Source organism: Orbicella faveolata, unplaced genomic scaffold (genome assembly GCF_042242905.1).
Source record: "Orbicella faveolata isolate gen_17 unplaced genomic scaffold, um_ofav_v1 contig_34, whole genome shotgun sequence".
Taxonomy (NCBI): Eukaryota; Metazoa; Cnidaria; class Anthozoa; order Scleractinia; family Merulinidae; genus Orbicella; species Orbicella faveolata.
The window spans coordinates 14,672,612-14,883,608 of NW_028301563.1; the positions used below are offsets into that span (position 1 = coordinate 14,672,612).

General features: G+C 39.0%; 16 protein-coding genes, 4 long non-coding RNA genes and 5 pseudogenes across 21 annotated transcripts; 8 read left to right on the forward strand and 17 right to left on the reverse strand.

Annotated features, from left to right (window-relative positions):
* The first annotated feature begins 3,214 nt into the window (after positions 1 to 3,214).
* On the forward strand, positions 3,215 to 4,110 carry LOC149104965 (uncharacterized; annotated as a pseudogene).
* Positions 4,111 to 4,142: 32 nt separating this feature from the next.
* Positions 4,143 to 9,743, reverse strand: LOC110065648 (uncharacterized). 2 transcript variants are annotated; one of them, XR_002298463.2, is made up of 4 exons: positions 9,649 to 9,743; positions 8,131 to 8,231; positions 7,847 to 7,914; positions 4,143 to 4,430 (listed from the first exon to the last, which is right to left on the reverse strand). It is a non-coding gene; the product is annotated as an uncharacterized LOC110065648 (long non-coding RNA). The 2 variants fall into 2 exon arrangements; XR_002298464.2 differs by having other exon boundaries at positions 7,838 to 7,914.
* A 153-nt stretch (positions 9,744 to 9,896) lies between these two features.
* LOC149104966 (spermatocyte protein spe-8-like) lies at positions 9,897 to 11,402 on the forward strand (annotated as a pseudogene).
* Positions 11,403 to 11,900: 498 nt separating this feature from the next.
* LOC149104967 (uncharacterized) lies at positions 11,901 to 14,536 on the reverse strand. The gene is made up of 2 exons (XR_016201684.1): positions 14,191 to 14,536; positions 11,901 to 13,423 (listed from the first exon to the last, which is right to left on the reverse strand). It is a non-coding gene; the product is annotated as an uncharacterized LOC149104967 (long non-coding RNA).
* Positions 14,537 to 26,718: 12,182 nt separating this feature from the next.
* Positions 26,719 to 27,581, reverse strand: LOC149104968 (uncharacterized; annotated as a pseudogene).
* Positions 27,582 to 30,124: 2,543 nt separating this feature from the next.
* LOC110065646 (ras-related protein Rab-5B-like) lies at positions 30,125 to 35,416 on the forward strand. The gene is made up of 3 exons (XM_089271915.1): positions 30,125 to 30,389; positions 32,039 to 32,135; positions 34,899 to 35,416. The coding sequence occupies exons 1-3, from the start codon at positions 30,162 to 30,164 to the stop codon at positions 35,174 to 35,176; spliced, it is 603 nt and encodes a 200-aa protein (XP_089128041.1). The 5' UTR covers positions 30,125 to 30,161; the 3' UTR covers positions 35,177 to 35,416.
* Positions 35,216 to 37,206, forward strand: LOC149104969 (uncharacterized). The gene is made up of 2 exons (XM_089271916.1): positions 35,216 to 35,393; positions 36,081 to 37,206. The coding sequence occupies exons 1-2, from the start codon at positions 35,216 to 35,218 to the stop codon at positions 36,242 to 36,244; spliced, it is 342 nt and encodes a 113-aa protein (XP_089128042.1). The 3' UTR covers positions 36,245 to 37,206.
* A 28,652-nt stretch (positions 37,207 to 65,858) lies between these two features.
* LOC149104970 (uncharacterized) lies at positions 65,859 to 70,858 on the forward strand. The gene is made up of 2 exons (XM_089271622.1): positions 65,859 to 66,091; positions 69,562 to 70,858. Exon 2 carries the CDS (start codon positions 69,579 to 69,581, stop codon positions 70,560 to 70,562), a length of 984 nt encoding a protein of 327 aa, XP_089127748.1. The 5' UTR covers positions 65,859 to 66,091; positions 69,562 to 69,578; the 3' UTR covers positions 70,563 to 70,858.
* A 2,590-nt stretch (positions 70,859 to 73,448) lies between these two features.
* On the reverse strand, positions 73,449 to 84,978 carry LOC149104971 (microfibril-associated glycoprotein 4-like). Its single transcript, XM_089298929.1, has 5 exons — positions 84,461 to 84,978; positions 82,926 to 83,233; positions 79,477 to 79,591; positions 77,989 to 78,369; positions 73,449 to 76,332 (listed from the first exon to the last, which is right to left on the reverse strand). Exons 1-5 carry the CDS (start codon positions 84,582 to 84,584, stop codon positions 76,085 to 76,087), a joined length of 1,176 nt encoding a protein of 391 aa, XP_089155055.1. The 5' UTR covers positions 84,585 to 84,978; the 3' UTR covers positions 73,449 to 76,084.
* LOC149104972 (uncharacterized) lies at positions 79,505 to 80,330 on the forward strand. The gene is made up of 2 exons (XR_016210100.1): positions 79,505 to 79,623; positions 79,955 to 80,330. It is a non-coding gene; the product is annotated as an uncharacterized LOC149104972 (long non-coding RNA).
* LOC149104973 (uncharacterized) lies at positions 82,993 to 85,259 on the forward strand. Its single transcript, XR_016210101.1, has 2 exons — positions 82,993 to 83,062; positions 84,974 to 85,259. It is a non-coding gene; the product is annotated as an uncharacterized LOC149104973 (long non-coding RNA).
* Positions 85,260 to 105,026: 19,767 nt separating this feature from the next.
* LOC149104974 (uncharacterized) lies at positions 105,027 to 109,527 on the forward strand (annotated as a pseudogene).
* Positions 109,528 to 115,520: 5,993 nt separating this feature from the next.
* LOC110065699 (uncharacterized) lies at positions 115,521 to 130,456 on the reverse strand. The gene is made up of 7 exons (XM_089272304.1): positions 130,246 to 130,456; positions 129,822 to 129,971; positions 128,737 to 128,949; positions 122,379 to 122,686; positions 119,056 to 119,170; positions 117,569 to 117,949; positions 115,521 to 115,909 (listed from the first exon to the last, which is right to left on the reverse strand). The coding sequence occupies exons 1-7, from the start codon at positions 130,454 to 130,456 to the stop codon at positions 115,662 to 115,664; spliced, it is 1,626 nt and encodes a 541-aa protein (XP_089128430.1). The 3' UTR covers positions 115,521 to 115,661.
* Positions 130,457 to 134,192: 3,736 nt separating this feature from the next.
* On the reverse strand, positions 134,193 to 159,321 carry LOC149104975 (uromodulin-like). Its single transcript, XM_089272305.1, has 7 exons — positions 159,295 to 159,321; positions 157,393 to 157,770; positions 150,649 to 150,763; positions 147,567 to 147,695; positions 145,845 to 145,973; positions 144,142 to 144,270; positions 134,193 to 137,051 (listed from the first exon to the last, which is right to left on the reverse strand). The coding sequence occupies exons 1-7, from the start codon at positions 159,319 to 159,321 to the stop codon at positions 136,693 to 136,695; spliced, it is 1,266 nt and encodes a 421-aa protein (XP_089128431.1). The 3' UTR covers positions 134,193 to 136,692.
* Positions 148,698 to 150,623, reverse strand: LOC149104976 (epidermal growth factor-like protein 8). The gene is made up of 3 exons (XM_089271370.1): positions 150,599 to 150,623; positions 149,773 to 149,886; positions 148,698 to 148,906 (listed from the first exon to the last, which is right to left on the reverse strand). The coding sequence occupies exons 1-3, from the start codon at positions 150,621 to 150,623 to the stop codon at positions 148,767 to 148,769; spliced, it is 279 nt and encodes a 92-aa protein (XP_089127496.1). The 3' UTR covers positions 148,698 to 148,766.
* On the reverse strand, positions 152,932 to 153,651 carry LOC149104977 (uncharacterized). Its single transcript, XM_089298939.1, has one exon. It carries the CDS (start codon positions 153,645 to 153,647, stop codon positions 153,009 to 153,011), a length of 639 nt encoding a protein of 212 aa, XP_089155065.1. The 5' UTR covers positions 153,648 to 153,651; the 3' UTR covers positions 152,932 to 153,008.
* Positions 153,709 to 155,069, reverse strand: LOC110065643 (protein CFDP2-like; annotated as a pseudogene).
* A 3,202-nt stretch (positions 159,322 to 162,523) lies between the features above and the next one.
* LOC149104978 (uncharacterized) lies at positions 162,524 to 177,668 on the reverse strand. The gene is made up of 5 exons (XM_089272306.1): positions 177,662 to 177,668; positions 177,132 to 177,290; positions 175,410 to 175,538; positions 173,708 to 173,836; positions 162,524 to 163,749 (listed from the first exon to the last, which is right to left on the reverse strand). The coding sequence occupies exons 1-5, from the start codon at positions 177,666 to 177,668 to the stop codon at positions 163,391 to 163,393; spliced, it is 783 nt and encodes a 260-aa protein (XP_089128432.1). The 3' UTR covers positions 162,524 to 163,390.
* LOC149104979 (uncharacterized) lies at positions 168,357 to 168,956 on the reverse strand. The gene has a single exon (XM_089298944.1). The coding sequence runs from the start codon at positions 168,837 to 168,839 to the stop codon at positions 168,357 to 168,359; it is 483 nt and encodes a 160-aa protein (XP_089155070.1). The 5' UTR covers positions 168,840 to 168,956.
* LOC149104980 (protein CFDP2-like) lies at positions 168,972 to 170,106 on the reverse strand. The gene has a single exon (XM_089298942.1). The coding sequence runs from the start codon at positions 169,554 to 169,556 to the stop codon at positions 168,972 to 168,974; it is 585 nt and encodes a 194-aa protein (XP_089155068.1). The 5' UTR covers positions 169,557 to 170,106.
* Positions 177,669 to 178,262: 594 nt separating the features above from the next.
* LOC149104981 (epidermal growth factor-like protein 8) lies at positions 178,263 to 180,172 on the reverse strand. Its single transcript, XM_089272307.1, has 3 exons — positions 180,166 to 180,172; positions 179,338 to 179,451; positions 178,263 to 178,471 (listed from the first exon to the last, which is right to left on the reverse strand). The coding sequence occupies exons 1-3, from the start codon at positions 180,170 to 180,172 to the stop codon at positions 178,332 to 178,334; spliced, it is 261 nt and encodes an 86-aa protein (XP_089128433.1). The 3' UTR covers positions 178,263 to 178,331.
* On the reverse strand, positions 180,061 to 187,874 carry LOC149104982 (uncharacterized). Its single transcript, XM_089298943.1, has 3 exons — positions 187,383 to 187,874; positions 186,956 to 187,263; positions 180,061 to 180,330 (listed from the first exon to the last, which is right to left on the reverse strand). Exons 1-3 carry the CDS (start codon positions 187,462 to 187,464, stop codon positions 180,187 to 180,189), a joined length of 534 nt encoding a protein of 177 aa, XP_089155069.1. The 5' UTR covers positions 187,465 to 187,874; the 3' UTR covers positions 180,061 to 180,186.
* On the reverse strand, positions 182,494 to 183,248 carry LOC149104983 (uncharacterized). The gene has a single exon (XM_089298940.1). The coding sequence runs from the start codon at positions 183,207 to 183,209 to the stop codon at positions 182,571 to 182,573; it is 639 nt and encodes a 212-aa protein (XP_089155066.1). The 5' UTR covers positions 183,210 to 183,248; the 3' UTR covers positions 182,494 to 182,570.
* LOC110065644 (protein CFDP2-like) lies at positions 183,246 to 185,039 on the reverse strand. The gene has a single exon (XM_020772797.2). It carries the CDS (start codon positions 183,834 to 183,836, stop codon positions 183,279 to 183,281), a length of 558 nt encoding a protein of 185 aa, XP_020628456.2. The 5' UTR covers positions 183,837 to 185,039; the 3' UTR covers positions 183,246 to 183,278.
* A 1,948-nt stretch (positions 187,875 to 189,822) lies between the features above and the next one.
* Positions 189,823 to 204,989, reverse strand: LOC149104984 (uncharacterized). Its single transcript, XM_089298936.1, has 5 exons — positions 202,233 to 204,989; positions 201,237 to 201,513; positions 195,590 to 195,922; positions 195,256 to 195,405; positions 189,823 to 194,383 (listed from the first exon to the last, which is right to left on the reverse strand). Exons 3-5 carry the CDS (start codon positions 195,888 to 195,890, stop codon positions 194,016 to 194,018), a joined length of 819 nt encoding a protein of 272 aa, XP_089155062.1. The 5' UTR covers positions 195,891 to 195,922; positions 201,237 to 201,513; positions 202,233 to 204,989; the 3' UTR covers positions 189,823 to 194,015.
* Between the last annotated feature and the right edge of the window lie 6,008 nt (positions 204,990 to 210,997).

Here is a 210,997-nt window from a genome sequence, read left to right on the forward strand (position 1 = left end):
AAATTCCTGAAGCATGGATACCCACGATCAAGAAACACAACAACAGGAGAACGGTACAACAGCGGACCACTGAGGGAACAGCTACTCGCCGGAACAATGGAACAATAGGAGGATCGAAATGCACCAATCACAGCCGACCTTTGTGATATAAATGATACCGTGCTATAAGTCGACCTTATCGCCTGAAGAAGACTAGCAGTAAGCAGTCGAAACGTCGCGATCTACAATATTAATATTGAGGGTGTTCCCGGAAAAACCCAGACAAACTCGGATCCTTGGTCAAATTGGAATTTTAAAATGTCGGTTTTCATAAAGAGAGCAACATAGGAGTTCTCGGAAGAAAACATGAACGAGAAGAAGAGGTTGAAGAGAAGAACCAACAACAAACTCAACCCGATCATGAGGCAGAGTTTGGGATGCCAGCCAAGACAAGTGGATGTTAGGATACACAAAGTATGAGAGTATAAAACGCGATTTAAAGTCTATCAATGAAAATGTAAGGACATTTTCGAACTCACCCTCCGCTTGCGTTGAACGAACCATCATTGAAATCGATGACACAAAAATAAGGAGGGCAAGAACATTCATTTTTACTCCGCAACGAACGTCCTCAGTTCTCAAGTCTTATGGAAAGTATTCAGCCAGCACCAGCTGGCGATGTGAAGTCGAAATAACATCTCATTACAAGCCAACACTGTAATAAGAAATGACGGGTTTTGTCTTTGTCATTCAGAGCTATTTTTGCTCATGTCAGTTTGACTCCTCCTACTTTACGTACTTATCATGTAAACAAAATGTTTCTATGGACGTGTTTCTCAACTAAGCTTACAGGAAGAAATTCCTTCTTAGGCCTGTTTATTTTATTTTATTTTATTTTTTTCTTGCCCTTCTTTATGAGTGAATGTTTTATTCCGATGGAAGATACATTCCAAGCTCATGTTTTTAACAATCACTCAGTTAAAAACCTTCAATTTCTTGAATGTCCTTGGCATTTACCTCGTTCTCTACCTTTATTTTTGCACTTTATTGTAAATTTAAACATTAATTTCGTTGTTTTCCTGCTAATATATTGTTTTCTAGTTCAATTTGACTCGTGAATACTTAAACTGAATATTGAATTTATGTTAGGACGTTATTGCAACTTCGAGCTAAGCTTATAATTAATTCAATTTAAAAAGTAACAATAGTGATACGAATTTTTTTGTGAAAGGGAGAATGTTGAACATTATACAGTGGAACCTCGATTTAACGAACTTTATTTAACGAAGTCCTCGATATCACGAACATAATTCGGCAGCCCAAACGTAAAATCTACCTCGATATAACGAACTACAATGTTTCCTTGTTTACATAGACAATTTAATGTATAACCTCTGTGTTGCGACATTTTTAAATCAGTACACTGAAAGTGTCGTTCTTTTGTTAACAAAAGCTGCGCGTCTGCTCAAAAGTGAAAGTAATTGATACTGAAAGCCACCATGCTTAATGAATTGCATCTCAAAACGCGGCACTTCTGGGTGACGAAAATTGCATTGAATTACGTGACAGAAGTCACCTGTGTTACAAATCAATCATTTTCCCCTCAAATTCGTTATATCGAGGTTTTCGATATAACGAACCCTCGATTTAACGAACAAATTTGGCCGGTTATTCTGCAGGCCTCCATGCACATAAGATGGTTAGAAGTTAGTTGAATGCCATTCACGAAATGCTTCATCATGCTTCATCAGCTTTCTACATTTTCTATGTCGTGGAAAGTGATAAGATAGTGCATCGAGCCAAGACCAGTAGGAAAAGTGAGGTCAAAATAACAGCTCATTACAAGTCAACACTGTTTAATAAGAGATGGCGTGTTTTGTCTCTGTCATTCAGAGCTATTTCCGCTCATGGCAGTTTGACTCCTCCTGCTCTAGCTATTAAGACTTCCTGTTTAAATTAGGAGTGGCGAATGGTCCTTCAAAAACCATGGGTCTCGCAAAATTTTCGCCGAATTTCACGGGTCTCGGAGTCTCGTTTTCTAGCGGTTACGTGCGTCTCGCAGTCTCGATTTTTCTCACAAAGCTGTCTCACAGTCTCATTTTTTTCAAGGCTAAAAAAGTCGCGAAGTACCGATTTGTTTATTTTTTTTTTTAGTAAAGTTAAATGACATCACAACATCTTAAAACCTGAACGTCTTGAGTTCGCATTCAAAACGCTTTAAAGTCTCGGTCTCGCAATTGAAGAAATCAAAATGTCTCGGGCTCGCAAAGAAAAACGCTAATCTCGTCGTCTCGCAGTCTCACATTTACCGGTACGTTAAGGCCTGGATGAAACTTAAAAAATAGGCAAAAATGCAATAAAAAATATTTAAAATCACAGAAACCGTGTATATGAGTCTTTATGCGCTAGATTGCTTTGAACAATTTTTTTCCTAATTTTCCCAACACTAACTGTCAGCACACAAGTGTCACGTGACACTTTAATGTACATTTTCCCGCCAATATTATTTGTTGTCCTTGCAGGAGTACTTTTCGCTTGCCTTAAAACGCCAAACTCGCCAAAACGATAGTTCTTGAGACGAAGAATCTGAAATGTACTGGCAAGGATGACTTAACTTTCTGTTCAATGTCCTACAGTGAATTTAGGCACTTCTGGATAGATTGTGGCAAATGTCGAACTAACTGATTCTTTTCTTCTTCACCAATGCAGCCTTTCCAGTAAACAACATGTTTACTGGGGTTCTACAAAAATGTTCTGGGTCAAACACGCGGCTAAAGTGTGTAAAAACTGCTCCTGCAGTTGAATTCGCGAACTCGACTACGATTTTATTTCCGAGCGCCATTTTGTTTGTGAACCTACGGGTTTTAGAAACAGCGGATGTCACTGTTGCTATGACATCTCGGAAGGTAGGCAACATGGCGGACGATATTACTATGTTTTGTTCTGGAGAGAAATGCCACTTCCCACGACGAAATCATCGCTTGAAAAGTAGAAATGTTTCGCAGAAAAGGGTCTATGCTGAACGACTTCTAGGCTTTGCGATCTTATAACATAATTCGATGCGGTAACGTGAGGAACGAAGAGCATTTGTGGCTGTTAAAGCAGACAGTAAGGTTGTTAAACTACTAATGTGAAATTTAATTTTGCCCTCAAAGCCTGTTTTGGTTAAATGATATTCCATTAAAATCTTAAAATATTTGAAAGATGATCTGTTCTTAATTTATGTGGGAATATAATGTACCGCTCAGTTAAAATTGCGCCAACTTCAACCACACTAGTATTTCTTTCGAAGTGGCTCAGTTCGCAAGCACGGTTCGCTCTTCAAAGTAAAAATGGTTGCTACCCTTATTTGCCCGACGAGTTGCGGCTTTGCTCGGACGGCTGCTCTAGAAATAGTGAAGGAAACAACTCAAACGTTTCGCCGGGAAAACGGAAAGGGAACAGCAAAATTCAGAGCGCGCTCAATGCTAGAGTGTTACAAACGGTTCAATGAAATATTCAAGGAGAGATCTGAGGAGTTTGATATTGATTTTCTGAAATTTCAAAAGAAAATACCAGCTCTCCGAGATATGTTTAGCCGCTGTAATCCAAGAAGAAAGGACGAGAAGGAAAAGTATCTTGAAACATTTAGCATAAAAAACTGGAAGGAAATGGCGCGTGCGGAAAAAACGAGCATTCGTTTTCAAACTGCCAAGGGTGCTATCATCGCTAAGCTGAGATTCAAGCTTTACTCCCTGTGAAGTCGAATCAATTTTTGGGGATAGCAAAGGAAAATCCCTTTTTTACTGCTGGCAAAGAGAAGATTAGACCAAGGAAAGCAGGAGAAGTCAAAGACATTGCCAGGGCTCTCTACAACAAAATAGATGCCACCTTTCAGAAAGTATGCAGTACATCCTTTGGAGAGGTTTTAACCAAACTCCCAGAGCTCCAGCTTCGGAAGAGAAAGTCCCTAACCGAAGCCAAGAGAGAACAGAGACAGTGCTACAGAAAATACAAGCAGAAAGTAGAAGATGAATGGGAAAAGACTTCCCTTTTAAGGTAATTATTCAGTGTGAATGGGTGAGCGAGTAAGTAAAAAAGAGTCTATTTACTGCAGACATTAAAAAGAACATACATGATAAAATTGAGGCCTCAAGAAAAAAAAAAAAAATAACAATCAAACATCAAGATAGAATTCTTTATTCCTATTCTCTCCCTGACTTACATGTATTATCTGTTAATTATAACTAACCTCCAGCCTTTCTCGACTGGTAAAAGATTTATAAACAACCTGCTCAGTGTACATGTTTTATAGGCTCTTTATGAACCTTGACTTCAACAAGCGCAAGGAAAGCTACATTTACTTGTCCAAAGTTTGAAACATGTACGTAAATCGTATTTTATCTTTCAGGTGTCTTGGTGAGCGACAAGACAACGAGACCGTCTTGATTCTTCGTTTGAGACCAAACCAGCTGCAATAAAAAGAAAGGAGACCAGTTCAGAACCTGAAGCAACAGCCCCTGTGAAAAGAAAACGTCATGCTGGCAACTTCGACGTTATGACATGGAACTAGAATGGGTTAAAGCTTGAAGTGGAGGGATACAAAGATGACACCAAGGTCAACTGGTCTGAGCTTGCAAGAAGATATGAAATAAAGAACAAGAAGGGAGAAATTGCTAAAAATGATGGCCAAATAGCACAGGAATGGCTTATATCTCAAGGTGTCAACCTGCATAGATTTAAACGACCCTCTGAAGCTGAAAGACAGCCCCGAAGAAAGAAACTAAAGGGCTTGCTGGTGAAGTCTCCATCCCCACACCAGAAACAAATGATACATTAAAGCAAAGGCTTAAGCTCAAGATTCAAAAAGGAGAATTTACATTTGGAGAGCTCATTGTTCCTAGAGAGGTGAGCATGTGATGAACTGTGATGACAATGACGATGACGATTAAAAAAAAAGAAAGAAATTCTGGAGAGATAAGGGGGCAAAGCTATCTCAATGAAGAAACACATGTACAATACATGTAACATTTCAAAATCTGCAAACTTTTTCTGAGCTGTTCTGAAAAAAAAAAACAAACAAACAAAGTGTGTTATGCATTGCAGTATCGGTTATTTAATTGTTCTACTTTCTTAGCATCAGTAATTTTACTTTCTTATTTCAGTATGAAAAGCTGGTCATTGATGCAGATGGCAAAATCCAAGCAACAACATTCACTGTGCAAGGACGAAAGCAACCTCTTGAAGAGATAAGAAAGAAAACACTGCAAATGCAAGAAAAGTTCATGAAAAACAAGCCCAATGAGTACTACACTGAAATGTCTAGGGAGGAGGTCACCAAGCAATTGAAGAAACTGAATGAATACAGCAAAGATGATGGACTCACCAAAATGAGGAAAAAATTTCAAAGAATATCAACAACAAGACACCTTCAAATATGGCATGACCACTCCACACTAGCAAACACTGGTCACATCATATTCACAGTTAACTGCTTGTATGACCCTGCCATCTACATGACAGATGAAGAGTATAAGGAAGCAGCTGGAAAGGTGGCAAATGTCAAGGCTGAAGCAGAGAAGCCCCATGTTTACATTGTAGCAAGGTGTAGGAGCTGTGATGCAGAGCAACTTGCACATGTTGAAACACGCTTTGTTGTCTGCATCACCTCCAGAGAAACATAAAAACCACAAATGGAGTTGAAATTAAGGACATTATGAGATTTTTTCATGGTGATTCCCCATCTCGGGAATTTGAAAGCGGGCAACAGAAAGGAGGCCACTATTACTGCTCTGGTTGTGGAGCCCATGCAGACAGAGTTTACGACCTTGCCTACAGTTTCCACTGCACAACAGTTTCACTAGATGACTGTCAAAAGATAGTCTTGAAAGGGCCCATAGGAAAGAGAAACTCTCTCCTTCAAAAGCCAAAACCTTTCACTGCATTGCAAAAGCCAGAACTTGAATTAGAACTAGCAGGGAGGGGAATATATGATGGAAAGACGAAGAAAGAAATGCAAAAGCTCTTGGAAGAAGATCTCCATGGTGTTAGCCGAGTGCCAGCACTTCTCTTCAGTAGCCCTCAAAGCTCACTGGAATCTTTAAATCTAGGAAGTTATGAGGTACTTCCATGTGAACCAATGCATGACATTGCACATCACATTGAAAACCTACTAACAGAGCTACCAGTACACATAGAGGATGAAGGATGTAAGAAGAAACTACTTGAAGCAGCAAGCCTAACAACTGGAAGGAAAGAAACAAAAAGAGCTGTTGATTTTTGCTGTTCACTGATTACGACCTCCTTGTATGTGCAAGGAACAGCTAGCCCAAGAGTGCAGAGTCTTCTGGATACAATGGTTGATATGCAGGACATTCTTTACAACGATGACAAAAAGAGATCCCCACGATTGATTTTACGCTATCACAACTCTAGTTGGTACCACCACATACTCTGTCGAGCAATTGTTGGTTTCGATCTTCAAAAAATGACTGTAAGGAAGTTCTATGGCACATACTTCCATGACCTAACAGCTCATGCCCCACTCCAACTCCGAATAATATCAGGACGCTCTTCAAATGCTGAAGAAGAAGAAAGAACATTCAATACTGTCAAATCAATCACTAACACCACATCAAACTATCGCCCTGCCCACATTATCAGCAACATATTCATTCGTTTGCAGGCTGAAGAAAAATTAGGAAGATCAGAGAACTGTGTGGAAAAGCAGCAGTCACAAGTTTCACGTTTAGCACATTCACTTCCACTACAAAGAAACACAAAAATCCCAAAGACCTTCATAAAAAAACATCCCAGCTCATGGCAGGCACATTTGGAGAGGATAAGTGACTTTTTGATACCAGGAGAGGGTGTGTGGTGGTCCCAAGATGATGATTTTGTTGAGTTTTTTTATGCCTGTGGTGAAGCTGAGTACTGAGAGGAGGGTCCCACACTGCACCACTTCAGGTCCAGCAGTTTAAAGAGTGAAGAGCAGTACTTATTGGAGTGTTGGCAAGAATGCTTACAAAGAGAAATCATAATTCCAACACACTTGATTCGTGGAGAAGATGGGGATGGCAGAGTTAATCGAATTTATACAGATTATTTGACTGGCCCACTGTTCACTGAATTTTCTGCCCAAGTAGTTCAAGCTCTACATGTACCAGAATCTGACGTCATGACAGTACAAGGAGAAGATGAGCCTTCAACGTCAGCCCCTGAAAGTACTTTAGAAGACTACCTTGTAGATGAGTCAGCTCTGTCCCCATCAAGTGATGTTCTTCAAAGACCCAATTGTGACCACCAAACAGTGGTAGAATTGAGACTTATTGGAGTAGAGAGGAATATAGAGTTTGAAGATCAGAACTTGCTGGAAACACCCTCAGCTACAGATCACCAAGATGAAACCAGTGCCTCAGGTATGGTGGTTAACAACAACAACAACAACAACAATAATAATAATAATAATTATTATTATTATTATTATTATTACTATTATTATTACTACTATTACTATTACTATTAAATTGTTATTATCACTATTATTATTGTCGTTGTTGTTATTGTTATTGTTATCATTTCATTGCCCATGAGTTTTGTTATTATTCTACTAGTCATTGCACTTAACTGAAAGCTGAGGCACATTATAGAATTACTGCAAGAACATAGCCCATGAGGAGCACTTACAATGTATAAGAGAGATAGTTCATTTGACAGAAAATCAAGAACTACTTTTCAAACTTACATGTACATGTAATGTTATCACTTTACTCTATTGTTACTGTTTGGTTAACTGGACATCTCGTTATAGTCATTCCAATCCATACATTCTAAAACTCACTCATCTCCTCTAAAAAAATAATAAATATTACACTATTACCTCACTTACAGGAAATGAATGTAGAGCTCTTCAGACAATTGACCCAAATGTCATATCAGGTGGTTGTTCTGATTGTCCTAAGAGAAACGAAGATTCAACTCACAATCAACAACTACAAGTAAGTAGAAGTGTATGCTTAAAGAAAAGTAAAGAATACATTGTAACTAAGTAAATAAAAATCTAGAACCAAACAATCTCTGAACTTTCTATAATGTAACCTTTAAAATGTAAATTGGGTGACCCATGGGTAGATTAACATTAACAACTTGTGAAATAATAACTTGAATAGTTACCACAGCTTGTCCTGGTTTCTACTTGACTTTCAGAATTATTTCCTTTGAGCTGCATAATTATCGTCAAGGCTGAAAAATCTTACAGTTTTCTGTGGCTGAACCTAGTGGAGACATACATGTACATATAAAGAAAGCAGCTACAGTCTTACAACAGAATTGACACTGTAATATGGAATAATCTATAGAACAAGATCGTATCAAGAAAACCGGCTCAACATTGATAACAATAGGCATAGTTATAAGACCTAAAATTGGTCTTATATGGTCATTTTGAACAATGGCGGTATAAGCTTCTAAATGCCCGCGGGAGTTTTTGAAATTTCCGATTACCATACGAGCGCGACATTTAAACGATCGGAAAGACTGAATGGAAGACAAATTCTCCTGAGGGGAGATGGTATTGGTATAATCCTGTCGGTGCAAATAGTTGCCGTGGGGTGGCTGGTAGGGTGACGGTTGTACATATGTATTTAAAAGTGAAAGTAAAAGCTGCCGACAAGTAAGGCATCTTTTTGCTTTAAAATTGCTCTAACCTGATAAACTCACCACGCGTGGGAGTGAAATTGAAGTTCGCATTTGGCTAGATTGCGAACAGGCTCTCTTTCGCTCTAAAACCCATAAGATCAGTGTAGGATGAACGCGAAAATAGCGAGCGCGATAATCGAGCGGCAAAGCTGCTCGCTTCGCGCTCCCGCTGTTTCCGCGTTCGACCCACGGATTGAAAAGCAGGAGGAGAGACTGCTTTCAGTCGAGCATTCGGCCACAGATTAATGGCTCTTAACAGCGCTTCGACGCTCGCGCATCTTTCCTCGCCGACCGATTGATGTCCACAGCGATTTCCAGCGGAAAGAAATCAGGGAACAAATAATTAAAATTGAGTGTTGGAGCATGTAAATTACTGTATCATTCTTTTGTTTTCTTTTTTGTAACACAGGAGAATCAATACAAAGATGCCACTCCCCTTCAGACCAAACTTTGTAAAGCAATAGCAGTTGTACTTGGGAACACAGCAGAAGTTCAAAAGCTAGACAGAGCAAGAAGATGCCACAAAAGCAATCCAAACCACAAAGAGAGAGCCAATGACTACCTCTCTAAGCTTGCCTTAGTGCAATCAAACGTCTTAAGTAAACAACTTAAATTAAAAAGAAGATTTGATGCGTGGGAGAGGGAATTCTTTGTAACTCACAATTGCCTGTTAGCACTGCTTGAAGATATAAATAATGATCTAACAGCAAGTGAGCTTAACAAGCAATTAAAATATGCGCGAGCTCTCTTACGAGAATGGAAAATGGATGCCTTGGGCTAAAAGAAAACAAAACTGTAAATATTTTATACCGTTTCGTATCTATAACGTATAGCTGTAGGTTACAAGTGCAAGGATGTAAATAACAACAATACGAAAGATATATGAACGTCACTTTAGCTTCGAGTAGAAATAAACGCCTTTGTGAACAATTATTCAAGTTCTATCGAGTCGTTATTACGGTATTGATAATAGATTGTTTATATAAATCTTACCTGTTCAGTTGAGGTCAAATATCCATGTTTCTGACCGGAAATAAAAGCGTTCCCACAACGAAAACCTTGAAGTCATTCACGACACAAAATGACATCCAAGATAAAAATCCGCTGACATATGCTACCATGGGCTCCGATAAAGCGTTTCCACATATGGTTCGACTACCGCAAGAACACTGGGGACAAAATCATGTATGACCTTATTTGGGAAAGGGAATTTTTTCCCGCCGCGAATTTCGAACGCGGGAACGAAAAAAGTAATCAGCCCGGGAATAAGTGTGACATTGTTTAGGTCCCTATGGGAAAAAAGAGCCGAGAAAACACGAAAGAAGAAATAAGGCGAATGAATAGAGAAAGGAGAAAAACAAAACGACGACAAAGGAGCCTTGAAAAGGAGAGAACACTTGCGACTGAGTTGTGGAAAGAGAAGGATCGCCTCGCGAGGCAACGACAGATATGCGAATATCTGTCACGAAAGTATTACGATCGCTGGCGTTCTCTTCTCAACCGAGAAGCTTCGAGGAAACCTTTCAATTCGATTTTGGGGAAGCCTGTAACACAGAGAAAGGTTTGTAATTGTGAACTTTAGTAGTCGTAAACAATAAGTAATAAGTCCTGCTTCAGTCAAAGGGACAGTAAGCTGTTATCGGCTATATCTCAGGGGAGGGGGAGGAGGTCGGGGCTGACCCCAGTAAGCCCTTGGACACTTGCACAATTGTTATTAACAAATGTTTGCACTCTATACCTTTTTCGATATATTCAGCAAAAAGATACCATTGTCCCTACCCTCCCCCCTCCAGGTGGACACTTAACTATGCTTGAAGAACTACAGAGCAACAGTGTAATGAAAGCAGTGCTTGCACAATTAAATGAGCAAAAACGCCCTTGGGGTGCTTCAGCTACAAATACTAGGCCTTCTCTGTTTTGTTACAATACAGGTACTGATAAAGACAACCTATGATTCGTCCTTGCAAATTGAGCGTGGCCTTTTGGAGCACCCGAAAGATGAATCTGGTAAACAAGTTACAATTCATCTTGGTTCTGGTGCATTTGGATACTGCAACAAGATGTTTTATAGAGGAATTCCTGTTGCAGTTAAAACATTTTATTCTGCAACAGCAGACGAAGTAAAAAAAGGAGGCAAGAGTCATGTTCAACTTAAAGCATTTAAATTTCCCACTTCTTCTCGGAGTTTGTACTGTGTCAAAGCCTTATCTTTTGGTATCCTCCTTTTATAATGTTTCTGACAAACCATACACAATGTATTCAGTACTGCAAAGCAGCAATTTGAGCCTAGCATTGGATACCTGGCTTATCCTAATCCATCAGCTTGCTCAAGCAATTTCCTATCTCCATAATCAAGGCTTTATTCATCGGGATATAAAAGCAGATAATGTCCTTGTTTCATATTTAAACCATGAGTACCGTGCAATCTTAATTGATTTTGGCAAGTGCACAGTATCAACAGCAAGTGGATGCCTTATAAAGCGTCTCACTCCAGAAGAACAAGAAAAATATAAAAGAAAACATGGTCATTAATTGCTCCAGAGATTATAAATGGTAGCCGTCCACCTTCATTTGCTAGTGATGTTCACTCCTATGGACAGATTGTCTGTGCAGTTGGAGCAAAAGTTGCATGTGATTTACTTTGTGCTCTAGGGAAAAAGTGCATCTACAGTGATGCCAAGTTAAGACCAAAACTAATTCAAATCATAGAGCAACTTCAGTCAAAATTTCAATGGCAGTGCAAGTGATTAATGTTTTACAGTTAACACAATCCTTTTGATACTGTTCATATATATATATATATATATATATTTCATGTTTACATCAATTTTTAATAGTAGGGAGATTGTCCAGCACTTTCATTTTTGCTGTTACTTAAAAAGCCCACTAGAGCACTGAAAGCTTTCTCGATGGCGCATCGTAGGTTGGCAGCTGACAAAATGGCACATCTTGTCAGTCAGTACTTTTGTGGTGCTAACAGTGACTACAAAATAAACCCTTTGTTAAAGGTGAATAGGTGCCATTTCAATTGTATATACATGTATATGACAGTTTCATCAGGATGCTTGGTTTGGCAAGAGTACTTAATAAGATCAACAGGCTCTCCTCTTGCAATGACTGCCAAAACACAGGTCCCTATTAATAGCAGGTGTTTCACCAAGGGGGTAACCTGCTTTAAAAAACCTGGATGTTATATTTAACAAAAAAGGAAGGAAAAGAAACAGAAAGACAGACAACAGAAACAATTTCAAAATTACACAATTAATATAACAATTTTTATTGAAGGACATAAATAAGTTATAATATCAAATCAGGAACGATTTGACAAAATTAGAATAGAATGTTACTAGCATGTTAGTTTTATGACTCATAGAAGCTGTGCAGTTATTTTGTATTTACAGTTTTATAGACATCCAGCTGTATCACTGACAGGACATTTTCAGCTTTCTATGTATATGAAAATATTGGCAATAAAAGAAAGGAAGATATGGGCATGCTCCCTTATACTATTAAGGGAGTATGCCTGGTGTGTGTGTCTTGTTTATATTTAAGACGGATTCCACTCAAAGTTCACACGATGAGTGCAAAAATTATTTACTAAAAATCTACTCATAGCACGGTTTTTTTTTTGCATAAAAAACATCTCACTTTAACTAATTTCCTTAAGTGACCCCATGATTAAATTCTCAAGCATTCTCGAGAAATTTAATGTCAAACCTTTTAAGGATGCTTAATGCATGTGCTATTGTGTTTTCAACTAATGCGAATCTTCTGTTTTAATTGAAATATGGATAACTTCAAGTTCAATTTTCTCTCACCGGGTCAGCTTGATAGCTCAAGTCTTGATATGTTCTTCTTACCTTTATTCAAAATATTAACATGCTATGAGGTTTTTTGCTAACTTGATTTTTGCCATTATTGCTTGAATGTTCTGCAGAAATCATCTTAACCCTTTATAAAGCCCCAGTGGGAGGCATAGGGGTCTCAAGGTTAGTGGGCTCAACTCCAGATCAAGCGGTCCAGGTTTGAGGCCTGACTGGGGACATTATGCTGTGTTTTTTGGCAGGGCACTTTTTTCTTGCAGTGCCCCTCTCCACCCAGGTTTATAAATGGGTACTGACAAATCTAATGCTGGGGGTAACCCTACAATTGACTACCACTTAGCTCGTATGTAGACTTTACCTAAGCCCCAGAAGTGAGTTGCACCTAATTTCTCATTGCAACATCATCAAACATAATATTATATTTAAGCATTTTCTTAATCCTTAATAATGTATATGCTTCCATTTTCCAGTTTATTCATAAATTTCTCTGAATTGATCTTACTGAACCTCAAACCAATGAAGAGAATATAATACTGGGAGACGGATCATATGGTCGATGCCTTCTGAGATAATACACACGATTTGATAAAAACAGCCTCTCATGCATGATACCAGCGACACAAAGAAGGAGGTTCAGATTATAACAGGCAGATCAAACATGAAATTATAATAAAGCAAAGTTATAACTAGTAGAGTCACAAGAACCAGGTAGCCTTTCGATAGGAATAATGATATGAAAGAATAATGGCAAGAAATGAAATTCAGTCTAAGCATAGCCATTTCTTTTCTGACTACAACAACTTATCCTGCTCTTAAGATGGCACATTTTTTGTGAGCAGTGTTGTGAAGATGACACATCTTTTACCATTTTCTGTATATTCTTGTCACAAGAAATGGACGTGCCCCACTTGGCAGAAAACAGCAAATAAAAAATCTGATCTCATCTACAAAGAAAGTAGGCTTTGGTTAAAATCATATGCATGTATCAGAAATTTAATAATGCCTTGAAATTAAGAGTTACTCCACTGGTGTAGTTAGTAGAATATTAATTTTATTTATTCATGAATTACATCATTGCCAATAATTACATACTAAAAAATAATGATTATAATAGTACTTGGTCAGTCTAAACTTTAACACACAAGAACCAAACTACTGAAGACAATTAAAACAACGCTAGAACATGATTTTACAACAAAACAAAACTGCCTTACTAAAAAATACTGATAACATTTTAGCTGCATGGAAAAAGTGAAAGGACATTTTTGAGTAAACAAGTAGAAATTTTCTGCAGAAACAACTACTTCACCACGAACAGTAAATGAAACTGGTTTAAATTTTGTAGGTTACTTTTGGAACTTGTAAGGGCTGGTGTTCTGTCTCAGTAATTACAATTATCTATAGTCAATAAGTTTAACTGCAATATACACAAGACATTCAACTTTAATCTGTTAGTGTTCGTGGGATCATTTATTTTATATTTCGAAACATGTGCATCTGACATATCAGTAAACCCACCAAACTACTAATTTGGGGGATTATTTTTTACTCCTAAATACATCTCCTTAGGGAATATGTTTCTGAGGCATTCATTCAAAAGCCTGAATTTTCGATAAACAACCGATGACTACGTTTCCTTTTCTTCGGCTAAAAAATAGAGGTATCATGCCAATTTTCGAGGTAGCGAAAATAGAAAAGAAAGTGGTTTTACCTCTTTTCGTTGTCTTCTTCTGTACTGTCGGACTCACCGGTAACAATGACAAAAAAAACAATGCGAAGCCCACATTTCAAAATGGTGGATGTTTTCCCGAAATACGCGCGAGGCAGTCTCGAAATTCCAAGTAACTATGGTTACTTCCACAGTCCACGCAAATTCCACGCATTCTGCTTGGGGGGCCACTGGGGACCAAAATCAGTCTTGACCCAGGCCTTAATTTACCTGAGCATGCACTATTAGTTAATTTTAGTGTGCCATTTGAATTGTTTCGGGTTGTTTGTTTAGCTCCCTTATTGTAAGTAAAGTAAGTATTGTTCTGTAAGTAGAGTATTGTGATATTAGTGTAGGAGACCTGTATTGTAAGTAATGTAGGTAATTCATTGTGCATTGTAAGTAATGTAAGTGACTTATGTGAAAGAAAATTAAGGAAAAGAAAACAAAAAGCTCGGATAAGATAGAAACGATTACCGAAGGAAGTTCTATAAATTCTACTCCCCTTTGAACGGCCGTAGGCGTTAGCAAGAATTGATTGCATGATTTGTAGTTTAATCGGTCAGTTTAATCAGCCAGTAAGTAAAACTGACCAGAGCAAATAACTTTCTAAACTTTAAGTTAACACCTTGACCAAATATTTATTCAAGCAGCTTTAATTAATGCTTTAAAAATGCTAGAAGCGTTTTATGTAAATGTAGTGTACGTCCAACCATGTAATGCTTTTAGTGGAAGCATGTTAGTAAGGTGTTCACAATTAGAAACCTTTAGGGTTATTGGTTTTACTAGTAGAGATATTTATGACCTAGATTACATATAACAGAGCAAGAAAGAGACAGCCAAAGCTGGTAGTTACGTTCCAAGTAATATCTAAAAGACATAATAATAGTCATTATAATAAAGTTTCCATATAACGCGCGCTCTGATTGGCTGAAAGAGCGTGCTTTATCAGAGAACAGAGCACGGGTTGATGACGGTAAGTTGGCTTTCAAATTTTTGCTTGGGAATTTTGACAAATTTGACCCAAATTAAACATCCCCTGTGATTCAGACAAACGCAATGGAAACGAGCTATTTGTCTGTAGCAAATATGGCTCACAGAGACCATTGTTAGCAACATTAGTGTTAAAACTGTACTAAAATAACAAGTTTTGCTAGATTTCCGCCGACAAAACACGTAGCGAAATAAACAAATTCTCAACCTAAACAGTGCTTCGATAAAAGACATTATATTTGTTACGAAGGCAGAAATTATACTTACGAAGTAAAACAACGACAGAAAACAACAACTAAACTGTCTCTGTTTACGATGAGAAGCTTTATTTTTGTAAAAATGCTCAATTGCTCAAACAACACTTACATGTAGTGTAGTAACGCTCGTTCTCTGGTCATCTCAGCGAACTTAAGTGAACCGACGAGTGGTCAGTGCAAAGCTTGCTCTGATATTCTCTTTTGTGCTCGGAGTAGAACCAGTGGGAGCCGTTTAGTCTTTCTAACTTTTACGCTAGTTCGGGCAGTCTTGCTGCATGCGGTTACAAGCCGTAAATAACTGTAGCTCCTTTCAAATTCAACTCGGCCGGCATTTTCCAATTTCATCCGCAAGCTTTGAGCTCCGCGTTTCGTAATTTCCATTGGAAAAGTACACGTTTTCATGGGCCACAATACGCCCGGATTCCTCTGGGCTGTAAACCTTCACCTGCCTTTAGATCCGTATTTAAAATTTAGCTTAAAAGCGAACTTCGAAGGCATCGTTCTTCTCTCGAAAGCCGCTCAAACTACTCGAAACATTACTCGAAACTGAAAGCTTAGCTGAAGTCCAGTTTATGATTGACAGCTGTCGCTTCGTTAGCCAATCAAATTATTTGAACAATTCTAACACGGATTGTGATTGGCTTATTTTAGCGTGCTTTATCAGAGAACAGTTCACGGCTGACGCCACTTTTGCCCGTTTGGAAAATAAAGTTTGGTTTGAAGATTCAGCCAAATGCGTGGGGAAATTATCGGATTCTTTATCATAAAACAAATAAAGAAGCCTCGACTGTGCTCTGTTCTGTTGTAAAGCACTTAGGAAGCGGTAGAGCACTCAAGAAGTAGGGAAAAACACGCGACTACGTCTCGTGTTTTCCCTTACACTTCTTTCGTGCTCTACCGCTTCCTGCGTGCTTTACAACAGAACAGAGCACAGTCGAGGCTTCTTTATTTGTTAATTATTGTTAGCTACAATCAGTTACAGCAGAGTCCTGATAACCCTATAAAGCTTCGAAAGAAATTGAGAAATGTTCGATTTCAAGAGGAACAAACGACCGGGAAATAGTTATTAAAATAGTGTATGTTTCAATCAGGCTTACTACGGAGGAGTAAAACTGGAATGATACCGTCCCAAGACGAAAACAAAGCACACAACAGAAGAGAACAAACTAAACAAAGGGAAACCGGTTAGTTCCAACGAGTCACTTTCTCAGTTCTTTTTTTTTTTTTTTTACGGACGTTCAGTCTATTCACATATTATATCAATCAGAAAACGCCGCAATTGTAATACCTTTCAACAGCTATTCACGTAATATATGTGACTATAAAACTAGTTTCGTCCTTAACCTCTTGAGATTCAAGTCCGGGCTGACTTCATGTAACCATGCACGAGAAATGAACCTAGATGCCAGGTTTCTCCAGTGATTGTTTTGTTACTGAATTCGTTGGTAGTCTGGTATCTACTAGGTTTATTGAAAAGGTATAAAAAGACAAGAGATCCAAATCACAAGAGGTTCAAGTTATAGCTAGTTTCAATGGCCTACCACTAAAATAACGAAACATATATTACAAATAAAATGTTATAATCAATGTAAAGAAGAGATGTAGTGTCATTTTCTTGAATGAATAACTTGCTAAATATAGGAAAGTCATCCCAGCTTAACATAATTTTCAACAAAGGTGTTTTTCAGTGTTGAGTTTCGTAAAACCAAAACCAGAGTAATCACTCTGGCCAATAACATAAGGACACAGACAATCCAATGAACCAATCAAAACTCGAAGCAAATACGTGTAGCTGACGCGATGCGCGGGAAAACGTGTGTGGGAGATCCTCACGTCATGTGACCGCGTGTTGATGGTAGTCGATAATTATCCGCCAATCCCGAGAGGAGGGAAGGAGGAATGCCATGCTATAGGGTCGGAAAATTTAAATTATACCTCAAAAGGATACCAATATACGCGTGGCTCAGCTTAATTTGACTCTCTGAGAGATACCACTTCAAAACAGTCAACCAAAGAATAGCTACAGTGACTTAAATGACACTGAAAAACTGAATCATCGAATCCTTTCATTTGTGACGAGTTTTTAAAGATTTCGTTTCAGATCGATCTGACCATCAACAACGTATAATCGTGCTTTGTACTTATTTCTTCTAATACAACCCTAATCACCCCCTTCCCCATGGTAACGAGTTTGTCTTCTTCGTTTTCCCTTAGACTGTTCATATAAGGCGCCCTCTGCACTACGCCCGAGGATTTTTAAAACACAGCCTCGATCATTTCTGTAGTTACGCCTACTGTCCACACTAATCCCTCACGAAAACGGATCGTTTCAAAAACAATCTTCAAAGAGGAGGCATTTAAAACACGGGCTTTTCGTTTTATCTGAAAACGAAGCTTTTGGAAGACGATGACGTCACGATGATCATGTGATTTCCCTGCCAGAGATTTCCTCAAATACAAATCCAAGGTGACCGGTGATTGTTGCGTTTTCAAATTTCTCCGGCGTAGTGTAGAATGGGCGGCCCAAGATGAAGTATGCTACGTTTTCAGCTCAAAGTTGGCCCGCGTATTATTGATTAGTTGTTATCCCGATAAACCACCTCGTGTGAACAGATAACCTTAAAAGAGTGATTAAATATTCATGTACTTCTGTGCTAGACTCAGTCCTGTAACCATTAAAAACTATTAAGTTTCCGTGTTCTTTATCACACACACTTATCCATCTCGACCAGAATGCGTGTTCAGAGAGCGTACGATTAATAACCTGAGGCTTCGTCCTATTTTGTCAGGCATCCGAGTTTTCTTTTCTTTTTCTTTCTTTCTTTTTTCTTTTTTTTTATCCAGTTATTGTCGAATTGGACAACACGTACCGTGTTGTTCAAAAGTAGCCGGTTACAATCTACTTTATGATGTCAGCCGGTACTCTGCTCGATTATTCTTCCAATTCTTTAGAGAAGATTGCAAATCAGTCAGCTACTCAAACAGATAAAGCCGCCAACTTGAAAACTGTGACCACCGGCCGCTGTGTGATGCTTGTAGGCTCACCTTTAATTTTCTTCTCTCCCCAATTATCCTTTGTTTTCACTCCAGCCGTCTTTTCATTCTTGAAAAAAGAAAAAAAAATTATAAATAAATAACACAATATTACTAATGTAAATTAAAGGGCGGAAAGGGAAAGGAAGTCATTTTCTGGTGACCGCCTGCCTCGCGCTTTACGCTTTTTACGCCTTCCGGTTGCGCGGAAATTGGGGCGAGAGCAAAATATCGGCGGAGTGGGTGCTGGTGGTGTGAGCGAGGCCAGGAATGCAAGCAGTCCGACATGTTTGTCTGATTTATGTTTGGGAGTGTAGGGCCATACTTTCCAAAAATCGGCCTTAAATGGCAACGTTCTGTAGCCTGCAACGTCCTTTCCCGAGGTAAGAAGTGTTTGAAGTCCTTGAAGCCAGAATCTTAACAAAGTTAGATGTCGAGGCTGTTATTTAACAGCCTGAGAGATTACGAGCCTCATCAAACAACAATTTATACCAAAGTAAGTTAAGCTCGTGTAGCTCAGATCTGCTCGCTGCAGATGAATTTGTTCTTTTCCCTGCATAGTCACCACCCCGGGTATTTACGTAACTTATTTAGTGTCCTACGTTATGTTATGTGTTGTTTACTTTGTGCACACATGAAGCTAAAACTGAAATATTTACCGAGAGCTGATCCACACTGAGAACAATACTGTTTGTTTTAAAGTTTTACTGAAAAACCTGTTAACACATAATTTTTATCAGCCTAGACGGTTTGTCTAGCAAAGACAAAAGAATTTGTCTGGCGTAGGGGTGGGAATGGAGTTGAGGGGGGCGGCGAGGTGGTTAAAAAACTTTTTGTCCGCATTACTTTCTTTTGTTTTCATGGCGGGAGTCACTCTATATATTGAGCACGGATTTATTTTTTTTACTGTAACTTGAATCCCAACAAACTCAGTAATGCATAAATATGTGAGAACTTGTTATTCAAGCAAACAGTGCAATGCAGATGCGTTAGAGCCAAGTTCTGTCAGCTGCTGTCTCTAGGTTAACTTTGAAAATGTTTTTGAAGGGCAGAAAGAACCACAGGGAAGCCAAGATGGGTGGTTATGAGTCAGATATGAGGCAGTGGCAGCGGCTGGGTGGTTGGAGTGTCAGACTTGTAATCTGGAGGAGTGGGTTCAAGTCCTGCTCTGACCACTAGCTGGAGTTGTTTCTCTTTAGACCTGAGTTTAACTCTTTCATGGCAGTTGTAAATAGCCAACTGATAAAATCTATAATCAAAAAGTAATATGACTGAAATGACTGTAATTTGATAATCTAGGACTGTGATAATTAGACAGACACTAAAGGATAGAGATATTAGCCGTTTGTTAATTTTTTGTCTTATTTGCCCTTCACCCGCCAACAGATGTATATGTACCAATTGTAAAATATTCCTTGATTTTATTTCTTATAGTAGCCGGACCTTTCCTTGGTTGATTGTCTACAGTTTACACATGAAATTAACCTCTTACTGGTTATCGTACAACCCCGTTCCCAGGGTCTCTCATCTTACCGCCCCCTGGAGCGAGCGAGGAGAGACCCTGGTTGGGTCTGGTCACGTGCCACTTTGACAATTGAGAACATCAGGGAGGGGTCCTATGTAATCAGCAATTTGTCGCGTTGAGCTTTGTCGAATTCAAAGTATCGCGCTGCGACTGCCATTTCCTGCGGTGTTTATCAATGCTTAGTTTTCAGGCTGAAATGTCGAATAATATATATTCCAACGTTTACCTAAAGGTTAAGCAATTCTGTCTCGAGGCAATTTAGTGGTCGTGATTTTCAGTGTTGCCGTCTTACCCACTGGATTTATGGAAAGTCAGTCATACTTCAACTGTGGATGTCGAGAAGTGCAATTTCATCCCGTAGTAATTGTTGTTTCTCCTTTGAATACACTCGATCAAATTGATGTAAAAAACATAAGAATGTCTCTAGGAAAACGTATCGCTTTCTCAAAGTAAAGCTACGGCAGTCTCTGAAGAAAAGCTGAGCTGGACGAAGATAAATATGATATTCGTGCAACGCACTGTGCTTGCAAACAGTTCTAATCAAATAGCCGGGCACGGCGTCTCCTGCGGCGTCACAATATAGAACGCAAGTAAGCAATATGTTAACGGAATATTTTAATCTTCGACCCTGGAGAGCCAATACTTAGAGCCTTAAAACATATCTTGCAATAGAAACGAACCTAAACAAAGTATAAGCCCGGCATGGCAAATTACTGAGGTGTCAAACTCTGAGAAGCGACGTGCAGTTAACAGCGGAAATCATGCACACTCACGACCTCTAAAAACATGCTGTAACACAATCAAACAACTTCTCTTCTCTACTTACAATTTCCATTTCTTCTAATAACACGGCATAAAAAGTGCCCCTCAGAAACGCGCGTGAAGCTAAAAAAGGTCGAGTGATCCAAAATTAAATGAGAATGTGCACAATTGTCACGAACCGTTGGAGTCACGTACACTAATTTATTAACGACACAATAAAAATGATATTTTTCTTTTTCTAGCCTCCTTTAGGTCGAAGATAAATCCAGTTTATCAGTAACGATGGCGAAATGCATACCACGACGAGTTCGTTGTATTATCCTTCGCGCTGTGCGCTGCAAAGTTCGGGGCGCCGACGGCACGGTGAAACTTCAATAAATCTTTTCACCCTTTCGCTCCTTTCGAAGTGACTTTGGCTTTCAGTGATCAATTAAAAGGCCCTGAATTCTCTAAAATTATTTAATCGCCATCCACAAGACCTAGCTACGCTTCATTCTGAGGTAAAGATGAGTCGAAGATCTTCCATACACAGCCTCGGCCGTGGTGTGCAATTCTCCATTCGCCTTCTTGAGGAGATTTTAACAATATGTAACGTCCTTCACTGAACCATGCAGCCTTCGGCGACTTGGATTTCCGCTCTCAGATGATGGATAAGTTTTCCTCGGCGTTTGCAGAATATAACCGCCGGATTTTGCCGCAGAGCATCATATCGTTCTTGGTTTACTTTAGTGACAAGACATCCCGCACTCCCGTAGGCTAAGTAGAGACAAAATTCCTACTAGGCCGCCCATCCCTTCAATAATTTAATTGTCATCTCCCAGATTCTGGGAGACACGTGACCAGACCCAACCAGGGTCTCTCCTCGCTCGCTCCAGGGGGCGGTACGATGAGAGACCCTTGGAACGAGGTTGGTTATCGTAGAGCAATTCTGATCACAAACTTGATGAGCATTAATTTGCAGAAGTGTAGCAGCTCTCGTAAGCTTGTTTATAATTCTGTTTGTCGTTATAGTGTATAGCTGTTATTGTTTTAGGGCTAGGGCATTGTCTCTGTTGTTTGTTTATTGTTCTCTCGAAGGGTATCGAGATATTCATGTGAGACCTTACGAAAGCTGCTACATGATGGTCCCATATTTGATTATGGCTAACTTCAAGCAAATCACAGATGTCCTACCTAACGGAAGCAGAATCATATCAAAACAGCTTACTTAGAAGTCTTTATTTCCAAATTATTGTTTCACACATAGCACTCTCCTGCTGAGATATTCAAGACATGTCCATTATTTGCTTTGTTGCCATCCACAAATAAAAAAGAAACAACCATTGATTATTTATCAATACATTTGCATAATAGTTGTGATATGCAGTGGAAAATCACTTGCCCATATGTAAAATGAATGTCTTCAAATCTTGGTATTTATAAGATATTTCTGTCATGAAAATTGATAGGAGATATGTTAGAAAATTCTTTATTAAGAACTGAATTTCTCTATCTTTTCTTTTTTTGTTGTTAAAAAATTTACTCCTAATGTTTCAAACATAGTACCAGTGACTGTGGGTAACCTAACACGGCTTGGTATTGAATATTGCTTAAACTACTCTCCCATCTGAGGGGGTGGAGGGGGGGGGGGAAGGGTGGGGGGGCGGGTGGGGGGGCGGGTGGGGGTGGTTCATTGTAGCAATATTTTTTGCTACTTTTATTTTGTGCAACAGATACTCAAGTTAAGTGTTGTGACTTTTTCTCCTATTTTGTGGCTGTTAAAGCTCACCCGTCATTATGTAGCCATTAATGGGAGAAGTGTTAAATCACTACTCAAATATTATATAATGGCTCTTGATGTTAATTTTGAGATCCAGAATGTATTTTTGAGGACATAATTTCACAGGCCATCTGATATTCGTGATGGTGCGATTTCTGTGACGGTCAGTCGACATCAAATCGCATCCAATCGCACAATTCATGAAAAACTGCATAATTCACATTTACAGGAAAATACACCACTCGTAAAATTCATACGGAACCACATCCGAGACTCGGGTGGTATATTTTCCATATCCTCACTAGTGAAGACATCAGTGATTTCGCTGATATCAAGTTTGTCTTTAAAATTGTTCTTAAATTCATTGGTGAATGATTGAAACATCTTCGGGTCTTCCTCGAAAATCTTCGGCAATCTTCGGTAATCTTCGCTAATCTTTGGAAATTTTCTTCGGAAATATTCGTGTGTCCTTCGGACAAGTTTTGGAGAATCTTCGGAAATCTTCGGAAAGTGGTGGGAAATCTTCGGAAAATGGTCAAAAATGCCGTCATCAGTATGTCTTTATCATAATAAAAAGGTTACCTGTTAGCTTGAAGATATGGATTTTATGTTCTTGTGATATTGTTCTCGCCACTCGAACATAAAATTCGTATCTTCTCGCCACCATGTATTATCCTCTATATATATCTTATACAAGGAAATGTATGAACTTTGTTCATGACAGGCCAAAATATAAGCAGAGGTAATGGCAACCTGAAGGTGGTCATAGTGATGGGGTTGTTGGAGTTACATTGTCGTCAACTTGTAACTTGCTTACAGGCCCTTCACTCCAAGTGAAGCATACATGTAGGCCATCAATGACTCTCTTCCATCTCACTTGACTCTGGGCTGTCCTTTCTGCTTCAGCTCAGGTGGTGCCACTTCTCTTTAGTTCAACAGTTAGGGGTAAACGTAATTTAGGCAGCCAATCTGCACTGGTGTTTTCATTGACGAGTTCGGACATAATCATTGAATAAGACATTAAATTTATGAGCGTGCAATTTTTGTCATTCAAGCTTAAAAACAAGCAATCAAATAATGTGATCAGTTGGTGTCATTCTCTTTTCAAAAAGATACAAAAGGGGTTTTTTTTTATTAATTTTTAATGGAAATTACAGAATGTATAATTCATATTGAGGGATGGGGTTAATTCCTTTGGCAGTAGCCATGAATTTTACAATTAGATAATAAATATAGAGAATACTCACTGTTGCATTGATTCTATTTCTAGGTGAAATACAATTGCAGTTGTACAGCTTCTTATCCTGAGGAACACATCTGCAGTTGTTTTGTCATTTTGAAGCTTGTACTGCCCAATGAGTGAAGTCAGGAGAAGACTACTCCCAAAGTATAAAGTAGTACTTTTAGGTGATTTCTCATGGTGATGGTTGCAATGATTATGTTGTTTTAAATATATATTCAATTATTACATACATGTACTGTTTGTTTCAAATAAGGTCTCCTAGTTTAATTAAAAAATGTAAAAGTTTTATGAGTTAGGGTTCCTTTTTAGTGCAGAGTGCACTATCAGGATGGTTTGGGGGTTGAAGTCCGCTTAGAAGCACTCTTGAGCCAAGGCAATAAGGTGTAAACTTTAATGTTTGTTTAATTAATCAATTTCAATTAATTTATTAGGGTTGCAGCAAGGGGGTGGGATGGGGTAGGTATTTGTGAGCACTACTTAAAACAATAGTACCTACGCTACTTCTTTGATTACTTCACAAAGCTAAAGGTATATATATAAATTTCTTTCAGAAAACCCCTTGCTCTTTATGTGGTACTTTTCTCTCTAGGAAAAAATCACTATTTTGCTCTTAAAACGCATGTGCAGATTAATAAGCGTTAGTGTCAAATACTTACATGTATTAGGTGGAAGATACATTTCATACAATATCACAGACCAATGGTGGTAGAACCCTAACATGTCATACGCATGCATTCTACCATTAGTTTGATACAAGAACACTACTGTGACTGCGTGTCTTTTAGAATTATTCCTAACTTGGTTCAAAAAAATGTCATCTGTTGTTTCCAAACTATACTACATGTAGTGCGTTTATTTCATCCTTTAATTGTCTCTATCAAAGAGACCAAGAAGTTCATATTGCAGCAAGATGAAACTTCCAAGTAAATGGCATTAAATCTTGTCAAATTGTACAAAAAAAAAAAAAAAACAGGAAACTGCTCAAGCATTGCTGTAGACTCCGTGGCACCCACTGAAAGCCAAAATTAATTTAATCAGTCTTTAAGGGGGCTCTTCCACTGATGAAGGATATAATCTCGATCAAATAGCGCTGTTTACTTTAAATACTCCTTGTTGAAACACTTCTCAGTTTTATGAATCAAATTTAAGTGGTTTTATTGTTACACCAAAGGTGGCAACAGAATGTGCTGCTCCATGACAATTTGATAATTAGATTAGTTCTTGTTTATCATTTCTTAATTTGACATTCAACTTTTTTCCGTGTATCTCCAGCTGTGAAAAAAATACAAGCACATCTTCCGTGTGTTTTCAAGAAAGCAAGACTTTCATGTTACTTACCTTTGCGAGGAAAACAAAAGTATCAAGTTACAAATGTTGGTGTGAAAAGTAAAATTAAAAGTAAAATTGTCGCATTCACTACTTCAATGTATTAACTAGCAAGGTCAATACAAACCAGGAGTGAACAGTGGGGGTTATATAGAAACTGTGTAATACAGTACTGCGTCAGAGCTATACATTATACGCTGCACTATCTGAGATTATAAAAATAATAACTGAAATACTACGCATGCTCTGATTGGTCAATAGAGTTGCTAAACCTATGTTCTATTGTACCAGTAAAGTACGGTTCCCGATCTATGGCAACTCTACATGAGAACTCAAGAGAACTCGGAACTCTGGCGATAACAAATGTAATGAACGGTTTTGCCTTTCACTGGCTGAGATATCAATAACATGAATATCTTTTCATTTTACATAAAAATTTGCAAGGAAAAAAAGGACTAGAAGTTCGTATTCATATAAAGCTTTATCTGTTTTTTCCAGGCCAAAAAATTAACGTTGACTCCGGTTGGATTTGAGATTAAAATTAAGGAAATATATTTATGCTTAAGATTAACTATAAAATTAATTCATTTACTGATAACTCACCATGTATTTATTTCTGATGGTACAAATAATATTTGGCTTATAAAAAGGCGGGAAGTTTTAAACCCTTTTTTCGGTGCATTCCACGGTCTGTGGAGGGTGGAGTCAGCTGGGCTCGACTGATCAATTTGGGTTGTCAAAAAAGCAGGGAAAATATTTCTATCAGAAATTTTGAGTTTAAATTCAATGCATGCATGCATGCATAACACAATAAATGAATTTGGTTTCCATAAGCTTAGCTTTCAAGCAATAGTTTTCATTTAGCAAAATGCAGAGAAACACGGACTTCATAGCCTTGAGTATAAGTAAATAAATTCTGAATAGATTTCGGAAGCAGCGTTTTTGTAACTAACCTTTATTCCATTCACAAAACCCCGTCACAATACTTTTGAGTTAATTAGTATACTTTTTGCCTTTCACCGGCAACCTTTTCCTTTCCTTTCTTAAATTTTCTTAGCTTGAAATGTTTTCGTCGCTTTGCTCTGCGGATTTTGTGTCCGGCACGGAGTCTGTCCTTTTCCTTTTTTTCAGTCTCTGTGATTGGTTGGTCACGTCATCTCATGAATTTGATGAGAATAAGCAATTTGATCACGAAAGTACAATAAATTTTCCTCTCATTGACAGGCTTTTTCCAAAGTTATTTCATAAAAGCGATAGACCACTCTTTCTATGGGTTTACTGGCGCAATGACTTGAGATGTTGGGAGAACACTCGAAAAGCCTGTAAACCACTCGCCTAACGGCTGGTGATTTACAAGCTTTTCTCGTGTTCTCCCAACATCCTGCGTGGTTTATTGCACCAGTAAACCCAGAGAAAGAGTGGTCTATTGCTTAACTGTCTCTCTAGTTACTCTTTGTTGGTCTATATATAATAGATTATCATAAACAAAATTGATAATCATTGATTACTCATTGATTATTCATCAATGTCACTGATTAGTTGTGTCTGGCTTATTTGCATGAGCTTCCTGCATGACCATGGTCCAAAAGAATAGTGAGAATGGGCAATGTGGTGGCCTGGACACTATTATTTATTTATTTATTTTTATTATTGTTTTTTTTTTTTTGCCATCGGGCATCATGAAAAAATACATGTACTTATAGCAGTAACAACATAGAACAATGAAACTTATGTTACAGTATGTGGCAATTGACATGACGATGTGGTAATGTAATATGATATTCTGTCAACTATACATTATTCATTGACCATAAATTAACTGGTAAGATTCAATTTTCACTTTTTGTTCTATCATAGGTCTTTATCGTAAAAGCAAGGATAATAGCAATAGGACCAATGATAGCCTTGTGCATCCTAGTATCATGGGTGGTGAAGTGGTCTGATGATGATGTTATCTAATTGTAAAGTGCATTTGATCATGTACATCATGGAAAATTGCGCTATATAAGTTTTAATTATTATTATTATTATTATTATTGTTATTATTATTATTATTATTATGAGTCCTTGAAGTCTTGCCGCTTTTAACTTATGGTGCCGAGTTCAATCCATGAGCCTAGGGCAGTCATAAGTCTGCTGGATTACTTGATGGATAGAGTCCTCCTAAGTATGTGAGCAGTTCCAAAGAGGACGGTCTTCTGTAGCTCTGTTATCCTAATATTGCCTGGGATCTTGCCGACGTAGTTTTCTGTTCCCTTCTTGACAAGTCCGAAAGCTCCAATGATCACTGGGACAGTTGTTGTTTTCATTCCCCACGTTTTCTCGATTTCAATCTCAATATCTTTGTACTTTGTGAGTTTTTCCATTGTTTTCAAGGAGGTGTTCCTTTCTGTGGGGAGGGACATATCGATAAGCGGACAAGTTCTTTCCTTCTTGTCTTTCACCACTATGTCTGGTCTGTTTGCTTTTATCTCTTTGTTCGGTTTGGATTGGCATGTCTCAAAGTATAGTCGCTGTCACAGTAGCTGGTTCATGTTCGTAGTGTTTATCTTGTACTTTGATGTTATAGTGTTTGCATATTGTCTAGTGGAGATATGCTGCAGCTTTGTTGTGTCTTTGTGTGTACTCTGTCTCAGCAAGTTCAGGGCATCTGGAGACAAGATGGTCAACTGTTTCTTGAAATTGCCCACAGATTCTGCACATTGGGTCAGTGTCATCTTTCAGGATCTTGTTTCGGTAATAGTTGTCATAATGCATTGATCCTGGGCAGCAATAATGAAACCTTCTGTTTCTGATTTGAGGCCAGGTGTACTCAGCCAACTGTGGGTTTTGTCTTGGTCTACATCCTTCTCTTTTGTTCTTTTTGGGTACTGACCATGCAAGGGCTTTTCTTCCCATTTGCTCTTGAGTTGTTCTAAAGCTTGGACGGTGTTTGGCTCCTCACTCGCTACGGGGGCATTATCTTCCACAGCTACTGCAGAGGGATTGCCTTCATGACAGCTATTGTTGTCGGTACAGTCTGCCTTGTCAGTTACTTTGTCTTTGATGGTTTGAATTTCCATGTTTATTATTATTATTATTATTATTATTAGTAGTAGTAGTAGTAGTAGTAGTAGTAGCAGTAGCAGTAGCAGTAGCAGTAGCAGTAGCAGTAGCAGTAGTAGCAGTAGCAGTAGCAGTAGCAGTAGCAGTAGCAGTAGCAGTAATAGTAGTAGTAGTAGTAGTAGCAGTAGCAGTAGCAGTAGCAGCAGCAGTAGCAGCAGCAGCACTAGTAGTAGCAGTAGCAGTAGCAGTAGTAGTAGTAGCAGTAGTAGCAGTAGCAGTAGCAGTAGTAGCAGTAGCAGTAGCAGTAGTAGTAGCAGTAGTAGTAGCAGTACTAGCAGCAGCAGCAGTAGCAGCAGCAGCAGTAGCAGCAGTAGCGGTAGCGGTAGTGGTAGCGGTAGCGGTAGTATGGTTAGTAGTAGTAGTAGTAGTAGTAGTAGTAGTAGTAGTAGTAGTAGTAGTAGTAGTAGTATGGTTAGTAGTATGGTTAGTATGGTTAGTATGCTGGGGTTGGGTCAGGTCCAGGTTGACTGGCCAGGAACATTCCTCTATTCCTCATCCTCTGTTATACTCTCTCACTCCATCGTTTTTCCACACTAGTTCTTGCAATGTTGAGGTGACTGGCTGTCTACTGCACTTTTATTTCGCATTTATAACAAGTAGGTCTTGATAAAATCAAGCTATGAATTAAGCTTTATTAAAAACTGTTTCATAAACAGGCGATACTGCAGTTAGAAAATCATGGTTGACACACAGATACCTTTATGGACCAATTAAAGAGACTCTTGTATACACTCTTGGAGGTGAGTTCTAATCAGGTTGATATAAATTGAGTACATGTAGGTTTAATTATTACATAACAAAGTTAATTCAGTCAGATTGGTTTGTTGCCAGTCCAGTATTTTCCTAGAATAAGATATGTGGCCCTGTTGGACCACTCTTGAAGAGCTCTGTTCTTGAAGTTTTTAATGGCTTACTTGCCTGAAATAATGCACACATTAAAGGTTGTTTATCATTTTCTTCCAGCTTTGCTCCTTTTTTCAGTCTTAAATGATGATTTCCAGTCCATACTGTGCATTATTATTTCACTCAATGAAATGCGAATCGATGTTATTCGTTATGAACCACATACCTTATCTTTGAGGCCTTTGAAATTCTTTTTCCAACAGTTTCCTTGATTTTGACAGCTACTAAGTTGTTTCATCAAGTGATACCAGATAGAATGAAGCATAAAGTTTTGCATCCATTATGGCAGTTGACATGAAACTTCAAAATTACTTCCTGTAAGTAGTTGCAAAATGTTTCATTTTGTGACGTCGTACATTAATCAAAACAAAAAGCGTAAACGAACTCCTAAGAGTGCACAGTATGAACTGGAAATCACCTTTAAATGTCAGGCATGAGCAAATGCTAAGTCAGCCAGAATTGCAGCCTTGAAGTTTATATTAATAATAATTACCTTTCCTTAGTCTGTAATGTTTGGATTGTAATAGACTGTTTCTTAATCAAGTTTGCTTGGTACCATAGTGGGGACAGGGAGAATATCAGCCCGTTTATTTTTTTTCTCTTTGTACTCTCAACACCTTGGACTGATATTCTCCCATTACAATTTCTCAATTAGCCAATCAGAAGCTGTCTACTGTTCTTACTGTATATCCTGTGATATCAAGTCACCGACCTGACAAGGCTAAGATATCATGGTCACCTGGCCAAATTTGAGTACCGTAAATACCTACATGTAATACATCATATCTCTTTGTGGTATGCTTTGTTTGCAATTGTCAGGCTCATTTCATCTTGCTATGGGTATTTTGGCTCATGAAACGAGTTTAATATCCAGCCTGAGCATACCAGAAAGGTACGATTATGTATTAGTGTAGCCCCTCAAGCTTGAATACATGTACTAAGATATACTTATCTCGTCATATAATTTTTATTGGGAGTGGATATTGCATCTTTCCACTTTAATTTCTTCTTTTTTTAGCTGCCTATCATGCCTGGGAGGTACAACTAGATCACAACAGATATGTGATAATGGAAATATCGGACACTGCTGGCATTGAAAGACTTGATTCTGCTTGTGAATGGTACTGCAGAGGAGCACATGCTGCTATTGTTGTGTATGACATAACACAGGAAAAGTCATTTTGGAAAGCAAGATCTTGGTTACAAAGACTTCAGTATGAGGCCGGTCCAAATATTTTTAAAGCACTAGTAGGAAATGAAGCAGATTTTGCAAGCAAGAGGGAGGTGGAGTATAAGGTAATTTGTGTTACTTTGTAGCTCTGTAGGTTTCCATCAGGCAGAAGATCTGGAGTTTTGTTTAAAAATCTAATTCTGTCCATATTTCTTGTGGCAATTCCCCATTTTATAATAGTTAATTTTAATTCTAATTTTATATTAAAAGGCAGCCTAAAACTACAGACCTCACTATGAGGCTCTGGGGAGTAACTACAGAGTTTGTAGGGTTTATTTTAAACAGTTAGGGTTGGACTTAGTTTTATTTCACAAGGAAGTTTGCTCTACAGAAAAGGTCCAGAGTGTGCAAAGGCGTGGTCACCAAATGTCCTGTGTTTGGTTCTGGGAACAGCAACAGTTTATGGTCTTGGGAGCACAAGCTATAATTTTTGTTAGTCTTAATGTGTAAAAAGTCTTTGATGATATTATAGCCAGGTGCTTGATTATTCAGAGCTTTGTAAACAAGAAGTAAGTTTAAACTGAACATGATAAATAACAGGAAGCTGGTGCAGATGGTACAATTCAGAGGAGATATGGTGAAATTTGGATGTGCCAACAGTTAGTCTAGCAGTGGCATTTAATACTTTCTGAAGACGATCAGATTGGTAATTACTATTTAGGGACACCATACAGAAGAGAATTGTAGTGGTAGAGTTTTGATAGTCTCAGGACTGAGGAATTTCCTTATCTGCCGAATTTTGTAGAGGTCATAGAATGCCTGTACAACATTCTATATAAATCTAATGTCATCATCATCATTTTCATGGTGATCATCATCTTCATCATCTTCATCGTCATCATCATCTTCCTCGTCATCTTCATCCTCATCTTCATCCTCATCTTCATCATCATCTTCATCGTCATCATCATCCTCATCTTCATCCTCATCCTCGTCTTCATCGTCATCCTCATCATCATCCTCATCCTCATCTTCATTCTCATTTTCATCATCATCTTCATCCTCATCGTCATCTTCATCATCATCATCATCTTCATCTTCATCTTTATCTTCATCTTCATCTTCAGCATCAGCATCATCATCACCATTATCACCATCATCATCACCATCATCATCTTCATCTTTATCATCATTAGCGGCATCAGCGGCATCAGCGGCATCAGCGGCAGCATCATCATTAGAATCGCCAGCATTAGCATCAGCAGCAGCAGCAGCAGCATAAACATCAGCAGCAGCAGCATCAGGATCATCAGCATCAGAAGCAGCCTCAGCAACATATGCAGCAGCAGCATCAGCATCACCAGCATCAGAAGCAGCATCATCAACATTAGGAGCAGCCTCAGCAGTCTCAGCAGCCTCAGCTTCAGCAGCTCAGCCTCAGCAGCAGTAGCCTCAGCAGCAGCATCATCATCAGCAGCATTAGCAGCAGCAGCATCAGCATTATCATCATCAGCAGCACTATCACTATCGCTATCGCTATCATTATTATCATTAGTGACTGTAAGTCTCATTTTGGTGATTCCATCCATTGATGGAATCAGAATTGATCCTATTACAGGATTCCTATCTGCAATAGATAGATAGATAGATAAACTTTATTTAAACACGATAATAATTAAAGCTAAAAGCTTGTGGGGTCGCGTATTTAAATTTTACTTTGCAATCTGCCTCTGCTAATGCAGACACAGTTCCTATCTTGAATATGATTGTTTAGGATGCTCAATCTTATGCACATGACAATGGTGTGGATCTGTTTATGGAAGTGTCATCAAAAACCGGTGAGAATGTGGAGGACTTATTCTTAACAGTAGGTGAGTTATAGATTGGTAGTATTAGTTTTCAATGCTCTGTATACATGTTCATGTATGTATCTTTTCAGTGATTTCTTATCATCAACCTACAATGTGTGATCTCTCTTCCACTGTGTACTGGACAAAATTCAATGTACATGTCCATTCATTTAGATTACTCTGGGAAAACCCTATGTCGGCTACACTGGCCGGCACCTATTTCAACGTGTTGCCGACCATCAGAGCTCAGGTGGAATCAGAAACTACATCAAGAGGGAACGTAATATGGAGCCAGGGAGCCTTGAAGACCATTTTACCATCTTAAAGAAATGCGCGACTAAACTTGACTGCCTGATATATATCCGAGATCTTAAGCCGGTACTCAATACTCAGTCAGTCTCAATCAGAGCAAAACTGTTTGTTTAATTAACATAGTTTCCTAATAGTCACATGTTTTCTTGTCACTTAAAGTATTTTGCCACCTTGTGTGCATAATTGTAGATCCTTTTACAATCCAAAAAATAAACTACACATTTACTTGACAGTGAAATCCGACAATGTAGATGAAAGCTATTTTAGGGGAATTTAATCTATAGTTTTGGGATTTTTCTTGGGTTAACAACTTTGCCTATTATTTTGTTTTGTAATTAGATTCTGGTAGGTATTTGGCGTAGAAAGGCAGGCTCTATTGTTACGGAAAACAAAGGAGAACATGCATAACATGCAGTACAAGTACTTATATTTAAACGGTGTCCTCCATTTTGCATCAAATGATAAGACACTTTTGAATTGGGGGGGGGGGGGGGATTTAGTTTTGCCCACAGAGATTTTTGTTTTATTTTAATTGTACACTTCTGTTTCTGTTTCTCTTCGCATACTAGACAAAACACTACGTTTATGAGAAGGACCACTTTAGATTGGCTCCAGGCATTATCAGAGTTTAAACCCATGAACATGACCATGCAGCCAAACCAGATAGTCAATCTTCTTTTCGATCAGATCCTTACAGCCTGGACCTTTTTCTGGCTGGTATACATTCCTGAGGTGGAGAGGATTGTACCAAGTCATGAGCATGATGTTGCACCTAGTGCAGATGGTCAGTCCTGTTGCAATGGGCGAGGCAGTTGTCTAGGGTGGGCACTCTGCCTGTCAGTCCTTCTAGAACTAGGTCGACTCTTGCACGAAGCAGGCCCAGGGATGGTGGTATTTATGAAATAGAAAACATGTACTGTGTTTCTATCGAGTTATAGAAACACGAGTGGAAGTTTGGGAGAACAACAAATGCTGTCGGAACACGACCCGCAGGCGAGTGTTGCCACAGCTTTTTCGAGTCCTCCCAAACTTTCTCGAGTGTTTCTGTAACTCGATAGAAACACGGAGAACATGTTTTCTATTTCTTTAAGAAAAAAAAAACACCGGGAAGAAAAAATATAAAAACAACTTGTTAACTTTAATTATCAAAATGTAAATTCTCTTTGCTCGCGCCATGAATACGTCAACAGCTCGTGCTAGTTCTGTGTTTCTATCGAGTTACAGAAACACGATTTTTAACCAATCAGCAAGCGTATTTTCTTAGGGCTGTTTTCTGAATGTATTTCATGGCCAACTGCGAGAATCTAGTTGCATCTTTGAGCTTCAAAAGAACCTCCTCTATGGAGGACTATTTGGTGCTTTTTGCAGTGTGCAGCTTTTGGTTCGATCGACTGGCTCGTCTCAGTTGGTTAGAGGACTGGACTTGAAATTCCGAGCTCGTATGTGCGGATTCCATTCCCTAATCGGTAGTTCTGAGTTTTCAGGATTCCTGCTTTTCTTATGTTAGCTGCGAAAAACGCCACTGGGATCTTTTGATGGTGCATTTTTGTGATTGCATGTGGATTCATGGTGTACACTTTTGCTAATAGTTTTAAATTGCGTTAAAATTGAAGACATGATGACGTCGTGGCTTGCATACTTTTCAGCCGTTAAAGCTACTGCTAAATCTTGTAGTTGGACGTGACTGAAGTTCTGGGTGCCATAGATACGAAGGGAAGACATTGAGACGTAGGTGGGACTGATTCGTTGCAGTCCAGGTACTTTCAGTTTAGAGAATTGTTTTGCCCTGAGCAAAAACAGTCGTAGCTTTTTGCTGTTGCGGAGAGGGACTATGTTGACGTGGTTTGTTGTATGGGAGTAGCCAAATTTCTCATTGTCAGGTCAGCCATAGGTATAGCCTGGGTCGCGGACGCTCCATACCGCTGGTATATGTTGTTTACAGAGTTAAATATCCGTCTGCAACGCAGGCTACAGCCTACGCTGTGTGCGTTATGGTTGTGGAATTCTCCTATGTCTGTGTTTCAACTCTTTCGTAAGCTGCCGAAGTTCTTGTCCACTAAACGTACGTGTATACTTTCTTTCTTGCGTCCTCAAATTCAACAGAGTCTTCTGAGACTGCTTTGGTCGTGCCATTTTTCAAATTACCTCAGATATTCTTTGGATTGACGGTACGGAGTCATTGTTGTAAGGTCCTGATGAAAAAAGCGTTGCAATGTGATACTTGTCACTGAAATACACATAGGGATTGACGTGTTCCAACACCACATTGCTGGTGCCACAGAAACACTTAAAATAATTATGCTGCTTAACAGTAAACCGCTGACATGTTGTTTAATTTCCAATGAGAACCTAGTTAGTAGGCATAACGAGCAACATGTGTCGTTGTTTTACGTTTTGGATACTGGGCGTTTTGAATTTACTGTCTTTACAAAAGCAATCTTTATCAAAAAGAACTAATTTTAACTTTTGTAGGTTTTAATTTGGAGATGCAACAGTCGACGGATGAACTTAGGAAGACAATTCGTGAAGACAACAAGGCTTTAAATCTGGAAGGGAGAAGATTGTTAAGAATTTCAGACGCTGTCACAGAACTGACGGAGGTTAAAATACTTAATCTTTCACGCAATGAACTCACAAGGTTGCCAATACGCACAGGTAACCTGACAAACCTCACAACGCTGAATTTGAACCACAACAAGCTAACAAAGTTTCCCGAAGCTGTTGTCAACCTGATCAACCTGACGCACTAGTTTGTGAATGACAATCAACTGTCATCACTACCGGGAAGTATGACAAGTCTGGAAAAACTGCAAGAGCTGGAATTGAAGAATAACAAAGTGAAAAGACTCTGTAAAGATATTGTTGACTTAAAGCATCTTGAAAAGCTGTCCGTGAAAGATAACCCTTTGGCGTTCGAAGAAATTAGAAATCTCATGGAGCTGCAGTGGATTTATATAGACATTGCAGGTTAGCATAAAACATGGCCAGTTAAGCCATTTCTTGGTGCATTATGATGTAACAACATAACTGACTTGACTGCACACTTCTAGAAGTTATTCGCAATGGCCAAATTCAAAGACGCTTCTAAACCTAAAGGCACGAAAACAGAGAAACTGTTTATTCGTGCTTCAACCTCAATATGAAATATTTTGTTTTAGTCTGCTGATCGCTGGGGCCATGTTAGAATTTTACAATATATCGAAATCGTTGTAGCCTGTATGTTATTGTTTAGTGTATTTTAATGTGGATGAGAATAAGTTAAGATAATAGTAATTTGTCTAATCGTATTCGCGTTTACATTAGACAATAACACAAAGATCTAAAAAAATTAATTTGAATACATTAAACTGCCGAAAGTAATGACCCTGGTTACTTTCGGAACTAGCTGCCTTTGGGACTCGTTACTTTCGGGGGTCGTGACTTTCGGACTTTTAGGGTGTATTGCAGAGAGTATATTACAAAGTACTAACGTCGCAAGGACTGTGCTTATTTGCTACTTTCTGGTCACTTGCAGGTTTCTTTAACTGAAGTGTGCAACAGTAACCAATTTCACTTTGTGGTTGAAACTTAAGATTATTGTCTGTTTGCCTTTCCCGTAGATGCAGCCTTTGCAATCAGAAAAATCACTGCATTTTCTTACAGTTACACCTACAGCTCCTTCAGAAATATTAGTGGAAGGAGATGTTGCAAAGCAGCTCTATGAAAAAGCGCTGAATCATGGACCTGGGAATGTTTACCGTGGTAGAGTTTTATTGGTTGGCCAGGATCGTGCTGGAAAAAACAAGTTTGAAGAAATCTCTCTTAGGTTTGCCATTTAACCCTAAGGAACAGAGCACTGAGGAAATCCAAGTTGATCCTTCAGTCTGCGAGATTGAAGTCGAACAAGAAGATCTGTTAGATCTTATAACAGCGCTTTTAAAATTTAACTGTTTTCTTAGTACTACATTCGCAACGCAGTGCATATTCCCGGCCGAAGCAATCTTTAATGATTCATTGATTACTGTAGACGGCACAGCACTTGATCAACACAAACTCTATTATCGCACCATCAGTCGTAGCCGTTGTGACATCTCCGATGACGTAATAGTCTTAATCTGGAACTTTCTTCGGGATATGTATGGGCAAGAAGATACGAACAGTATTACAAACCGCTTTCTTTCTTTAAAGCCACGATTAAATTTAATTGCTTTTTTTCCCTTGAGTTAAGGGTTAGCAAAGAAGTCACACGAGTCACATAATTCAAGAATTGCGTTATCTACGGCTATCTTTAGTACGGTGGTTATTTCCCTACCAATGACGTAAATCTTTGCACGTTCTGACACGTTCTTTGCTTGGCTTGCAAATATTTAATTTTCCTTCCGATCTATGAACTCGCTGCGATGAAACAGTCAAAGGATTTACTTCATTTGCCTAAAACCACAAGAAATACTCACAAAATTACAAATAAATTAATGACCGTCACTTCTTCCGAAATAAACTTGCAAAGTAAACACGATCTTATTTGTCACGTAGGGAAAGTGAAAGCTGCAACGTCAGCGCATTCCATGGCTGACGTAATACCTTTTTTCAGCGTATTTATTATTCCCTTTAAATCCAACGCTTTGATAAAACGAAAAGAAAATATATTTTACCCACAAAAAAGAAAACAATATCCGTAAAATTGTCCGTGTATTTATGTTTTAACAGCTTCTGGCGTAAAAACATCACACGTTGCGTGACTCAAACTTTGGCCGAACGGAGGTCTGCGTCTGGTCACCGACAAAAAAAAAAAATAAATAAACCACGGGTAAACCTAGAACCGCGCTCGGCCCATGGCCGCGCGGTTAAAAAAATAAATAAATAAATCACGGGTAAACCTAGAACCGCGCTCGGCCCATGGCCGCGCGGTTAAAAAATAAAAAATAAACCACGGGTAAACCTAGAACCGCGCTCGGCCCATGGCCGCGCGGTTAACAAGTTAAAAACTGGAATTCCACTAGCGAGAATAAGCCAGGTTTGGCGGAATTTTCTGAAGACATATCAAGAATGTTGGCTGAGAAACAATATCACTGGATACTCGATGGGGCTAAAAATAACTTGGAAATGAATGTAGAACTAGACGAATCAATAATGGCTGTGGACAGAAAAAGATCAAACACAAATCAGGTTTGGTTAAAGTGAAGGGGATGCTCATCATAAAATGAAAAAGATACTAAAAGGTTCCATGCTCCCTTATCGGCTGAAGTTCTCTATTACTAGATATAAGAGGTGTCAACTTCAAAATCTATTATTAAGAAGCGATCAGTGTATAATTAACAAATACATTCCATGCTGCCGTGCGTCTGTTCAGTATTAGTATCAATCTTCTAGCGTTCTATCACGAATGCTGTTCTCTGATTGGCTACGCTACTCACTATCTATTTAAACAATAGAGTGTTTCTGTCGAGGAACTATCGGTTGATAGTTGCCCCGCGGAAATTTGATGTTCTTAAAACAAATATTTGCCCGAGAAGCGAAGCTTCGATGGCAAATATGCTAGTTTTAAGAACATCACATTTCCAAGGGACAACTATCAGACTGATAGTTCCGAGACATAAACACTCTATTGTCTTTATCGTTCACCGTTAAATTTTCTTCCGCGCGCCAGTTCAAAATTCATATTGAATTATTTTCAACTTTTTTAGATGAAAGCCGTGAAAGGTCGTTAAAGCCAAATGTAAAATTTGAAAAAGAAAACAGACAAAAACCCACTTAATACATTTCAACTGTTTACTTTCTGTAAGCCCGCTTCCTTACAGAAACATTTACACGGACGAGTACTATCCATCCGGGTACTTTCCTCGGACGGGCACTATGGGCTGATAGTGTCTCTCCACGGATGAACACTATCGCGTCATGTGATCAATTTAAACCAATAAGAATCGCAGGAAATTTAGTGGTGAACTATAATCTGTCATAGATGGCGAGTGGCGCAGCAGTGTGCGCTTGTTTACAAAATGACGGTGTTTTCGAGCTGTCTGTGAGGAGGATTTAGATGGAGTTTTGAACGACTCGTAGATTTACACAATTTACAATTTAAAACAATAAGATTATTCGCTCTCGATTTCTATGCCCGATAGAAATCTCGAGCTCTAATCTTATTGTTAAATAGATCACAGATGACGTCTAAATGTGGTAAGAACAAAAAAGTGGCGTATTTATGTCACTATTCATTAGGCGAGTGTGTCACTGACATTCTTACCACATTTTGAGGTCATCTGTAGCTTGCTACTGAACAGAAGCGCGGTTATATGGAATCTACTTGTTGCATACAGTAAAGAAACAAAAAAGGTTATTGACGTCATCTATACGTCTATCCTCCAATAGATAATAAGTAACAACCAATCAAAATGCGAGAATAATTTGACTTATTCCTGCGTAGCGAAGCCAAGCAGCATACCAATCTGGGCGTGCGCGGGAGTTGTATAGCGCTGCCGTGTTACAATTTGTCTCGTTTCCATGTCTCACCAGACGCGAAATCGAGATTCCACGAGGTTGGGCCATCAGAAGGTTTAGTTACAGCTATGACGTTGTCAATTTCTCTTCGAATGCTCTTCAAGGGAAATCTACGGACGAACTTCTGGAGATTGCTCCGAAAAATTCTTTATCTAAACGCGACAAATTCTTCAGTCAAGAGGTTCAAGTGCTGAGTACCGAGGCTGGAAATACTTGACGGATTCTCGAATGATCGAAAGTTCACATGATTATGTAAAGAAAGGACACGGTCTTGAAAATCCTTGTTTTGGCCAATTGTTTCTTGAAATAAGTTCCTTGGGGACATATAATGCAAGGCTCATGTTCTGTAATGTTAGGCTATCTAACTACCACAGCAGGCTCAACCGAGTCAGTTGAGTACCAAAGTAGTTCCGAAGTTCCGTCTTTTACTGTTGGTGGCTCGAAGTTCGCATCGGATAACGGATTTCTAAAGCATTTTTTTGAGGAAAGTGACTGGCTATGGAAGATTGAACGATCTAAAATGCAAAAGCCGGACTGAATCTGTTGAAAACTTCATGCTTTATTCAATCAGCAAAAATATACCAGGACAATGTTTGAGTCAATATTTGGGGGTTTATAGGGCATTTAGTGTATGTGCCCTAAGATTTTGGAACAATCTGCCACTTAACTTGCGCAAGCTGAACTCTATCGTTAGCTTCAAGAGGGGCCTTAAAACATAGCTCGAAGCTATTTGTGGACATCTACTCATTGTGTTGGTAGAAATATAATCGTGACGACTTTTTAATTACGCTTAATTTTTAAACCTTTCTCTTCTTGTATTCAGTAGAATTCTACTAGTATACTAATGCAAATGCTGCAATCTGATTGGCTGGGCTACTCGTATACTATCAGCCATTAGTAGAATTCTATTGATATACTAATGCAAATGCTGCAATCTGATTCGCTGAGCTACTGGTATACTATCAGCCACTAGAGTGCAGTGGCCAGAGGTCGTCTACGAAATGGCGAAGTTTTTTATGTTTTAACGAAGCTTTGGAGGAACATTTTGTTGCATATGGTAAATAAATTCATGAGAAGACTAAAAGAAAAACAACGGTTCCTTGACTTCAAAAAAGCTTGAAATTATTGAAGAAATTAGGTGCGCGCGCACACAACTTCAATTTCAAATGACAATTCAATCCGAGCGATCTTTCTAAGGCCCAAAGGTTAATAATACGTCGACAAGTTATTGGAAACGGTTATTTAAAATAAATTTCACCTAGAATTCTACTAAAACAATTAGACTTTTCGCTCTCGATTTCTATGAGGTGATAGTTGATTCGGCCTTTGGCCTCATCAACTATCACCTCATAGAAATCTCGAACCCATAATGTAATTGTTAAATAAATCTTATTACTAACTGTATAGTTTCACTCATTTCTGTGAAAATCGCCATCAGCGTAGCAATGGCGCTATGTTTCTCCTTACTTTTACCTTCGATTGAGAAGGAAAGACATAAAATGGAAAGATTAATTAAAGACTGTTAAATACTGTTAAAGACTGTTAAATAGTATCAGTATTTTGACATTACAGCTATCCTTTAAAATACCAAAGAGTGCTAAATAAAAGAAAACTTCCACGAAAGACAAAGAAGACAAAAATGACTGAACTGCAACTTTTAGAAGATTAGTTTCCTAAAATGTCACAAAAGACTAAAAGACTGTGATCCACATCATGGTCTCTTGATTATCTCCATCATCATCACCATTATCAAGAAAACTGTTGAACCAAATAAGTACATGTATATTTTCGCATGGGTCTTATTTTTTAAACTTCAATTAAGGACCGAAATTACTTTCGCCAAAGAGACAGACAGGGGATAAAAATGTTACCCAAATTAAAAGACGCATTTTCCTTCGTTTTTGTGAGTGATTAATGAAATATCGTATCAATTTTACCTGAGAAAATTTTATCATGCCAATTTTGCGTGATCTTTAACAATTGTAACTGAATGGAAATATTGAGGGTGTTTACGGACAAACCCAGGCAAACTCGGATTCTTGGTCAAATTGGAAGTTTAAAATGTCGGAAGAAAACATGAACGAGGAGAAGAGGTTGAAGAGAAGAACCCACAACAAACTCAACCCGATTATGAGGCAGAGTTTGGGATGCCAGCCCAGGCAAGTGGATGTTAGGATACACAAAGTAGGAGAGTATAAAACGCGATTGAAAGGCCATCAATAAAAATGTAAGAAAATTTTCAAACTCACCCTCCGCTTACGTTGGACGTAGCATTATTGAAATCGATGACACAAAAATGAGTAGGGCAGAAACATTCATTTTTACACCGCAACGAACGTCTTCAGTTCTCAGCTGGCGAGGAGAAGTAGAAATAACATCTCATTACAAGTCAACACTGTGTAATAAGAGATGGCGTGTTTTGTCTCTGTCATTCAGAGCTATTTCTGCTCATGTCAGTTTGACTCCTCCTGCTCTTACTTTCCGTTTAAATTACGCACTTATTATGTTAACAATATATTTCTATCGGCGAGTTTCTCAACTAAACTTATAGGAAGGAATTCCTTCTTGCGCTTGTTTATGAGCGAATGTTTAATTCCAATGAAAGATACGTTCCAAACTCCTGTTTTTAACAATCACTCAGTTAAAAACCTGGAATTTCGACGGCATTTTCCGTGGTCCCTATCTTTGTTTTGGTTCTTTATTATGAATAAAACATTGATTTCGTTGTTTTCATCTTATTAATTTTTTTTCTTCAGATTTGTTCGAGATAGAGCCTGAATGTTGAATGCATATCTATAACAGGACATCATTGCGACTTCGACTGTTAGCTTAATATATTCCTCGGTTTTGTTAACGTTTTGGCACAAGGTAGGATGTTGAACAATTTATTTTACAGCCCTGTATGCATGCGATTGTCTTAAGTTAAAATTTAGTTAATTAATTTAACGCCATTCACACAACTGAATTTAAATTTATACTTTTCCTTTTGGAAACAGATTGACAGATTGTCTGCTTCTCATTTTGCCACACTCCTAAATTGAAAAAAAAGCATATATTTTCAGGCGCCATGTTACGCTTGCGATGTAAATATGGAAAACTATTATTTTTTCCGAAGACCTTGTATTTTGTAACTCGATAAAGCAACAATTCGTGTCTTTACTTTCACTCAGTTAAAAACCTTGAATTTCCATGGCATTTTCGGTGTTCTCCACCATTGTTTTTGTTCTTTATTGAAAATTAAAACATTAATTTCGTTGTTATCCTGATTAAAATATATTATTTTGTAGTTCAAGAAGGCTCAAGATTAGTTAACCTGAACATTGAATAAATATCTATGCCAGGGCTTTATTGCAGCTTCGAGTTAAGCCTATATTTAATTTAAAAAATAAAATAAAATAAAATAAAATAAAATAAAATAAAATAAAATAAAATAAAGTAAAGTAAAGTAAAGTAAAGTAAAGTAACGTAAAATCAAATCAAATAATAATAATAATACTAATAATGATAATAATAATAATTATAATAATATAATTTTTTTTTAAAAAGGAGCGATATAAACATTATATTCTGCAGGCCTCCATGCACATAAGATGATTACAAGTTTGCTAAATGCCATTCAAGAAACTGAATTTACATCATGCTTCATCAATTTTCACATTTGATGTCTAGTGGAAAGTGATGAGATAGCATTGAGCTAACACCCGCTGGAAAAGTGGATTTGAAATAAATTAATTTAACGCCATTCAAACAACTGAATTTAAATTTCTACTTTTCCTTTGGCAAACAGATTGACAGATTGTCTACTTCTAATTTTGCCATACTCTTAACTTGAAAAAAAATGTATATTATCAGACGCCAAGTTACGTTTGCGATGTAAAAATGGGAAACTATTTTTTCCCGAAGAGCTTTTATTTTGTATTTCGACAAAGCGACAACCCATGTCTTTACTTTCACTCAGTTAAAAATCTTGAGTCTCCATGGCATTGTTATTGTTCTCCAGGTTTGTTTTTGTTCTTTATTGAAAATTTAAACATTAATTTCGTTGTTTTCCTGTTAATATACTGGTTTTTAGTTCAAGGTGGCTCGTAATTAGTTAGACTGAATGTTGAATAAATCATCTATGTTAGGGCGTTATTGCAACTTCGAGCTAAGCTTACATTCAATTCAAAATAACAATAATAATAATAACAATAATCTGAATTTTTTTATAAAAGAGAGACTGTTGAACATTGCATTCTGCAGGCCTCCATGCTGGGATGGTTACAAGTTAGTTAAATGCCATCCAAAAAACTGAATTTTCATCATGCTTCATCAGTTTTTTCACATTTTATGTCTCGTGGAAAGTCATAAGATTGTATATTGAGCTAACACCACCTGGAGAAGTGAAGTCGAAATAACATGCAGCTCATTACAAGTCAACACTGTCTCATAAGAGATGGCGTGTTTTGACTCTGTCATTCAGAGCTGTTTCTGCTGGTGGCAGTTTGACGCCTCTTGCCCTTAGAGAGACTTCCTGTTAAACTACACAGTTATTATGTGAATAAAATACTTCTATCTGCAGTTTTTTCAACTACGCTTACAGGAGGGCTGAGCTAACACTTGCTGGAAACGTGGAGTCGAAATAACAGCTCATTACAAGTCACTGTCTCATAACAGATGGCGTGTTTTTTCTCTGTCATTCAGACCTATTTGCTCGCAGCAGTTTGACTCTTCCTGTTGTTACAAAGACTTCCTTTTTAAACTGCGTACTTATTATGCGAACAAAATATTCCTATCTGCGGGTTGTCAGCTGCGCCTACAGGAGATTATTTCTTCTTGCGCGGCTGGATTAATGCTCTATTCCAATGAAAGAAACATTTCAAACTCATGATTTTAACAATCACGCGTAAAAACCTGGAATTTCGAGGGCATTTTCCGTGTTTTCTATCTTTGTTATGGTGCTTTATTGATAATTAAATGTTATTCCTGACGAATGAGCTTGCGAAGAAGGGCGAAATAACTATTTTGCCGGCACAGGAAAAACGCGGCCTGGGCTCCAGGCCGGTGAATCATGGGTAGAAAGAAAGGGGTTTACAAGGGGGAGTGTAGCACGTGATAGTCATCTAGGCCTCGGAATCAACCCTGTTCAGAGCTCCGTTTGATTTTTTCATTTTAGTTTTTTCAGGTATTTTTACTGCACTATCGATAGTCTTACCTTTGTAAAGCCTCCGTAGGAAAGGCTACCAATCGCCGGAGCATGAATCATAGTTCCAACCAAGGTTTCCTTTTTTTTTTCTCCCAAGGGTTTTTTTTACGGCAGGTTTTTTCTGGCCTCCGTTCTAATCGCACTTCTTTTGTAAGTGGTTGCTCAGCTCCGTTATTATTATTATTATTATTATGATTACGATTACGATTACGATTACGATTACGATTACGATTACGATTACGATTACGATTACGATTACGATTACGATTACGATTACGATTACGATTACGATTACGATTACGATTACGATTACGATTACGATTACGATTATGATGATGATGATGATGATGATGATTATTATCATCTTCTTTTGTATTAGCGTTCCTTACTTGTACGATAAATTTGTATTTTGGGTTTAGAGGACAGCTCAGCCTAACTAGCATAATATGCTTGTCTATGGGGTTTTTGTCCAACGTAGCGGACACCCCAGCCTAACTAGCATGACATCATGTTTATACATGGGGTTTCTTGGTCCAAAGTAGTGGAAAACCCAACCTAACAAGCGTGGCATGTTTGTGTACGGGGAGTTTCGTCCAAAGTTGTGGACACCCCAACCTAACTAGCATGACATGTTTGTACATGGGGATTTTCGTCCAAAGTAGTGGAAACTCCCAGCCTAACTGGCGTGATAGGTTTGTGTACGGGGATTTTCGTCCAAAGCTGTGGACACCTCAGCCTAACTGGCATGATATGTTAGTACATGGAGATTGGTCCAAAGTTGTGGACATCCCAGCCTAACTGGCATGATGTGTTTGTACATGGCGATTTTCGTCCAAAGTTGTGGACAGTCCAGCCTAACTGGCACGACGTGTTTGTATATGGCATTGGTCCAAAGTTGTGGATTCACCAGACTATCTGGTATTTGTATGCATATTTCTTTGCTCTGTAACTTCAAACACGTTATATTTGTATACGCGGGAGATTTTGGTCCAAAGTAGTGGACACTCTAGCCTAAATGGCAGTCAGGTCTGAAGCTCGTTTAGTTTGCGTTATGTTCGTGCGCGTTCTACGTGTATAATATGTAATATGCTCGTCAAATACATATTGCATTCACATCTACTTTGAAGATGGCCTTCTTACAAGAATCCACAAGGACGGATAGCACAAGTGGTCGACGATAGGAGCTTATGCCCGTCAACGAACAGTTATTGAATGAGTTATGTAGATTCTTATTCGTGTAGTTGCTGTAACGTAGCTTGGGTTGGTTCTTGCCAGACCCTCTCTAAATAAACTTATTTTCGTATCAGCTGTGTGTTCATTCGTTGTGAAGTGGAGACAAAATACACTGATTTCATTGTTTCCTCTTAATAGGTTTTTTTTTGTCAACAACCCTGCATGCGGTTGTTTTATGTTAAAAGTAGGTTAATTAAGCCCCATTCAAGCAACTGAATTTATATATATGTATTTTTTCCTTTTGGAAACATATTATCAGGCGTCAACTTCAAGTTACGCTTGCAAATGTAAATATGACAAACCTTGGTTGTTAATATGACAAACTTTATTTTCCCGAAGACGTTTCATTTTGATTTTCCGAAAAAAAAAAACCAAAATTTTTCCCATAAAAAATTGAAAATTCTAAATCTTAACCATAGACCCCCAACCTTTGCAAAGAGAGTACTGAAGACGGTTTTAAAGCGTTTGAAACGTTAAACTGCTATACGTGGTGAATTTTTGTTATGGGTTTTGGTTCGAAACCTTTCACTCCTCGTGTTAAACTATAGTCCGAGTCATAAACGGCGCGTTAGAATACAAAATCTTAATAGCTCAGAAAGAAGGTGGTAGAGTTTGATTCTTTGTTTTTACCAATCAGGGATAACATAGCCTTCTTTATTACATAATCTTGAATCAAATACCAGGTGGGCTTTTGCGCGAAAACTTGATACATTTACACGTGAAAAGATCACAGTTGTTATGGTTACATAATAAATCGCGCCTTTCGCAGCGAAAGTGAAATGGTTTGGGATTTCATTGCTGTTTATATAATATAGAGGATAGTACATGCCCGCACGTGGATACGAATTTTATCTTTGAGTGTTCAACTCAATATGCTCACTCGTGAAATATCGAGTTGAATACGAGAAGATAAAATTCGTATCCACAAGCGGGCATATGATATTCTGTCTATTATATAAACATGCTAATGACAACGTTTTTGACGATTTTCCGAAGATTTCCAACCACTTTCCAAAGATTTTCGAAGATTTTCCAAAATTGTTCCGAAGGCCAGACGAACACGTTCGAACATTTTCCGAGCTTTTCCGAACATTTTCCTAAGATTGCCGAAGACTACTGTAGACAACCGAAGAAGATCCGAAGATGTTTCGATCATACATCAACAAATTTAAGTGTAGTTAAAGGGACAAAAGAAAAATGTTGTCAAAACGGAATGACATATATCTTCACAGTGTGAAAGGTTAATTATAGTATCTTCACTGCGCATGATGAAGATATGACTTTTTAGTAAAAGGAAAAATCCTGGTATTTCACTGGTGCTTATATAATAAACATAGAACATTACATGGCCCGCTTGGAGATGCGAGATTTCTCCGGCTTCTCGTGTTGAAATATTATTTGTATCTCAGCCGGACCAGGTAACCTCCTCTGTTTATCATCTGACTTAAGCAAAAAGAAATGTTTCTTGAGAGCAATTTCAAGAACCTTGTCACAATATTGCCTTCTAAGTTTTTTTTTAATTAAAAAAAACGCAACGACTACTACATGACAACACGAGCGGACAATATGGCAGATACGAAGTAGTCTTACTTTTGAGCTCCCGAGGCCCGATGGGAGCACGTGGTGCGACGTCATAATACATCTCCCTTCCTTTCAATATAACAACAACAACAACAACAACAACGAGGAAATGGAACATATTCTATACCCAGTACGTGACAATGATGTTCGAAAAGGACATTCCTCAATGTACTTATTCTAATAAGCCTATTCGTCAGTGTCCTTATCCTTATAAATCTATTCATTGGTGTCGCTATTCTTATAAATCTAACCTTTGTGTGGGTGTCACAATTCTCCCAGATCTGGTCATATATCCCCCAGCTGTGCCTGAGGTCCTTCCCGGAGCGTTTTTCGGTGGGGCTGTATTGTCTGATCCTGGTCTGGCTGCTGTACTGTCCTTCTGTGAGTTCTACGTGTGGCTAACTGGGCCGGGTTAGTAGCCCGCTGAGGTATCTCAGAACCTTGGTACACTAGGGTTTCCATTCGTTGGCGTTGTGGGTCACTTACTGTAGTTCTGTCTGGTCTCAATTGGGACCGTGTTCTTGGATACATGTAGGTGGCGCCTGTACTTCTGGATCTGATGACCTTGGCTGTTTGAGTGGCGGCTTTGTAATAACACCGGGTTCCCAGGTTTGTGAGTGGTGATCGTTCATGGGCACGAGTTGGTCAGCTTCAAATGGCGTTTTAGATGGTCCAGAATTCTGGTTATAATGATGAGCTTGTTTCTCTTGACTGGTTATGAACATGGTTTTCACGGCCTCAAAGTCAGGACTGTTGAGAAGGGCCCTAGGGCACACGGGTAATCTGGTTTTGAATTTTCTGTTGGTGAGCAGTTCTGCCGGGGACTTCGATTCAGCTGGGATCCAAGGGAATGGCTCGGTAGGACAGAAGAGAAAGGTACGGGTCTTCTTTGTTTTCATCGCATTTTTGGAGAATGTTCTCCACAGTCTGGACCATTCGCTAAGCAAACCCATTTGATTGGGGGTACATTGGAGAGCTAGTACGTAGTAACGTGCTCTACTCCATACACGCTCATAAAGTGCTTGAATTCTGCTGAGCTGCACTGCAGTCCATTGTAGCTCATCAGCTAGGTAGGAATGCCGTGTTTCGCTAAGGTGCCCTTTAGGTGATTGATAACTGCAGATGACGCGGTGCTTGTTAGCCTCTTGATGACGGAGAATCTACTGTATTGATCTGTTAGTAGGAGGTTTTGCTGGCCTTTGAAATCGAACAGATCCGAGAACTTAGTTCTACCCATGGTCGGTATGGCAGTTCTGGCTGTAGTATTGGCTCTTTTCATGCTTTTTTTCTGGTATTTCTGGGAGGGTCCGCACTGGTTAACCTGGTTGATGATTTCCTTTGTAATTCCAGGCCGGAAGACAGATGTACGCGCTCGCAAAAGGCATTTCTCCTTCTCCTAAATGCAAAAGCGTTCTGTACGATTTTTATTTTGCATTGTAAATTCGACCTGAGGAGACCCCGGGTGTTACAAGAAGTTTGGTTGACAAATGGCGGTCTAGTAACCCCCCGCGAGTCTTCGTTTCCCAACATGACGAGGTTGCCAAGCCGATTTCAACGGTTGTTGTGTCACGGATCAAACGGACACGAAGCTCTTCCATCGTTTTATCGTTTCACTGGGGACACGAAGAGCCGCCTGGCCTCGTTCGTAGTGCTGCGATTGTGTGGGTAGAGGATTCAAATGAAAGATCAACCTTTGCCCTTGAATTCTGCGGTGGATTTGTGACCGTGGGTACATCTTAGCCTGGGATTTTTTACTTCGGTCGGTAGGCTGTCCCGACTGAGGTGTTCCGCCTCGTCCTCTCTTTATGAAGGGAAAACCGAAATTCAAAAAAGTCGCTTAAATCAAATTAAATCGGTAAAATAACCACGCCAGGAGCAAACAACACACGTATGAAACAAGAGGCTCCAACTAGGCTATACTCATGCGCAGGAGGTCACAAGTCCTATAAAATAGATACGCAATGCGTACATAGTCAGACAAGCAATTTGAAAACGTTTGCAATCTTAAAGCTAGAAATAATACGGGAGAAATGCTAATTTGAAAAAAATGCGTCATAGATCTAAGATATAGATAATTAAGATGCAGGAGAGAACGTAAGTGCTGGAACGCAATATGCCATCTTTATTACAAGGATATCGTCAGATGAATAACAAAGCAAGCCGAGTCGAAAAATTATTGATAGAGAATTACCAAACGATTCAGAATTGCGAATTGCATGAAATATCTTTTTTTAATAACAATTCTGAGCTAAATCTCTTTAGGCATTTTTTTATTCAAGTGTTAGACTTGTTTTGTTGGTTGTACTGGGCCATTGTAACAAATATCAACTTTGCCTTATTTTTATTTGTAATTTGATTTTAAAGTATACTTGAAACTTGATAAAATAACAGTACTCCTCAGTAGGCACCTGGTGTTTTTTGTAAGTCATATCATGCAATGCCATATTTCCGAGAAGTGAAATATTATTATATATATCCTTACACATGTTGCTAAAAATGTAATGGGTTTCAACAATTGATACAAAATACAAAGTGTACTAGACTAACCAAGAAGCAGAAAAAGGAAAAGGAAAAAAAAACTTAAACACACAAGTGTTTTATTACCTGACATTGTTCGTCACATTCTTCTTGACTCGATCCCGATAGGAAATCGAGCAATTCAGGTTTTTAATGGACACAAACCATGTACCAGAATAACTTTAAGTATACTACAGTCCTTTTTGCATTTTCTCAAAGCTAAAGATATAAACAGTTGTCTGAAATAACACCAAAAACACTTTCTCGTGGGAACTCGAGCAAGTGAATTTCAAAGTTCAGAGAAATTGTCAGGTCAAACACAAGTAAAATTTCATCATCAGTTTCATTTCACCAGTACTTTCAAGTGTTTCATATATTACGTCAAAACTTATTTTCTACATTTGGTGTTGTTAGAAATGATTTCTTTTGAGAAGTTATTTAAAAGAGTCGCACAGAAGTTTCCAATACAATGTAAATAATCTCGGTAAAAAGTTTTTGTCCACTTGTTACTCGAACTTTTGGTGGATTCCTTCTTAAGCTAGTATATAACTATAACTATAACTAAACTGAACGACTTTAATCTGCATTTGATAATGGCGACAAGATAACGCCGAATCGTCAAGTTATAGGATTTATTTTTCTTTTAAAATGATTTCTTTGTAACCGAGTATCTTTTGGGATTTGAGGGGCAAAAGAAACTTGAAAATTTTGTCGTGAAATCCTCGGAGACATACTAGAATATTGATATATCGAACGTGGCCTATTACCTGCCCGTTTTGTTGAACACGTCCATTTACACTAACAGGAAGCATTTTTGGACCAAACGATTCAGTATACAGAGCACGTTTTTAAACGTTTTTAAACGTTTTTAAACGATTCTTCGTAATATGTCCTTGAATCTCCAAAACCCTACTAAATTTGAGACTTATCATATTGTCAGATGGCGATCGACATAAACAGTGGCTTACCTCTCCAGAAACAGTTTCTTGCTGTCCATGCATGCTCACATGTCAGTTCAGAATCTTAACAACGAACTAAAGTACTGATAGGTACTTTCACACCGTATCAAATTGGAGAAAAAGCACAACGTTTGCGAAAAACCGGCACCTTCTTGAAGAATCCAATATGGCAGACGGAGCTCCAAAGAGCGTGGTGAATGTATGCATGCATAAATTTGCATGCACAAATGTGAAACCAAAACGGAGAAACGGAGCCCATTTTACAACTCATGGGCCATACTGCGCATGAGTAATAAAGTAAGCCATTTTTATTGAGAATTTTCACTTTTAACTACCTCCATGGATATCTTATAGAAAATCCCATATAAACCCTTATAATACGATGCCATATTGTGTTGCTTGTGTGGTTTATAGAGAGAGCTTGGGCTGCCTGTGGTTCACGCAGTGGTGCTGTAAGGCTAGCCAATCGCCCTGAGTATCTTGTCATTAGTTGTTTCAGAAAGGGCAATACTTTTAACCCATTCTGTGGGTTCGCTCGCTCGTTTTGAAGATGTAGTGGCACGGTATACGTGGTGTGTGGATGACACGTTCAGCATTGGGGTCAAGGGTGATGTCATAAGGTTTCATGTCAAAGGATCCCAGGCTCTCAAAGCAGTCTCCGAACTTGTTTAAGAAGCTTATCTTGTTCAGTGGAGGGGTGAGTGGGGGTTGGGTGGCGGGGGGCGATGTTTGAGTATCTAGACGGCTAGGGTCTCCGCTGGTCCTTTGTTGCGATTTGCGTGGTGTGTGTTCTTTAGGGCGCGTCTCCTTGTCTTCCTTGGAGGTTTCTAAGCTGCAATTAAATTTTACCAGCTCAAGTTCCTCACAGGTTTTACAACCAAGCATTGCACGTCCTGGTACATCAGTCACATTGAAAATATTAGGGACTTTAAATTATGGTACGGCTAGGCCGTAGTAGGGCGGCAAATAGTGAAGATCGCTTCCGGTGACGTCATGACGCGCGTACCAGTACGGCTTTCCCGCCGTAGCCTTGCTTTCTAATACGGAAAAGTGCCTGGGTTCACGTACTCTTCACTACGTGAGTATAAGCCTGCTGTTTACTTCTCATTTAACGCTTTTTTCACTGTTTGAACAGCCTAGTTTGAAGCTAAAGTTCTCAATCATAAAAATCAGTTCTAAGATCATTGTTCTTTGTCAATTGTACGATTTTAACACCTACCACGAGCTGGTCAATTCAGTCATATTAGTATCGGGCCGAACAGCCGTAAATAAGAAAGCTTCGTATGTTCTTGTCTGACCTATAATTGTTTATTACTGTTCAAAATGTATTTGATTATAATCGAAAGTTTTGTATTTTCGGGCTTATCACGTAATCGTTGTACGAACAACCTGTCCGTGTTGAAATCGAGCTTTTTTATATCAGAGTTTATATTTTGTTTTGTGGTTAAAATTACAGGCGGTTCTATCAAGTTCTAAAAGGCAAATCTGAGTTCTGGGAGGTGTAAAACGTATACAGGAGAAGAAAATCATTGTCATGAATCAAGCCTATTTCGTATGAAAGTAGAATAATCTCTGGTTTCCTTGAAAGTCCTCATTTTTGTAAAGACAAGTCAACTGCACATACCGTTGCGGTACAGTAAAATCTTAATCATTTGAGTTTGGCGGGTAAAACACCGTTGTCAGCCTAGTCCCTCTCGGCCTAAATAGCAGTAGTAGTAGTACCTCGCCGTAGCGTATCTTAAAATCTCTAATCTCTTCAATACTGCCATTTTGATGGACGTACAGTGGACAGGTTCCAAGGGTCTTGATGTTGCAGCCTCCGTATGCGGTAATCCTGTACTGGGTTGGGCCAATGTGTTTCTGCTGAGGATTGGGGTTGAGTCTGTCATCATCTTTTCTAGAAACAACATTTACCTCTGCACCAGTGTTAACCTTGCAAATAAACTGAATCATGTGTGTATCATAGGGTTTTGCTGTGACTTGTATTTCGCTCATGACTTTGGCGCGGATTTTTCTCTGCTCGATGCTTGCGATCATTGAGGTACTGGAGCTGTGTTGGGCTTCTAGTGTTCCCTGGAAGACTGTCATAGCTTGAGCATTCGCTTTCTACACCATCAGGCTGTTCTTTCTGTAGTGTCATCACATCTGACCTTGTTTTAGACTTCCAAACTTTGCTGAAATAACCATGGTTATTGCAGTTGAAGTATTCTAATCCAGTGAATGGGCATTGTTGGCCTTTGCTGTGTGGTACTGTATTCCCACATCTCTAGCACTGCCTTGGGTTGTTGTCATGCCGTTTGTTTCCTCTACCACTGGTGTACCTTTAGTGTGGCTGGTTCCCGGGCCTGTTTCCTTTGCGTATTGCATTTACTTCCCCCTCTTCTTGCTTTGGGATTGTAATGTCGCTCATTGCTTTCAATTGCATCTGGGTAGCCTCATCGGTTCGTGCGATTTCTTTTGCCTTTGCAAAGGTTAAATTATTACCGCGGGCAACCCATTTTCATCTGACCTCTTCCGAGTCGGTGCAAAAAATTAATGTGTCACGCATGAGTTCGTCATGTAAGTCAGGTGGGTAACCAAAGCTCTGTATGAGTAATCTTGCTTCAGTCAGGAAGGTGGCTAGGAGGCGATTATTCTGTTTCAAACCTGGGAGATAATATCTGTTCAAGATATGGTTTGCTTGCGGTTTGACGTGATCTTTAAATCTTGTCTAGTATTCTTTCAGGTCTTTCTGCTGTTCATCGGCTAGCGCCAAAGTGCTAAATAAGTCCAGGCCATAATCACCTGACCACAGTAACACATATTTGCATTTCTGAGTGTTGTTTAGCAGTTCACACTTTTGGTGGAATCTTCTTGAATCTAGTTAACAAATCTGGGCCAGCGTTCCAGTCCATTTTTGGTACTTCAAAACCAACCGAGTCGCTCATTTTGGCTGAATCGCACGATAAGACCTTGTAGTCAACACTGTAAAATCGTACGTACTGGTTTCCCTTGTTGTCCTAGCACTGAAAATTCATCCGTTGGCGTAAATCTATCCCGCTTCTGACATCCATGTCACAATATTGCCTTCTAAGTTCTTTATTTAACAACGCCATAAATACTACATGACTACACGCGCAGACAATATGGGGGATGTCAAGTACTCTTACTTTTGAGCTTCCGGGGCCCGATGGGAGCACGTGGTATGACATAACATGACAGTTCTGAGATCTCTCTGCAGAAATTTAATTAACTTGACAAAAACTTGGCTCTGGTCCTGATTCTGTCATTAATAACAAAATGGGGGTCTGTGAACTTATTCTTGCGTTATCGTATTATATTGTCAGTTGTGTAAGTATTAGTACTGTAAGTGTCGTAAGTAATCTTATTGTATAACAACAGAACAAGTAGTGTAGGTAACTGTATTAGTATTGTAAGCAGTGCAAGAAGCCGTGTTAGTATTGTAAAAAGAGTGAGCTACAAGTAAATTAAACAAGACACTATAGAAAGGCTACTATCCATTCTCTCCAAACATGTGCCTGCGAAGCAGGTTTGCTTGAAGTTCAGTTCTTCGTAGCAGTATAGCAGCTCCGTATGTAGGGACAAATCCCACGCTGAAATTGGTAGATTTAATTGTCGCAATGAGTGAGGAGAAACGACGATTTCTAGATTCTCTAGAAGCAAACCTACAATTGCAGCTAACGACCACATTTACTATATCCGAGTTAACAGTTTAATTCTTAGTAACCACGCACTGAATGATAATTTGACTTCGGTTCGGCGCACACTGGACGACGGTGGGCAAACAACATGGACATGCGCAGAACATTGACGGAAGTCATTTGTTGTTCACAGTGGCCATTGCAATCTGTCACCGTCATCCTTGCTAAAGGTTCCTATTCTTGACAAGGCTCGTATGTATAATGAACAATTAAGTCCTGGGGTTTTTCTCGGGAGACCAGTCGAAAACATTGCATCACTAAAATATCTTTATGTGTCGAAAAGTTGAACAAATTCGAAGCAAAGTTTTTTTCTTCAAGTGTCCAAGTATTGTACGAACAAAATCTACATTGAACCGAATGGATAGAGGCCTGAGGGACTCTCGATGTTTTTTTTGGTTCGTTGTAGCCGCTTGCAACGGCGCAATAAGTAAAACGTTTATTTTGATTTGGTCTATTTGTGAAGGTAATTGAGATATGCGGCAGTTACAAGGACTTACAACTTGACTCCGATAAAGTCTCTCCAAACAAAACTCAAATTCCGCGAACAAAAAAACAGACTACCTTAAACGAATTTTATTCAGTTTAACATTCTGAAACGTGTACACTAGCATTCGGGTCTGGATGGAACAATTGCCTGAACTATCGAGTTTATAGTTTGTATTTTTAGGTCAAATGCAACGAAATTTGGACAATTTTTCTTTTGTCGAAAAACCTTTATAAAAAAGTCAGTTATACCAACATGAATCAGAATCAACTCTTAAAAATAAGTTTTGTGCGAACTGTAGCGCCCAAGACAAAAAATCCGACAATGTCCGAGAGCTTCACGAAAACGAACCAGAAATGGCCGCGCTTGGAGTGGAAACGAAATTATAGGTATTTGTGGTGTCATATTTGGCAAGCTCATTTACGCAACCAAATAATTCCTTGAAATTACTGTGTTTGTTTCAAGGATTTCCTGGCGTTTATTGACTTGCCGATGTGTAAAATAGATCGAGATCCTGATGTCTTATTTAAAAATGTCCAAATACAGCCGTGTAAGTTCAAAACATGGGAATCAGGCAACGATTCAGTCGATATAAACTTGAGTGGATCAGACTCAGACTTTTCACAGGTCAGAAAAGGTTTAGGGAAAATTAGTTCATCAAGGTTAGCGAATTTTATTTTGTGTCAGGGAATTTTAAAGGAAAATCAAATAAAATTAAAATATAGCATTAATGGAATCTCAAAGATCATTTTCTTAACAAAGAAGTAAATTTGTTGAAAACGTATCAGTTGTAAATAGGTGGAATTCAAAAGTATGCTGTTAGGGAAGGCTGGAGGTTGCTACTGCATCCGACATTTTAACTTGTGATTATTTAGTCAGTCAGGGAAACGTCAGAGATTTCTTAAACCTGATTACTGTGGTAAACATGATTTGTGGCAAACTCTCTCATGACCAGTAGAAAGGTTAAAGGTAAAGTCTACATACGAGCTGAGTGGCTCATCAGAACAGAGCTTATCCCGGTTTCGGTAGCATGAGGCGACCAGCTCCCCACTGGATGGGAGGCTAGTTCATCGCAGGGTTACCCCCCAGCATTAAATTCGTCAGAACCCATTCATACACCTGGGTGGAGAGAGGCACTATGAGAGTAAAGTGGCCTGTCCAAGAACACAACACAATGTCCCCGGACAGGGCTCGAACCCGGACCGTTCGCTCCTCAGTCGAGCGCACTAACCATGAGGCTACTGCGCCTCCCACAATGACCAGTACTGTAGGATTATGTATGTAAATTGTTTTTATTCATCCTTTGTGATAGTATTGCTTGCATTTATAAGCGCTTACCTGCCCATTTAAAATGTTCCCGTGTAAAATAATAAATTACTAACTTACTTTCTCACTGGAGCGTTATACATGTAGCTTCCTATGGCTATTCACACCACATCAGCTAAACATCAATTAAACTTTATTATTTAGAAATTAAGTGACATACAGTACATGAACTGAATGTAACGATCCTGGTTTTGGTTTCCAAGTAAGCACTCTGGCCTCAATTAGAAATATGAGAGATGTTGAAAACAAAAAAATATTCTGACAGAACAGATATGAATTAACCCATTGGCACCTGAAGGATTTTGGCATACCCACCTCAACACGTTTCATACAAGAGCATACAAATCCAGACAGATAAGTACCTTCTTAGGTTTCAACTAGACATGCTCAAAGAGAAATAAATAGCTCTTTTAGGATTTAAAAAGAGGTTAGTGACCTTGATAAATTTATTGCAAACTCCCAGTGGAGGAAATCCCATGTGAAAGCCCTGTGGATGCTTGTTGTCTGTTTTTGCATTGTAAAAAGATGAGAATTGTGGTATTATCATTTGATGAGGTCACTAGAGTTATAGATCACAACACAACAACTGCTCACAGCTAGTTTTCATCAAGAAGTACCATTTATATCATGCAAGGGGGCTTGTGATTGCTGCAGTCAATCTTTCTTTCCAGCAAAAAGATTATTTATCAGCACGCTGATGAACAATGAAAATTTACACCACAACATTATAACATTACTTACAGGGCAATAGCCAGAAAAAAAAAATGACTGAGGCATCGTTCACAGTAGAATTCTCTTCGTAGATATTTAGTAGTGTTTTACCTTCACCTTCAAAAAAGAAACAACAGAAACAAAACAAAATGGCTGAGGCAAGTGGCTCGGTTTAACTTACAGTAGCTACAGTCTTGACTAAGGGCATTCCGAATGAAAAGCCTTGTCTTCTTCACTCAATAAAGTATCACTAAGGGTGGCAAGTCAGAGGTAAATATAGTCGTACTTTGTTCTTGGTTTAGGCCTGTCAGTTATGAAATCCTCAATAAAAGCATTGGATACCATCCATGGCTTTGATTTGTATGTCTACTTTAGGATGGCATCTTTCAGTTATCAGTCAAAGCTTGAGTCACACTGACATTACTCTCCTTCAGGAGTCTAACTCTACTTTCCAGGCTAGTAACCCCATCCCTCTTCCTTAACACGGGATGCACTGAAACCAACCTAACACTTCAATAACACTGAAGTTACGACTGAAAAAAATCCTCAATACTCTTGTAAAAAGTATGTTTATATTTTGTTCAACTAATAACAATATTGTTGCAGAAAATTGGTAATTGGAGATGTTTTATTCAGGCATTTTTAAAGAATGAAGTCTTAATTGAGCTTCTTTTTAAATCACGATGGTATGAAATCGTGTTAAATGACAAAAATGTCACTTTTCTATTTCCTTTTTTTATTTCAACTAGACTAAGTTTAGAAAACGAGATTGTGAATCTAAAAAGTTAAACTTGATATAATAGGACCTTGCAATCGTTTTATATACAGCAACTTTACTCCGCGCTTCACCTCGCTTTCTGCTCTTCACAATATGGCTGCCGCTGCCGAGCAATTGCATTCCATGTTGGTAGAGCGTTAGTTTCTAGGATGTTCGTCGTCAATGCTTGGCTTTACGGCATATGGTACAGCTCCGAAGGTTTTTGGGCTTGAACTAGAGACCTTGATTAGCGATTGCGGAAGATACAGCTTCAAGAGGTTTCTGCTGATATGTTTGCTGGTAGCGCGAAGACGAGATGAAACTAGATGAAACAGTTCCCTACATCGCTTCTCATCTTTTGAAGGGATGTAACCAACTTCATACCACAGATTTTTGAATAATGGCTACAGTTAAAGCTGCAAAAAACAGTCATATTTGCCCTAATACTTTGTTGTTCTGAACGGGGAGCTCACAATTGTCCGAACTTTCCACGAACCGTTCCGTTTGTAAAGCGAAGAAAAATAGCTGTTTTCCAGGTCGAATATCTCGGCGGCTTTTTGACTAAATCATGTAAAACTTTGAATTATGATTATTTGGATTAGTTCTTTTATTTTAACTTATAATCAAAATGGGCCCAATTTCGTTGCATTTGACCTTTAATCAATCGAATCATGTGCTTATCCGTCCTCAAGTAGCACGTAGCTCACAAACATTTACATCCAAAACTTTATAGGTACACTGTTTCCGTACAACTTGGAAAAATCTAAACCAAGAGAAGATATCATTCGCCGTATTTCTTTTGCGTTCTAAAACATGCTCGGTCGACAAGCTAGTGTTTTATTTAAAACAAACCCTGATTAAGTGGCAGGTTTTGATTTTCCAACAGAAACACCTTACCCGATCCTTCTCGAGTTAACATCATACGTTCCATCCAGACGTCTGGCACATTTAAACAACAAAACAGTATTTATACCGACAGGTAAAGACTATATCACGCATTCAGAAAGAATGCTTTTACTAACACGGAGGTTTTTCCCTGCAATTCCCAAGGTAATTCACATTAATTTGCTTTGATTGGTTTTTAGAGCGTAACGTCACATTCTCAAGCGATCCTAGCTAAGACTCGCCCGCACATGTTTTCTCGAGTTCGTATTCGAGTTCAGTATTGCTTCACTGGATTTTCTGTGTCCTATGAGATTGGTCACAGTGATTACCTTGGTTCTGGTTTTCCTACAGTCAGTTAAAAACCTCTCTATGTGTTGAATATTAATATTTGCTGGATATGTGTCATTACTCAACTTTGCATTTCACGTAATGTCATTCAGTACTCTGCTAAGATGACATTGGGCCTCACTGTAGCGTGATTGCGCACGAGTCATTTGCACGGTTTGAAAATTGTAGCTCGATTGAAAATTAATTTGTCTCTGCTCGAATCTGTAAGAGAACTAATAACTTCGTGAGATGTAAAAATACCAGGAAAGAGAACTGGTGGGATAAGAGTGAGTTTCTTCCTCGACTTAAATTTCATTTAAGTTAATTTGTTGCTATTTGAAAACTAGTTTTGCATCCTGAACAAATTAATTAATAATTGCAATGCTTTTCTTTTGACTCCTGGTACCTTTTCTCGCACAGAAAACTTGAAAAAAAAGCACTATCATGCTACTAGCTCTTCAATTAACTCTACCGCTAGCGGTAAATATAATTGAACACACATATATATGTATAACTTAGTTGTACTAAACCTAATAAACATTACATTATTTATAGTATCAAGGTTGATAATAATTATTGTTATATTATTATATGGCTTTGTCTCACAAGGACTGGGAACTACCGAATTCACGAATTTGATTGGCTGAAATCGATATTGACCGCGGTCTAGATTTTCCCATCTAGACCGGTTTCATTTTGCGTTGAAAAAGTAGCGAACTAAAATACAGAAATGTTCACCATTTTCTTTTATTTTCTGTTCAATCATTTATGTAAGTGCCAAAAAGCCTGATAACAAAAAAAAGTGAAGAAGACGAACAAATTTCGGCAGGTTTAAGTTAAGGTCATCTCCGTTTGCAAGCAAAATGTCAGCAAACCAGTTACATTAAACGAATTGAAGTTTTCTTCTTTGCCAGATAATAAACATCTTATTAACCGAGCTAAGTCGGTCTGTATGGGAGAATCTTGACCTCGGTCGTGTGTACAGACCTCACTGCGTTCGGTCTGTACTCACGACCTCGGTCAAGATTCTCCCTTACAGACCTCCTGCTCGGTTAATAAGAGCTAAATAATTAAGGGTCGTTATTCGTAATTGTAAATAGACGTTAAAACTTACAAGGTACTTATAGAGTTAAAAACTGTCCCAATAATAATCCAACTTGTAGGCAAGGTAATTTTAGACATTTTATAGTTTCTACCCAAAATTGTCTCGAATGGACTATATTTAAACTGTAATGCAAATGCGAACAGTTAAAAAGGGTTATTGATATTCATTACTTATTAATTAAGACATGCGGAATTAAATAACAAAGGTACTGGACGTCTATCTATGACTGACTGTTTAACAATTAGACCCGTAGCCCTTGGGCGAAGGGTCCAAATGTTTTTTTAACTAGTCGGACGTAAAAGGCAATAATAAAGTTAGTAAATGCAAGTTGCAGAAATATTTATTTGGGAATAAAACGGAAGAAAGCCTCACGCTCGATTGCGCCAATTTGGCTTCTCGAGGACTATTACTTATAATCCTCTAGTAGCGTAGCCAATTAAAATGCAGGATTTGCATTAGTCCACCAGTTGGGTGATACTGGTGGGTGATACTGGTGGGTGATACCTTATACCACGTTAGCACTACAGCTTAAATATATTTACAAATTAAAGTAATGAGTTTGACCATTCCCTGAAAGATGCCTGTCTGTGGAAATAACTTCGTTGCCTGGATTCATCATAGTGGAGTTGGCTAAAAAATATCACGATTTAGATTACGAATTAATGTCTTAATGACATAAGGCAAAATCCTTGAAGAATATCATTGAAGGATTAAACAAAGTTTAATGTAAATCAATTTGTTAAAAGTGAAATTCTTATATCAATATTAGAAAACTTGAAACACCAAACATAATTTTGAGACAGATGTTGGGCTGAAAGAAAGAGGAGACTTACAAACTGAATTGTTTCTTGGTAAGATTACCGAAGGAAGAGATCTTTTGTTGGCTTCATAATATGTACATTATGTACACATAATTTACGAGCTTAACATTCTGCGACAGTAATCAGCAGCCTTGGAACTTCCAGAGATGAGATCATTTCCTTTGTAGAATCCGCCATATTGTACCTAGAGAGTTCCACCACCGTCATTCCATATCAGCCGACATTTTCAGCCGTGCAAGGAATTCATAATTCTCTCCTCTCTACCCGTTCTGTACAGGCGCCTGAGGCTATCACATTCATTGGTATTACGGCGGCTAAAACCGTAGGCCAAAAAATTTGTCACGCCTTGTGTAAATGTTTCGCAACGTCGCCCGCTTCCTTTCGTAAATCCGACAAAACGTTAGTGGTTTGTATCTTTGAAATAGCTGTTAGTGTGGCTTAAGTACAGGAGTTTAGTGTATGTTTGTAAAACTTCCTGAAGACAGTTAAGTGTTTAATTTTAAATTTAAAAAATCAAACCAGATTTAAAAAGAAACAAAAAGTTTTAAATTAAAAAAAAAAAAAATAGAAAAGCTTCTCGGTCTGCTTATACCATAGAGACTAGGCCGTGCTACTCAGTTAAATATACGAGAAGGTATTGGAAATTATCGCTTAATTTTATTGATTTTTAATTTTACAAAACGACCGGAAGTTGACGCGGCAAAGGAAACAAGTGGGAAATCACATGACATGCGCACCGTTTGTAAACTTAGTTGAATGAAAATTTGAAAGCGAAACAAGCGAGCCTGCTGAACGAAAGTTACAATCGTGTATAATTCCAGGAATGCCTACCAAATGAAACATATGCAACCTTAGTCAGATAGTTTAAAAAGCGTTCAAGTTTGAGTCATCAAGAAGAGTAATATTTGTGCTCTTGGACGGCATTGAAGTTGTAAAAATACTGCGAAAAACTTTGATGACCATGTGACACAGACGTTGTGCCAAAATTATATTATATTATTCTCGACAAAACCTCTTTCAGCGTTCCCTTGCTGTGCCAATGCCTCGGCATCTCAAGCTGGATGTGTGGAGCTGATTGCTGACCAGTTTCATGTATCTTAGCGTCGGACTCATCCTCAGAATCTCTGAGGCCACCCTGATGGTTTTCGTGGCTGGTCATGAACCGGTCGACCTCGGTTCAGCTCAAAATACTCAACTCCTTGAGAGATTTTTCGCAAGGATAGAATTGCTGGCTTTAGCTGGCGTTGATTCTCTCGTCCTCGTCGGCCAAAAAAGAGACCTAGGTAAAATTAAGTCGTCCTCTGTAGCTGTGCGACACTTTTGCTTTCGGCCGGTCCGAGCTCGCAGCTGTCGAACAGTTTCTTCATCTCCTCATTGGAAATTGGTTTCTTCTGGACTACGTCAGCAATGTTGTCCGTGTTCCTGAGGCCTTTTACAAATGATCTAAAACTCTATTTGCATCAGTAATTAAAAGCGGGGTCAGAGATATTGGAAAGCAGTTTGTTGAGCGGCGGCGAGCGAAGAAAACGATCAATGGCGGTTCTCTGGTGGATTTCATTGATGACCTTTTGTAAGCTGACTTACCATCTTTCTTCCTCGCAGACGTGTAAAAACTCTTCAGAAAAACATTCAGTTCTTCTTTTCACACTTCTTCTATCGGTTTCGAAAATTTGGCGCCTCAAGGACTATTCAGTAACAAGGTAAAAATTGTTGTTGTTACGTAATCTTCATGAATGCGTAAAATCGCGACGTTCACATTTGAAATTTTAAGGGAAACTTAATTGATACGTACCGTTGAATTATCTCATCCCGTACTTTGTACCGGGACGGCATTGTCAGTAATTTCTTGCATTTCTTCTGTAGATAACAGACCGAGTCTGTTTTTTCATCCATTTTTCTGTCGACGAAATTTGGCTTCCCGCCAAAAAAATTTGTTCCGAGCGACATTTGCCGTATTCATTTCCATATAAGGTCAAACGTAGGTATAATGGCTGGCGACCGAGACCAAGTAAACCAATCAGAAAGCTAGAATTGCATTATCCGAGGTTGAGAATTTAATGATGATGATTATTTTTCTGATACATGTCTATTTTTTAAATAAGATTCTTAAATGTGGCAAACCGTCCTTACATAACGAGAAATAGAATTATTAACTGTAGCCGATTAAACAGAATTGAAAATATCCATACTAATTATAAAAACTGTGTTGCACCTTCACAATTAAGACCGTTCTTTACAAATCCATCTTTGCACTGGCAGTTGTACGATCCATCCGTATTCTTGCACTCAGAGTTGGCTAAAGCATCTCACATGGGTTGACCTGCGCAGCGCACTCGTCGATGTCTAAAAACAAAGGGATGTACGTGTTAGTATTTCAATGTCACAACGGATGTTTGAGTGTCCCATTTACGAGCATAACAAGGAATTCTGGTGGAAATAAATTACTTAACACACGAAAATAATAAAGCAAAAAAAACCAACAAAAAAATCAGAAAACCTCCGTAGAACCTTGTTAGGAAGAAAATCAGTAGAATTGGTTCCTTAAATCCACTCCAAGGTTTTCACATTTCTAAAATGATTACACGAAATATAGAAACACCTTTAGCAGATACATTTTATTAGAGTAATCTAGTGGCTAGCTAATGGGAAACTTTCAGTGATATCAGCCACAGAATTCTGACCCATTTGCCGATCGATTGTAGACATTTCAGCCCTATTACTTGCATGTGGTATTACCTGCTGTTATCTACAGCGATTATCTGTTTCACATAGTGTTCCACTAAAGTCTAGGGCGCAACTGCAGTTGAATTCGTTCACTCATCTAAGTAAAATATTTGTCTTCACTTTCAAATAACTCCTCGCATCATTTCTCCCCCACCTGGCCACAGAACGTGCAAAACTGGCCCTGAAGCCATACCCATTAGGTCAATTTCCTATTTTTCCCCACTTTCCCAGATTGAAGGTCACGACCATGGAACTACACCATAAGTGTGTTTAGCATGTGTAACTTTGGGTCGTGTGTCCGCTCACAGGCAAACTTTTAGAAGGAAATATGCTGTAAAGATGGAATTAAAACATTTCTGCTGAAAAAAAATAAATAAATAAGAAGAAGGTGAAAGTTTCACAGCAACTTGAAAAAAGGTTTATCTCTTTGGTTTTCTCGTGGCAATAATAGTCAAAGACAGGAGCCATAATCGGGGACGGAGACCGTAAGCGCGCGCCATTTCAAGTATTGGGGTTGTCCCCATGATATGGGACAATAATTCTATTTTTAGAACAAATTGCGCCATCACCTGCGGCACACGCGCGTACATGCTGCGAGGATTTTTGCGGATGTCGCGCGGGGAAAATGGCGTCCGAAATTCCCGAAATGTTTCATGTTTTTGCCCCACAACTCAACGCGTTTACGTCTGTTGGAATTTTGCTTAAGTATTTTCGTCGTAAGCTGCTCCAGTTTGAGTGAAGTAAGACAGTGTCGAATTTAGGTATGTTCCGCTGTAAGCTTATATATATCGCTGACCAAGTTGTGTTCCGACTGATGTTTCTTTTACATGAGCTGTACATTACTCCACTTTAAATTTCACATAAGTTGAAGATTAACAGCTTTTCCATTACACAGCAAAAAACTAGCTGGATATATTTAGATATAGCAGAGCTTCAGGACTTCATAGTTTCCTAACTCCTCTTGCCACACGCTTGCGAGGAATTTGTCAGTCTATCGCGACCGAAAAGTAAAACAAAATAATTGCTAGTTTGAGTTTCGCTTGAATTGTAAGCAACGCTTGATGTTTCATCGAGCTTAGTAACTTTACGTCCTTAGATACTGCTCAGTTTTATTCGTGTAAAAATCAAGTAAATTCTCTGTTGTCGATGAATGAGAGCGCCCGCCGATGCGTGTTTTGTACAGTCAGTAAACATGACAAATTGTACTTCCGCCGCACTTTCGTGTGAAAGCGTACATCGAACTCAAACAATAGCTCTATAGTTTTAAATATGTTCAAGATTGATAAATGTTTGAGAACATGTTAAGAGCTAAGCTGAAAATATGTGAATAAAGCAGAAACAATCAGCAAAGTTACGATGACGCTTTCTTTAATCAACTTGGAATAACGATTTCGATTTAGATGATCGAGTTATCAAAACTCCTTGTCTATTTTCATTTTCGCAGTGTAAAACTTCACTATGTTTATGTTGAAGAAACACACATGATGTTAGTAGCCTTTTCACCAAACAAGCAGAGACAATAAGAAACCATCAAAACAGGTTTTGGTTATGATGAAACATTGTCTGAGAAACTCAGAAATTAATTCGATACTAGAGTAGAGAGTTTTCTTGCTATATTCTTAAGCATACGCGTAAGCTTCCAACTAGCGTGAGCAGATCTTATTATTCATTCTCAGCGCGAGATTGAAGTCTTGTTTTCGACCCTGAAAAACCCACCTTTTCCGTTAGCTCAGAGCATAAAACTACATATAAGCTCTCTGGTTCGTATTCTCTGCCTTATTCCCTGCCATCGCTATGAAAAATACGCAAGAGAATCTCTCAACTCTCTCCATTTGATCACGCAACGTGACAACATTCACGCGAGAGCCCCTGACATGTGCGTGAATCCGCGCGGGTATATGACGTCAGGATGGCGCAATTTGTTCTAAAAATAGAAAATTGTCCCATATCATAGGTGCCCGCGAATCCCGAAACTTGCGGTCTCCGTCCCCGATTATGGCTCCTGTCAAAGACGAATTTCTCTTTGTTTTACCTTTCCAGTGGCTGTCAATTTCTAGGAAATACACCTTTTGACTGGCGCCCAATCGTTTGTGAACATTGCTGTTTTATTATTTACACGAACTATATATTTTTTTTGAGCCGATTTATTTCCTCTCAGCTCCATTATTTGCAATCTAGTAATTATCTACTAAACATTTATCTACTTACAATAAACTATACAATCTATAATTACTACCTTTGAATGCTACCATCAATGGCCGCTATTCCTTTCGACAATACAAAGAGCACTACTGTAACATTATTTTTACATAAATTTCTTGCGCTTACATAATCACTGAATACAAGAAGAAAACATTGGCTTGTATAGCCTTAAGTTACTTTGCATTTAATGATTAGGAATAGAATTTTTCCGCGGTTTGGAAATTAGCGGAAAAATATTCTCTCGTCGGTATGAACTCTCTAGGGGTTTTGAACAGGGTATTTAGGAGTGGTTTTATGCTAATTCGTCCTCTTGGTGCTCTTTTCTGGAGGTGACTCGCTTTTATTTGTGTTGCTCTCATCCTTGTGGAAGACTCAGCAGGAGCCAGCACCTCTATTTCTCCAGAACTGAGTGCTGTTTAAGATGCCCAGAAGAATGCAATTTTATCAGCCGTTAACTCCCAGATCCAAGGACTTCAGACCAACCTGCTTCAAGCCCAGTCTGATTTAGCGGTTCAAATTGCGACGGATCTTCAGCCCGACAATTACGTCTTCAAGAAGAAAGGAAACGAGCAACAGTTTAGTTTCAACCGCAAAGTGGCCAAGACGAGTAATTTGGCCCTGAAAGCCCTGGAAGGTGGAAATATTCCTAAAGCCAAGGAAGAGCTTAACAAAGGTATTTCTTTGCTAAATAATAGGCAAAAAATTATTAAATTGGCCGACAAATCTGAATTCGGTTGGGCTACGGTGCAAGAGTATGTTTGCGACGATTTGGCCGACGACGAGGCCGACGCTTCGAAGATTAAAAAAGCCGAGAAAAGAGCCGCCGCTAAGATCAAAACACTGAAAGGGAAAAAGAGGAAAACTAGTCCTAAAGGTTCCTCTTCTGCGCTTTCATCTTCTAGCGCCTCCAGAGTTGGCGGTACGTTTAGCTCTTTTCCTCCAGCTACTAGTTATTTTCGTCCCCAAGGTCGATACCCTTACAACTCATTCAGAGGTCTCGACATGTGCTTTCGATGCGGTAAACGAGGACACTGGACCAATATGTGCCCCACCAAAGACAAACCGTTGTCTTCAGGATCAAAACCTTAATTTTTTGGATCAGTACGAATTTGAACAGGATATCGAGGCATCCAGCTTTACTCAAGGAAAACTGCATGCGAACTTCACATTTTGGCGTGATACTATCCAGGCTTCGGACTTTGTTCTAGACATTATCCAGAATGGTTACAAGATTCTTTTTATGGAATCGCCTTTACCGTTTTCGATTGAAAATAGATCTTCCGCCCTTCGTAGGGATAGTTTTGTTCGGGAGGCAATTTCAGAGTTGATGGCACGTGGCTGTGTAAGGGAAGTTCAGGAATACCCTCAATTTTGTAATCCGCTGCACGTCGCTGTCCAGTCTTCAGGGAAGTTAAGACTTATTTTAGATTTGTCTCATTTAAACAAATTTGTCGTCAAAAAATCTGTCAAGTATGAAGATTTAAGAACTGTTCTTCAAATGTTTTCGCCTGGGATGTTTGTCTTCTCCTTCGACCTCAAATCGGCATATCATCACATTGACATTTGTGAAGAACATATGAAGTTTCTGTCGTTCAAATGGCCTTCAGTCGATGGCGTGATGCATTTCTACGAGTTTAAAGTGCTACCTTTTGGTTTAACTTCAGCGCCGTATATTTTTACAAAAGTCATACGTCAATTAGTTAAGTTTTGGAGGGCTCACGGCCATTTAGCCTTGATGTATCTAGACGATGGCATCGGGGGAAATTTGTCTTTCGAAAGTGCCGAAAACATTAGTGTTCAAGTTCGTAAGGACCTGACTTTGGCCGGTTTTACAGCTAATGACGAAAAATCAAATTGGGAACCTGTCCAGAAGTTAGTCTTCTTGGGATCGGTTTTGGACTGCCAACACGGTTTGATTCATATTCCCGAAGAGCGTATTCTCAAGCTGAAATCCTCCATTGCTTCCTGTCTTCAAAAAAGTAGTTTTTCAGCCCGTGGTCTTGCTTCAATTACGGGGCAAATTATTTCTATGTCGTGTGCTGTCGGTAATATTACTAGATTGTTGACAAGAAATTGTTATGCGGCCCTAGAGCAAAGAACCTCCTGGGATCAGCCTTTGGACGTGTCCCTTGAGATTCGTAATGAGCTTTTATTTTGGCAGAACAACATCGACTCCATTAATGGCAAGCCTATGTCGCCCAAGTCAAGTGCTGTTGGCGTTGTTTATTCTGACGCAAGTGACACTGGTTTTGGTGGCTATTTCGTTCAATGCGGTCAGGATTTTGTGTCTGGCACTTGGTCCGAAGAGGAAATGCATACCAGTTCTACTTTGCGAGAAATTTTGGCCGTTGAATTTGTTCTTCTTTCTTTACTGGACAAGTTGTCAGGATTGACTGTGAAATGGTTTACAGATAATCAGAACGTTCCCAGGATCATTTCATCTGGCAGCAGTAAAGGTCATTTGCAGACTGAAGCTTTGTCGATTTTTAACATTTGTTGTCATCGCGGTATTTCGATAGAGATGGAATGGATCCCTAGATCTCAGAATGACCAGGCCGATTTTCTCAGCCGCATTTACGATCCCGATGACTGGGGTCTTTCGTGGGATACATTTCAAAACATTGATATTGTTTGGGGTCCGCACTCTTTCGATCGCTTTGCTAATTATTTAAATGCCAAACTTCCGAGGTTCAATTCTAGATTTTGGAATCCAGGCTCGGAAGGAATTGATTCATTCGTTATGAACTGGGCGGGGGAGAACAATTATGTATGTCCGCCTATTTGCCTTATTCCGCGAGTGTTACTTCATATGCGTAACTGCAAGGCGTCAGGGACTCTTATTGTTCCGCTGTGGCATTCCGCTCCCTTCTGGCCAATGATTAGCGCCGGCGGCGATAAATTTTCCGATTTTATTGTTGACTGGATGGATCTTCCATCTTTAAAAGAAGCTTTCATTCCCGGTAGATGTAATAGCGTCTTTGGTAATGAGAATTTAAACTTTAGGATGCTTGCTTTGAGAATCCATTTTGTCTGAAAGTTTTTCCTCTTGTATTTTATATTGTTTTGTTGTCCTTTTTTCTTTCTTTGTACTCTTGGGGCCGTGCGGCCTCCAGTGAGCACACGATAGCAAATAAAGTTGTGTTTTTATGATCTGTTTTGGCGTTATTGCTGTTGCGCACGGCTGGAATATGTGGAGAGTATTTAGACGAGAGTAGAATTTTTCCGCGGTTTGGAAATTAGCGGGAAAATATTCTCTCGTCGGTATGAACTCTCTAGGGGTTTTGAACAGGGTATTTAGGAGTGGTTTTATGCTAATTCGTCCTCTTGGTGCTCTTTTCTGGAGGTGACTCGCTTTTATTTTATTTTTATTTTTACTCTCTTTTTCTTATGATTTATTCGTTTATTTATTTATTTATCATTTATTTCTATCAGGGCCAAAAATTTAGGGTTCGTTCTTTTGAGCTCTAGATTCTAGGGCCTATTTGTGCACGAGATGTATGGGACCACATGTGCCCGGTAGGTAGGGCCTTTCTTGCTCCCTAGGAATATGGGATCACCTGTGCCTGAACTTTAGGTTTTTTACCCCCGAAAAGTATGAAACGTTCTGGGCTTATATTGTTAGGGAGATTGCTTGCCCATGAGTATGAGTGGGACCATCTGTGCCCGAAGAATGGGGCCTTTTTTGCGCCCTCAAAATTCAGGAACTTCTGTATCTAAAATGTTAGGGCCGGTGTGCCTACATGAAGTATGGGACCATCTGTGCCCAAATGTTAGGGGCCTTTGTTTGCCCTTGAGAATGAATGGGACCATCTGTGCCCAAATGTTAGGGGTCTTTGTTTGCCCTTGAGAATGAATGGGACCACCTGTGCCCCCCTTTTGTTTTTTGCGCCCTGGGAATTAAGGTCTTTCTGTATCCAAATGGTTGGGCTGTGTGCCACCATGAAGTGTGGGACGATCTGTGCCCGATATATAGAAGCTCTTTTGTGGCGAAAGTGGGTAGCTATTTGTGTAGCCGAGACGTATTTTTTGGGCTCTTTCTCGAGCCCGTTTATGTCTTTTTTGTATTGCTATTACCTTTTTGTTCACGTCATGTTTTTCTTTGTTATTTTGCTAATTTGCTTGTCGGTTTTATTTTGATTTTAGATGTGTTTCAATCAGAGATGTGGACCGAATTCTTTGCCGCTATCCCCGACCATCTCCAGCCCTTGGTTAGTCGAGTCCAGGAAACCGTGCTCGCTTCCAGAGCCGATGGCACTATTCGCACTTACCTGGCTGGTTTTAGACGTTGGAAGTTTTGGGCGTCGTCTAATTTTATTCGCCACATGCCCGCCAACCCCTTTCAAGTTTCAGTTTACCTGCAGTGCCTAATCCTGGAAGCTAATTCTCCTTCTCCAGTTCTTAATGCTGTTTACAGTATCGACTGGGCCCAACAGCTGGCCGGTTTGCCCAAGGTCTCGGTGCATCCTATGGTTTCTGCCATGGTTAGCGCGTCTCAAAGGATTCTGGGGAAGGCTAAATCGAAGAAAGAACCCATCACTCCCGAGATGCTGAGGGCGCTTGCATCCTCCAAGATTTCAGATAAGTCTCCTTCCTTATCGGATTTGAGAACAGTAGCTTTATGTCTCATAGGATATGCTGGGTTTTTTCGTTTCAGTGAGCTATGCTCTATTCGAGCTTGTGACATAAAGTTTTTTCCTACTTATGTGTCCTTATTTTTAGAGTCGTCCAAGACAGACCAATACCGTGATGGGGCGTGGACAACAATAGCGCGATCAGACCTGGAAACCTGTCCCGTAAAGGCTTTAGAGCAATACATTGCTGCCGCTGAAATTGATCTTAGTGAGGATTTACCGTTATCCAGAGCCCTCTTGTCTCCTCGATGTACATCTAAAGTTCGACGTCAAGGCTTAAGCTACAGCAGAGCCAGGGAGATCGTTAAGGACGCTTTCAAAGACATTACTGACGTTTCCTGCATAAGTCTTCACAGTCTCAGGGCCGGAGGAGCCACAGCTGCCGCCAATGCAGGCATCGCTGATAGACTTTTTAAGAGACACGGTCGTTGGCAGAGTGAAAATGCCAAAGATGGTTATGTTAAAGACAATGTTCAGTCCCTACTTTCAGTCTCGAAATCATTAGGAATCTAATTTAATAAGACCGAGCCCAGCAGGTCGGAGGGTTTCTATCCATAGGGCTGGGGTTTTTCCTCTGCATTACCGCAGCGAGCGCGGCGAGGTTTTTTCATCCTATGGATGCTCGTTGGTACCCTCTTAGTTTTTCGTCTAGATTTTTCTCGTGACCATATTTTACTTTCCCTTTGTAGATAATTGAGTCCTTGTCCGTGCGGCCTCCGGTGAGCACACGATAGCAAATAAAGTTGTGTTTTTATGATCTGTTTTGGCGTTATTGCTATTGCGCACGGCTGGAATATGTGGAGAGTATTTAGACGAGAGTTAATCTAATTGTAATGAAAACTGTGAAACTAACAAGAAACCGGAGGAGGCATCTTTTGTTTCCCATATTATTTATGCTTCGATATGTTCGATTCTGTATTAAAGTGAGATTTTGTTTACAAAATCAGCAAGTAAGATTGAACTAGTCTGCAATCTGTTCGTGTAGATGTAGTATTTCATGAAAAGCAGCGTGTAGTTAAATTTCTTCGTCACATTTTTTCCAAATGGTTCAGAAGTAACATCGAACAGTTTCTCTTCCATGGACGGATTGAAGTGAGTTGTGTTTGTCACATTGAACAAACTGATAACCTCTTGTGAAAAACAGTCGCTAAAAGTATGGTTAATGGAGTTCTTTTCGCCGCAATATATACAGTCATCATCTGATTGGATACCATAACGAAAAAGTTCTTTCTTTGTAACTATAATTCGCTGCATAAATTTAAATTTAAATTCTTTGAGTTTGGGCTCTTTATATAGAGTTTTGAGGGAGGGGAAACGTTTTTTTTTCCACACGTCTTCTTTTGTTAAATAGTAAATGTTCCATTTTTGGGGACCCTTATGTTCTGTTGTGTGTGTCTTGGTGGTAAATAATTTGTAAAGACCTCCAGTTCGAATTTTAATCAGGTCTATTGGTGTAGATTCTTCAAGCTGAAAATTAAGATTCTGGCTTCAAGGACTTCAAACACTTCTTACATCGGGAAAGGACGTTATAGGCTACAGACCATCGCCATTTATGACCGATTTTTGGAAAGTAAGGCCTTAGACCCCTTAAACATTGACCACACAAACATGTCGGATTGCTTGCATTTCTGGTCTTGCTCACCCCACCAGCACCCACTCCGCCAATATTTTGCTCTCGTCCCAATTTCCCCGCGACCGGAAGGCGTGAAAAGCGCAAAACGCCAAGAAGGACACGAGAAACCTCTTCCTTTCCCCATCCGCCCTTTTACATCACGTTAGTAACAGTATATTATTTATATATATTTTTCTTTTTTTCAAAAATGAAAAGACGGGTGGAGCGAAAACAAAGGATAACTGGGGAGGGAAGAAAATTAAAGGTGAGCCTGCAAGCATCAGACAGCGGCTGGTTGTCACAGTTTTCAAGTTGGCGGCTTTATATGTTTGAGTAGCTGACTGATTTGCAATCTTCTGTAAAGAATTGGAAGAATAACCGAGCAGAGTACCGGGCTGACATCATAAAGTAGATTGCCGCCGGCTACTTTTGAACAGCACGGTACATGTTGTCCAATTTGGAAATAATTGGATGGGGAAAAAAAAAAAATCGGACGAGGCCTCAGGTTACTAATCGTACGTTCGTTGAACACGCATTCTGGTCGAGATGCATAAGTCTGTGTAATAGAAAACACGAAAACTTGATAGTTTTTAATGGTTACAGGACTGAGTCGGGCGAATAATTTTGATTTGAAGATGGCCAGCAAATCGGACACGAGAGAATGTTTATGGCATTGGAAAAGGAAAATTGGTTGATACCTTTATGCGCAGAACTGACAGAAGTACATGAATATTTAATCACTGTTTTTAGGTTATCAGTTCACGCGAGGCGGTTTGTCGGGGTAACAACTAATCAATAATACGCGGGCCAACTTTGAGCTGAAAACGTAGCATACATCATCTTAGGCCGCCCCGTCTGCACTACGCCGGAGAAATTTGAAAATGCAACAATCACCGGTCATCTTGGATTTGTGTTTGAGGAAATCTCTGGCAGGCAAATCACATGATCATCGTGACGTCATCGTCTTCCAAAAGCTTCGTTTTCAGATAAAACGGAAAGCCCGCGTTTTAAACGCCTCCTCTTTGAAGATTGTTTTTGAAACGCTCCGTTTTCGTGAGGGATTAGTGTGGACGGTAGGCATAACTACAGAAATGAGGCTGTGTTTTCAAAATCCTCAGGCGTAGTGCAGACGGCGCCTTATACGAATAGTCTAAGGGAAAATGAAAAAGACAAACTCGTTACCGTGGGGAGGGAGGGGGGGATTAGGGTTGTATTAGAAGAAATAAGTACAAAGCACGATTATACGTTGTTGATGGTCAGATCGATCTGAAATGAAATCTTTAAAACTTCGTCACAGATGAAAGGATTCGATGATTCTGTTTTTTAGCGTCATTTAAATCACTCTAGCTATTCTTTGGTTGATTGTTTTCAAGTGGTATCTCTCAGAGAGTCAAGTTAAGCTAGCCACGCGTAGACTGGTATCCTTTTGGGGTATAATTTAAATTTTCCGACGAGAATTCCCGTCCCTATAGCATGGCATTCCTCCTTGCCCCCTCTCGAGATTGGCGGGTAATTATCGACTACCATCAACACGCGGTCTTATGACGTGAGGGTATCAATCTCCCACACAAGTTTTCCCGCGCTTCGCGTCAGCTACACGTATTTACTTCGAGTTTTGATTGGTTCATTGGATTGTATGTGTCCTTATGGTATTGGCCAGAGTGATTACTTTGGTTTTGGTTTTACGAAACCCAACTGAAAAACACCTTTGTTGAAAACTATGTTAAGCCGGGATAACTTTCCTATATTTAGTAAGTTATTTATTCAAGAAAATGACACTCCATCTCTTCTTTACATTGATTATAACATTTTATTTGTAATATATGTTTCGTTATTTTAGTGGTAGGCCATTGAAACTAGCTATAACTTGAACCTCTTGTGATTTGGATCTCTTGTCTTTTTACGCGTTTTCAATAAACCTAGTAGATACCAGACTACCAACCAATACAGTAACGAAACAATAACTGGAAAAACCTGGCATCTAGGTTCATTTCTCGTGCATGGTTACATGAAGTCAGCCGAGAGTTGAATCTCAAGAGGTTAAGGACGAAACTAGCTTTGTAGTCACATGTATTACGTGAATATCTGTTGAAAGGTACTGCAACTGAGGCGTTTTCTGATTGATATAATATGTGAATAGACTGAACGTCCTTAAAAAAAAAAAAAAGAACTGAGAGAGTGACTCGTTGGAACTGACCGGATATACTTTGTTTAGTTTGTTCTCTTCTGTTGTGTGCTTTGTTTTCGTGTTGGCACGTTATTATTCCAGTTTTACTCATCCGTAATAAGCCTGATTGAAACATACACCATTTTAATAACTAATTCCCGGTCATTTGTTCCTCTTGAAATCGAACATTTCTCAATTTCTTTTCAAGCTTTATAGGGCTATCAGGACTCAGCTGTAACTGATTGTAGCTAACAGTAATGACTATTCTTATGTTTTTTAGATATTACTTTGAACGTAACTACCATGCCAGCTTTGGCTGTCTCTTTGTTGCTCTGTTATATGTAATCTTGGTCATAAATATCCCTACTAGTAAAACCAATTACCCTAAAGGTTTCTAATTGGGAAAACCTTACTAACATGCTTCCACTAAAAGCATCACATGGTTGGACGTACACTACACTTACATAAAACGCTTCTAACATTTTTAAAGCATTAATTAAAACTGCTTGAATAAATATTTGGTCAAGGTGTTAACTTACAGTTTAGAAAGTTGTTTGCTCTGGTCAGTTTTACTTACTGACTGATTAAACTGACCGATTAAACTACAAATCATGCAATCAATTCTTGCTAACGCCTACGGCCGTTCAAAGGGGAGTAAAATTTACAGAACTCCCTTCGGTATTCGTTTCTATCTTATCCGAGCTTTTTGTTTTCTTTTCCTTAATTTTCTTTCACATAAGTCACTTACATTACTTACAATACACAATGAATTACCTACATTACTTACAATACAGGTTTCCTACACTAATATCACAATACTCTACTTACAGAACAATACTTACTTTACTTACAATAAGGGAGCTAAACAAACAACCCAAAACAATTCAAATGGCATACTAAAATAAACTAATAGTGCAAAATTACTGAACAAAACTTGAAAACAAATATATCACGAGAATGAAGAATTACGCTGTACTCCTAATAAGAAGAATTCTTGGCAAACTCGCATGTCAAATCATGGTTGCCATGGCAAAGAAAGAATCGAGGTAACAAACTAAAATAAAAATCAATATAAGTAACTAATCAATATACTCGAGGAACAATAAGAATAGCAGAAGCTGAAATATTTGCATATTAAAAACATGCAAACTAATAGAGATAAAGCTTTTTGCTGCTAACATTATCATTTAGGGAAGGTTTCAAATCCCTTATTAGCAGAGTCTCCTTTATCTTTCAATGGGTAAGAAAGAATCATCCAAACGCAGTCGATGTGTTTTACAAATGTCCAGATTTCTATAGTTACGGGGCCGAAGAAGGCTCTTTTGTAAGTCAAAACAGATATATATATTGAAAAGCTACTGAAACACAGTTAGCTACCATAAACACATCGGGCTCTCAAAGCATCGATAAAAGTGTGCTAAATAAATGTTATCAGTTATCCAAAAGTAAATAAACCACAAAAACCAAACTTCTTTCCAAAGCTATATATCAGCATATTTTGATGTTTCCTTTACCTTTAACATTCGATTGCCGGTTCAATTAGCAATGAACAGGGCTTGGAACTTTTCGTAAAAGAACATATTTCGTTTCCAGGTGGTTTATTAACCCTTTGGTAATTTTCGCGATAAGTCCCTAAAAAGATCCCTTGTCAATTGTTTACCCCATATCAAGATTTGATTATGATAGACACCCTTAATGCATTCAATCCCTCAAAAAACGAGCCCAGAACAATAAAAATAGGAAAATCCTCTCCCACAAGCAAACCGACATACTAAAAGACTATCAGGGAATATGTCCCGTCATAATTAGTTATATCGATGGCTGGAGAAAATTGGGAATAAATGAAACGCTGTGTTGTTCAAATATGAATAAAAGTCGCTTGAGTAAATGCCAAATGAAAACAGTGCCAAAATGAACAAATACGTATACCAAATAGATCCCAAACATATCGTAAAATTCGTGCCAACAGATCCGTTGCGTCACAGTCCCTTGCACGAAGCAATCCGACTGAATGCTTTTTGTTGCAAGTATTTGCCCGTTGGACTAACTTAGTTGATATTAATGAAGTGCATGAAACTTCTGCATAAATAGCGCGAGTAATACGACGTCTTTATCTTCTCCCTAGAAAAAACAGTTCCGCCATTTTCCGCCTATTTGTCTAGGACTAGGACTAGCTAAATACGGTCAGGGACAATGAGTCTTACTAAGATTAAGAACAGGGGAGTAAGAAAAAGGGTTTCACCTAAAGTGCTTATTCTAAAAATCCACCGGCCTGATCTTCATTTCTGCTCTCTTAATGGGGTAAATGTTATCCCATACCATAGTACCATTGTCCGCTCCGTTCCGATAGACACCATTTAGGTTGCTCAGTTTACAGTCACCGTACCACCAGGCTCCTCTTATTAGATTTACTGCGGCACAGTTAACTGTAGATATGTCGTTATCCTGATCTTTTGTGGAGAATTTTTGGCCATTATGATAAGTGAGCTTATCTCCAGCAGTTCCTAAACAAAGCATTATAGAAACAAAAATAAGATAAAGTATTCCCATGTCACAAGATGATTTGCGCTTATAAGCGCATATTTGCGCTTATATGAGCTTTTAAAGTTACGGCGATTAGTATCATAACGTTTTAGAAACTTTTATGATTACAAAATGTGACAAACGTTACTACTACAAAGATAAGATAGTGCTAATAGGCCATTTACGAGTTGCCGCGTGCCTCGGTGTCAAAACGAGTCTTCGTGCGAAACCATTCATATGAAAATGTGTTCCGCCTACATGTTCATTTTCATGCAAATCAAACTCATTTTCATAAGAAAGGTTTTACACGAAGACTCGTTTTGAAACAGAGGCACAAGGAAAGTCGGAAATGACCTATTGATAATAATTCAAAATATAATTAACTTTAAAAGCAATGTTTTTGTAACAGCTCGACAGAGGCATAGTCAGCGCTCATTTAAGCAGATTAAGAATTTCACTTGCGTCTAGTTAGTGTCGACGTTCTTTGAGTGAGAAACAAAGTTCCATGATCATCTACTTGATCCTTAGTTACTGAGAATGGAACTGATATATTTTGTTGCGTCCATCCTGGGACATCGTGGCTCTGTCTTAATATTGAATTTATAGTTATGATCATTCTTTTAGATGGTCCTCTGATTGCCAGAAAATGCATTACCTGGAGATCTCAAGAAAGTAAAGTTATGATGTATTCTCTAGATATTTTTAGTTCATGGCTTTTCGAGCTAGGCGCTGTCTCTTGTTTACATTTTCGTAGAACAGTTAAGTAATGATTTTACGGAGGATTTTACGGTATGTTGATTTTTTTTTAACTTAGGTTTACTTTCTCGGGTAAAATAGTTACATGTGATGATAATGATAGTGATAATATCTTTATTCATTTGATAAAAAAAAAAACATATCAAATGTTACAAAGTAGAATTAGCTGGAATATTTAATAGGCACTTACAATATCAAAAATTGACAAAAAGTGCTAAATTAAAATCATTAAATAGACAAGAAATTGAAAAGTCTACGTTGCTAATTTTTATCTAAAACTAAGTCTTTTTTAAAAAAGGCATTTTTAAAACGTTCAGAATGTCTTTTCGGAATTTGAAAAGTGACTGTATTTGAAGAAGAGTCTTGGAGAGGACAAGAATACTGGTTTTAAAAGAGACGAACAAATACTGAGTACCTTCGCTCGTTAAGCTGTTCGCATCCCCACGCCCCCTCCCAGCTTAATAATACACCTCTCGGAAAATAAAATAGACTCAGGCTACCAAAAGCTGTGATAACCAGCAAAAGGAAACTTATGGAGTTTACTAGCTTAAATTCTGCCTTCCCCCTCTTGACCTTCCTTCATCCCCGAAATTGAAATCTTGGCTTTGTCCATAACCTGACTTTGCTCAGACACAAATTTCCACTCATGCGTGCCACTAAAATGATAATCATTTAGTTGCTTGCTTCATACACCGCCCCATTTAGTTAGTAATTATAAATACTATGACAAACTTCAGTTTGGTCCTACCAAGAAAAACATTTTCCACAACATAGTACGAGATGAAAGAAATCAAGGAGCTTATTGGGTCTGTTGGTACTTAATGTCAACAGAATTCGATCTAACTGAGATCATAGTTATCAAAGAACGTAAAAATTCAAACCTGAGTAGCTTCCCACGCTCAGTTTGTATTTCTCTCCCTCACTCCCCACTTTAAAGAAATCGTATTCGGCGTAATAGGTGTTCCCTGCGAAGTCTTCCAGATCAACGCGAAGCTTGCAACTTCCACTGCTAGTCAGACGATGTATGTTGTCAAGCCCGAGCCAAAATTCACCAGTCGGAGATCCAAAGCCACGTTTGTACTGGTTCCAGCCTCGGTAGAAATCCACCGAACCGTCCAGTCTCTTCTGGAATACTAACCACCCTCCTCCGGCTGTTGTTTGGTCACAGAACACTTTAATGATCCCTGTACCATCTGGGTTGATCGTATAAACACCGTTTGTCTTTTCTCCAGATTTGTAACTGTCAGCACAGCCTTTGGAAACTGTGGATCAAAATATGTCAAGGTTCATCGTCGTAAGCTTTACTGTGGTGATGATTTTGGAAAATCCTCTTATCAGTATTTTATGTAATCATATCTGAAACATGACAACCTTATAGAGGTTTGAAAAAAATTTCTTTGTTAATTTGCCTAGTCTACACTTGACATTATTTAAGGTAGGTGGAGGGGGTAAGTCTGGTTGAATTTCTACCCAAGTGGATAAACGTTCCATGTATGCGAAGAAAAAATAAAATATAATATCAATCAATAATAACAAAATGCAATGAAATGAAATTTACTGATAACAGAAGCCATAATCGGGGCTCTTGGTCTGGATTTATAAAAACAGTATTAAAGACTGAATCAAGCGATTTTTATATATTTATTTTATTTTTTTTATTTATTTTATTATTTTTTGTTTTGCTTTCGCTATGGCAGCAGCTTGTAAATCTTACCTAGCATGGAATGTAGAGAATTTCTTACTGCATATTTCATTTATTTATCTATTTTTTAAATCATTTATCGCAAATCAAATCTGTGGCCGGCTATGTTTTTGCGAATCCAGACAGATATAAAATGTATTCAGAGTGAAGTAATGAAAGAAACCAACGTATTTTATAGCAGTGAGGTAAGGTACGGTAAGGTAAGGTAACTTTATATGGAGATGGCTGGACTTTTTCTTCTTTATGAAGAGCATGTTATAACCTTATAACCCCGGGGGAGGGGGGGGGGGGTGCTTTATGACCTGTCCCTTAATTCAAAACCCTGTTTCAGACCTGCGTTATGATTGGTTCCTTAGTTCAGACCAATGTTAAGTTACCATAAACATAATTTGTGAAGGGCTTTTGATGTTTTCTTTTCGATAATGATGAAAAAGTGGCTTCTTCTTACAAACGTACCCATGTGAAGGCTAGAGTTCAAAAACCATACCCTGTTTATGACCAAAATCAGCTAAAATCGATACCCTATTTATGACCAAAACGGCTGAAAAACCCTACCCTTTGGGGCCGCACATACCTATATAACCCATATAAGGGAGTACTCCTCCCGGGGTTATAACATCTCGTATCATGTGACTCTGTCATCGTGCAAGTGTTATCGTCGTCTTACCTGTTTGGCAAATACTTCCTGTGTATCCTTTTGTACAAAGGCACACAAAACTGTTTTTCTCATAAATTGAAACGCAAGTTCCACCGTTCTGGCACGGTCCACTCATACATGGAGACTAAGAAATAAACTGAAATTTAGTAACTGAAGGTAAGCTACGCTAAACTAAGCTAAGAAAAACCCAAAAGAGACCATCAGGTGATGAATGGCCATTCTACGTCTTGTATATCTCGCTAATCAACACAGAAGTTCAAAGGCAGAGAAAAAAGGTTGAAAGCTTTCCCGCTGGGAATTCACATCGCTCGATGATGAAAAACCTCCCAACCCAGTCAGTAGGACCAGAAATTAGTAAACCATAACGCAAGAAAGCATCTCTTCCAGAATCTTTGGTATTGTATAATATTTCACCCACTGAAATTGTGCTAATGACTGGACACAAAAAAATAAATTAATTCGCTAAATAACTATTCGGCTGTTTCAGAGAAAACTGTCAACAACACATCTCGGCCGATTTATCCGGATCCCAGGGACAGGAACCTTTTGGTTGTGTAATGACTGATTCCGTCTTCACCGAAAATAAGAATGGATGAAATTACGGCAACATCGACAGTTCAGCCCAGCACAAGTACAGTAACCTAGCCTATTTTTACTAGCGCCAAGAAGGACAAGTGAATGTTTTCACAGCTGCTCGGTTCAGAAAGGCCCCGAGTTTGAACAAAAAGAGTTTAAAAGACAGCGAATTATTTTCAGTGACAGCGACGAAAGCCATTTTCTGCAGGCTGTATGATACAGAGCAGCGTAAATGCAATATTAGCCGACGCGCTGACATTTTGGAGAAATAAAATGAGGTAACTCGTGTTGTTTTGTCCCTATAACAAAAAGAAAATTACACGGTGGCCTGAAGAATATAAATTTTATTTTCTCGGGTTACAAACAATATTTTACTCCTCAGAAAAATATTTTTTTCTTTGCGCCGCCCTACCATATCCTCTCTATATTTATTTTTCACCCCGTTTAACCCGCAATTTTTTGTCACAATTTTTGCCGCAAAATGTGAAGTGACGACCGAGATCTTCCTGTGCCGATTTTTTTTCTCTTTTGCTCCATGAACAATAAACACGACATAGAGTTAGCCTGCGTGTTAGGTTTTGTTTTGCGAGCTTCCAGGTTTTACTTACTCAGTCGAGTCTTTAGGTTGTGTTTGTGTTAATTGTCGTTTGAACGAAGTTAGGCTCACCCGCTCTTCCGTTATATTTATATTTTTACTGCTTTCATTAGGTTGCGCTCTTCCGTAAAATATTGTTTTTACTACTCAAAAAACATTTTTTATTTATATCCCTGAGTCGCCCTGTCACTTCCTCTGTATATTCATTTTTCACTCCGTTTAATTAACAGGCAATTTATTTGTTAAAAAGAAAATACGAGAGCGCAGTTTTGGCCGGAAAATTTGAAATGACGACATCTTCATGTGTCCGTGCTTTTTACTTCGTGAAAATAAATGAGACAGTGAGTTAACCCGCTTGTTAGGTTTTGTTGTGGGAGCTTCAAGATCGAACTCACTCAGTTCAATTCCGATCATAGTTTTTGGTTGTGTTTACTCGTACTGAACGAAATTAGTCCACTAAAGTCAAGTATTCCGTTAAATTTAATTTTTACCCGTTTTTGTAACAGGCGGCGCTAGTTAGTAAAACATGTCCTCGATATATTTATTTTTCACCGTCATCCTGTCATATATTCTATATATTTTCTTTTAACCTCGTTTAACAGGCAATTTTTAAGGGGAAAAATTGAGTGCTCAGTTTTTGTCGGAGAGATCTTCCTGTGTGGATGTTTTTTGCTTCGTGAAAAATAAATGAGTTTCAACTTTGTGCTTGTGTTTACTCGTAATTGTCGGTTCTTTTAACTGACAGGCTGCGCTTGTTCGAAAAATATTGTTCTTACTACTCGACAATAAACTTTTATGTCTTCGCGCTGCCTTTTCATGTCTTCTATCTTCCTGTCATATCTTCTATATATTTTCTTTTAACCTCGTTTAACAGGCAATTTTTAGGGGGAAAAATTGAGTGCTCAGTTTTTGTCGGAGAGATCTTCCTGTGTGGATGTTTTTTGCCTCATGAAAAATAAATGAGAACGAGAGTCACCTGCTTGTTATGTTGTCTTGAGCGAGCTTCAAGATCGAACCTACTCAGTTCGAGTCTTTAGTTTCAATTTTGTGCTTGTGTTTACTCGTAATTGTCGGTTCTTTCAACTGACAGGCTGCGCTTGTTCGAAAAATATTGTTCTTACTACTCGACAATAAACTTTTATGTCTTCGCGCTGCCTTTTCATATCTTCTATGTGTTTTTTTTTTTTTTTTTTTACAGGCAATTTTTGTAGAAAAATTGACTATGTAATTTTTTTTCCCGCAAAGTTTGCCGGAAGCGACGAGATCTTCCTGTGCCGAGTTTTCTTGCTTGATGAAAAATAAATGAGAGAGAGGGAGATAAGCGGCTATGAGGTTTTTGTTTAACGAGCACCAAGGTCTAACCCACCCAGTTCGATTCTAGTCTTGAAATTGTGATTGAGTGTGTTTACATCTAATTGTCGGTTGAACGAAGTTAGGGCTCTCAAAGTCAACTATACCGTTTTCCCCGCTTTTAACAGCCGGTTTTTGTAGAACAAAATGTGCACGAGCGCGTAGTTTTTCCGGATATTTTGAAGCGAACTTCCTGTGCAGAGTTTTTCTAGCCAATATTTGGCAGGCCAAATCTTTAATTCTAAAATCAAAGGGTTGTGAATGGCCCTTCAAAAACCACGTGACTCGGAAAATTTTCGTCGAATTTTACTGGACTCCCATTCTAGTTTTTCAAAACACTTTGAAGTCCGGTTTAATTTCGCAATTTAGAAAGTACTGACAAATGTCTCAGGTAGGCTATTCTCGCCTTCTCGCAAAGTCCCGCAGTTATCCACCACCCCTTTTTGGGAGCATCAAGTTCTAATCTACTCAGTCCGAGTCTTTAATTTGTGCTTGTGTTTACTTGTAATTGTCGGTTGAAAGCAATTTTAACAGGCAAGTTTTGTAGGAAAAAATGAGCTGCAGTTTCTGCCGGAAAATTTGAGAAGACGAGATCTTCCGCTTTGTGGATGTTTTTTTTTTTTTTTTTTTTTTTTTTGCGGCATAAAATATGAACATAAATAAGGCAATGAGTTAAACATATAAAGGTTTGGTTGCGCAACTTGGTTCAAGAGCTGAGCTTACACTAGAGTTTACTTGTAACTGTCGACTGAACAAAATTAGGCCTCTCAATTCAGATATCTGATTCAGTTTACATTGGTGACATCTATTTTGAAATTATACATTGTTGCAGAAAACGTTTGATCCGTTTTCTCTCTAGCTCTTGAAGATAGTAGTGTACTAAAACATTCTTGTAAATCAAAATGCATTTCAAAGAGGTTGTCAGTTAAGTGCTTACCCCAATACTGAAGTGATGGAAAAGTTGGCTGCTGATGAACTTGTCTGAGTTGTTGTACTTGTCAGATGGGAGTAGTTCACAGAAGATTCTTCCGTTGATGTCATAAAATGCAGCCAGGTTAAAGGAGAAACATGAAGGTATGTTAACACATGCAACGCCACATTCTTTTCCATTAAGGACATAATTAGTACCAATACTTGTGATGTTTAAGTACGAGAACTTGTGGGCTTTAAAGTTGGCAAAGGCGACACCATTGTGAACTCCACGGCTGATACTTCGACCGCGTGCATCAATGACGTTAGGTGTACCTGTGTTGATTTCATCCACACATGATTACGAAGTCCCTCAAAGGTTTTCACTAAGTTCTGAATTGGCTAAAGAATAAGCATTTTTGTTAAAGAAAGTATGTAAATGGAACGTTACCTTTTGAAGTTGGTATGGCGTTGAACGATATCGTCAAAGCCAAAAACATGTTAGAACATTGAAAGAGATACATCCGAAACATGGATCAGGGTTGCCAAGTTCTGCGGCTTACTACTTATAAATTATGACGAATCATGATGCTTCACTGGAAGCTGTTTACAAGGAATATGAATATTTTTATTTCGGAACGTCTGTTTTTGCGAAATTGAGAAGAATCCCTTTCAATGTAGAATTTTAACAGCTTTAAGCCGCGATATTCTCATTATTCGTAAAAAACAGCAGGAGATCGCGGGGAGATCACTAAAGAATTAACGAATCGGCCGAGGTCATTGCGTCATCAAAAGCCAATTATTATTTCTGGAAAACTTAGCGATGCATCAAGAACTTGAAATCTTCATGAACATGATTTTACGTTTATCTTACAGTATTTTGACATTACAACTATCCTTTAAAATACCAAAGTGTGCTAAATAAAAGAAAACTTCCACGAAAGACAGAGAAGACAAAAATGACTGAACTGTAACTTTTAGAAGATTAGTTTCCTAAAATGTCACAAAAGACTAAAAGACTGTTATACAGATCATGGTCTCTTGATTATCTCCATCATCATCACCATTATCAAGAAAACTGTTGAACCAAATAAGTACATTTATATTTTCGCATGGGTCTTATCTTTTAAACTTCAATTAAGGACCGAAATTACTTACCCAAAAGACGCATTTTTCTTCGTTTTTGTGAGTTGTTAATGAAATATCTTATCAATTTTACGTAAGAAAATTTTATCACGCCAATTTTACGTGATCTTTAACAATTGTAACCGAATGAAAATATTGAGGGTGCTAACGGACAAACCCAGGCAAACTCGGATTCTTGGTCAAATTAGAATTTTAAAATGTCGGTTTCATGAAGAGAGGAAAATACGAGTACCCGGAAGAAAACATGAACGAGAAGAAGAGGTTGAAGAGAAGAACCAACAACAAACTCAACCCGATTATGAGGCAGAGTTTGAGATGCTAGCCTAGCCAAGTGGATGTTAGGATACACAAAGTGGGAGAGTATAAAACACGATTTAAAGGCTATCAATAAAAATGTAAGGAAATTTTCAAACTCACCCTCCGCTTGCGTTGGACGTAACATTATTGAAATCGATGACACAAAAATGAGTAGGGCAGAAACATTCATTTTTACACCACAACGAACGTCTTCAGTTCTCAGCTGGCGATGAGAAGTAGACATAACATCCCATTACATGTCAACACTGTCTAATAAGAGATGGCGTGTTTTGTCTCTGTCATTCAGAGCTATTTCTGCTCATGTCAGTTTGACTCCTCCTGCTCTTATTAAGACTTTCTGTTTAAATTACGCACTTATTATGTTCACAAAATATTTCTATCTGCGGGTTTCTCAACTAAACTTACAGGAAGGAATTCCTTCTTGCCCTTGTTTATGAGCGAATGTTTAATTCCAATGAAAGATACGTTCCAAACTCATGTTTTTAACAATCACTCAGTTAAAAACTTGGAATTTCAACGGCATTTTCCGTGGTCCCTATCTTTGTTTTGGTTCTTTATTATGAATTAAACACTGATTTCGTTGTTTTCATCTTATTAATTTTTTTTGTTCAGATTTGTTCGAGATGGAGTTGGCCTAAATGTTGAATGTATATCTATAACAGGACGTCATTGCGACTTCGACTGTTAGCTTAACCATATTCCTCGCCTCTGATAACGTTTTGGCAAAAGGTAGGATATTAAACAATTTACTTTACAGCCCTGTATGCATGCGATTGGCTTAAGTTAAAAGTTAGTTAATTAATTAAACGCCATTCAAACAACTAAATTTAAATTTATACTTTTCCTTTTGCAAACAGATTGACAGATTGTCTGCTTCTCATTTTGCCACACTCCTAAATTGAAAACAAAAAAGCATATATTTTCAGGCGTCATGTTACGCTTGCGATGTAAATATGGAAAACTATTATTTTTTCCGAAAACCTTGTATTTTGTAACTCGATAAAGCAACAACTCGTGTCTTTACTTTCACTCAGTTAAAAATCTTGAATTTCCATGGCATTTTCCGTGTTCTCCGCCATTGTTTTTGTTCTTTATTGAAAATTTAAACATTAATTTCGTTGTTATCCTGATTAAAATATATTATTTTGTAGTTCAAGATGGCTCAAGATTAGTTAACCTGAACATTGAATAAATATCTATGCGAGGGCGTTATTGCAGCTTCGAGCTAAGCTTATATTTAATTTAAAAAATAAAAAAAATAAAATAAAATAAAGTAATAATAATAATAATATAATTTTTTTTATAAAAGGGAGCGATATAAACATTATATTCTGCAGGCCTCCATGCACATAACATGATAACAAGTTAGCTAAATGTCATTCAAGAAACTAAATTTACATCATGCTTCATCAGTTTTCACATTTGAAGTCTAGTGGAAAGAAAGTGATAAGATAGTATTGAGCTAACACCCGCTGGAAACGTGGAGTCGAAATAAATTAATTAAACGCCATTCAAACAACTGAATTTAAATTTATACTTTTCCTGTGGCAAACAGATTGACAGATTGTCTGCTTCTAAAAACCTTCTTAACTTGAAAAATATATATTATCAGACGCCCAGTTACGCTTGGGATGTAAAAATGGGAAACTATTTTTTCCCGAAGAGCGTTTATTGTGTATTTCGACAAAGTGACAACTCATGTCTTTACTTTCACTCAGTTAGAAATCTTGAATCTCCATGGCATTTTTATTGTTCTCCGCGTTTGTTTTTGTTCTTTATTGAAAATTTAAACATTAATTTCGTTGTTTTCCTGCTAATATACTGGGTTTTAGTTCAAGGTGGCTCGTAATTAGTTAAACTGAATGTTGAATAAATCATCTATGTTAGGGCGTTATTGCAACTTCGAGCTAAGCTTATATTCAATTCAAAATAATAATAATAATAATAACAATAATCTGAATTTTTTTTATAAAAGAGAGAATGTTGAAAATTATATTCTGCAGGCATCCATGCTGGGATGGTTACAAGTTAGTTAAATGCCATCCAAGAAACTGAATTTTCATCATGCTTCATCACTTTTTTCACATTTTATGTCTCGTGGAAAGTGATAAGATTGTATATTGAGCTAACAGTATGGGGCGCCGTTTGCAAAAAAATTATTTAGCTTAATTTTATCATTTGTTTTCGTTATTTACTAAATAAAGTTTTGTGATATGAAATCACGTATTTGTGATTTGATATAATAAATTACTATTTTAAATCATGGGTTTATGATTTGATATAATAAATCCTGATTTCAAATCATGTGTTCATGGTTTGATATAATAAATCCTGGTTTCATATCATCCGTCTATGATTTGATAATAACATTATCTATAATTGGTCCAACAAGGTATCTGTGTACCAACCAGGATTTTCCAACCGCATTATCACCTGTTTATGAAACAGTTTTTAATAAAGCTTAATTCATAGCTTAATTTCATCAAGACCTACTTGTTATAAATACGAAACAAAAATGCAATAGACAGCTTGTCACCCAAACATTGCAAGAACTAGTGTGGAAAAACTATGGAGTAAGAGAGTATAATAGAGGATGAGGAATAGGGGAATGTCCCTGGCCAGTCAACATGGACCTGACCCAACCCCAGCATACTAACCATAGTAGTAATAACGATAACGATAACGATAACGATAATAAAAATAATTAAAACTTATGTAGCGCAATTTTCCATGATGTACATGATCAAATGCGCTTTACAATTAGATAACATCATCATCAGACCACTTCACCACCCATAATACTAAGGTGCATAAGGCTATCATTGGTCCTATTGCTATTATCCTTGCTTTTATGATAAAGACCTATGATAGAACAAAAAGTGAAAATTGAATCTTACAAGTTAATTTATGGTCAATGAATAATGCGTAGTTGACAGAATATCATATTACATCACCACATTGTCATGTCAGTAGCCACATACTGTAACAGTTTCATTGTTTCTATGCTGTTACTGCTACATGTACATGTATTTTTATATGCCGCATGGCAAAAAAAAAAAATAAATAAATAAATAAATAAATAAATAAATAAATAAATAAATAAAAAAGTGTCCAGGCTACCCCATTGCCCATTCTCACTATTCTTTTGGACCATGGTCATGCAGGAAGCTCATGCAAATAAGCCAGACACAACTAATCAGTGACATTGATGAATAATGAGTAATCAATGATTATCAATTTTGTTTATGGTAATCTATTATATACACACTGAACAAAGAGTAACTAGAGAGACAATTAAGCAATAGACCACTCTTTCTATGGGTTTACTGGTGATATAAAGCATGCGGGATGTTGGGAGAACATGAGAAAAGCTTGTAAATCACCAGCTGTTAGGCAAGTGATTTACAAGCTTTTCAAGTGTTCTCCCAACATCTCAAGTCATTGTGCCAGCAAACCCATAAAAAGAGTGGTCTATCGCTTTTATGAAAAAACTTTGGAAAAAGCCTGTCAATGAGAGGAAAATTTATTGTACTTTCGTGATCAAATTGCTTATTCTCATCAAATTCATGAGATGATGTGACCAACCAATCACAGTGACTGAAAGAATAAAAGGACAGACTCCGTGCCCGACACGAAATCCGCAGAGCAAAGCGACGAAAACATTTCAAGTCAAGAAAGTTTTAAGAAAGGAAAGGAAAAGGTTAACAGTGAAAGGCAAAAAGTATATTAATTAACTCAAAGTATTCTGACGGGGTTTCATGAATGGTATAAAAGTTAGTTAAAAAACGCTGCTTCCGAAATCTATTCAGAATTTATTTACTTATGCTGAAGGTTATGAAGTCTGTGTTTCTCTGTATCTTGCTAAATGAAAACTATTGCTTGAAAGCTAAGCTTATGGAAACCAAATTCATTTATTGTGTTATGCATGCATGCATGCATTGAATTTAAACTCAAAAATTCTGATAGAAAGAAATATTTCCCTGCTTTTTTGACAACCCAAATTGATCAGTCAAGCCCAGCTGACTGCACCCTCCACACACCGTGGAAAGCACTGAAAAAAGGGTTTAAAACTTCCCGCCCTTTTATATGCCAAATATTATTTGTACAATCAGAAATAAATACATGGTGAGTTATCAGTAAATGAATTAATTTTATAGTTAATCTTAAGCATAAATATATTTCCTTAATTTTAATCTCAAATCCAACCGGAGTCGACGTTAATTTTTTGCCCTGGACAAAACAGATAAAGCTTTATATGAATACGATCTTCTAGTCCTTTTTTTCCTTGCAAATTTTTATGGAGAATGAAAAGATATTCATGTTTTTGATATCTCAGCCAGTGAAAGGCAAAACTGTTCAATACATTTGTTATCGCCAGAGTTGCGAGTTCTCTTGAATTCTTGTGTAGAGTTGCCATAGATCGGGAACCATGCTTTACTGGTACAACAGAACATAGGTTTAGCAACTCTATTGACCAATCAGAGTGTGCGTAGTATCTCAGTTATTATTGTTATAATCTCGGATAGTGCAGCGTGTGATGTATAGCTCTGACGCAGTACTGTATTACACAGTTCCTTTATAACCCCTGCTGTTCCTCACTCCTGGTTTGTATTGACCTTGCTAGTTAATACATTGAAGTAGCGAATGCGACAATTTTACTTTTAATTTTACTTTTCACACCAACATTTGTAACTTGATACTTTTGTTTTCCTCGCAAAGGTAAGTAACATGAAAGTCTTGCTTTCTTGGAAACACACGGAAGGTGTGCTTGTATTTTTTTTTTTTTTTTTCACAGCTGGAGATACATGGAAGAAAGTTGAATGTGAAATTAAGAAATCGAAGAGGAACAATTTGCTTTATTTAACACACAAATTTTCTTTTCACTGATAAACAAGAACTAATCTAATTATCAAATTGCCATGGAACAGCACGTTCTGTTGCCACCTTTCGTGTAACAATAAAACCACTTAAATTTGATTCATACAACCGAGAAGCATTTCAACGAGGAGTATTTAAAGTAAACAGGGCTATTTGATCGAGATTTTATCCTTCATCAGTGGAAGAGCCCCCTTAAAGACTGATTAAATTAATTTAGGCTTTCAGTGGGTGCCACGGAGTCTGCAGCAATGCTTGAGCAGTTTCCTAAGTTTTTTTTTTTGTACAATTTGACAAGATTTAATGCCACTTACTCGGGAAAGTTTCATCTTGCTGCAATATGAACTTCTTGGTCTCTTTGATAGAGACAATTAAAGGATGAAATAATCGCACTACATGTAGTATAGTTTGGAAACAACAGATGATATTTTTTTGAACCAAGTTAGGCATAATTCCAAAAGACACACAATCACAGTAGTGTTCTTGTATCACGCTGATGCTAGAATGCATGCATATGACATGTTAGGGTTCTACCACCATTGGTCTGTGATATTGTATGAAATGTATCTTCCACCTAATACATGTAAGTATTTTGACACTAACGCTTATTAATCTGCATATGAGTTTTAAGAGCAAAATAGTGATTTTTTTTATCCAGAGAGAAAAGTACCACAAAAAGAGCAAGGGATTTTCTGAAAGAAATTTATATATATATACACTTACATGTAGCTTTGTGAAGTAATCAAAGAAGTGGCATAGGTACTACTTGTTTTAAGTATAGCTTACAAATACCTACCCCATCCCACCCCCTTGCTGCAAGCCTAATTAACTAATTGAAATTAATTAACTAAACAGACATTAAACTTTACACCTTATTACCTCAACTCAAGAGTGTTTCTAAGCAGACTTCAACCCCCAAACCATCCTGATAGTGCACTCTGCACTGAAAAGGAGCCCTAACTCATAAAACCTTTACATTTTTTAATTAAACTACAAGCTCTTATTTGAAACAAACAGTACATGTATGTAATAATTGAATATATATTTAAAACAACATAATCATTGCAACCAACACCATGAGAAATCACCTAATAGTACTACTTTATACTCTGGGAGCAGTCTTCTCCTGACTTCACTCATTGGGCAGTACAAGCTTCAAAATGACAAAACAACTGCAGATGTGTTCCTCAGGATAAGAAGCTGTACAACTGCAATTGTATTTCACCTTGAAATAGAATCAATGCAACAGTGAGTATTCTTTATATTTATTATCTAATTGTAAAATTCATGGCTACTGCCAAAGGAATAAATCCCATCCCTCAATACAAATTATCCATTCCATAATTTCCATTAAAAATTAATAGAAAAAAACCCTTCTGTATCTTTTTGAAAAGACAATGACACCAACTGATCACATTATTTGATTGCTTGTTTTTAAGCTTGAATGACAAAAATTGCATGCTCATAAATTTCACGTCTTATTCAATGATTATGTCCGAACTTGTCAATGAAAACACCAATGCAGATTGGCTGCCTAAATTACGTTTACCGCTAACTGTTGAACTAAAGAGAGGTGGCACCACCTGAGTTGAAGCAGAAAGGACAGCCCAGAGTCAAGTGAGATGGAAGAGAGTTATTGATGGCCTACATGTATGCTTCACTTGGAATGAAGGGGCTAAGTAAGCAAGTTACAAGTTGACGACAATGTAACTCCAACAACCCCGTCACTATGACCACCTTCAGGTTGTCATTACCTCTGCTTATATTTTGGCCTGCCGTCATGAACAAAGTTCATACATTTCCTTCTATAAGATATATATAGAGGATAATACACAGTGGCGAGAAGATATGAATTTTATGTTCGAGTGGCAAGAACAATATCACAAGAACATAAAATCCATATCTTCAAGCTAACATGTAACCTTCTTTTTATTATGATAAAGACATACTAATGACGGCGTTTTTGACGGTGATGGACAAAACACTGACCCCCAGTCCATGGACTACTCAAATGGACTACCCAAATGGACTACCCTAAAATGGACTAACCCTAACAATAATACAATAACGCCAGCATGATATAATAATAATAATAACGCCAGCAACCAGTGTTTTTCTCAAGTGCATTGTAAACATTCAGATTCAGGCTGTTTGCCTCCAAATTATTTGGGAACAATTAAGGGCTATTACTAGATGGAAAGGAAGTGAATGTTCTGACTACCTTGTTAATTCGTCATTGTTCCTGGAATGTTTACTATTCAGCCATTATTCTTGTCATCTCTTATCGTGTCATCTTTTAGCTTGTGCATGTGTAGTGGCTGACTGAATCGCATGGAATAAAACTGAAAATCACCGTGTGATTTTTTTTTTTTTTTTTTTTCATATATTCTGTACCTTTATTACAATATTTTTTCCGCTTGGCCCAGCCACTTAGCTCGATTAGCTTTAGCTATTTGCAAGTGGCTGTGCTCTGTTTTTCATTGTTATTTTTTCACGTTGCTTGTGTTTATTTTTATTGTAAAATTTTTCTGGGCACGAAATAAAGATTGTTGTTGTTGTTGTTGTTGTTGTTGTTGTTTTTGTTGCTGTTGTTGCTGTTGTTGTTGTACATTTACATGTAGTAATGTGCTATTCCTAAATCAAATATTAGACTGAGTTCCTCACTCACATTTCAATGGCTTTTCAAGTTATTATGTTTACACTTGTATGATCCTGATACTGATTGGTTCCTCTGATTGATAACAACCATTGATAATTAAATGATGAAATTTGGTTTGAGTTTACGCTTTTCGCACCATTTTGTGTTGAGCAGTTGTTTATTTAAAGTATAATTATTCAAAATGGTGGTTAGAGGCTGTACAGGATGATCATAAGCAGAAGTTATGTGTAATTTAAGCATACTAGCAGCTAAGAACAATAAATAGTACCTATTTGGAATATTGTTTTGAAGGTTAGTCCATTTTAGGGTAGTCCATTTGGGTAGTCCATGGACTGGGGGTCAGTGTTTTGTCCATCACCGTTTTTGACCATTTTCCGAAGATTTCCGACCACTTTCTGAAGATTTCCGAAGATTCTCCAAAACTTATCCGAAGGTCACACAAATATTCCGGAAGAAAATTTCCAAAGATTACCGAAGAGTACTGAAGATTTTCGAGGAAGACCCGCAGATGTTTCGATCATACACCAACGAATTTAAGCACAATTTAAGAGACAAACTTGATATCAGCGAAATCACTGATATCTTCACTAGCGAGGATATGGAAAATATGCCACCTGAGTCTTGGATGTGGTTTCGTATGAATTTTACCTGGGGGGGGGGGGGGGTACTCCCTTATATGGGCTATATAGGTATGTGCGGCCCCAAAGAGTATGGTTTTTCAGCCATTTTGGTCATAAATAGGGTATCGATTTTAGCTGATTTTGGCCATTTTGGTCGTAAATAGGGTATGGTTTTTGCACTCTACCCTTGATATGGGTATGTTTTTTAAGAAAAAGCCACATTTTCATCATTATCGAAAAGAAAATCAACAAAAGCCCTTCACAAGTTATGTTTACAGTAATTTAACATTGATATGGACTAGGGAACTAATTATAAGGCAGGTCTGAAACAGGGTTTTGATTTAAGGGTCACGTCATAAATAGGGTTTTGAATTTTTGGTCAGGTCATAAATACATGTAGGGTGGGGAATATCGCAGATTTTGGTCATAGCTAAGGGTTTTGGGAAGCGGGTCGCACACCCCCACCCAATTTTTCTGGGAGTACCCCCGTGGGGAATTTTATGAGTGGTGTATTTTCCAGTAAAACAGTTGTTTCTATATAATTAACCTAGCTATTTTATAATATAGCTAGCTACATGTACAGTACATAGGAAAGCTGTGCTATCAGACTAAGTAAATGTCACCTGGCTGCATCAAAATACAGTGCACGTTCATGGCACAAGCAAAGTCTAACTTGCTCCTCATTCCCACTGGCAACGTTATAAAACAATTGGTTGAACGGATAAACTTGAGAATAGGTTTGGAGAGCACTCATCAAGCTAGGTTTACTCTCAGCCATACACTGAACCTCAAGTAACTCTTATGCTTCTTTCAAAACTTCTTTCGAAACTTCACACATGCATTGTAAGTCAATGATGCTCGTTGAAGTGTGTATCAATTATGAAATCTAAAAGAGCTGCTGAAAAAAAAAAAAAAAAAAAAAAAAAAAAAAACACTTTTGGGCTGTTTAGAAACAAAACTTAAACATCCATGCATAAATTGCAACAAACATGACTTGCGGCCCTTGTCCACCATGGACTTCCGCAGATATTGAAGATGATCGATTGAAATGTTGCATCTTCAGCCAATCGTCCACATAGTAGGGATATTATCTTGCTCTATCTTTCGCAGTTAAATTTGGTAGCTGTGATTTAGTCTTTTGATTCGAACAAACAGGTGTTTTCACTACAAACATATCCAAGAGGGACGTTTATTTTGAATTCCACAAAAGAAGTAACATTTTACCGTTGAAATAAACATCGCTTGAATCATGTTGCCATATCTATCAGTACTTCTGATTGGTTCAAGCAAAGATCTAGGGATTGTTTGCGTTACATTAATAAGCAATTCTTTATGTTGGTTTATTTTGTTGAAATCGTGCAATGTTTTTGTGAGTTATGCAGTTTTTCATGAATAATTATTGTGCGATTGGATGCAATTTGAGGTCGATTGTGTGAAATCGCACCATCGCGTAATATCAGAGGACCTGTGAAATTATGTCCTCAAAAATACATTCTGGATCTCCAAATTAACATCAAGAGCCATTATTTGAGTAGTGATTTAACACTTCTCCCATTAATGGCTACATAAATCTGAAGTTAAGTGTATGGGTGAGCTTTGACAGCCACAAACTAGGAGAAAAACTCACAGTCACTTAACTCCAGTATTTGTTGCACAAAATAAAAGTAGCAAAAAAATATTGCTACAATGAACCACCCCCACCTCAAACCATTCCACCCCCGCACCCGCCCCCGCAGATGGGAGAGTAGTTTAAGCAATATTCAATACCAAGCCATGTTAGGTTACCCACAGTCACTAGTATTGTGTTTGAAACATTAGGACTAAATTTTTTAACAAAAAATGAAAGATAGAGAAATTCAGTTTCAGCAGCACGCTCTTAATAAAGAATTTTCTAACATATTTCCTATCAATTTTCATGACAAAAATATCTTATAAATACCAAGATTCCAAGACATTCATTTTACATATGGGTACAGTGTAAGTGATTTTCCACTACATATCACGACTATTCCACAAATGTATTGATGAATAATTAATGGTCGTTTCTTTTTTATTTGTGGATGGCAACAAAGCAAATAATGGACATGTCTTGAATATCTCAGCAGGAGAGTGCTATGTGTGAAACAATAATTTGGAAATAAAGACTTCTAAGTAAGCTGTTTTGATGTGATTCTGCTTCCGTTAGGTAGGACATCTGTGATTTGCTTGAAGTTAGCCATGATCAAATATGGGACCATCATGTAGCAGCTTTCGTAAGGTCTCACATGAATATCTCAATACCCTTCGAGAGAACAATAAACAAACAACAGAAACAATGCCCCTAGCCCTAAAACAATAACAGCTATACACTATAACGACAAACAGAATTATAAACAAGCTTATGAGAGCTGCTACACTTCTGCAAATTAATTCTCATCAAGTTTGTGATCAGAATTGCTCTACGATAACCAATAAGAGGCTAATTTGAAGTGTAAACTGTAGACAATCAACCAAGGAAAGGTCCCGCTACTATAAGAAGTAAAATCAAGGAATATTTTACAATTGGTACATATACATCTGTTGGCGGGTGAAGGGCAAATAAGACAAAAAATTAACAAACAGCTAATATCTCTATCCTTTAGTGTCTGTCTAATTATCACAGTCCTAGATTATCAAATTACAGTCATTTCAGTCATATTACTTTTTGATCATAAATTTTCTCTGTTGGCTATTTACAACTGCCATGAAAGAGTTAAACTCGGGTCTAAAGAGAAACAACTCCAGCTAGTGGTCAGAGCAGGACTTGAACCCACTCCTCCAGATTTCAAGTCTGACACTCCAACCACCCAGCCACTGTCACTGCCTCATATCTGACTCATAACCGGCCATCTTGGCTTCCCTGCTGTTCTTTCTCCCCTTCAACAACATGTTCAAAGTTAACCTAGAGACAGCAGCTGACAGAACTTGGCTCTAGCGCATCTGCACTGCACTGTTTGCTTGAATAACAAGCTCTCACATATTTATGCATCACTGAGTTTGTTGGGATTCAAGTTACAATAAAAAAAAATAAATCCATGCTCAATATATATAGTGACACCCGCGATGAAAACAAAAGAAAGTAATGCGGACAAAAAGTTTTTAACCACCTCGCCGCCCCCCTCAACCCCATTCCCACCCCTACGCCAGGCAAATTATTTTGTCTTTGCTAGACAAACCGTCTAGACTGATAAAAATTATGTGTTAACAGGTTTTTCAGTTAAACTTTAAAACACAGGCGGCCCAAGCTCACGATGCATGGAGTTATTATTTATTTATTTTTTTAATCTTTATGCGAACGTTCAGCGCGTGAAACGTGACATATTTACCGCCGACATCTACTATTACATAACCACCGAGTTTGGTTACGCGAAACGTGACCTTCGCTTTGCAGCATATGATGGTGTTGTGTTACAACTGTTTGAATTTATAAAGGTTTGTATGGGGAAAAACGGTAATCGACATTATAGCTGAAATTTTGATATTTTTGCAATAAAAATGACTTACCTCAATGCCTTGTTGTCTTTTCTATTGTCATCTCGCTTCTCAGCTCGATCCGAAGCCCTTTAAGCGAGTTATCGCTTTTTGGTTTTCCTCTACTAAGAAAGAGTAAAGGCTACACACTCGATTCTGGATTAACCTCCGCTCGAAGCGAAAATAAACCAATCAAATCCCGCCAGCCGCCCCAATTCCTCCGCAGAATAATAGTACAGGGTTAAGCTCTCCCTTTTAGTTAAATCCCAAGTCAAATTCATCTCTACAGCTCACGATACAAAGCTCTGAATCGAAGAAAGCTAGCCATCCGGAATCAGTGATCATGCTGCCGGGACCAACCATGGACACATTAGAAACCTGAGCGGAATGCCGGGCTAACAAATTGACCCTGACAAGGGGAAGGGAGCGCACAGTTCTCGACAAGCCAGGTACTTTGCTCGACGGTCCCCTGGGTAGATTTTAGTCCAGGCCGCCGACGGAGCATTGTTATGACAAGCCCATCAGTCCCTAGGGGACCGTGGAGCAAAGTACCTGGCTTATTGAGAACTGTGCACTCCCTTCCCTCAGTCAGGATCAATCTGTTCGACTGTGGCCATGGATGGTCCCGGCCGCATGATCATTGAGTCCGGATGGCTAGCTTTCTTCGATTTAGAGTTTTGAGGCGTGCGCTGTGGAGATGAATTTGGCTTGGAATTTAACTGAAAAGGAGCGCTTAACCCTGTACTATGATTCTGCGGAGGAATTGGGGCGGCTGGCGGGATTTGATTGGTTTATTTTCGCTTCGAGCGGAGGTCAGTCCAGAATCGAGTGTGTAGCCTTTACTCTTCCTTAGTAGAGGAAAACCAAAAAGCGATAATCCGCTTAAAAGTCTTCGGATCGAGCTGAGAAGCGAGATGACAATAGAAAAGACAACAAGGCACTGAGGTAAGTCCTTTTTATTGCAGAAATATCAAAATTTCAGCTATAATATCGATTACCGTTTTTCCCCATACAAACCTCTATAAATTCAAACCGTTGTAACACAACAGAACGTTGCCATTTAAGGCCGATTTTTGGACAGTATGGCCCTAGACTCCCAAACATTGATCAGACAAACATGTCGGACTGCTTGCATTCCTGGCCGGCCTCGCTCACCCCACAAGTACCCGCTCCGCCGATATTTTGCTCTCGCCCCAATTTCCGCGCAACCGGAAGGCGTAAAAAGCGTAAAGCGCGAGGCAGGCGGTCACCAGAAAACGACTTCCTTTCCCTTTCCGCCCTTTAATTTACATTAATTATATTGTATTATTTATTTATAGTTTTTTTTTTCTTTTTTCAAGAATGAAAAGACGGGTGGAGTGAAAACAAAGGATAACTGGGGAGAGAAGAAAATTATAGGTGAGCCTGCAAGCATCACACAGCGGCCGGTGGTCACAGTTTTCAAGTTGGCGGCTTTATCTGTTTGAGTAGCTGACTGACTTGCAATCTTCTCTAAAGAATTGAAAGAATAATCGAGCAGAGTACCGGCTGACATCATAAAGTAGATTGTAACCGGCTACTTTTGAACAACACGATACGTGTTGTCCAATTCGACAATAATTGGATTAAAAAAAGAAAAAAAAAAAGGAAAGAAAAAGAAAAGAAAAATCGGATGACTGACAAAATAGGACGAAGCCTCAGGTTATTAATCGTACGCTCTTTGAACACGCATTCTGCTCCAGATGGATAAGTCTGTGTAATAAGGAACACGGAAACTTGATAGTTTTTAATGGTTACAGCACTGAGTCTAGCACTTGGGCGAATAATTTTGATTTGAAGATGGCCTGCAAATCGGACGCGAGATCATGTCTATTGACATTGGAAATGGAAGATTGGCTGATGCCTTTTTGCGCAGAACTGACAGAAGTACATGAATATTTAATCACTTTTTTAAGGTTATCAGTTCACACGAGGCTGTTTATCGGGATAACAACTAATCAATAATACGCTGGCCAACTTTGAGCTGAAAACGTAGCACACTTCATCTTAGGTCGCCCCGTCCACACTACGCCGGAGAAATTTGAAAACGCAACAATCACCGGTCAGCTTGGATTTGTGTTTGAGGAAATCTCTGGCAGGCAAATCACATGATCATCGTGACGTCGTCGTCTCCCAAAAGCTTCGTTTTCAAATATAACGGAAAGCCCGTGTTTTAAATGCCTCCTCTTTGAAGATTGTTTTTGAAAAGCTCCGTTTTCGTGAGGGATTAGTGTGGACGGTAGGCATAACTACAGAAATGAGGCTGTATTTTCAAAATCCTCAGGCGTACTGCAGAAGGCGCCTTATATGAACAGTCTAAGGGAAAATGAAGAAGACAAACTCGTTACCATGAGGAGGGGGGGGGGGGGGAGAATTAGGGTTGTATTAGAAGAAATAAGTAAAAAGCAGATTACACGTCGTTGATGGTCAGATCGATCTGAAATGAAATCTTTAAAAATTCTTCCCAGATGAAAGGATTCGATTATTCTGTTTTTTAGCGCCATTTAAGAGTGAATGCCTATAAAAATGGACCTAAATCGCCTATCAATGGCACAAGTCGAAAAATTGATTTCGCTTGTATTTTGTCCATAGATAGGTCCTAGTAAGAATAGAAACCGACCATAGTTAGTTTCTGCTAATACAGCTTTCTTTGGTAGAAATACGCCAAAAACGATTTCGACTCGATTGGGCTCAAAATCTACTTCCGGTTTTGCTGAATTTTCCGAATATTTGATTGCTCCGCGTTCCGCAGAACAGCTACTTGAGAATCTTTCAATGGATTTTATATTCAGTTCAGGTCTTCGTGGTGTGACTGAGCTAAAAATAAAATAAATCAAAGTTAGTTTTGAGCCCGAAAAGAGATCAAACTGACACGCAAAATTTTCCAGTGTGTCGCAAGAGAATTATTGCATAAAAACATCGCCATATTTTTCTATGGGCTATAACTTTAAATACCATAAAAACACTTTCTATGTGTTAAATATACATCCACCTGTTACGATATCAAAAAATATCTCTGGGCAAATGGTTTCAAGTCGCCCGCCTTGGCCGATGTTTCTCATAGATTTTGCCCAAAATCCGCCGTTGGAATGTACACAATTGCGTGACGCGGATAGCCACTCCAGAGTAAAATATTCATTTCCAGCAATCCGATGAAAGCCATTTTTGAAACGTTGTGTGGATAAAATAATGGAAAATGTGTTTTTGTTTTTTGTTTTGTTTTTGTTTTTTTTGTTTAAGTTAGTATAAATATATATGTTTTTTTCATTTGCATTGTAACACCCACGACATCCCTGATAAAGAACGTTACTACAGTACTCCGGGAAATGATTTTAACACTTGTTTATTTTATTGATTTCACTGATAACTTACAATACAGTGGCAGTTTTAGAGATACACTTAACCAATCCTCTATGGTTTATGGCAATTGAAGCATTGACTGACAAATAAAGTCAGGTGGAAATACCATATTTTCTATAAACTACTAACTGCGTGACGGCATCTCAGCTCTTCTAGCTGTGTACAAAAATTTGTACCTACACAATATGCTCAAACTCGGCTAGAAAACCGGGAATTTCTTGAATTGAATTAGCCGAGGAAGAAATTGCGTTTAAGTTTCAATCATACTGGGAAAAAAGTCCATGTTTTCTACTTTGGTTGTTTGATCAATTAACTGAAATTTGCAGATCATAACACTGGTAGACAAATAAACATTACAATGGTCGATCTAGGAGAAGGTTTACACTAAAGGAGTTTTTTTGGATTCGTGAAAGTTCCCGAATTCATCAATTTTAGAGTATTCGGATTAGTAGGGGTTTACAGTGAAAGGAAATTCGGATTCTTAACCGTTTACAAACGACGATAACTCCGGGAACATTCATGATGGAATGGTTAACAAGCAGTTTGTTCGGACTCGACAACGAGAAACAAAATGCCTCCGAAAGTAAGGCTAGGGGTAGGTTGAGACAGTCTGAAGTTTTCTTTCAACTCACTGACCACGGTACTGTTGTCCATCATGTCAGGTCCCTCCAGGTATTTATTCTGGTCTTTACTTAATATCTAGAACCATCGAGGTTTTCGATCGTGCCATCGTCGTCATCTGCGCAGTAAAGTATAAATTGGGTTTCTGAGGAGTATGGCATTACCTATTATAAAAGTGATTACCTACACCTGAAACAGCATGAGGCAATCACCCAGCGACCGCCATCAAATGGCCATCAATGTGCCTACGACTCGACTACGACTGGATCATGTAATCCGCCATTTTCGTTCCACCGCAAACTCAAAAGATCACAGGCGGAAAAAATATCCAGATTCGAGAGAAAATCGTTTACACGACAATACTCTCCGGATTCAAAAGTTTTCGGATTCAAAGTTCCCACTTTAGATTCCGGATTCAAACCTTCGGAGACACGACCAATCCGGGGAGTTTTTATTTCGGAGTCGACCACTTTTGTGTAAACGGCAAAATCAATCCAGCACTGAAACGTTGCGGATTCATCACGAATCCGGGACAATTTCCTCTAGTGTAAACCTACAATCCTGGCCATAAGTTGCTGGGACACCTCCCCTTTTTGCGCGCTAAAACCCACGATTTCAACTACGTCCTTAACGTTTTAGAACAAAAGATGAATAGAAGCAAGTATAATTGACCCCCCTCCCCACTAGCAATGTTGCATGAAAATGAAGCTATTCTGAAGCCCGGGGGGACTCCCATATGGAGTGGACGGGGATGCTCGTCGGAAATTTTGAATTTAACCCCTAAAAGAGACCAATCTGAGCGTGGCCGAAGCTTATGCAGACCCCTAAAAGAGACCAGTTTATAAAACAGACAAATAAAAGTACAGTGACTTTTAATGATGGCGAATTTGTTTATATGAATTGAGTAAATATAACGAATCAAAATTCTTTCTGTTTTGTTATTTCTTCGCGTGCAACCCTTAACGAGACCTTGACGGCTAAAAATAATGACATTTTGCCCAGAACACCCTAAGCGAGACCAAAATCCGAAATTTACACCGCTAAGCGAGACGACGATCATCCCCGTCCATTCCATATGGGAGTCTCCCCCCCCCCCCCGGTTCTGAAGACCAGATCGGATGTGGGAAAAAAGGAAAAAGGGACAATAGAAAGTGGTTAGACAGTTGTGTTGGAACCAAACGCGATTGCTGAAAAATCGCTATTATTGGAATAAGACGTGAATATCTATGTTATCGTCTCTTTAGTTCGAGAATACTGTTCTAGGAGGCGAACAATTCTTGAAACGTGGCTATTCTGAAGCTATTGTCAAGATTTTTATCAACATTGACAGGGGGGAGAGGGGTAGGCGGGCTTGCGCGGTTTTGGTCTTAAGAGAGGCTGCCTGTAGAGTTATCTGCCGTAACTGTTCCAACACTTTTGACCAGGATTGTAGTCTTAAATGAACAGCGAACATCCATCTTGTTTTGTTCGCGGAAATTGGTCACGGAAGAGCGAATTTCAATGAAATATATATATAATTTGATTACACAATTAGCCAAAATTAGGTTGGCCGCCAAAACAGTTTAGGGTTTAGCCTAACTCTAACCTTAAGTTTTAAGACTGAAGAAAAAAGGAAAAAAGCATTGAGCATTTCAGTTGTTTGAAACACAAAAATTCGCGCACAATGAACTATATGTATAGTCGGTGCGTAACCTGGAAAGCAATCCGTCCAGGACAGTAATTGTTCAAATTAACAGCTTACTGAGACACTCGCACTGTCGATGCCTCTTACTTATGATTTAAACTTTTAGGATTTGTTTACTTTACTTTTTCCGACTTTTTAGCAGGAGAAAAGGCACTAAATGTGCTGGTACAAATAAAAAGGTTTAACCGAAAATCGATCCGTCGAAATCAACAAATACAAATTTAATCGCTGTAGCGTTCCTTCAGATCACGTAAGGCTACGAACCAACATTATCAACTTGTCATTGCGCTTAACAAATAAACTTAGAACGATTTTCTTTCTAGAACTCGTTCTTGTAATTAAAATGAGCAAAGAAAGAACGACAGCTTAAAACGACATAGCAGTAACACCCGAACTCCAAGTAAATTGCTTTGAATTGGCGTTTTTAATTGACGAAATTTCCAAAGCGATGACTTTTCAAAGTATTAAAGTTAAAAGTGGTCCATTATGTTTTTCTTTTTTCACCCAAATGTTCTAAGATAGCCATCTGCGGTTTGTTGGAAACGAATTATGTATTCAGGGTGACCGCCAGCGTCACGAAATTGTTTACATTCTCACGGCGGTTCAGGGAAAAATTTATGAGAAGCACAGGCCAAGGCGGGCGACTTAAAACCATTTGCCCAGAGATATTTTTTGATTTTCAAACAGGTGGGTCTACAGTTAACCCGTAGAAAGTGTTTTTATGGCATTTAAAGTTATAGCCCATAGAAAAATAAGGCGATATTTTAGTGCTATAATTCGTTTGCAACACATCGTAATATTTTGCGTTTCTGTTCGATCTCGTTTCGGGCTCAAACAAAACTTCGATTTATTTTATTTTTCGCTCAGTCATACCATGAAGACCTGAGCTGCATGTAAAGACCATTGAAAGATTCTCAAGTAGCTGAAGTGCGACGCGCAAAGCAATCAAATTTTCAGAAAATTTAGCATAAAAGGAAGTAGATTATGAGCTCAATCGGGTCGTAATCGTTTTTCGCAAATTTCTCCCTAGAAAAGCTACATCAGCAGAAACTAACTATGGTCCGTTTGTTTACTAGCTAGGGCCAGTCTATAGGCAAAAAATGAGCAAAATCGATTTTTCGACTTGTGCCGTTGTTTGGTCCATAGTTATGGGCACTGGCTCTTAAGAGCAATCGTCCCAAAATTTCGCCTAGAGGTATGCAAAATGAAAAAATCGAAAATCCCCAAACTTTGCCAGGATATAGGTCTGGATGAACTACTTCTAGAAAACATACTGTAAGTTCGATTAGATTTTTATTTTACGCGAACGGTGACAAAATCGGTTTGGCGGCTCTCACATCAGTTTCACGAGCTCCAAACAACGCATTATTTGAGCTTCGCTTAAAAATAAACAAAACGGTAAATCTGGCCATTGAATATCTTAATGAAAAGAACACATGTTTACGAACAGTCTGAAATATTATTTGTCCGATTCCATCGCAAACTGAATTTTTGGGCGATTTTTGCTTTTCTTCAATATTTCACTCATTTTGGCGGACAAAAAAAAGGCGAAATTGACAGGGTAAAATAGCACCTTGGTACATGGCATGGAGTTACATCAAGTTAATCCAGCGAAAGAACAGGGTTTCTTCTTCAAATAACTGCAATAAAATTTTTGGGCTACTAAAAATGCGAAATTTTAGGGCGCCAGACAAAAGTGGCACAAAGGACAAAACACGCCATTCCTTGTCACGCAATTAAGGGTGAAAAATCAACAATGCACTCGTGGAAAAGACAATAGGCCAGTTTTTTGGTGTAAAATCGTTACTATTCCGAATAAAAAGCTACTTTCTATCAATATTTGTCCTGTCTACTGCTCAGGTTGCCTGAAATTTAAACTTTTAGCGATTATTTTTCGAATCAAAATACAAAATCCTCATGTTTCAAACGGCGGAGGACGGATACAATTTATAAATTGTAACAAACCGTAAAATTAATATGTTTGCGTATTTATACTTATACTATTGTAGTTAATCTGTGCATACCATCTATCAGCGTCAAGCACGGACTGCATGTGTATTGGCTTCACAAGTTGTTGCCGTTAACTGCCCCCCGCTGCTCGCGAAATGTTCAAACACTAAATTTTGCGTGACAGGCGGCTAGGCCACAATTGCAGGGGCACGTAACACAAATACTCGTCCTTTAAATTCATTCAAAGCTTATCTGATCAGTTGTCTGGAACTTCTTGACATCTTGATTAGTGCAGAACATTTAATGTCTTTTTTTTTTTTTTTTGGAAATTTTGTGCTTTTACTCGTACATGTTATCCTGCTTTTAAAGCTGTAAGCTGCCCACATTTTAATAGATAGGAAAAAAATTTACACATGGGTATAATCGTGTGCGTCCGAGAATCATCAAGTACTTAGCACGCAATGACTGATACGAACACTTTAATTTCGCTTTCGATATCCACGAAAAAACGTCGAAACCGCCCACCAACACATAATCAGATTACTTCAGAGTCGATAATCTGTGCTGCGTTTGTACAGTTGCATGATACACGTTAAGAAATGGCAACCTGTGGCTACTCTGAACTTGTTGGAGGGCCGTGTGGATGCAGTAGTACCAATTCGGTAAATTCTGTGTGAAACGATAGAAAGATGCGGAAGAAACATTAAGAGTCATTTGAAGTTTTTCGACTGCTTTGATTCAACTTTACAAACGGAGGAAGATCTTCTTCTGACAAGAGCAAGTAACATGTCAATATTTCTCATAAATTGTGTAGAAGTTAAACAAGGTATAAACAATGAAATAAGTCGAGATGGTTATTGAAGTAAGGCAATGCCTTGTAGTTTTGCTTCGGTTTTTCCCCGAGTTATGCACGCACCTGTCACTGGACACTACTAATACTAGCTAGCAAAATAAGAGGTCGCAACATGAGTATTATTGTTTAATTGCATGCAAATAAACTCACCGTCACAAGGCGAAGATGACTGATCCACGTTACTAGGCCGTCGTCCCAGACCTCTTTCGTACCGGGTTGTTGAGTGACCTTTCTGTTACTCCTCCCTGCTTGGACACGGCAACAGACTAAAATATTCTTATCCCCAACCCCATCAGGCAAAGCAAAGGCCAAAATGTACTAATTCCCCGCCTCCCTGGAGATGCAAAGGGAAAAAAATATATATTATCCCCCACTCCCTTGAGAAGGGCAGAGAGTCAAAGCCCCCACAAAGCCCCACCCATGCCCTATGTTTTCCCGGGTTGGGGGTTGGGGGTTTCCAGTGACAAGTGCATTATATTTACCTTGTTAGTAAAAGCGAAAAGGAACTGTTTTTTCGTGAAAGTATTACCAGTCAGATGTACAGAATTTCGCGTAGCAGTTATGGAACCCTCAGCGCAGATATAAGGTATACAGGTGGGTGAAACTTTAAAACGAAATGATTTCCAGACATTTGGGTAAACATCACTGATGATGAATTGAGTCGCGAATGACACCTTGTTGAATGATAAACGCATGTAAATTATCTTTAAATTTTCAGGGATTTTTGAGATAAAAGAGCATCATTTGAAAATGTCAATTTGTCCACGACACCGAGATGCATATGGAATTAGATGGCGTTGTCAAAAAAAGTTATGTTCAGTCCCGCCAGACTGAAGTGTCCATAGGAAGAAAGAATTAAAAGGAGGCCGAGGAGTCACAATCCCACAATCTCAGCTACTTTATAGACTCACTTCTGTGCTTGTTCCAGTTGCTTCGCGTAAGTCAATTTTTTTTCAGTGCATTGACCTGAATTTTTGTTTTAGACCTAGCATGTTTTTGTCTATTTATTGCCCTAATTTTGTTGTTTCCAGGAATTTGTAAGCGCTGTCGGCCGTTTCTAACCAAAGAGTCAAAATCCACTCAGTTTGAAGCGCTATCCATGTCAACTGTCTCAACTAAGGAGATCGCCGCGATCCCACAAGCGGGTGAGCAAGAAACAAAGGGTATTTCATCGCCCTTGGAGTCAGCAGAAAGTGACCCAGTAAATGTAATGGCCGAGCCTACAAGCAGATCATTTATGTTACTACCTGCACCTGGCCTGCGTAAGTGGCTTTATTGCTCGCGGGAAGGAAATGTTTTTCGCGCGGGAATGCGGATCTCGTTCCCATTCTCCTCGCGACTGCGCCTTGTGCTGACAAGTTCACACTTCTAACACTCTGCCCGGCAAGCTGCCCAGAGACCTTGCTCGCATGCGCAGGCCACAAGTTTGTTTTGGGATATTGCATTTTCTTGTGCGTGTGTGTTTTTTCTCCTAGGTATATATTTTCAAATTCAAATTCATTTTGTTTCAGGAAAACGAAAGCGCCACTGGACTGTCTCAGGCTCTGAGAAACCTATCAATTGTGACATCAGATGACAGCCAATACACAACAGAAAGTACTGATACTAGCAGCGCCAGTGATTCCTCCAGCAACTATGAAAATCAGACTCTTTGTCGCTTGAAGTTAAACGAGTTTCTTAGCGTCAGCGGCAAAGGAACTATAAATCAACCCAAAAAGAGCTGGGATCAGTTAAGCCTACGAACCAAGAATGTTCGCATCTCGAAAGCAAAAGATGCTGTCGTGGCGTCATTGGAGGTCATCTCTCCTGGAAACCCAGCGTCGTTGTGGCAAGCACTGAAGAGTTCACAGTCAGTGGAAGCATCCCTGTGCATAACACCCCAAACTTCAGCCGATCAGAAGTATCTGGAAGCCTTAGCAGAGACATATCAGAACGCCAATAGTTGGGACACACGCCGACAGATATTGTCTGTAATAGCTGATCTGATTCCATATTCAGTAATCCAGCAGTTCACACCAGGCATCACTGAGTATCGAATCAAAACTGCACGACAGCACACAATCCACCACGGGCGCGGTGTTCCTTTACCTGCCTCTAAAAGACCAAGAATGCGTGTGGACGAATCACAGTTAGATCACTTCCTGTGTTTCATAACTAGTGCACACGTTGTACAAGATTTACCATTTGGCCAACGCTACTTGTACTTAACAAACGGCAAGATCCTCGAAACTCCGAATACCATTAGATCTATAATTCCTCAGCGAATAACTGACCAGTATCGTCAGTTTTGCTTGAAGACCAACTTCACACCTTTCAGCACCTCGACAATGTTGCGTATATTGTCATCATGTACCGCCACAGTGAGAAAGTCACTTCATGGACTGGACTACTTCAGTTTGCGGCTGAGGGAGCGAAAGCTTTCCACGATCTGGTGGCAATTGTTGAAAAACTGGGTGAGAGACAGTGGGTCCCTAGATGCCAGCAGGCACTGAAGGAGGGAAAACAGTACTTCAAAACAGACTACAAGTAAGTATTGCCATGCATGCTTCATTTTTTTTTGTAAGTCATTCAAGTAGGGAAATGAGTTTACTTATTTATTGGAGACAGGGTACTCACTCGGAACGAGATACTTGTTATAAGGTGTTACCTTGCCTCCGAAATGCGCGAACTATACATCCGTGAACGTATGGAATCAGCTCTAAATAGATTTAGATTTACTCCAAGCGACCAGAACAAAACAGTTACAACTCTAAACTGAAGTCGGGACAGCGGGCAGCACTGGAAGATGGGTCTATTATTATAAAGTAAATCAATCATAATACCGTAAATTGTTATTTTTTAAATAAGTCAAGACGAGATCAATACAGACGTTCTCGTGGCTCTTTTAGAAGCTTTTACCCCTTCAAGACATTTCGAACAAACTGGCTAATATTTTGACTCTAGTTCATGGTCACGCAGCTAAAAATCCTCAATCTTTGGATGGCAAATTCTAATATAGCTCATAGCTTATGGCGGAGCACTCCTTCGCTCTTCATGAAGGGGAACTCAAAAAAGGGAAACGCGTGTGAAGTATTCTGTTGTTCCGTTTTCATGGTGTGTATATACACTGTACAACATATCATTTTTTATACTGATCTTCTGTCACATTTTTCTTAAATGGTTAAGGTCCATATTACAGCAGCCTCACACGTTCCAGATGATTGCAGCACGCACGCTCTAAGTGACCCTAAACAGGACTGTCTCCGTGTGGCGTGTGACCATTCCCGTGACAAGTGCTGTCCTTCTTGTGACCAGCTGAAATCCATAATGATGGAAATTGAGTCTTCATTAAGATCCTCCGAGTTGAGAGACGAAGACCGGGATGACTTGATGTACACACTTCAACAAGCCTATCAGGCAATTGAATCATGGAAAGCTCATCAGTTGAGATCAATTCAGCAGGACAAGGCAAGAACGAGCCTTCTAGAAAACCTGGAAACGTCTTCAGTTCTCATTACACAGGACTGGGCCATGAAGTTCCTGCCACAAAAGTACAGGGAAACGCAAGCTGATTGGTTTGGCAAAAGAGGGATTTCTTGGCACATTAGTGTTGTTGCCCGTAAGATTGCCGACAAGCTGCAGCACCAAGCGTTTGTTCACATAGTCGAGAATTGCAGTCAAGACAGCAACGTGGTGGTCAGCATCATATGACACACACTCCAACAACTCAAGAAAGAACATCCGGAGATTAAGACTGCCTTTCTCCGACAAGACAACGCCGGATGTTACCACAGCCTCACCATGTTAGCTGCTTGCCGACTTATGAAAGAAGCGACTGATATCAAAGTTGAGAGAGTGGACTTCAGCGACCCACAAGGCGGTAAGGGTCCTTGCGACAGAAGAGCAGCAACGATCAAAGCACATGTTCTTCGCTACATCAATGAAGGCCATGATGTAATCTCTGCGGATGATCTGAAACGAGCTATTCTATCTCATGGTGGTGTCAGAGGCGTCCGAGTTACCTTGATTGATTCCACAAAGCAGCATCCAATCTCGTTGCAGGGGAAACTGGAAGGAGTGAGCAACTTAAATAATTTCCATTATGGAGAGGAATGTCTGACTGTATGGAAGGCATTTGATGTGGGAGAAGGAAAGACCATACCATGGTCTCAGTTGCAAGGTAAAAAAAATATATATTTCTTGCTTACTTTTACCAAATTTTTATTTTCTCGCGCCCATTTTTTTCGCGTCACGCTCGAAGGACTAAGTAAGGGCTGCTCGTAATATATCAGGGTTACCGCTAATGTAATTACTTGAAGAATCTTAGGTTCGGTTTATACCCTTATTACTGAAGGCGCTTTTATTTCAAATGCCATTGCCACAAAATGCAACAAAATCTCGTGTCTTGTCTTGTTTAGGTATTTTTTATGCTCTCTTTTCGTTAGTCCAAATGGGTTCAGTGAAGGATTCAGTATTCCCCGAGAATCCCTTTTCTCCTGGAGACTTCCAAAACGTCTCTTTGTTTGACAACACGCGGTTTCCTGTTGAAGACAATCCAGAAAACACCGTTCAAGGAGACCAAAACATTGCACCCGCTGACAACGAGCACGCTGGTCTTTTTTCCTGTCCAGTTGAAGGATGCGTGAGTACTTTTCAGCGCCATTGTAACCTGGAGCGGCATATGCATTATGGCAAGTGCAAATTTGTAGAGGAAAGACACTCCCTTCTCGACAAGGCAAAGATTCTTTACGCTGAAAAACAACAGGAAGGATCAAGCGCACAGCCATTTATTGCCGGTTCTGAGCTTTCGGAGCAAAGTGTTCAGGCGTTACCGCAGGGCTGGGCATTGCGATCTACGAAGAAGGCTGCCCGTTTCAGTGCTAAGCAGAAGGCCTTCCTAGACGAGAAATTTAAAATAGGAGAACAGACAGGATTCAAAGCAGACCCCGCACAGGTGGCTCAAGATATGAGACATGTAAAACATGAAGACGGGAGCCGCAGATTCACTGTAGATGAATTCCTAGCGCCACAGCAAATAAAATCTTATTTTTCAAGAATGGCGGCAAAATTCAGGCAAGGAAGTCACGATATTGCAGACGAGTGGGACGGTCAAGCTGTTGCAGAGCAAGAGGCGTATTCCTCCGCCCGTGCGCACATTCTTGAAGAATGTCGGCTGACCCACCCGATCACTTACGATACATACAATCTCTGTGAGCTGTATGCAAGAAATAAGCTAACCAAGCTCAGCGTCCCTATTTTGCGCATAATATGCAGCCACTTTGAAATGGAAATTGACAATCTTCCACCAAGGCTAAAAAAGCCGTATGTTCAATTAATTGAAGAGTTCGTCAGATCGTGCTCGTGTGCATAACTGTCTTAAATTTTTGTGTATATTCAGATGTTACATACATCAATTAGGGTCGACAAACCCATTACCCATGCCTCCGTCATTTAGTTTTAGTTTTTCACACTAGTTTGGTCACAAAACAACTTCTAATAGCTAACAACTAATAGCCTATAGCCACCAAATCTGTCAGGACGTTCATGATTAACAGGCCCAGCGCGGTGGAGTAGGTGTAGACGTATCTTGTAAAATAATTATTAAACAAAAATAGGAAAAAACTATTCCAGTATTGAGGTTCGCAACAAAATTGTACAAAAAAATAAAGGAAGTGTGACGACTACTTTTTTTAATTACAGTCGAACCCCTATTAAGCGGCCACGTATTAAACGGCCACCCCTTTTAGGCGGCCGGTAATCGAAGTCCCAAAATCCATTTCCCCAAGGGTGGCCGTTTGATAGGGACAATAGGGTTTGAACACGTACAAGGTGCATGGGCGTTCAGTAGTCTGTCACGCAATTCTCACCGTTTTGCAGCGGTTGGCAGTTAACGGCAACAACTTGTGAAGCCAATACACATGCAGTCCATGCTTGGCGCTGGTAAATGGTATGTACAGATTGACTACAATACTCAAATTGAAGTATAAATACGGCAAAGTATCGATTTTACGGTTTATTACAATTTACAAATTGTATCCGTCCTCGGCCGTTCGAAACATGAGGATTTTGTATTTTGATTCGAAAAATAATCGCTAAAAGTTTAAATTTCAGGTAACCTGAGCAGTAGACAGGACAAATATTAATAGAAAGTAGCTTTTTATTCGGAATAGTAACGATTTTACACCAAAAAACTGGCCTATTGTCATTTCCACGAGTGCATTGTTGATTTTTCACCCTTAATTGCGTGACAAGGAATGGCGTGTTTTGTCCTTTGTGCCACTTTTGTCTGGCGCCCTAAAATTTCGCATTTTTAGTAGCCCAAAAATTTTATTGCAGTTATTTGAAGAAGAAACCCTGTTCTTTCGCTGGATTAACTTGATGTAACTCCATGCCATGTACCAAGGTGCTATTTTACCCTGTCAATTTCGCCTTTTTTTTGTCCGCCAAAATGAGTGAAATATTGAAGAAAAGCAAAAATCGCCCAAAAATTCAGTTTGCGATGGAATCGGACAAATAATATTTCAGACTGTTCGTAAACATGTGTTCTTTTCATTAAGATATTCAATGGCCAGATTTACCGTTTTGTTTATTTTTAAGCGAAGCTCAAATAATGCGTTGTTTGGAGCTCGTGAAACTGATGTGAGAGCCGCCAAACCGATTTTGTCACCGTTCGCGTAAAATAAAAATCTAATCGAACTTACAGTATGTTTTCTAGAAGTAGTTCATCCAGACCTATATCCTGGCAAAGTTTGGGGATTTTCGATTTTTTCATTTTGCATACCTCTAGGCGAAATTTTGGGACGATTGCTCTTAAGTCACTGTAGCTATTCTTTGTTTGATTGTTTAAAACTAGTATCTCTCAGAGTCAAATTAAGCTGAGCCACGCGTAGATTGGTATCCTTTTGGGGTACAATTTCAATTTTCCGACGAGAATTCCTGTCCCTAGAGCATGGCATTCCTCCTTTCCCCCTCTCGGGATTGGCGGGTAATTATGGACTACCATCGACACGCGGTCAAATGACGTGAGGGTATCAATCTCCTACAAACGTTTTCCCGCGCTTCGCGTCAGCTACACGTATTTGCTTCGAGTTTGATTGGTTCATTGAATTGTCTGTGTCCTTGTGTTATTGGCCAGAGCGATTACTTTGGTTTTGGTTTTACGAAACTCAACCGAAAAACACCTTTGTTGAAAACTATGTTAAGCCGGGATGACTTTCCTATATTTAGTGAGTTATTTATTCCGGAAAATGACACTCCATCTCTTCTTTACACTGATTATAACATTTTATTTGTAATATATGTTTCGTTATTTCAGTGGTAGGCCATTGAAACTAGCTATAACTTGAACCTCTTGTGATTTGAATCTTTTGTCTTTTTACGCGTTTTCAATAAACCTAGTAGATACCAGACTACCAACCAATACAGTAACGAAACAATAACTGGAAAAACCTGGCATCTAGGTTCATTTCTCGTGCATGGTTACATGAAGTCAGCCGAGAGTTGAATCTCAAGAGGTTAAGGACGAAACTAGTTTTGTAGTCACATGTATTACGTGAATATCTGTTGAAAGGTACTGCAACTGAGGCGTTTTCTGATTGATATAATATGTGAATAGACTGAACGTCTTTAAAAAAAAAAAAGAACTGAGAGAGTGACTCGTTGGAACTGACCGGATATCCTTTGTTTAGTTTGTTCTCTTCTGTTGTGTGCTTTGTTTTCGTGTTGGCACGTTATTATTCCAGTTTTACTGATCCGTAATAAGCCTGACTGAAACATACACCATTTTGATAACTAATTCCCGGTCATTTGTTCCTCTTGAAATCGAACATTTCTCAATTTCTTTTGAAGCTTTATAGGGTTATCAGGACTCAGCTGTAACTGATTGTAGCTAACAGTAATGACTATTATTATGTTTTTTAGATATTACTTTGAACGTAACTACCATGCCAGCTTTGGCTGTCTCTTTGTTGCTCTGTTATATGTAATCTTGGTCATAAATATCCCTACTAGTAAAACCAATTACCCTAAAGGTTTCTAATTGGGAACACCTTACTAACATGCTTCCACTAAAAGCATCATATGGTTGGACGTACAATACACTTACATAAAACGCTTCTGGCATTTTTAAAGCATTAATTAAAGCTGCTTGAATAAATATTTGGTCAAGGTGTTAACTTACAGTTTAGAAAGTTGTTTGCTCTGGTCAGTTTTACTGACTGATTAAACTGACCGATTAAACTACAAATCATGCAATCAATTCTTGCTAACGCCTACGGCCGTTCAAAGGGGAGTAAAATTTACAGAACTCCCCTCGGTATTCGTTTCTATCTCATCCGAGCTTTTTGTTTTCTTTTCTTTAATTTTCTTTCATATAAGTCACTTACATTACTTACAATGCACAATGAATTACTTACATTACTCACAATACAGGTCTCCTACCCTAATATCACAATACTCTACTTACAGAACAATACTTACATTACTTACAATAAGGGAGCTAAACAAACAACCCAAAACAATTCAAATGGCATACTAAAATTAACTAATAGTGCAAAATTACTGAACAAAACTTGAAAACAAATATATCACGAGAATGAAGAATTACGCTGTACTCGTAAGGGACCGTTCATTTTTTATGAGGGAGGGGGGGCTGGTGGGATTTGGGAAGCACCATTTAAAAATCGCATGACCCCCCCCCCTCAGCTTACCAATTTTTTCACGTGCCCCCCCCCCTTATAGCTGTCATTTTTTGGGATGACCCCCCCCAAAAAAAAAAATTGAACAAACAATATTTAGATTTCAACTTTTTAATATTTCTCTATTATCCCCCTACTTCACGTTTTGTGCTCACTGTGAAGACAATATTTACAATCCCTATACTACAGAGAGCTGTTGTTTGAAAAACAAATCAAAAGAAAGAGAAGTCAATTTCGGATCTCCTAGTTATGGCTCGCCCTGAGCGTGTGGCATTTGGCCTCTCATTGGCATCTCCCTCATCTGAATTGATGAATGCCCACAGTTTTAATGTAAAACAGATCAAATGTATAAAAGCTAAGTTGACGAAGGTCACGCAGGACATGGAAGCACTAGAAAATAATAGCAATTATAACAGCATATTCAAGGGCATACTCAAACATGCACAGCACATCAACAAAAGGAGAAGGAAAAAAGAAAACCGCAGAAAGTCAAATGAAAGAAAGAGGAACGGACTGAAAACAACGTCCAACGAGTTTATGGAATCTGTGTTGGAAACCCGCTAGGAAATGATCTTCCACAATGCCTTGTGTACCCTCCTAGAACGGCCATCCCGGAAGAGTGTATTAAAGTTGAGGATGTTACCACGTCGTTGTTTAGAAGAGATGGGCCATACATCGCACAGCTCTTGGAAGGGAATTATTTCACCAATGCTGCAAGAAGCAGAATCACCACCAACCTTGAGCAAGAAGTCAGAGATTATGTTTACACCTTCATGTACCCTGAAGAGTACACTCTGACGGAAAGCATTGCTGCTTCGTGCAGCATCGGTGAAAGAGACTCCCATAGCAGCACAAGCGGCGACGAAGAACTCGATGTTAGCGAAGATGAAGATGAGTGCCAGTGAAAGTTGCATTCGAAAATAACAGTGTTAAATACTTCTTTTCAGTAGCTACAAATGCTTTTTTGTCGCCAAACGTTTTTTTAAAGCAGAAGGAAAGTTTGTAATAAATTTGTATCCTCCCTTCTATGTTTATTCTATAGCAATTTTTTTGATATTCAAACATTATGCCATTTTAAAGTTGTACTAAAATATTTCACGTGACCCCCCCTTTTTCCCTTATTTTTTTGGGATGGCCCCCCTGGAAAGCCATTTTTTTTTCGCATGGCTCCCCCCCCAAATCCCACCAGCCCCCCCTACTTGATAAAAAATGAACAGTCCCTAATAAGAAGAATTCTTGGCAAACTCACAAGTCAAATCATATGGTTGCCATGGCAAAAAAAGAATCGAGGTAACAAACTAAAATAAATATCAATATAAGTAACTAATCAATACACTCGAGGAACAATAAGAATAGCAGAAGCAGAAATATTTGCATATTAAAAACATGCAAACTAATAGAGATAAAGCTTTTTGCTGCTAACATTATCATTTAGGGAAGGTTTCAAATCCCTTATTAGCAGAGTCTCCTTTATCTTTCAATGGGTAAGAAAGAATCATCCAAACGCAGTCGATATGTTTTACAAATGTCCAGATTTCTATAGTTACGGGGCCGAAGAAGGCTCTTTTGTAAGCCAAAACAGATATATATATTAAAAAGCTACTGAAACACAGTCAGCTACCATAAACACATCGGGCTCTCAAAGCATCGATAAAAGTGTCCTAAATAAATGTTATCAGTTATCCAAAAGTAAATAAACCACAAAAACCAAACTTCTTTCCAAAGCTATATATTAGCATCTTTTGATGTTTCCTTTACCTTTAACATTCGATTGCCGGTTCAATTAGCAATGAACAGGGCTTGGAACTTTTCGTAAAAGAACATATTTCGTTTCCAGGTGGTTTATTAACCCTTTCGCGATAAGTGCCTAAAAAGATCCCTTGTCAATTGTTTACCCCATATCAAGATTTGATTATGATAAACACCCTTAATGCATTCAATCCCTCAAAAAACGAGCCCAGAACAATAAAAATAGGAAAATCCTCTCCCACAAGCAAACCGACATACTAAAAGACTATCAGGGAATATGTCCCGTCATAATTAGCTATATCGATGGCTGGAGTAAATTGTGAATAAATGAAATGCCGTGTTGTTCAAATATAAATAAAAGTCGCTTGAGTAAATGCCAAATGAAAACAGTGCCAAAATGAACAAATACGTATACCAAATAGATCCCAAACATATCGTAAAATTCGTGCCAACAGATCCGTTGCGTCACAGTCCCTTGCACGAAGCAATCCGACTGAATGCTTTTTGTTGCAAGTATTTGCCCGTTGGACTAACTTAGTTGATATTAATGAAGTGCATGAAACTTCTGCATAAAAAAAATAGCGCGAGTAATACGACGTTTTTATCTTCTCCCTAGACAAAACAGTTCCGCCATTTTCCGCCTATTTGTCTAGGACTAGGACTAGCTAAATACGGTCAGGGACAATGAGTCTTACTAAGATTAAGAACAGGGGAGTAAGAAAAAGGGTTTCACCTAAAGTGCTTATTCTAAAAATCCACCGGCCTGATCTTCATTTCAGCGCTCTTAATGGAGCGAATGCCACCCCATTTCATGGTTCCACCATCCCCTCCGATCGCATAGACACCATTCAGGTTGCTCTTTCTACACTCATAGAACCACCAGGCTCCTCTTATTACATCGACTGTAGCACAGTTTACATAGGCTACGTCGTTATCCTGATCTTTTGTAGTGAATTTATGGCCATCATGATCAGCCAGAGAATTTCCAGCGGTTCCTAAACCGAGCATTACAGAAACAAAAATAAGATTAAGTATTCCCATGTCGCAAAGATGATTTGCGCTTATAAGCGCATATTTGCGCTTATATGAGCTTTTAAAGTTACGGCGATTAGTATCATAACGTTTTAGAAACTTTTATGATTACAAAATGTGACAAACGTTACTACTACAAAGATAAGATAGTGCTAATAGGCCATTTCCGAGTTGCCGCGTGCCTCGGTGTCAAAACGAGTCTTCGTGCGAAACCATTCATATGAAAATGTGTTCCGCCTACATGTTCATTTTCATGCAAATCAAACTCATTTTCATAAGAAAGGTTTTACACGAAGACTCGTTTTGAAACAGAGGCACAAGGAAACTCGGAAATGACCTATTGATAATAATTCAAAATATAATTAACTTTAAAAGCAATGTTTTTGTAACAGCTCGACAGAGGCATAGTCAGCGCTCATTTAAGCACATTAAGAATTTCACTTGCGTCTAGTTAGTGTCGACGTTCTTTGAGTGAGAAACAAAGTTCCATGATCATCTACTTGATCCTTAGTTACTGAGAATGGAACTGATATATTTTGTTGCGTCCATCCTGGGACATCGTGGCTCTGTCTTAATATTGAATTTATAGTTATGATTATTCTTTTAGATGGTCCTCTGATTGCCAGAAAATGCATTACCTGGAGATCTCAAGAAAGTAAAGTTATGATGTATCCTCTAGATATTTTTAGTTCATGGCTTTTCGAGCTAGGCGCTGTCTCTTGTTTGCATTTTCGTAGAACAGTTAAGAAATGATTTTACGGAGGATTTTACGGTATGTTGATTTTTTTTTAACTTAGGTTTACTTTCTCCGGTAAAATAGTTACATGTGATGATAATGATAGTGATAATATCTTTATTCATTTGATAAAAAAAAAAAACATATCAAATGTTACAAAGTAAAATTAGCTGGAATATTTAATAGGCACTTACAATATCAAAAATTGACAAAAAGTGCTAAATTAAAATCATTAAATAGACAAGAAATTGAAAAGTCTACGTTGCTAATTTTTATCTAAAACTAAGTCTTTTTTAAAAAAAGGCATTTTTAAAACGTTCAGAATATCTTTTCGGAATTTGAAAAGTGACTGTATTTGAAGAAGAGTCTTGGAGAGGACAAGAATACTGGTTTTAAAAGAGACGAACAAATACTGAGTACCTTCGCTCGTTAAGCTGTTCGCATCCCCACGCCCCCTCCCAGCTTAATAATACACCTCTCGGAAAATAAAATAGACTCAGGCTACCAAAAGCTGTGATAACCAGCAAAAGGAAACTTATGGAGTTTACTAGCTTAAATTCTGCCTTCCCCCTCTTGACCTTCCTTCATCCCCGAAATTGAAATCTTGGCTTTGTCCATAACCTGACTTTGCTCAGACACAAATTTCCACTCATGCGTGCCACTAAAATGATAATCATTTAGTTGCTTGCTTCATACACCGCCCCATTTAGTTAGTAATTATAAATACTATGACAAACTTCAGTTTGGTCCTACCAAGAAAAACATTTTCCACAACTTAGTACGAGATGAAAGAAATCAAGGAGCTTATTGGGTCTGTTGGTACTTAATGTCAACAGAATTCGATCTAACTGAGATCATAGTTATCAAAGAATGTAAAAATTCAAACCTGAGTAGCTTCCCACGCTCAGTTTGTATTTCTCTCCCTCACTCGCCACTTTAAAGAAATCGTATTCGGCGTAATAGGTGTTCCCTGCGAAGTCTTCCAGATCAACGCGAAGCTTGTAACTTCCACTGCTAGTCAGACGATGTATGTTGTCAAGCCCGAGCCAAAATTCACCAGTCGGAGATCCAAAGCCACGTTTGTACTGGTTCCAGCCTCGGTAGAAATCCACCGAACCGTCCAGTCTCTTCTGGAATACTAACCACCCTCCTCCGGCTGTTGTTTGGTCACAGAACACTTTAATGATCCCTGTACCATCTGGGTTGATCGTATAAACACCGTTTGTCTTTTCTCCAGATTTGTAACTGTCAGCACAGCCTTTGGAAACTGTGGATCAAAATATGTCAAGGTTCATCGTCGTAAGCTTTACTGTGGTGATGATTTTGGAAAATCCTCTTATCAGTATTTTATGTAATCATATCTGAAACATGACAACCTTATAGAGGTTTGAAAAAAATTTCTTTGTTAATTTGCCTAGTCTACACTTGACATTATTTAAGGTAGGTGGAGGGGGTAAGTCTGGTTGAATTTCTACCCAAGTGGATAAACGTTCCATGTATGCGAAGAAAAAATAAAATATAATATAAATCAATAATAACAAAATGCAATGAAATGAAATTTACTGATAACAGAAGCCATAATCGGGGCTCTTGGTCTGGATTTATAAAAACAGTATTAAAGACTGAATCAAGCGATTTTTATTTATTTATTTTATTTTATTTATTTATTTTATTATTTTTTGTTTTGCTTTCGCTATGGCAGCAGCTTGTAAATCTTACCTAGCATGGAATGTAGAGAATTTCTTACTGCATATTTCATTTATTTATCTATTTTTTAAATCATTTATCGCAAATCAAATCTGTGGCCGGCTATGTTTTTGCGAATCCAGACAGATATAAAATGTATTCAGAGTGAAGTAATGAAACAAACCAACGTATTTTATAGCAGTGAGGTAAGGTACGGTAAGGTAAGGTAACTTTATATGGAGATGGCTGGACTTTTTCTTCTTTATGAAGAGCATGTTATAACCTTATAACCCCGGGGGAGGGGGGGGGGGTGCTTTATGACCTGTCCCTTAAATCAAAACCCTGTTTCAGACCTGCGTTATGGTTGGTTCCTTAGTTCAGACCAATGTTAAGTTACCATAAACATAATTTGTGAAGGGCTTTTGATGTTTTCTTTTCGATAATGATGAAAAAGTGGCTTCTTCTTACAAACGTACCCATATGAAGGCTAGAGTTCAAAAACCATACCCTGTTTATGACCAAAATCAGCTAAAATCGATACCCTATTTATGACCAAAACGGCTGAAAAACCCTACCCTTTGGGGCCGCACATACCTATATAACCCATATAAGGGAGTACTCCTCCCGGGGTTATAACATCTCGTATCATGTGACTCTGTCATCGTGCAAGTGTTATCGTCGTCTTACCTGTTTGGCAAATACTTCCTGTGTATCCTTTTGTACAAAGGCACACAAAACTGTTTTTCTCATAAATTGAAACGCAAGTTCCACCGTTCTGGCACGGTCCACTCATACATGGAGACTAAGAAATAAACTGAAATTTAGTAACTGAAGGTAAGCTACGCTAAACTAAGCTAAGAAAAACCCAATAGAGACCATCAGGTGATGAATGGCCATTCTACGTCTTGTATATCTCGCTAATCAACACAGAAGTTCAAAGGCAGAGAAAAAAGGTTGAAAGCTTTCCCGCTGGGAATTCACATCGCTCGATGATGAAAAACCTCCCAACCCAGTCAGTAGGACCAGAAATTAGTAAACCATAACGCAAGAAAGCATCTCTTCCAGAATCTTTGGTATTGTATAATATTTCACCCACTGAAATTGTGCTAATGACTGGACACAAAAAAATAAATTAATTCGCTAAATAACTATTCGGCTGTTTCAGAGAAAACTGTCAACAACACATCTCGGCCGATTTATCAGGATCCCAGGGACAGGAACCTTTTGGTGGTGTAATGACTGATTCCGTCTTCACCGAAAATAAGAATGGATGAAATTACGGCAACATCGACAGTTCAGCCCAGCACAAGTACAGTAACCTAGCCTATTTTTACTAGCGCCAAGAGGGACAAGTGAATGTTTTCACAGCTGCTCGGTTCAGAAAGGCCCCGAGTTTGAACAAAAAGAGTTTAAAAGACAGCGAATTATTTTCAGTGACAGCGACGAAAGATCGAAAAGATCGAAAAGATCGAACTCACCCAGTTCAATTCCGATCATAGATTTTGGTTGTGTTTACACGTACTGAACGAAATTAGTTCGCTAAAGTCAAGTATTCCGTTATATTTAATTTTTACCCGTTTCTGTAACAGGCGGCGCTAGTTCGCAAAACATGTCCTCGATATATTTATTTTTCACCGCCGTCCTGTTATATCTTCTATATATTTTCGTTTTACCTCGTTTAACAAGCAATTTTTTGGGGAAAAGAGAGTGCTCAGTTTTTATCAGAGAGATCTTCCTGTGTGAATGTGTTTTGCTTCATGAAAAATAAATGAGACCTGCTTGCTATGTTTTGTTGTGCGCGCTTCAAGATCGAACCTTCTCAGTTCGTCTTTAGTTTCAACTTTGTGCTTGTGTTTACTCGTAATCGTCGGTTGAGCGAAGTTAGGCCTGTCGCAGTCAACTATACCGTTATATTTATCTTTTATTTCTTTTAACAGTCTGCGCTCGTTTGTAAAATATTGTCTTAACTACTCGAAAATAAACTTTTATGTCTTTGAGCCTCCCTGTCATAAGTTTGAAGCGACGAGATCTTCGTGTGCCGAGTTTTCTTGCTTGATGAATAATAGATGAGAGAGGGAGATAAGCGGCTATAAGGTTTTTGGTGAACGAGCTCCAAGGTCTAACCCACCCAGTTCGATTCTAGTCTTGAAATTGTGATTGAGTGTGTTTACCTCTAATTGTCGGTTGAACGAAATTAGGGCTCTCAAAGTCAACTGTACTTTTTTCCCCGCCTTTAACTGCCAATTTTTGTAGAACAAAATGTGCACGAGCACGTAATTTTTCCGGAGACTTTGAAGCAGACTTCCAGGCCAAACCTTGAATTCCCAAATCAAAGGGTGGTGAATGGCCCTTCAAAAACCATGTGTCTCGCAAAATGTTCGTCGAATTTTACTGGACTTCCAGTTTAGTTTTTCAAAACACTTTAAAGTCCGGTTTAATTTCGCAATTTAGAAAGTAACAAATGTCTCGGGAGCGTCATTCTCGCCTTCTCGCAAAGTCCCGCAGTTACCACCCACCACCCCTTTGTGGGAATTTCAAGTTCTAACCTACTCAGTCTGAGTCTAAAGTTTGTGCTTGTGTTTACTCGTAGGTGTCAGTTGAAAGCAATTTTCACAGGCAATTTTTGTAGGAAAAAATGAGTCGCAGGTTGCGCCGGAAAATTTGACCAGACGAGATCTTCCGCTTTGTGGATGTTTTTTGCGGCATAAAATATAAACATGAATGAGGCAATGAGTTAAACAGCTTATTAGGTTCTGTTGCGCGAGTTTCAAGATCGAACCTACTCAGCTCAAGTCTTTAGTTTCAACTTTGTGGCTGTGTTTGCTCGTAATTGTCGGTTGAGCGAAGTTAGGCCTCTCAAGTCAACTATACCGTTATATTTACCTTGTGTTTCTTTTAACAGGCTGCGCTCGTTTGCAAAAAATATTGTTTTTACTACTCGAAAATAAACTTTTATGTCTCCGCGCCTCCCTGTCATATCTTCTATGTATGTGCAAATGACTGTGTATTTTTTTTCCCGCAAAGTTTAAAGCGACGAGATCTTCGTGTGCCGATTTTTCTTGCTTGATGAATAACAGATGAGAGAGGGAGATAAGCGGCTATGAGGTTTTTGTTGAACGAGCTCCAAGGTCTAACCCACCCAGTTCGATTCTAGTCTTGAAATTGTGATTGAGTGTGTTTACCTCTAATTGTCGGTTGAACGAAATTAGGGCTCTCAAAGTCAACTGTACTTTTTTCCCCGCCTTTAACTGCCAATTTTTGTAGAACAAAATGTGCACGAGCACGTAATTTTTCCGGAGACTTTGAAGCAAACTTCCACGCCAAACCTTGAATTTCCATATCAAACGGTGGTGAATGGTCCTTCAAAAACCACGTGTCTCGCAAAATTTTCGTCGAATTTTACTGGACTTCCAGTTTAGTTTTTCAAAACACTTTGAAGTCCGGTTTAATTTCGCAATTTAGAAAGTAACAAATGTCTTGGGCGCGCTATTCTCGCCTTCTCGCAAAGTCCCGCAGTTACCATCCACCACTTCTTTGTGCGAGCTTCAAGTTCTAATCTACTCATTCTGAGGCTTGAGTTTGTGTTTACTTGTAATTGTCGGTTGAAAACAATTTTGACAGGCAATTTTTGTAGGAAAAAATGAGTCGCAGTTTGTGCCAGAAAATTTGACCAGAGGAGATCTTCCGCTTTGTGGACTGTCTTTTGCAGCAAAAAATATAAACATAAACGAGGCAATGAGTTAAAAAGCTTATTAGGTTCTGTTGCGCGAGTTTCAAGGTCGAACCTATTTAATTCAAGAGCTAAGCTTACACTTGAGTCTACCTGTAACTGTCAACTGAACAAAATTAGGCCTCTCAATTCATATATCCGATTCCGTTTACATTGATGAAATCTATATTGAAATTGTACATTGTTGCAGAAAACGTTTCTAGCTCTTGAAGATAGTAGTTTACTATTAAAACAGTCTTATCAAAATGCGTTTCAAAGAGTTTGTCGGTTAAGTACTTACCGCAATACTAAAGTGATGGAAAAGTTGGCTGCTGATGAACTTGTCCGAGTTGTTGTACTTGTCAGATGGAAGTAGTTCACACAAGATTCTTCCGTTGATGTCATAAAATGCAGCCAGGTTGAAGGAGAAACATGACGGTATGTTAACACATGCAACGCCACATTCTTTTCCATTGAGGGCGTAATCAGTACCAAGACTTTTAATGTTTAAGTACGAGAACTGGTGGGCCTTGAAGTTGGCAAAAGCGACGCCATTGTGAACTCCTCGGCTGATACTTTGAGCGCGTGCATCAATGACGTTAGGTGAACCTGTGTTGATTTCATCCGCAAAAACATGATTACGAAGTCTCCCAAAGGTTTTCACTAAGCTCCGAATCGGCTAAGAATAAGCATTTTTGTGAAAGAAAGTATATAAATGGGGCGGTACCTTTTGAAGTTGGTATGGTGCTGAACGATATCGTCAAAGCCAAAACCATGGTAGAACATTGAAAAAGATCCATCCGAAACAGGGATCAGGACCGCCAAGTTCCGCGGCTTACTACTTATAAATGATGACGAATGATGCGCCACTCCAAGCTGTTTACAAGGAATATGGATATTTTTATTTCGGAACGTCTGTTTTTGCGGAATTGAGAAGTATCACTTTCAATGTAAATGTTTTTAAAAGGCCTTAGGGCGCGATATTCTCATTATCCGTAAAGGACAGTAGGAGATCGCGGGGAGATCACCATTGCGTAATAAAGAGCCAATTTTTAGCCAAACAGGCTCCCTCGGGGCGATCAATATGACCCCCACTGATGTGTATGCTTCCCGCTGAGCCCACCATGTTAGTATTTTGGTGTCTCGGGATCATTTTTTAAGTCGCAAAATGTAGACTTACGTTCGTTGGGAAGGAACGTCTGAGAGACAAAAAAATGTCTGCGAAGGAGGCTGCTTTGAATAACAGTAATTAACGCTTTTGTTAGGAAAACAAAATCATCAGCTACCATTGAAATTGATAAGGGCTGAGAATGAGACCGTTAGTATTATTATTTTCTCTATGATAGCACAATCTAAATCATTTTCCTTTGCTCTATACTAAGTATACTACATACTCTCTGAACGAGATGAATGTATTATTTCGATGCTATTGGCTTTTGATAGGGCGCTATCGACCGCGTTGCCAGGAGGAATGAATAAATATATTCCAAAACATAAAAAAAGTTGTTATTTTCTGTAACCTTACTGATGATCATGGAGGGGAAACGAAGTAAAATCTGTTTTTCAGTGGACATTTTTCGTCAGAGAAATGTTTCCTAGTTGCAAAGTCTGCTTTGAGCGAATATAAGCGTGCGTGTTCCGTTTCGTGGCAACAAATAATGTATTTTGTTTATACATGTAATTTGAACACAAAACCACCTGGTTAGTTGGCTTCATTAGTTGTTTCATTAGCCTGTAGTGAATGTTGCCGCTCGAATCGCATTATCTTCAGTGCATTAAACGAAATTATTTATTAATTACATGTTTTACCAATACGTTTTAGCCATATCTTCCTCGAATCGAATCCAGCGTTGTCTTGTAGCTTCCATAGGGACCCCTGACACGAAATAATAGATTCCAACCCATTCTCTTGCGGCCATATTGGTGGAGAATATTGGTTTTCTGTAAAACACTGATTTTTTTTTTCATCAGAATTATCATATCCAACGTATTCTTCCCTCGTGTCCGGGTGATATGGAAAAGACTTCTCCGCAAAGTTAGAAGATGGCGAGGCGCAGAGAGGAATACCGGTGGTCTTAAGCATATACGGTTTCAAAGTGCGATAATCACGATCGCTTCTGCAGTAGCCTCCTACACAGACGCTCGTCACGCTCCTCACGCAAGTTTTGTTTCAAACCTCACTGACTGTTGCTAGGATTAGCAATGTAGAAAGCCCTCATGTGTAAATACTATGTAAAAAATTATTTGCACATAATGCTCTCGACATTGCTGATCCTGGCAGTTGCAGGACGCTTGTCACACAAAAACCTGGTTTGAACTCTTAATATTTCTTCGTCCCTCACTCGTGGAAACATTTCATCTTTATTATTTATTCACCGAGCTGCAAATTTACCATCTTTCATCATCATTCGATGTATTTACTTCTTAAAAAACCGTTTAAAATTTATTTCTTCCTTTTTATTGGCCGAGAGTCCAACACGTGACCTGCCTACAAATTGTCGTCTGCTCATGCGTAGCAACGTCTAAATGTCTTTTGCTGCAAGTAATATTCTGCTCATGCGTAATTGTAACCATGCTCTTGTGTGAAAGATGGGAGAGAGTGATTTAATGTGAAAATTTAATGTGAAAAAAAAGGGACTTGATGATTAAATGCTAAAACAATTATTGAACTCGAACATACTTTTCGCGGTAGACCGCATGACCTAAAAACAATTGACCATGGCAAGTATACTGGGCAAGCATGTCTACTGAACAATCAAGTCTGTCTTGGGATATTTCACGGGAGGTCCCCCAAACATTGTATCACTTGTATAACTTCCACTGCACAAAACTTTAAAAAATGGAGATAACTTTTGTTAACAGGCCTAGTTTTGATTGGTTCTATTTGTGAAAGTAATTGAAAGTTGCAGCAGTTACAAGATGACTGCGAAAAATTCACTTCAAATGAAGTTAAAATCCTGCGGAAAATAGTAGATACATGTATTCCAAGCATTGCAAGCGACTGCTTTCAATGAACTTTATTTAGTTTAACAATCTGAAACGTGTACATGAGTTTTTTCATTAGCATATATTAAACAATTAGATTGTGGGCTCCAGATTTCTATCGCGTGACAGTTGACGAGGGCGCAGCCCGAGTCAACTATAGCGTGATAGAAATCGAGAGCGAATAATCTAATTGTTTTAGTATAAATCTACTAGTCGTTCAAAACTTAATTTAAATCCTCTTCACAGATACTTCGAAAACGCCAAGAAGCGGCCGTCATTTTGTTAACAAGGGCACACTGCTACGCTACTCCCTATCTATCAGGGAAAAGATAGTGAGTAGCGAAGCCAATCAGAGAACGGCATTCGTGATAGAACGCTAGTAGATTTATAGTAATAACAGATATACGGCACTCATGTCTGTATGGAACAACTCTCTAAACTATCGAGTTTACAGTTTGTACTTTTAATTTAATCAATCGAATCATGTGTTTATCCGCCCTCAAGTAGCATACAGCTCACAAAGTTTTCCATGCAAATCTCTATAGGTAGACTGGAAAAATTTAAATGAAGAGAAGTTATTCTTCACCGTATTTCTTATATGTTTAACAGGGACGTCAAGTTAATCCGTTTAAACCGAACCATGATTAAGTGGCATGTTTTGATTTCCCAACAGAAACACCTTACCCGATCCTTTCCGAGTTAACATCATACGTTCCATCCAGACTGCTGGCACATTTAAACAACAAAACCGTATTTACACCGACAGGTCGTAACTATATCACGCATTCAGGAAGAATGCCTTTACTAACGCAGAGGGTTTTTTTGTCTAAAATCCTAAGGTAATTCAGATTAATTTGCTTAGAATTCGCCTTGCTATGCTTGCTGCTAGGATTAAAAGCCTAGCGCTTCATTCTCAAACCGGCTCCTAGTTAAGACTCGCTCGCACGTACAGTCATGTTTTCTCGAGTTTCATGCCGTCGGCATGTGCTTGCCGCGAGTGCAATATTGGCTCAGTGGATTGTCTGTTTCCTTTTTGATTGCATGGTCAGGGTGACTACCTTGGTTCTCGTTTTACGACAGTTAGTTAAAAGCTTCTCTATGTGTTAAATATTAATATTATTTTGTTGGATAAGTCATTACTGAACGTTGTATTTTACGTAATTTCATTTAGCACTCCGCTAAGATGATACTGGGCCTCTGTGTAGCGTGATAACGCACAAGTTATTTGCACAGTTTGAAAATTGTAGTTAGATTGAAAGAAAACGGAAAAAAATGACTGCTTGAAAATTAGTTTGTTGCTGCTCGAATCTATAAGGGAAATAATAACTTCATGGGATGCAAAAATGTCAGGGAATACTGAGATTAGGTGGGATAAAAGTAGGTTTCATTCTTATTTTGTTAACTTGAATGTTTAAGTTTATTTGTTGCTACTTGAAATCTATTTTTGAACAAATTAATTAACAATAATTTGAATGCTTTTCTTTTGACTCCTGGTGCCTTTTCACGGAAAGCTTGGCAAAAGCACTATCATGCTACTCGGGCCCTTAAATGAACTCTAATGCTGCAGTAAATATAACTGAACACACATGTAGAGTTCTATGTCTAACTTAGTTAGACTAATCCCACTAAAACATTTCATTATCTTTCACAATGATAATTATTGTATTGTATAATCCAACTTGTATAATTCAACTTGTATGCACTTTGCTTTACACTGCAAATGCGAAAAGTTAAAAAGGGTTATTGATATTCATTACTTATTAATTAACATATACGAAATTAAATAACAAAGGTACTGGACGTATATCTATAAGTGACTGTTGTCTGTTTATATACCTTATACCATGTTAGCACTACAGCTTAAATATATTTAAAAATTAAATTATGTAAGCATAGTTAATAGAGGGAAATGGTTATGAAACCTGACAAAGTTCTTTGTTGTATGTTTTTGTTCGCTTTTGTGGCCTTGACCTTGCACAAAACACAATAGTTGTTTACTCTGCACTGAGGAACTGACCAATAGAAACGTGTTAGTTTCGTAATTCATGCATATAATGTATGCACGCAAAACAAAAGATTGTGCACGGTCGTGGACCTTCCAACATGAACCTTGGCATCTTTATCTGCTCCTTTGATGTTTGCTGGGCTTCATTACAAGTCCCCTCCATTAACTATGATGTAAGCGAGTTACTACATTTTATGAAGTAACGAATATAAAAACTAAGGATTAATTTACGAGAAAATGTCTTTATTAGATTAAAGAAAATCCTGAATTGAAGAATTATGCAAAATTTAAAGCAAATCGATGTGAAGAAAAGTGAAATTTTCCTCTGAAAACACCGAAGAGAGTTTGAGAAGACGATTGGCTAAAGGAGATTTAAAAACTGAATTTTTTCTTGGCTCGTTTACCTATACAAAGAAACTTGTTTTTTTCGATAGCGTGATGAAACAGGCAAAATTTCTGCAAGAGAATTTTTTGTGTGTGCACGTGATTTACCAGCTCAGCAAGCTGCAACGGGAATCAGCAGCCTTGGAACTTCCAGAGATGAGATAATTTCTTCTGTAAAATCCGCCGTGTTGTAGCTAGAGAGTTTCACCACCGTCATTTGATATCATATCAGCCGGCATTTTCAGCCGTGCAGGGAATTGATTCTCTCTTCTCTACCTGCCCTGTACAGGTGCCTGACGCTATCGCATTCATTGGTACTACGGCAGCTAAAACTTTGTCACGTCTAGTGTACATCACCCTCACTTTGTCATAAATTATAGGAAATCATATCTCGCTCCGGGGGGCGGTAAGATGAGAGGCCCTGAGAACGAGGTTGGGCTGAATATTGATAAAAGTATCAAATTGTCAGAGGGTTTTTTCTAATCACACTACATTTCCGTCTCTATCAACGAAAACAAAAAGGTTTCTCAAATCCGACAGGACTATGCGCTCGGGCGGCGACCGAAATCTTCCTGCTTTGATTCAATGGCGTTACCTTTTTACAAAAAGTATTTCAAAACATTTTCTTAGCAGCTCAGTGAACATTTTTCTGCGGCGAAAATGTTTTCTTTGCTAATTTGTACAGGACTTAGAGGTTATCAGTCGTCGTAAGAACTGGAGGGAAATGAAATGGCAAAGATCAAAAGTCACACTCATCCTGGACTAGCTTAGTAGTGCTTTGAACAGCCAGGCTTTGATTAAGTTTTGCTGTAAGTAATAATGTCAGGCAGTATCCACTAATATTCAGCTGAAACACAAATCTCAAAAGCCATGGCCGGATTAGTCAATACCACAATAACGTATGCTACATCCCCATCCCCCTGGGTCAGTCAACTTGTGGATAAAGTAGGAAGTGCAGTTTTTAACTTAGATAGAGATAGATAATCTTTATTTATCCACGGTACAAAATTGGTCAGCTTTAAAAATACCTATAAAAATACCTAGTACTGATATAATGAAAAATATTTAAATAAAAAGCTGCTTTCCACGAATGCCGTGCCTTACAGTTCTTCTTTGAGTAGTCGTTTGAATTGCCCAAGGGACTCTGCTTTCTTTAAGTTACAAGGAAGACTGAAAACTAATAGTCTGTGCAAGGTAATGGAACATTGAGTTTATGAGTTGATATAGACTGACGATTGGCAACATATTCCAAACTCATTAATGTAGACTTTTCTTGTGACTGTACCCTCAGCCACTGTAGGATGATCTTCACTTAACCAGGCAGGGAAGTTTGCACCACATCTGCCCATCGGTGGACATGTGGTCACCATTTTTGTACCTGCAGCTCTTTCAAAACGATACCAGCCATTCAGGGTTCTGTCACATTTGGAGTTTACTGTTACGTAGTCATATTTTCTTTCTGCATCTGTCAGAGTTTGGTAGTTCTTACATATGTCAGCTAAAAAATAAGCAAATAAATACGTAAATAACTCTCCCCTCCGTGGAAGCCTCTTTCGTGCTGTGCTGTGGGTTGTTGCTTGTAGTCTTAATAATGGTAATAGGACTGAGTGGAGACCAATTCGGTCTGTAATCATACGAGTGATTAACAAAATCGGACGACCGCGAAGCGGGAGTCCGATTTGTTAATCACGAGTATGATTACAGACTGAATTGGACGACACGATGTCCTGTTACCAATTAATCAAAACTATGACAAAATTCGAGAAACGAACAAACCATCGATTGAGCGCTGAACGATTAAACGTCGTTATGAATGCTCAAAAACACAGCAGTTTACTCAACAAAGTGCACTGCAACAGCGCGCGCAAAATGACACGTACTGTCCAATTACAAGCATGACGCGTACACTGTCCAATTAATGCTCAAATCGGGCTGCTGATAGCCAATCACATTGGAGAGTTTTGTTATAGTTTTGATTAACTTGGTAACTTCATGCATGCCGTTCCATTTCATTTAACAATTATTCACCGAAGTGGGGGTGAATAGTACTTGCTAATCACCTAGGAGTTAACCAATCAGAGCGCGCGAAAAGCACTATTCACTTGTGTGGTGTATACTAAAAACAATTATTGGATGAGGATTTTGTGATATCCAGAAAAATCAAGGTCGAGGTGGGGGTGATCAGCCGAAGCCGAAGGCTGAGGCTGATAATCCCTGACATGATGTGATTACCCGTGACCCAGAGTGTCCTTCACATGATTATTGTATAATGTGCAGCCAGATGACGTCGGAAGAGGAGGCGGGAGAGTGGAAGTTTATTGGAGGAAGCGGAAGCACTAAACCGAGGTAAAACCTCGGACGTCTATTTACCTTGGTTAGGCATGTCACAAGGAGCCATCCCTACCTCGTCAAGTTTAATTGAATCGAACCAGTAATAACCGCTGACTGCATTTTCTTCTTCACTCACCCTGATCTCGGCGCACGACTCAGCTGGCAACTCGGGAACGGATCCAAGGGGAACTAAAAATATAGAAAAGACAAATAACACTGCTCTTTCAGGGCTTTTGTGTCATAATTGTCTCGCTCGCTGCGAGCATTGTTCTCAGTCCTCAGAATATAGAGAGATTTCGGGTACCTTTGTGTAAGAGACGAATACTTTTATTATAAAAAAAGATAGAGATAAACACTCAAAGAAGAACAATACCTCTTCCATCTAATCGTTTAATATAGAACCGATCGCTGTCCGGAACAAAATCTTCAGGTCTGGCTTCTTTGGTGCGGTTGTTCAACTCACATATGCCTTGGCTGATGACGTAGTTAAAGCTTTGACATCTGACGTCATGGTTACACTTCTCTACACACTTCAACCAGTTTGCAGTTTTCTTGACCATGAAGATATGCCCTTTTAACATCATGCCGCGGATGGAATATTCGCTTCTACACTGCTGAGTGTCCAGTTCACAAGACATCTGACACATCACAAGCAGCGTGAAGACCAGACTCATACTTACAGAGTAAGAAAGCCACCGGCTAGGTTCTGAAGCTGTGAAATTTATATGCAGAGGAAAAGCTCGAGGCCTGTATAAAATGTTATTCTTCCACCGTACATAAAAAAAAAGAAAATTACTGTTAGATGGAAGCAAATGGTGGCCTAATGCCCTCTAAGTGTTGAAAGGTTTTATTTGGGGCCGCAAAAAATCAGTGTCAAACTGTCAATCTTGAAATCAAAGGAAACCAATAAAATAATCGTGGAAAAGGTAAAAGGCTTTACTTGAAAAGTTTTGTCGAATTCTAGGCCTATGAACAAAACGATAAACCAACAACGAGATAATCAAATAGAAGCAATAAATAAATGTAGAATATCTCAAACTGAAGGTGAGAGCTGCGTCCATTAGATAACCTCAGTCAAGCTCCTTAACTAGGGAGCGGTTGGCGAGGGAATTAATGAATTTTATAACACCACTAACGGTGCATTCTTTCCGCCGTTTATAAGCTTGACTCCGCCGCGGAAATCAGGCGCATATGCATGAATGTTTTAGTATTGGATTGAACAAACGGAATTTCTTAAAACTGTGACACCGACTGTGTAATAAGGCATGCAGGGCTCATAACGTATGTAGTTAGGGGTTGGGCTATGATAATATGTTTCATTGTTCCCTTACATTGTTTTGGAAGACCGCCCCCCCCCCCCCCCACCCCACCCCTTCCTTCATGTTCTTAGGAAGTCAGAATACGAAAATAGGTTAAATTGCTAGAATATTATGACTAATAATGAAAAAATAATGACTAATTCTGCAATGTTTCTCGAAACTCTGTCAAGACAACGAGACTTGGCTTGACGCGCATGTCAAAATGCTGTTTCCATAGCGATGTCATTAAAATGACCGGAAGAAACAGTTGGCAAATCAAAATTTTGGCCACGGAATTAGCGAGAGTTAACCTTTCACTTTTTCTCGCTAGGTTTTTGTAAGTTGTCTTTGTACTTAAACATTTGCTACTTCACCACCGTGTAATACTTTGATGTTTATGTTCAGTTGCAACTTCCAGGCATTACTATTTTTAAAGACGGCATCGAAAATTAAAAAAAAAATTCTTTATGCCGCTAAATCGAAGATGTCGCTCGCGCAGAGAAAAACAAAAATACAAAAAATTGCAAAAAATGCAGAAAAAGACAAGAAAACAACAACAGCAACAACAAAAGAAACGAGTTCGCTATGCTACATGATGTTATGTCACTCTTCGTAACCGTTCTAGACGCAAACCAACAACAGACGACCACATGGATGATTTGCGAGTTAAAAATTTAACCCTTGGTAAGCACGCACTGAAAGGTAGTTTAATTGACGGTCAGCGCGGAGTGTACGACGGTGAGCGCCATCACGAACGTGCGCAGAATATTGACCGAAGTTATTTGTTTTTTTCCGGTAACCGTGGCAATCTGTCACAATCGTCCTTGCTAAAGGTCTGTCTCTTCGACAAGGCTCGTATGTATATTAACAGTAAGTCTGCCCTGGGTTTGGACTTTTAATTTAATCAATCGAATCGAATGTGTTTATTTACGCAGATCACAAGCTTTTCCATCCAAATCTCTTAAGGTAGACTTTTTATATTTAACTTCAGTCGTTAGTAACAGACCGGAAGAAATGTAAACTCTTCGCCGTATTTTCTTATGAGTTTAATCCTGACGACAAGTTAATGTTTAAACCAAACCATGATTAAGTGACATGTTTTGATTTCCCAATAGAAACACCTTACCCGATCCTTTTCGAGTTAACGTCATACGTTCCATCCAGACTTCTGGCACATTTAAACAACAAAACCGTATTTACACCGGCACGTTACAACTATATCACGCATTCAGGAAGAATGCCTAGTTGTTGAAACAAAGGGTTTTTCATGAACTTCCAAGGTAATTCAATTTCGCTTTGATTTTGTCTTGCTACGCTTAGTGATTGGTCTAAAAGCCGAGCGCAATATTCTGAAGCACTCCAGGCTAAGACTCGCTCGCACATGTTTTCTCCAGTTTTTAAATAAAGTCTACGAGTCCTCAGCTTTTACGTTCGCTATGAATGATGAACTGAAAGGTTTGAAGTGAAAATGAAGGAGCGGTTAGTAAATGATCAGGGGCTAGTTTTGTTGGCTCAGTTGAGTTGAGGTCAGAAATGCATGAACGCAGGCTGAGCGTGTTGCTAGCAGAAAAAGTTCATATGTAAATTTCCTTGTGGTTTGAAAACAAACTTTTTGCAAGTGTTTCTTTGTTTAAACGTTTTTATGATTGTGGCGTGATTGAAGGAAGTTTTGCGCAGACAGAGAAAGCGACCGTCATTTTAGTTCCCATAGCAATGCGGTGAGTATGTACGAAGTGCTTTTCATTAAACTTGAAAGAGTTTTCTTCAAGTATGAGCCGCATTAGTTCCCGTAAATTTGCTTGTCGGGATAAGTAATTTCTTCTCATAGTGATCTTCGTAGTAGCGGAAGACAACATCAATTCCTTCTTCTTGAGGAATGTCACGGTTGGTGTAGAGAGAATGTCTGGAATTTGGGTGTTTTCAACATTCTTTTACTTTTACTTTTCGGACGGTATCTTGCACAATAGGAGATGGGAGAGGCTTGTAAAACTTATCATTAGATCATTGTTGTTAGTCTTCATCTATCTTTTGTGCAGTATCGGGGATGACCGTTGTTGTTCCTTTATCAGCTTTTCTACGGTTAATTTTGCTGCTGCGTTCTAGTGCGTTAATAGCATTTCTTTCGTTCGCTGAAATGGAGGCAAGTTCGAGTCTGGTTTCTTCCAAGTAATTTTCTAAAGCAACCGAGTTTTGAACGGGTGGCTGTCAGGTTGATTTTACATGGAAGGGATGGGCAGAAGTTTTCCGCTTATCAGCGAACAAGTATTTTAAGTGCATTGTTCTAACAAAATTATCGAAATTCTTTAACAAGGATTTTTTTGAGCTAGGAACTGGAGGGGTTGGTATCAATTTAAGGCCTCTAGAAAGAAGTTTATCCTCGTCGTTTGAAAGAGCTTGACTTGAAAGATTCTTAATACATGTTTCGTTTTGCGTTCTAGTGTTATGGGTTAAAAGTTTATTGAAACTGTTTCGTCTGCGGGAGCATTTTGAATGACTCGTTGGAACGTATCGTTTGGGATGGGTAAGTTTAGAGTCAGAGAAAGACACAACAGGGCAAAGTTCACTGCAAGCAGCTCCGTATGGGCTCGGAGACTGATCTGGTCCAGGACGGTCTGGAATTCTCAGTCGAATCTATCGTGGGGTTTTGGTCTGTACTGCAAGCCGAAGGTACACGTGAAGTTCTTTGCGTGTTCTCTCAGGACTTGGAGCGGCCGTTTACATTTGGCTCGTCTGGTCTCCAGTGTAGTGAGGCGATTCCGGATGGATTTGCTGCCATCGTCTGCTTTGTGCTTTTTAGGGGCTGTTTCTGAGTCTGGAATCTCGGTAACTGGAGTGCCGTAGTCACGTGGTCTTTTTGGTGACTTGATCGGTGATGGTGCGGGCACTTGGCTGTTCGCCATGTCTGCTGAAATGGCTGCCATCTCCGTATCTACGCCATGGTCGAGTTCTAAAGAGAACTGTTTGTCAAGTTCGATATTGCTTCAGTGGATGGTCTGTATCCCATAAGATTGGTCAGAGTGATTACCCTAGTTCTGGTTTTACGACAGTCAATTAAAAACCTCTCGATGTGTCGAATATTCAAATATGTTGGATGAGTCAATAGGGAACTCTGTATTGTACGTAATGTAATTTAATTAGTGCTGCGCTAAGATGACATTGGGCCTCAGTGTAGCGTGATTGCGCACGAGTCATTTGCACAGTTTGAAAATTGTAGTTCGATTGAAAATTAATTTGTTTTTGTTCGAATCTGTAAGAGAACTAATCAATTCGTGGGATGCAAAAATACCATGAAAGAGATTTGGCGGAATAAGAGTTAGTTTCATCCTCGACTTGAATTTCGTTAATTTGTTGCTATGTCAAATCTATTTTTGCATCATAACGAAATTAATTAGCAATAATTTCAATGCTTTTCTTTTCACTCCTGGTGCCTTTTGTCGCACGGAAAACTTGGCAAAAGCACTATCATCTTCCTGGCCCTTTCATAACTCTAGCGCTGCAGTAAATATAACTGAACATACATGTATATTAGTTGCACTAATCCCACTAAACATTACATTATTTTTAGTAACAAGGTTAATAATGATTATTCTTATAATAATAAATGGTCTCAATTCATAGTTTTAATAGACGTTAAGACTTACAAGGTACTTATAGAGTTAAAAACTGTCCCAATAGTAACAATTTTGAAGTATAATCCAACATGTAAGAAGGGCAATTTTGGGCATTTTGTAGTTTCTGCCAGAAATTCTCTCATCCACTATATTTAAACTGTAATCCAAATGAGAAAAAATGAAGAGGGTTATTGAGATTCATTACTTGTTAACATATACGAAATTAAATAACAAAGGCACTGGACGTGTATCTATGAGTGACTATTGTCTGTTTATATACCTTATACCATGCTAGCACTACTTAATTGAAGCAATGAATTTGACCATTCCCTAAAAGAAGCCTGTCTGTGGAAATAACTTCCTTGCTTGGATTCTATGACAGTGGAGTTAACTAAGGAATATAAAGATTAGGATTAATTAACGAAATAATGTCTCAACGACGTAAGGGAAAATCCTTGCAGGAAATCCCCGGAGAATTGTGCAAAGTTTAAGGTAAGTCGAGGTGTTAAAAAGTGAAATTCTCTTATGAATAATAGAAAACATAAAAGGCCAAAGAGAATTTTGAGACACATGATTGGCTAAAAGAAAGAGGAGACTTACAAAATGAATTATTTCTTAGCTAGTTAGCCGAAGGAAGATTTTTTCATGGAGTGAGGAAACATTGCAGGCAAATGTCTGGAAGAGATTTCTTTTGTTGGCGTCTTAATATGCACATTATGTACACATAATTTACCAGCTCAACAAGCTAAAACAGAAATCAGCAGCCTTGGAACTTTCGGAGATGAGATAATTTCGTTTGCAAAATCTACCATATTGTACCTAGAGAGTTCCACCACCGTCATTCCATATCAGCCGACATTTTCAGGCGTACAAGGAATTGATTCTCTCTTCTCTACCCACCCAATACAGGCGTCTGGCGGAATCGCCTTCACTGGTACTACGGCTAAAACCGTGGCCCCCAAAACTTTGCCACGCCTTGTGTAAATATTTCATAGCTTCACGTGTTCCCTTTCGTAAATCCGACCAAACCTTAGTGGCTTGTGTCTTCGAAATAGCGGCTAGTGTGGCTTAAATATAGGTGTTTACTGCGTTTTTGTAAAACACTCTGAAGAAGTCTACTACTAGTTTCGTATTTAATTTTAAATTTAAAAAATCAAAACAAATTTAAAAAGAAACAAAAAGTTGTCAATTAGAAAAAAAAAAAACAATTTGAAAAGCTTCACTTTTAAAATTGGGTTGTTAAGCCACCTTGATCTGCTTATACTATAGATACTAGGCTCTTCTACTCGGTTAAATTTACGAGAAGTTATTATTTTATACAAAATTGCCGATTACATTTGCTGTTTCCCTTCTATCGTGTCTAGGATTTCAGCAAATTTCTAATTTAGTTATTGTTGTCTAACTGAAGAGGATAATAGCTATAGCCAACCACGTTTACTAACGAACTTTCGGCATTCCCGATCGCCAATTAAAGTGGATTTTAATAAAACCAAATCTAACGAAAACAAACAAATAAACAAACAGAAAAAACAAAAAGTTTAGCTACACCAGCGCAAAATGAGTTATCTCTGTTGCATACGTCTTATCAAGAATTGGTGAAAAGAGTGTTGAATAACTTTTTACTAAATCAATCAAAACCGAAAGAAATAGCTGTTCTCAAGAGAAGACAAAGTTATGGTTGTTTCGTGCAATCAAGAAACATTGTTACTCCCGCTTTCCAATCAAATTTCTTTGAAAAGTCTCTCGTTTTGAGGAACGGAACTGATCAAAGTTTTTTTCCGTCACTTTTTCACAAATAAAAGTGACGACTGAATATTGATAAAATATTATCAAACTGAAATTAAACTGAGTAACACTAATTTTGGACTACCTTAGTTGTGCTTTGAACAACTAGGCCCTTGTTAAGTTGAACTGTAAGTAATCATGTCTGGAGGTATCCACTATTATTCAGCTGAAGCTAGCTGAAACACCATGAAATCTCATGTGCTATGGTCGGATTAGTCAGTACCCACAATAACGGACATTACAAAAGGGTGTGGAAGTCAACTTGTAGATATAGTAGGGGCCACAATTCTTTACTTTAATGAAGACGGATTTGTAGCAACAGTTGTCTTTTCTATTAATGCAGACTTTTCTTGTGACTGTACCCTGAGCCACTGTAGGATGACCTTCCTTCAACCAGGCCGGAAAGTTTGTATCACATCTGCTCCGCGGTGGACATTTTCCCACCATTTTTGTTCCTGAGGCTCCTTTGAAGCGATACCAGCCATTGAGATTTCCGTCACATCTTTTGTTTCTTGCTACGTAGTTATATTTTCTTGTTTTATCGTTTAGAGTTTTGTAATTCTTGCATATGTCAGCTAAAAATAAACAAAGAGATACGTAAATAATTATTCCGTCTTTAGAAACCTCTTTCGTGTTATGTGTTGTAGTTTGAATTTGGTTACTTTATGCATTTTGTTCCATTTTATATTAGTTTATTACTTATGGTTATGTATCGGCAGACATTTGTAGATGATTTGGTCTTCGTCTCCATCTTTCCTTGATGACCAAGGCTGTTAAAGGATCTCGCCACCCGAAAATAGCTTCTGCGTTAAGTACTTTATTTTTACCATCTTTTTTGTCTATTTAACCGAGATCTCCAAGTTTACAGAGGTTATCCCTAGGTGAATAGATTTGTCCTTCAGGGGATGATATTTATTGGTTCTGAGTGCGATAAACCGCTAAATGTTTATCATGCCGGATATTTTAACCAACATCGTGGTGGTTTCGAACTTCATAACGAGAAACTGATAAATTTACTAACAGTAGCTAACTAACGAGACTAAACCAAGCACAAAATGGGTCTTAAAATTATTTCAAGGTAAGAAACTATTGCCTAGAATTCGACAAACCCAATAAGCAAAACGTTTATGGGATTAATTTATATGAAAAATTCAACTTTCTTCAGTCTTAAAATAATTGTTTTTACACAGATTGGAGTCAGGAAAGAAACATCACAACACCACTTCTTAAAATAAACACACAAGTTTGCTTTCCAACGCGGATGTTCCAGTTCGTTTCAGGGGACAACAGCGAGTAAAGTATAGCACACTACAGCCTACAGCCCTCTACTCAAGACCTCGGGTACAGTTTTTCCCAATATGGACCGACCTTGCCTGGCCAATAACATGGTTATTTTTTTCCTGCGGTAGATTGGTTTTAATTACAAAAATGTTTGTTTACGCAACTTCGTCATTCAATCGGTTTACGTGCCGTCTATTAACGATTCCACCTAAAAAAATCTTCGCAACAAGCAAGTAATTCAGATATGACTAGACAAAGAAAGATGCATTATTAAAAGAAAAGATTTAATTTGCACTACTTTATGTTATTTAGTTGCATTTAGTTCACCAGTTAAGAGCGAATGTGTGCAAAAATCGAGCATTTTCAAAATATGGCGGCAACAGCCAAAAAATCCGCATTTGGCTCATATTCTCAGGTTAGGTTAGGTTGTGAAACAAATCACAACAGACATCGATTCATTTGGCTGAATATCGATTTATTTACGAGAAAATTGATAATAACGGAATTTCGAATAACCGAATTTAATAACCGAATTTCGTCAAAATGCCGTTTTTGTAGCTCAAAATTTAAGACGAATCTCGAAGCTTCGCGTCGCAAAATGAAACAACCTAGACCAATAAACACTATCAAAGCTTGAAAGCCAACATCAAAATATATTTTGAGAGCAATTTGAGCCATTCTCGTCGATTTATTCACAAAATCTAATCAAATTTATCCGACCTACTTTTAACGAGACTAAAAATAAGTTAAAAGAAAGGCGTTATTTAACTATGTGCTACACAAAATAAATATGTGAAAATCTGGCTTTTGGAAGGCGATTGGTATTTCTTTTCGATCTCCAAAGGATTTTTTGGGGGGAAATGATTTAGCGCGACATTATCAAATTTGAAAGTTGGATAAAAGGCACCGATTCGACGGGGGAAAAGGGGGGATGTACACATTCACATGCAAACTCAATTGTTTCGCATTTGAAGTCAAATCTACAATTTATTTGACATATCATCCTCTTACCCTCATGTTGCTGCATTAAAGGAGAGGGCTGCAGTCCTGAAATTGTTGCAACGTTCACATAAAAGCAATATAACTTGTCAGAATACCGAGTGCAGCGCACTGAGGTGCGGGATTGCGGTTTATCAAAATATCTTGATACAATATTATTAGTCTGATAATAGATATTATGATATTTCATTATATGGCTTGTGTTTGTAGGCGATATAACGCGCGCTCTGATTGGTTAATTGTCACTGAATTGTAGGGCATTATTCTCCCGTAATGCCCACGAGCCGATTACGGATTATGCAAATTGCGAAGAGCCCGGCTCGGAAAATTCAAGCGGATTGAAACGATGAAAGCCGATTAAAAACAGTAAGAGAGGTAAATTTAATTCCGAGTAGCTAAAAGTTTAGGGATTTTTCCTGACTAAAATTTATATAGAAGTCGTTTTTGACTTACCGGTAACCTTGGCGAGCACTAGTGAAAAGCAATCAAAGTTTGCCGTGTGTTGAGTAAAGCTAAAATCGCCAAGTGAAAAACACCATCGGCAGATGTGTCACGTATCCTGAGCAGAAAACCACGAAGAAACTTATAAGTTATCATCTTAGTCACAATAATTACCGAAATATTGAACTCCGTTTCGGTTCTCATCAAATAGATTCCCTCGCTTCAACACAAGAGAGTGAAAATCAGCTTCCAGGATCATCAGATGTAAACAATCGGGCGGTTTCTGTCGGTAGCAGTATTTCTGATACCTGCAGGAAGTTTTAGACGCTCACAAGGCTTGAAAAGTTCGTTCATAAGTCCCAGAATGAAGAAGGCCAAGATATGTTGTCGAAAGCGAATGCGAGGATCGAGTTATTCTGAGCAGTGCATTCTGAAGCATTAGTATTTTCTTTCACCGAAAGACCGTTGGTTTGGACCATTTTGAAGCACTTTCTGTCTTTTCTATATGCGTTGACGTTTCGCCACAAAAGTTGGAAAAACTCCCTCATCAAGTTGTGGCTCCACGATACTAAAATACCTTTTTGAGGGCTGTGACAATCATTTTTCCCGTAAAGAATTACAGTAGTGAAGTTCACTGACTGTGTAGCTTTGCCCTGGGTTTGAGACGATGAATGAATCGGTAAACGCGCGCATCGCCGGATGTAAATTGGCGACTTCCGCTCGAATAATTTTTTTTTGCTTCAATTCGTGAGCCATATAATAAACAACTTAATAACCTCGACCGTTCGGTCGTTGCGGGAAAATCTCAAACCTCGGCCTACCGTATTGACCTCGCTGTCGCTCGGTCAATACGGCAAGACCTCAGTTTGAGATTTTCCCGTAACGACCTCACTCTCGGTTATTAAGTAGTTATTATTGATACTTTGGTGATAATAAAATGATAATATCGAGAAAACATTTTCATCACTATGTGCATGTCAAATATCAAAATATCATTGTTATATGAGATTGTCATGATAGTTGCCTAATAATTTTCTCTGGCAAATTCTGTAATTGTCACTATCAGTAATTAACCTGAAAAAGTGGTAACTTGAGATATCAAAGTATCACTTTCATATCATGAGAATAGCATGGAAAAGTGTGATTCAGAATAGCAAGCTATCATATCGTGTATAACTCTCATCCTCAAATCTCCGTCCAGTGATTTTATCGCGTAACAAAGAAGAACAGACACTGACAGTGATTATTTCATATATTCATGATAATATCAAATCAGTTAATTTCACTGCTGTTTGCTTGCGGTTAGCTTTTGTTTGTTGTAAAGGGACAGCATTGTATTGCATCATGAGTTATCACTTTATCACCAGGAAAAGAGGGCATTCTTAATAATATATTCTAATAATATCATGATTTATCACTCTATCACAGGGGGAAGAAGAAATTCTTACTTAATTAAATATTCTGATAATATCATGATAACATGCTTATATGATGAAAACCTAACGTGGAATATCAAAAAAATCAATCCCTTATAAAACCGGTGATAAATCATGATATTAGCAACATCGCTAACAAGAACCATAGAAGATATTTCTTGATATATTACAAGTGATAATTAGTCAGGATATAGTGATAAACCGCAATGCTGCACTTCTCACGTGTAGCGCCGGCCGCCTCCTGATCCTGAGTTATGTTTACAAAGCGTACCAGTTTCGCGTTTTCTAATTTGGTCTGATTTGAGGTTTCTCTGTTCCCATCTCGTTGAAAATATGAGGCTCCTATTACTTCACGTAATAAACATTTGTTTAAATCTTAGTATTCAGCCCTACAGCGAATCAGATGCGGGCAAAAATGTCGTTATTAGGACATCTGTTTCTCGTTTGGCGGAAGAATGCAAATTAATTCAAAACGTGGTCAACTGAAATCGACAATTGCGGCAAAGAAACTTTGGAGGGGAGGTAGGGGGAAGGGGTGGAGGGGGTGGGGGATTCTTCTCGTTTCACGCACGAATTTTGACAAAATTCACCCATCATCTATACTTTTAGCTGCTTTTAACCAAACCTTTTTCATAAATTCACGAATCACATGTGTCTTTCAGTTGTTTTTCACATGTCACACTAATTTTTGCCTTCGTCACGTGTCACTCATAAACTCTTTGCACCCTCTTTCGACAATGAACTAATGGGTCCGTTACTGTGTCGAAACTGAGTGTTTAGGTTTTGATTTCGCTCAGAAAAATATTCACTTTTATTTCCATGATTGGCGAAGCCGAGAGTTTGAGCAAAAACAACCTACAGCAAACTGCCCTACGTGCCAGTGGGCACAATGGGCAGTGAGTGAGTGAACCTACAACAGATATTTATTTTTATATTACGTCTTTTCCAGAGGCAACGTCCTTATAAAGCTACTCGCCCTCAGCCTAGGTAGCGCGCTGTCATATTCACATTTATCTTTCCCTATCAGTAGTCTAAAATGGTTTTCGGTAATAAAAGCATTTCTTCGTATCACAAGCTCAAGAAACCCTTAGAGTAATCATTCAATGACTGATTGACTGATGTCCTGGAATTTTCAGGAATTTTCAGGAATTGTCCGTGTTCCTCGTTTTATTCGTTCCGAATTGTCAATTTATTTCAAATATAGAAATTCGCTTTAAATTGGCATCATACTAATTATACGAGACGACTTGTAAACACTGTCAATATTGCTTTCCGTAACATCTTTTTCAGTATGGATGTCTGCTGCTCGTTCAAAAGCATAGTTGGAGGAAACTGAGGCTATGACAGACGATTCAGAAAACAAGAAATGGTAAACATACTTCTACTAGCTTATGCAAAGCGGACTGATAGCCATTCAAACAGTTTCGTTTTTTCCGGGCCAAAATATGAAGTTGAACTAATCCTTAGCTGAGCAGCCAAATTCTCTCCTCCTGTTAACATACCTTCTATGGGATGCTTCCCATTATGCCAGGCCGACCGGTCAGAAACCAGGGCACAACAGTGTGGTTCACTACAGCTTACGGCCGTCTTACTAAGGAGCTTAAGAAAACCACGATGGCAACGGCAACGGCAACGTCGCTAAACAAAAGGTTTAAGGTGATTCCTCACACTTTCATTGCACATCCTTACGGTGCATAATTTATGGCGTCACTAGCGCGCGCTCGCGCACGCGCACATTGAAAACATGGCGGATTTGCTTTGATATTGAGTTCTGTCAGTTGAAAAATGGCTCTAGCACACTAACGAGCTCGGGCACCCCGATTTTTTTTTTTCTAGTCGTTTTAATCAACTAATCATTAGCTTTGCGTGAGAAAAGACTGATCTGATTTCTCTTGCTAAAAATTGAGGAAATAAGGAAAATAGCAGCTGCACTGTAGTCTTTTCTATTTGCAGTTTGATAGCCGTGGCCAGCAATTTGGTTCCAATATTTTAACAAGGATTCAGCTGTCTGTCATAATCAAACTTAAAAAGTTTATTTGTGTCCGACCTAAGTATTGACTGTAGTTTGAGGCGTGTTTTCGTGAGTCTAAGCTCACGAAGATTTTACAATAAATTGGAATGCGTTCTTGCAGTCAGCACTAAATAATGCTAAAATGGGACGTTTTCAACGCCTCACTGCTCCTTAACGAGCATGGACACTCCCTTTTTATTTTATAATTAAAGTTCTCATATGATAAATATTCAGTGGACAAAGTTTGAACAAAAATCTATCGACAGTTTTATTTCAGGGGAATTACCTTAATGAGCGGAGCAATGGCTGTGCGTGTGCGTTATAATTCTTGGTACATTTCTCTGCCATTCTCTCCAAGAAAACAACGTGAAATGACCAAATTCTGCGTTGTCTGGAGAACGTGAACCACGACGGCCAATTTTTTAAATTTTTATTTCGAATTTACCGATGTGTCTTAAATTCAGTTTCGTGATAGCTTTGACAGCGATAGAAAAAGTAAATGACTTTAGGGTACCGTGAGATTCGGAGGTAAAATATAAAATCATTTTTTTAACTGACGTTGTCCTCGGCGTCGCCGTCGTGGTTTCTTAAGCTCCCTATTATATCTATCGCACTCCGACATAATCTCAAGTGCAAATTTGCCGGCCAAGTGATCGGTATCGGGAAAAACTGTGCCCAAGGTTTTGAGTTTTTCTGCGGTAAATTGGTTTTAGTTTCAAATCACGGTTTGCCACTTTGTCATTCAATCGGCTTACGTGCCGTCTACTAACAAGTTCTCGAAAACAAATTTTCACAACAAGCGAGTAATTCACATATTAGGCAAAAAAGATATATTATGAAAAAACAGATTTGTTTCGAACTACTTTATGTTAGTTGCATTTAGTTCAACAGTTAAGCTCTCGCAATTTTTTTTTTCCGTTGTTAAATTTAGCGCATGCAAAGTTTGAAGTTGTACTACAAAAACAATTTCTGTCAGTCGTGGCGAATCACTTGAAATCAAACTTTTCTACCGTAAATTGAAAGACAAAAAGCGGGGAAATTTTTTTAAGTGTATTCCACAGAAATTCTCTTAAATACAGCAACGATCAGAGAAGTAAACTCTACTGAATTCACTCATTTTTTACTTAAAATTGTACGGCGAGAATAACACTGGATTACCCGCCCTTATAGCGCCAAACTAAAAACAACCAAACAAATCCGCACAACTTTAAGACATTCAATTGAATTTAGTTACAGTGACTTTCCTTGCCATTTAAAAGTTAGTAGAGATAAACTTGCGTTGATTTATCGTCGATAGAAGAGTAAAAAAGGCAAAAGATTGATGATTATCGCTAATTCGTTCACGCAAAAAACCACGATTCCGCCCGCCGTGAGCAGCCGGATGGGAAAATTCAGTCCACTGCCGGAACCAATCAAATGGCAGGATTTGTTAGATTTCGTCCGCTCACCAACTGAGAAACGGAAGTAAAACTACTAATCATAAAAACTATGTTGCACCTTCACAATTACGACCGTTCTTTACAAATCCATCTTTGCACTCGCAGTTGTACGATCCAACCTCATTCTTGCACACAGAGTTAGCAACAGCAACACAAGGGTTGACCTTCGCAGCGCACTCGTTGATATCTAAAAACAAAGGGATGTGAGTGTTAGTATCTCAATAAAAGGTCGAGTGTGCCATTACGAGCAGGAAAAGGACTTGTAGTGTAAAAATAAAATACTTAACACGTGACAATGGCAATGAAAGGAGAAAAACTGGATGGTATCTACGATCTATGATTCACGGGAGGAGAAACATTTTCCCCCTGTGTGTGTGTTATTTTTTTTTAAAATACCGATGGGTTTTAGAATTTAGATAATATTTTGCGTAACTGGGGAAGGAAAAATGTAAAACGTCTTGTCGAGCCTGTGAACAGGTTCGAGAAGCGGAAGGAAGAAAGACAAAAAAAAGACGTTTCTTTTTCGATACTGACGAGGAAAAATGCTGGAGCAGTCTCAATCGAGCGTGAACCAAACACAAAACGAGTTTCAATATTATTTCAATTTGAGAAACCATTGCTCTGCCTCGAGTTTAACAAATCCAATAAGCAAAATGTTTATGAGATTAATTTTTTCAAAAATTCAACATTTTTCAGTCTCAAAATAATTGTTTTTACATAGATTGGTGTCAGGAAAGAAACATCACCTTTTAGAATAAACACATAACTTTGCTTTTCAACTCGAATCTTCCAGTTCGTTTCAGGGAACAACAGCGAGCAAAGTATAGCTCACTACAGCTTACGGCCGTCTTATTATATCTATCGCAGCTAGAGAGTGTCTACGACACAATCTCAAATACAAATTTGCTGCTCAGGAGATCCGTATTGGGAAAAACTGTGCTTGAGGTGTTAAAATTGGTTTTAGTTTGAAATCACGGTTTGTTCACGCAACTTTGTCATCCAATCGGCTTACGTGACGTCTACTAACGAGTTTGCGTAACAAATCTTCGCAACGAGCGAGTAATTCAGATAGTAAACGAAAAAGAGGTATTACTAAAAGAACAGATTTATTTCGAACTACTTTATGTTAGCTACATTTGGTTCACCAGTTAAGTTCTCCTTTTTTTTTTTTTTTTTTCCGGTGTGAAATTTCGTGCAAAGTTTGAAGTTGTACTACAAAAACAATTTCTGTTAGTCGTTCCGAATCACTTGAAATCAAACTTTTCTACCGTAAATTGAATAGCAGAAAGCGAGAAAATTCATTAAGTGTATCCCACAGAAATTCTCTTAAATACAGCAACGATGAGAGAGGTAAACTCAACTGAAATTGACTCATTTTTTACTTAAAATTGTATGGCAAGAGAAACAGTGGAGTATGCGCCCCTATGGCGCCGAACTACAAAGGACCAACCAAACTCGCACAACTTCAAAACACTCAACTGAATTTAATTACAGTGACTTTCCTTGTCATTTAAAAGTGAATAGAGATAAACTTGCGTTGATTAATCGTCAATGGAAGTGTAAAAAAGGCAAAAGATTGACGATTAGGGCTAATTTGTTTACGAAAATAGATCAACACGACGATTCCGCCCGCCGTGAGCAGCTGGGTGGGAAAATTCCGCCTGCTGCGGAATCAATCAGATTGCAGGACTTGTCGAATTCCGTCTGCTCAACAACTGAGAAAAGAAAGAAAAACTGCTAATCATAAAAACTATGCTGCACCTTTACAATTAGGACCTTTCCTTACAAATCCACTTTTGCACTGGCAGTTGTACGATCCAACCTTATTCCTGCACACAGAGTTAGCAACAGCAACACAAGGGTTGACCTGTGCAGCGCACTCGTTGATGTCTAAAAACAAAGGGATGTAAGTATTAGTATCTCAATAAAAGGTCGAGTGTGCCAATACGAGCAGAAAAAGGACTTGTGGTGGAACTAAACTACTTAACACGTGAAAATGGCAGTAAAAGCAGAAAAACTGGATGGTATCTACGATCTATGATTTACGGGAGGACAAACATTTTCCCCCTGTTTTTTTGTTTTGTTGTTGTTGTTGTTTTTTATTGCCGATAATATTTTGCTTAACTGGGCGAGAGAAAATGTAAAAAGTCTTGTCGAGCCTGAGAACAGGTACGAGAAGCAGGAGGGAGGAAGAAAAAAAAGACATTTCTTTTTCGAAACTGACATGGAAAATATACTGGAGTAGTGTCAGTCGAGCGTGAACCAAACAGAAAATAGGTCTGAAAATTATTTCAGTTTGAGAAACCATTACTTTGCCTCGAGTTTAACGAATCCAATGAGCAAAATGTTTATGAGGTTAATTTTTTCAAAAATTCCAACTTTTTCCGTCTCAAAATAATTGTTTTTACATAGATTGGTGTCAGGAAAGAGACATCACAACATCACTTTTTAAAATAAACACATAACCTTGTTTTTCGACTCGAATCTTCCAGTTCGTTTCAGAGCACAACAGCGAAGAAAGTATAGCTCACTACAGCTTACGGCCGTTTTATTATACCTATCGCAGCTAGAGAGTGTTTACGACAAAATTTCAAATGCAAATTTCCCGCTCAGGAGTTCCGTATTGGGAACTTAAAACTGTGCCCGAGGTCTTGATTTTTCCTGCGGTAATTAAATTGATTTTAATTTCAAATCACGGTTTGCTTACCCAACTTTGTCATTCAATCGGCTTACCCGCTGTCTACTAACGAGTTTGCGTAACAAATCTTCGAAACGAGCAAGTAATTCAGATAGTAGACAAAAAAGTGGTATTACTAAAAGAACAGATTTATTTCGAACTACTTTATGTTAGTTGCATTTAGTTCAACAGTTAAACTCTCGCATTTTTTTTCCGGTGTTAAATTTAGTGCATGCAAAGTTTGAAGTTGTACTACAAAAACAATTTCTGTCAGTCGTTGCGAATCACTTGAAATCAGACTTTTCTACCGTAAACTGAATTTCAGAAAGCGAGAAAATTCGTTAAGTGTATTCCACAGAAATTCTCTTAAATACCGCAACGATCAGAGAAGTTAACTCAACTGGAATTGACTCATTTTTTACTTAAAATTGTACGGCGAGAGAAACACTGGAGTAAGCGCCCTTATAGCGCCGCCAAACTACAAAGAACTAACCAAACTCGCACACCTTCAAAACACTCCATTGAATTTACTCATAATGACTCTACTTATCATTTAAAAGTGAATAGAGATATACTTGCGTTGATGAATCGTCGATGGAAGTGTAAAAAACGCAAAGGATTGACGATTAGGACTAATTTGTTTACGAAAATAGATCAACACGACGATTCCGCCCGCTGTGACCAACCGGATTGGGAAATTCCGCCCTCTGCCGGAACCAATCAGATTGCAGGAGTTTGTTGAATTCCCCCCGCTCACCAAGTGAGAAAAAGAAGAAAAACTACTGATCATAAAACCTGTGTTGCACCTTTACAATTGGGACCTTTCCTTACAAATCCATCTTTGCACTGGCAGTTGTACGATCCAACCTTATTCTTACACACAGAGTTAGCAACAGCAACACAAGGGTTGACCTGCGCAGCGCACTCGTCGATGTCTAAAAACAAAGGGATGTAAGTATTAGTATCTCAATAGAAGGTCGAGTGTGCCAATACGAGCAGAAAAAGGACTTGTGGTGGAACTAAACTACTTAACACATAAAAATGGCAATAAAAAGCAGAAAAACTGGATGGTATCTACGGTCTATGATTTACGGGACGACAAACATGTCCCTCTGTTTTTTAGTTGTTGTGGTTCGTTTGTCTTTTTTTTTTAAATTGCCCATAATATTTTGCTGAACTGGTCGAAGGAAAATGTAAAACGTCTTGTCAAGCCTGTGAACAGGTACGAGAAGCAAGAGGAAGAAAGCAGAAAAAAAGACCTTTCTTCGATACTTACGTGCTGTCTACTAACGAGTTCGCGCAACAAATCTTCGTAACGAGCGAGTAATTCAGATACTAGACATGAAAGAGGTATTACTAAAAGAACAGATTTATTTCGAACAACTTTATGTTAGTTGCATTTAGTTCACCAGTTACGTTGTCCAATTTTTTTTTTCCGGTGTGAAATTTCGTGCAAAGTTTGGAGTTGTACTACAAAAACAATTTCTGTCAGTCGTTGCGAATCACTTGAAATCAGACTTTTCTACCGTAAACTGACTTTCAGAAAGCGAGAAAATTCGTTAAGATTATTCCACAGAAATTCTCTTAAACACAGCAACGATCAGAGAAGTTAACTCAACTGGAATTGACTCATTTTTTACTTAAAATTGTACGGCGAGAGAAACACTGGAGTAGGCGCCCTTATAGCGCCGCCAAACTACACAGAACTAGCCAAACTTGCACAACTTCAAAACAATCAATTGAATTTACTTACAATGACTTTACTTATCAGTTAAAAGTGAACAGAGATAAACTTGCGTTGATGAATCGTCGATGGAAGTGTAAAAAAGGCAAAAGATTGACGATTAGGGCTAATTTGTTTACGAAAATAGATCAACACGGCGATTCCGCCCGCAGCTGGGTGGGAAAATTCCCTCCTCTGCCGGAACCAATGGGATTGCGGAATTTTATTGGATTCCTTCCGCTCACCAACTGAGAAAAGGAAGAAAAACTACTATTCATAAAAACTATGTTGCACCTTCACAATTACGTCCGTTCCTTACAAATCCATCTTTGCACTGGCAATTGTACGATCCATCCGTATTCTTGCACTCAGAGTTGGCAACAGCATCACATGGGTCGACCTGTGCAGCGCACTCGTCGATGTCTAAAAACAAAGGGATGTAAGTGTTAGTATCTCAATAGAGGGTCTAGTGTCCCATTACGAGCATAAAAAGGAATTGTGGTGGAAAAACTTGTGGTTGAAATAAGCTACTTATAAAGTGAAAATAACAAAAAGGAAATCAAACAAACTTCAATAGAACCTTGTAACAAACGAAACCACTAGAAATGGCACCTGAATACACTACAAATTCTAAAACGTTTGCAAGGAATATAGAAACGCCTTTAACAGATACGTTTTGTTAGAGTAATCGTGTGGCTAGCTAACAGGAAATTGTCAATGTAATTAACCATGCAATTCTGCTCTATGTCGATCGATTGTCGACATTTCAACCCTATTACTTACACAACATTTAACCTGGTGTTATCTAGTTTCACGTTGCGTTGCAGCGCTGTACGCAGTAGCAGTGGAATTCGTTTACTTGTCAGAGTAAATTCTGTCTTAACTTTCAAAAAACTTCTCACTTCATTTCTTCTCCCCCACGGAAGGTGTAAATTAGGTCCTGGAGCCACGTTAATCCGGTCAATAGCCTCTCTGTCCTCCTTCTCCTCCCCCCCAACCCCCCTCCCCTCTCTCCCATACTGGAGGTGAAGTTATGTTATGAAGTTATGACCCTGGAACTACACCCCCAAGTGTGTTTAGCATGAGTAAATCTGGGTCATGTGTCCGCTCACAGGCAAACTTTCACAAGGAAATACATGCTGGAAAGAAGAACAGATTAATGTTTCCCAGCAACTGGTTTCTACGAGACCATAATAGTCAAAAACGAATTGCTCACGTTGCTTGCCCTTTTCCAGTAAATTATTTCCACGAAATATTAAGGCTGGTGATGTTTTCGGTTACGGTTATACCTGTTTCACACTGTGTTCCATTAAAGCCTGATGCGCAGCTGCAGTTGAATCCGTTCACTCGGTCTGTGCAGGTCCCGTTGTTCTTACAGGGATGCCTTGCACAGTCATCGATATCTGTTTAAGACAAGACAGACAGGACAGCCATTCTTATTCACTACATTATGGATCAAACGGATCACAACGCGCCAGAAAGTAGGTATATATTTTATATATATATATATATATATATATATATATATATATATATATATATATATATATATATACAGAAATAGGAAACATCTTTATCAGATGTCCATCAGTATCATAATTCAGTCAGAAGATTGCAAGGGATCTGCTCCTTGAAATACTGTTCCATGGAGAGACGATTTCTTGATTTCTCGGCGTAAAATGCACGGGGAAGAAAGAGAGAGAGAGCAGACCAGACCCCAATCTTTACACGAGCTCTTGAACAATGCGATCGTGTTGCCTCAAGGCATACATAAATGTTATTGGTCTTGGCCTTGTCATTTATAGAGGGATTTTCCACTTTCGTATACTTTTAAGACTAGGGTATAAGTTTAAACTTCAAATTTAAAAATAAAATTTGAAATATATTTTTTAAAAATACAATAAAACTGAGTTACCGAGAAACGTTTAACACAATATTTCGATGTCGCTATGACATAAAATTAAAAAAAAATATCTGTCTTAGTATATACAACGTACGCAGTGTGAGGTAATGAAACAAACCAATGTTTTTTATAGCAGTGAGGTAAGGTAAGAAAAAGTAACTTTATTTAGATTCCGCTGGGCGACTTCTTCTTTATGAAGAGCATATTATAACATGTCATATCAAGTAACTCTATCATCTTTTAAGTTTTATCGTCGTCTTACCTGTTTGGCAAATACGTCCTGTGTATCCTTTTGCACAAAGGCACACAAAGCTGTTTTTCTCATAAATTGAAACGCAAGTTCCACCGTTCTGGCACGGTCCACTCATACATGGAGACTAAGAAATAACCTGAAATTTAGTAACTGAAGGTAGGCTAAGCTAAACTAAGCTAAGACAAACCCCGTAGAGACCATCAGGTGATGAATGACCATTCTACTTCTTGTATATATCGCTAATCAACACAGAAGCTCAATGGCAGAGAGAAAAAGTTGAAAGCTTTCTCGCTGGGAATTCACTTCGATCGATGATGAAAAACATGATAGCGGCCTCCCAACCTCAGTCGGACCAGAAATTGGTTAACCATAACGCAAGAAAGCATCTCTTCCAGAATCTTTGTGATTGTATAATATTTCACCTACTGAAATTGTGCTGATAACTGGACACAAAAATATAAATTAATTCGCTAAATAACTATTCGGCTCTTTTTCAACAGCACATCTCGGCCGATTTATCCGGATACAAGGGACAGAAACCTTCTGGTTGTGTAATGATTCCGTCTTCACCGAAAATAAGAATGGATGAAATTACGGCAACATCGACAGTTCAGCCCAACACAAGTACAGGACCTTAATCTATTTTTACTAGTGCCAAGAAGGACAAGTGAATGTTTTCACAACTGCTCGGTTCTGAAAAGCTAAGAGTTTGAACAAAAAGAGTTTAAAAGACAGCGAACTATTTTCAGTGACAGTGACGAAAGCTATTTTCTGCGGGCTGTATGATACAGAGCAGCGTAAATGCAATATTAGCCGACGTGCTGACATTTTGGAGAAATAACATGCGGTAAATCGTGTTCAAAAAGAAAATTACATGGTGGCCTGAAGAATATAGATTTTATTTTCTCGGGTTAAAAACAATATTTTACAAGTCGAAAATATATATATTTTTTTATCACTCGCACTGCCATCACTCACACTCACTCATCCTCATGGCGCCTATGAGGACTCTTGAAGCCGGCCAGAAGATCACGCCATCCACCCCGGTCTGAGGCCGATGCAACAGCAGCTCCCCATGTATGCCATCCGAGCTTGTTCTTTTCCATCTCCACGGTTCTTTTCCGCGTCTTTCTCGGTCGACCTCGTCTCCTCTTACCTTCAGGTGCCCACGCAATACAGTCCTCAAAATGTTGTCAGGACTTTTCCTCAATACATGTCTTAACCATCGGCATCTTCTCACCCGTATAAGGCCTGACCTCGGCGTACTACCTATGGCTTCGTACAGCTCTTCGTTGCTCAGATAGTTGGGCCAGAATCTCCTCAACACCCTCCTCAAGCATGTGCAGTGAAACACATCCAGTTTGATGAGATCAGTTGCTGTCACCCTTCACATTTCGGCTCCATACAACAGCACGGACAGCATGTTCGAGCTCAGGATGCGCAACTTGGTCTTCTGGCTGAATCTGCCTGACCTCCAGATGTTCTGGAGTCTGGTGAATGCAGTTCTCGCTAGTGCTAGTTGTCTCTAGATGTCTGCTTCTGCGCCGCCAAGTTTGTCAAGTACTGAACCTAAGTACACGGAGGATTTTACATCTTCCATCTCCTCTCCTTCTATCCTGATGTAGTCCGTACATCTGTGGTTCATCCTAAGCGTCTTTGTTTTGCGCGGGTTGATCTTAAGCCCAACAATGCTGCCAGTGGCTGCTAGCCTATCGGTCTTCTCCTGGAGATCAGCAAATCTGCTTGAGATCAGAGCAACATCGTCAGCATAGTCCAGGTCTTCTAGAACTGATATGAATTTCCATCTCAAGCCGCGTCTCTTATCATTTGTGTGCCGCATGACCCAGTCCATGATCAACACCAAGTTGAAGCCAGACAACACACACCCTCGCCGCACGCCACTCTTCACTTCGAACCAGCTAGAATACCTTCCGCCTTCTGTGACGCAGCTTGAGCTCGGATGATGTAGTTCCTTAATAGTCCTGATAAAGATGTCAGGGATGCCATACTGCCCCATAATGTCCCAAAGTCTCTCTCGGATAATGCAATCGAAAGCCTTCGAAAAGTCAACGAAGTTAATGTACACTGGTGGTTGCCATTCCTGGCACTGCTCAAGGATATTCCGAAGAGCAAAGATTTGCTCAGAGGTTCCCCTTCAAGATCGAAATCCTGCCTGCTCCTGCCTAATCATCTCGTCCACGCCACTCTTCACTCTGTCAATAAGGACCCTGCATAGGATTTTGCTTGGTACGGAGAGTAGGGATATACCGCGATAGTTATCACACTGAGTGAGGTCACCCTTCCTCGGCACTTTCACTATGAGCGACTTCTTCCAGTCCTGTGGTACACATTGGTCTTTCCAGATTGTGTTAAAGTAAGTGGAGTTGTTTCACAGCATCCTTCTCGGAGCACTTGAGCAACTCGGCACTGATGCCATCTATCCCTGAACTCTTGCCATTCTTCAGACGGTGGATCGCTTTCCTAACTTCAGCAATTGAGATGTCACCAGTGTCGATGCTTGTGATAACCTCAGGTGCTTGATCTATTACTGGTAGGGGTATGTCAGGTCGTTGTACATTCAAAACTTCCTTAAAGTGCTCCCTCCACCTTTGAAAGACTTCGTCTTCATTTACAAGATGCCTGCCCTCTTTATCTTTGATGGTAGTCATTTTCCTTCCTTGTCCAGCTATCTTTCTAGAGATCTGGTACAGGTCACCACTGCAGTTGTTTCTGGCTGCTGTCTCAGCGTCTTCTTCTAAGTCGTTCAACCATCTCCGCTTGTCTGCCCGAGCGCTGGCTTTCACTTCCTTGTCCTTCACAGCATATGCAGCAGCGGTTCTTTCCTTCATGCGGGCAGACCGTGTACATCCCATCTTCTCCTTTAACCCTCGTCTCTTTTCAATCTTCCTGTAGGTCTTCCCCCTGATCCAGTCTTTCTTCACTCTCTTCTTCTCTCCCAGCACCTTCTTGGCACTCTCGTTGTAGACCTCCTTGAATCGTCCCCACATCTCTTCGATATCAGCTGCGTCATTCGTCCCCAACACCTGGCATCGCTTGCTCACTTGCAGCCGAAATACCTATTTGACACAGGAATCTCGAAGCTTCTTGATGTCAAAGATGATCCTCTCCTTCCTCTTCCTCTTTGTGGTGCATAGTTTCAGGATAACCTTTTCTATCACCATGTGATGGTCCGAGTTGGCATCAGCCCCTCTCATTGCTCGGGTGTCCATCAGCGAACCTCTGTGTCTACCATTGATAGTGATATGGTCGATTTGATTCCCATCTCTTGCATTCGGGGAGGTCCACGTAATCTTATGAATGTCTCTATGCTTGGATAGAGAGCCTCCAATCACCAAGTCGTTGTTGCCATAGAACGTCGCTAGCCTCTCTCCGTTCTCGTTCATTCCTCCAAGTCCATGTCGTCCCATCACCTTCTCCCATCCTTCATTGCCCTCTCCGATTTTGGCATTCAGGTCCCCATCACAATTAGTACATCATGGCTGGGTGTTGTTTCAACCTCCCGCTGCAGTTGTTCATAAAATTCTCCCCTAGATTCGTCATCTGCGTCACTGGTGGGCGCGTACACTTGGATAACAATGAGTTTTGCATAGCGTGAGCTGCAGCGTGCGCTCATGATTCTCTCGTTGACAGGGTTCCAGTTCGTCAATCGTCTTTTCGGTTTGCGTAATCAAGTATCTTTATGGGATGCAGTGATTAGCCGCACGCCCAACCCCCAAACTGGAGGGCCAGTGACCACCATTACGCCTGGCCTCTACCCTTTGACCTGCCCGCCAAGGTTAGACATGCTGGAGGAAGACCCCCCGTCGGTATAGCTCTCAGGGTCATTGAGGCACGCAAGCTCCTCCACCACGACAAGGAAGATATGGCCGCCCTGCCATATCCTCTATATATTTATTTTTACCACATTTAACCCGCAATTTTTTGTACAATTTTGGCCGCAAATTTCAAGTGACGAGATCTAATTCCTGTGTCGAGTTTTTTTTTTTCTCTTTTGCTCCATGAATAATAAATAGGACATGGAGTTAGACTGCGTGTTAGGTTTTGTTTTGCGAGCTTCCAGGTTTTACCTACTCAGTCGAGTCTCTAGGTTGTGTTTGTGTTAATTGTCGTTTGAGCAAAACTAGGCTCGCCCGCTCTTCTGTCATATTTATATTTTACTGCTTTCATTAGGCTGCGCTCTTTTGTAAAATATTGTTTTTACTACTCAAAAAAACATCTTTTTATTTATATCCTGAGCCGCCCTGTCACATCCTCTGTATATTCATTTTTCACCCCGTTTAATTAACAGGCAATTTCGTTTGAAAGAAAATACGGGTGCACAGTTTTGGCCGGAAATTTTGAAGTGACGAGATCCTTTTTACTTCGTTTATGTATGAGACAGTGAGTTAACCTGCTTGTTAGGTTTAGTTGTGCGAGCTTCAAGTTCGAACCCACCTAGTTCAATTCCGATCATAGTTTTTGGTTGTGTTTACTCGTACTGAACGAAATTAGTCCGCTTAAGTCAAGTATTCCGTTATATTTAATTTTCACCCGTTTCTGTAACAGGCGGCGCTAATTTGCAAAACACGTCCTCGATATATTCATTTTTCACCGCCGTCCTGTTATATCTTCTACATGTTGTCTTTTTACCTGAGGCTCGTTTAACAGGAAATAAACAGGATAAAGCATTTATTGGATAAGAAGACATTGCTTCTACTTATGGATTCTTTTATCTTCAGTAAGCTGTTCTACTGTTCTACTGTCTGGTCGAACACAAGCAAGTCTAACATCGAGAAATTACAGTTGGTGCAAAATTTTGCTGCACGTATTGTATTGGGACTCCGAAAGTACGACCATATCTCACAAGGCATCAAATCCTTGAATTTGCCGCAGGTCAGCGATAGACTCCACATAAATGACGCTGTGATGACTTTCAAATGTATTCATAATCTTGTTCCAGACTACTTGATTGATAAATTCATTTTCCGATCTCAAATCGCTACAAGAAACACCAGACAGAGTAATGACTTAAACATTCCACGTTGCCGACTGGCTACCGGACAAAGATCATTTGCATATCGCGGAGCAAAAATCTGGAATGAGCTGAGTGATGATTTGAAAAGTTTACCTTCTGTGAAAGCTTTTAAGGGACACTTGATCAAACATATTTTAAATGTTAATAATGTAAATTCTTAATATTCAATTCTAAACTTTGTAAATTTTTAAATCTTTAATACTGTAATTAATTTTAGACTCCTTTCCCATTTTGTTTATTCATTTTAATTGACGTATTTTTATCATTTTTATTCCTTTTGTAACTGAAAAGCCCCTTTGGGGAGTTGCAAATAAAGTATGTATGTATGTATGTTTTTTAGGGGAAAGTGAGTGCTTAATTTTTGTCGGAGAGATCTTCCTGTGTGGATGTGTTTTGCTTCATGAAAAATAAATGAGACCTGCTTGTTATGTTTTGTTGTGCGAGCTTCAAGGTCGAACCTTCTCAGTTCGTCTTTAGTTTCAGCTTTGTGCTTGTGTTCGCTCGTAATTGTCGGTTGAGCGAAGTTAGGCCTCTCAAGTCATCTATACCGTTATATTTATCTTTTATTTCTTTTTACAGGCTGCGCTCGTTCGTAAAATCTTGTTTTTATTACTCAAAAATAAACTTGTATCTCTGCGCGCCGCCCTGTTATTTCTTCTATGTATTTTTTTACAGAAAATTTTTGTAGAAAATATTGACCGTGTAATTTTTTACGCAAAGTTTGAAGCGACGAGATCTTTCTGTGCCGAGTTTTCTTGTTTGATGAAAAATAAATGAGAGAGGAAGATAAGCGGCTTTGAGGTTTTTGTTGAACGAGCTCCAAGGTCTAACCCAGTTCGATTTTAGTCTTGAAATTGTGATTGAGTGTGTTCACTTCTAATTGTCGGTTGAACGAAATTAGGGTTCTCAAAGTCAACTATACCGTTTTCCCCGCCTTTAACTGCCAATTTTTGCAGGACAAAATGTGCACGAGCACGTAATTTTCTGGAGATTTTGAAGCAAACTTCCACGCCAAACCTTGAATTTCCAAATCAAAGGGTGGTGAATGGCCCTTCAAAAACCATGTGTCTCGCAAAATGTTCGTCGAATTTTACTGTACTTCCAGTTCAGTTTTTTCAATACACTTTGAAGTCCGGTTTAATTTCGCACTTTAGAAAGTAGCAAATGTCTCGGGCGCGCTATTTTCGCCTTCTCCCAAAGTCCCGCAGTTGCCATTCGCCACCGCTTTATGGGAGCTTCAAGTTCTAACCTACTCAATCTGAGTCTTAAAGTTTGTGCTTGTGTTTACTTGTAATTGTCGGTTGAAAGCAATTTTAACAGGCAATTTTTGTATGAAAAAATGAGTCGCAGTTTGTGCCGGAAAATTTGACCAGACGAGATCTTCCGCTTTGTGGATGTTTTTTGCGGCATAAAATATAAACATGAATGAGGCAATGAGTTAAACAGCTTATTAGGTTCTGTTGCGCGAGTTTCAAGGTCGAGCTTACTTAGTTCAAGAGCTGAGCTTACTCTTGAGTTTACTTGTAACTGTCAACTGAACAAAATTAGGCCTCTTAATTCACATGTCTGATTCAGTTTACATTGGTGACATCTATATTGAAATTGTACATTGTTGAAGAAAACGTTTGATCCGTTTTCTCTCTAGCTCTTGAAGAAAGTAGTTTGCTAAAACGAACTTATCAAAATGCATTTCAAAGAGTTTGTCATTAAGTACTTACCCCAATACTGAAGTGATGGAAAAGTTGGCTGCTGATGAACTTGCCCGAGTTGTTGTACTTGTCAGATGGAAGTAGTTCACATAAGATTCTTCCGTTGATGTCGTAACGTGCAGCCACGTTGAAGGAGAAACATGACGGTATGTTAACACATGCAAAGCCACATTCTTTTTCATTGAGGACGTAATCAGTACCAAGACTTGTGATGTTTAAGTACGAGAACTTGTGGGCCTTGAAGTTGGCAAAGGCGACGCCATTGTGAACTCCCCGGCTGATACTTTGAGCGCGTGCATCAATGACGTTAGGTGAACCTGTGTTGATTTCATCCGCAAAGACATGATTACCGAGTCTCTCAAAGGTTTTCACTAAGTTCTGAATCGTCTAAAGAATAAGCATTTTTGTGAAAGAAAGTATACAAATGGAACGTTACCTTTTGAAGTTGGTATAGCGCTGAACGATATCGTCAAAGCCAAAAACATGGTAGAACATTGAAAAAGATCCATCGGAAACATGGATGAGGGTCGCCAAGTTCCGCAGCTTACTACTTATAAATTACGACGAATAATGCGCCGCTCGAAGTTGTTTACAAGGAATATGAATATTTTTCCGGAACGTCTGTTTATGCGAGATTGAGAAGAATCACTTTCAATGTAGATTTTTCAAGACTTTAGGGCGCGATATTCTAATTATCCGTAAAGGACAGCAGGAGATCGCGGGGAGATCACTAAAGAATTAACTAATCGGCCGAGATCATTGCGTAATAAAAAGCCAATTTAAAAGCCAAACAGGCTCCCTCGGGGCGATCAATATGACCCCAACTGTTGTGTATGCTTCCCGCTGAAGATTAAACGGACTATTTTTACAGTTTCACACATCTGTTTAAAGCCCACCTTGTTAGTATTTTGGTGTCTCGGGATCATTTTTCAAGTCGCAAAGTGCAGACCTACGTTCGTTGGGAAGGAACGTCTGATGAGACAAAAAAATGTCTGCGAAGGAGGCTACTTTGAATAAGAAGCAGTAATTGATGCTTAAGTTAGGAAAACAAAATCATCAGCTGCCATTAAAATTGTAATGATAAGGGAAGAGAATAACATCGTTGGTATTATTATTTTCCCTATGATAGCACAATCTAAATCATTTTCCTTTGCTCTATACTAGGCATACTACATACTTTCTGAACGAAATTAATGTATTATTTCGATGCTAATGGCTTTTGTTAGGTCGCTATCGACCAAGTTGCCATGAGGAATGAATAAATATTTTCCAAAAAATAAAAAAAGTTGTTATTTTCTGTAACCTTACTGATGGTCATGGAGGAGAAACGAAGTAAAATCTGTTTTTCAGTGGACATTTTTCGTCAGAGAAATGTTCCCTAGTTGGGATATCTGTTTTGAGCGAATATAAACGTGCGTGTTCCGTTTCGTGGCAATAAATAATGTATTTTGTTTATACATGTAATTTGAACACAAAACCACCTGGTTAGTTGGCTTCATTAGTTGTTTTGTTAGCCTCTAGTGAATGTTGCTGCTCGAATCGCATTATCTTCAGTGCATTAAAAGAAATTATTTATTAATTACATGTTTTACAAATAAGTTTTATCCACATCTTCCTCGAATCGAAGTACACGAAACTTTCTGATTCTTGGTATCCAATCAAATGTAGTACAGGTCAATTCGAACCACGAGTCAAGATCGAGTCAAGTTAAATTTTTCTCCCTGTTATTCTTTTTGTTGTTTGGTCTCTTGGTTTTAATTGTTGTGTGAAAATGATGCACCAGAGGTGCAAGACCAGCAAGATTGACTTCTTGTGTTTTGTCCGCCGTTTGCGAGAGTTATTTCCCCACGTTGGTTCGCATCTGCTTTTCAAAGAAGTAAACATTACTTGGCATCCATTAATTTTCCTCACCGATTCTGATTCAGGCAGGGGTCGCATTTCAACGAAACACCGTCAAAATTGACGTGAAATATAAAAAATAAGCATCTCGTGGCACTCCAGCGTTGTCTTGTAGTATCTACAGGGCCCCTAACACGAAATAAAGATTCCAACCCATTCTCTTGCGGCTATATTGGTGGAGAATATTGGTTTTCTGTAAAACACTACTTTTTATTTATTTATTTATTTATTCATTTATTTATTTTCATCAGAATAATCATATCCAACGTATTCTTCCCTCGTGTCCGGGTTATATGGAAAAGACTACTCCGCAAAGTTAGAAGATGGCGAGGCGCAGAGAGGAATACCGTTGGTCTTAAGCTTATATGGTTTCAAAATGCAATAATCACGATAGCTTCTGTAGTAGCCTCCTACACAGACGCTCGTCACGCTCCTCACGCTCCTCACGCTCTTCACGCTCCTCACGCTCCTCACGCTCCTCACGCTCCTCACGCTCCTCACGCTCCTCATGCTCCTCACGCAAGTTTTGTGTCAAACCTCACTGACTGTTGCTAGGACTAGCAATGTCGAAAGCCGTCATATGTAAATAATATGTAAAAAATTATTTGCACATAATGCATTAGCATATATTAAACAATTAGATTGTGGGCTCCAGATTTCTATCGCGTGACAGTTGACGAGGGCGCAGCCCGAGTCAACTATAGCGTGATAGAAATCGAGAGCGAATAATCTAATTGTTTTAGTATAAATCTACTAGTCGTTCAAAACTTAATTTAAATCCTCTTCACAGATACTTCGAAAACGCCAAGAAGCGGCCGTCATTTTGTTAACAAGGGCACACTGCTACGCTACTCACTATCTATCACAGAATAGATAGTGAGTAGCGTAGCCAATCAGAGAACGGCATTCGTGATAGAACGCTAGTAGATTTATAGTAATAACAGATATACGGCACTCATGTCTGTATGGAACAACTCTCTAAACTATCGAGTTTACAGTGTGTACTTTTAATTTAATCAATCGAATCATGTGTTTATCCGCCCTCAAGTAGCATGCAGCTCACAAAGTTTTCCATGCACATCTCTATAGGTAGACTGGAAAAATTTAAATGAAGAGAAGTTATTCTTCACCGTATTTCTTATATGTTTAACAGGGACGTCAAGTCAATCCGTTTAAACCGAACCATGATTAAGCGGCATGTTTTGATTTCCCAACAGAAACACCTTACCCGATCCTTTTCGAGTTAACATCATACGTTCCATCCAGACTGCTGGCACATTTAAACAACAAAACAGTATTTACACCGACAGGTCGTAACTATATCACGCATTCAGGAAGAATGCCTTTACTAACGCAGAGGTTTTTTTTGTCTAAAATCCTAAGTTAATTCAGATTAATTTGCTTAGAATTCGCCTTGCTATGCTTACTGCTAGGATTAAAAGCCTAGCGCTTCATTCTCAAACCGGCCCCTAGTTAAGACTCGCTCGCACGTACAGTCATGTTTTCTCGAGTTTCATGCCGTCGGCATGTACTTGCCGCGAGTGCAATATTGGCTCAGTGGATTGTCTGTTTCCTTTTTGATTGCATGGTCAGGGTGACTACCTTGGTTCTGGTTTTACGACAGTTAGTTAAAAGCTTCTCTATGTGTTAAATATTAATAATATTTTGTTGGATAAGTCATTACTGAACGTTGTATTTTACGTAATTTCATTTAGCACTCCGCTAAGATGATATGATAAGATGATAAAATCAGGGCTTCATATACGGAGGTCACGGGTTCGAATCCCGTTGAAGCCCTAATTGTTTTTTTTTTTCAGGCTTCTTCTTTCCAGTTGCTTAAATTGGAAAATTTACTGCGATGATCATACTTCACTTTCATCTACTACCGCAGTTCAAATATGAATTATTTCATATATACTTCACATCATTTCACTCACGGGAAGATATGAACTCAATTAATTGACCTCGCTCCCAATGTGTGGCTTCATAGCTCAGTTGGTAGAGCATCGCACCGGTATCGCGGAAGTCACGGGTTCGAATCCCGTTGAAGCCCTGATTTTTTTTTCAGGCTTCTTCTTTCCAGTTGCTTAAATTGGAAAATTTACTGCGATGATCATACTTCACTTTCATCTACTACCGCAGTTCAAATATGAATTATTTCATATATACTTCACATCATTTCACTCACGGGAAGATATGAACTCAATTAATTGACCTCGCTCCCAATGTGTGGCTTCATAGCTCAGTTGGTAGAGCATCGCACCGGTATCGCGGAGGTCACGGGTTCGAATCCCGTTGAAGCCCTGATTTTTTTTTCAGGCTTCTTCTTTCCAGTTGCTTAAATTGGAAAATTTACTGCGATGATCATACTTCACTTTCATCTACTACCGCAGTTCAAATATGAATTATTTCATATATACTTCACATCATTTCACTCACGGGAAGATATGAACTCAATTAATTGACCTCGCTCCCAATGTGTGGCTTCATAGCTCAGTTGGTAGAGCATCGCACCGGTATCGCGGAGGTCACGGGTTCGAATCCCGTTGAAGCCCTGATTTTTTTTTCAGGCTTCTTCTTTCCAGTTGCTTAAATTGGAAAATTTACTGCGATGATCATACTTCACTTTCATCTACTACCGCAGTTCAAATATGAATTATTTCATATATACTTCACATCATTTCACTCACGGGAAGATATGAACTCAATTAATTGACCTCGCTCCCAATGTGTGGCTTCATAGCTCAGTTGGTAGAGCATCGCACCGGTATCGCGGAGGTCACGGGTTCGAATCCCGTTGAAGCCCTGATTTTTTTTTCAGGCTTCTTCTTCCAGTTGCTTAAATTGGAAAATTTACTGCGATGATCATACTTCACTTTCAGTGAACGTTGTATTGTACGTAATGTAATTTAATAATATTGTACCTAGAGAGTTCCACCACCTTCATTCCATATCAGCTGACATTTTCAGCCGTGCAAGGAATTGATTCTCTCTTCTCTACCCACCCTATACAGGCGCCTGCGGGATCGCCTTCACAGGTACTACGGCTAAAACTGTGGCCCCCAAAACTTTGCCACGCCTTTCGTAAATATTTCATAGCTTCGCGTGTTCCCTTTCGTAAATCCGACCAAACCTTACTGGCTTGTGTCTTCGAAATAGCGGCTAGTGTGGCTTAAATACAGGTGCTTAGTCCGTTTTTGTAAAACACTCTGAAGAAGTCTACTACTGGTTTAGTATTTAATTTTAAATTTAAAAAATCAAGACAAATTTAAAAAGAAACGAAAAGTTGTAAATTAACAAAAACAAATTATTAAGCTTCTCTTTCTAAACCGGTTTGTTAAGCCACCTTTGTCTGCTTATACCATAGAGACTAGGCTATGCTACTCAGCTAAATTTACGAGAAGTTATTATTTTATACAAAATTGCCGATTACATTTGCTGTTTCCCTTCTATCGTGTCTAGGATGTCAGCAAATTTCTAATTTTGTTATTGTTGTTTAACTGAAGAGGATAATAGCCAACAAAATTAACTAAAGAACTTTCGGCATTTCTGATTGGCAATTAAACTGGATACATTTTAATAAAACCAAATCTAACGAAAACAAACAAATAAACAAACATAGAAAACAAAACTTTAGCTACACTGGGGAAAAATGAGTTATCCCTATTGCATACGTCTTATCGACAATTTCAATCAAAATTGGTGAAAACAGTGTTTAATAACTTTTAATCAAATCAGCCAAAACCGATAGGAATAGCTGTTCTCAACAGAAAACAAAGCTATGGTTGTTTCGTGCAATCAAGAAACATTGCAACTTCCGCTTTCTAATCAGATTTCTTTGAAAAGTCTCTCGCCATGAGAAACGGAACTGTTCAAAGTTTTTTTCCGCCACTTTTTCACAAATAAAAGTGAAAACTAAATATTGATAAAATATTATTAAACTGAAATTAAACTAAGTAACACTAATTTTGGACTACCTTAGTTGTGCTTTGAACAACTAGGCCCTTGTTAAGTTGAACTGTAAGTAATCATGTCTGGAGGTATCCACTATTATTCAGCTGAAGCTAGCTGAAACACCATGAAATCTCACGTGCTATTGTCGGATTAGTCAGTACCCACAATAACGGACATTACAAAAGGGTGGGGAATTCAACTTGTAGATATAGTAGGAGCCACAATTTTTTACTTTAATGAACACGGATTTGTAGCAACAGTCGTCTTCCCTATTAATGCAGACTTTTCTTGTGACTGTACCCTGAGCCACTGTAGGATGACCTTCCTTCAACCAGGCCGGAAAGTTTGTATCACATCTGCTCCGCCGTGGACATTTTCTCACCATTTTTGTTCCTGCGGCTCCTTTGAAGCGATACCAGCCATTGAGGTTGTAGTCACATCTTTTGTTTCTTGCTACGTAGTTATATTTTCTTGTTTTATCGTTTAAAGTTTTGTAATTCTTGCATATGTCAGCTAAAAATTAAACAAAGAGATGCGTAAATAATTATTCCGTCGAGGAAAAGGTTGTTGTTATTCATCGTGGTAGATGCAATATCAAAGTATATTATCGTTTGTCTCACGATGTAGTCACTTGAGATGTAGATGGCGACGTTTCGACTGCTTACTGCTAGTCTTCTTCAGACGATAAGGTCGACTGATTGCACGGTATCATTTATATCACAAAGGTCGACTGTGATTGGTGTATTTGTTCCATTGTTCCGGCGAGTAGCTGTTCCCTCAGTGGTCCGCTGTTGTACCGTTCTCCTGTTGTTGTGTTTTTTTATCGTGGGCATCCATGCTTCAGGAATTTCAATTCCACCATCCCTGTTGATGTTATTAGGGTGAAATCTTTGTTGGGGTTATATCACATGTTCTTTGCTTGGCGGTTATATCACTGGTACACACGTAGGGTCAAGGAAGCTATTCACATAAGACTTCACCCTAATAGCATCAACCGGGATAGTGGAACTGAAATTCCTGAAGCATGGATGCCCACGATAAAAGAACACATCAACAGGAGAACGGTACAACAGCGGACCACTGAGGGAACAGGTACTCGCCGGAACAATGGAACAATGGGAGGATCGAAATGCACCAATCACAGCTGACCTTTGTGATATAAATGATACCGTGCAATCAGTCGACCTTATCGCCTGAAGAAGACTAGCAGTAAGCAGTCGAAACGTCGCCATCTACATCTCAAGTGACTACATCGTGAGACAAACGATAATACACTTTATTAATTATTCCGTCTTTGGAAGCCTCTTTCGTGGTGTGTGTTGTAGTTTGAATTTGGTTACTTTATGCATTTTTTTCCATCTTATATTGGTTTATCACTTATGGATATGTATCGGCAAACATTTGTAAATGATTTGGACTTCGTCTCCATCTTTCTTAAAGGAGCAAGGTTGTAAAAGGATCTCGCCACCCAAAAATAGCTTCTGCAATAGGTACTTTATTTTTACCATCTTTTTTGTCTATTTAACCGAGATCTCCATGTTTACAGAGGTTATCCCTGGGTGAATAGATTTGTCCTTCAGGGGATGATATTTATTGGTTCTAAGTACAATAAACCGCTAGATGGTTATCATGCGGGATATTTTAACCAACATCGTGGTGGTTCGAACTTCATATGGGTTATTTATCATGTATTTTCCTGTTAACAGTCCTCGCATAACGAGAAACTGATAAATGTACTAACTGTAGCTAACTAACGAGACTAAACCAAGCACAAAATGGGTCTTAAAATTATTTCAAGATAAGAAACCATTGCCTGAAATTTGACAAACCCAATAAGCAAAACGTTTATGGGATTAATTTATTTGAAAAATTCATCTTTCTTCCGTCTTAAAATAATTGTTTTTACACAGATTGGAGTCAGGAAAGAAACATCACAACACCTCTTCTTAAAATAAACACACAAGTTTGCTTTCCAACGCGGATGTTCCAGTTCGTTTCAGGGGACAACAGCGAGCAAATTATAGCACACTACAGCTTACGGCCGTCTACTCAAGACCTCAGGTACAGTTTTTCCCAATATGGACCGCCCTAGCCTGGCAAATAACATGGTTATTTTTCTCCTGCGGTAGATTGGTTTTAATTACAAAAATGTTTGTTTACGCAATTTCGTCATTCAATCGGCTTATATGCCGTCTATTAACGATTCCACTTAAAAAAAATCTTCGCAACAAGCAAGTAATTCAGATATGACTAGACAAAGAAAGATATATTATTAAAAGAAAAGATTTAATTTGCACTACTTTATGTTATTTAGTTGCATTTAGTTCACCAGTTAAGAGCGAATGTGTGCAAAAATCGAGCATTTTCAAAATATGGCGGCAACAGCCAAAAAATCCGCATTTGGCTCATATTCTCAGGTTAGGTTAGGTTGTGAAACAAATCACAACAGACTTCAATTCGTTTGGCTGAATATCGATTTATTTACGAGAAAATTGATAATAACGGAATTTCGAATAACCGAATTTCGTCAAAATGTCGTTTTTGTAGCTCAAAATTTAAGACGAATCTCGAAGCTTCGCGTCGCAAAATGGAACAACCTAGACCAATAAACACTATCAAAGCTTGAAAGCCAACATCAAAACATATGTTGAGAGCAATTTGAGCAATTCTCGTCGATTTATTTACAAAATCTAATCAAATTTATCCGGCCTACTTTTGACGAGACTAAAAATAAGTCAAAAGAAAGGCGTTATTTAACTATGTGCTACACAAAATAAATGTGTGAAAATCTGGCTTTTGGAAGGCGATTGGTATTTCTTTTCGATCTCCAAAGGATTTTTTTGGGGGAAATGATTTAACGCGACATTATCAAATTTGAAAGTTGGATAAAATGCACCGATTCGACGGGGGAAAGGGGGGATGTACACATTCACACGCAAACTCAATTGTTTCGCATTTGAAGTCAAATCTACAATTTATTTAACATATGATCCTCTTACCCTCATGTTGCTGCATTAAAGGAGAGGGCTGCAGTCCTGAAATATTTGCAACGTTCACATAAAAGCAATATAACTTGTCAGAATACCGAGTGCAGCGCACTAAGGTGCGGGATTGCGGTTTATCAAAATATATTGATACAATATTATTAGTCTGATAATAGATATTATGATATTTTATTGATATTTTGGTGATAATAAAATGATAATATCGAGAAAACATTTTCATCACTATGTGCATGTCAAATATCGAAATATCATTATTATATGAGATTATCATTATAGTTGCCTAATAATTTTCTCTCGCAAATTCTGTAATTGTCACTATCATAGTAATTTACCTGAAAAAGTGGTAACTTGAGATATCAAAGTATCACTTTCATATCATGGGAATAGCATGGAAAAGTATAGTTCAGAATAGTAAGCTATCATATCATGTATCACTCTCATCCTCAAATCTCCGTCCAGTGATTTTATCGTGTGACAAAGAAGAACAGACGCTAACAGTGATTATTTCATATATCATGATAATATCAAATCAGTTAATTTCACTGCTGTTTGCTTGCGATTAGCTTTTGTTTGTTGTAAAGGGACAGCATTGTACTGCATCATGCGTTATCACTTTACCACCAGGAAAAGAGGCCATTCTTAATAATATATTCTAATAATATCATGATTTATCACTCTATCACAGGGGGAAGAAGAAATTCTTACTTAGTTAAATATTCTGGTAATATCATGATAACATGCTTATATGATGAAAACATAATGTGGAATATCAAAAAATCAATCCCTTATCACTCACTCACTGCCCATTGTGCCCACTGGCACGTAGGGCAGCAACAAAGTTCTTCCACTTCTGTCTGTCTTTGGCCAGCTGTTGGATCTTGTTCCAGCTCTGTTTTAAGCCCCTCAATTCTGTCTCTACAGTACGACGCCATGTATTCTTAGGCCTTCCACGCTTGCGCCTGCCTTTGGGAGTCCAGAATAGTGTTGTCTTTGTGATGGATTCATTATCCTTTCGAATTACACGGCCAATCCACCTCAAGCGTCGTTGCATATTAATAGTGCCCATGACCTCCTGTTTGCACCGCGAAAGCAGATCCTTGTTGGAAATGGTCTGAGGCCAGAAGATGCCAAGTATTTTTCGCAGACTTTTGGTGTGAAAGGTTGACAGCTTTCCCAGATCACTTTCTAACATTCGCCAATATTCTGACCCATACAAAAGGGTAGACAGAAGATGGCTCTGATAGATCTTGAGCTTGGTATGTGTACTGTACTGTGACGACCGCCACACATTGTTCAGCATCCTGTAGGTGTTTCTGGCTTTGTTTAGCCAGCTCTGGATGTCTAAGCCTGCACCACCATCTTGCCTGACGATGCCGCCCAAGTATTTAAACTGATCGGTCATCGGGAGGTCTTTTCCATTTACCTTGATGGGCTGAGGGTTGGAGATGTTAAGGGTCGTGACCTCTGTTTTGGTAAGGCTGATGTTTAGTCCCACCTGGTGTGCATATTTACTTAAAAGGCTGGTCTTCTCTTGCATGTGGCTGTGGGTGTGAGAAAGCAGAGCTAAATCATCCGCAAAATCTAGATCCTCTAAGGTGGAGAAGAGGGTCCACCTGATGCCCCTGGGATGGTCTTCCGTAGTACGGCGCATCACCCAATCAATGGCTAAGTTGAATAGCAGTGCAGACATCACGCAAACCTGTCTGACGCCCGTCTTTACCTCAAAAATGATATCACTGTTCTCTGCGCTACAAGTGAAGGCTTCATAGAAGCTCTGTATAAGTTGGACAGTCTTCTGGGGAACACCATAGGCTCGAAGTATGTGCCAGAAGCTGTTTCTGTGTATACTGTCGAAAACCTTTTGGAAATCTACAAAGTTTATGTACAGCTGCCTCTGCCATTCGGTACATTGCTCAATGATGTTACGCAGTGTGAATAGCTGATCTGCACAACCCCTACCCTTGCGGAATCCAGCCTCTTCTTGCCTGAGCTGCTGATCTACTGCACTGGAGATTCGTTGGATGATAATCTTTGCCAGGATTTTACTTGGGGTGGATAGGAGGGTGACGCCGCGCCAGTTATTGCAGTCGCTTAGTGGACCTTTTTTGTGGATCTTTACGATGGTACCTTTGGTCCAGTCATCTGGCACTCTCTCCTGCTCCCACATTGCAGTAAACAGGGGCTGTAGAATCTTACTGAAAGTTCAGGGTCAGCCTTGAAAAGCTCCGCATTCAGGTTGTCTTGGCCAGGAGCTTTGTTGTTTTTTAAGGTTTTTATGGCTGCAATGATTTCCTGCTTGTTTGGAGGATCTGTGTTCACATCCAGGTCGGTCTCAGCCTCTTGAATGTCAGCTTCAACTGTGGGTGGGGGTCTGTTGAGGACATCCTTAAAGTGCTCTGCCCAACGAGCCTCCTGCTCTCTTCCGGTGGTAAGCAGTCTACCCTGTAAATCCTTAACAGGGGCTACCTTTCTGCCCCCATACTTGCCACATACCAGTTTTGTGATTTTGTAAGCCTTTCCCTGCTCTCCTCTGTTAACTGCATTCTCTGCCTGTCTAGCAAGTTCATCAATATATGCGCGTTTGTCGGCTCTTGCCATTCTCTTAACACTTCGGTCAGCCTCTCTGTACTAGAGCTTATAGCGTTCTAGCAACCTTTCTGATTTGGTGTCAAGTAGTTTCTTCTTCAGATTTCGTCTGCCCTTGATGGCTCTTAAGGCTGCTGGCTTTATCTACTTCTTCTTCTTCTTTAGTGCCTTCTTAAAACCTAGACACGCCTTGCTGCTCTCTGTGAAAGTGAATGACACTTGCTTCCATATATTGTTGACTTCATCAGGTTCGGACTCATCAAACAGAACCGCCAAGGATTGAAATCGATTTCTGAGTTGAGTGATGAAAGCATTCTTCACTGATGGCTCTTTCAAGTTGTCTGTGTCGAAGCGCTGGTTGCAAGATGGCTTTCGACCAGTGCTCCTTAGCTTCAGCTTAACATACGCCGTGACAAGATGATGGTCACTGCCAACATCAGCTCCTCTTCTCACCTTAACATCCAGAAGTGAGCGTCGCCATGTGCCATTAATCATCAAGTGATCAATCTGGTTCCGATCTCTACCGTTAGGAGAGCACCATGTAAGCTTGTGAATATCACGGTGAGGGAAGATTGTTCCGCCAATGACCAGGTTGTATGCTGCACACAGTTCTGCAAGACGTTCACCATTTTCATTCATAGTACCACAGCCTTCCTTTCCCATTGCTCTGTCATAGCTCGAATTATCACTTCCTACCTTTGCATTAAGGTCACCCATTATAACCAGCATGTCATGACGCGGTAGTTTCTCCAGTTCAGCTTGCAGTTGTGCATAGAAGCTGTCTTTCGTGGTGTCATCACTGTCGTTCGTTGGTGCTTAACATTGGACAAGGGACAGGTTAACATGCTTCCCCTGCATTCTAGCTGTCATAAGTCTGCTGTTGATTGGTTTCCACTCTAAGAGGTACTTTTCCAATCCTTTCTTGACTATGATGGCAACTCCCTCGTGGTGTTAGTTGTCATCCCTGCCAGCATACAGCACAGTTTCTCCAGTTGATGTTTTCACTCTTCCAGAACCTGTTCACTTGCTCTCACTGACTCCTGGAATATGCAAGCAATAGCGCCTCATTTCAGCTGTAACTTGAGCCAGTTTTCCCGTTTGATACAGGGTTCGTACATTCCAAAAACCTATTCTGGTCTTAGTCTTGGTGCCTAGGACTTTCATAATCCTGTCAGTGGCTTCCTTGCGGATTTCACCACTGCCATTCATCCGTGTCATTTGAGTTGACTCTGAAAGGCCACGGCACACAGTTGTGGTTGTATCCTCTGCTGCTGTTTCCGTAACATAACGTTTTTTTTTTACAGGACAGGGTTGTTGGCCCCGTGCCAAACCCCCAATCTGGAGGGCCAGGGGATCACTTTTTGTCAGGCCCCTACCCTTCGACCTGTCCGGCATGGGTGGCCCTACCAGGAGTACAAGACTACAGCCGGCACAGCTCTCCGGGTTATTGGGACACGCAAACCACCCTACCACGATAAGGTAGTGATCCCATAAGGGTGGAATCCCTTATAAAACCGGTGATAAATCGTGATATTAGCAACATCGCTAACAAGAACCATAGAAGATATTTCTTGATATATTTTAAGTGATAATTAGTCAGGATATAGTGATAAACCGCAATGCTGCACTTCTCACGCGTAGCGCCGCCTCCTGATCATGACTTATGTTTACAAAGCGTACCAGTTTCGCGTTTTCTAATTTGGTCTGATTTGAGGTTTCTCTGTTCCCATCTGGTTGAAAATATGAGGCTGCTATTACTTCACGTAATAAACATTTGCTTAAATCTTAGTATTCAACCCTACAGCGAATCAGAGGCAGGCAAAAATGCAGGCAAAAATGTCGTTATTAGGACACCTGTTTCCTCGTTTGGCGGAAGAATGAAAATTAATTCAAAACGTGGTCAACTGAAATCGACAATTGCGGGAAAAAAACTTTGGAGGGGAGGTAGGGGGAAGGGGTGGACGGGGAGGGTTTTGTATTCGCGTTTTACGCACGAATTTTGACAAAATTCACCCATCACCCATACTTTTAGCTGCTTTTAACCAAACCTTTTTCATAAATTCACGAATCACATGTGTCTTTTAGTTGTTTTTCACATGTCACACTAATTTTAGCCTTCGTCACGTGTCATTCATAAACTCTTTGCACCCTCTATCGACGATGAACTAATGGGTCCGTTACTGTGTCGGAAGTGAGAGTTTAGGTTTTGATTTCGCTCAGAAAAATATTCACTTTTATTTCCACGATTGGCGAAGCCGAGAGTTTTAGCAAAAACAACCTTCAACAGATATTTATTTTTATATTACTTCTTCTCCAGAGGCAACGCCCTTATAAAGCTACTCGTACACAGCCTAGGTAGCGCGCTGTCATATTCACATTTATCTTTCCCTATTAGTAGTCTAAAATGGTTTTCGGTAATAAAAGCATTTTGTCGTATCACAAGCTCAAGAAACCCTTAGAGTAATCATTCAATGACTGATTGACTGATGTCCCGGAATTTTCAGGAATTTTCAGGAATTGTCCGTGTTCCTCGTTTTAATTCGTTCCGAATTGTCAATTTATTTCAAATATAGAAATTCGCTTTAAATTGGCATCTTACTAATTATACGAGACGACTTGTAAACACTGTCAATATTGCTTTCCGTAACGTCTTTTTCAATATGGATGTCTGCTGCTCGTTCAAAAGCATAGTTGGAGGAAACTGAGGCTATGACAGACGATCCAGAGAACAAGAAATGGTAAACATACTTCTATTAGCTTATGCAAAGCGGACTGATAGCCATTCAAACAGTTTCGTTTTTTCCGGGCCAAAATATGAAGTCGAACTAATCCTTAGCTGAGGAGCCAAATTCTCTCCTCCTGTTAACATACCTTCTATGGGATGCTTCCCAATTATGCCAGGCCGACCGGTCAGAAACCAGGGCACAACAGTGTGGCTCACTACAGCTTAGGGCCGTCTTACTAGGAGCTTAAGAAAACCACGACGGCAACGGCAACGGCAACGACAACGTCGCTAAACAAAAGGTTTAAGGTGATTCCTTACATTTTCATTGCGCATCCATACTGCGCATAATTTATGACGTCACTAGCGCGCGCTCGCGCACGCGCACATTGAAAACATGGCGGATTTGCTTAGATATTGAGTTCTGTCAGTTGAAAAATGGCTATAGCACACTAACGAGCTCGGGCACCCCAATTTTTTTTTTCAGTCGTTTTAATCAACTAATCATTAGCTTTACGTCAGAAAAGACTGATCTGATTCCTATTGTTGAAAACTGCTAAATAAGGAAAATAGCAACTGCACTGTAGTCTTTTCTATTTGCAGTTTGATAGCCGTGGCCAGCAATTTGGTTCCAATATTTTAACAAGGATTCAGCTGTCTGTCATAATCAAACTTAAAAAGTTTATTTGTGTCCGACCTAAGTATTGACTGTAGTTTGAGGCGTGTTTTCGTGAGTCTAGGTTCACGAAGATTTTACAATAAATTGGAATGCGTTCTTGCAGTCAGCACTAAATAATGCTAAAATGGGACGTTTTCAACGCCTCACTGCTCCTTAACGAGCATGGACACTCCCTTTTTATTTTATAATTAAAGTTCTCATATGATAAATATTCAGTGGACAAAGTTTGAACAAAAATCTATCGACAGTTTTATTTCAGGGGAATTACCTTAATGAGCGGAGCAATGGCTGTGCGTGTGCGTTATAATTCTTGGTACATTTCTCTGCCGTTCTCTCCAAGAAAACAACGTGAAATGACCAAATTCTGCGTTGTCTGGAGAACGTGAACCACGACGGCCAATTTTTTAAATTTTTATTTCGAATTTACCGATGTGTCTTAAATTCAGTTTCGTGATAGCTTTGACAGCGATAGAAAAAGTAAATGACTTTAGGGTACCGCGAGATTCGGAGGTAAAATATAAAATCATTTTTTTAACCGACGTTGTCCTCGGCGTCGCCGTCGTGGTTTCTTAAGCTCCCTATTATATCTATCGCACTCCGACATAATCTCAAGTGCAAATTGGCCGGCCAAGTGATCGGTATCGGGAAAAACTGTGCCCAAGGTTTTGAGTTTTTCTGCGGTAAATTGGTTTTAGTTTCAAATCACGGTTTGCCACTTTGTCATTCAATCGGCTTACGTGCCGTCTACTAACAAGTTCTCGAAAACAAATTTTCACAACAAGCGAGTAATTCACATATTAGGCAAAAAAGATATATTATGAAAAAACAGATTTGTTTCGAACTACTTTATGTTAGTTGCATTTAGTTCAACAGTTAAGCTCTCGCAATTTTTTTTTTCCGTTGTTAAATTTAGCGCATGCAAAGTTTGAAGTTGTACTACAAAAACAATTTCTGTCAGTCGTGGCGAATCACTTGAAATCAAACTTTTCTACCGTAAATTGAAAGACAAAAAGCGGGGAAATTTTTTTAAGTGTATTCCACAGAAATTCTCTTAAATACAGCAACGATCAGAGAAGTAAACTCTACTGAATTCACTCATTTTTTACTTAAAATTGTACGGCGAGAATAACACTGGATTACCCGCCCTTATAGCGCCAAACTCAAAACAACCAAACAAATCCGCACAACTTTAAGACATTCAATTGAATTTAGTTACAGTGACTTTCCTTGCCATTTAAAAGTTAGTAGAGATAAACTTGCGTTGATTTATCGTCGATAGAAGAGTAAAAAAGGCAAAAGATTGATGATTATCGCTAATTCGTTCACGCAAAAAACCACGATTCCGCCCGCCGTGAGCAGCCGGATGGGAAAATTCAGTCCACTGCCGGAACCAATCAAATGGCAGGATTTGTTAGATTTCGTCCGCTCACCAACTGAGAAACGGAAGTAAAACTACTAATCATAAAAACTATGTTGCACCTTCACAATTACGACCGTTCTTTACAAATCCATCTTTGCACTCGCAGTTGTACGATCCAACCTCATTCTTGCACACAGAGTTAGCAACAGCAACACAAGGGTTGACCTTCGCAGCGCACTCGTTGATATCTAAAAACAAAGGGATGTGAGTGTTAGTATCTCAATAAAAGGTCGAGTGTGCCATTACGAGCAGGAAAAGGACTTGTAGTGTAAAAATAAAATACTTAACACGTGACAATGGCAATGAAAGGAGAAAAACTGGATGGTATCTACGATCTATGATTCACGGGAGGAGAAACATTTTCCCCCTGTGTGTGTGTTATTTTTTTTTTAAATACCGATGGGTTTTAGAATTTAGATAATATTTTGCGTAACTGGGGAAGGAAAAATGTAAAACGTCTTGTCGAGCCTGTGAACAGGTTCGAGAAGCGGAAGGAAGAAAGACAAAAAAAAGACGTTTCTTTTTCGATACTGACGAGGAAAAATGCTGGAGCAGTCTCAATCGAGCGTGAACCAAACACAAAACGAGTTTCAATATTATTTCAATTTGAGAAACCATTGCTCTGCCTCGAGTTTAACAAATCCAATAAGCAAAATGTTTATGAGATTAATTTTTTCAAAAATTCAACATTTTTCAGTCTCAAAATAATTGTTTTTACATAGATTGGTGTCAGGAAAGAAACATCACCTTTTAGAATAAACACATAACTTTGCTTTTCAACTCGAATCTTCCAGTTCGTTTCAGGGAACAACAGCGAGCAAAGTATAGCTCACTACAGCTTACGGCCGTCTTATTATATCTATCGCAGCTAGAGAGTGTCTACGACACAATCTCAAATACAAATTTGCTGCTCAGGAGATCCGTATTGGGAAAAACTGTGCTTGAGGTGTTAAAATTGGTTTTAGTTTGAAATCACGGTTTGTTCACGCAACTTTGTCATCCAATCGGCTTACGTGACGTCTACTAACGAGTTTGCGTAACAAATCTTCGCAACGAGCGAGTAATTCAGATAGTAAACGAAAAAGAGGTATTACTAAAAGAACAGATTTATTTCGAACTACTTTATGTTAGCTACATTTGGTTCACCAGTTAAGTTCTCCTTTTTTTTTTTTTTTTTCCGGTGTGAAATTTCGTGCAAAGTTTGAAGTTGTACTACAAAAACAATTTCTGTTAGTCGTTCCGAATCACTTGAAATCAAACTTTTCTACCGTAAATTGAATAGCAGAAAGCGAGAAAATTCATTAAGTGTATCCCACAGAAATTCTCTTAAATACAGCAACGATGAGAGAGGTAAACTCAACTGAAATTGACTCATTTTTTACTTAAAATTGTATGGCAAGAGAAACAGTGGAGTATGCGCCCCTATGGCGCCGAACTACAAAGGACCAACCAAACTCGCACAACTTCAAAACACTCAACTGAATTTAATTACAGTGACTTTCCTTGTCATTTAAAAGTGAATAGAGATAAACTTGCGTTGATTAATCGTCAATGGAAGTGTAAAAAAGGCAAAAGATTGACGATTAGGGCTAATTTGTTTACGAAAATAGATCAACACGACGATTCCGCCCGCCGTGAGCAGCTGGGTGGGAAAATTCCGCCTGCTGCGGAATCAATCAGATTGCAGGACTTGTCGAATTCCGTCTGCTCAACAACTGAGAAAAGAAAGAAAAACTGCTAATCATAAAAACTATGCTGCACCTTTACAATTAGGACCTTTCCTTACAAATCCACTTTTGCACTGGCAGTTGTACGATCCAACCTTATTCCTGCACACAGAGTTAGCAACAGCAACACAAGGGTTGACCTGTGCAGCGCACTCGTTGATGTCTAAAAACAAAGGGATGTAAGTATTAGTATCTCAATAAAAGGTCGAGTGTGCCAATACGAGCAGAAAAAGGACTTGTGGTGGAACTAAACTACTTAACACGTGAAAATGGCAGTAAAAGCAGAAAAACTGGATGGTATCTACGATCTATGATTTACGGGAGGACAAACATTTTCCCCCTGTTTTTTTGTTTTGTTGTTGTTGTTGTTTTTTATTGCCGATAATATTTTGCTTAACTGGGCGAGAGAAAATGTAAAAAGTCTTGTCGAGCCTGAGAACAGGTACGAGAAGCAGGAGGGAGGAAGAAAAAAAAGACATTTCTTTTTCGAAACTGACATGGAAAATATACTGGAGTAGTGTCAGTCGAGCGTGAACCAAACAGAAAATAGGTCTGAAAATTATTTCAGTTTGAGAAACCATTACTTTGCCTCGAGTTTAACGAATCCAATGAGCAAAATGTTTATGAGGTTAATTTTTTCAAAAATTCCAACTTTTTCCGTCTCAAAATAATTGTTTTTACATAGATTGGTGTCAGGAAAGAGACATCACAACATCACTTTTTAAAATAAACACATAACCTTGTTTTTCGACTCGAATCTTCCAGTTCGTTTCAGAGCACAACAGCGAAGAAAGTATAGCTCACTACAGCTTACGGCCGTTTTATTATACCTATCGCAGCTAGAGAGTGTTTACGACAAAATTTCAAATGCAAATTTCCCGCTCAGGAGTTCCGTATTGGGAACTTAAAACTGTGCCCGAGGTCTTGATTTTTCCTGCGGTAATTAAATTGATTTTAATTTCAAATCACGGTTTGCTTACCCAACTTTGTCATTCAATCGGCTTACCCGCTGTCTACTAACGAGTTTGCGTAACAAATCTTCGAAACGAGCAAGTAATTCAGATAGTAGACAAAAAAGTGGTATTACTAAAAGAACAGATTTATTTCGAACTACTTTATGTTAGTTGCATTTAGTTCAACAGTTAAACTCTCGCATTTTTTTTCCGGTGTTAAATTTAGTGCATGCAAAGTTTGAAGTTGTACTACAAAAACAATTTCTGTCAGTCGTTGCGAATCACTTGAAATCAGACTTTTCTACCGTAAACTGAATTTCAGAAAGCGAGAAAATTCGTTAAGTGTATTCCACAGAAATTCTCTTAAATACCGCAACGATCAGAGAAGTTAACTCAACTGGAATTGACTCATTTTTTACTTAAAATTGTACGGCGAGAGAAACACTGGAGTAAGCGCCCTTATAGCGCCGCCAAACTACAAAGAACTAACCAAACTCGCACACCTTCAAAACACTCCATTGAATTTACTCATAATGACTCTACTTATCATTTAAAAGTGAATAGAGATATACTTGCGTTGATGAATCGTCGATGGAAGTGTAAAAAACGCAAAGGATTGACGATTAGGACTAATTTGTTTACGAAAATAGATCAACACGACGATTCCGCCCGCTGTGACCAACCGGATTGGGAAATTCCGCCCTCTGCCGGAACCAATCAGATTGCAGGAGTTTGTTGAATTCCCCCCGCTCACCAAGTGAGAAAAAGAAGAAAAACTACTGATCATAAAACCTGTGTTGCACCTTTACAATTGGGACCTTTCCTTACAAATCCATCTTTGCACTGGCAGTTGTACGATCCAACCTTATTCTTACACACAGAGTTAGCAACAGCAACACAAGGGTTGACCTGCGCAGCGCACTCGTCGATGTCTAAAAACAAAGGGATGTAAGTATTAGTATCTCAATAGAAGGTCGAGTGTGCCAATACGAGCAGAAAAAGGACTTGTGGTGGAACTAAACTACTTAACACATAAAAATGGCAATAAAAAGCAGAAAAACTGGATGGTATCTACGGTCTATGATTTACGGGACGACAAACATGTCCCTCTGTTTTTTAGTTGTTGTGGTTCGTTTGTCTTTTTTTTTTAAATTGCCCATAATATTTTGCTGAACTGGTCGAAGGAAAATGTAAAACGTCTTGTCAAGCCTGTGAACAGGTACGAGAAGCAAGAGGAAGAAAGCAGAAAAAAAGACCTTTCTTCGATACTTACGTGCTGTCTACTAACGAGTTCGCGCAACAAATCTTCGTAAGGAGCGAGTAATTCAGATACTAGACATGAAAGAGGTATTACTAAAAGAACAGATTTATTTCGAACAACTTTATGTTAGTTGCATTTAGTTCACCAGTTACGTTGTCCAATTTTTTTTTTCCGGTGTGAAATTTCGTGCAAAGTTTGGAGTTGTACTACAAAAACAATTTCTGTCAGTCGTTGCGAATCACTTGAAATCAGACTTTTCTACCGTAAACTGACTTTCAGAAAGCGAGAAAATTCGTTAAGATTATTCCACAGAAATTCTCTTAAACACAGCAACGATCAGAGAAGTTAACTCAACTGGAATTGACTCATTTTTTACTTAAAATTGTACGGCGAGAGAAACACTGGAGTAGGCGCCCTTATAGCGCCGCCAAACTACACAGAACTAGCCAAACTTGCACAACTTCAAAACAATCAATTGAATTTACTTACAATGACTTTACTTATCAGTTAAAAGTGAACAGAGATAAACTTGCGTTGATGAATCGTCGATGGAAGTGTAAAAAAGGCAAAAGATTGACGATTAGGGCTAATTTGTTTACGAAAATAGATCAACACGGCGATTCCGCCCGCAGCTGGGTGGGAAAATTCCCTCCTCTGCCGGAACCAATGGGATTGCGGAATTTTATTGGATTCCTTCCGCTCACCAACTGAGAAAAGGAAGAAAAACTACTATTCATAAAAACTATGTTGCACCTTCACAATTACGTCCGTTCCTTACAAATCCATCTTTGCACTGGCAATTGTACGATCCATCCGTATTCTTGCACTCAGAGTTGGCAACAGCATCACATGGGTCGACCTGTGCAGCGCACTCGTCGATGTCTAAAAACAAAGGGATGTAAGTGTTAGTATCTCAATAGAGGGTCTAGTGTCCCATTACGAGCATAAAAAGGAATTGTGGTGGAAAAACTTGTGGTTGAAATAAGCTACTTATAAAGTGAAAATAACAAAAAGGAAATCAAACAAACTTCAATAGAACCTTGTAACAAACGAAACCACTAGAAATGGCACCTGAATACACTACAAATTCTAAAACGTTTGCAAGGAATATAGAAACGCCTTTAACAGATACGTTTTGTTAGAGTAATCGTGTGGCTAGCTAACAGGAAATTGTCAATGTAATTAACCATGCAATTCTGCTCTATGTCGATCGATTGTCGACATTTCAACCCTATTACTTACACAACATTTAACCTGGTGTTATCTAGTTTCACGTTGCGTTGCAGCGCTGTACGCAGTAGCAGTGGAATTCGTTTACTTGTCAGAGTAAATTCTGTCTTAACTTTCAAAAAACTTCTCACTTCATTTCTTCTCCCCCACGGAAGGTGTAAATTAGGTCCTGGAGCCACGTTAATCCGGTCAATAGCCTCTCTGTCCTCCTTCTCCTCCCCCCCAACCCCCCTCCCCTCTCTCCCATACTGGAGGTGAAGTTATGTTATGAAGTTATGACCCTGGAACTACACCCCCAAGTGTGTTTAGCATGAGTAAATCTGGGTCATGTGTCCGCTCACAGGCAAACTTTCACAAGGAAATACATGCTGGAAAGAAGAACAGATTAATGTTTCCCAGCAACTGGTTTCTACGAGACCATAATAGTCAAAAACGAATTGCTCGCGTTGCTTGCCCTTTTCCAGTAAATTATTTCCACGAAATATTAAGGCTGGTGATGTTTTCGGTTACGGTTATACCTGTTTCACACTGTGTTCCATTAAAGCCTGATGCGCAGCTGCAGTTGAATCCGTTCACTCGGTCTGTGCAGGTCCCGTTGTTCTTACAGGGATGCCTTGCACAGTCATCGATATCTGTTTAAGACAAGACAGACAGGACAGCCATTCTTATTCACTACATTATGGATCAAACGGATCACAACGCGCCAGAAAGTAGGTATATATTTTATATATATATATATATATATATATATATATATATATATATATATATATATATATATATATACAGAAATAGGAAACATCTTTATCAGATGTCCATCAGTATCATAATTCAGTCAGAAGATTGCAAGGGATCTGCTCCTTGAAATACTGTTCCATGGAGAGACGATTTCTTGATTTCTCGGCGTAAAATGCACGGGGAAGAAAGAGAGAGAGAGCAGACCAGACCCCAATCTTTACACGAGCTCTTGAACAATGCGATCGTGTTGCCTCAAGGCATACATAAATGTTATTGGTCTTGGCCTTGTCATTTATAGAGGGATTTTCCACTTTCGTATACTTTTAAGACTAGGGTATAAGTTTAAACTTCAAATTTAAAAATAAAATTTGAAATATTTTTTTTAAAAATACAATAAAACTGAGTTACCGAGAAACGTTTAACACAATATTTCGATGTCGCTATGACATAAAATTAAAAAAAAATATCTGTCTTAGTATATACAACGTACGCAGTGTGAGGTAATGAAACAAACCAATGTTTTTTATAGCAGTGAGGTAAGGTAAGAAAAAGTAACTTTATTTAGATTCCGCTGGGCGACTTCTTCTTTATGAAGAGCATATTATAACATGTCATATCAAGTAACTCTATCATCTTTTAAGTTTTATCGTCGTCTTACCTGTTTGGCAAATACTTCCTGTGTATCCTTTTGCACAAAGGCACACAAAGCTGTTTTTCTCATAAATTGAAACGCAAGTTCCACCGTTCTGGCACGGTCCACTCATACATGGAGACTAAGAAATAACCTGAAATTTAGTAACTGAAGGTAGGCTAAGCTAAACTAAGCTAAGACAAACCCCGTAGAGACCATCAGGTGATGAATGACCATTCTACTTCTTGTATATATCGCTAATCAACACAGAAGCTCAATGGCAGAGAGAAAAAGTTGAAAGCTTTCTCGCTGGGAATTCACTTCGATCGATGATGAAAAACATGATAGCGGCCTCCCAACCTCAGTCGGACCAGAAATTGGTTAACCATAACGCAAGAAAGCATCTCTTCCAGAATCTTTGTGATTGTATAATATTTCACCTACTGAAATTGTGCTGATAACTAGACACAAAAATATAAATTAATTCGCTAAATAACTATTCGGCTCTTTTTCAACAGCACATCTCGGCCGATTTATCCGGATACAAGGGACAGAAACCTTCTGGTTGTGTAATGATTCCGTCTTCACCGAAAATAAGAATGGATGAAATTACGGCAACATCGACAGTTCAGCCCAACACAAGTACAGGAACTTAATCTATTTTTACTAGTGCCAAGAAGGACAAGTGAATGTTTTCACAACTGCTCGGTTCTGAAAAGCTAAGAGTTTGAACAAAAAGAGTTTAAAAGACAGCGAACTATTTTCAGTGACAGTGACGAAAGCTATTTTCTGCGGGCTGTATGATACAGAGCAGCGTAAATGCAATATTAGCCGACGTGCTTTTGGAGAAATAACATGAGGTAAATCGTGTTCAAAAAGAAAATTACATGGTGGCCTGAAGAATATAGATTTTATTTTCTCGGGTTAAAAACAATATTTTACAAGTCGAAAATATATATATTTTTTTATCACTCGCACTGCCATCACTCACACTCACTCATCCTCATCGCTCCTATGAGGACTCTTGAAGCCGGCCAGAAGATCACGCCATCCACCCCGGTCTGAGGCCAATGCAACAGCAGCTCCCCATGTATGCCATCCGAGCTTGTTCTTTTCCATCTCCACGGTTCTTTTCCGCGTCTTTCTCGGTCGACCTCGCCTCCTCTTACCTTCAGGTGCCCACGCAATACAGTCCTCAAAATGTTGTCAGGACTTTTCCTCAATACATGTCTTAACCATCGGCATCTTCTCACCCGTATAAGGCCTGACCTCGGCGTACTACCTATGGCTTCGTACAGCTCTTCGTTGCTCAGATAGTTGGGCCAGAATCTCCTCAACACCCTCCTCAAGCATGTGCAGTGAAACACATCCAGTTTGATGAGATCAGTTGCTGTCACCCTTCACATTTCGGCTCCATACAACAGCACGGACAGCATGTTCGAGCTCAGGATGCGCAACTTGGTCTTCTGGCTGAATCTGCCTGACCTCCAGATGTTCTGGAGTCTGGTGAATGCAGTTCTCGCTAGTGCTAGTTGTCTCTAGATGTCTGCTTCTGCGCCGCCAAGTTTGACAAGTACTGAACCTAAGTACACGGAGGATTTTACATCTTCCATCTCCTCTCCTTCTATCCTGATGTAGTCCGTACATCTGTGGTTCATCCTAAGCGTCTTTGTTTTGCGCGGGTTGATCTTAAGCCCAACAATGCTGCCAGTGGCTGCTAGCCTATCGGTCTTCTCCTGGAGATCAGCAAATCTGCTTGAGATCAGAGCAACATCGTCAGCATAGTCCAGGTCTTCTAGAACTGATATGAATTTCCATCTCAAGCCGCGTCTCTTATCATTTGTGTGCCGCATAACCCAGTCCATGATCAACACCAAGTTGAAGCCAGACAACACACACCCTCGCCGCACGCCACTCTTCACTTCGAACCAGCTAGAATACCTTCCGCCTTCTGTGACGCAGCTTGAGCTCGGATGATGTAGTTCCTTAATAGTCCTGATAAAGATGTCAGGGATGCCATACTGCCCCATAATGTCCCAAAGTCTCTCTCGGATAATGCAATCGAAAGCCTTCGAAAAGTCAACGAAGTTAATGTACACTGGTGGTTGCCATTCCTGGCACTGCTCAAGGATATTCCGAAGAGCAAAGATTTACTCAGAGGTTCCCCTTCAAGATCGAAATCCTGCCTGCTCCTGCCTAATCATCTCGTCCACGCCACTCTTCACTATGTCAATAAGGACCCTGCATAGGATTTTGCTTGGTACGGAGAGTAGGGATATACCGCGATAGTTATCACACTGAGTGAGGTCACCCTTCCTCGGCACTTTCACTATGAGCGACTTCTTCCAGTCCTGTGGTACACATTGGTCTTTCCAGATTGTGTTAAAGTAAGTGGAGTTGTTTCACAGCATCCTTCTCGGAGCACTTGAGCAACTCGGCACTGATGCCATCTATCCCTGAACTCTTGCCATTCTTCAGACGGTGGATCGCTTTCCTAACTTCAGCAATTGAGATGTCACCAGTGTCGATGCTTGTGATAACCTCAGGTGCTTGATCTATTACTGGTAGGGGTATGTCAGGTCGTTGTACATTCAAAACTTCCTTAAAGTGCTCCCTCCACCTTTGAAAGACTTCCTCTTCATTTACAAGATGCCTGCCCTCTTTATCTTTGATGGTAGTCATTTTCCTTCCTTGTCCAGCTATCTTTCTAGAGATCTGGTACAGGTCACCACTGCAGTTGTTTCTGGCTGCTGTCTCAGCGTCTTCTTCTAAGTCGTTCAACCATCTCCGCTTGTCTGCCCGAGCGCTGGCTTTCACTTCCTTGTCCTTCACAGCATATGCAGCAGCGGTTCTTTCCTTCATGCGGGCAGACCGTGTACATCCCATCTTCTCCTTTAACCCTCGTCTCTTTTCAATCTTCCTGTAGGTCTTCCCCCTGATCCAGTCTTTCTTCACTCTCTTCTTCTCTCCCAGCACCTTCTTGACACTCTCGTTGTAGACCTCCTTGAATCGTCCCCACATCTCTTCGACATCAGCTGCGTCATTCGTCCCCAACACCTGGCATTGCTTGCTCACTTGCAGCCGAAATACCTATTTGACACAGGAATCTCGAAGCTTCTTGATGTCAAAGATGATCCTCTCCTTCCTCTTCCTCTTTGTGCTGCATAGTTTCAGGATAACCTTTTCCATCACCATGTGATGGTCCGGGTTGGCATCAGCCCCTCTCATTGCTCGGGTGTCCATCAGCGAACCTCTGTGTCTACCATTGATAGTGATATGGTCGATTTGATTCCCATCTCTTGCATTCGGGGAGGTCCACGTAATCTTATGAATGTCTCTATGCTTGAATAGAGAGCCTCCAATCACCAAGTCGTTGTTGCCATAGAACGTCGCTAGCCTCTCTCCGTTCTCGTTCATTCCTCCAAGTCCATGTCGTCCCATCACCTTCTCCCATCCTTCATTGCCCTCTCCGATTTTGGCATTCAGGTCCCCCATCACAATTAGTACATCATGTCTGGGTGTTGTTTCAACCTCCCGCTGCAGTTGTTCATAAAATTCTCCCCTAGATTCGTCATCTGCGTCACTGGTGGGCGCGTACACTTGGATAACAATGAGTTTTGCATAGCGTGAGCTGCAGCGTGCGCTCATGATTCTCTCGTTGACAGGGTTCCAGTTCGTCAATCGTCTTTTCGGTTTGCGTAATCAAGTATCTTTATGGGATGCAGTGATTAGTCGCACGCCCAACCCCCAAACTGGAGGGCCAGTGACTACCATTACGCCTGGCCTCTACCCTTTGACCTGCCCGCCAAGGTTAGACATGCTGGAGGAAGACCCCCCGTCGGTATAGCTCTCAGGGTCATTGAGGCACGCAAGCTCCTCCACCACGACAAGGAAGATATGGCCGCCCTGCCATATCCTCTATATATTTATTTTTACCACATTTAACCCGCAATTTTTTGTACAATTTTGGCCGCAAATTTCAAGTGACGAGATCTAATTCCTGTGTCGAGTTTTTTTTTTTCTCTTTTGCTCCATGAATAATAAATAGGACATGGAGTTAGACTGCGTGTTAGGTTTTGTTTTGCGAGCTTCCAGGTTTTACCTACTCAGTCGAGTCTCTAGGTTGTGTTTGTGTTAATTGTCGTTTGAGCAAAACTAGGCTCGCCCGCTCTTCTGTCATATTTATATTTTACTGCTTTCATTAGGCTGCGCTCTTTTGTAAAATATTGTTTTTACTACTCAAAAAAACATCTTTTTATTTATATCCTGAGCCGCCCTGTCACATCCTCTGTATATTCATTTTTCACCCCGTTTAATTAACAGGCAATTTCGTTTGAAAGAAAATACGGGTGCACAGTTTTGGCCGGAAATTTTGAAGTGACGAGATCCTTTTTACTTCGTTTATGTATGAGACAGTGAGTTAACCTGCTTGTTAGGTTTAGTTGTGCGAGCTTCAAGTTCGAACCCACCTAGTTCAATTCCGATCATAGTTTTTGGTTGTGTTTACTCGTACTGAACGAAATTAGTCCGCTTAAGTCAAGTATTCCGTTATATTTAATTTTCACCCGTTTCTGTAACAGGCGGCGCTAATTTGCAAAACACGTCCTCGATATATTCATTTTTCACCGCCGTCCTGTTATATCTTCTACATGTTGTCTTTTTACCTGAGGCTCGTTTAACAGGAAATAAACAGGATAAAGCATTTATTGGATAAGAAGACATTGCTTCTACTTATGGATTCTTTTATCTTCAGTAAGCTGTTCTACTGTTCTACTGTCTGGTCGAACACAAGCAAGTCTAACATCGAGAAATTACAGTTGGTGCAAAATTTTGCTGCACGTATTGTATTGGGACTCCGAAAGTACGACCATATCTCACAAGGCATCAAATCCTTGAATTTGCCGCAGGTCAGCGATAGACTCCACATAAATGACGCTGTGATGACTTTCAAATGTATTCATAATCTTGTTCCAGACTACTTGATTGATAAATTCATTTTCCGATCTCAAATCGCTACAAGAAACACCAGACAGAGTAATGACTTAAACATTCCACGTTGCCGACTGGCTACCGGACAAAGATCATTTGCATATCGCGGAGCAAAAATCTGGAATGAGCTGAGTGATGATTTGAAAAGTTTACCTTCTGTGAAAGCTTTTAAGGGACACTTGATCAAACATATTTTAAATGTTAATAATGTAAATTCTTAATATTCAATTCTAAACTTTGTAAATTTTTAAATCTTTAATACTGTAATTAATTTTAGACTCCTTTCCCATTTTGTTTATTCATTTTAATTGACGTATTTTTATCATTTTTATTCCTTTTGTAACTGAAAAGCCCCTTTGGGGAGTTGCAAATAAAGTATGTATGTATGTATGTTTTTTAGGGGAAAGTGAGTGCTTAATTTTTGTCGGAGAGATCTTCCTGTGTGGATGTGTTTTGCTTCATGAAAAATAAATGAGACCTGCTTGTTATGTTTTGTTGTGCGAGCTTCAAGGTCGAACCTTCTCAGTTCGTCTTTAGTTTCAGCTTTGTGCTTGTGTTCGCTCGTAATTGTCGGTTGAGCGAAGTTAGGCCTCTCAAGTCATCTATACCGTTATATTTATCTTTTATTTCTTTTTACAGGCTGCGCTCGTTCGTAAAATCTTGTTTTTATTACTCAAAAATAAACTTGTATCTCTGCGCGCCGCCCTGTTATTTCTTCTATGTATTTTTTTACAGAAAATTTTTGTAGAAAATATTGACCGTGTAATTTTTTACGCAAAGTTTGAAGCGACGAGATCTTTCTGTGCCGAGTTTTCTTGTTTGATGAAAAATAAATGAGAGAGGAAGATAAGCGGCTTTGAGGTTTTTGTTGAACGAGCTCCAAGGTCTAACCCAGTTCGATTTTAGTCTTGAAATTGTGATTGAGTGTGTTCACTTCTAATTGTCGGTTGAACGAAATTAGGGTTCTCAAAGTCAACTATACCGTTTTCCCCGCCTTTAACTGCCAATTTTTGCAGGACAAAATGTGCACGAGCACGTAATTTTCTGGAGATTTTGAAGCAAACTTCCACGCCAAACCTTGAATTTCCAAATCAAAGGGTGGTGAATGGCCCTTCAAAAACCATGTGTCTCGCAAAATGTTCGTCGAATTTTACTGTACTTCCAGTTCAGTTTTTTCAATACACTTTGAAGTCCGGTTTAATTTCGCACTTTAGAAAGTAGCAAATGTCTCGGGCGCGCTATTTTCGCCTTCTCCCAAAGTCCCGCAGTTGCCATTCGCCACCGCTTTATGGGAGCTTCAAGTTCTAACCTACTCAATCTGAGTCTTAAAGTTTGTGCTTGTGTTTACTTGTAATTGTCGGTTGAAAGCAATTTTAACAGGCAATTTTTGTATGAAAAAATGAGTCGCAGTTTGTGCCGGAAAATTTGACCAGACGAGATCTTCCGCTTTGTGGATGTTTTTTGCGGCATAAAATATAAACATGAATGAGGCAATGAGTTAAACAGCTTATTAGGTTCTGTTGCGCGAGTTTCAAGGTCGAGCTTACTTAGTTCAAGAGCTGAGCTTACTCTTGAGTTTACTTGTAACTGTCAACTGAACAAAATTAGGCCTCTTAATTCACATGTCTGATTCAGTTTACATTGGTGACATCTATATTGAAATTGTACATTGTTGAAGAAAACGTTTGATCCGTTTTCTCTCTAGCTCTTGAAGAAAGTAGTTTGCTAAAACGAACTTATCAAAATGCATTTCAAAGAGTTTGTCATTAAGTACTTACCCCAATACTGAAGTGATGGAAAAGTTGGCTGCTGATGAACTTGCCCGAGTTGTTGTACTTGTCAGATGGAAGTAGTTCACATAAGATTCTTCCGTTGATGTCATAAAATGCAGCCAGGTTGAAGGAGAAACATGACGGTATGTTAACACATGCAAAGCCACATTCTTTTCCGTTGAGGACATAATCAGTACCAAGACTTGTAATGTTTAAGTACGAGAACTTGTGGGCCTTAAAGTTGGCAAAAGTGACGCCATTGTGAACTCCTCGGCTGATACTTTGAGCGCGTGCATCAATGACGTTAGGTGAACCTGTGTTGATTTCATCCGCAAAGACATGATTACGAAGTCTCTCAAAGGTTTTCACTAAGTTCTGAATCGGTTAAAGAACATGCATTTTTGTTAAAGAAAGTATATAAATGGAGCGGTACCTTTTGAACTTGGAATGGCGCTGAACGATATCGTCAAAGCCAAAACCATGGTAGAACATTGAAAAAGATCCATCCGAAACATGGATCAGGGCCGCCAAGTTCCGCGGCTTACTACCTATAAATTATGACGAATGATGCACCACTCGAAGCTGTTTACAAGGAATATGAATATTTTTCCAGAACGTCTGTTTTCGCGAAATTGAGAAGATTCACTTTCAATGTAGATTATTAAAGACTTTCGGGCGCGATATTCTAATTATACTGCATACGTTCTGAACGAAATTAATATTTTTCCAGAACGTCTGTTTTTGCGAAATTGAGAAGATTCACTTTCAATGTAGATTATTAAAGACTCTCGGGCGCGATATTCTAATTATACTGCATACGTTCTGAACGAAATTAATGTATTCATTTCGATGCTAATGGCTTTTGTTAGGGCGTTATCGACCAAGTTGCCAGGAGGAATGAATAAATATATTCCAAAACATAAAAAAAAAATGTTATTTTCTGTAACCTTACTGATGATCATGGAGGGGAAACGAAGTAAAATCTGTTTTTCAGTGGAAATTTTTCGTCAGAGAAATGTTTCCTAGTTGCAACGTCTATTTTGAGCGAATTTAAGTGTGCGTGTTCCGTTTCGTGGCAATAAATGATGTATTTTGTTTATACATGTAATTTGAACACAAAACCACCTGGCTAGTTGGCTTCATTAGTTGTTTTATTAGCCTGTAGTGAATGTTGCCGGTCGAATCGTATTATTTTCAGTGCATTAAAAGAAATTATTTATTAATTACATGTTTTACAAATAACTTTTATCCATATCTTCCTCGAAGTACACGAAACTTTCTGATTCTTAGTATCCAATCAAATGTAGCACTGGTCAATTCGAGCCACGAGTCAAGATCGAGTCAAGTTCAATTTTTCTCCCTGTTATTCTGTTTGTTGTTTGGTCTTTTGGTTTTAATTGCTGTGTGAAAATGATGCACCAGGGGTGCAAGACCAGCAGGATGGACTTATTATGTTTTGTCCGCCGTTTGCGAGAGTAATTTCCCACGTTGGTTCGCATCTGCTTTTCAAAGAAGTAAACATTACTCGGCATTCATTAATTTTCCTCACAGATTCTGATTCAGGCAGGAGTTGCCTTTCAACGAAACACCGTCAAAATTGACGCGAAATATAAAAAAAATAAGCATTTCGTGGCACTCCAGCGTTGTCTTGTAGCTTCCACAGGGACCCCTAACACGAAATAATAGATTCCAACCCATTCTCTTGCGGTCATATTGGTGGATAATATTGGTTTTGTGTAAAACACTTATTATTATTTTTTTTAATCACAATTATCATATCCAACGTATTCTTCCCTTGTGTCCGGGTTATATGGAAAAGACTTCTTCGCAAAGTTAGAAGATGGCGAGGCGCAGAGAGGAATACCGGTGGTCTTAAGCTTGTATGGTTTCAAAATGCAGTAACCACGATCGCTTCTGCAGTAGCCTCCTACAAAGACGCTCGTCGCGGTCGTCACGCTCGTCACGTTCTTCACACTCCTCACGCAAGTTTCGTGTCAAACCTCACTGACTCTTGCCAGGATTAGGAACGTCGAAAGCCGTCATGTGTAAATAATATGTAAAAAATCATTTGCTCATAATGCTTTCGACATTGCTGATCCTGGCAGTTGCAGGACGCGTGTCACACAAGAACCTAATGAATGAATGCCCTAGCTCACCAACAGTCTCTCTATAGCTCAGTGGTTAGAGCGCCGGTATCTGGGGGCATGGGTTTGAACTCTGATTGTTTTCTTTGTCCTGCACTCGTGCAAACATTTCATCTCTATTATTTATTCACCGAGCTGCAAATTTACCATCTTTCATTATCATTCGATGCATTTATTTCTTCCTTTTTATTGGCCGAGAGCCCAACACGTGACCTGCCTACAAATTGTGGTCTGCTCATGCGTAGTAACGTCTAAATGTATTTTGCTGCAAATAATATTCTGCTCATGCGTAATTTTAACCACGCTCTTGTGTGAAAGATGGGAGAGAGTGGTTTATTGTGAAAGAAAAAACTTGGTGATTAAATGCTAAAACAATTATTGAACTCGAACATACTTTTCGCGCTAGACCACATCACCCGAAAACAATTGACCAAGGCGAAATATTGAGGCCTAGGAAATGGACGAGCATGCTAGGCAGGCATGTCTACTGAACAATCAAGTCTGTCTTGGGGTATTTCACGGGAATATCCCCCCAAAATTTGCATCACTTGTATAAGTTCAACTGTACAAAACTTGACAAAATGTTAATAGGCCTAGTTTTGACTGGTTCTATTTGTGAAGGTAATTGAAAGGTGCAGCAGTTACAAGATGACTGCGAAAAATTCCCTTCAAATGAAGTTAAAATTTTGCGGAAAATAATAGATACATGTATTCCAAGCATTGCAAGCGGCTGCTTTCAATAAACTTTATTTAGATTCACGATCTGAAACGTGTACATCAGTTTTTTTTTTAAGCTAACATACAGTTACAGAATTATGGCGCTCATGTCTGGATGCAACAACTGTCTGAACTATCGAGTTTACAGTTTGTACTTTTAATTTAATCAATCGAATCATGTGTTTATCTGCCCTCAAGTAGCATGCAGCTCACAAATTTTTCCATGTAAATCTCTATAGGTAGACTGGAAAAATTTAAATGAAAAGAAGTTATTCTTCACCGTATTTCTTATGTGTTCAACACGGACGTCAAGTTAATCCGTTTAAACCAAACCATGATTATGTGGCATGTTTTGATTCCCAACAGAAACACCTTACCCGATCCTTTTCGAGTGACCATCATATGTTCCATCCAGACTGCTGGCACAATTAAACAACAAAACAGTATTTACACCGACAGGTCGTAACTGTATCACGCATTCAGGAAGAATGCCTTTACTAACGCAGAGGGTTTTTTGTCTAAAATCCCAAGGTAATTCAGATTAATTTGCTTTGACTTTGCCTTGCTATGCTGAGGGATTGGATTAAAAGAAGCCTAGCGCTAAATTCTCTAGCGCTCCTAATTAAGACTCACTCGCACATACATCTTTTCTCGAGTTTCATGCCGTCGGCATGTACTTGCTGCGAGTTCAATACTGGCTCAGTGGATTGTCCGTTTCCTTTTTGATTGCATGGTCAGGGTGACTACCTTGGTTCTGGTTTTACGACGGTTAGCTAAAGGCTTCTCTATGTGTTAAAATTAATATTAATATTATTTTGTTCGATAAGTCATTACTAAACGTTTTATTTTACGTAATGTCATTTAGCACTCCGCTAAGATGATATTGGGCCTGAGTGTAGTTTGAAAATTGCAGTTAGATTGAAAGAAAACGGAAAAAAATGACTGCTTGAAAATTAATTTGTTGCTGCTCGAATCTATAAGGGAAATAATAACTTCATGGGACGCAAAAATGTCAGGGAATACTGAGATTAGGTGGGATAAAAGTAAGTTTCATTCTTATTTCGTTAACTTGAATGTTAATTCAATGTTTATTTGTTGCTACTTGAAATCTATTTTTGAACAAATTAATTAACAATAATTTCAATGCTTTTCTTTTGACTCCTGGTGCCTTTTCACGGAAAGCTTGGCATGCTACTAGGGCCCTTAAATGAACTGTACTGCTGCAGTAAATATAACTGAACACACATGTAGGGTACTATGTATAACTTATATTAGGCCCGGGTCGCACTAGAGCCAATTTTGTTTGTATAAGTAATAAATCTGTCAAGATCAACAAGTAGCGTAAAATAAGTGCGACCCCCAGTTTCAAAAACTTGCCAAATTTTTGCGGATTGCCAAAATTTCGCCAATCTTCAAAGAAGCCGAAGTGCTTCCTCGGAGGCTTCCAAATTTTGGCAAAGCAAACAATTTTGCTATTCTAACCATTTAAATGTCATATTTTTTAAAACATGCCGGGATAAAATTACGGCGAGAAAATAACTTTGACGGCTAGTTCAGTTTGGCGCGTGCGATGGCGGGACAAAATCATTTTTTACCCGGTCCATCTGACGCTTTTTTCAGTTATTTCAATGCAAACGAGGAATATAAGCGGCGTTTTTATTCAAATTCTTATGACTCGTGCCCTGGATCTGGTTACTGGCAGCAATTTGAAGAGATGGCTAAAGCGAGACAATCTTCTTCGATCGCAAGTGGCGCAAGCAACAACACAAACGCAAGCCGAGCAAAAGTGCTCTTCCAACTATGGGCCGGAACTCACGAGTTGCTGTATAGCGGAGAGTCAAGAACATACAACGTGGATAAAAATCTGCGAAGAGAAACTCTCGGATGATTAATTGTTACGTATATTTCAATCAGCAACGTTTTGGTTCCAGCATGTTGGCCTAATGCGACCACTGTCAAAATTTGGAACTTACGAAATTTTTGCCAATTATTTTCCTCGCCAAAAATTGGAAATATTTTAAACAAACAAAATTGGCTCTAATGCGACCCGAGCCTTAACAATGATAATTATTAGGGAGTTTAAGCAAATCGATACGGCTGGCTCTAATAGGGCTGCCGGAAGTAAATTTGCCCCAAAATGAGACACTGCGCATCTACGTCGGTTGCATCCAGCCGTAGCGTGAAATCTGACTACGTGAGTCGGATGTTTTGCCGTAGTGGTCACTACCTCGGGTTTATTTCGCTTCTCTGGTCACCCTGTTTAAATATTGATTATTATTACATCTCGGCATTTTAAGAATTCCATTGGATACTATATCCTTTAAACTCAATTTAAGTCAAAGATTGTGTCAAGGTTGCCTTTCATAAGCTTGTAAATCCGTATCCTGAATTTACGATAAGTTTTGGCAAAGGTGTTGGAATGGGGAAGCGAGTCAAGTGAAATATTCGTGTTGAGCACGAGGTTGTTTTTCTTCGGTTAAGTTTGCTTTGAGGGTTTAGTGAAGATGTTTTATATCTGGATAACTATACGATGCTATTTTGCTTCTTTGAGTATTGATATATTTGTGTTCTTAACTCGATATTCTTTGAGATGTTTGTCTCTGAAATTATATATTTCATCCATGAAAATTGTTATGGTACAAAGTGTATGGCATTCGCTTTCGCTCAGAAATAATCTGTTCGTCCTACCGAATAACGGCCATCGTCCTTTGAGCGAAGCTATTTGGCTGTGAGAAACTAAATAAAAGAGATTTGTATTTCGCTTTACTCGCTAAACTTAAAATTTGGCAGACCACCGAGACGTACTCTCCCCAGACCTTTTCAGTCACGGCAGCCGTAGTAGCACCAGCCGTAGTGATTTGCTTAAACTCCCTATTATCATGTGTAATCCAACTTGTATAATTCAATTTGTATGCACTTTGCTTTACACTGTAATGCAAATGAGAAAAGTTAAAAAGGGTTATTGATATTCATTGCTTATTAAATAACAAAGGTACTGGACGTATATCTATAAGTGACTATTGTCCGTTTATATACCTTATACCATGTTGGCACTATAGCTTAAATATATTTACAAATTAAATTATTTAAGCATAATTAATACAGGGGAATGGCAAGTCCTCTCAATTAACTATGATGTAAGCGAGTTACTACATTTTATGTAATAACGAATATGAAAACTAAGGATTAATTTGGGAGAAAATGTCTTTATTAGGTTGAAAAAAATCCTGCATTGAAGAATTATGCAAAATGTAAAGCAAATCGATGTGAAGAAAAGTGAAATTCTCCTATGAAAACACCGAAGAGAGTTTGAGATAGACGATTGGGTAAAGGAAAGAGAAGATTTAAATACTGAATTTTTTCTTGACTCGCTTACCCACACAGAGATATATATTTTTTTTCGATAGCGTGAAGAAACAGGCAAAATTTCTGCAAGAGAATTTTTTTGGAGCACGTGATTTACCGGTTCAGCAAGCCCAACGGGAATCAGCAGCCTTAGAACTTCCAGTGATGAGATAATTTCTTTTGTAAAATCCGCCATATTGTACCTACAGAGTTGCACAACCGTCATTTCATATCAGCCGACATTTTCAGCCGTGCTAGGAATTGATTCTCTCTTTTCTACCTGCCCTGTACAGGCGCCTGACGCTGTCGCATTCATTGGTACTACGGCGGCTAAAACTTTGTCACGCCTTGTGTACATCACCCTCACTTTGTCATAGATGAGAGGCCCTGGGGACGAGGTTGGGCTGAATATTGATAAAATTATCAAATTGTCAGGGTTTTTTTTTTTTTTTTTTTTCTAATCACACTGCATTTCCGTCTCTATCAACGAAAACAAATGGATTTCTCAAATCCCCGACAGAACTATGCGCTCGAGCGGGGGCCGAAATCTTCCTGCGTTGATTCAATAGCGTTACCTTTTTACAAAAAAGTATTTCAAAACATTTTCTAAGCAGCTCAGTGAACATTTTTCTTGGACGAAAATGTTTTCTTTGCTAATTTTTACAGGACTTAGAGGTTACCAGTCGTCGTAAGAACTTGAGGGAAAAGAAATGGCAAAGATCAAAAGTCACACTTATCCTGGACTAACTTAGTAGTGCTTTGAACAGCCAGGCTTTGATTAAGTTTTGCTGTAAGTAATAATACCAGGCAGTATCCACTAATACTCAGCTGAAACACAAATCCCAAAAGCCATGGCCGGATTAGTCAGTACCACAATAACGTACGCTACATCCCAACCCCTCTGGGTCAGTCAACTTGTAGATAAAGTAGGAAGTGCAGTTTTTAACATCAATGTAGACTGACGATTGGCAACATATTCCAAACTCATTAATGCAGGCTTTTCTTGTGACTGTACCCTCAGCCACTGTAGGATGATCTTCACTTAACCAGGCAGGGAAGTTTGCACCACATCTGCCCATCGTTGGACATGTGGTCACCATTTTTGTGCCTGCAGCTCTTTCAAAACGATACCAGCCATTGAGGGTTCTGTCACATTTGGGGTTTACTGTTACGTAGTCATATTTTCTTTCTGCATCTGTCAGAGTTTGGTAGTTCTTACATATGTCAGCTAAAAAATAAACAAATAAATACGTAAATAACTCTCCCCTCCGTGGAAGCCTCTTTCGTGCTGTGTTGTGGGTTGTTGCTTGTAGTCTTAATAATGGTAATAGGACTGAGTGGAGACCAATTCGGTCTGTAATCATACGAGTGATTAACAAAATCGGACGACCGTGAAGCGGGAGTCCGATTTGTTAATCACGAGTATGATTACAGACTGAATTGGACGACACGATGTCCTGTTACCAATTAATCAAAACTATGACAAAATTCGAGAAACGAACAAACCATCGATTGAGCGCTGAACGATTAAACGTCGTTATGAATGCTCAAAAACACAGCAGTTTACTCAACAAAGTGCACTGCAACAGCGCGCACAAAATGACACGTACTGTCCAATTACAAGCATGACGCGTACACTGTCCAATTAATGCTCAAATTGGGCTGCTGATAGCCAATCACGTTGGAGAATTTTGTTATAGTTTTGATTAACTTGGTAACTTCATGCATGCTGTTCCATTTCATTTAACAATTATTCACCGAAGTGGAGGTGAATAGTACATGCTAATCACCTCCGAGTGAACTAATCAGAGCGCGCGAAAAGCACTATTCACTTGTGTGGTGTATACTAAAAACAATTATTGGATGAGGATTTTGTGATATCCAGAAAAATCAAGGTCGAGGTGGGGGTGATCATCCGAAGCCGAAGGCTGAGGCTGATAACCCCTGATATGATGTGATTACCCGTGACCCAGAGTGTCCTTCACATGATTATTGTATAATTTGCAGCTAGATGACGTCGGAAGAGGAGGCGGGAGAGTGGAAGCTTATTGGAGGAAGCGGAAGCACTAAACCGAGGTAAAACCCCGGACGTCTATTTACCTTGGTCAGGCATGTCACAAGGAGCCAACACTATCTCGTCAGGTTTAATTGAATCGAACCAGTAATAACCGCTGACTACATTTTCTTCTTCACTCGCCCTGATCTCGGCGCACGACTCAGCTGGCAACTCGGGAACGGATCCAAGGGGAACTAAAAATATAGAAAAGACAAATAACACTGCTCTTTCAGGGCTTTTGTGTCATAATTGTCTCGCTCTCTGCGAGCATTGTTCTCAGTCCTCAGAATATAGAGAGATTTCGGGTACCTTTATGTAAGAGACGAATACTTTTCTTATAAAAAAAGATAGAGATAAACACTCAAAGAAGAACAATACCTCTTCCATCTAATCGTTTAATATAGAGCCGATCGCTGTCCGGAACAAAATCTTCAGGTCTGGCTTCTTTGGTGCGGTTGTTCAACTCACATATGCCTTGGCTGATGACGTAGTTAAAGCTTTGACATCTGATGTCATGGTTACACTTGTCTACACACTTCAACCAGTTTGCAGTTTTCTTGGCCATGAAGATATGTCTTTTTAACATCATGCCGGGGATGGAATATTCACTTCTACACTGCTGAGCGTCCAGTTCGTAAGACATCTGACACATCACAAGCAGCGTGAAGACCAGACTCATTCTCCCAGCGTGAGAAAGCCAACGGCTAGGTTCTGAAGTTGTGAAATTTGTATGGTGAAAAAAAAGACTGACTCTTGAATAATAATAATAATAATAATAATAATAATAATAATAATAATAATAATAATAATAATAATCACTTTATTTAAGTGTCGATGTATTTAGCACTAATGTCCTAATTGGGGACACTGTAAATAAATAAACAAATATTTCAAATATAACATAAACTATTAAGAATCCCAACTGGTTGGAGGCTGACCAGTTGGCTATTTACACAACGCGGTCGAGGAGTTGAACTCGGGGCTACCGAGAACAAATCCAGATAGCGGTAGGGTGGAGGATTTGAACCAGGGACCTCCAGATTTCAAATCCAGCGCCCTAAACCACTCGGCCACGCCGCCATGTCCCAACCTTAAAAGCTTCCCCTTTTGTAAGTGTCGGAAGTTCTTTTTGGGCGTTCTGCGTTACGCTTGGACGCAGGACATCTGGGTTCTAGATAAGCGCGCAATCAGTGTAAACCTTGAAATCAAAAGAAGCTTAAAATACAATAGCCCTTATTTAAAAATTATTGTTTGAATTCAAAGCTTATAGACAAAAAGATAAACAATCAAGACAGTGAGAATGAAATAGAAACAATAACTAAATCTACAGTATCTCAAGTACAAGTCAAGTGCTGCCTCCGTTAGAAACCTGAGTCAAGCCCTGTTACTATGGAGCGACTCGGATTGTGGGAACTGCTGAATTTAACTACCGCTCAAACAACGCGCTTCTTTGGTTAGAGGTTTGATTCCACGGAGAAAAAAGTGAAAAACTCAGACAGAGACATAAAAACATAAGAAAGTAAAAACTAACGATATAATGTCCCGACGTTTCGGCGACCTTATGCCGCCATTAGAGAGTTTAAGCATGACGTTTACGGCAGACGGCAAACGGCAAATATTACCTCTGAATTTTTATTCTTTTCTTCTAATCCTTAAATAAATCTCACAACCATAGAAAAATGTCTCCTACCATTCACCGCAAATACAAATATTTTCACTCTAAAGTACAAACAGCTGAGGACAGACGGGAAAAGTTTCATTTTTGCCGTTTGCCGTTTGACGTATATATAAACGTCATGTGTAACCTCTCTATTATCAAGGAATGGGAATAGGAACATATTTGACTGGTTAATGAACGAAATTTTGTACATCAAACAATTAAGACCACGCTTGAATGTACAAACAGATTCGATCTCCGCTATAGTCTTTGTCAAATTTAACTTCACTTATGTAAATCTATAGCAAGAGATAATCTCTTCTCCACAGGAATTACCTCTTTTGAACTCGCTCTGATTTATTCATTCCTTGATAATGGCGTCATGAGGTCGCCAAAATGTCGGGACATTATTTTTAAATGTCGAGACCTTAGTTTTTGCTTGCTTATTTATTTCAAAAGCATGCATTATTAATACATACATATATGTTTCAGTATCTAGTTAAACAAAGAAAACGGCTAAAAGTTATGACACTAGGAAAAAAATAGCGCATGCAGGGTTCATGATGTATGTAATGGGGGAAAGGGGAGGCTATGATGATTTTTCAAGTTTTCCTTATATTTTTGAGAAGCCCCACCCCCCCGCCCAACCCCAATGTCCTCAGCAAGTGAAAAAGAATAACATAACTTGTTAGAAACTTAATCTAAGGTGATAATGAAATGTAAAAATGGTACTGGTTCTGCAATGCTGGCCGAATTATGTACAACCTGCGAAATTTGGTTTGATCCACATGTAAAAATGTGGTTATCACAGAGACGTCAAATGACGCAAAGAAACAGTTGGCATATCAAAATTTGGGTCTTATCTTTTGCATTCATCGCGCATCGTCCATTAAGGGACAAAATTACACTCGCAATTGAGGCAGAAACGAAAAAAAACATATTCAAAATGATTATTTTTCTCCATTTTTGCCAGTGATTATTAAATATCACATCAGTTTTTACCCAAGAAAATTTTAACATGACAATTTTGCGTAATGCTCACGAATTCTAACTGAATGAAAATATTAAGTTATTAGATCAATTGCCTTGAGAATGGAGGATCGCACGTAACAGGCTTGTAGCTGACAAACCTGTAGCTGTCGGATTCTTGATCAAATTGAATGTTTAAAACCTGGGTTTTTATTAAGAGAGGAAAACCGGTGTACCAACGAAAACCAACGAGCGCAAATTCACACTTACAGCACAACAATGTCTTCAGTTCTCAAGTCTTGTAGGAAAAGTCACAATAGCACAGAGATAGCACCAGCTGGAGATGTGTAATCGAGATACCAGTTCATTATAAGTCAATACTTAACAAATAAAGAAACCCAAGCCTTGTATTACACTGTGATAAAACTTGACGGGTATTTGAGAACACGAGGGAAATGTAGAAAACACGAGCCGCAGGCGAGTGATTTCTGCATTTCTCGAGTGTCCACGCTTTTTCTATGTTTGATACTCTGATGAAACATGGGTTTTTGACCAATCAAGTCCAATCAGGAGCCATAATCGGGGAAGGAGACCGTAAGTCTTGGGATCCACGCGCACCTACGATATGGGACAATTTTGCTATTTTTAGAAGAGTATAAAAAGGAAATTTAAGGCTATAAATTAAAATGTAAGGATGTTTTCGAACTCACCCTCCGCATACGTTGGACGAAGCATTATTGAAATCCAAGACAAAAAAAAAAAAAAACGAGCGCACATCCACTTTTACAGCACAACGGTGTCTTCAGTTCTCAAGTCTTGTGGGAGAAGTGAGGATAGCATAGAGATAGCACCCCCTGGAGATGTGTAGTCGAGATAGCGCTAGCAGCTCATTGTAAGTCAATATAGTGTAATAAAAGATGGTGTGTTGTGTCACGGGGGTTGGCAAACGTGGCAACTGTGACAGGTGAGCCATTCAGATCGATTTCTGCTCATGTCAGTTTGACTCCACCTGCTCTAGCTTGGTGTTTTCGTTTAAATTACGCACGTATAACGTGAGCTAAGTATTTCGATCTGTGGGTTTGTAAGCTTCGTTTCAGGAATTTCTTTGATTGCGTGCTGTTTACAGGTGAATATTTCTTTCAATGAAAGATACGATTTTTAATCCTCCTCCCAAAAGGTCCAAACTTATGTTTTTAACAATCACTCAGTTAACCAAGTCATTATCCACGATGCTTCTGAATTTGCTTTGCAAGATTAAACATTGATTTCGTTAATTTTGGCTTCATATGTTTTTTTGTTCAAGGTAGCTTTGTTTATGATCGAATGCATATCTATGTCAGAACGTCATTACGACTTCGAGATAGGCTTATATTTAAATTTCGAACATTCTATTCTGCGGCCTTGCATGCACATTAGATTTTTAAAGCAACTGAATTTGAATTTATGCTTTTTCCTTTGGCAAACAGATTGTACGCTTCTAATTTTGCCATTCGCGTGAGGCGCTTGTAACTTAAATGTGACAAACTTCATTCATTTTTCCGAAGAAAAAAAATGAAAATAAATAAAACAAAGTGAAATTATAATCATTATGGCACGTGTTACAATTTAACTCCTGGTTTCTTGGGGGTCAACTGGCTTAACTATCCACAGCCTTTACTGTCAAATTACTGAAATTATTTTGTGAGTGATTTTGAAGCGCTAAAATAGTGCATTTAATTAGGAGGAACACCTTGGTTTTAAAAACTGTCTCTTTACGTGCGATTTTAGTCCGAATTAAAAAAAAGGTGGTGAAAAGGGATGCATAAATCAATAATAGAAAACATGACAACACCGAAGATAATTCGGAGTCAGATGATTGGCTAACAAAAAGAGAACACTTGCAAAATTTCTTGCGAAAAAAAACTTACAAAATGTCTGGAAGAGATTTCTTCTGCTGGTTTCGTAATATGTACATTATATACACATAAAATACCAGCTCAACAAGCTGCAACAGAAATCAGCAGCCTTGGAACTTCCAGAGATGAGATAATTTCTTTTGTCAAATTCGCCATATTGTACCTAGCGCCGTTCCACCACCGTCATTCCATATCAGCCGACATTTTCAGCCGTGCAAGGAATTCATAATTCTCTCCTCTCTACCCGTCCTGTACAGGCGCCTGACGCTATCGCATTCATTGGTACTACGGCTAAAACCGTGGCGACAAAGCTTTGCCACGCCTTGCGTAAATATTTCATAGCTTCGCCTGCTCCGTTTCGCAAATTCGGCTCAACCTCTATGGTTTGTGTCTTTCGAAATAGCCGCTAGTGTGGCTACAAGCGTTTAGTACATTTTTGTAAAACTCTCTCAAGAAGTCTACTACTAGTTTAGTATGTAATTTTAAATTGAGAAAATAAAAAAAGTAAAACAAAAATTGTAAATGCAAAAGAGGAATGCTTCCCTTTGCAAAACTGGTTAGTTAAGCCACTTCATACAATCTGCTTATACAATAGAGGCTACGCTTTGCTCCTCAGTTAAATTTACAAGAAGTTATTATTTTATACAAAATTGATTACATTTGCTGTTTCCCTTCTATCGTGTCTAGGATGTCAACAATTTTTTAAATTTTGTTGTTATTGTTGTTTAACTGAACTGGGTAATAGCCAACCACGTTTACTAGAGAACTTTCGGTATTCCCGATTGGCAGTTACACTGTTGTTGTTGTTGTTGTTGTTGTTTAAAAAAACAAACAAACAAACAAACAAATGGAATAAAAACAATAAAAAAAAAAACAATGATACAAAACAAAATTCTCACTCCAGCAAACCAAAAACGAGTTATCCCTATTGTATACGGTCTATAATCAACAATATTAATCAAAATTGGTTGAAAAAAAAGTGTTCATAAACTACTTTTAAACAAATCAAACAAAACTGATAAGAATAGCTGTTCTCAACAGAAGACAAAGTTATGGTTGTTCCGTGCAATCAAGAAAAATTGCTACTCCCGCTTTCTAATCAAATTTCTTTGTAAAATGTGTCGTTTTGAGGAGCGGTAGTGATGAAAGTTTTAAATAACCCTCACTTTTCCAAAAATTACAGAAACGACAGAATATTGATGAAATTATCAAATTTCAAGTTGATCGAAGTTTCCAGCTTTCTTGCATAGGTGTAAGTATTTTCTTTGCTAATTTTTTGAGGACTTAGAGTTTGTAACTTGTTGTCAGAACTAGACAGAAAAAAGAAATGGCTAAAGATTATAAAACTGAAATCAAAAGTATAACGCTAATTTTTGACCAGCTTGGTCGTGCTTTGAACAACCAAACCTTGGTTAAGTTTTACTGTAAGTTATAATGTCAGGCAGTGTCCACTCTTATTCAGCTAAACCACAAATCGCATGTGCTATGGCTGGATTAGTCTTACTCTAATGAAGAATGATCTGTCACAACAGCCTCCAAAATAGTGAATGCAAACTTTTCTTCTGACTTTAGCCTCAGCTACTGTAGGATGGCCGCCACTCAACCACGCAGGGAAGTTTGCATCACATCTGTTCCTCGGTGGACATTTCGCCGTTGCCATTTTTGTGCCGGCAGCTCCTCGGATACGACACCGGGCTTTTTGTGCTGACCGCGGTTTACTGTTACATAGTCATATTTTCTTTGTGCATCTCTCGGAGTTTTGTAATTCTTACATATGTCAGCTATAGAAAATAAACAAAGAAGTACGTAAATAATTCTTCCGTCTTTAGAAGCGTCTTTCGTGCTGTGTTATTGTTTGTTGTAGGACGACCAAGATAGCCGCTTGATTTGTCCAGCTTAGCATTACGAAATGCTCCATGTACAGGATCGTACAGGACCTGGCAATTTTTAAACCTTTTGTGTATCAGCGATTCCGGGAACGTTTTCCTGAAGACAATTCTATCTGTACCTTCAGAAGCCTAAAATCTTTTTGCGAAGAAACACTGTGCACATTGTTTGAACGCTGTGTCTGATTAACGGTCCAAAATAAGACAAACACATATAAATGCAGAGTATTCTTACCTGAAAGCTCCAGCTCCCAACCAGAACGTTTTCGATACGTTGTGTGTGCGTAGTCGATAAACACTCGATCATTGGAGAGAGCAGGATTTAGCTTCGCTGGTCGTTCGGTATCGTTTAAGTCCAAAATGAGACCAGCAGACGTTCGATTATAGCGTTCGTGTAAAACCGAGAGAAAATGGATATCATACGTTTGTCTATTAATTTTGTGACTATGAATATCGGACCGACTTCCGTTCGACTTCCAGTTACAGACGACCGAATAGTTCCGAACACAATCCCAAAATTAGACACTCTACTTACTTACGCATATGATAACATAGTGGCTAGTGTTGCCTAGCAACAGTAGCCACACAAACTAATGATAAAAACTGTGTTGCACCTTCACAATGAAGACTGTTCTTTACAACTCTATCTTTGCACTGACAGTTGTACGATCCATCCGTATTCTTGCACTCAGAGTTGGCAACAGGATCACATGGGTTGACCTGTGCAGCGCACTCGTCGATGTCTAAAAACAAAGGAGTGTAAGTGTTAGCATTGAAATGTCACAACGGATGGTTCAGTGTCCCATAACGAGCACAAAAATGAATTGTGGTGAAAAGAAACTACGTACAGTAACAAGAGAATATAACCAAAACAGAATCAGAAAAGACTTTAACAAAGCCTTCAGTATGAAAGAAATTACTAGAACTGGCGCCTGAAATCCACTCCAAAACCTTCACATTTCTTAGATTCTTACACGGAACATAGATTGCCCCAAGCCTAAAAGCAGAGTCCCTGGGTCAGGCTATTCAAAGCCCGATTAAGCTAGCCCACGTTAAGCGAGAATTTTGATTCGAGTTTTGTAACTTTGCGGTGAGGGTTTCTGTATATTGTCTGGCCTTCTGTTTTTGAGTTTGAATAACCTCAAACTACACAAGACAAAAGCAGTTAAAATCACTTGTGTACAAGAAAAAAATTTATACTTTGGTTAACTTTTAATCCTGGGTTAGCGTTAACCGGCTTCCTGACAACCCGGCCCTGATAACAACAAGTTAACCTAATATGAGCCATCGATCCAGTCGAAAACCCAGCACCTGGTCAGCGATCAAATTAAAAAAAAAACATGACCTCGGTGAGATCTAAACTTCAGCCAGTGATATGGTCACGCGATACTGGTCATCGCATGCCTTGTTTTGACAGGTGTCACTTTTGACCGTAACAGCGATGTCCAATATCAAAGAAGTACGCTGTAAACCAATGCTGCATGTCTCTGTCAACCATTAGCTGCAGTATGGCCGCCATCTTGCGCGACTCCGTCGTCGTCGCCGTCGCCGTCGCCGTCGTTGTCGTGCGAATGCGCCCGCGAACAATACCGCTAGCCATGATAACCATGTGAAAATCAATTCATCATGGGTTTCCTTTTCTTTCCTTTATAAGCATGGTCTTCGCTTCCGGAGCTCCACTATTAGCCGGTAATCGTGAGGCTGGCTAACAGGAAATTGTCAGTGGAATTAACTCCACAATGCCGTCATCTGTTGATCGATTGTCGAAATTTCAGCCCTATTACTGGCACGTAAGGTTACCTGATGTTATCTGCAGCGATTACCGGTTTCCCATTGTGTTCCATTAAAGCCATTAAAGAAACTTTGAATCCTGGGTTAGCGTTAACTAGCTTCCGAACAACCCGGCCCTGATTACAAGAAGTTGACCTGACATGAACCCTAGATCTTATCGAAAAACAAGCACTTGGTCAGCGGTCAACTTCAAAAAACACGTGTTCTCCTTAAGCTTTAAACTTGAGCCCGCGATATGTTTACCTGATACGGGTCAGCGGATACCTTGTTGTGACTGCTGTTAATTGACCGTGAAATGGATGTCCAATACCAAAGAAGTACGCTATACGGACCAAGGCTGCCTGTCTCTCTAAACCCATTAGCTGGAGTATGGCCGCCATCTTGCGTGACTCCGCCGTCGTCGCCATCCTCGTCGTCGTCGGGCGTAGGCGCCCACGCGCAATACCGCTAGCTATGATAACCATGAGAAAATAAAGTCATGGATATCCTTTTCCTTCCTATTTAAGTATGGTCTCCGCTTGGCGGCCCATTGGGCCGCCGGAGCTCCGCCATTAGAGAAATCGTGTGGTTGGCTAACAGAAAATTGTCAATTAAATTAACCCCACAATTCTACCATCTGTCGACAATTTCTGCCCTATTACTTGTACGTGATATTACCTGATGTTATCTGCAGCGATTGCCTATTTCACATTGTGTTCCATTAAAGCCGTTCATTCGTCAAGGTAAATAAAGGTTGTAATAAAGTTGTTGTAATAATAAATTTTGTCTTAACGTGCAAATACTTCCTCGTTTCATTTCCCCTTCCCGGCAGGTGTAAGTTAGGTCCTGGAGCCAGACCAATCCGGGTAATACCCTCTCTAGCTGCTGTCACCCCCTCCCCCTCCTCCCCCATACTAGAGGTGCTGTTATAACCCAGGGACTTTACCCTCAAGTGTGTTTAACACGTGTAACTTCGGGTTATGTGTTCTGCTCACTGTCTAATTGCTACAAGGAAATATGCTGGAAAGAAGGAATTCAAACATTTCTGCTGGAAAAATAAAACAGATAAAAGTTTCCCCGCAACTAGAAAAAAGACTTCTCTCCTGGTTTTTTCCTAGGCCATAATAGTCAAAGACGAATTGCTCTTCGTCTGCCCATTTCTAGTGACACTCAATTGTTTGTGACTCAATCGTTTGTGAACATTGCTAGTGATGTTATCAATTACGGTTACCTGTTTCACATTGTGTCCCATTAAATCCTGGTGCACAGCTGCAGTCGAATCCGTTCACTCGGTCTATACAGGTCCCGTTGTTCTTACAGGGATGACTTGCACAGTCATCGATGTTTGTTTTTAATAGGATAAGGTAGAAAGTTAATAACGGTCATATTCGACAGAACCCACAGCAAAAATAACTGCGAAATAAGCAACGGCAACAACAAAAATATGTTTCTGATTTTGTAAATCCAGAGCGTGTAATCATAACAACAGCCTGGAATTTGAGGCATTTTATAGCAGTGAGGAAAGACTTACGGGAAGAGGCGGAAGCAATAAATCAATGTAATACCCCGAACGTCCAATTACCTAGTTTAGACCTATCACAACGAGCCAGAACTACCTCGCCAGCAATTGCCGCTGACTGCATCTTCTCCTTCACTCGCCCTGATCTCGGCGCACGACTCAGCTGGCAACTCGGCAAGGGATCCAAGAGGAACTAAAAATAGAAAAGTCAAAAACTTTGTTTTTTAGCGCTTTTCTGTCATTACTAAACACCACTATTGTTAAGTTCTCTTGAGGAAAAAACTGCGGGCCTTATTTGCAGTTTTCGGGATCGATAGTAGAGATATTCTAGGCACATTTGTATAAAATACGATTACCATTCTTAAAAAAAGGGTTTAGATAAACTCACAAAGAAGAATAATACCTCTTTCCCTGGATCGTTTAATATAGAACCGATCTCTTTCCGGAACAAAATCTTCAGGTCTGGCTTCTTTGGTGCGGTTGTTCAACTCACATATGCCTTGGCTGATGACAAAGTTAAAGCTTTGACATCTGACGTCATCGTCACACTTGTCTAAACAAGTAAGCCAGATTCCATTCTTCTCCTCGATGAAGATATGTCCTTTTAACATCATGCCGCGGATAGAAATTTCGCCTCGAATTAAACATTGCTGAGCGTCCAGTTTATTAAACATCTGAGACATCAGCACCATGATGGTCATACTCATGCCTGGTTCTGATGGTGTGAAATGTGTAGAGAGAGAACAAGATTGAGTCTTGCATTATATATCATTCTTGCACCTTACTCAAGAAATTAACTGTTAGATGCAAGTGAGCAATGGCCTAACCTAGGAAGCCTTGTTTAGCTAGGCTAAGTCTTGAGAGGCTTTTATTTGGCGCCGTACATCGGTGTCTAACTGTCAATCTTGAAATCAAAACCATAATCGTGAAAAAGGTAACAGTAGTCTTTAATTTCATAGTATTGGTCGAATTCTGGGCTTGTAGATAAAAAGATAAACAAACAAAGGGATAGTCCAATTAATAGAGACAATAAATAAATGCAAGAGATTATATAATCTCTTGATAAATGTAGAATAGCTCAAAGAGAAGCTAAGTGCTGTCTCCCTCAGTTAAGGTCCGTAACCGTGGAGCCGCTGGTGACGGAATCATTCACCCACGCAAAGGTCGTGGGTTCGAATCCCGTTCAGAGCCTGAAATTTTTTCAGGTCATTTTTCCAGTAGTGTTATGGCTGCATTCGCATCCTTCATTCTTTCATTATTTAATTGCTACCGATGGACATCTATTACCATTTACTCCGAGTGGTGGCTTGACTCCACCGGAAAAAAAGGGAAAAACTCAGACGCATACATGCATGTTTCAGTATGGTTGTCGTAGCAATGTCAAATGATGCGAGAAACAGCTGGAACATCAAAACTTGATAGGTGAGGGAATGAGCGATGGTTTTTGTTACTAATTGTTTGCAAGTTGTCTTTTTTTGCTCAAAAAAACCATAACTTGTATTGGTATTACGTTGTGATAATGCAAAGTAGAGTCATCTTACGATCTGTCTACGATCATTGATTGAACAATGACACATTGTTCTGTTTTCTAAATTCATTTTTTGGGCAGAAAGTGGAAATACAATAACAATTGCCGGCTTAGACTACTATATTTAATTCCAGTTGATAATTAGCAACATGTGATCTCACTTTTATGGCTTCCCTTATTTTGTTTTTGTACAATTTGTCTTGTTAGCTTCTGCCTTTCGTAGTTAAGTATTGTTTGTGGGTGGCAGCTGAACCCAAGAACCATGTGACTGGCTCCTTTTATTTTGAGATTTAAGCCATTTGCCTTTTTGATGAGGCAGTTTTTCTAGCACACACACAAAAAGATGTCGAGCAAGGTCTTTAAGCATAGCAGTCTTCCTCCACTGAAACATCTGTGATAAGATACTAAGTAAAAATTTTCTGCTGGACTACAGTAGAGACACCTGTACATGTATTTTTCAACTGGTGCTGTCGAATTTTCTCTTCAGTTAGGTCAACTTTTAACAGTGCGAGGATAAATTAAAACAGGAAAAGGTGACACCAGCATTGAAGTTTTCCATAGGAATAAAAAGCACATATACATCTATGTACGTGACTCTTACCTGATTGCGAAAGAAACTGAAATTGTTTAACATTGACACAACTCTTGTTTTCTGCATTTGCATGCACTTTTTGGAAGGCTTTTCCTTTTCATCGTTGAGAATGCTTTTGTAAAGTTGACCGCACAGTCCAGCAGAATGCTGATCACAGAAAGCTTCCACTTCAGCCGGATCATAAAGGCGTTTACCACCCTTGTGTATAGTGCTTGTTCAATGCTCTATGAAACTGCTGAACATATTTGCCAAATTCTGGTTCTCCTACAAATGTTCACAGCATTTTCATTTATATCAACAGTCAAGTACAATACTATTATCTTGATACCTTCATTAAAAATGGGTTAGCAGTTCAGCCCTTTTGTTGTTTATTAGCACTGATTCATCATCTTGAACTGGATATTTCATTATGTTTTGATGAATACAACTACCATGATTCCCTGCAGGCGCGTCTCGTAGGGGAAGTTGGCTATTGACTACACTTTAAAATAAGGAACTGCGTTACAACCGCGTTACAAAAAAAAAAAAATGTTCAAGTTAAGAGGTTAAGATGATGTCGGCAAGAACATTCGAGCAATAATGGGAAAAATTAAGTTACCAAAAAAACCTCATGGCATGGTAATATTTTGAGTACAGTTAAGAAGACCTTATCGAGGCTTTAGCTCTCAAGCTGACCCCGTGCACGTGAGGGAAAATTGAACTTGAAGTTATCCATATTTCAATTAAAACAGACGTTTTGCGTTGGTTAAAAACACAATAACACACGCTTTAAGCATTCTTACGAGGTTTGACATTAACCATCCCGAGAAATTAAGGCTTGAGAAATTAATCGCAATGAACTAAAGTGAGATGTTTTAAATAGTATTCCAAAAGTTTCCGTGCTATGAGTAGATTTTTAAGAAATAATTTTTGCACTTAATGCTCGAATTTTGAGCGGAATCCGTCTTAACATCTGTAACTCAACCATTAATATACTGAGATGTGAATTCGATCATTTCAGGGGTAACATCCACATTATCACTAATATACCAAGGCATGATCTAAATCAAACAAAGTTCATAACCGAAAGTGGGACAAAAGGTCTTCTGTCTGTTCTTCATTTAATACTATTCTTGATAGTTGAAAGGTAAAAAACAAAAACACTAAATCAGTACAACACAACCAAGCAGTAAACCTTTGTCCAAAAACAGGGAATGTGTTATTAATCTTCGGACTGAGAAGGGGGTACTCCCCAAAGATACCAATGTGGGTACATGTTAATTGCGTGTTGTGAGTTACTGAACTACTTAACAGATCTGCAAACTGTTGAAGTGGATCATCACCAGATCGTTATCTTTCCACCTTATCTTTCTACATAAAGACAGATTATGTCTCAGCGAAATTTGTCTGAGCACCTCGTCGTTCAAAACGTGCAAAAGGAGATAATTAATGTTTACGAATAACGGAGTCGTCGAATAACCCGCCTTGCCTCGTTTTCATAATGCGACGCATACCTAGATGCACTAAAACAGCGATTGCCCACATTCGTCCAGAGGCTAGGATTATGTGTGCCTAAAATGTCGACATGGCCAAGCGGACTTTCATTCAGGCCTAAGAATCGTTCCTTTTTTCTTCCTTCGTCGTAATGAACCTGTTCTTGAGGCAAGTAAGAAATTTTGGCCGATGTTATCCGGTCATTTGTGAAAGAGCAAGATGAATAGAATACTCCCGAGGGATAATCACAAATTGGCGCCTCACAGTCTACAAAACGTAAAGTTTTCTTTTGAAATTTAAGAAAACCTTCGCTGAAATATGACCCGTAACGGAGATTTCTTAGAAAATCACTGAACCCAACCAATTCTCCACTAATAACTACTCAAAACTGAGAAATAATTAGCTTCTAAACTATCGCTAAGATCTTTCTTATTATTAGCGTTATCACGGTATCTGTAATTGATCTACGCCCAATAGTTAAAAATAACACTACCACCAAAAGACAAGACGTAAAACATTCTAGAAGTCGGCTTCCATTTGCAACTCCTATAACATCTTTAGTGATTTTTGACCCGAAACGAAGATTTCTTAACAAATCACTGAACCCATCCAATTTAATGTCCTACATATAGTGTTAAATAAATCGACCTCCTGCCATTCTACTCGTGAATGTCAGTCAGTTTGAGACCGCCCGATCAGTAGAGGTAAGTTTTACAAATTCAAGATTACATAGCCTCTTCTTTCAGTCTTGCTTGTTTTTATTATTCAAGGGACTGGTTTTATCGAAAGAAACACATTTCTCGCTGTTGAAGACTGAGATTTCTACACTATCTAAAAGAACTATTGTTTTCTCTGACTCGCTCACCGACAGAGCGCGCAAGTTTCTTTGGAATCCTTGTTCAAAAGATTATAACAAACCACGGCACATTTTATCTTTTGTCCAGTTCAAAATTGTCTCCGGTGAGACTGCTCGCTTAATAAATCCACAAAATCGTCCAAAATCACCTACGAAACTACTGGATTTAAATCCGCTTGACTGCGGCTCCATTATACCGAATACCTTGCAATGGCGGTTGAAATATTTCGTAATAGTAATTCTATAAGATTTCGACTATATCGCTGACCTGGATGAGGCAGCTCCATTCTTAGGTGAAAAGGAACCTCCATGCACCGAGTCAAGTGCACCTGTAATCAAATGATTAAAATTTTGGTGTCGCTTATTTTTTAATTAAATTTCAGTCCTCTCCCATAGTTTTGGCAACTTGGCTTGTTTGCTGTTTGTTTTATTTGACTTGAAGATATTCTATGACTAAACAATCATGCAATTGATATTCGTTCCATGAACTTTAGATGTTTTTCATTTGTGCGAGAGTTTCTGTCATATTTTTCTTCAGTTCAGACACCCCTCTATTTTTCCACAAACTGGTGACATGTTTTCTAATTCATCATTATTCTAGCCCTTTTAATGTCAACGCGTAGCAATGACTTTGGAAACTTTCCGTAAATTGCAATCAATTTAACCAATGTCAAACAATGGGTTGAGACGAATAATCTGTTTGGACGAGCCTGAACAAGTTATTTACTCTGTTAACTTGTTATGTTTTTGGAAAGTGGGTGGAAAAAAAGGTGTTAAAGCGAAGCATCAATCAATTTTAGAATTAAAGTGAATAGTGATTCACTTATTCAGGTGAACGATCCTGCCGTTTCTAACATACAGATTTTGACGGATTGGTGCAAAACAATTTTATTAAGATCAAGTTTTGGTACATTGTGTTCGATCTAAAGGCCCGCCTATTACACGCAGGAAACATTCCAGCGAATGATTGCAACATTGTCACACATAACATGTTGCACTAATTTGGCCAAACTGTACCATCCAACATCTTGCAACAGGCTGGCCAAACGTGTGCGACATGTTGAGCGTAACAATGTTGCAATATGTTACGTTAAAACGTGCGTGTGTTTAGCCGGACCTTAAACGTTGGAAAAGCAACCCTCCATTATTCTAAAGACCTCTTGAGGATGTTCGATTCGCATCGACAGTTTCTAATGAACTCACTGAGCCAGACAAGCAACTAATTTACAAACCACGAATAGAAGATGAACTCATTTTCGCCTGTTTCGTGCGTACCCATGGACTACACTTATTTTCTTGTTCTCCTGTTGTCGCAATGGCAGCTAATCGTGTTGCTGGAAATGTTGGCATCTACTTTTAATTCTCAGTAACCGGTGACTAGTGAGTAATCCTGAGGGTTCAAAACGCCCCTTTAACTGAAAGGAGAGCATTATTGAAACTTGGCAAATTCTGCTTGATTTTATGAAACAATTTAATTGACTTGTACACCCAGTTCAGTCAAGATCTCTGCCATTGAAACTTCAGATTAAGTTATTTATTTATTTGTGTCAGTTTGACACTGCTGTGCAATTGTCTTCTGCTCCAGCCGGAGAAGTGCAAAGCAACACTTGGTGTTACGCAAGACAAATAAGATATCTTTTG

Bases quoted from the DNA above. Each gene is read 5' to 3' on its own strand.
- LOC110065646 (XM_089271915.1), top strand. From the start codon at position 30,162: ATGGAAATATCGGACACTGCTGGCATTGAAAGACTTGATTCTGCTTGT. The intron at 30,390-32,038 runs GTAATTTGTGTT...ATGATTGTTTAG, and splicing joins AGAGGGAGGTGGAGTATAAG to GATGCTCAATCTTATGCACA. The intron at 32,136-34,898 runs GTGAGTTATAGA...TAACTTTTGTAG, and splicing joins GGACTTATTCTTAACAGTAG to GTTTTAATTTGGAGATGCAA.
- LOC149104969 (XM_089271916.1), top strand. From the start codon at position 35,216: ATGACAAGTCTGGAAAAACTGCAAGAGCTGGAATTGAAGAATAACAAA. The intron at 35,394-36,080 runs GTTAGCATAAAA...TTACACCTACAG, and splicing joins GATTTATATAGACATTGCAG to CTCCTTCAGAAATATTAGTG.
- LOC149104970 (XM_089271622.1), top strand. From the start codon at position 69,579: ATGTGGACCGAATTCTTTGCCGCTATCCCCGACCATCTCCAGCCCTTG.
- LOC149104971 (XM_089298929.1), bottom strand. From the start codon at position 84,584: ATGTCTACTTCTCATCGCCAGCTGAGAACTGAAGACGTTCGTTGTGGT. The intron at 83,234-84,460 runs GTGAGTTTGAAA...AAATCAACACAG, and splicing joins ACGTCCAACGCAAGCGGAGG to GTACACCTAACGTCATTGAT. The intron at 76,333-77,988 runs GTTTGAATTTTT...TGCTTTGTTTAG, and splicing joins GAGCGTGGGAAGCTACTCAG to GAACTGCTGGAGATAAGCTC.
- LOC110065699 (XM_089272304.1), bottom strand. From the start codon at position 130,456: ATGAGTCTGGTCTTCACGCTGCTTGTGATGTGTCAGATGTCTTGTGAA. The intron at 122,687-128,736 runs GTACAGTCACAA...AAATCAACACAG, and splicing joins TCATCCTACAGTGGCTGAGG to GTTCACCTAACGTCATTGAT. The intron at 119,171-122,378 runs GTAAGTACTTAA...TTTATTTCTTAG, and splicing joins TCCATCACTTTAGTATTGCG to TCTCCATGTATGAGTGGACC.
- LOC149104976 (XM_089271370.1), bottom strand. From the start codon at position 150,623: ATGATAGAGTTACTTGATATGACAT. The intron at 149,887-150,598 runs GTTATAATATGC...TGTCTTAAACAG, and splicing joins AGAGTTACTTGATATGACAT to ATATCGATGACTGTGCAAGG. The intron at 148,907-149,772 runs GTATAACCGTAA...CTTTGTTTTTAG, and splicing joins TGGAACACAGTGTGAAACAG to ACATCGACGAGTGCGCTGCA.
- LOC149104977 (XM_089298939.1), bottom strand. From the start codon at position 153,647: ATGTGGGGACGATTCAAGGAGGTCTACAACGAGAGTGCCAAGAAGGTG.
- LOC149104975 (XM_089272305.1), bottom strand. From the start codon at position 159,321: ATGCGACCCCTGCCTGAATCAGAATCG. The intron at 157,771-159,294 runs GTGAGGAAAATT...CTTATTCTTTAG, and splicing joins CCCTGCCTGAATCAGAATCG to ACGATTCAGAACTTAGTGAA. The intron at 150,764-157,392 runs GTAAGTACTTAA...GTTATTTCTTAG, and splicing joins TCCATCACTTCAGTATTGGG to TCTCCATGTATGAGTGGACC.
- LOC149104979 (XM_089298944.1), bottom strand. From the start codon at position 168,839: ATGGCAAGAGCCGACAAACGCGCATATATTGATGAACTTGCTAGACAG.
- LOC149104980 (XM_089298942.1), bottom strand. From the start codon at position 169,556: ATGCTGGTTATAATGGGTGACCTTAATGCAAAGGTAGGAAGTGATAAT.
- LOC149104978 (XM_089272306.1), bottom strand. The intron at 175,539-177,131 runs GTGCAACACAGG...CTTTGTTTTTAG, and splicing joins GAAAGGTCCCAATTGTAAAG to ACATCAACGAGTGCGCTGCA. The intron at 163,750-173,707 runs GTGCAACATAGT...TTTAATTTTTAG, and splicing joins GAACGGTCGTAATTGTGAAG to CTGACATATGCAAGAATTAC.
- LOC149104981 (XM_089272307.1), bottom strand. The intron at 178,472-179,337 runs GTATAACCGTAA...CTTTGTTTTTAG, and splicing joins TGGAACACAGTGTGAAACAG to ACATCGACGAGTGCGCTGCA.
- LOC149104983 (XM_089298940.1), bottom strand. From the start codon at position 183,209: ATGTGGGGACGATTCAAGGAGGTCTACAACGAGAGTGTCAAGAAGGTG.
- LOC110065644 (XM_020772797.2), bottom strand. From the start codon at position 183,836: ATGAGCGCACGCTGCAGCTCACGCTATGCAAAACTCATTGTTATCCAA.
- LOC149104982 (XM_089298943.1), bottom strand. From the start codon at position 187,464: ATGTTTCGGATGGATCTTTTTCAATGTTCTACCATGGTTTTGGCTTTG. The intron at 187,264-187,382 runs GTACCGCTCCAT...AAATCAACACAG, and splicing joins CGCCATTCCAAGTTCAAAAG to GTTCACCTAACGTCATTGAT. The intron at 180,331-186,955 runs GTAAGTACTTAA...GTTATTTCTTAG, and splicing joins TCCATCACTTCAGTATTGGG to TCTCCATGTATGAGTGGACC.
- LOC149104984 (XM_089298936.1), bottom strand. From the start codon at position 195,890: ATGAGTCTGGTCTTCACGCTGCTTGTGATGTGTCAGATGTCTTACGAA. The intron at 195,406-195,589 runs GTATTGTTCTTC...CTATATTTTTAG, and splicing joins TAAACGATTAGATGGAAGAG to TTCCCCTTGGATCCGTTCCC. The intron at 194,384-195,255 runs GTAAATAGACGT...TTTATTTTTTAG, and splicing joins TTGTGACATGCCTGACCAAG to CTGACATATGTAAGAACTAC.